At 53.0% G+C, this 269,912-nt stretch overlaps 73 protein-coding genes across 73 annotated transcripts; 28 read left to right on the forward strand and 45 right to left on the reverse strand.

Annotated features, from left to right (window-relative positions):
• Positions 1-1,651: 1,651 nt before the first annotated feature.
• On the reverse strand, positions 1,652-4,225 carry UV8b_02835 (uncharacterized protein; the record flags this gene model as incomplete). The annotated part of the gene is made up of 8 exons (XM_043140333.1): positions 1,652-2,530; positions 2,606-2,720; positions 2,802-2,838; positions 2,917-3,338; positions 3,448-3,594; positions 3,728-3,870; positions 4,010-4,098; positions 4,192-4,225. 8 exons carry the CDS (start codon positions 4,223-4,225, stop codon positions 1,652-1,654), a joined length of 1,866 nt encoding a protein of 621 aa, XP_042996267.1.
• Positions 4,226-5,761: 1,536 nt separating this feature from the next.
• On the reverse strand, positions 5,762-10,273 carry UV8b_02836 (uncharacterized protein; the record flags this gene model as incomplete). The annotated part of the gene is made up of 4 exons (XM_043140334.1): positions 5,762-6,226; positions 6,305-9,757; positions 10,049-10,192; positions 10,259-10,273. The coding sequence occupies 4 exons, from the start codon at positions 10,271-10,273 to the stop codon at positions 5,762-5,764; spliced, it is 4,077 nt and encodes a 1,358-aa protein (XP_042996268.1).
• Positions 10,274-12,217: 1,944 nt separating this feature from the next.
• UV8b_02837 (uncharacterized protein) lies at positions 12,218-13,276 on the reverse strand (the record flags this gene model as incomplete). Its single annotated transcript, XM_043140335.1, has 3 exons — positions 12,218-12,504; positions 12,668-12,857; positions 12,977-13,276. The coding sequence occupies 3 exons, from the start codon at positions 13,274-13,276 to the stop codon at positions 12,218-12,220; spliced, it is 777 nt and encodes a 258-aa protein (XP_042996269.1).
• A 524-nt stretch (positions 13,277-13,800) lies between these two features.
• UV8b_02838 (uncharacterized protein) lies at positions 13,801-15,861 on the forward strand (the record flags this gene model as incomplete). Its single annotated transcript, XM_043140336.1, has 5 exons — positions 13,801-14,086; positions 14,146-14,281; positions 14,397-14,715; positions 14,859-15,070; positions 15,246-15,861. 5 exons carry the CDS (start codon positions 13,801-13,803, stop codon positions 15,859-15,861), a joined length of 1,569 nt encoding a protein of 522 aa, XP_042996270.1.
• Positions 15,862-16,414: 553 nt separating this feature from the next.
• UV8b_02839 (uncharacterized protein) lies at positions 16,415-18,661 on the reverse strand (the record flags this gene model as incomplete). The annotated part of the gene is made up of 5 exons (XM_043140337.1): positions 16,415-16,995; positions 17,073-17,344; positions 17,434-17,601; positions 17,676-18,269; positions 18,564-18,661. 5 exons carry the CDS (start codon positions 18,659-18,661, stop codon positions 16,415-16,417), a joined length of 1,713 nt encoding a protein of 570 aa, XP_042996271.1.
• Positions 18,662-20,817: 2,156 nt separating this feature from the next.
• UV8b_02840 (uncharacterized protein) lies at positions 20,818-22,783 on the reverse strand (the record flags this gene model as incomplete). The annotated part of the gene is made up of 2 exons (XM_043140338.1): positions 20,818-22,307; positions 22,417-22,783. 2 exons carry the CDS (start codon positions 22,781-22,783, stop codon positions 20,818-20,820), a joined length of 1,857 nt encoding a protein of 618 aa, XP_042996272.1.
• Positions 22,784-23,960: 1,177 nt separating this feature from the next.
• On the reverse strand, positions 23,961-29,366 carry UV8b_02841 (uncharacterized protein; the record flags this gene model as incomplete). Its single annotated transcript, XM_043140339.1, has 3 exons — positions 23,961-24,524; positions 24,597-27,774; positions 27,868-29,366. 3 exons carry the CDS (start codon positions 29,364-29,366, stop codon positions 23,961-23,963), a joined length of 5,241 nt encoding a protein of 1,746 aa, XP_042996273.1.
• Positions 29,367-30,796: 1,430 nt separating this feature from the next.
• On the forward strand, positions 30,797-32,562 carry UV8b_02842 (uncharacterized protein; the record flags this gene model as incomplete). Its single annotated transcript, XM_043140340.1, has 3 exons — positions 30,797-31,116; positions 31,183-31,258; positions 31,327-32,562. The coding sequence occupies 3 exons, from the start codon at positions 30,797-30,799 to the stop codon at positions 32,560-32,562; spliced, it is 1,632 nt and encodes a 543-aa protein (XP_042996274.1).
• Positions 32,563-32,840: 278 nt separating this feature from the next.
• On the reverse strand, positions 32,841-33,486 carry UV8b_02843 (uncharacterized protein; the record flags this gene model as incomplete). The annotated part of the gene is made up of 3 exons (XM_043140341.1): positions 32,841-32,890; positions 32,960-33,048; positions 33,209-33,486. 3 exons carry the CDS (start codon positions 33,484-33,486, stop codon positions 32,841-32,843), a joined length of 417 nt encoding a protein of 138 aa, XP_042996275.1.
• An 8,251-nt stretch (positions 33,487-41,737) lies between these two features.
• Positions 41,738-42,007, forward strand: UV8b_02844 (uncharacterized protein; the record flags this gene model as incomplete). Its single annotated transcript, XM_043140342.1, has 1 exon — positions 41,738-42,007. The coding sequence occupies one exon, from the start codon at positions 41,738-41,740 to the stop codon at positions 42,005-42,007; it is 270 nt and encodes an 89-aa protein (XP_042996276.1).
• Positions 42,008-42,216: 209 nt separating this feature from the next.
• UV8b_02845 (uncharacterized protein) lies at positions 42,217-43,721 on the forward strand (the record flags this gene model as incomplete). Its single annotated transcript, XM_043140343.1, has 3 exons — positions 42,217-42,859; positions 43,099-43,589; positions 43,671-43,721. The coding sequence occupies 3 exons, from the start codon at positions 42,217-42,219 to the stop codon at positions 43,719-43,721; spliced, it is 1,185 nt and encodes a 394-aa protein (XP_042996277.1).
• Positions 43,722-44,888: 1,167 nt separating this feature from the next.
• On the reverse strand, positions 44,889-48,255 carry UV8b_02846 (uncharacterized protein; the record flags this gene model as incomplete). Its single annotated transcript, XM_043140344.1, has 2 exons — positions 44,889-48,127; positions 48,210-48,255. 2 exons carry the CDS (start codon positions 48,253-48,255, stop codon positions 44,889-44,891), a joined length of 3,285 nt encoding a protein of 1,094 aa, XP_042996278.1.
• Positions 48,256-53,979: 5,724 nt separating this feature from the next.
• Positions 53,980-55,636, reverse strand: UV8b_02847 (uncharacterized protein; the record flags this gene model as incomplete). The annotated part of the gene is made up of 2 exons (XM_043140345.1): positions 53,980-55,024; positions 55,143-55,636. The coding sequence occupies 2 exons, from the start codon at positions 55,634-55,636 to the stop codon at positions 53,980-53,982; spliced, it is 1,539 nt and encodes a 512-aa protein (XP_042996279.1).
• A 1,653-nt stretch (positions 55,637-57,289) lies between these two features.
• On the forward strand, positions 57,290-59,229 carry UV8b_02848 (uncharacterized protein; the record flags this gene model as incomplete). The annotated part of the gene is made up of 2 exons (XM_043140346.1): positions 57,290-59,023; positions 59,119-59,229. 2 exons carry the CDS (start codon positions 57,290-57,292, stop codon positions 59,227-59,229), a joined length of 1,845 nt encoding a protein of 614 aa, XP_042996280.1.
• A 915-nt stretch (positions 59,230-60,144) lies between these two features.
• On the reverse strand, positions 60,145-61,057 carry UV8b_02849 (uncharacterized protein; the record flags this gene model as incomplete). The annotated part of the gene is made up of 2 exons (XM_043140347.1): positions 60,145-60,722; positions 60,937-61,057. 2 exons carry the CDS (start codon positions 61,055-61,057, stop codon positions 60,145-60,147), a joined length of 699 nt encoding a protein of 232 aa, XP_042996281.1.
• Positions 61,058-61,762: 705 nt separating this feature from the next.
• On the reverse strand, positions 61,763-63,807 carry UV8b_02850 (uncharacterized protein; the record flags this gene model as incomplete). The annotated part of the gene is made up of 5 exons (XM_043140348.1): positions 61,763-62,424; positions 62,494-62,536; positions 62,601-62,847; positions 62,937-63,217; positions 63,337-63,807. 5 exons carry the CDS (start codon positions 63,805-63,807, stop codon positions 61,763-61,765), a joined length of 1,704 nt encoding a protein of 567 aa, XP_042996282.1.
• A 1,919-nt stretch (positions 63,808-65,726) lies between these two features.
• Positions 65,727-68,033, forward strand: UV8b_02851 (uncharacterized protein; the record flags this gene model as incomplete). The annotated part of the gene is made up of 3 exons (XM_043140349.1): positions 65,727-65,929; positions 65,993-67,703; positions 67,842-68,033. The coding sequence occupies 3 exons, from the start codon at positions 65,727-65,729 to the stop codon at positions 68,031-68,033; spliced, it is 2,106 nt and encodes a 701-aa protein (XP_042996283.1).
• A 767-nt stretch (positions 68,034-68,800) lies between these two features.
• UV8b_02852 (uncharacterized protein) lies at positions 68,801-71,767 on the reverse strand (the record flags this gene model as incomplete). The annotated part of the gene is made up of 3 exons (XM_043140350.1): positions 68,801-69,748; positions 69,841-71,579; positions 71,668-71,767. 3 exons carry the CDS (start codon positions 71,765-71,767, stop codon positions 68,801-68,803), a joined length of 2,787 nt encoding a protein of 928 aa, XP_042996284.1.
• Positions 71,768-75,052: 3,285 nt separating this feature from the next.
• On the reverse strand, positions 75,053-77,548 carry UV8b_02853 (uncharacterized protein; the record flags this gene model as incomplete). The annotated part of the gene is made up of 1 exon (XM_043140351.1): positions 75,053-77,548. The coding sequence occupies one exon, from the start codon at positions 77,546-77,548 to the stop codon at positions 75,053-75,055; it is 2,496 nt and encodes an 831-aa protein (XP_042996285.1).
• A 332-nt stretch (positions 77,549-77,880) lies between these two features.
• Positions 77,881-78,385, forward strand: UV8b_02854 (uncharacterized protein; the record flags this gene model as incomplete). The annotated part of the gene is made up of 3 exons (XM_043140352.1): positions 77,881-77,885; positions 77,941-77,984; positions 78,066-78,385. 3 exons carry the CDS (start codon positions 77,881-77,883, stop codon positions 78,383-78,385), a joined length of 369 nt encoding a protein of 122 aa, XP_042996286.1.
• A 265-nt stretch (positions 78,386-78,650) lies between these two features.
• UV8b_02855 (uncharacterized protein) lies at positions 78,651-79,710 on the reverse strand (the record flags this gene model as incomplete). Its single annotated transcript, XM_043140353.1, has 4 exons — positions 78,651-78,981; positions 79,042-79,429; positions 79,493-79,549; positions 79,680-79,710. 4 exons carry the CDS (start codon positions 79,708-79,710, stop codon positions 78,651-78,653), a joined length of 807 nt encoding a protein of 268 aa, XP_042996287.1.
• Positions 79,711-80,481: 771 nt separating this feature from the next.
• Positions 80,482-82,385, reverse strand: UV8b_02856 (uncharacterized protein; the record flags this gene model as incomplete). The annotated part of the gene is made up of 2 exons (XM_043140354.1): positions 80,482-80,514; positions 80,700-82,385. 2 exons carry the CDS (start codon positions 82,383-82,385, stop codon positions 80,482-80,484), a joined length of 1,719 nt encoding a protein of 572 aa, XP_042996288.1.
• Positions 82,386-82,946: 561 nt separating this feature from the next.
• Positions 82,947-85,227, reverse strand: UV8b_02857 (uncharacterized protein; the record flags this gene model as incomplete). The annotated part of the gene is made up of 4 exons (XM_043140355.1): positions 82,947-83,826; positions 83,928-84,907; positions 84,980-85,046; positions 85,169-85,227. The coding sequence occupies 4 exons, from the start codon at positions 85,225-85,227 to the stop codon at positions 82,947-82,949; spliced, it is 1,986 nt and encodes a 661-aa protein (XP_042996289.1).
• A 1,144-nt stretch (positions 85,228-86,371) lies between these two features.
• UV8b_02858 (uncharacterized protein) lies at positions 86,372-87,095 on the reverse strand (the record flags this gene model as incomplete). Its single annotated transcript, XM_043140356.1, has 2 exons — positions 86,372-86,880; positions 86,951-87,095. The coding sequence occupies 2 exons, from the start codon at positions 87,093-87,095 to the stop codon at positions 86,372-86,374; spliced, it is 654 nt and encodes a 217-aa protein (XP_042996290.1).
• A 293-nt stretch (positions 87,096-87,388) lies between these two features.
• Positions 87,389-88,672, forward strand: UV8b_02859 (uncharacterized protein; the record flags this gene model as incomplete). Its single annotated transcript, XM_043140357.1, has 2 exons — positions 87,389-87,500; positions 87,591-88,672. 2 exons carry the CDS (start codon positions 87,389-87,391, stop codon positions 88,670-88,672), a joined length of 1,194 nt encoding a protein of 397 aa, XP_042996291.1.
• Positions 88,673-88,872: 200 nt separating this feature from the next.
• Positions 88,873-90,112, reverse strand: UV8b_02860 (uncharacterized protein; the record flags this gene model as incomplete). The annotated part of the gene is made up of 2 exons (XM_043140358.1): positions 88,873-89,870; positions 89,998-90,112. The coding sequence occupies 2 exons, from the start codon at positions 90,110-90,112 to the stop codon at positions 88,873-88,875; spliced, it is 1,113 nt and encodes a 370-aa protein (XP_042996292.1).
• Positions 90,113-91,535: 1,423 nt separating this feature from the next.
• UV8b_02861 (uncharacterized protein) lies at positions 91,536-94,577 on the reverse strand (the record flags this gene model as incomplete). Its single annotated transcript, XM_043140359.1, has 2 exons — positions 91,536-94,316; positions 94,527-94,577. The coding sequence occupies 2 exons, from the start codon at positions 94,575-94,577 to the stop codon at positions 91,536-91,538; spliced, it is 2,832 nt and encodes a 943-aa protein (XP_042996293.1).
• Positions 94,578-95,810: 1,233 nt separating this feature from the next.
• UV8b_02862 (uncharacterized protein) lies at positions 95,811-96,775 on the reverse strand (the record flags this gene model as incomplete). Its single annotated transcript, XM_043140360.1, has 2 exons — positions 95,811-96,541; positions 96,634-96,775. 2 exons carry the CDS (start codon positions 96,773-96,775, stop codon positions 95,811-95,813), a joined length of 873 nt encoding a protein of 290 aa, XP_042996294.1.
• A 639-nt stretch (positions 96,776-97,414) lies between these two features.
• UV8b_02863 (uncharacterized protein) lies at positions 97,415-98,945 on the reverse strand (the record flags this gene model as incomplete). The annotated part of the gene is made up of 3 exons (XM_043140361.1): positions 97,415-97,843; positions 97,895-98,751; positions 98,819-98,945. The coding sequence occupies 3 exons, from the start codon at positions 98,943-98,945 to the stop codon at positions 97,415-97,417; spliced, it is 1,413 nt and encodes a 470-aa protein (XP_042996295.1).
• Positions 98,946-100,046: 1,101 nt separating this feature from the next.
• UV8b_02864 (uncharacterized protein) lies at positions 100,047-105,612 on the reverse strand (the record flags this gene model as incomplete). Its single annotated transcript, XM_043140362.1, has 3 exons — positions 100,047-100,952; positions 101,031-105,162; positions 105,236-105,612. The coding sequence occupies 3 exons, from the start codon at positions 105,610-105,612 to the stop codon at positions 100,047-100,049; spliced, it is 5,415 nt and encodes a 1,804-aa protein (XP_042996296.1).
• A 422-nt stretch (positions 105,613-106,034) lies between these two features.
• Positions 106,035-107,012, forward strand: UV8b_02865 (uncharacterized protein; the record flags this gene model as incomplete). The annotated part of the gene is made up of 4 exons (XM_043140363.1): positions 106,035-106,040; positions 106,095-106,191; positions 106,244-106,368; positions 106,449-107,012. The coding sequence occupies 4 exons, from the start codon at positions 106,035-106,037 to the stop codon at positions 107,010-107,012; spliced, it is 792 nt and encodes a 263-aa protein (XP_042996297.1).
• A 1,603-nt stretch (positions 107,013-108,615) lies between these two features.
• On the forward strand, positions 108,616-110,504 carry UV8b_02866 (uncharacterized protein; the record flags this gene model as incomplete). Its single annotated transcript, XM_043140364.1, has 2 exons — positions 108,616-108,808; positions 108,874-110,504. The coding sequence occupies 2 exons, from the start codon at positions 108,616-108,618 to the stop codon at positions 110,502-110,504; spliced, it is 1,824 nt and encodes a 607-aa protein (XP_042996298.1).
• Positions 110,505-110,901: 397 nt separating this feature from the next.
• Positions 110,902-112,164, reverse strand: UV8b_02867 (uncharacterized protein; the record flags this gene model as incomplete). The annotated part of the gene is made up of 4 exons (XM_043140365.1): positions 110,902-111,406; positions 111,501-111,554; positions 111,674-111,689; positions 111,804-112,164. 4 exons carry the CDS (start codon positions 112,162-112,164, stop codon positions 110,902-110,904), a joined length of 936 nt encoding a protein of 311 aa, XP_042996299.1.
• Positions 112,165-112,895: 731 nt separating this feature from the next.
• On the reverse strand, positions 112,896-127,736 carry UV8b_02868 (uncharacterized protein; the record flags this gene model as incomplete). Its single annotated transcript, XM_043140366.1, has 2 exons — positions 112,896-127,394; positions 127,572-127,736. The coding sequence occupies 2 exons, from the start codon at positions 127,734-127,736 to the stop codon at positions 112,896-112,898; spliced, it is 14,664 nt and encodes a 4,887-aa protein (XP_042996300.1).
• A 350-nt stretch (positions 127,737-128,086) lies between these two features.
• On the forward strand, positions 128,087-128,706 carry UV8b_02869 (uncharacterized protein; the record flags this gene model as incomplete). The annotated part of the gene is made up of 2 exons (XM_043140367.1): positions 128,087-128,302; positions 128,383-128,706. The coding sequence occupies 2 exons, from the start codon at positions 128,087-128,089 to the stop codon at positions 128,704-128,706; spliced, it is 540 nt and encodes a 179-aa protein (XP_042996301.1).
• A 386-nt stretch (positions 128,707-129,092) lies between these two features.
• On the reverse strand, positions 129,093-130,056 carry UV8b_02870 (uncharacterized protein; the record flags this gene model as incomplete). The annotated part of the gene is made up of 3 exons (XM_043140368.1): positions 129,093-129,524; positions 129,665-129,838; positions 129,901-130,056. 3 exons carry the CDS (start codon positions 130,054-130,056, stop codon positions 129,093-129,095), a joined length of 762 nt encoding a protein of 253 aa, XP_042996302.1.
• A 521-nt stretch (positions 130,057-130,577) lies between these two features.
• UV8b_02871 (uncharacterized protein) lies at positions 130,578-131,626 on the forward strand (the record flags this gene model as incomplete). The annotated part of the gene is made up of 2 exons (XM_043140369.1): positions 130,578-130,626; positions 130,683-131,626. 2 exons carry the CDS (start codon positions 130,578-130,580, stop codon positions 131,624-131,626), a joined length of 993 nt encoding a protein of 330 aa, XP_042996303.1.
• Positions 131,627-131,961: 335 nt separating this feature from the next.
• UV8b_02872 (uncharacterized protein) lies at positions 131,962-133,522 on the reverse strand (the record flags this gene model as incomplete). The annotated part of the gene is made up of 3 exons (XM_043140370.1): positions 131,962-133,094; positions 133,143-133,427; positions 133,495-133,522. The coding sequence occupies 3 exons, from the start codon at positions 133,520-133,522 to the stop codon at positions 131,962-131,964; spliced, it is 1,446 nt and encodes a 481-aa protein (XP_042996304.1).
• Positions 133,523-134,062: 540 nt separating this feature from the next.
• Positions 134,063-136,232, forward strand: UV8b_02873 (uncharacterized protein; the record flags this gene model as incomplete). Its single annotated transcript, XM_043140371.1, has 2 exons — positions 134,063-134,373; positions 134,453-136,232. 2 exons carry the CDS (start codon positions 134,063-134,065, stop codon positions 136,230-136,232), a joined length of 2,091 nt encoding a protein of 696 aa, XP_042996305.1.
• Positions 136,233-136,621: 389 nt separating this feature from the next.
• UV8b_02874 (uncharacterized protein) lies at positions 136,622-138,957 on the reverse strand (the record flags this gene model as incomplete). The annotated part of the gene is made up of 7 exons (XM_043140372.1): positions 136,622-136,863; positions 137,005-137,194; positions 137,390-138,033; positions 138,175-138,356; positions 138,466-138,530; positions 138,645-138,716; positions 138,871-138,957. The coding sequence occupies 7 exons, from the start codon at positions 138,955-138,957 to the stop codon at positions 136,622-136,624; spliced, it is 1,482 nt and encodes a 493-aa protein (XP_042996306.1).
• Positions 138,958-140,099: 1,142 nt separating this feature from the next.
• Positions 140,100-142,055, reverse strand: UV8b_02875 (uncharacterized protein; the record flags this gene model as incomplete). Its single annotated transcript, XM_043140373.1, has 4 exons — positions 140,100-140,127; positions 140,198-140,575; positions 140,647-140,900; positions 141,009-142,055. The coding sequence occupies 4 exons, from the start codon at positions 142,053-142,055 to the stop codon at positions 140,100-140,102; spliced, it is 1,707 nt and encodes a 568-aa protein (XP_042996307.1).
• Positions 142,056-144,337: 2,282 nt separating this feature from the next.
• On the reverse strand, positions 144,338-145,500 carry UV8b_02876 (uncharacterized protein; the record flags this gene model as incomplete). Its single annotated transcript, XM_043140374.1, has 4 exons — positions 144,338-145,103; positions 145,181-145,251; positions 145,366-145,389; positions 145,453-145,500. The coding sequence occupies 4 exons, from the start codon at positions 145,498-145,500 to the stop codon at positions 144,338-144,340; spliced, it is 909 nt and encodes a 302-aa protein (XP_042996308.1).
• Positions 145,501-146,043: 543 nt separating this feature from the next.
• On the forward strand, positions 146,044-146,397 carry UV8b_02877 (uncharacterized protein; the record flags this gene model as incomplete). The annotated part of the gene is made up of 2 exons (XM_043140375.1): positions 146,044-146,127; positions 146,224-146,397. The coding sequence occupies 2 exons, from the start codon at positions 146,044-146,046 to the stop codon at positions 146,395-146,397; spliced, it is 258 nt and encodes an 85-aa protein (XP_042996309.1).
• Positions 146,398-146,734: 337 nt separating this feature from the next.
• On the reverse strand, positions 146,735-147,967 carry UV8b_02878 (uncharacterized protein; the record flags this gene model as incomplete). Its single annotated transcript, XM_043140376.1, has 1 exon — positions 146,735-147,967. One exon carries the CDS (start codon positions 147,965-147,967, stop codon positions 146,735-146,737), a length of 1,233 nt encoding a protein of 410 aa, XP_042996310.1.
• A 648-nt stretch (positions 147,968-148,615) lies between these two features.
• Positions 148,616-149,538, forward strand: UV8b_02879 (uncharacterized protein; the record flags this gene model as incomplete). The annotated part of the gene is made up of 2 exons (XM_043140377.1): positions 148,616-148,738; positions 148,867-149,538. 2 exons carry the CDS (start codon positions 148,616-148,618, stop codon positions 149,536-149,538), a joined length of 795 nt encoding a protein of 264 aa, XP_042996311.1.
• Positions 149,539-149,821: 283 nt separating this feature from the next.
• On the reverse strand, positions 149,822-153,857 carry UV8b_02880 (uncharacterized protein; the record flags this gene model as incomplete). Its single annotated transcript, XM_043140378.1, has 4 exons — positions 149,822-149,848; positions 149,905-151,192; positions 151,387-153,466; positions 153,614-153,857. The coding sequence occupies 4 exons, from the start codon at positions 153,855-153,857 to the stop codon at positions 149,822-149,824; spliced, it is 3,639 nt and encodes a 1,212-aa protein (XP_042996312.1).
• A 281-nt stretch (positions 153,858-154,138) lies between these two features.
• UV8b_02881 (uncharacterized protein) lies at positions 154,139-155,777 on the forward strand (the record flags this gene model as incomplete). Its single annotated transcript, XM_043140379.1, has 3 exons — positions 154,139-154,970; positions 155,025-155,682; positions 155,750-155,777. The coding sequence occupies 3 exons, from the start codon at positions 154,139-154,141 to the stop codon at positions 155,775-155,777; spliced, it is 1,518 nt and encodes a 505-aa protein (XP_042996313.1).
• Positions 155,778-156,890: 1,113 nt separating this feature from the next.
• Positions 156,891-159,613, forward strand: UV8b_02882 (uncharacterized protein; the record flags this gene model as incomplete). Its single annotated transcript, XM_043140380.1, has 3 exons — positions 156,891-157,383; positions 157,454-158,201; positions 159,211-159,613. The coding sequence occupies 3 exons, from the start codon at positions 156,891-156,893 to the stop codon at positions 159,611-159,613; spliced, it is 1,644 nt and encodes a 547-aa protein (XP_042996314.1).
• Positions 159,614-160,382: 769 nt separating this feature from the next.
• UV8b_02883 (uncharacterized protein) lies at positions 160,383-160,699 on the forward strand (the record flags this gene model as incomplete). The annotated part of the gene is made up of 2 exons (XM_043140381.1): positions 160,383-160,538; positions 160,604-160,699. 2 exons carry the CDS (start codon positions 160,383-160,385, stop codon positions 160,697-160,699), a joined length of 252 nt encoding a protein of 83 aa, XP_042996315.1.
• A 125-nt stretch (positions 160,700-160,824) lies between these two features.
• On the reverse strand, positions 160,825-162,543 carry UV8b_02884 (uncharacterized protein; the record flags this gene model as incomplete). The annotated part of the gene is made up of 2 exons (XM_043140382.1): positions 160,825-161,986; positions 162,050-162,543. 2 exons carry the CDS (start codon positions 162,541-162,543, stop codon positions 160,825-160,827), a joined length of 1,656 nt encoding a protein of 551 aa, XP_042996316.1.
• Positions 162,544-167,964: 5,421 nt separating this feature from the next.
• UV8b_02885 (uncharacterized protein) lies at positions 167,965-168,308 on the forward strand (the record flags this gene model as incomplete). Its single annotated transcript, XM_043140383.1, has 2 exons — positions 167,965-168,075; positions 168,144-168,308. The coding sequence occupies 2 exons, from the start codon at positions 167,965-167,967 to the stop codon at positions 168,306-168,308; spliced, it is 276 nt and encodes a 91-aa protein (XP_042996317.1).
• An 886-nt stretch (positions 168,309-169,194) lies between these two features.
• UV8b_02886 (uncharacterized protein) lies at positions 169,195-171,164 on the forward strand (the record flags this gene model as incomplete). The annotated part of the gene is made up of 7 exons (XM_043140384.1): positions 169,195-169,215; positions 169,313-169,333; positions 169,489-169,771; positions 169,855-170,245; positions 170,385-170,631; positions 170,723-170,843; positions 171,145-171,164. 7 exons carry the CDS (start codon positions 169,195-169,197, stop codon positions 171,162-171,164), a joined length of 1,104 nt encoding a protein of 367 aa, XP_042996318.1.
• A 1,627-nt stretch (positions 171,165-172,791) lies between these two features.
• Positions 172,792-177,459, reverse strand: UV8b_02887 (uncharacterized protein; the record flags this gene model as incomplete). Its single annotated transcript, XM_043140385.1, has 3 exons — positions 172,792-173,283; positions 173,358-173,584; positions 173,694-177,459. The coding sequence occupies 3 exons, from the start codon at positions 177,457-177,459 to the stop codon at positions 172,792-172,794; spliced, it is 4,485 nt and encodes a 1,494-aa protein (XP_042996319.1).
• Positions 177,460-179,760: 2,301 nt separating this feature from the next.
• On the forward strand, positions 179,761-180,715 carry UV8b_02888 (uncharacterized protein; the record flags this gene model as incomplete). The annotated part of the gene is made up of 4 exons (XM_043140386.1): positions 179,761-179,889; positions 179,963-180,258; positions 180,350-180,373; positions 180,424-180,715. 4 exons carry the CDS (start codon positions 179,761-179,763, stop codon positions 180,713-180,715), a joined length of 741 nt encoding a protein of 246 aa, XP_042996320.1.
• Positions 180,716-180,849: 134 nt separating this feature from the next.
• On the reverse strand, positions 180,850-181,939 carry UV8b_02889 (uncharacterized protein; the record flags this gene model as incomplete). Its single annotated transcript, XM_043140387.1, has 2 exons — positions 180,850-181,244; positions 181,408-181,939. The coding sequence occupies 2 exons, from the start codon at positions 181,937-181,939 to the stop codon at positions 180,850-180,852; spliced, it is 927 nt and encodes a 308-aa protein (XP_042996321.1).
• Positions 181,940-182,651: 712 nt separating this feature from the next.
• On the reverse strand, positions 182,652-185,354 carry UV8b_02890 (uncharacterized protein; the record flags this gene model as incomplete). The annotated part of the gene is made up of 2 exons (XM_043140388.1): positions 182,652-185,176; positions 185,321-185,354. 2 exons carry the CDS (start codon positions 185,352-185,354, stop codon positions 182,652-182,654), a joined length of 2,559 nt encoding a protein of 852 aa, XP_042996322.1.
• Positions 185,355-187,839: 2,485 nt separating this feature from the next.
• Positions 187,840-191,245, reverse strand: UV8b_02891 (uncharacterized protein; the record flags this gene model as incomplete). The annotated part of the gene is made up of 3 exons (XM_043140389.1): positions 187,840-190,749; positions 190,829-191,092; positions 191,243-191,245. The coding sequence occupies 3 exons, from the start codon at positions 191,243-191,245 to the stop codon at positions 187,840-187,842; spliced, it is 3,177 nt and encodes a 1,058-aa protein (XP_042996323.1).
• A 769-nt stretch (positions 191,246-192,014) lies between these two features.
• UV8b_02892 (uncharacterized protein) lies at positions 192,015-192,614 on the forward strand (the record flags this gene model as incomplete). Its single annotated transcript, XM_043140390.1, has 1 exon — positions 192,015-192,614. The coding sequence occupies one exon, from the start codon at positions 192,015-192,017 to the stop codon at positions 192,612-192,614; it is 600 nt and encodes a 199-aa protein (XP_042996324.1).
• A 2,736-nt stretch (positions 192,615-195,350) lies between these two features.
• On the forward strand, positions 195,351-195,739 carry UV8b_02893 (uncharacterized protein; the record flags this gene model as incomplete). The annotated part of the gene is made up of 2 exons (XM_043140391.1): positions 195,351-195,511; positions 195,619-195,739. The coding sequence occupies 2 exons, from the start codon at positions 195,351-195,353 to the stop codon at positions 195,737-195,739; spliced, it is 282 nt and encodes a 93-aa protein (XP_042996325.1).
• Position 195,740: 1 nt separating this feature from the next.
• UV8b_02894 (uncharacterized protein) lies at positions 195,741-196,242 on the reverse strand (the record flags this gene model as incomplete). Its single annotated transcript, XM_043140392.1, has 2 exons — positions 195,741-195,746; positions 195,811-196,242. 2 exons carry the CDS (start codon positions 196,240-196,242, stop codon positions 195,741-195,743), a joined length of 438 nt encoding a protein of 145 aa, XP_042996326.1.
• A 723-nt stretch (positions 196,243-196,965) lies between these two features.
• On the forward strand, positions 196,966-197,566 carry UV8b_02895 (uncharacterized protein; the record flags this gene model as incomplete). Its single annotated transcript, XM_043140393.1, has 2 exons — positions 196,966-197,127; positions 197,297-197,566. The coding sequence occupies 2 exons, from the start codon at positions 196,966-196,968 to the stop codon at positions 197,564-197,566; spliced, it is 432 nt and encodes a 143-aa protein (XP_042996327.1).
• A 967-nt stretch (positions 197,567-198,533) lies between these two features.
• UV8b_02896 (uncharacterized protein) lies at positions 198,534-200,090 on the reverse strand (the record flags this gene model as incomplete). The annotated part of the gene is made up of 5 exons (XM_043140394.1): positions 198,534-198,549; positions 198,676-198,704; positions 198,930-199,229; positions 199,399-199,800; positions 199,911-200,090. 5 exons carry the CDS (start codon positions 200,088-200,090, stop codon positions 198,534-198,536), a joined length of 927 nt encoding a protein of 308 aa, XP_042996328.1.
• Positions 200,091-204,705: 4,615 nt separating this feature from the next.
• UV8b_02897 (uncharacterized protein) lies at positions 204,706-208,885 on the reverse strand (the record flags this gene model as incomplete). Its single annotated transcript, XM_043140395.1, has 3 exons — positions 204,706-205,843; positions 205,951-206,990; positions 207,146-208,885. 3 exons carry the CDS (start codon positions 208,883-208,885, stop codon positions 204,706-204,708), a joined length of 3,918 nt encoding a protein of 1,305 aa, XP_042996329.1.
• A 2,709-nt stretch (positions 208,886-211,594) lies between these two features.
• Positions 211,595-214,223, reverse strand: UV8b_02898 (uncharacterized protein; the record flags this gene model as incomplete). Its single annotated transcript, XM_043140396.1, has 2 exons — positions 211,595-214,123; positions 214,191-214,223. 2 exons carry the CDS (start codon positions 214,221-214,223, stop codon positions 211,595-211,597), a joined length of 2,562 nt encoding a protein of 853 aa, XP_042996330.1.
• A 3,136-nt stretch (positions 214,224-217,359) lies between these two features.
• Positions 217,360-218,366, forward strand: UV8b_02899 (uncharacterized protein; the record flags this gene model as incomplete). Its single annotated transcript, XM_043140397.1, has 4 exons — positions 217,360-217,398; positions 217,791-217,908; positions 217,986-218,141; positions 218,227-218,366. 4 exons carry the CDS (start codon positions 217,360-217,362, stop codon positions 218,364-218,366), a joined length of 453 nt encoding a protein of 150 aa, XP_042996331.1.
• A 4,909-nt stretch (positions 218,367-223,275) lies between these two features.
• On the reverse strand, positions 223,276-224,247 carry UV8b_02900 (uncharacterized protein; the record flags this gene model as incomplete). The annotated part of the gene is made up of 1 exon (XM_043140398.1): positions 223,276-224,247. The coding sequence occupies one exon, from the start codon at positions 224,245-224,247 to the stop codon at positions 223,276-223,278; it is 972 nt and encodes a 323-aa protein (XP_042996332.1).
• A 469-nt stretch (positions 224,248-224,716) lies between these two features.
• On the forward strand, positions 224,717-226,273 carry UV8b_02901 (uncharacterized protein; the record flags this gene model as incomplete). Its single annotated transcript, XM_043140399.1, has 2 exons — positions 224,717-224,786; positions 225,018-226,273. 2 exons carry the CDS (start codon positions 224,717-224,719, stop codon positions 226,271-226,273), a joined length of 1,326 nt encoding a protein of 441 aa, XP_042996333.1.
• A 550-nt stretch (positions 226,274-226,823) lies between these two features.
• Positions 226,824-229,824, reverse strand: UV8b_02902 (uncharacterized protein; the record flags this gene model as incomplete). Its single annotated transcript, XM_043140400.1, has 8 exons — positions 226,824-227,311; positions 227,391-227,605; positions 227,691-227,717; positions 227,783-227,988; positions 228,053-228,248; positions 228,323-228,541; positions 228,614-228,953; positions 229,071-229,824. The coding sequence occupies 8 exons, from the start codon at positions 229,822-229,824 to the stop codon at positions 226,824-226,826; spliced, it is 2,445 nt and encodes an 814-aa protein (XP_042996334.1).
• A 1,636-nt stretch (positions 229,825-231,460) lies between these two features.
• UV8b_02903 (uncharacterized protein) lies at positions 231,461-232,985 on the forward strand (the record flags this gene model as incomplete). Its single annotated transcript, XM_043140401.1, has 3 exons — positions 231,461-231,868; positions 232,027-232,749; positions 232,827-232,985. The coding sequence occupies 3 exons, from the start codon at positions 231,461-231,463 to the stop codon at positions 232,983-232,985; spliced, it is 1,290 nt and encodes a 429-aa protein (XP_042996335.1).
• A 690-nt stretch (positions 232,986-233,675) lies between these two features.
• On the forward strand, positions 233,676-234,727 carry UV8b_02904 (uncharacterized protein; the record flags this gene model as incomplete). Its single annotated transcript, XM_043140402.1, has 2 exons — positions 233,676-234,042; positions 234,171-234,727. The coding sequence occupies 2 exons, from the start codon at positions 233,676-233,678 to the stop codon at positions 234,725-234,727; spliced, it is 924 nt and encodes a 307-aa protein (XP_042996336.1).
• A 241-nt stretch (positions 234,728-234,968) lies between these two features.
• On the reverse strand, positions 234,969-235,754 carry UV8b_02905 (uncharacterized protein; the record flags this gene model as incomplete). The annotated part of the gene is made up of 2 exons (XM_043140403.1): positions 234,969-235,454; positions 235,617-235,754. The coding sequence occupies 2 exons, from the start codon at positions 235,752-235,754 to the stop codon at positions 234,969-234,971; spliced, it is 624 nt and encodes a 207-aa protein (XP_042996337.1).
• A 513-nt stretch (positions 235,755-236,267) lies between these two features.
• On the reverse strand, positions 236,268-237,514 carry UV8b_02906 (uncharacterized protein; the record flags this gene model as incomplete). Its single annotated transcript, XM_043140404.1, has 5 exons — positions 236,268-236,343; positions 236,498-236,972; positions 237,091-237,131; positions 237,298-237,376; positions 237,478-237,514. 5 exons carry the CDS (start codon positions 237,512-237,514, stop codon positions 236,268-236,270), a joined length of 708 nt encoding a protein of 235 aa, XP_042996338.1.
• A 759-nt stretch (positions 237,515-238,273) lies between these two features.
• Positions 238,274-243,286, reverse strand: UV8b_02907 (uncharacterized protein; the record flags this gene model as incomplete). The annotated part of the gene is made up of 3 exons (XM_043140405.1): positions 238,274-240,040; positions 240,126-240,401; positions 240,470-243,286. The coding sequence occupies 3 exons, from the start codon at positions 243,284-243,286 to the stop codon at positions 238,274-238,276; spliced, it is 4,860 nt and encodes a 1,619-aa protein (XP_042996339.1).
• Positions 243,287-269,912: the final 26,626 nt, after the last annotated feature.

A 269,912-nucleotide genomic window follows, 5' to 3' on the forward strand; every position in this document is an offset into this window, starting at 1 on the left:
GCTTGACAGTCTGTCTGGTGGCGTTGACCATCCATCCATCCATCCATCCATCCATCCATATCCCATCTATGGCCCCTCTTCCCCCCCCCCATTCCCCCCCGTGTTCCTCCCCCAGCAAAATAGGGGAAAAAAAGAAACCTCCTCGTGCAAAAAGTCCCTGGGCATCGTCCCACCGCCAGCCCGACCACGTGCGTGCCCAGGCAGCCCTGTCGAACCACCCACCTGATTTTCTCTTTTTTTCTTTTCCTTTTTCCTTTTCCTTTTTTCCTTTTTCCTTGCCCCTTTTCTTTTTCTTTTTCTTGTTCTTTTCCTTGTTCCTTTTTTCTTGTTTTCAGCCCACCCAAAAAGCCACTGGACCCTTTTGGCGTTTGACGTTTGGCGTTTGGCGTTTGAGGCGCAAAACATCCCTCCTTCCTCGTACGTCCATGCTCAATGACGGAGAAGGCCCCCAAAAGAGGGGGAAAAAAAAGAAACCAAGAGACAAGTCAAGTCAAGTCAAGATGTGACATGACATGACATGATGACATGACAAGACAGCAAAAAAAAAAAAAAAAAAAAAAAAAAAAAAAAAACCTTGCACCACGCCCCTTGCATGCACGCCACCCGACCGCCGTCCCAGCGTGCCTGCCCCGAATCGTCGCTCTCGGAAAAGATGCGCCTTGCTCTGCCTGGTTCCTGGAATCGCTGGAATCGCTGGAATAGCTGGAATCGCTTACCCAACCGGGACAAGGATGCGTCGACGGGCTGGCTGGCGTACATGTCATGCCATGCCATGTCCCAAAACAAAGCACAAAGCGCAAACGCACGGGGCAGCACCCCCGGTGTACGGAGTACGGAGGAGTACCTGCGGCGTCGTGGATGCATGCGTCTTCTTCGTCTTGGAAGATCTTGCCCGTTGCGCATCGTGGCTTTCTCCGCTACAATCATCAGTTTCGTTCTGCGGTTCTGCGGTTCTGCGGTTCTGCGGTTCTGCGGTTCTGCGGCAAGCAGGCTTGTAGCGGCGGCCCACGAGCCCCTGTGAGCGTTGAAATGAGTCGTTCGAAACCTATCCAATCGGCTGCTGTGCCTGGGTATCACGCTCCAAACCTTGTAGATGCAAACATCACGAATGCCCCCAGCAGCCCCATGCTGAAATGAAAAGCAGTCTGGTACCATGATTTCGTTCCGCTCAGGAGGCAGGAACCTGGGCAGGTACCTCCTCTGTATACCAAGTACCACGTGTAGTAGTAAATTAGGTACACTACCTAGGTACCTAGGTAGGCACCTACTGCCCACTGCACATAATAGGTACCTGTTGACGCTGCTCCAAATCTCCCCAGCTGCATCCCCCTCTACCAAAGCCCCGTCTCTGCTGCAAATCTTCGTTTTCGCTTTATGCTTCGCATAGTCCAAGAGAACAAAGACAAGAAAAGAGAACACGAGGGAAGAAAGACAAGAAGAAGAAAGATAAAAAAAGAAGAAAAAGGACCCACTCCCGTCAGTCATCATCATCCCTTGCGACGTTCTTCCTCATCTTACAAAGTCGCAACACCTCAAGCAAGCGTGACTGCACCGATAAATAGAAACGAAGCTGGCGCAGAGCATGCATGGCTAATAGCCGCAGCAGCCGAAAACGGTACATGCCTTTTTTTTTTTTTTTTATTTGTGCTTTTCACGACCTTGCTTCCTCCAGCTCAAGCTCCAATTGCCTGATGCGTTCACTCTGGTCCTGCGACGCCGACGTGTTGACCTTTTTCTTGAGCGCCTCGACCTCGCCTACGAGCTGCCCAATCTTGTCGTTTTGGGCAGTCATGATTTTGGTCTGGCTTTCGAGCAACTGCTTGATCTGGCCCAGCCACTCTTCCACGCCCGCTGACGGCGCGCAAGACGGAGCTGCCGTGGCGGCCGGAAAGGTTTTTGGAGGCGTCGACGTCTTGGCCGGAGAACCCGGCTTGGCGGGCTCAGGGCTCCGAGACTGAACACTTCCGGGGGCCGCCTTGGGCTTTTGTTCCGAGCGGGCGTACCCCGAGGTCCGCTGAGTGGCCCTGGGTAGCTCTTCGAAACCGGAACCTTCCTCCTGGCCCTCCTCGTCCTCCTCTTCCTTGTCCTGGAACTTGTTGGCGACGCTGGAAATGGACGATTTTTGTCGATCGCTCATCGACGATTGTGGTCCTCGGGTGATGGGAGCTGATGATTTGGGCTCCTCCTTGGGCTCAACCATTCCAGGCTCCTCCCTCGCGATAGACGCAGAAGCAGGAGCAGGAGCAGGAGCAGGAGCAGCAGCAGCAGCTGGTTGAGCGACCGGTCTGTAATCCGATGGTACCTCCTTTGGCGCAGAGCCCTCGTAGATGCTTTCCAAGTCAATCTTGGCGGGAATGCCCGTCTTGCCGTCAAGCCACTCCCTGGCTCCTACAGCGGGGTTGGTCCCGATGGCGGGGGGGAAAATATCCGCCTGGAAGGTTTCGGCGCGACGAGGGACCGTGAAGGAGATTGGCTCAATGTACGAGTCGCTGACCGTCTTGTAAGCCCGCATCACTTCGTTCTCGTGGACCTGTAGGTCGCGTTAACTGCCATGATGCCCGTTGCCGTCATCGTGATCCAGATCGTTGCGCCCCCCCCCCCTTACATTGATGCCCCGTCTGGGTAAGAAAGCAATACCTCGCTGGGGATCCGCAGACTTGTATTCGCTGAGGAACTCGAATTTATCATTCTCGTATTCATAGTAGCGGATATTGCCGTCACTGCGAGCAGAATCATCAGTGAACACCTCCATCCACCAACGTTTTTTGGGGCTAGCGTGATTCGAATCGGGGACGTCTTACCCTTTACCAGCAAGATACAGGCAATTTGAACCCTCGTCTTTCGTTTTTTTCCCCCCACACCCCCTTTTGATTAGCCTTCACAATGATTCAACGGCAAAGTGCCTTCAAAACGTACCCCAGAATGGCATGCAAACACCAGAGATGGAGTCAAGCATGGAGAATCCTCCAATAGGTTCGGTTCTTCCAGGCTCCCAAAGAGCTATTTGACGTTCGCTCATTCTGGAGAAGCCGGTCGTGGCAAAGCGATTATGCTCGCCCATCCACACAGCTCTGCTGTTCTTGGCGCCACTGTGACCAGGAGCATCGTGGACAGGCTTCTCTTGACGGACATCCCACACTCGAATCTTCTTGTCCCGGGAGGTCGTGACAAGCAAGTTGCCGCTGGGGTTCCACGACAGGCTCTGCACGATATCGTTGTGCTTGAGAGCCAGGGGACTCTGCCCAGTGCTGACATCCCAAATCTTGACCGTGAAGTCGCCGGACGCGGATGCTAATATGTTTTCGGCCGATGGATTGAAAAGAACTTGTCCGACTTTCCTGTTTGGCGGGGGAGAGGATCATCCAACAATTAGTCTTTGCCTAGGTGCCTAACATTTGCAGGAATATCATGGCAGAAAAGTGTTGGCTTCAGGTCCCTCATCCTTACCTCGAGTGGCCAGAGAGTTTGCTGACAGGGGACACGTCGGTGACCTCCTCGGCATCGGTATACAGGGTAAAATTCTCGGGCACCTCCCACAGAAACACCTTGCCGTCCTCAGAGGCAGAAGCGATGAAGCGGTCGTTGAAAGGATTCCTGCACCGAGGTAAGGGGAGGAGGGGGGCGGCGGATAACGTCAGGTCAGTACAGCAACATCTCTCGACAGATTCACGAGCCCGCAGGCTCTCCCGGAGCCCAGCACGTAGTTCAGGGGATATTGTTGACTGACCAGTCAGTGTCCAAAACTGGGGCTGTATGTCCTCGAAACAAGGGAATCTGGTCGTGTATCTTGCCCCTCTCATTCAGGGGAAGGACGGCAAACGAGCCGCCACCAGAGGCGTCCCAATTGACAGACAAATACTCCGGATTGACCTGCGCGCCGAACCCGTCAGTCCGTCAAGCATTTCGAGGCTGTCGCGTTTTACCCATCCCTGCTCTCCCCCCTACGCTGCTGCAGAGACTGGGGATGGCGCGGGAAAGTCGGCGGAGGAGGGTCGGGGGCTGTTCCCACCTTGATAAGGTTGGTGTCCCACGCATTGCGGCTGATGCGCAAATTATCGTAGCAAAACTCCTTCCTCGTTGGCTTTCCAAATATGTGGCCTGCAATATGCGCAGAGGATCAAGTGTCAGCAGTCGTACAATACGGGACTTGGTCAAGAATCTCCTTGGGGGGAAACACCCTGAAAAACGTACGGTATTTGGAGGCCCGAACGAAACGACCAGCCATGTCGACGAATTGATGCTGCGGCGCAGCGTGCCGTCTTTCCGGGAGGAGATTTGGGTAGGATAAAAGATGGGGGAGAGAACAAGTTGGAAATGGAAAGGCTAGGAATGAGTGCTCGCGTGCTTTGATTTTTTTGTTTCGATTGACGTCGTGGTGGAGGGCGGGCCAAGGAAGTTGAAGGCAAGCAAGGTCACCAGGTGATATGTACCTAAGGTACCGCCTACTTACCTCCCTACCTACCTCTACGGAGTACCTACGGAGTACCTACGGAGGACCTCTCTGTAGGCTAGTGCCAACACGCAGGTCCAGGCATCAATTAGCATTGAGCACGAGCAGCTGCCAGCCTGTCATACTTTATCAATCGCCAGAGATTAAGCGCAGCAGCCGCTCAAAAAAAAAAAAAAGAAAAAGAAAAAAGACCTCGAGAACCTCATGCTACCTTAGGGTTAGGAGGTAGTTACTTACCTCGTAGGTAGGAAGGTAGGTACCTGTTGGTGTACTGGGCGACGACAGAGCCTCCATCGGGTAAGCAATCAAATCCAATGTCAGATCTCTTCGGATCCTGGTCTCGCAAAAATCAAATCTCATTTCCAATCATGCCATGAGCCATGAGCCATGCACCATTTGCACTGTTCTACGGGTACCTAGGTGCCTTGGGTATCTGACTTGGGTATCTGATAGTCAAAGTCTTCCACGCCCGCCATCCGGATGCGGAGAGAAGCCACCGAGTCGGAATATTGGTATGTAGGTAGGTCTAGGCACGCCCCCGAATTTCCTCAACAACCACCCGACCGACTTGCTGTCCATCAATGCCACCCCTACGAGGTACAAGGCGCCTAGATTGCTGCCCTTGATGCTGTTTGCGGACCGAGTAACTGGCAGCAAGGGGTGGCTGAAGACGTGGCATCTTCAGGAGAGCGTCGTGGTCCTCATTCACTACAATCACCACCGCCGCACAATATCAGATCGAGTAATTGCCCTGGACTGAACTGAACATCACATCGGCGTATACTCAAGTTAGGCAAGGTCATTTTCTTTGCAAAATTCTCAAGGCGAAATACATGCTTCGTACACTATCTCCTGGCTTCGATACTGCCAGAATGTGCCAAATGAAAAACTCCGGCGACGCCATGAAATCTTTCCGAGGCTGCCCGTCAATCAAGAATGCCTCTCAATCCCCGTGCCATTCATGGCTTCCAAAATAAATCAGAACGACTCAAATACAATAGGAGAACCTGATAGGAGCCCACAGCGGGCGGCCGGCTTCCATCGACCAAGTAGTGAGCGCGCAAAGCACCCGTGATCAGAAGAAAACCCCAGGTTCCGGAACCCGTCCAGACCCCGTGGCGGGAAGCCCCTTTTATGAGACTGCGTCTGCGTTTGCCTCATGCAATGTGAGTCGACGCAGTACAAGAGTCCAGCACAGAAGACATGATGTCCAGGTGTGTCGAAAGACCACTCCTCCCCACCAAAAAAAAAAAAAAAAAAAAGAAAAAAAAAAGAAAAGATCCAGGCCAGCGAGGAGATCGAGCAAACCGCCTAGGAGCATGTGCTCTTTGTCCTGGAGTTGACCCGTCGGCCGGTGTTTTCTGCCTTGCGGCGAAGCTGCTCTTCCCGCTTAAGGACAATCTCGCACCACTTCGCCTTTGATCGGACACCGTTGCTGTCGTCTGCAGGGCTGTCCTTGCCAATGACCTCGGATAGCACCCTCATCCAGCCTTCCTTGTCCTCTGCCGTGTCGGCGTAAAAATCAATCAACTCCCCATTGTTGAAGCGAATGCGGAAGCCTTCCTCAACAAACATGTAGCCTTCCTCATCTTCGGCAAAGGCCGATCGTCGTCGCTTGCCGCCTTTGCCAGTTGTCTCCTTTTCTGTCAACGCTCTCCTGTCATCAATCAGCCTCTTTGCGTTCGACAAGTTGATGGTAGCTCTTGGTTGCCGTGTGGATTCATGGTAGGCAGTTAGCTTGGTCCCGACAAGCTTGAAATATCGTCGACGCCAAAACTATGGCAACGTTAGCTCATATGCTCACAACCTTTGCTTGGTGGGAGTGGACGTTTTCCAACTCTTGGTTGCACTTACTGGACAGTCGCCTCCTTGTTGGCTCAGGTGTCCTTCCCAGTTCCGCGACAATCTCTCCTCAGCTGCCTTGAGCTCCCGGACGCAAGAGTTCATGCTCTTGGGCATATCCTCATCCGTCGCATTCTTGGGGCGGGGGACAAAGAGCAACTGCAACTCCAACTTTCCAATCTTGTAAGGAGCCCGCCGAACAATGCCGCCGCCGGCGCCGGCGCCGGCGCCAGCCGCGTATCCTCGTTTGCTCTTGACGCTTGACGCAAAGCTTTCTTCCTCTGTGGCCCATTCATTGAAACAAGCTACTTCCGTCATGTACGGTCTCCCAAAGCAGCGGTGCTCGTGCTCTTTGAGGCAAACGTACGCGCGGGCAAAGCTTCCGTCTTCGGCGGTCAGAGGTGACAGAAATTCATATGTCGACGGAACGCGGTTGCGCTGACGCGCGAGGGCTTCCTTCTGCTGACGCTCCTCTTCCTTCTGTCGCTGTTCCATTTCTCTCCGCTTCTTTGGGGAAGCGAACACTCTACTAAAGGTTGACGTCTTGGATTTGGCGGGCTTGCCTGTCACCGGAGCAGCGACCGCCGCGGGTTTTTCCAACTTGACGTTCAGTGTCAGCTGAAACTCCAGGTCGTTTGGCACCACCAGCTCGAATTCTTGACCGATGGGGGCGTTTCTAGCCAGCTCAAGCCAAGCAGTGGTGACGCAGTGCACTCCATTGTCCAAGGTGAGACTGAACCAGGTGCGCTCGTTCCGGGGAAGAGGAAGATCCAGATTCTTAACCCCCATCACCTTGACAAAGAGGCGACCTCTCTCGCCGCTATCAATTGTGGCGACTTCGGACTGCAGATCCTCCTCGATTCCCTGACCGACTGCCGCAGCATTTCCAGGCAGGGGAGGTGCTGGCCCGTTGGCATCGTTCACACGCTTGCGAGAGCTTCGCGAGCGAGACTCCGTATTCCATGGTTCCACGACCCAAGACGCCGGCCTGCTCTGTTTTATAGGAGAGCTTTGAGCGGACTTGGTCTTGTGAGGATCGTCACCGTCCTTGTCGCTGGCCGTGATGACCTTTGTGTTTTGCCTCATCAGGTATCCCCGCTTCTGAGCTTCAATGACTCGCTCAAAATCCTGATCTAGACTGAGTCCCATGTCAAGGTCCAAAGTAAGGCTGCGGTTCTTGAAGCTTGGGTGACGAGCCACGTAGTCATCAACCGAACTCTGCTCATTACTGAGATCATCTGAGAGACGCTTGCGGTGTTTCTCCGGAATAGGTGGCACAACCGGTACTTCCTGGCTAACTTGTCGGCGAGCCTCACGCATAGCGGCCAAGTCTGATGGAGTGTTGGACAGACGAGTCTTCAGTTTCGCCCCGGGAGCCTTGATGGTGGCCATTCTTTCTGGAATGGCAGGAGGTGAATCCCGGTCCTCTTCGTCCGGTGGTGAGTGATGAATGATGGAGTCAGGAGTTCCCGGCTCATCGATGCATTCTTCAGGGTCCGGCTCACCCCAACCGCTACCATCGTACTCTGGTTTTGACCAGCGTCGGGTCGGAGTGTCAGGCCCGTTCGCGGGCTCGGGCTTTTCCGGAGCCTTGACGACAAGACCGTCATGATGCTTGGATTCGGTCTTGGCCGGTTCATCGACGTCGGCTGATGAAGTGAAAGGGTCTTCTAACCCGCCGGTTCCAAACCCAGTCAAGGGCACATCAAGTTTCAACTGCTGCAGCAACGAGAGCCGTTTCTCGGCCACGTCACTGTGAAGCTCTTGTTGGGGCTCAGCACACTCTTGATGCACTTGATGGCCCACGTCTTGATTTATTTCTTCCTCGCCATCCAGAGTCTCGTCGTCGTAATACCCGAGATCATCTTCGGAACTCCTCGTCACGATGACACTACCCTCCTGATCATAGTCGTCATCGTCTCCGATGAGAGAGTCTTCGGTTGAGGGAATGGGGACGTCGGGATCGAGGTCCATGATTGAACCTTTTGCATGACGGAGAAGGCTTCTTTGAGGACTGGGAGCGGGAGATGAAAGGTGATTCTCTGAATCCTCAGCGACAGCATTTTCGCCTTGAAGTCGGCGCATGATGGACTCCCTCGAGATTTTGGGTGGTGACTGAAACTCCAAGCCGGAAATATCACCGACGGTATCGTCGGCTTCTCGGGCCCCCTCTGCATTCTCCGAGTCTGCTTCGGAGTGTGGGGTGCCGCCCCTTTCGCGGCTGTTTCCTCTTCTTCGCAACCTGCGCTCTCGCTGTTGCTCGGCGGCAGTCTTTGCATCAGTGTCATCACTGAGCATCATCAGCTTCAAACGCTCTTCCAGTGTCATTTTATGGCTTCCCATGTTCTGGATATCAGACTTGGACGCAGAGGCTGGTGGTGGTGACGGCAAGTTCCTCTGAGAGCCGCCCAGCATCCTCTCGGCTGTGGCAGACAGCCCAGGAGAAGCTCTCGCTGCTTCCGGGGAAAGGCACCCGGGCTCGCTCATGCCGGGCAAAGGAGGCAATGGTCTATGGTCTCCATTGGAATTGATAGACTCGGAGCGCTTGTTGGTGGGAGTGGTCCGGCCGCCCGCAGCCTTCATTGGAACAGCATCCGGCATTGGGCTGCCGTCGTGCCCATCCATGAACACGCCCCGGTGAGCCACGGGACTTTCGCCGCGCCAGTCGTCTGGTCCAACAACGGGAGTCTTGTCGGTGTCTTCCAAGGACTCGTCAAAACTCTCGTCTTGGATGTCAATGTGCGCAGGATCGTACAGCTCCTCGTCGTCCTCGACCGACTCGTAGCTCCCCTCTCTTGAGTTTGTTCCAATAGATGAGAGGTCAGGTGTGGCCATTTCATACTCGTTGACTTGAGGCGGTGCGGCGTCGAAGGTGACACTCTTGGGATGGCGGAGCTGGTAGCGACTGTTGGGAAAATCCATCTCGTTGATCGAGGAGTGACCTGACCAAGTTCCTGCAGCAGCGTCGACGGTATTACGCTTGTGCTTGGACGGAGAAAGAGACGACTTTGTTGGTGATGTTTGCTCCTTGCTCGGCGTTCTAGCCGGTATTTGAGCAGTTTCAGGCAAGTCTGGAGAGATCTTTGATGGGCTCATCCCAGGCAAGCTTGACGACGAGCTGTCAAACTCGCGATGGTCAAAGTCTGGAGAGGGAAAGCCACTGCAGCTTGATGAGGATACGTGGATGCTTCCTTGGACCTTTGCGAGGGGCCTCTCAATATGCGGGATTCTGGTAGGATCATATTCTTGCTTTTGCTCAAGCGCCAAGATGTTGCTGTTCTTGACGCGAGATGCTCTCTGGAGACGTTCAATAGACGAACGGCGGTTTGAGGACGGTGAACCCGAGCCGCCCCCATGGAGCATGTTCTCAGAGTTGCGATTCTGCCAGAAGAGTCGGGGAGAAGTAGCAGAATCGAGGGGTGAGGACTGGAATGGAGAAGAGTCGTTGCCTGGTAGCACAACTTTCTGCATTTCAAAATGTCAACCGGGGCGCACACATTTTGAAGTAGGGCGAGAGTATAATACAGGGGGAGGGACGGGGGCAGGAGGGGGAGCCATTTTAGGCTAATAGATGAAGCGAGAGGCCACGAAAGAGGAAATAGAGAAATTGAAAAGACAAAACAATTAAATCAAACGAACAAGAGAAAAACAGGTTGGAGTTTAGACACGCCCTCGAGGCGCGGAAGCCGAGGTCAACCAGCAGGGGGGGGGAGGGGGGGGGGGGGGGCAAAATGATCGCGATGGGAGAGAACCAACCTTTGGCGAGTAGGGGTGCCAGCTCGGTGAGTTTCGCCTCTTTTCGCCAGGAGAAATCTCGCTGAGCGGGCGAGAAATACTGCTTGGCATCTTCTTGGAAGGCGAAGATGCCGGCGTGTTCTTGGAGATGCGAAGAGGATGCACCTGAGATCCGAGCGTTAGTGTTATTCGCGGGGAAGAGGAGAAGTCGCGAAGCGAAGTTTGCCATACCGGCTCGGAAGCCATGGTGATCACAGCTTGGTTTGTTTGCGGCGCTGTAGAGGTCAAACGGCACAGGAATGCGCAGCGCAGCAGTGCTCCCCGGGCTCTTTTGGTTGTGAATCACAGCGGTGGAATGTTTGCGGGTTTGGAATGCTGTCAGAGACTCGGCGCCATGGAAAGCAGTGGCCCTCTTCACACAAAGCCACGAGGTTGATCGGGACTTGGAATGGCTCCGGCTTTCTTCCCCCCAGATCTCGCCCGGCTGACACGGCGAGGCCAGGACTCGAGGATGGATGATGCTCGAGTCGATGGAGGCCTTGCCTGGTTGGAAGAGAAGAGGGTTCAAACGGCTGGACGACAGGGCCAGTATTCGTCAACGTAGCTCAACGTATTCGTAGAGGGAACCAAGAGCCCGATGGCATGACAGGATTGTGTTGAGTTGATTGAAGAAATGGGTGCTGATCTGCGGGTGCCAGAGTTTAAGGAATGCTGCTTGAACATGGCGATGCGGCCCGTGATTGGCCCCAGTCTGGTAAACAGATCAAGGTCAATATCCAGAGGGCGTTGTCGTGGCAACGGCTGAGGCAGGCTGCCGTGCGTCCCACAGACCCCTGCAGCTTGTGGGGGCCAACGACCAACCAGAGACTGCAAAGTCCTGACACGGAGGCACAGAAGACCCACAAAAGACCCACAGACCGCAGCAGCGCACGCTGGATGGAGGGGGGATGCACAGCGCTCACACCCGCGGCGGCAACAGGACAATGCCTCTTCTGGCAGAGTGAAAATTCTTGGTTGGTGCATGGCATGACGGGCGACTCGGGGGGAAGGGGATGCAGCAGCAGCAGTCCCATCAAGTAAAAAGGGTGATGCCCCTTGGGATACCAGGTACTCCGTAGGTTAGGTTGGATTGCGCGAGAGGCACCGAGCACTTGCCTTGTTCGGCTCGCATCTAATCCCAGCGGGGCCGACAAGTACCCCCCGCTGCGCCAGCTGCGCCAGCTGCGCCAGCTGCGCCGGCTGCGTGCTTTATTTTTTTTGCGCGATAACTGCCAAGGCCGTTGCTGCTTTGCGCCGCTCTTGCGCCGAGTCGCCATGGGCAGCCATGGACAGTCATGGGCAGCCGCACAGGGATCCGGGACGCAAAGAGGCCCAGGCAACGGCGGTGCGAAACAAATCCGACTTGCGCATGATGCGGAATCACGGGAATCATGGGACGCACCCGGCCATCTATCCGTTGCGAAGTGTGGGACCGACAGATGCTGGACGGCTCGTATCGACTTTTTTGTGCTGACAGTCTGCAGCCGGCCTTTTCCCAATTCTGTTTTTTTTCTTGATTTTTTTTGTTATTTGTTTGGTTTTTTTTTTCTCCCGTGCGACATTGACATGGACGAATCGTCTGATGGGGTTTCTACATGGTTGCCGCATTGAAGCAAGTACGCCGGAAGACCCAGTCGCCCATTACGAAATTTACGACGACTGGCGACGACTTGCGACGATTGCGGAGCAGATGGGACTTTCCCCATCATGGCCCGTGCCGTGGCGGTTGGGACAGAGTCAGTCAGTCAGTCCATGGAGAGAGAGTGGGAAAACTGGAGAGCAACGGGCCCCAAGAGTCGAGCGAGACGCGAGACAATCTTTGTCCCTCTTGTCCCCCGCCCCCCCTCCCCCCGCCTTTCGCCCCTGTTGCTGGTCCTTGGCACGGAGGGGATCTCGCTCGAACCCCTCCCCCAGACTGGCTCCCTCCCACCCACGACTCCACGAGGAGAGACAAAAGCTGCCCTAGTCGTTGGTGTGAAGCGGGCGTAGAGCGTGACGGCGGCAGACATTGCAGCACCCGGCATGTGTTTACTTATCATGACCGCGTGTTGTTCCGCTCAGGCAGGAAATCGCTGCGCAGTGCGCACCACCGAGGCGGCAACAGAGTCTGGCGTGGGGTTTCATTTTATGCGCGGACGTGGCCCAATGTTGTTAGCCCTGCATTCTGTTCCAGGCTACGCAGTCGTCAAACCTGACACCGCTGCCCCCAAAACAGTCCAACGCACTCCCAAGCGTCAGATCTACCTTGCCGCCGCTGAGCCGCTTCACGAGCTCCAAGTCTTCCAGATGCCTCCCTCCGCCAGCGTACGTCACGGGGATAGAGCACCATTCCGCCAAGCGCTCCACCAGCTTCTCGTCGATTCCCTTTTGGAGGCCCTCATTGTCGGCTGCGTGGACTAGGAATTCGGAGCAGTACGGCTCGAGTGACCTGACGGATTCTAGGGCATTGTTAGACCGAGACAGCTGGAGAAGAAGAGAAGGGTACGGTACGGTACGGTAGACAAGGGAGAAGGTTTCAAGAAACAAGCCTTGCAGAGAGGCTGAGGACACTGCATCTTGCTTGGGGCCGGGGATGGCCAGTGCCAAACCACACTGACATACCTCGAGTGATTTCCATATCCGTGATTGTTTGCCATTTATCCATGGCCACAAACCATGCATCCTCCCCACGACGACGACAGCTCAGATCAATGACCAGCTTGTCCTTGTCCCCGGCGAGGGCTTCGAGGACGCTATCCAACCTCGACTGGCTGAAGTGGCCATGTGGGAAGAGAAACGACGTAACGATAACCTTTGGGGGAAGGGGGGAAAGGGGGGAAGAAGAATTGTCAATGGGGAGAAAACTCGGCCGGCAATGTCAACCGTGGCAGAGATTCCGATTCCCCCGCCCCATCAAGATGAGCAACGCACCTTTGATGCTCCTGCATCCAGCCACTCCCTCGCGTTTCCGTCGTTGATGCCACCGCCGATTTGCAGGTGCCCAGGCCAAGTCCGAAGAGCCTCTTTCGCAGGCTCGGTGTTGGCGGGTCCCAGCATGATGACGTGAGAGCCCTCGAGGGCATTGTCTCTGTACAATTGCGCAAAGTGCGAGGCCGGGTACTGCGACACGTGATTGGTGTGCAGGGCCGACGACGAGCTGTCCAGCGTTCCGCCGACGATCTGCTTGACCTGACCGGCGTGGAGGTCTATGCACGGTCTGAACCGGGTCATTCTGTTTCTGCGCTATCAGTCTGAATCTGTTCCTGAGAAGGACCGGCCGTTCTGCCGAAACCCGGGACGGGGGTACATGGATCGTTGGTCAAGTTGGGGACGTGAGGATGTGATGGTGAGGGGTTGGCTGGAGGAGGAGGTGGTGGTGGTGGTGGGTTGTTGGCGGTCGCCGGTGTTGGAGGTCGCGGGGGAGGGGAAGGAAGGAGAGGGAAAAAAAAAAAAAAAAAAAAAAAAAAAAAAAAAAAAAAAAAAGGATCATTGGCCTAAAGAAAGAAAGATGACGAGAAGCACTGTCAATCCCATCGACTGAACTGGGGAAATTCGACAAAAATTCCAAGCATCAAACCAACATTCTACGTCCCCCGGCTCATCATTTCTCTGCATCCGTCTGCTCATTCATTTCATCAGGCGACTATTCATTCACCCCGCCACGAGGCGGCTTTCTCTCGGCATCCCATCGTCGCCCGCCACAGCCATCACGAGCAGTCAAAACGCCCAGACCGTGCCCCAGCCGGCCAGCAACCATGTCCTCTGCAGCCGTAGACTACTCCGTCTACCTCGTCACAGACTCGACCCCCGCCCTTCTTGGCGACAGAGACCTCCCCAGCCTGGTGGAGGACTCCCTCCGTGGCGGCGTCACCCTCGTGCAGTACCGCGACAAGACCGCCTCCAGCCAGGAGGTCGTCGCCATGGCCAAGAAGCTGCACCGAGTGACCAGCAAGTACGGCGTTCCGCTCCTGATCAATGACCGAGTTGACGTAGCAGTTGCCGTTGGCTGCGAAGGCGTGCACATTGGTCAGGACGACATGGGTGAGCCTGGCGTGTCGACCGTGCGTCGCAAGAAACTTGGGGGCTGATTTCATGCTCAGAATTCCAGCAAGCAAAAGCGCTTCTAGGACCGGGCAAGATCATCGGGGTGACGGCGAGTTCCAAGCAGGAAGCTCTCGCCGCGTGCGAAAACGGCGCAGATTACCTCGGCATCGGAACCGTCTACTCGACTGCGACGTAGGTTCTGCCTCCCCCGCGAACCTCCTCCTCCTCCTCTCCCCTAGCTTTCTCTTCTTTCGTCAAAACCGAGGCTCACATCCGGGTCATCAAACGCGCAAAAAAAGGAAAAAAGGAAAAAAGATACCAAGTCCATCATCGGCCCTTCAGGCGTCCGCGAGATCCTCTCGGCCCTCCACGACGCCGGCTATTCCTCCACGCCAACCGTCTGCATAGGCGGCGTCAACGCATCCAATGCATCCACTGTCCTGTCGCTGAGCTCTTCGCCGCAAAAGGCGCTCGACGGCATCGCTGTCGCGAGCGCCATCATTGCCGCCGACCGTCCCGCTGCCGCGTCGCGAGATCTGCTGGGCGAGGTGATCAAGTCCAAGATTCCTGGCGTCCTCGCTGCTGCGGCCCGGAAGACGCCTCTGTCGCATAACATGACCAATCTGGTGAGCGCTTTTCTCTCTCTCTCTCTCTCTCTTTTTTTTTTTTTTTTGTTTTCTTTTTTTTTTCCCCCACACAACAAGGTGATAGAACCAACTTCGGCCCCTCTTCTCCGGCTAACGAATGGCTGCCTGCCTCGCCTTGCTAGGTTGTTCAAAACTTCGCGGCCAATGTAGCGCTCTCGGTTGGTGGCAGTCCCATCATGTCGAATTACGCTGCTGAAGCTGCCGACCTGGCCAAGTTGGGCGGTGCTCTGGTGCTTAACATGGGAACAGTCACTCCAGACGGAATCAGAAACCACGTGCAGGCTCTAAAGGCCTACAACGATGCTCAAAGACCCGTTGTCTTTGACCCTGTTGGGTATGAAGCCATCCGTCACCCATGCAAACCCATGTCCCACCAGCACAAAACCCTGGGACACGGCATAATGATTGCTGAGGGACAAGGATGAAGTCCAAGGCAAGAAGACGAGGAAGGAAAAGAAGAAGAAAGAGAGAGAGAGAGAAATGTCACCATTAACGAGCGTGATGCCTAGTGCCGGAGCCACGTCAGTCCGCCGCGAAGCTGCCCAAACCCTCCTATCGTCTGGAACATTCACCATCATCAAGGGCAATCAATCCGAGATCCAGACCATCCACGGCGCAGCCGTAACCCAGCGAGGCGTCGACTCCTCCTCCTCGTCGCTCACCATCCCCCAACGCGCCAACCTCGTCCGTTGCCTTGCCCGTCAACGAAGCTGCGTCGTTGTGATGACCGGCCCCACGGACCTGATCAGCGACGGCAGGCGCACTGTTCGCGTCGACAATGGGCACGAGCTTCTCGGAGCCGTCACAGGCACCGGGTGCGCGCTTGGCACCACGCTCAGCGTCATGGCTGCGGCCCATGACTCGGACCCTTTTACGGCTGCCGTTGCGGGTGCCGTCATGTTCAGCGTGGCTGCCGAGGTGGCTGCCGAGAGGCGCGATGTGAGAGGCCCGGGTTCCTTTGTGCCGGCCTTCTTGGACGAGCTGCATGGCATACGTACGGCCGCGGCTGAGGGGAACCTGGCATGGCTGGCTCGGGCAAAGATGTCTGCTGTTGAAGTTGAAGCCGTCGCGGATGATGCTGAACTCAATTCAATGTCCAAGGCTAAGGGGGTGAAGGAAAACTAGAATAAAAAGAAATAATTTAAAATGGTGCAAAAAAAAAGAAAAAGAAGGAGTAAAAGAAAAAGGGTCTATCGAAATTGAAAAGGTCGCCGACGACTCTGTCGACACTCTGTCAAGCTCCAGACCACCGCGACTGTGACGAGAAATCACAAAGAAACAGAAGAAAAGAAGGAGAAAAAAAAGGACAAAAAAAAAAGGGCTATATAGTAAGTTTGTACAAACATGTAAATTAAGCAAGGCTTTTTGCAAACACAACCAAAAAAAATTCTCCGACCGGCAACCGGAGACCAGGTTTTGCGACCCTTTGCTCGGTCTCGCCCCGTGGTTGCTGCCTCCATCTCAATCAAAAGGGATATCAATCAATCAGACACGTTATGAACGTTACCGGTCCTTCTCATACCTCGGAATCCATGTTCTTCCTCGCTTCCGGCCCACTCAAAAGCCTCCTTGTCTTAAACCCCCCCCCCCCCCCCCCGCTGTCGTCTCGGGCTGTCGTCGTTTCGTCTGGATTCCCAGCTGCAGCAGACGGGGTTTTGCAGACGGCCAAACTCAACCTTCACGACTGGGTTGCGAGGCCGAGCATGCCGTGAGCTTCGTCCACCCCCCATGCCACGTCGCCCATGAATTCTCGCCAGGCGACATTGCTCATGTTGTCCAACATGGTCAGCGGTGAAGCGCAGCTCGTGTGCATGGAGACCAGCTCCCGCGCAGTCTTCATCAGGCGTACCAGCCGCTCCAGGGGATCCTCGATATCGCACCGGTCCGGAGAAAGGAGGCCGCTCTTCCGTTTAGTAATAACCTTGAGCATCTGATCAATCACCTTGCCGAGCACCGTGACCAAGTCGAGTTTTTGAGTGACGGTGTTCAAGTCCCAGCCAGGCAGCCGCAGCGTCAGCAGCTTGATGCCGGTGATGATGGTGTAGGCGAGGTCGGAGGCTATTATGCAGAGGAAGCGGGGCTTCTCGATTTCGGGCGCGGCAAACCGGACGGTGAAAACCTCGTTGAGCGACTTGATGCAGGACCACAGAAGCTGCAGACGATCCGATACCTGCATGTTTTCCGGGCTGCATCGTTGATCCGAAATGGCGAAATCTCTGAGCAGTGTTTCGGCGACAAATACGTGGCACAGCAGTGTTGCTAAAGGACAGGAAGGTCAGCCAGTCATGACACAGTGATGCGTCCGCACAGCACGCGCAAAGTTGGTATGCACGTACGGTTTTCCGAGAGGTGAGGGGGCAGCGATGCTCTGAAGGTGTCTAGCTGGTCCTGGAAGGACTCTACGACCATGACTAGGGGCAGTGACATGGGAGTCTTGCTATCAGCAGCCATCGTCGTGGAGATGGTTTGCGCAAGTCGCTGAATCTTGACGAGTTTGATGAGATAGTCGTCGGAAGGATATTCCATGGTCGTCTCAATGACTTTGATGCAGGAGTCGAGTTGCGTCGTACTCATGAATACATCCGTCTTTTTATTTGTGGTAAACACGCTGCAGACATGGCCAATACTTAGTACACTGGAGTAGTTTTTTTTTTTCCTGTGTCCGAGATGATCAAGTAGGCCCAGCTGTCCGCTTACATTGTGTTGAGGTAGTATGTGCCGGCGTAGGCCCTGAGGTGGTCGAGCGGCCCGTACTTGGCATCCTCTCCCAGAGAGCCGTAAGACATGGCACTCAAACTGACGCACATGGATCTCGCTAGGAAGAGGAGGTTCGTGACTTGAGAGCTTTTCAAAGCGAAATACCACCTGGAGACGCGGGATGATTCGGGGTTAGCTTCACTCGTGCGCTTTGGTGGTTGTGCTGTTTGAAGACGACGTACCACGCAACCATGAGCTCCACAGCCTGGAGAAGGTCGAGGCTCCTGGTTCCGTCCACGGTGGCAGCCTTCCCAATGTCTGCCAAGAGTTCCTCTCCCAGCCTGCACTGCCTTGTCGACTCGAAGAGGCAGGCGCTCAGCATCACGGCTTTCCACAGAAACGGGCGCTGGTATCGCAGTTCGGCAGACGACAGCTCCCTCGGGATGAGGACAAAAGGAAAGAATGCGGAGAACATCTCGCGGTAGATCATGAGAAGCATCTCGCTCTCCGTGGGCAGCGGCCAAGGCGAGTCGAGCTCCTTGAGCGCCTCGGGGCTCCATGCCGAGGCTTCGGCACCCTCGTCTCCGGTCGGGCTGGGCGAAGGGAACAGATGCTCGAAGGAGTACAGCTCGGACTTTTCGGGGGCCCTGGAGGCTCTCGGAGGCGGCGAGGCGGGCTTGCTGGCGCCCGCGGCAGCGGGCTGGGCCCCCTCAAACTGCGAAGACAGCTCGTTCAATCTCTTCTCGAGCTCAGCCACCCTTGACCTCTTGGGTCGCTTCTTGAGCCTTGGAGGAGCCGGTGCTCGGGAGAAGCAGTCCTTCTTGAGCCTATGGCATCTACGAGGAGAGAGAGAGAGAGAGAGAGAGAGAGCAAAGAAAAAGGGGGTGTTTTGTCAGAAACGGCCGTTTTCGAGAGAGAACAGAGATGGGCCCGTTGATGGGCCAGCAAGAAACGCGACGCAGACGACGCAGACGACGCAGACGACGCAGACGACGCAGAGAGAAGGGCGCTGGGCCACGCAACGCGCCCAAGTGCCGGCAAATCTCAGCAGCCGACGCGGAGACGAGGAAGATGCCAACCAACAACGGTACGGTGGACGGGAGGGCAACGGCGGCCAAGACTCTTCTCACCTCTCACACTTGTCCCCACCACCCGCTCGAGGGATACATCTGGCCTTGGCCTTGGCACACGTCGTGCAAGCCTTGGGGCCCTTTTGCGTAGACTGCATGTAGGATTCGACGATGCTGCTCTGCTGCCTTGGGTAGATAGTGGGCAGGGAGGCCTTATGTCGTCGAGGTAGAGCAAGGCTCTCGGGGCTTGGTTCTGGCCAAGGTCGAGGAATTGGCAAAGCGGCGCGGTGAGCGGGCAGTTGTGTGAGCGGCAAGCCCTGTTGGATGTTCTCAAGTCGGAAACCCGTGGTCCGTCCCTGAAAGGATACGCCCAACTCAACTGTCACCGGCTCATGACGTTTTCCAAAGAACCAAAAACCTCGCAAGAGAGCCGCTCTCGCAGAACGCTGCTTTCAGCTTTCAGGGGGAAGCAAAAGTCTCGACGGGGTTAATAATAGCGTCGAGATGCCCCCACATGGGTCGACTTTGTTCGAGCTACATAGCATAGCACATGCCATTTTCGAGCCCGTTATTAAACTTTCATTGACGTCTGTCGAGCCCGGCACCCACGTCTGAAGAGTGAAGGGAAGTCCAAGTAACCCCCATGGGTTTTCAAAGGTCAACTGCCTACCTAAGGTAGGAGGTACAGTAGTTAGTTGCAGGTTCCACCCGCGCCGCCATCTTGTGTCGTCGTCGAAGCGAAGCGGCCCCAGTCGATGGCGATATCAAATGCGACTGGCTCGATGCAGAGGAGCGGAGACGGACTTGGCGAATGGGGCCGCAGCTCCGTTCTGCGGGGTGCGACCAACCGCCAGCTGCAAAGAAACAAGAGCCAGGCTCGTCTCAACCAGCTGCATGCACCAGCTGGGTGCCAGCTGGAATGGACACGAGTCTGGCCATGGACAGATCAGCACGGCTACATGTAGCCAGCCAAATCGGCCAGACGGCCACCAGGGAAGGGTCAACTTTGTGCGACTTCCAGGACGGCCCTAAGCCCAGGCACCGTACGTCCGTAGGTACTGTAGGTACCCACCTATTGGACCCTGGGGCATCAATCCAATCCTAGCCTGGGGCACTTCTGGCAGTACGTACGTACCTGCATATGACTTCCAAGGCAAGGTTCTTGTTACTCGGCAGCGTAGCGTCTTGACTTTGGATTGATTTTGAAGCCTCAACTTGACTTTTCAAACTGCCACTTGCTAGTTGCTGGTCGCTAGTTGCTGGTCGCTAGTTGCTGGTCGCTAGTTGCTGGTTGGTTTGGTTGGTTTGCTGATGAACTGCGTCCTAGCGCTTCTGTGCCAAGACCCCAGCCCTTTCTACTACCTTAGTAGGTAGGTATGTACCTATTGACGCCGCCGTGCCCGTGCCATGCCGCTGCTTACGTCACAGAGTAGGTAGTTGGACCTGTAGTGTTGATAGCCATCCGACTGACCTGACACTAGTAGGAGACAACATAGTCAACCGGCGCTAGACGGTACGTCCCTACTAGTCCCTGCTAAGCCTGCTGTGTTGGCTACCTCCTACAGGATCAACCAATGTCGCTTGCACATCAAATTCCCTTCACGTGCTCAAACTAGCACGCAAATCCCCCAAACCCCAGACTTAAGATAGTTAGTTAGCTGTCTGGGAAAGGGTTGCCATTGACTTGGAAGGGGAAGGGGCCAAGGGGCTGGTGGGGGAGGGGGGGGGGGGGGGCTCCATGGATCAGGGTTTCAGGGGAGAAACCAGCCCTGAGGGCCTGAGACTTGAGAGGCTACAGTTACCAGACAGTACAGTACAGTTAGTGCAGTACATGTACTCCACAGGCTCCACTTGCACAACCGTCGTCGTGACCTAGGGTCGGGTCGTATTGCGGAATCCGAATTGCCTTTTATCAGCAAGGGCCTTTTATCAGCAAGGGCCAGTGCATAAGCACCACCACGGGAGTTTTTCATCATCCGCCTTGGTCTGTCAATTTACAAGTTACCATTTGCCCATGACCTCCTGTTGGGGATACTCGGGCCAAGGCAATCTATCGACCAAGAGTAGCAGCAAAGTATGTGACATGTGGAAAGGCACGCGACTCGCCGTCATCAAACCAACGGTTCTGCGGCGACGGGACCGAGACCAACCGCGTCATCTCCTCCTCCTCCTCCTCCTTCTCCTCAACAGCACCATCATCGGCCGTCGTAAAAAAAAAAAAAAAAAAAAAAAAAAAAAAAAAAAGAACCCCAACCTTTTGCCTCATGTCATGGGGTGCCTGGGCCCCATTCCCATTCGCTGGGCCGACTTCGTATTAGTGTGCTGCTACGCCAGGAGCTACGCCAGGAGCGCTGGTAGTACGAATCACTTCGCGCTCGAGCAGAGCTTCAGTGAAGCCGCCACTGCTGCTGCAACATCCAGCAGCCATCATCTCCTTGGCCGCCTGCTCGATTCCCAACTGCCTGTTTGTCCACAGAGGCTGCTCCACCTTGCCGTGCTCACCCACTCCGATGAAACCGCCCTCGGCGGCCCACTGCGAGGTGCGCTTGATTCCCAGGCGAGTCCATATCTGGTCCACGGCTTCCACCAGCTCGTCACGGTACTCCTTGGTGTGCCCCGGAGTGGGTGTGACACGCAGTCGCTCCTGTCCCACGGGGACGGTCGGGTAGTTGATGGACTGCACGTAAATCTGATGGTCCTGCAGAAGCATGTCGGACGCGGCCTTGGCCAGCTCGGCATTGCCGACAAGAATCGGAATAATGTGCGAAGGGTTGGGGATGACGGGAATGTCCCGGCTGCTGAGCTCCTCCTTGACAGCACGCGTGTGTAGCTGCTGCAGCTTTCGGTCGCCGTCGTACTCCATCTGATATTCGATGGACACCCTGGCTCCGGCCATGGTGGCGGGCGGCAGCGACGTGGTGAAGATGAAGCCGGGTGCCAGGGAACGAATCATGTCGACCAGCTTGCCGCTGCCGGCAATGTAGCCGCCGACGCAGCCATACGCCTTGCCGAGAGTGCCGGTAATGATGTCGATGCGGTCCATGATGGTGTTGCGAGGCGATCCCCTGGCGTGAGCCTCCCAATCAAGGTGCTCGGCCACGCCGGCCCCGTGCGGCCCGTACATGCCCACGGCATGAACTTCGTCCAGAAACGTAATGGCCCCATACTTGTCGGCCAGGTCGCAAATGGCCTCGATGGGGCCGACGGAGCCACACATGCTGTACACGGATTCGAAAGCAATGATTTTCGGCACGTGGAGAGGGAGCGACGCCAGCTTGGCCTCGAGATCCGCGACGTCGTTATGCTTGAACACGATCTTCTTGGTGCCCGAATGGCGGATGCCCTGAATCATGGACGCGTGGTTCAAGCTGTCGGACAGGATGACGCAGTCGGGCATCTTGCTTCCAAGCGTCGCCAGCGTCGCATCGTTGGCCACGTAACAGGAGCTAAAGACCAGCGCCGCCTCTTTGGCGTGAAGCTTGGCCAGGGTGCCCTCGAGTTGGACGGCGTGCTTGTTGTGGCCAGAGATGTTTCGGGTTCCGCCAGCGCCAGCGCCGTACTGATCCAGCGTCTCCTTCATCTTGCTCAGGACTCGTTTGTTTCGACCCATTCCGAGGTAGTCGTTTGCGCACCATACGGTGACGCGATCGTCTTGGTCCGCCATGTGGGCACGCGGAAACTCCTTGGCGAGGCGGTTGATGTTGTTGAAGTACCGGTAGGACTTGTCCTTGTGTTTCTTTTCCAGCTCGGACGTGTAGAAGCCCTCGTAGTCGAATTTGCCGATCGAGCTTGGGTGCGCCCGTCCTGCACCCATGGAAACTTGTCAACAATGGAACTTTTGACGACGGCACACACATACGCACACACAAAAGTCGCTGCTCTGGAGGAAAGGATTGAAATGACTGCGACGTACCATCGTTACGGCCCTCGAGAATTGGTGCGTCCACAGTCCTGGCCTCGTGGACACGAGTGGTGTGAAAGCGAGCCCTGGCGGCCCTGTCAACCCTGTCAGCCCTGTCAGCCCTGTCAGCCCTGACCTGGCTGGCAAAGGCACGCAAGCCAGCACCGGCAACACCAGCTCTGGCTGACTGAATAGCAATAGCCTTGCCCATGACGGGGCAGCGGTGAGCAAACACCTGAAGCTTGGACATGGTGCCTCCGCATGGTGACGGCTTGGAACGAGCCGCGGTCGAGAGGGCACGGAGCGTGGCTGGCGAAGCGGTCTTGAGAAAAGGGCACACAGTCTTGGACTGGCGGAGAGCGGCATCCATCATGGCCATTGTCGCGAAAAGAAACTCTGATGCCTGTCTTCTGCTGCGTCCGTGGCGAGTGGCAGTCGGGAAGGGGGTGGGCCAAAAAAAAAAAGATGAAAAAAAAAAGGTTAAAAGAAGAAGAAAAAGAAAAAGAAACAGAAGAAGAAGCTGAGGTGAATTGGTTGGTACGCTGATGAGGATTTTCTCTGGAAACCTTGGGAAGGATGGGTGGGGTCAACTTGGTTAGTCAGGTCGTCTGGTAGGCGAGGGCGAGGGCGGGGCTCCCCGTTTACGGCGCAGCAAACAAGCCTCTATTTCAAGCCGGCTGCTTCTCCGTCAATGTCGCGCTACGCCGGAGGATGTGCAACTGTCGGGGATGCCGTTGTACATATACAGGAGAGAGTCAAGGCCGACTTTATTTGCCCTCGGCCGCTCCGTGTACTTAGTAAAAAGCCTGGCCCCACCTCGGCTCCTGCCAAAAACTCAGCGCTCTGCAATACCTCGTTCCCTATTGGTCCAAGATCCATCACCCACCTACCCCCCAATCCGGGGATTCTCCCCACCAACTCCGCGGGTTACGTATTCTAAAATTCTTCAAACCTGAGACAACGTCAACGGTCAACGCTTTCCGTCCACCAGATTCCATCTGCTCAAGTACATACCGAGCCCGGGGTGCTGCAGCGACATGACCAAGCCCATCCTCCGCATTACGTGATTTCCGTGCTCGGTGTGACGGATCGGCATCGGCTTCATGCCTGACCCTGCGTCGTTGCCAACTTTCTCCGGATGTCTGGTCAATTTGAAATCCCTGTCATCATCACCTCCTGGCGGGCGCGCGCAAAGGCAGGCCAGGCCGGTCCTCACTCGGATGTATAAGGTCGTCATGGCGGTATGCTCTCGTTGGAAAAATTGACGATTCGTGCCCGCTTCGGCCACCTGGTCGCCACCAATCTCATGCTTTGCGCATCTCATAGATACATATCATGCTATAAAGTTTATGGAGATCGTATTACAAGGGTATCACAATGCAATTATGTAAAGACCTTCCCGCGCCGTCTACCAGACGTCCGCGCCAGCATAAAGAAAGAAAGATACGGAGTATGACCCAGCCCAAATACCGCGTGCCTGACATGACCAGCAGACACCAGACACCTTCCGTTCCCGCCACTTCTCCATCCCAAGCTGAAATCACTCCCGTCCCGCATCAGTAACACCTAGGGCCGCCATTCATCTCCTTCACTTTGTTGTTTGTCTTCGCCTCAAATTCCGCCTGTGAAACATCATTCAATACGGCCATCTTCCTTTCAAGTTCCTTCACGTCCGTCCTCGCCAGATATGACGCTGTCAGCACCCCAGACAGGACGGCGGTGATGAATCTGTCGTGTTCGGCAAAACCGCACAGGGCTCGCCAATGTTGTATGTCTGGCAGAAACCCCCGCTGCAGGATTTTGAGTGTAACATCTATTGAGTCGACGATTTGGTCCGCAACCTTTTCTGCCGGTGCCTCCGAGAGACTAGGAAACCTTGCCCTGGGCATGCTGCTCAACTTGTTCCGCAGTTTCTCTCTGAATTCCGTCTTTCCTTGATTCTTGTTCCCCGATGAGAAGGGATTGGCTTTCCTCGGCAACCCCATCGTGTCCGTCACAGGAGTGAGGTCCGTCTTTCCATCCGACCGCAATACTTCAGCCGGCTTCCGTTCGTCCTTACCGAAGAAAGTAAACGCTCCGAGCGTAGGCAGGAGCGCAGCTGATGACGGAGTACTGCTCCACTAGGGCGTTTGTTAATGCATGGATGGCTGGGTGTGGTCAGTGACTTTTTTTTTATTAATCTGGAGGCTTACTCTTGGAATGGATGCGTCTGATCGCAGGTTCAGTCCTGAACTTGTCGAGTCTGCTGCGGCTGGAGACAAACTTGCTTGCGGCGGGCCCGGCTGTGTTTGTGTCGTCGGTAAAGTGGAAGAATCAAAAGCTCCATCCATGCTGCGAGGTACCCGTACAGTTACTACCAAGCCCGGCGCATTAAGACTATGAGTGGAGTCATGGGCTGGATGCGAGGGCGGCTGCAACCGTCGTTCTGCCAGTTCCTTCTGCTTCCTGTACTCGGCCGGGTCAGCTGCACGCAAAAGGTTCCACCTGATCATGTCTTCTGCCTCCTTCTGCTCTTCAACCGACAGAGGTGCTTTGTCATCCTCTTCTTCAAACGTGTCGGTCGGTATTATTTGGCAGAGCTTGCGACTACCGCCCCCGTAGGATATTATGTCATCGAGGATGTAGTCCTTGCCCAAATGCTGAGTCAAGTCCTCCTGCGCTACCGAGCGGATGTCGTGCTTCAAGTCTGCCAGTCTGTTACCCCAGCTGATGGGGTTTTTCTTGTCCACTACACGAGAAGCCAGCTGCTGCTTGAACACGGCTCTGTTGTGGAGATCTTGCTCGAATGTGCCGGCAGTGACCAAGTGGTAGACAGTGACAGGTTTGGTTTGGCCGATGCGATATGCCCGCCCTATAGCTTGTTGCTCATTCACCGGGTTCCATCCAAAGTCGTAGATAACCACCCGGTTCGCGCCTTGGATGTTTAGACCAACCCCACCAGCTTTGGTCGAGATGAGGTAAAGCTCCGTCTCGGTCGAGTTGAATTTCTTTATTTGATCTTGGCGTTTTGAAATCGGCGTCGAGCCGTCCAGTCGGCTAAAGCTTCGTTTTTGCTCTGTGAAAAGGCTGGCGAGGAAATTCAGGTTGGGGATGGACTGAGTGAAGACGAGGACCTTGTCGCCCTTGAGTCGCGCATTGTCAAGTATTCGTATGAGGATCTCTACCTTTGTGGATAAGGATGGGTGTTTCGGATCCGAGGGAAACAATGCCATTACTTTGGGTATGATGCCCAGGGGGATGGACGGTCGCCTCTCTTGTCTTGCGGAAGCATCACCCGCCTCAGTCGCCTTGGCCTGGAATTCAGACGGGTGACTGCAAAGCAAACTGAGGTCCGTCATGATCTCAAAAATCAGTCCCGGCCCGGATGCATCATCTTCCGAGTATCCAACAGTGTCTCCGCGTTTGGATCGTATGTAAAGGTTATACAACTCTCTCTGCAGGGATGTAGGCTTGATGCACAAAACGAACTCCTGTTTCGGCGGCAAGTCTTTGTCCATGCAGGTTTTGATTGTGGCCCGGTGTACTTTGGGTGCAACCGTCTGCTTCAGAACTTGAAGCATTTTCAACGCTCTCCGTTTCTGGTGGGCAAGGCTATCGTTGCTGACACCCTGTTGTATTGGTTTGGCATATATTTCGCGGAATTCGGATAGAGGGCCCAGAAAGTTTGGTGCCACCCAGTTGATCATGAAGTAGTACTCTTCGATGTTGTTGGCCAAAGGAGAGCCAGTCATAGCAATCCGACTCTTGGTATGGAAACGAGCACAAAGGGTGTGTAACTTGGATGCAGGATTCTTCAGGCTGTGCGCCTCGTCGGCAACAACTATATTCGGCTGATCGAAGAAGCCCTTCTGCTGGACCTTTTTCGACTCGTAAAGTTGCCTCAACATCGAGTAGCCGAGCACCATGATGCCTCCCACTTGAGCCCAGTTTTCTATAATCCTGGTCCGTTCATCGTCCGGGAGAGTCGCGTCAATCACGTGGAGCTTTCCGAGAACTTGGTCCTTGTCCCAAATCAGAAGTTCGTCGGTCCAATTGTTCACCAGCGAAGAAGGACATAGCACCAGGGTTTTCGACCGGCGAAGGTCCTGAGGAATTTGAGACATTATCCCCTGATCGGGGGATTCACTTGCTTCCCGGATAGTTACAAGCAAGGTGATTACTTGCATTGTCTTGCCGAGGCCCATGCTGTGTGACAAGAGACATCCTTGGCGGACGGAAGGTTCCTGGATCAGTTGATTCCACATGAAGCGGACGCCCTCGAGTTGATGGTCCTTGATCCTGCTGCCAATTTCTTGGTTGATGTAGATCAGAGGCTGATCGTCTTGCTTAGTCTCATTTATGATGAGCCGGGAAATGTCAGAGGGCATCATTTCTGCCGCTCCTAGCTTGGCACGTAGGCGAAGTCTTCGAGCCTCCTGGTCCTCCGCTCGACGCCGTTCACGCTCACGAAGATCGACGGCTTCCTTGTTACATACTATTTCCTTCACTGCGGACTTTCGTGGGGCCTTATCACTAGCTTCTCGTTCATCCAGCAGCTCATCATCTTCCACCTGGTCTGCATCCACAAGGTCCTCATCAAGACCGCCGTCTCTGTATATCTGATTGTCTTGGGGAAATAGCGGAGCTATTCGTGAAATGAAGGTGTAGAAAACCGTCCAAGAATTCTTGCCTTGCTGTGCTCTCAACTTCCTGACTTGGTTTTGCTTGAGATCCGCCAGTCTCGACTCCTTGAGATTTTTAACCTTAAGAAAGCACAGGAACAGTCTGGAGAGATCAAAGGCTGGAGTCTCTTCATTCGCCTCTGACAGCAACGTAAGATCCTTGATCGGATTGGTTATGTGTCGCAAGATTGAAGACTCAAATGCTTCATCTGCCGACAGAAGCTTTATGTGCTTAATTACAGCGGATCGCCGCAAATGCCCAAGTCTCCATAAAAGGGAAATAACCAAGGCAAATCTGTCTTTCTGCCTTGACCAGTAAGCAGGAGGGTTGCTAACAATCTTCTCAATGTCCTGGTATTTGTTGGGCCAAGATGATGACTCCAAGAGTGCGGGAGGCTGAAGCTGTGGTGTGTCTTTTCTTTCATCTTCTTTTCTCGGGCCAGCCTGATTTGACGGTATCTTGGCCGGTGTAGGAACGTCCTCAGGAACACCCCCCCGGTCCTCGATTTCCAGGCCACGTTCAACTGGGGAACAATTACCACTTGATCCGGTCTGTGTGAGGTCAATAAACACTGGTGACCCTGCCCGAAGAAAAGAGGTGGGCGTTCTTTCGAGATTGAGAGGAGTTGGAATAAGTCGAGGCGTCTTCACCTGCGCAGGCCGAGGAGGAGGCTCATCATCAACCACAACAAAATTCTCCTCGTCAGAACTAGTCAATATTTCTTCGTCTCTTGGCTCCTCCTTTATCTTGGGTCGTACCACACGACTTCCTGGAAATGATGGCGGTTTCGGCGGTGCAAACCTAGACTCAAGCAGATCTGCTAGCCAAGACTGGTACAATCTGTCTTCAATACTTTGTTCCAGACATCTCGCTTGCAGTCGAACATCTCTTTCTCTTTCCCAGATCTGGTGCAGAATCTCCGTTTCGAGCTTCTTGATCCGTTCGCCATACCACTTGGCGCTGGTTCGCGCATCAAGGATGCGCTTTCGTTTGAGACCGCGTTTGGATGCATCCGTCCAGAGCGAGAATGCTCTGTTTTGATATTTGGGCAGTTTCCTTGTCCTCCAGCTCTGGGCCATGTCCGACACTTCTTCATCCAGAAGCTTCTGAACCTGGGACGAGGTGATGAACTTGGCACTTTGCCCTCCGATACGCTTACTGGATTCAGCCTCGTCAGCCTCGATCTCTCTCATCGTCTCCTCGTCCAACTCCTCCGCCAAATCGTCAAGTTCTAGGATCGTGTCTGATTCACCAGAACTTTCGCGGGAATTGACAGGGTGAAATCCTTGGTCTATAGCATTTATTGTCTGACTGGTTCTGTTCATGACTCGTCTCATGATCTTGTTGACGACGAGCCGTCTACCCGGAGGAAATCGTGTGGGCACCGGAGTGCTGATAGCGTCCCCAATGCCACGGATTTGACAAGTCAAGGATGTTACAGGCGACTGTACGTCCTTGACACGGAGGGCGCCGGCTCCCAAGTATTTGAAAAAAGCATTATTGTCCCACGGAAAAGTGCTGCCTTGCCTTTCCGGTTTCGCAACGAACGGAGCGTAGGAGAGAGCATCAGCTTCAGTGGCAATTGGCATGTGAATCGTGTTGACGGGTTTGTCTTGTATCAGCACGGGCGCAACTCGTTTCCTCTTCAAGCCGTTCGTAGAAGACTTGCTGCCGATGGGGGCGGTTGCCGAATCTCCATCGATTTTCGTTGCATGACGATCCGCCATCGAAGACTGAGGAACGTTACGAGTCTCATTTGGTTTCTCGACATCCATGCTGAGCTGGCCAGAAGACGGCAGTGGTGAGGCAGGCGCCCGGTTTGCGTCCTGGCCTTGCGGTGTTGTGGACGGTAAGCAAGAGTTGACCTCATTCATGTCCACGACGTTTCGCGAAACGTGAAGGGGCTCCGACTGTGGCGTCATTCGAGCCGAATATGTGCTCTCCCGACCCCGGCTGTGCACATCAACGTCGTCCATTGGCCCTGCCGCCAAGTTTTCCAACTTCCACCGGCGAAAAGCTGGGCTCCTGGCCCGTAACTTCATGATGGCTTCACCAAGGGCATTTTTGTGTCTAGCCAGCTGGATGTTCAAGACCTGGAAGAGTTCGTTGCGCAAATCGTGAGAGTTTGCCATGCCGACAAGTTCATATGTGAGAAGAGTGTGGCCATCAATCTCATTTTCCTGAAGCTTTGCGCTCAAACGCTCGGGATCTCGCGTGCAGGGTCGCTGAAGCGAACACAGCTCGGCTGCCACAACATCCACATCCCAGAAAAAGGGATCTGTTGACCGGATACCATCCATCGACTGACATGAAGGCGATGCAACGCGTCTTGACCTGAGTTTCTGACTCGTCAGCGTCTTGGCTTCAAACTTTGGAAGGACAGTTGCATCGGAGTCTCAGACTGGGACTCAGCGGGGGTGCCTTTGCAAAAAGGAAAAAGAAGGGGGGGGGGGAGAATATGAAAGAGGAAGGAGCAAGTTCACAAAGATGCCAGCCTCGACAGGCTAACGTGGCCCGGCGTTTCCGAGTACAAATCGGTTCACCATCGGCAGCATCTGAAACGGAGTGATAGCTGAGGTAAACCAACCTTCCTCCGAGCTCATACGTCTATTGGTCGGGGAAAGCGACGGCTGCTTGCCTACGGATGAATCTCAACCGACTTGTCACTGGTTGGGAAAATCACGGATTCATTTAATTCGGCTACCTGGGCAGGCGCAGTGAAGAAGCATTTTGTTGTGCTGCAGTCCAGAATGAAAATGAAAATGCAACTTTTGGATGCAGAAGACACCGTTGGGAGCAAGCCAGCCAGCCAGCTGGGAGGGGAGACCGCCAGCTGGGCACGGGTCAAGTTCGTCACGTGATGGTCGCAGCTATCAACATTCTCTTCTTGGAAGTGCTGAAGTGCCGCTGCCGCCTGGGCCTGATTCACTGCGGTCCCCCACGAAATACTGTCGATTGCACGAGTACATGAATCATGAACAACCGACGGACGGGGTATATTCAAAAAAACAACAACAAAAGTGTGGGGGGGGGGGGGGGGGGGGGGGGAAGGGGGGGTGAGTTCATCTGACAGAGCAGTGAAGTAAACGGCCTCATTTGCCATCTGCTGCCGATAGTCGCAACGATCGAATAAAGGGGAAAATTCTCACTTTACCATCAGTTATATTTCACCTCCCCTTCCTTCTTCCTTTCCTTCGTCCCTGCATTTTTTTCTTCTTTTTTTTTAAAAAAAATTAAAGAAACCATGGGAAATGAATAAAAAAAAAGAGAGAGAGAGAAAGAGAGAGAAATGATCTTTTCATTCTTTTGCTTCTTTCAGCTGTACTGCATCTGCTTAACTTGCCTGTACTCCGTATGCTGCAAACTAAAACTTGGAACACTTCAATGTTTCGCAAAGGACATCAAGGATCCTAAACCGGTCTCTTAGCGGTGTCAGCACTTTTCGCGCAAGGGCTCCCTTGGCTTTCCGGTTCGTCGCAAGTGATCTTTGATGTGCCGTCTCGTGATAGGTGTGACCCGTTGACCCGCATTTGCAGCAGAACCCCACACTCACTGGCATGGCATCCATCCATCGCTTCGCTTTCAACGTTCTGTTTCCAAGAATCGCAATTGATTCTTTGGAAACTGCCGGGTTGCGTCTTTATGACGACGGTATCTGATACTGCAGCCACGCCTCGCAGTCTCGTCGCCCTTGCGAGCCAAGTCCCATATTTCTGGCCCTCTGTACACCATGAGACCCGAGTCGATGGCCGGAATCGAGCCGTCTGCGCCATTCCCCCCCCATCTGACGGGCGATGAACGCGAGCGTCTCATTCAGACCATCAAGGACTGGGCTTGTGGTCATGGCTTGGTCGTACGGCCGCCCCCCAGTGCAATCCCACAAGAGGCAGACCCCAACAGTATCGCCGCGGTGCCCGCCCCTGTCACCGTGTTTCCGAGCGGCATTGCCCGCCGTGCTTTCAACAGGGGCCAAGCGGTGCAGAGGGCTTACAACGAGCTGTACGCCGCTGTGAGCAGAGACGAGAAGTTCTTGGCCGGGATCGTGAGGGAGTATGCTGCCCAACGGGCTTCCCCATGAAATCCGCGACTTTCCTAATCATTTCCTTCCTTTGCCAGGGTGATTGATGGCGATGATTTCGTCCGTGATTTATGGGCGGTCCATGAAACCGTCAAGTCCGAGGGCTACACACAGGTGCGGCGCCTTGGCCTTTCTTACGCAAGCGCATGCCGCTCCCGGCGGTGCTAACATACAAGCCACAGCCGCTGTCTTTGGGCCTCTTCCGATCCGACTACATGGTGCATGACGACACCTCTGTCTTACCACCCGTGGCTCAACTCAAGCAAGTAGAGTTCAACACGATTGCATCGTCCTTTGGTGGGTTGTCTGTCCTCACAGCACAGCTTCATCGTTACCTCGCCAGATCTGAATACCCGTTTTTGGAACACGCCATCGCGGAGGGGACCCTGCATCTTCCCGAAAACAGAGCCGTTGAAAAGCTGGCGGGCGGCATCGAAGCCGCCTATCATGCGTACGGCGCCCCCAGGACTGGGTACAGAAAATGCGTCCTGTTCCTGGTTCAAGGTGACGAACGCAATATCTGGGATCAGCGTCATTTGGAGTATCAGCTGGTCAAATCGCAGCCAGGGATACCCGTGTTCAGACTCGCATTTTCCGATGTGCCGAAGCACACCTCACTTGCCAAGACGAAGGAGCGTCAGCTTGAGTACAGCCCTCCTCACAACCCTGGGGCAAGGTTCGAGGCTGCTGTCGTGTACATGAGAGCGGGCTACGGCCCAGGGGACTACCCAAATCAACAAGCTTGGGATGCCAGGTGCCATCTGGAGCGCTCATACGCCATCAAATGCCCTACCGTGCTGACGCAGCTTGCTGGCACCAAGAAAGTGCAGCAAGTGCTCGCCACCCCCCATCCCGCTTCCGAGCCGTCCGTGTTGAGCCGGTTCATCAAGGACGATGCTGCGTCAGCCAAGGACCTGTGGGGAACCTTTACCAACATATATCCCATGGATGCCTCTGAAGTAGGTTTGGAAGCGAGAAAAAAGGCGCTCGACCCGAATCAATGCCAAAACTATGTGCTGAAGCCACAACGAGAAGGAGGTGGCAACAATATCTATGGTGGCGCCATACCCGCGCATCTGAATTCGGTCGCAGAGTCGCATTGGGGCTCGTATATCTTGATGGAGCTGATCAAACCCTGTCCGACCCGAAACCTTATCCTACGCAACGGAAAGATTGAAGAGGGCAATGTACTCAACGAGTTGGGTATTTATGGTGCTTGCCTTTGGAATCATGACACGGGAGAGGTTCTGCACAACGAGGAAGCAGGTTGGTTAGTGAGAACGAAAAGCGATAAGAGCCAAGAGGGCGGTGTTGCTGCTGGGTACGGATGCATGGACAGCGTTTGCTACGTGTGGACGAATACTGATAGCCCGGAGCTTGAAGAGGAACAAGCTAACGAGTCGGACGCAGGGAACTAGGAGGTTGAGGAAAGGCGCGACATTTTGGTACCGCCCTAAGGGTCCTAAGAGTAGCTACAAAAAAAAAAAAAGTAAAAAAAAAAAAAAAAAAAAAAAAAAAAAATTTGTTGTTACACGTCCATCATTCATCTACTTCTGACAGCGACCGTCGGACACAGACGGGGAAAACACGGAGAGCGGAGAAAAAGCTGCCTCGTGGGTGAAGCCTGGACAACGGTTGCCACCTGCTCCTGGACTGTTTTTGTCGATTATGTCGATTGGTGAAGATGGATGGCGGTTTACTCGCTGTCAGCGACGTTCTGGGGTCGTTTGAGAACCTCAATGCTTCCTGTGTGCAACGAGAACGTTAGCGGCGACGTAGCTAGACCAGAAACAACTAGTGTCGGGCTTAACCTACGCTGAACAATGTTCAGCCCGGTGCGTGGCTGACCGTTGGAATCCTGGTAATTGCTCACAGAAACGTCGCCCTCGACGTAAACCATGGTCCTATTTCCCCCAGTCAGAAATCAACATCAGCACGGGAGATGGTTGAACGTTTAGTTTAGCAGGGAAAAGGGGGGGGTTTAGCAGGGAAAAGGGGGGGAGGGGGGGGGGGGCATCCCCATCAGGGCTGTGCGTGCGAGTGCGTCAAACGTGGATGGCATACCCCTTGGCCAGGCTGAGCAGAAAGTCCTTTCGGGGCCCGTCAGCGAAGCTGGTGACGCGGAACCAGCTGGTTTGACGGTTTTCCTTGGGGCCGTAGTTGCTCGCGACGGCGTATTTGAGGATTTCCCGACCGGTGCCCGTGGTCTGAACCTCGGGTGTATCGGCGAGATTGCCGATCAGGGACAAGCGGGCAACAGACAGGCGAGAGGAGGAGCTGAAGGAGCGGACGACGCCAGGAGAGGCGGCGGTCGCGCGGCGAAACAGGAGGGATGATGACATGGCGTCTGATTTGGTGTCTTTTTTTTTTTTTGTTATTTGGGGGGGAGGGAGGAGGGCTTGAGTCCGTACGAGCTTGCGAGTTGTGTGGACTTTCTGGTTTTGACGATGGGAAGCGGATGTTTTCGCTCGCGTTGTGTGTGATAACCAAGACCCCCTTTAGCTCCGGAGCTCCCAGCTCCACTTGTGCACGGAGCTGGTTACCCGGGAGCGAGCTACGTGTACCTGGCCGAGCTGGTAGCGGCAACAGGCCAGTTAGCGGGGTATCAGGCAGGTGAAAAGTACCTAGGTACCTACCTTAGGTAGGTAGGTACCTAGTTGACGGTATACACGGAGTGAAGGCTGGGGGGCCTCGATTTAGTCCGCCGTTATAAAACCCCTTTCATGGCATCTGCGATAAGCCGGCTTGTACTTGAGCGGCACGCGCGACAAGTTGACGTGTTCTTGCGTTTGTCTCGCCGGTTGGCAAGGCCCACAGGTGCAAGGAGCTTTGCGACACACATCGCAACGGAGTAGAGGGAGGCTGTACTCCGTACGGAGTATGCATGATTCAGACTCCGCACGGAGCACGCGCGATAAGAAGTACCTACCCTGGACGGAGCTACCCCGAGTGAATTCTGTTGCACCAATGTGTGGCCTTGCCCAATCCGGTCTAGAGACGCCTTGTACCGGGCTAGGAGGTACCTAAGGTAGGTACCTCTTAAGCCTACCCATGTGTCCGTGCCTAGTCCGTACTCCGTAGGTGTTGGAGGGAAATTGGCTTGTCTGTAATGTGGATATCGGTCATGTCCGAGGTCGGATGTGCCGAGTTCTCCCTGGATCAGTAAGCCCTTAGGGGTACCCCCTATCCCACTATAAATAGCTGGGAACATAAGTCTCTTAGAGAAGACTTGGTTCCTTCAATTAAGCATTATCGCATTTTCCCTATGCATTCTGATATGGTAGCAATTGCGTAAATATTATAATAAAACCTTATTGTTATCCCTTACCTCGTGGCCCAGCCTTAAGATCAACTGTTATCTTTATTTTGCTGTAAAAGCCACTGTTTTCCGGATCCTATTTGAGCAAGCTTGGGATTCCCCTTTGAATCCGTTAAAAGTATTGTTGCTAATATACTCGTGTGGCCTTGTTAATTAAAAAGGAGGCTATTCGGAAAGTCGCGATATTTCCTTTAAGAATTAACCAACCGATATCTTGACCGCTATTTTCGTTAGATCAATTCGTGCCCTAAACATTGTTGTTGGCGAAAATGGGTATTGTTACTGATGATAGCTCTAAACCAGCAGTTAAGCTGATGTCCCGATATGACTGGGATATCTGGTATGATTATATTTAAAAGCGTGCTTTGGATGATGATATTTGGATATTTATTGATCTTAAGGGCTCGGCAATGTTGAATATGCCCCTTCTGCCGGCGTGGGAATTAGATGAACCTACCTATTCCACGCAGGCATTAGCATTAATACTAATATTAGCAGTAACAGCCGATTCATCAACAGAAGCTGCAGTTCGTGCCCCTTCTGCAAATACTAGAGCTGCAACGGCAGCTAGGGCATTATCGGTAACACCCCTGGTAAGAATAAGAATAATCCGGCCGCAGCAAGTCGAGAATATTGAAGAAAACCACTACTTTAAGCCGATATAACGCCCTAGTGATATTACTACTGCAGAATGGATGAAACAAGCCAATATTTGGTATAATATTTAGAACGACCGTTATATAATGTTTAGTCGGAATCTTCGAGTGTATATAGCGTGGTTTGAATTAACACTGAGCCCTAGCTATAAGATATTAATAGCAGGCAATTAGAACATTCGAGAAAAAATTTAATGCCTAATAGAACGTGTGCGACCGGTTCAGCTTATTATCCGTGAATACCTCGAAGAAAAATTCATACAGGCTATACGATGTAACCTCGGAAGGTATAATATAGAGGAATGGTTTAACGAAATCTCTATATTATATAAGCGATTAGTACGAATAGACTCGATCCTTATTAATGGGAATATGCCTACCAAATGGCTAGCGGAAGCTCTTCATTAAAAGTATCCTGCCTTTAAGGAAAAAATCCTTAATCGAATAGTAAAAGCATAAGAACGGAATGAATATCTCGATTTTCTAATAACTATTAAATATATTCGGCAGAAATAAGAGCTAGAAGAGAAAGGGAAGGTTAGTAGTGGTCATACAGTATTTATAACCGACGATACTAAACCTTCGTTATAAGCCGCTTCTAGCGATGCTTCGGCTTTATCTTCAATAAAGAAAAAGACCTGTAAATACTATAGTAAGTCCTATATAGTAAAGGGGTCTTACTATAAGAATTATTGGATATTGACTCTATCGATGGCTCCGAACTATTTAAAGGGCAAGATCAGCAAGAAAAGCTAGGAAGCCGCATATAAAAAGATGAAAAAGGAATCTAAAGAGGTGCAAAATGCATTTAAGGCCTTCTAAGATAAATAGAAGGGCAAAGGTAAAAATAACGATAATAATAATAAGGAAGAAGATAGATTAATGGAGAAAGAAAAGGAAGATAAAGTGTTTATAATATCTATTCTTTCCATAGGAACTCACCCGGATAATTCAGGCCTTTTAAAGTCTCGTATTATACTCGATAGTAGCACTTTAATATACGTTTTCAATAATATGAAGTGGTTTACCAATATCGACTATAATATTAATGAGTACCTCGTTCGTAATGCTTATAATAGTATTTTAAAAGTTCTCGGTATTGGCTCTATTCGAATTGTGTTATAGGATAGAAGGGCTATTACCTTTACCGATATTCTATATAATCCGACGATCGTGGCGAATCTTCTTGCTATAAAAAAGATAAGAAACAAAGGATTATTCTGGAATAATAAAGTCGACGAAATTTACCTGCGGAAAAATAATTAATAAGAAGTAATCTTTCAAGTTTCTTAGGTGGAAGAAAGGCCTTACATCCTCTACTAAAGTGGTAGAAACGATATGCCTATAGATGAATTCATTACAAGGGCTTAAAATAAAGCCTTAATTATTGACAAAGCCTATTTGGCTCGAGGAGATAGTCGCTAGCCTAAAACTTCGATAAAAACGCCTCATACTATCTGGCACACGCGTTTTGGGCACCTGGGTCGGGATTCGATGGATCGTATCTTTAAGGATATATTGCAGATACCTGAGGAAAAAGAAGCTTCGAATTATAAGGTTTATAGCAGTATGAAAATCGTGAAGTAGATATTACGGTCATCTTACGAGCTCTTAATGCCTTAGGAACCCTTTAAAGTGGTCTCTTTCGATCTATTTCTATAAGCTACTACTTTCAATAGTGACAAATATATAGCATTATTTACCTACCGATTTATGGGAATGAAGTGCATTTTTATAATACCTAGAAAGACCGACCTACCTAGATGCTGGCTAATCTTCAAGAATCAAGTTTTACGCCTATACGATATAGCGATCGCGATAGTTATCTCTAATAACGAAACAGCACTCTAGACTAGTAATAGTCGGGAAGAAGCTAAGCGGAAAGGCATTATGATTCGAAATTCGAGCCCTAGTTATTAATATTAGAACGGTTATACTGAACGTTTTAGGGGGGTGTTAAAGATGAAGATGGCCTTTCTTAATATATAAGCAGGCTTTCCTAAGGAGTTATAGCCCGTTATAGCCGAAGTAGTGGTATATTTGCTAAATCGAAGCCCTAGGAAGTCGGAAAGACTTTACGATAACTGGAAGTCACCTCTTTAAATACTTCAACTTTAGCTCCGTAACAATAAGCCCGCCTAGAAATACCTACCGGCAGATATTCGTCTATAAATTCACCACCTCCGCGCCTATAGATATAAGGCTTTTGTGATGACTCGCGACAGGATATTGCAGAAAGGTCTGAAGCTCAATTAAAGAGCTTATATCGGGTATTTAGTAGGCTATATCTCGACCACTTAGTACCTAATTTAGGTGCCTTCGTTAAAAAGAAGCTGCTAGTTTAATTCTAGCTATATTACATTCGATGAGACTGTTTTTTATTAAGATAAATGCTACTTACCGATTTCTGAATAATAAAAGGAGGCCCTAAATAGCCTTATCGGTAATATTAAAGAAATACCTATTGTTGACGACTTTAAACTCGTGTTATCCGGGAATTCGATTAAAAATATCTTTGCTAATAATCCTATTATTGAATAGGCGCCAGAGGCACAAAATGAAGCCACTAATAATGCCCCTTAACTAATAGAAATTGATCTTAAGGTTATAGACTACCCCAAAGAAGCTATTACTTAAGCGATGCTGCCGTCCTTGCTATTTTCGCCTGAGCCTAACGATAAACTTGAGCCGATTACTCCCTTCGATAATATATTCTTTATAAAGCTCGAAGGAAATACTTACGATATATTCGTAGCTTCTATCGCGAAGCCTTTAGCTATAATGGAGGCACTATATATCACGAATATGCCTAAAGAGCCGGCGATATAGAGGGAGCTTAGAAAGCATCTTAAGCGCGAGGAATTTATCGCTGCCGTAAAAGAAGAATATTCGAAGGTTATAAACGGGGAGATTAAATGCATTATTCAACGAAATGATTTATCTATCGATTTTTGGATTAAGCTATTAGACCTAAAGTGGGTGTTTGCCTATAAATGGGACCAAGATGGGTATCTCACCGGTTATAAGGTACGATTATGCATTTATAGTGATCAACAACCCTATAATCTTTATGATACCTAGGCAGTAGCGCTTGCGGTATATATATTTCGGCTTCTTATAGCGTTAATATGCTTCTTTGACCTAGAAACGCACTAATATAACTTCGTTATAGCCTTTCTTAATGCACTACTTAACGAGACTATCTATTGCAAATAACCCGACGGATTTTACAATAGTTTCATATTCATTAGGTTATTGCGTGCCCTATATGGGCTTTAAAGGTCTCTACTACTATGGTTTAAAGAGTTATTACGATTCCTATTGCAATAAGGCTTCAAATAGGTCTACAAAGATCCTTATGTCTTCATTAATAGCTTCCTTATTATGTTCTTCTATATTGATAACCTAATCGTACTTTATTATAAGTTACGGATAGAGGCATTTGAATCGTTCTATACGGTATTAATGGCGGCATTTAAGATTAAGGATCTCGGCGAGCTACGGTGGTTCCTAGCAATTAAGGTTATTCGTAACCGCACGGCTAGAAAATTGTGGCTTATATAGAGGGCTTACTTCGATAAGCTAGCGATAAAATATAACCTCACCGCGTTTAACGATACTAAGGACCGCCTTCTGGAGCACCCGCTGCATACTGCAAGACTTAAGGCATTTGATAGGATAGCTAAACCACACGATACGAAGCGATACCAATTAATAGTAGGCTCGTTAGTATATCCGATTATGATTATAAGGCCTAAACTAGGCTATATTGGATCGCAGCTATTAAGATTCCTTTAAAATCCGGGTCTAGACTATTTATAAGCCGTAAGGAAGGCACTCGACTATAGCTATACGTGGAAGAATACCGCGATAAAATTCCGGGCTGATGTAGTAGAAATAGAGGCATTTTCTAATGCTTCCTATGCCGATGATATCACGACGCGATGAAGCAGTTAGGGCTATATAATTAAGCTCTTTAGCGGCCTGATTATATATAAATTGGGTCAATAGGATACTATTACAATATCGTCAATAGAGGCAGAGCTTCTTACGATATCTTATACGGCAAAGGAGGTTATCGCCTTTAAGAGATTATGCGAGGAAGTTAGGCTCTAATTATATACCGATATCCCTACAATTCAATACGATAACATCCAGACCATTCGCCTATTGAAAGAGGAATTCTTTAAGCTCGTAATACGGCTTCGTCACGTAGATATTTATTACTATTAGTTGCGCTAGGAGGTTCAAAAAGGAACGATCGATATTACGTAGGTTCTAACGGGCAATATAGTTGCTAATGGTTTTATAAAGCCTCTAATAGGCTAGAAATTTGAAATCTTCCGCCGGCAGCTTAGGCTCGTTATTTTAAAGGGATCCTATGACGCCGGACCGCAGTCTCACGATATTATTTTTGGTAGTGAGGAAGAGCCTTATAAGGATTAAAAGATGCCCTGAAAAATCAGATTAAAAGGGGCTTTTCAATAGCTGCACTTGTTTCCTATGAAAAATTGGAATCTACGGTTTGTTATTATTTTCTTACGCTGTATGTGTGCTATTGGGCGAATTTACCCCTGAACAGGTAGCCTATTCAATAAGGGCACCGTCATGTTTTGCGCACAATATCTTGAGTGGATTGATATTTCTACTTGTTATCTTGCTTTGCACTGAATTTAGCTATATGGCAGGATATCCTTGGGAAAGCACATCCTAAGGGGGTGTGTTGGAGGGAAATTGGCTTGTCTGTAATGTGGATATCGGTCATGTCCGAGGTCGGATGTGCCGAGTTCTCCCTGGATCAGTAAGCCCTTAGGGGTACCCCCTATCCCACTATAAATAGCTGGGAACACAAGTCTCTTAGAGAAGACTTGGTTCCTTCAATCAAGTATTATCGCATTTTCCCTGTGCATTCTGACAGTAGGCCCTTCCCGTTTAGGAACCTCTGACTATCTCCGGTCAACATGGCTTTATGGAATCTGAGCAACAACTCCGACACAAAACCACACAAAAACCGCACAGAACCACACGAAACCACATGAAACCCAGCTTCGATTGAAGTCCATGGCTCTTTGTGTGTTTGCACGACCGAGGGATTGCTGGTACGCATGGAACGTTGGCCGATGGCCAGCCGAAGCGCCTGGCGTTTTGTTAGCCCGGACCAGATTCATTCTGCGCTGCGCAGAAGCTTATTGCGTGACGAAGAAGCATTGCGTTGATGAGTTTCGATTAGCCTCTTCGCTCCTGCGGCGCATGCGTTCTCACTCGCCGGACGGGCAACAGTATCGGGCTATGAGGAGGCCCGAACCCCTTTGCCTTGACCAGGGCTGCGGAGCCATGTCCGGTTGAGCGCCGAGGGCACAGCATGACCCAATCTCGACGGCCAAGCGCGGATTCGAGGCCGCCATTTCCTTGATAGCCTCGAGGAACCGGCTTTCTGGCTTATATTTGGTGCGGGCAGCCAGTCTCCCTCCTGTGGAGCTGGGCGCCTGCTTCCGCCGTCGGCACGTGGCAGCTTGTCAGGATCAGCATCCCCTTCAAACAAAGCCTATCCCTTTCCTTTGTGCGTCGTGAAGCAGCAAGCAGGCCGGTGCGAATCACAAAGGTGACGATTGGGGAGCCAAATAAGCAGCCCGCCCCTCCCACCCTGCGTTCAGCTGCATATTGAATACTGAAAGAAAGAAAGCCAGATATACTCCGTATAGGCAGTCTCGACCGCATCCTCTTTGGGCAGACGTGTTGTTATTCCCCTGCTGAACCGTGTTACTCTTGCTCGTCGCAATGGTCACCATCATCTCCATGTTCGTCAAAAAGGTCAAGATAGACCAGACTCGGCTCCAACGCCGCGCCTTGTCGCTCCTCTCTTTCTCTCCGCTCTTCCGACTCTTCTTCTTCTAAGCCCCCTTCTTCCCACCGAGCCAACAGCCTTTTCCGAGACAACTCAAACTTCCTCTATGCGTTAAGCATGGTATAGAACGTCGTGCCACCCAGTGCAGCAGCAGCAGCAGCCAGGTGCTTGCAGGATGGCTTTTCGCGGCCCGGCCAGGTACGACGGAGGGATCCCCAGACCAACGCCCATCTGCCGAGAGCCAGACACTTGGATTTTTTTTTTTTTTTTTTTATTTTTCTTAAATCGGAGCCTTGCTGCATCCCATCTGGCACTGATGCAAACACGGAGCGCTCTCTGCACCCCCGTTCTGCATGTCCTTGCGTCCGATGCGTCGACGCCACGGTGGAGCTCTTGACAGATTCTGCATCATGTCCCGATTTGGGTGTCAATAGACGTCCGTCAATAGCCTCAGCCGTATTCGGCAAACTTGAACAACAGGCCCGTTGTCAGCCAGAAGAGCTCTGCGGCGGCTGTTCCCGCCGCGCCGGTAACGTCTATTGGTGAGGTTGTCAATGGTCTGGTTGTTCAATGCAGCTTGCTTCTTCTGCCCGCCACCACCAAATGTGACTGACGGACGTTCGTTTGTCGCCGACCGTCATGTCATGTTCACGTCCGAGTGCCCATTCACCTCATGCTGGGCACACCGTGATGCATTAGTTGCTCCTGGCTCAGCCAGTCTCGGTCTTATTGAACGCCTGTGAAGACGCCAGAGACCTGATCCATGCCCGCAGATGCCGGGCAATTCCTGTGTGATGAGTTTCTCTGCTCTCCCAGCCCCAATGGGAAGCTCTACCCCTTTTTTTGTTTTGTGTGCGGAATCGCGTGTTGACGAGGCTGAAAGAACCATGTTTTTTCTATTCACGCCACCCATTGAGCAGAAGCAGAAGCAGAAGAAGAAGAAGAAGAAGATGGAGACGGAGACGAAGACGAAGACGGAGAAGAAGAGGACGACTTGGTATAAGGGCAATGCTTCCCACTCGCTTGTGGTACACTGGCCATGAACAAGTGCCACGACGCGGTTTCATCAACCCTCGTTCCCGTCCTGATTCTAAGCGGCCACGAGTTGCCTGCCCTGTCTCAGCAAGTTGTTGCACCGTATCGTCATGAAACGTCTCTCGTCCCTGTTGATTCTCATATCCAACTTGGCGTCCTTCCTCCTCTCCGTCCCCTCTTCTTTTCATTTCCTTCTTCTGAGCCCTCGCCCAAAGACATGGAAGCATTGCCCCCCAACGCGAACCCGAACCAGCTTGCGAGCCGTGGCGCAACGACCATTCTCGCCACGGCCGCAAGCTACCCTCCCTACTCGAATCCCGCGCTGGCAGCCAACCTCGTGTGCAGAACCGTCCTGGCCCTGCTAGCCAACCTGGTCTGCCTGGTGCCTCTCCGGCAGCTGTATCGAAACGGCGAGTTCGCGGCCGTCGTCTTCATCCTCAACGTCGAGCTTAAGAATCTCGAGACGGTGGTCAACTCGCTGCTGTGGAGGGACGACGACACCGCCTCCTGGTGGCCCGGCTACGGCTGGTGCGATGCTGACGCCTATCTTCACAACCTCAGCATCGGCCTGTTTGTCACATGCCTGCTGGCCATTGTGCGCAACCTGGCCCAGCGGGTCGGCTTGATGCAAGCGACCGCCCTCACGGCCCGGCAGAAGCGCCGCCGCAACGTGATTCAGGCCCTCATCATCTTTCCCCTTCCCATCATCCAGCTTGCCTTGACGTGGCCCATCACGGCCCAGCGCTACCTGGTGGCCACCTTGATCGGCTGCAACTGGATCCCCCATCCCTCCTGGCCCTACCTGGTCTTCTTTGTGCTTCCGCCGCCGATATTCGCCATCCTCACCGCAGGTTATGCAAGTAGGTTGTCCTTTGTCCTCATCCTCGGTTGGAGTGGGGGGGAGGGTGTTTTGCCATGGTGCCTGTAAGAAAGAAAAAGAAGGAAAAAGAAAAGAAGAGAGAGAGAGAAAGAAAAACAAAAAAAAAAAAAAAGGGGGGGGGGGGGGGGGGGGGGGACAAATGGCCTTTGCTATACATCTCCCCTCTTTTAGTTGCCATTGACTGACCTTGTGTGCGTGTAATCTTTCCAAACCCACCAGTTTTGATTTACAAGCGATTCCGAACCGTCAGCAAAACGACTCAAGTTGCTCTCAATAGCAACCGCGCCGCCCTGCACAGGAGCCAACGAACAAAGAGACGGCTGTACCTCATGGTCGTCTCCATCTTGATCCCGTTTCTCCCCGTCGTCATCACGCTGTCCGTCCTCAACATCCTGGAAATGCATGCCGTAAGGCCATTCAGCTACGACCAGGTCCACAATCACGCCTCCCCGTTTCCGTGGAACACGATCCTGTTTGTCCCCTCGGGCCAGATCAGATGGGCCTACTTGAACAACTGCTACATACCCATCGCCACGGCCATCCCCATATTCGTCTTCTTCGGCCTGACCAAGGACGCCGTCAACAACTACAGGCAGCTGTCCCTCTGCCTGGGGCTCGGCCGGCTTTTCCCCAGCCTCCTCCAAGAATACGACCCGGACAAGGGATTCTCATCTGGGGCGAGCACCCTAGGCTCCGCGCAGCTGCGGACCGTTGCAAGGTAGTGTGGCCTTCTTGGTTCCCTCCTCCCGTTCGATTTCGAGGGGCATAATCCATTGACACCTGGGATGCAGCAGCACCCCTTCAAAGTCCGAGTCAAGCACGAAATCTCACCCACCGAGTGACCTGAATCGCCCCAAAGCCTTCTGCAGCGTTGAACGTGCGCAGCCGCAGTGTGCCCGGCGACCTGCATCCCGTCCCACCTCGGACGCGGAAGATCCAGGGCAGCGTGTCAGGTTCTCCGGCCCTAGCCCATTCCCTCTCCGTACGTTTCCCATATTTTCCGGTCGTCCGTGGCTGCGGATCTGGTCCCGAAGCGCCGAAGAAGAGAGAGGCTGCCGCCCAAACTCTTGCTAGGATCCCAGTCAAGTCGGCTCGCTTGAGGGAGTCGGGTCCAGCCTCTACTTCTCGTCGCCGTTGGTATAGAGCAAGTCTGGGGTGCGGGATGGCGCTTGAAGCCTTTGGAGTGACAGTGGATGGATGAGTGGGCGCACATCAGACAAAGCTGTCGATCACGGGAAGAGAGAGGGGGGGGGGGGGGGCAGAGGACTGGGAGGCGCCGAAAACTTGGTGAGATCCATCGAGTGGTCGATGGAATGGTGGTTGGAAAAGCACGGAAAAGCGGTCCATCCTAGACATCATCACGGCTTATCAGCGGCTGAATGGATGGATCATCAGCTATATATAGGGGCCGCGAAAGAGAAACCCTTCAGGCGTGTCTCAGCCCCAGTTCTAATTCTCCTTCTTGCAAGCCGACGCAAGGAATTGACATCATGCACACAATACGAGATCAAGTCTATCCACCTTGCCTGAAATCAGTCGTCCTGTCATGTCCCATTCACCGAATGGATATGCATGCCTACAAAGGAACTAACAATGGTTGTGCATACATAGGCCAGGCTTGACCTGCTTGCCTTGTATTGCCGACACTCGAATACACCCCGCCCATGACGCCGTGGTATCGAAAAAAAGAAACGAAATCGCCGTAGTCCTGAAGATGAAATCCAAAGAGGGCAGCTTGATTCTATATATCTTGAGGCCAGTATGTGTTTTTTTTTTTCTTCTTTTTCATCAATATGCAAGGCTAAAAAGGAATATTCTGATACTGTTGTCGAGACTCGTATCTACATAACAAGTCTAGGCCCAAGTCGTGGAAGTCGTGCGGGGGTTGTTGTGTACAGTGTGGCACTGTGTGGCACTTGTCTTGACACTTGTCTGACACTTGTCAGTGGTCGGTGGTCAGGTGTCCAAGAGAGAGGGTTCATGTTAACTACAGCCGTGCGCCAGGTGCCTCAACGCGCATGCTTTTGCATCTTCCTCATGGCTTCTCGGTGGATTTCAAGCATGTCTCCGTTCCTCATCCGCTCATCAAATGCACGGTCGGCGTCTTCTTTCTCTTTTTTCTGCACCTCCCTTCGCTGTGCCTCTGCTTCCTTCTGGCCCATGAGAACGGTTCGTTGCATCTCCATGTTGCGTTGCATCTCCGCCTCGCGTCCGCCACCCAGCAAGGGAGGGGAGCCGAAAGGGGAATCCCGCCCGGTATTCATCATGACAGGCGTCCCTGAGCGCAGTCCGTGCTGCACTGATTGACGGAAGCTGGCCAATTGAGCCTCTCTTGCCGCCAAGGTGGGCCGGGTCGACGATCTCTTGGGCTGATGTGAGTTGAAGGCCAAGTTTTCCGAGCTGTCTGCACCTGTAGGCCGGCGAGTAGGCACAGGCGCAGGCTGTGAGGGAGAGCCCGACACTAGCATCAAACCGTTGTGACGCATCATTTCCTTTCGCTGGCTGAGGGGAACGTCATCTGGGTCAGCCACACTGGGCATAGTCGCAGCATGTAGGGCATAATTGCGCAACGAGCCAGATTCGCTACCCAATCCCTGGCTTGCAAGAGTTGGCTCTGCCGTGTTCGAAAACAGGTTCCCCTGCGACTTGCTGCGGATGAATATCTCTCTTTGTCCCATCAGAGTCTGGGGACTGGAATAGGAAACAATGCCAGGGGTTGAAGGCTTCTCTGCTGCTGCCATTGTTGCAGGAGGCTGCGACGACATCTTGTCAAGAGCGACCGTCGACGAATGGCTGGAATCAGGCTGTGGAGTTTCGCTGCTCCCTTCTTCCGCGATTGGCTCATCTGTCGGTCCGTTTGCACGCTCTTCTGCAATGGACGTGAAATTCGGCGATGCCTGCTTGAATCCAGACGACTTTTTCCTCAATGATGAGGCGGGCCGGGCAATTGCTGATTGCGCTGCTCGTTGTTCAAGGCGAGGGTTCTGTTCTGTGGGAGATGCTGGTGGCACCACTGCAGTTGTGGCCGCAGGCAGATCTGGCCTGGGAGAGCGTCTGGTGCTACTGCTTGACATGGCCAAATCAGACGTTTGAGAAGTTGATCGTCTTACGAGGAATGGCGGGACTCCGTCTTCAGCTGTCCGTCTGAGGGCCTCCACATCGACGGGTGCGGCCTTTTCTTTCGTGTCTCTTGCCGTCTTGGGCGCTGCTCTTGCACGAGGGATGTGCAATTCGTCAAGCTCAGGGCGCTCTGCATTGCTCAGATGCTTCGCCCATTCATTGGTCCTGTAGGACATGGCTACTCTCGACAACGACCTCGGCAGGCGGTCCTTGGTCAAGCTTGCTGGTGCTGTGGAAGAATTGCTGGCAACAGATTCAGCCCGGTCGGATGCTGCCGGAAGATTCGGATCTGCCGGAGAATCCCTCTTGCCTTGCCCTTCGGCCTGCGCTTGGCTCAGTTGTTCAGCATTAGGAGTCGTATCATGGCCAGCAGGCTCCCCAACTATAACCGTGGGTCCTGGCGTACGTGTGCTTGAAGTTGGACGCGAGGCGGGGATCGCTCCTGCTGCCTCAGCTCCCTCGACGGGCGGTTCGTTATCAGGCTGTCCAAGCTTGGCCTGGATCTCGAGGCGCGGCGTTGCAGGCTCGCCTTTGCCGGTGTCTTCGTCTGTCTCATGGTCCTCGTCTATCGGATTGTGACCTTTGCTACTGACGCTTTCCTCGTCTATTGTCGCTGCCAGAGACCTCTCGTCATCTTCGGGCCAGCGCGTCCTTTCCAGAAACAGCTCCTCTGTACTCTTCCCTGAATCCGAAAGACCGTCTGCAACAGCGCCTTCGGTGCGGTCAGACCTCTGAGAAATGTTGTGAAGGAAAGAGGCGGGTCCTAGTGAGAGCCTCTTCACAAGCGATTGATACTTGCGAGGCGCTGAAGTCGCGTCCACCTCGGCTTCATCTGCGAAAGTGGCAATGGACGATCGATCCGCCTCGGACTTGGCGTCTGTTTCTTCAGGGACAATGAATGGGAGAGGAACCAACTCGGGAGCTTCGGGTACAATTTGAGCTTGTGAAGCGCGCTTACTGGCAACCGTGGATTTTGAATGCCTTTTCCCATCATCGCTCGACACCTGGGCGCCCTGTCTGGCCTCGTCCTTCTCGTCAGGCGTCGCTGCTTCTTGAACGCCCATCGCCGACTCGGGGACATCTTCGGCGGCAACTCGAACGGTAACCTTGCCTTCTTCGTTGACTTCCGCCGCCATCAACGCCTCAGGCCCGTTCCTCGAATGGTCCGATTCGGACATGTCGGTCAATTCTACGGCCTCGGCAGACAACTGTCTCTTTGACTCGGCAAGACTAGGTCGGAGTCTCTTTTCGCTTCCGGTATCGGTAAAACGCGAGTCTGCTATGCTCTCGGCAGCGCCATCGCCGTATACGCGTTCCCACTGTTGACGCTCGCGAGCATTGACCTCTTCGATTTGACGCCCAACAGTCTCCTCTTCATGCTCTAGATTTCGTTGCTCCTCGGCTCGTTCCGCGGCTCTCTTTGCTCTCTTCTCACGAACGATGCGCCACAGCTTGATCTGCGAGATGATTCCCACCAATGAGATGATTACAATGGCTGCCGTTTCCACTCGAATGCCTTTGGTGACGGGATAGGTATCGGCTCCGAGGGGAAACAAGTTGTCATTCATCCCCCAAAGGTAGGCCCAAAACTCCTTTAATCCCGCCTGGCTGAAGCAATCGATGCCAAGGACAGTTATGGTTGAACCTCCAAAGGCAATCAAGACGATGAGAGCCCAGTCTCTTGTCAGTCTGCTGAAGTAAAACGCAAGCCCGACTACGGTGAGGCTGGCGACGAAGATTGGTTTGGAAGGGGTGGTGCGCAGAAGCCCGCCCGGTACCAGGCACAATAGCCACATGCTGATGCAAAAGCCGCCGAGCGCGCACCCGAAGCCTTCCGTAAGCTCTTTGAAGAACAGCGCCGCGGCGCCGACGGCGCAGCCAGACATGACGGCCGCGGCGACGTACCCGCCTTGCAGCGCGTTGCTAACGGGTGTACTCATGACATAAATGATCAGGACCGCAACACCGAGTACTGTGACATAGGCGGTAGAAAAGAATGTGTGGATCCATCGGTTTTTTATACCAACAAGCGTATATATCACACCAGTCGCGAGCATGATGACTCCGGCAACTCCCCATCCCGGCGTGAGCTGAGGAGGCAAGGGTAGCTGGCCCGCCGGTATCGTGGCTACAGGCAGAGGATCAGTACTTGCAGAAAGATTGGCAAGGGAAAGTAGCGAATGGCTTCAGGCTGGTGAATAAAGACATACAGTTGAACAAGGTTGAATTATCCCCAAAACCAGCAGTTGTGGTCATGGTTGGCAGGACGGAGTTGGTTGTGCTGGGAGTGGGCGTGGATGATGTCGGAGTTGTCGAACGAGCGGCCGAGGCAGGCTCGTCGGATGGTTTGCCATGGGTATCGCTTGCAGACGATGCTGCTGGCCCGGCTCCTGTTGTCGAAGGTATCGGTGTAGAAGCAGGTGCAGTGACCTCTCTCCTTGCGACGACGGCGAAGCTCTGCGACGCGCTCGGCTGACATAATGATGCGAGACAAAGCAAGGCGCACAGGCAAGCCTGGTTAAAGATCATGGTCTACTGCTTTGAGCATCAATGTGGTCGAACTGGAAGAGAAGCTCGGGCAGTCGGATTAGTTATCGCGACGGGCTTATTCAAGGCTGTGAAGCATGGTTGTCGGTGGTTGGCGATGGGGGGTTGAGGTAGAAAGGCGGAAGGAGTAGGAGGGCGCGAAACGGAGCGACGCAACAGTTGAGACAGTATCGATGGAGAAGGGAAGTACCCTGGAACGAAGGGGTACTTGGCCAATTCGCGCTTGAAAGGGAATCGCAGATGGTTGTTGTTGTTGTTGTTGTTGCTGTTTTAGTATGTATATATTGCGTTGGCAGGTGTTTGACAAAGTGAACCCTTGCGGCCTGCACCGAAGGACTTTGGTGGGGTGTGGCAAGGCCTTTATTGAGGAACACAATGACGTGAAGTCAAGAGTCTTTTGCTTCTTCTTCTTTTGCCTCTTTTTCTTTTTCGTTTTTTATTAAAATAAATAAATGGATAGATAGATATATAGATAGATATATAGATAGATAGATGGGAAATAAAGTAAGCAGGGGGTGAAGATGGTTGACGACGTTGACGATAGCAAAGCCGGGGGAGCAAATGAGGAAAAAAAAAAAAAAAAAAAAAAAAAAAAAAAAAAAAAAAAAGAAGCAGGCGCTTCAAAGGTGGTCCTGCAGGCGACCGGGGGAGGGGGACTTTTCTTTTTTGATTAATCTCGGGGGTTCAGCTGGCTGGAGGCATCGGAGCAGTCAGAATATATCCCCCTTTGTGACCCGTGATGACACGGACACGGCAGTCACGAGTGACGACCAAAACGGACTGGCTGTTGCAGACGGCATACCCGGATTGGCGTCAATGATGCGTCAACCTCGCATGGGCTGACGAGATTACTCTTGCCCAGGGAAGGAACGAAAAAGGCAAGAACGGAGGAGCCAATTTCCCTGGGGCGGCGGCGGCGTCCGGTGCCACGAAACGATGGGGGGCCGCACTTGCCCCCCCGTTTCCCCCGTCCCCCTTTCCCTAGGCTCCTCCTTCCCAGCGGCGCGCAGCTTGCATTTTGTTACCATTTCGGTAACGAAGGTGGGGCCAGGGTGCGTGGCGTGGGGTTTGGCGGGACTTTTGAGGTAGCGCGTCGACACATAATGAGCTGGTGGTGGCTTTTCGCGGCCGGCAGGGGAGGGGCAGGGGAGGGGGCAGGGGCTAGGTGCAGCGCCAGCTTGAGCAAGGGGCGTTTGGCCGCGCGGGACTAGGGTATGGTGCGAGCGTGGTGCGAGCGTGGTGCCAGCGTGGTGCGGGAGGATATAGCGTTGCTGTGCGTAGGGGGCACGAGTCGGGTGGCACGGCTTGCAGCATCGTCGACTAGGTGTATATACATATCCATGTCGGTCGGACATTGATGCAGACTCCAGAGGGGTGGGGAGGGGGTGTTGGCTTCGTTCGACCTGGCAAGGCTCAATCTTCTCGGACAAGGTCTGGTTCGGCTTCTTATTCCCGCTTGATGGGCCGCGCTGCTGGCTGCGGGGGTTGGTTCGCGCAGCTATTGCCAGGCGTCTGATGGCCAGCCAAGGCAGCAAAGGAGATGGGACATACGTTGACATTAGGTTAGGTAGTCTTGGTTCGTCGCCAAATGCGACATGCATGCAACGCCACAGCGCCGCAGCGCCACAGGCCCGCTCCGAGGGCCCCCCCGGGGGCTGGCTCAGGCACAGGCGCGCCAACCTGACTGGGCGGCGCTTCCTTCCTTCCTACATGTATGTTCCTTCCCATCCATCCATCCTTGGACCCCAACTGAGCCGGAGCCGGCTGGTGGACCAGCAGCAGATGACGAAAACGCTTCGCACCGTCGGGCGACACGGACACGACCAGCTGGTCTTTGTCCAGATTCACGAGGCGCGTCATCGCGTCGGTTGATCCGATCGGATCAGTGCCAAGGGGTGCCAGCCATGCACCACCGCCGACTGGGCCGCACGTCTGCGTTCTCGGACGGGTTCAGAGCATAGCGTGGCATGTCTCAGCAAAAAGCCCATGGCCATGGCCATGGCGGCAGGGGCGGGCGGGCGGATGCTCTGCTGGGACACGTCGGGCTCCTCTGGCCACGGCCGTCTTTCTCTGTTTTTTTTTTTTTCCCTCTCTTTATTTTTTTCTTCTTCTTCGTGGGTTGAACTTGCTGGTGCTTTGTCAGCGGGTCGACGATGGTAGCGGCTGTGCGGAGTACGCGCAATCGGGGTTTGCCGGCCTTGGCAAGCCGGCAATCGGACCAGCGGACGGGCGGGTGTCGGGCTCTCTGCGCCGTGCGGATTCTGAACCCATCATTATTAGAAGCAGGAGTCAGTCAATCGTCTGCAAGTGCCGCGTGCCTCTATTTCCTCTGCCATTGCCACTGCCATTGCCATTGCCATTTCCGTTCCCTCCCGCTGTCACCTCCACAAACCACCCGAATGCGCCCCTCCTCCCCCCCGTACCAGAGGGAAGCAAAGTTCCCAGGCGGGCTCTTGTCCGGCTTTCGTTTCCCCTTTTGCAAGCTCTCGCCTCACAGAGGCACGTACACAGGCCGGCATGGGTTTGCCGTCATTGGGCCAGCTCGGGCAGTCCCACGGTCCTGGAGAGGGAAAGGGTCAAAAAGAAAAGGGATAAAATCTTGTCAAAAGAGCCTGGTGTCCAGGTGCGAACGAACGAACGAACACGCAGGGATTGCCGTCACCCTTCCGTCTGCCAGGGTTGTGCGGCGAGAATGACGAACTCTTGGCGGGGCAGGAGCGGGGCGCTCCGGGGGGGGGGGGGGGGTTCCTGCCTGCTTCGACGTTCGAGGAGGAAACGAGGAGATGAGGAAATGACGACAAATCACTCGCGAGTTCACCGCCGCCCGCCCAGCTGGATGGAAGGTGCGGGTGCGTACGAGCGTGGGTTTCCAAGGCACCTACCTTAGGTACGTACATACCTACATAATGTACCCTCCTCCGTTGCTGCTCGGGAGTTGGGGCACTCGGGAATCAACTTGGCGACCCGGGGGGTAGTTCGTCCCCGCCGTTGAGCTTTGAGCTTGACCGAAATCGCGATTTGATTCAGCCGAGTTTAATTTCAGAGCGACCCCACTCCGTCCATGCGCCGCGTGTTGCGGCGTTGCATGTCATGTATGCTGCGTTGTTGCGTTGCGTGCGTGATTCTGCCAACTACCACCGCCATCACATCACGCCCTGCGCCGGACGCTCAACCAAAGCCTTTTTTTTTTCTTCCCCCCCGTGCTGCCTGGGAAAGGATGCTCCCTGCTGCCTGGGAAAGAAAAGCTCCCTTGTCAGGAACCCCGAAAATCCCGTGTAATATTGATATCCCCCCCCCTCTCCTGGGCCAAGCAAGTAAAATCGTGCTGCAACTTGCCAGCTGGGCACCCCAGTATCAATCAGGATGTTGCCCGCCGCCGCCATTGCCGCCGCCGTGCAACAAGCGAGGACAGAACAAAGGACAAAAGGACAAAAGGAAGAAAAAAAGGCTTGTGCGCCGGAACATCAAGTGATTCATCTCGAATGTGTGGATGAGGGATGGCCGAGAACCAAGCAAAACACAGCAGGGCATAGCGTCACCACCAGCGTTTCCCCCAATCAGCCATGGCGATTGTCACCGTCGCCCTCCAAGAAGGTCGAATCGTCGCCATGCAACCAAACCGCCATGTTGGCGTGCCGGCCCGGGCCTGTGCTCCGATATGGCATGCTACGCGGGATTCCGCCAGCCGCCGCGGATTCAAGAGAGGCACAAGTGCACTTGCTGACGCTGTAACACCTAGGAAACCCGAAAGGTATCAGCGGATGCATCCTCATCTCGAGCGGCTTTCAGCAGCTGCTTCCGGGGACAAGCATAGGCGGCCGAGGCCTGCAAGACGGCCGCAGAGTCTTTTCCCTTTTTTCCCTTTTTTCCCTTTTTTTCCTTTTTTTTTTAGAAAATAATGGTATATATTTTCTGGGCGCAACAAACACGCCCCGAGTGGACGTCGCGAGTCCAGCACCACGGCAAGCTGCCGAGTGCACCGTTGCTTTGGGAACAGCATCAGTGTAGATCCCGCACATCAATCACCGTGTACGTAGTATTGCAGTGTAGTAGCTCTTCTGCAGTACGTTTTTAATTTTCTATTTTTTTCATTTTTTTAAAATCGTCATCGCTTTCGCCTGCCTGCCTGCCCGCCGCCCTGTAGGTCTCAGTTTTGTCCCGACCCCGTTTTCCATCGGCTCCTTCATCCATGTCCTCGTTCTGCGTGATGATCATGTCGACTGCCGGCTTTCTATATCGCTCTATCGTGGTCGTCGCGTGTTGGTCTGCCTACCCCCGTGCCCCCGGTTCTTGCCCTCAACCCCCCTCCTTTGGGAGGCCAGGCCATTCGGGCCTGAACCAAGCAACCCGCACATGGGGAAATTCGTGTGACAGTAATGCTGTTGGACTGGCTCCGTGTGTGCAAGTCTGGAACAAATCACAGGTCGCAGATGATAGGAATCGCCGTGTGTCTTGTACATCGCTTGTGTATCCGTGTATCCGTGTATCCGTGTATCCGTGTATCTGTGCATCTGTGTATCTGTGCATCCCCATCCTCTTATTCTTCTTGGGTGGAAATATGGCTCGTGGCGATGGGGGAACAAGGTACCCTCGGTATTCCTGCTGCATGGCAGCATGTGGCAATACTTGCTTGTTTTTTTTTTTTTTTTTTTGTTTTTTTTTGCATGACTAACATCCTGGTGCTGGGCATTGCACACGCGTACCGACCGATGCTGAGGCACGTAAACCATGAGTTCTTTTCTCTGTTGCAACCCTACCAGTTAGCCCCCGTGATACGTCATGGAAGGAGCCTGTATAACCTAGAGCCAGAGTAGGCCACGTATCCTGTACCTCCCTGGGAAATCCGGGACGTTGAATCATTGCTAGCAGGCGAGTCAATGATGCCACGGGCGGAGAGACGCTGTTTCCCGCACATGGTCGTCGCAGGGTCGGCAAATGGATATTGCAAACTGTGTGTATTCTGACTCGAGTCTTTCGCTCGGCAGACTCTCATGTAGCAAAAGTGTATTCATCATACCATCCTCGTGTACACCCGTCCCTGGCTTTCATCATGGAGAAGAAAGAAAACTAATTTTTCAACAAAAAGAAAGAACGAAACAAAGAAGGAAGGAAAGAAAGAAAGAAAGAAAAAACCCTCACCATGCAATGGTATCATAATCTCGCCATCGTTGACAACATGACTCGGGGAAACAACAATACAAATAACGCACAAGTCAAGGCGCCAGCAAGAAAAGTTTGAATGAACGTCTATAGGCCAGACAAACGCCATGACCCAGAGCAAATGAACAAACAACCCGGTGAGAAAAAAAAAGAAAGCATCACCTGACAACTCAACGACCACATGGAAAGTGTCTAGAAAATCTATTGCCAGAGAAGAGCCAAGATGGGGGCAAAAAGCAACGACCAAGGGAGGCATAGAGAGGCGAATAAACCTCATTTCTTCATGACTCCACTATATCTTGGTTTGGAGGATTGTTTCGCGACTCTGTTTGCGCGGCCGTGTTTTGCGGAAATACGGGGTTTCTTGCCCAGGGTCGTTAGCGAGAACAGCGAGCGTGTCGCCAGCATCCAAACTTGTACAAGGGCATTGAGCGGGAAGAGAAGCACTGCCATGAGTGATTCTACAATCCGCACGAATATGCTCTTGGAATTGCTGTTCTTGGCGGCAATCGCTGCCAAAGCGAGTGCATCGTCCATGCGCAAATCAAGGGCCGAGAATCGACAGTCCGTCTGATACTGGAGCATGGTGGCCTTTTTCTCATACCGTCGGACGGCACGATTGAGGGCATCGAGGTCGGGTTGGATGGCGTTGCGGACTTCCCGAGTCGCGGTCGCTCTGTCTTGGCCCCCGACGGAGCTCGTGTCTTGGCCATGGTCCCTGACAAATTCCTCGGCAAGCGACCGAGCCTCCAGCCTCTCCAATCGTTCCAGCATCTCCTCGATCTGCGACCCGATCTGGGTTGGCGACGCAAAAGGGTTGCCGTGGATCACTCTCTGCAGGTGCAGAGTCCTCGACTGCACCAGTTTCAGGCTGTGGGAAAAGGCACGGAGCTCTGATGCGAGCAGAAAGATGGTCAAGTTGTAATTGGACACCAAGCCCTCGGACGGCCGGCTCAGCTGCACTCTGATGAAGTGTAGCAGATACGCACTGAGCAAGGGCAGGGCAAAACACGAGATCAAGGCCAGAATTTCGTGGGCGTAGAGCTCTCGGAGCGCTGCTCGCTGTTGCGGTGTTGCAAAATGTGTCGGCTGTTTCCCGCCGGCGTTTCTCCCGTCGTCTTGCTTCCAAGGCCCTCGGGTGTCCTCTGGAACGCCGTCCAACCTGGTATTTCTGCGGGCGCTGCCGGCCGCCAGTTGGTCGTTACCGTTGTCATCGTCGCCGTCGCCGTCATCTTCACCCACGGCCACCTCCTCAACGGCAATTTCGGTCTCTGATTCCTGTTTAATGCGAACCTGCTGTGCGGCATGGTACCAAACCCTAAAGCCGGGGCGAGGGGGGGGGGGGGGCGACCTGATGTTATCATTCAACTCTTTATAGAAATTCGCCTGAAGAGTCCAAAGGGGGAGCCCTAGGTGTACGAAAGAGCTTTACATACCACGGTTGCGTCACTGACCAGTGAAGGAAAATGCCAGACAAAGCTAAAAGCATAATGTCCGTGACGACAGAATGACCATTTTTGAACAAGATGCCCGCGACGGCTGGAAGCAAAGCGAATGCCAAGGACAGCGATGCCAAGGAGGAAGATTCTGGCGTGGGGAGCTCGTGGACAGAGTTGGCCCTCGGATTGAGTATGTTCCGAGCTCCATCCAGTTTGTAGTCTGAAAAAGTAGAGCTTATACGGGGTAGCCCTTGGGGCATGCCGTCAAGGGAAGCGTCTTCCGAGCGGCTGGTGTGAGACCTTTGCCTTTGCCGGGCTGGAGCGGCCTCATCCACGGTTTTGCAACGACGGATGGCATGGCCACCAGGGCCACTGACCCCAGTGGCAAAAGCCGCTGACTTGGAGTTGCCGGTGGGAGGTTTCGATGTCGAGCAAGCTTGAGGAGCTGTCGCATGCGATGGTGATGACGGCGAGCCGCCTTGATTCGGCATGATACTGGCCCAATGGCTTTGTCCTCCAGGGGCGCGAGAAGATCGTATTACAAACGAGCTTTGGAGGGGGAGGGGGCTTTGGGAGCGCAGAAAAAACTGATAAAAATGAGAGGCGAAGAGAAGAGAAAAAGAAAAAAAAAAGAAAAGAAAAGAAAAAGAAAAGAATAGAAAAGAAAGGGAAAAAAAAAGGAAAAGGAAAAGGCCCAGAGGTTGAAGGGGAAAACAGAAGAGATAGGGAAAGGGCTTGGCGACAAGGCGGGACAAGGGACGGAGTTGACAATCTGACAGGCTGTCGGAGTCGTCGCTGTCAATGCTGTCAATGCTGTCAATGCTTGGAGGACGTCATTGGTGGTTGACGTTGACGAGGCGGCACGGTACAGTACGTACTCGGGAGTCCGCACTTCGTGCTTGGGAGCGACTCGTTTGGTTGTCTGGTGGTTTGCTGATGACTCGGACTTGGGAGCAAGGGATTTGATGCCTGAAAGAGCTGGTGACTTGTGTTGCCAAAACTCATCCTGTCGTCACTAGCCCCCGATTGCTTGTTGAACCTTGCGTGCACACATCAATGGCAGCACAGGGCAGCCCAAGATTATTCTGGGTCTGGGTCCATTTGCCCCAGGCCTCCATCATCCATCAGGGAGAGAGGGAGGGGAGGGGGAAGGCGGTGGAAGGACTACGGAGGGAGGGCTTTGGCGGGCTACGAGGCTTGGCCTGATGGTGACATGGATTATGTTGTATTGACAGTATGTGGTTTGCAATTGGACCCACTGACACCCACTGACACCCACTGACACCCACTGACACCCACTGACACCCACACTGTAGGTGCTTGGTGCCCCGTGCTGGACTGCTGGACTGCTGGACCGAGTGCTGCCAGTGGGTGGAAATCCGGGGTAGTGGAAGGGCGTGCTGCGACGACGGGCCATGCATGGCAAGGGATAAGGCAACTGCAGCTGCAACGGCGACATCTTTTGTGGCGTTTGGTCTGGTCTGGTCTGGTCTGGCTGGTGCGATGGGACGAGAGGCTGCCCCCAAAACATTCAATCCTCCAAGCTGCCGAGCAGAGTACCGAGCCGAGGGCGGCCGTGCCGTGCCTTGTTTACCGAGAGCACAGTCTGGTTGTCTCGTGTGCGTTGCCCATGATATTGAAGCTTTCCGGCCGGCCACGAGGAATGGCCAATCTACTAGGTAGGTCTGGTAGTTGACCCGACCAGCGGCCACGGGTTGCTGGCGGTTGGCTGGGGCGACCTTGGTGGCCGTCACTCGCCGTCACTCGCCGCCTGCCGTCTGCCGCCTGCCGTCTGCCGCCTGCCGCCTGCCGCCTGCCACCTGCCGCTTGCCACTTGCCGCCTGCCACATTGCCGCTACTAAAAAGATTCCATTCAAGGCACATGCAAGCCTCCATAGCAGCCGCGCGTGCTATGTACATATCGACTAACACGAGCTAGCCGCCCCAAAAGAACAACGTTTCGCCTCGAGGCCCAGCCCCAGGGTCTTTTTGCTGCTTCCCTCGAAATGATGCCAATGTGTGTGCCAAGTTCTCCAACGTTGCGCTGAGGTCTGCGCCACGGCCGCCGCAAACGGTCAACTTGTTTGTCTTTGACGAGTCTGGTCTGGTCTGGTCGGTTCTGGTGGGCGCCGGGAAACCGTAAGATGCCTGCGCCTGCCGCGGCGCGTAAAGGAACAGGCCGCGCCTGCACGTCACCTGCTGCCCCTGCCCCTGCCTCTGCACCCGCACCCGCACCTGCCTTCTGGCCGTTCTTGCCGTTCTGGCGGCAACAATCTCACCACCACCACCACCACCACAGCGCAATTGGCCCAACCGCAACAACAACAACAACAACAACAACAACAACAACAACACCATCATCACCATCCAAGTTGCCCGCTGACCGAGCCCTATCTGCCACGGGCAAGAAGCCACGGTCAGCTACCCTCGACCACGACGCACCTGCAGTCATCGCCCGCCGCAAGACCGGTGTCGAAACCCGTCGTCCGTTCCAACCCCCTGAGCACCACCGACACGACCGCCGTGCCGGCTTCAACTCTCCCGCGACGCCGGAAGCTTTCTCAAACCCCTCCCCAGCCCCAACGCAAGGATTCGCCCTGGACGCGGCAGCGGCTCATCGTCTTGGAGCTCATTCTCGGCAACCTACCAGCCCTGTCGCTGTCACGCTGCTCGAATCCGCTGCTGAACCAGCTGAGCCTGAGCCTGCTCAACCTGCCGCCGCCGCGGTCATTGGTTCCCAGCCTCCTCCTCCACCCGCTTCCAGTCGTCGGCGAGACAACGTCAAACTCGCAAAGTCTCCGTTTCGAAGCCGTTCCACAGCAACTCCTGGACTCCCGGCCGGCCGTTTGTGGAACCCAACCAATTCCACCCCTCGCATCCCCCAGCAGCATCGAAAACGAAGACCATCCACGCCGCCTCCGCCCGCCGTTCCCTTGCAGCATCCGTTGCTTGACGCATCTGCGCTTTCGTCCAACCCTATTGCCATCGGGACTGGCAGCTACCCCCTTCTCACCCTCTCCGAGCAACGACAATCGCGCCATTCCGTTTCGGCACGCGCAAGCCTGCAAATCGATCGAAGCGGATCCAGCCGCCGCCGCATCAGCTTGCCACCATCTGTTCGAGCCTCCAACGAAGGCGAACCGCCCCCGAACCTCAAATCGAAAACCCTGGAGCTAGCAGCACCGGGACTCTGTACCGCCCATTCTCCGGCTGTCGACGCCGCACCGGCAAGCAAAGGCAAGCAACGGGCAATCATGACCACTCAACTTGACGAATCTAGAAGGTCGTTGCAAAGGGATCTCGAGCGCGGACCAGATGTAACGGACCCGAGAGCCTCCAATGCTTCTGCTGCGGACGGCATTGGGTCTGCAATCTCTTCGTCCAATTCTTCGATTATGGGAGAGGATGTCCAACCAGACTCTGGGGACGAATGGGGACCTCAGCATCCCTGTTATCCGCACCTGAACCCTTACGTGCCCCTCGATTCGTCGGAATACGCTACCACGCGGATCATTCGGGTCAAGAGGGACTGGCTTGTGGCGGGAGACTTGGCACCGACTTTTTCCAACCTTTACCCCGAGATTCTGGACCCCGCTGGCGTTTCTGAACCAGAGTTTCGACGCATCGTAGAGAAGCTCAACAAAGCCTTGACACGCATTTTCGACCCTTTTAGCTTCCGCAACCTGCTGGACAGCGTGCTAGGACTTGTTACTGGCTGGTTATGGGACGACTTTGGTCTGGCAGCTGCCAAATCCCGTTTGAGGAACCTTGAAAAATGGATCGAGAAATGGAATCAAGAGATGGAGAAGACGATGGCGTCTGAAGAGGGAGTCGTTCCGCCGAAGCTTATACCGCTCCGGCAATCGGGATACATGACGGTAAGTCAGATGATTGTGACTTTAATGAGCCCGGTATGGATGTGTTGTTACGGGTGTCATGGACCAACTGCTTGCTAACTAACTGTTTGCATTAGCTGGATATACAAATTCCGGATCCCGAGATAGCTCCAGCATCTAGTAGTATTCGGGCTGGTGAGTCCCGGAACGTGTTGCCAACGGAACCGCTGCCCGTCCTCGGTGCCTGAGGGAACGTGGATAACTGTTATTCTGCGGATGAAACTAGGACAAGCTGCCCAGTTCTCCAAGAAGCCAAAAAAAAAAAACAAAAAATTCAGGCTTTCAGTGGTATTTACGGCATGTGACATTTTTTTTATCCGTTTTAGATTTGGTTTTTTTTTCTTTCTTTAGCTGGCGTTTGGAATTATGTGGCCTACACTGCTGCCGCACTCGATACCACGGGCATGCCGGTGATGGATCCGAGTATGCTTTCCCACAGAAGAGCACGAAGTTGAATTTTAGTCGTCCTTTGTCACGATGGGCTCTTGGTGTCCTGGTGTCTACGGGCTGTTGTGCTCTGGGCCATTTCCCCCCGTTGGCAGCCTCGTCAGGCCGGCACACGCAACAAGCAGACAAATGTCATGTACATGGACTGAAATAGGAAACGCCATCTTGGAACGCGACCTGTTGTGCAGCCTCGTCCGGACTGCCGTGCGAAACCACCCACGAAGAGGACATGCCGGCCGTATCGTATCGTAGCCTTGACATCTGGCACCACGTTGCGGCCCTGGGTGCGGACGGGCACAAAAGCACAAAGCATTGATGACGGGGTGCCCATCGTGTGGAGTTGCTTCGCTCGACAGACAAAACACGGCGCAGCTATGGTGGATGGGCTATCCAAAAAGCAGTCTTCATCTTGGATGCGGAGTGGAGGCCATCACAGCTCACTGCACGCATTGTAGTCCAAACAAATCAGATGGAACTCGAAATGCCATCCTCGGCAAAGCACTTTTGCCAACTTTTCTTGCTCGTGCCAAACTTGGCAAGGCTCAACACGCCCAGCCCAGGGGAGAATCGTACGGGAGTACTTGCCCATGATGTATTGAATCAGCCCTGGGGAATATTCCGTCTCCCCCCCCCCCCCCCCCCCCCCCCCCCACCCCCTACTCGGCCCGGTCTTGCAACTTTCGCTTCCCGGATGCCGTGGAGCCCGTTTCCATCTCCACGTCGGTGCTGCTTCCAGCGTCCTCTTCCTCCTCGACAATCTCCCACTCAACCCTTACGGTGCCGTCGTCGGACCGCTGGATGCCGTGCGTGCGTCGCATCTTGCTCAGCCTTGTGCCTTCCACCATGCCGTCGAACCACGGCACGCCGTAGGATTGCCGCAGGACCTGGCCGCGGTTCATAGCCTCGGGCGAACGCTTCCGCGCCTCCTCCGGCTCGCTCTCGCTCTCGTCGGGAATCAGACCGAGGTCCTCCAGGTCCTGCAGGTCTTCCTGCAGAAGGCTGCCCAGCGTGAGGTTGATGTACTCGGCCTCGCTCCGCGGCTGCTCCGACCAGTACGAGAGAGGGGTCCCGCAAAAGCCGCAAAAGTTGCGCTTGGCGTGCTCTTGCCTGGGGTGCGTGTATACGCGCCGAATCATGGCGTGCGTCTCGTCGTCGAAAAAGGCAAACGTCGTGCTGTGGAGCCATGCCAGAGGGACGCGGAGGTAGGCTGCCAGCGGTGTCGCGAGCGTCTCTTCTGCATGATGTTGGGAGGAGGAGGCAGCAGCAGCAGCATCAGCCGTCTAGTTCAGGACCCCCCTTTGGTTCACGATTATTGCGCTTGGGGGGGGGTTTTTTTTTTCCCTTTCCCGTCCATCATGGCCAAACTTTCCGGTCCCCCTCCGCTAGAGGGAGAAGGGGAGAAAAAAAAAAAAAAAGAAATCAGCGGTGCGACGGCCCGCAGCACTTACGATGTGATCTCTCCGTGCTGAACAAAACCTGGGCTTGCTGAGCACCGTCTTCTGGGAGCGCGATTATGTACCGGTTCCGCCCACAGACGCAGCCGCCCCGCAGAGGCCGCAGCGCGCTCATGCCGGTCGTCGAGTTATTGATCAAAGGGAGCCTGGACAGGGAAATACGATGCGATCCTTGAGTCCGCGAGGTCAGTCACCGAGTGGCGAAAGAAAAATGGCCGATGGCGATTGGGGCGTGCGTGCGAGGAAAGAGAATGACGAGCTTCAGCAGGCAGACATCAAATGGAGGCGAGAGTGACGGAAGCTGCAGCCCGTGGTGGGGCAGTTGCAACGTGTAACCCTTTACGTGTAAGCGTCGTGTATATTAGGTACCTTACGGAGTAACTCGCGACAAGAGCACGCGTGTACTCGGCGGTATGCTTTCGACGATTCATTAGGCTGGGTACCTACCCCCTGTTGCTGCTCCCTCTGTGGCCGACAGGTACCTCGAGGTGCCTCCTGAGCAAGGTAAGATACGTGTGACGGCATGCGGGGTAGGTGCCTACCTAGGAGAGGTAGGTACCTTAGGTCCAGGGAGGAGGCACTTGGACAATAAACCCGCCAGAAGCTCACATGCAGACTTGCTGGTTCCATCTGAGTGGGTACATTTACAAGGCACCCAAGGTAGGTACCGTATTTATCTCTCTGAAAAAATATCTCATCAACCCCCAAAACCCTCTGGATAAAGCCTCCCCGCACCGAGTACTTGCAGATGAAGTCGACATGATAACAAGACATGCTACACTTGACGACTTGTCTGTTCCAACCGATCCGAGAGTATCGTCTACGGGTTACGGTCCTTCCTCGCCCAGTCCCGTAAATCATTCTTCTTGATCTTGCCGGTACTGGTCTTGGGGAGCTCCTCCACCACCTCTACCTCTCTCGGCACCATGAATCTGCTGATGTTACTCTGATGCTTGGCCCAAGCAACGACGTCTTCTCCGCGCACCGTCTTGCCTTCCTTGGCCGTGACGTACGCCTTTGGCCGCTCACCCCACTGGTCGTCCGTCACGGCCACGACGCCGGCTTCGAGAATGTCTGGATGCTGCACGAGCATGCTCTCCAAAGCTACAGACGAAATGTTCTCTCCTCCAGAAATGATGATGTCCTTGGCTCGGTCAAGAATCTGTGCGCTGCCATCCGGATGCCAGACAGCCAGATCGCCAGAGTGCAGAGCGCCCCCTGCGAAAAGCTTCCTCGTACCATCCGCATCCTTGTAGTATCCCTTTGCGCAAATGTTTCCGGAAAAGACGATTTCTCCGATTTCTTGACCATTCTTGGCAACGTCAGTCAGCACACCCTCGGGTTGGTCAGGCTTGATGATTCGAATAGGCAAGCTGGTGACGAAGCCGTGTCCTTGCCGAGCCATCTTGGCGTATTTTTGTGAAGGAGGGAGGTCGTTCCATTCGGGCAGCTGGTAGCACTTTGTGATGGGGCCATACGTTTCTGTGGTTGCGTGTGTGTAAGCGCAACGCTCAGACAGACAATGCCGCTCGGATGTAGATGCCGGCTCACCTGTCATTCCATATACATGGACGGGCATGAGGTTGAGATTGGTCTGTTGCGCAGGGTTTTTAAGCACATGTGCAGGGAGGACTGGTATCAGGATGTGCTGAACCTACCATTTGTTCAAATAGGTGACCGGTGGGGGGACTAGCAGCCACTGTCACTTGGACCGGGCTGGGAAGCTTCTCGGCTTCCTTTGCGGCAACGAGGAGAGTATTCACGGTGGGCGCGGCATTGAAATGTGTGATGCCTTCCTCCTTGAGGAGTTTCCAAATCAGAGGGTAGTTGATCTTTCTTAAACAAACATTGAGCCCTCGAACAGCCACGACGGACCAGGGGAATGTCCAACCCATAGCATGGAACCTAACCCAGACAGTTAGTCGATGAGAAAAACCCCCGTCTGTCTTGATGGGCAGCAACGTGTGTGGGTTCCCGACACGCGTGGTACTGACATTGGCAGAGTCCAAAGATAGCGACAATGTCCATGATTGAGACCGGATTCGATGATGTTTCCCATGGCCGCTAGGTAAGCGCCCCGATGAGTGTACACGACTCCCTTGGGCCGTGACGTGGTGCCAGATGTAAAGGGTATGGCCAGCATGTCGTCTTCGTTGCTAGCTTTGCACTGCAGTCCGGACCAAGCGAGGCCACCTTGCTCCTCATCATAGGCAAGACCCTCCAAGATGGTTTGATTGAACTGGCCACAGGAAGGACCTCGGGCGACGTGGGTATCCTGGGCCGGCAAGCAAAGGTTAGCGAGCAAAGGTTTAGCGAACACTGACTGGCTGGTGGTGTATTGCAAAGCGATGGCACGCGGAAAAAGTGGTCGGGGTTGTTGGGGCTGGAGCTTACGACATCGACAATCAACGGCACGTTGCTGTGCTTCTTTGCGTAGGCGCCGAGCAGATTTTCAAACTCTTGGTCAACAATGATGCAGTCAACCTCGGCGTGCTCGAAGATGTAGGCAATGTCATGCTCCTTGAGTCTGTAATTTGCGGGAACAATGACACCGCCCGCGGCAACAATACCGTATATCGACTCGAGGAAGGCAGGGGTGTTTGGGGCAAGGATGCCGACACGAGCTAGCTTGTGCTTCTTGAGATAGTAAGCCAAGCCTCTGGCTCGGTCCGCGAATTCTTGGTAGGAACGGCGCAAAGTGACCCCGGTGGGGGTGATGTGAAGGATGGCTTGGGCATTGGGCTCGACGGCTGCGGCGCGCTCGAGGAAAAAAGTCGGCGACAAGTGGTGGATGTGAGGAGGCGGCTGCGGTTGAGGGAGCAGGTGGCCTAGGATAGACTGAATGCGCGAAGAAGGGCCAGACATGGGAGGATGTTGCAGGGGCCTTGCCGATTCGATGGCAACAGACAAGAGGCACGAGGCAGCACCAGACTTGGGGATTCGTAGGGAGGTAGGTGGTGACAACCAACGGCTCGTATGGTAAGGAACAAGATGTTGTGGTCGATGGACGCGACAAGGGGAGTGAGTTTTGGTGGTGCGAAAAGGGGACACGGGGAGCGAGACTCGGATTTGGCCGGCCCAGAGGAGAATGGCGCAGAGACCAGTCGCCAGACAAGACACGGGAGATGCTGCCTCCGGGCTGGCGGATGGGTGAAGTGGTGAGTCGTGACGGGTGGCTGACTCGGCTGAGGTTGACTTGACTGGCTTGACCAGGTTGACGACTGACTGACTGGCTGGCAGACAAAATCCCAGACAAATCCCTGCTTGCTAAAAGTCCAAGGGGCAACGGTCAACCAAGAGCCTTGCCAGCCACTAGATGCCCTCGGGCCTCGCTAGGAATGTGAAGACATGGCCAAACGCAGTCAGCATCCTCCCTGGGCTGAGCTGCGAAGAAAAATCGGAAACAAAGCGATGGCTCGGAAGGGTGCAGATTCCAGACGATCGCTGACTGAGACAGACAGACAAGACAGACAAGCATTGTCCAGTCCAGTCCAGACTGCAGGTGCAGGGCCTGGGGCAGGGTTCTGCGAAAGCTTCCGATGCTAAGCATTGAATCAATCGGCATGTCTGATTGGCGCACCGCGCAACCTTGGCTGGATGGGACAACGGAATGAGGGCGATGAGTCCACGAACGGACTGGACACGCAAAAAGAAGCCAGGCTCCTACCATTTTTTAAGCTTTCCCCTCTGTAATAGTAAGTTGAAAGGTTGTCTTGAAGGTGTCACCAGCGTAAGCCGGACAGCTATGAGGTACCTTGCGTACCTTGCGTACCTTAGGTACCTACATGTGCGGAGCAGGCACCTGCTCTTGGTAGGTGCCTGGCCTTGCATCCCCGCCCCCGCAAGCAACTGTCGAACAGGGATCCTACATAGCACGGACCAGCGTGTTCAATACTACAGGCAGGCGCGACTGGGTCAGGCCTGCAGGTCAGTGGTAGATACAGTACCTAGGTACCTATGTGCTCTCGCACTGATCGTAGCTCGTGGATCCTAATCGGTACATGCTGGCGCTACCCGGTACCCAACTTGCTGCCTCCGAAGTTCGGTGCCAAGGGCCAATGCGTTCCAGGGCAACTTCGACAACCTCCCGCCTCTCTCTCAACTCTTCTTAGCTGTCGTCTTCCCAGCAAGCCACGCAAGCAAACAAAAAAAAAAAAAAAAAAAAAAAAAAAAAAAAAAAGAAAAGAAAAAAGAAAAAAAGTAGTTGTTGGCAAATGTGTTTTCGCACGCAGGTGGGAAGGCATTGGCTATTTCTTCTGTTCCCCGTCTTCCGCGTCGCAAGTTTCGTACTGGTAGCTGTCTGGCTCGGGTCGTTTCAAACGCTCCGCTCGACACCCAACGTTGTCGGTTATCGCGAGTCCCATCCAGCCTTCGTCTCTGGGCTTTGACTGTCCTGAAAAGGGACTGATGAGAGACAATCACCTCAATTCGAATCATTTTCGGAGAGCTAGGCAGCCAAGCATTTTGCCCGCTGGACTTGTCCCATCTTTGGTGTAATGGCTCCCTTCCTCAGGCCCCATTCCGGCCATGCTGGCCATGCCGGCTCTTCCGCCTCGGCGTCTCACTGCGGTTCCCGCGTTGCTCACTTTGTGCAAACGCTTTTTGAATCTGGAGCTTTTTATGATGGCGAGCTGACTTTTTATCTGCAGGCAGAGCACCGCCCCTCAGCCTCTTGCACTTTATGCCTTCGCAGAACCCCAAGAGCCCAACCGCCATTCGGCAAGGCGTACCTCGCCTGTCCCTGTCCCTGTCTTCATCCTCCATTTCCCCCAATCGATATGATAATGGCACAGACCAGGTCCAGAATCGGGGCCGACGCCTCTGAAAACACCGCATCAAGCGATCCCGACGCTGCGGAGGAGGACACACCAGTACCTGATGCTTTCGAGACGAGTCATCATGGTGATGCAGATGAGCATGCTGAAGAGGCCGACGCTTCAGCTGAGCTTGATGAATTACCGATTGAGCTGATGACCCTCACAGACAGGTATTGGAATTCTAAACTTTTTCAACTGCCTGCCGGTGAACTTTTCTGACCCTATGCCGTCAGTTTCATTGAGTCTCTGAGCGCAAAAGTGCACTCGACGCCGCCGAGTATCGAGAGATTATCGCGCTTATTTCAGGACTTTTATGCCCTCGCATCTTCTCATATAAATACGAATATAAGCGCTCTTATTGTGCAGCAGACTCGTCGTACGTCGTCAGTTCCCTCTCCGTCGTCGACACCATCTGCAGCGAGTCGATTCCGATCCAAGGCTGCATCCCTGGGCTCAAAGGACAAGCCAAAAGAAGAAGGCGAACGACAAATGATTACTTCCGAAGAACTAGCCAATCGTAAAAGGCTCAGAAAAGCACTCGAGCTGAAGAGAGGGTTGCTAGAGGAAGCCGTTGAGCGAAGATTATGCGAAGGAATATACCACAGAATCTACAGGCATAGAAGCACGCAGGACGAGGCCCAGGACGAGAAGCTGAGGTCGAAAACTGCAGCCCTAGCTCTTGTTGGAATCAGTCCCTTGGACCTGGGCGTGGACTATGGTGAAGAAGCGGCGCAGGACCCCGAGGCCTCGGCAGCCGTGACTTCGCAGATGCGGGCGTCACTGGCCGAAGCAAGATCAGACATGGTCAAGATGAGCCGAGGACGGTATCCTCTAGCCAAAGCCAATCATTTGAAGGCGGCTCACAGGAGCATTGTCGACACGCTTGCCCAAGTTCATCCCTCTGCGTCCGCAGACGAGATAATGCCCATGCTGATATACACGCTCATCACCCTGCCACCCGAGAAGCTCAATGTCATCAGCGACATGCACTTTATCCAGTATTTCCGTTGGGCGCAAAAGCTCACGGGCGAGACGGCCTACTGTCTCACCAACCTGGAAGCGGCCGTCAGCTTCCTCCAAACGGTAGACTTGTCCACCTTGCGACCAGATGAGCAGCCGTCAGGGCCGCCAAAACCCGACGGTCAAGCGGCAGGAACACCAAAGGCCGAGACCTTCCCACCGGCTTATGGCGTGACTGCGCCATCTGCAAGCGGTAGCGAAGCGAGCAGCGACAGCGCCGCGGCCCCGAAACCCAGACCATCCCCGTTTGGCCTCGGAGCTGGCCTCGGAGCCGACCTCGGAGCTGGCCCTGCCCTGAGAAACAGGAGGTTAAGCGATCTTGTCAACAGTCCTGCTCAAGCGCTTGGCGCCGCCAGTGGCGCCGTGTTCAACACCGCCGACCAGGGCCTCAAGACTATTTCCAACAGTCTGGGAGATAGCTACGCATTTCTGCTTGGAAAGCTAAAGGAGCGCCAGGATCAACCCAAGGAATCCATCATGGTTCCTCGCACGCTGGATGACGCCCGCAAACTCGTCAGCACTCCACCCATGGACGACGACGACAACGCCAGCACGACCAGTTCTGCCGCCGCCGCCGCCGAGGGCGTGGAGCAGCAGCCCAAACGTCCGTCTGCCCGTCAAGATCGCGCCCTAAACCTCGCGGGCGGCCGGCGTGATGCCAGCGCCGACAGTGCCCTCAGTGGCACCTCTGCTGCCGGCAGAAAGCCCGCCCTCGCAGACGACCTCAAAAGGTCCAGTACGCCCACGTCAGCAGCAACGCCAGCTCCGGCAATGCTCGACTCGGTGCGCAATCTGGGCAGCTCCTTCAACCCCATCGGACGGCTATCCAGCATGGGCATGATTCGCGGGTTTGGACGCACCGCTCCGACTCCCTCTGCTTCCACGAACAGTACACAGGCAACCGATGGCGGGGACCTCGCAACCGTGCGTCGCTCTCTCTTGTGCTTCTTTCTTTTTTGTTTTTTCCCTCCCTGGCTCCCCCTCCCCCATCTCAAAATTCCCCATGCCCTTGCAGCATCCGTCCGGCTCCCCCCCCCCCCCGCGCTGACCATGTGTAAACAGGCATTCCCCGACATTGCGCCGGCGCTACCTCCCAAGCAAGTAGTGGTCCCCAGGATCCAGCCTCCTAATAAGCGTTTCATGGAACTCCAGAGTCCGGGCGAGCTAAAACTGGGAGAAGTTCGCGAGCTGCTCAAGGACTATCGACGCCTGGCTGTTGTATTGAAGAACCTCGGCGCGTTCAGCGAAGAGTGAGGTTTCCAAGCCATTTGAAGAATTGCGTGGCGTGTGTTATAATAATCAAGAGGTTAATGGAATTGGAACGAGGCAAGGAAATCTTTTTATCGGAGTGCAACGACATGTGTGTATATCACCAATACTGGATAGCGAGGGCGGCTGGCCGGTGTTTATTTTGTTTTTATCTGGGTGGGAGTGTTGGGTCTTCTTTCTCAGCTGGAATCACACTCTTTGTTGTCAATTAGACGCTCAAACAGCAAGTAAGAGTAGAGACACTAGACCTGCTAAACTTGCTTTTGCCACGGTCCTGTACGGGGTCATGCGCGTCTTGGAAATACGACTGGACTGAGCAGTCTCGGCACAACGACGTGGCAGCTGAATGCACTTGACAGTGTTTTGTCTGGCACGACTTGGCAAGGGGCTACGTGGTATGCTAGATTCCTAAATGACGCCCAAGCTCACACCGTTAGGAGCAGATTGTAAATTGCGCGCTGTGCCAACCGCCGATGCGATGAAGGAAAGGCAAATCGTCTCATCTTTGTGTGTGTATTTACATGTTGATGTGATGTGATGTGATGTGAGGTGTGTGTGTGTGTGTGTGTGTGTGTTTGCAATCGCTTGTCTAAGACGACGGCGGTTCCCAGCCGAAAAAAAAAAAAAACCAAAGATAAACAACAAGATACGAGCAAGAAAGTAAAGAGCAGCAAACGTCGACACAATCATCGATTATATACATAGACAGTTCTCGAGTGCTGCCAGATGGCCTTGGATCACCATGGGTTCATCTAGAACATCGGAGCAGTGTCTGCTCTACGTGGCTGATCTCGTGATGCAGCGCTGGAGATGGGGTCAAGCTCTACCGTGTCCCCGTCCCGTTTGGGTTCTGTAAACGTCCTCATCGGACTGATTGGGGAACCTTGGGAGTCGGTTGAGCCCACGCGCTGATGCGACGGACCGTCTCGAGCCACGACAGGTCCAGGGTGAAGAAAGGACCGGACAACGCTGTTGGTCCGTCCACGCTCGCGGCTCTTACTGCGGGTTCGAGTCATGTTGGTGCCCTGGCGCTGGAAACCAGATGCGGTGGCAGGAAACAAGGCGGCATTTGTCCTTGCCAACGCCGCTTCCTGCTCTTCTGCTTCCCGCCTAAATTTCTCTTCGCTCGGAAGGAGAATGGCCCTGTCTAGGCCGTAAGGGAGGCCGCGGTGTCGGCCGCGGATCTGCATGGCGATAATGACTAGCTTGCCAATCACGGTGAACTGCGAGCACAAGGAGGCGTTGACTCCCCTTGCGCCCATGCTCAAGCCTACAGTACCATACGCGCTGACAACCTCGAACAGGACATCGAACAAGGCAAACCTGCCAGCGACAAGCTTCGGGCCTTCACTCATGGCAAGGATGAAGAATCCCAAAAAGACGTACCACAAGTCAAAGGACAGCTGGCGTCGTAGATGGGTTCCGACATAGGACAGAGCAGGGGCGTCTTGGTCGTCTTCCACATCGTGCTTCTGATACATGCCAAGAGACTTTTCCTCGTAAACGTTTGTTCGACGGATTGAGATGGCAATGGGGAATACCGAGATGTACATCATGATCATGTAGAGAACCGGCATGGCAGGGTGCAAGTCGGACAGATTCACGGCAGAGAAGCCAGCAGTTCTGGTCGACGCGGCTTGGAAAAGGCCGATGACCACTCGGTTACTAACACTGTACTTGGCAATCGGTTCAGAACCCAGCTAATAATCGGATTGCTGTCGGTTAGCGAAAAGCAAACAGAGGTGAAACGGGGGTGATGAATAAAACACGAGACTAGGTGAGGGAGACCTACGTCGAGAACCATGAAGAAGAGAAGGTCGAGCGCGTTGAGGACGACCAAGATCCAGAACAGCCACCAACTCGGCCCGGATGGGAACAAGAGCGTGAAACAACGACGGGGATGATCGAGCAAAAATCTCAGCTCCTCCCATATCCCGGACCCGACTGGAGCGAGTTTGGCAGCCACCCAGATGATGAAACGCAGCATGACGGGAAAGGCAGTGTTGCCGATGAGAATGAAGAACCATGAAATCATGAGTGTGAACTTGGATGTGTTGAATGAAATCATGCTGTCAGGAGTAAGCGTGAAGCCTACGTCCATAAAGGCCACATTCGAAGTGAAGAAAGCCCACCACGTTCTGCTCACGCCGTCCGCCTCGACAATCTGACCGTAGTGGTCGTTGTGGAGTATAAATGGCAGCAGACAAACAAGAATCACGAGGTGGAAGCCCCAAAAGTACACCAAGAGAACGATCAACAACGTCCTCAAAGAACGGTACTCGATGCCTCCTAGCTCTTCTCGCTGCTCGAGCGTTAACCCGACAAAGTTGGAATTTCGGCCCATGGTTGGAGTGTACGACAAGTAGGGCATGTCGTCCGCTTTGGAACCAGACAGCGCAGAGCGGATGGTGTCAAGAGTGCGTGTTCGGACAGCTTTGACCGGTCTCGCATCTTCAGCGTCCTCCTCGTGGTACTTGTTTTGGGAACGGTTGAGGATTCGGGGCTTGCGAAATCTCAGCGTATCCAAGGTACTGCCGGCGGCCTTGACGCCGTCTTCGAGCTCGTCCATACGGCGCCTATGAGGCTCCTCGATGATAATCGTCGGCTGACGCTCACGCAAGCGTGCCGAATCCGGCCTGCCGCTCTCCAGTCTTGAATCAATTGTGGCAGCGAGATTGAGCCGATTGTCATCCTCTTCGCGGATGTCACCTGCCTCGAGCCTTCTAGGCCCTAAGCCACGCTCGGCATCTCGCGGACCCGGGATACGAAGAACCTCGTCATCGTCTTGGTTGCGCTGACGCTCTAGAATAGCAATGTGCTCGGCATGAGACCGATGCTGGGGAAACTTGGTAGCATCGTCTTCCATGCCATCGCTTCTCTTGACTGTCTCTGCAAATGTAATTGCAGTGTGGGCTGGTAGATTGCGTCCCGAGTTTCCACTTCCTCGGCGTTCTTGTCCAACCAATTGTTGCCTTGGACTTGCTTCATCAGACTTCTCTACGACGGCAGGCTCGGCTGATTGGGAATGGTCACCAGAAACAGTTGATGCGTCACTCTCGTCACTTATTTTCGCACCTGTTGTCTTGGGTTGGTGAGCAACGGCCCCCTCCAACAGAATCCCGTCATTGGTTATTCTCTGCTTAGGACCATTCTGAGGGACCAGGGTGATGTTGCGCCCATTGACACCTTGCTCCGTCCTATGCATGTCGCTCTGGCCCTTGGACTTGGATTTCGTCAAAGTCCTTCGTCTCAGTCTTACTTCGCGTGCCCAGCTGCGAAAGCGCTTTTCGAACCAGTACAAGCGCAAAAAGACGACGCAAGCGTGCATGGTGATTGGATTTGATGTCATGGCAAACAGATAAATCATTGCCTGCTGAAACCCATTGAGGAGGTTGACGTCGACCGGATTCAAGCCAGCTTGCGTGTTCGCTCCGCTTGCAAACATGAGCGCATCAATGTATGCTAGTTTCCCCTTTCCCGCTATGAATATGGCGACTGACGCGATAATGGTCGCTCCAATAATCCAGAAATCTGCCAGCATCATATGCGGTTAGCCAGACTCGTGTGGCTCTTGACAGGGAAAAAAAAAAAAAAGTGATCCCCCGACCCACCAACTTACAATGAACTGTGATGAAGCTGAAATGGGGCTTCTTAGCTATGAATGCTGGTTTTGCCGCTTTCAACTGCTCCCAAAGATAGGAGCGTGCCCCTTTCAACATGACGAATGATGAAATTCGTGACAGACTTTTCTTTACGAAAAAGGCTCACCGGTCAGTAAGGAAGGTGACTTTGGGGGGCCTGTGAGCCTTGCAGATTTCAAGCGTGAGTCCAATCAGAGGACTTTGCGTGCATAAAAGGGCAAAGCTGCATGGTGAGTAAACTGGTAACAGGCGTGAAGGATTCGGTGTCACCTGTCATTTAGCAGTGGTCGCGCTTTTTCGACTAGTAGAGAGAGATTAGTATTCTGCATACAATGCTTCTTCAGAGCCAGGATGAGCAATGCGAGGCGGCGTTGATTCTTAGATATACCTGCGGTTTAGAAAAGGGCTGCTGCTGTGGTAGAAGGAGGCGCAAACCGAGATTCACCCTACACCGGATGCCTCGGATGTCCAACAAGACCAAGCGGTGACAATGGCCACGGGTGAAGATACACCTCGAAACAACCCTGCAGAAGACGAGGAGAGAAGTAAATTCTGTCGATTTCTCGATTTCTCGGTTTCTCGACTTCTCGATTTCTGAACGAAGAACGGGAAGAAGGGGGACGCGAAGCACCTGCCCGATTTAATGGCCCCCTCGCAGGGTCGAGAGCGTGGTAGGAGAAAACACAGCAGGCAATGGCTGCTATTGTCCCATGCGTTCACGTTTTGTTGGGAGGCAAGGACGGAGTATTGAACGGTAATGGTTGAATGAAATGGGAGCCCTGCACGTGAGTTGACACTGGAAATTTCGGGCCCGAAACCTTGAAAAGCGAAAAGGATTCCAGGAGTCGGCGGCCACGTTGCGATGAAAAGACGAAACGAGCAGAAAGAAGCTAGAGAGAGTGGAAAATGCGAAGGAAAAAAAATAAGAAAAAAAAAGATGGTATTCCGTTTCGTCGAACAGGACTCGGCGTTGGATCGGATCGTCTGTAGCGTTTTGTCGGGTATAGAGTCGAGGTAGTTATGTCAACGAGGACACAGGGAGGGCTCCCCAGGGGTGGTTCGAAACAGTGATGTCAAGTCGGGGATGCGCAGAATCGATGGGTTCTGGAAAGTAAAGCACGTGGCAGATTGTCAGTGGGATGTGTGTGCAGTGTTGGCGAGCGTCGTCTTGTCTGGTAGGGACGGATGACGATTGGATGCCTTTCCCAAACCGCCTTGGGTGGACTGACTGGTTACACAGGCCCAGTAAGGTGGCACCGTGGCAGGACGATGTCGTGTTACGCCAGGAGAACTCCCGAAGTGTGTGTGTGGTGGGTGACACAAGCACCAGCACCTGACACACCAGTGACCAGACCCAGATTCTCGACTCGCGATTCTAGAATCCAGGTCCTGATCCTGGAGCTGCGCAAGGGCAATGGCGCAAGGGCAAGGAGGGGGTTGTCGATCGCTGGACTAGCCCCGTGAGGCGTTCGACGAGCAGAAGGGGGAACGGGATGGGATCCAAGTGACGGATACGGAGAACAAACAAGGGGAGGGGGGAAGATGGCTGGGGCATACAAACGCAGGAGTGCGGCGTCGTGATCTATTGCAAAAAAGCACCAGACGTAACGTGATTGGGAATACATGTGTCGAGCTACCTACCTCCTATGTGACGCTGGACTAATAGGAGGCGACCACCGACGACACCTACTACAGATATGTACCTACTACAGGCAGGCGGCTGGGTCGGTCGGCAACTGGGCAGGCGCATTGCACTAACCGCCTGCTACATACAGACTTTCTCCAGGGCACTGGCAACTGATGACCGGCAGCTGGCAGAAGTCGGCACCTGAAAAGGGAAAACATCTTACACACGTGCATGAAGCCTGCCAGGTACTGTACCTGCCTGGTATGTCACTTGCATCTCCTATAGTAGCCATGGCGAGTATCGTCGCTCATGCCTCATTTCCCTGGCGCGCCAAGCTGGCACAGATAAAGGCAGATGGAACCCGTCATTGAAAGGACTCAGGACGCTTAAGACAAGTGTCTCAGCTGGCCTGAAATCGAACCGTGTCTGCGGAAGACACCACGTTCCATGGGGGAGCTGGTATACTACATATTGACTCTTGCGCTGCAGGACGCCGCGCCACAGCACATCAACCCAAACTTTCGTACTCCACTTAGGCACGCTACCTTGCAGTGACGCAGTGATACATTGATGGATTGATACATGAATGCGTTGATGCGTTGATGCGTTGATGCGTTGATGCGTTGATGCGTTGATGCGTTGATGCGTTGATGCAGTGAAGCTCTGGTCCATTGCACGCACATCCCTTCACCTGCACCCTCAAATCTCCCTAAAAGCTTAAGCAGATTTTTCCATGTCCGTCCGTCTTGCATCCTGAGAAAGATTGTCGCCAGAGTAGTATTTGAGCAGCAGCACTGATTGTTGTACTAGTGCTTTTTTCGGTGCAGCAGGACGTTGCAACAGGTACAGACAGTCAAGGTACATATAGTTCACAGCCCGAATTGCACTGTAGGCCACCGCTTGCGCCGCCAACATTTCAGTTCACGGGGGGACGGATGCATGGCATTGCATGGAACAAGTCGTCGTTCAACGACAAGCATCTAGGATAAAAAAAAACCCAAAAAAAAAAAAAAAAAAACCCTCAGTTAAAGCCAAGACAGACAGCAGCAAGCTTCAGTCTTTAGGCCGCATTCCTGGCCGCATTCCTGGCCGCGTTCCTGGCCGCGTTCCTGGTTCCGACTGCTACATAGGCTTGCACTTGCAGCCAATGTTACGCCACCCTGCAAGTTGGTTGACCCTTTGCAGCCGAATGCCATGCAGCATCAAGCAAGTTGTTGGGCTAGGTTCGTCGGTGGCACGCATGTTCCCAGCGACAACATCCATCATGACAAACAGTGCTGCTGCTTTGCGCAAGTCCAAGGCTATCGGCTCGTCCAATGCGCTCGAGTCGCGTCCCGTCTCGTCCCGTCTCGTCCCGTCTCGTCCCCCGTTATGCGGTCGGTCGCTTTGCAGTCGCGGCGTCACGCGCTCCGTAACATCAACCAGCATTCAGGTTCCCATACGTTCATCGTAACATTGACAAGGAAGCAAGACAAGAAAAAAAAGATGCATTCAACTCCACCCAGAACCATTTGACCTTTGACCTTTTGACCTTTTTTACCATGATTTTACAATATAACCAAAGACTATCCCTCAAGATCAAAGCTTGCCGTACAACGCCGTGCAGGTGGTGTCCTGCTATGCAACCGAGGCCGCGTTGCCAACCCAGCTAAAAAAAAAAAAAAAAAAAAAAAATGTACCGACGCCTGAAGTCTTCCCATGTCTGTATCGTTCCACCACAAATCACGGCTCTTTCTTTATGCGGCAGCTCGCCTGGCATTCTCGCGACCAATCTTCTTGAAGAACGCATGGCTTTCCTTCTTGCCCCTGCCCTTCTTGAGCCCTTGGTTCACTCTCTTGTTCTGTTCAATGTACGCCATGTCTTGGCCGCCGCTCAGTTCTCCAAGCGTGCCCGCTGTCCTGCGGGCATTCGTCTTCTTCTTGCGGCCCATTGTGCCGCTGTGGAAGAGATCGTCCGTGATGTCCTCCTGCTCCATGGATTCGTTTTCCACCAGGACCTTTTGGAGCAGCTCGCGCCGTTCGCCGGCCGTGGCGAAAGCCAGACCCGGCGTCTTTTCAATGTTGGCCAGCTGCGTGATTACCTTGAACGCGTAACCTTGGTCCACGAGGAACGCTTGTCGTTTCGACGAAAAGTACATCTCCTGCGTGTCTTTGGAGACCAGGGAGTAGAAGAAGGCGTTGAAACCTTCGTCGTTTCTTCGTTTGGCTCGCAGGATCCTGCCCAGACGCTGCGCTTCTTGGCGTCGAGAACCGTAGTGCGAAGATATCTGAATCAGGCAAGTTGCTTCTGGCAGGTCCAGGGATGTGTCTCCTATCTTGGACAGGAACAAGGTGTTGACCAAGGGATTGTGCTGAAAGTTTTCCAGCACCTTCAGCCGCTCCTGTTGGCCGGTTCCGCCGTAGATGTATGCTTTGCCCAGCTTGAGCGCATATGCTTTGAGTGCGTAGACGTTATCCGAAAAAACAATAATCTTGTCGCCCCTCGCCTCATGGTAGTTGATGAGGTACTGGCAGGCTTGGAACTTGCGAGGGTTCATAATGTACAACAAGTTCTTCTTTCTCGACGGCGCCCTCAGGTACTCGTCATAGAACTCGGTCGGCATCGGGCACCACACCTCGGCACACTGCACGCGAGCGATATGGCCCTGCTTGGAAAGCTCCATCCAGTTGGCCTCGAAAAGCTTTGGACCAATGAGGAAGTTGAGATCGGAGATCTTGTCGTCTTCGCGGAGCAGGGTGGCGGTGAGCCCCAGCTTGGAATGCGTCTTTATGGACGAGGTAACCTTCCGAAAGATATTGGCCGGCACGACGTGAACTTCGTCCAGTAACATCAGGCCCCATTCCCGCCCAGTCAGAAACTTCATCATCTTGTCGGCATCGTAGGACCGGGCTCGGGATTGCGTGACCATGGAATAGGTGGTGACTATGATGCCCGTGCTACCGGTGAAGACGGATCCCTTGGAGTCCGAGGTAAATGCGACAATGTCGTCCGGGTTGATGTTGGACCATTTCAGAAACTCGTTTCTCCACTGCACCACCGACATGGAACTCGTGCACAGAACAATGACGCCTTTCTTGATGGTGCAAGCAGCGGTGATTCCGACCAGCGTCTTTCCAGCACCGCATGGAAGAACAATGAGCCCACTCTTGGCTCGGCCGTTACCAAACATTTTGCTCAGGCTCTTTTCTTGGTACGGCCGAATCTGCGTGCCGGGCTTGAGATCGATTTCCAGGTTCGAATTGACCTCATCCCTCCGGAAATCGTATTCCTCCAAGACCGGATAGCCCAGGTTCAGGCATTCCTTTTGCACCGTCTCCACGTCCTTGTCGGCAATCTCAAACGAGTGCGTGACCTCTTGATCGTCGTCATCCTCTTCATTCAGGGTAGCCATCACGTCGCCCTCGTTGATGGCCTGCCTGTTCGGTTGTTGTTCACCACCTTGTTGCAGTCCGTTGGCTTGCCTGACACCGGCCGCATTCTTCGTGCCTGGAATGACCAGACCACCAATCTTGGGAGCAGCAGAGGTGGTGATTTCCTCTGTGCCCTGCACTCGGAGGGGGCCGATCTTGGGGTTTTTGAGGAGCATTTGCAGCATCTCGGGGTCGGGGCTCTCGACAAAGTATTTGGTGTTCTTTAGCACCAGCTTGACTTTTCCGTAGCTTTTGGTGCAGCTCGTTATGAATTCCCGAATCTCGACTGGTAGCGGTGTCTTGAGGAAGCGCTCCAATGTATTTATGATGTCGGAAGGAGACAGCCCCACCGAAACGGCAGCGTACAAACTGTGTGTCGTGAGGGCATATTCGTGCATAAAAGTCGGACGGGACAGCGGTTCGGCAATGGTTATCAGGAAATCCTGGGCCTGCTCTGCCAGCGGATTGAAGCTCTCCAAGATGATCTTGCCCTTTTGCGGATCGATCCAGAGGGGCCGGTTCTGGTGATCCTTTTTAAGATCCAAGTACGAGAAATCATGATCGCCGAAAATATGCGGCAACGGCTCCCGAATCGCGTGTCTCTTCTGGAACCGATCCAAGGAGAAGCGGTCGATATTCTTGTCAATGTCTCTCTCGAGGACTTCGTCAACCGGACCGTCGTCTTCTTCCGCGTCATCGTTGCTGTCGATGCTGCGAGGAGTGGCTGCGCCAGGAGTCGACATGCGCGAGGACCTCCCGACCTTCGTCCCGACCTTCGCCGCGCCCTGCACCGGTGCCTCCGCCTTTCTTTTCGCAGGCATAATTTCCGTATGTGCCGTGGCAGCTCGCGAAAGAACGGAGCGTCATGAGTAGGGGTCGACGAAGCTGGCAGGTGGGCAATGTGGATGGATCATGGATGCAGGCAAGGCTTCCACGTCTTTCTGGCGTCAAGGTTGCTCACTGCTGACTAACTTGGGGTAGATGCGACTTTGTTTTGGATGGAGACATTGGATGGAGACATACGGCAAATTGCATCACAATCCCTCTGTCAACCCCGCCAGAATTCTGACGCTAGACTCGACAACCTTTCTGCATCCGTCAAGACCACAACTTTGCGAGCCTGTCAATCCTGCAGTCAAGCTCAAATCTCAGCATGTGGTAAGGATACCTCGGAGCTCCATCGCTTTTGCTCCCCTATTGACGCCCCGCTTAGCAAGCATATCCTCAACGCGCAAGTTTCCATCCGGTCGCCATGCTGTCCGTCAACCCCGTTTCCAAGACGTCCCGACGTTTCCCCTGCAAGACATTGTTGCTGACTTTCGGAAAATTTCCCCCTAGGCCGAAAATGGTTCGACTGCGCCGACTGTCATCGTGAGCAAGAAAAGCACCCCCTGCTTCAGAGCCTCGAAATGGTGTTCGCCTGCAAAAAGTGCAAGAAATGCTTCCGCAAAGATGCCCAGGTATTCGAAGAGAGCGACGAGTACTGTCCGCACTGCGATAACCACTTCGTCATTGATGCCAAGACGCCGCAAGCTGCTCTGTCCATAGAGAGCGAGGACGTAAGAGTAAACAACAAAATGCTCAAAGATGAGCGTGTGCGGCAGCAGGGGTACCGGACCATGTTCGACCCAGACGAGGACGCAGACAAATTAGGTTGATTAGCCATCTTGCTGGTGTTTTGACTTGATGCGATAATGAGCTCTATCTTTCGTCTTTTCTTCCCTCTACTTTTTTTTTTTTTTTTGGCGTCGACTGCTTCTATACCCCCTCGCGTGGAAGAATGATGGATAGCCATTGCAAAACGGTCTCGCACTGCACATTGACGGTTGTGTTCATTAATACAATGGTATTGCAGTATACTAGCGATACCGCGTAAATGCCTCTCCCATCCAACACCCGTCGTATGTCTCCTTGGACAACCCATCACTCAGCAGCCGAGTCGGTGGCTCCTCTCGTGGGGATGGCTGTGCTTCCAGTTGCGGGCGCCCGTCCCGTTTTCTTCTTGGTAGCTTCTTCTTGCTTTTCCTGCTCAATCTCCTTCACATATCCCTCGATTTCATCGGTTGGTAGAATCTCCATGGCGACACCAGGAGCCATAAGAGCAATCTCGATGTTTTTGGCGCCAGTCTGCACTACCTCCAGCAGAGACTTGATGGCCAGTCGAATGGTGGCCTCTCGGTCCATTTCCTCCTTGTAGTTGCGCTCCAGAAACTCGCGGACCGTTTTGCTCGACCGGCCAATGGCATTTGCTTTCCTGAACAAGGCGTCAGTATGTGCTGAATCGTGAGTCAGTTTCCCCCAAATGTGAGCGTACCATGCCGAGTAGATGCCAGACGGCTCCGTCTGGTAAAGTCTGGGAACTTTGCTGCCAGGGTCGAAACCCACAACAAGCGTGCTGATACCAAATGGTCGAACACCGCCAGCCTGGGTGTATCGTTGCTGCACACCTGCGACGTGCTTGGTAATGTAATCAATGGTGACGGGATCCTCCACCGACAGACGGTGAGACTGGGCTTCCAAACGTGCCTTGTCGACCAGGATTCTGGCATCAGCATTGAGGCCGGCGAAAGCCAAAGCGGCATGGGTGTCGAGGAGCTGAATCTTGGACGGCGTGATGCGGGTGTCTTGTAACTTCATGGCTGATCGCTTCTCGCATCCAAGCACAACGACGTTCTTGCCCTTGACGCCGACGGCGCAGGTCCCTTGGCTCGGCCATTAGCTGTTTTCACAACACAGCCGGTTGCAGATTGCAGAACGACTCTCACCTCTTTTGACCGCTTCACCGGCATATTCGACCTGGAAGACGTGTCCATCCGGACTGCCTCAGTGTTAGAAAGGATTCTTTCGCATCGCCAAAAGGATATGCGGGAGCCTCGAACCTGAAGACTGTGCGTACATGTGACCCATTAGTCAATGTTTGAGGTGAGGTAGGGGTGGGTTATCGTCACGCACCAGACAGAGCTCTGTCGTAACCAGAAGCCATTATGTGGTCACAACCCGGATTCGGGTTTCGCGTCGCCTTGGTCGTGGGTGAACTGTACGGGAAAACTAGAAGCGGTAGGCAAGCAAGGCTTTCGTCGAAGAAATCCGTTGGTTTGTACCTCTCTGTTTGCTTATGGTGGACTTGTTTGTTTGGAGGGAGCTTCGTCAGACTGGCAGCCTGCCTACCTCTACTCCGTACGCATGGACGGATTGGCCCAAGCAAGTACTGGGTACGGGAGGGGCGCTGCTGGAGCTTTGCCCGCGGAACAACTTGAATGCGGAGCCGAGTGCACAGTGTCAACTACACACTGTGTCGCGCCTTGTCGCATTCGTCCCCATCCCAGACAAGTTTCGGTATTTTGAGGTTTTCGTGACAGCAGTCATCGGTGCGTTGGCATTGAAGCCCGACGATTTATATTCTGAACATTTATGTAAATGTCCTCCGTAATGGGTGGGCGATGGCAAGCCTCTAAAGTTCTATCTAGCTTCCTTCTACCTTGGTAGCACACCATGGACTCAATCAATCCAACAATGTTATGTAGGACTCGTCATCCTAGGCTCCCAAGTACCTAATCCAACAGTTTTCCGCTTTGCCGAGTCTACGGTATGCCGCGTCGCCACATTCGGTCTCATGTACTTTTTCAACGCACCTCCATCTCACTTGCTTGTTCTTTATTTTCAGCGCGGCGAGCGAGTGTAGGGTTGCTGTGGTTGTTGTTGTTGATATTTGTCATTGCCGACTTCGAGCATATTCTGGCTCTCCATTGACCGACTAGATGTATTTGTAGGGGTTCATAATACCCATCTGGGGAGCCGTTAGTATCATTCAAGCTCAAGCTCGCTCATTGAATAAGCACATCCAGCAACCACAGGGAGTGTAAGACGGGCGTCAACGACGCAAATCAAGCGAACAGAGGAGAAGGGAAGCCTTGACACCAAACCGAATGCGGCAACCCAAATCGCCGTCATGCTGCACGAAATATGACTCACCGGATCATACAGCGCTTTGGTCTGCTTCATGAGACCAATCATGGTCTCATTCCGGCTGTATCCGATATACTTCTTCTTGGCCAGGCCAAGACCGTGCTCAGCACTGATACTGCCTTGCCGTTTCTTGATCCACTCGTAAATGTACGGCTCCAAAACCTCTTCCACTTGTTTGGTGTATTTGCGCACACAAATGTTAAGGTGGAGGTTTGAGTCACCCATGTGGCCATAGCCGACGACATCGACGACTGGGTGCTGGACGGTGTCGCCGAGGAGACCAGCCTTGCATAGCCTTGCCTTGACGTCGTCGACGATGGAATACATGTCCGACAAGGGTATGGAAACGTCGTACTTGTAGGTACCCCCCCAGTGCCCGATACACTCGGTGATGCCTTCACGCCAGCTCCAAAGTGTTTTGCTCTGTGTGGCATCTTGGGCGACCACGCCATCGGCAATAATATCACTTGACATGACATGTTCCAAAAACTTTTCCAGCTTGTCGTAATCGTGGTCGCTATTGGAACCACTCGTCTCAATCAGGCAGTAAAAGGGATAGTCACCTTCCAACGGCTTTGTGCCGCCGCGAACCTTGTGCACAAGTCGCTGGCTTGTCCCGTCCATGAGCTCAAACGCCGACAAAATCTCGGAAAGCTGGAGCTTCGCCTCCCGAAAAGCCTTCTGGGCCTTCTCGTAAGATTCCAAACCGAACAAAGCCACGTTGACAGCAGGCGAACGCTGAGCGCACTGAACGACCAGCTTGGTGATGATGCCCAGCGTACCTTCCGCCCCAATGAACAGTTGTTTCAGGTCATATCCTGTGTTGTTCTTTCGCAGCGTGCACATATCGTCCATGATGGTGCCGTTCGGCAAGACAACCTCCATGCCCAGAACAGTCCCATGAAGGCTCCCGTAACGGAGGAGGCGCAAACCTCCCGCATTCGTCGAGACATTGCCGCCGACATGACAAGAACCTTTGGCCCCTAGGTCCAAGGGGAAGATGTAGCCCCTTTGCGCAACGTACTGGTCCGCCACTTCCAAGATGCACCCAGCATCAAGAACAAGAGAGCCGCTCATGTCGTCAAACGAATGGATCTTATTCATTCTAGCCAAGCTGATGACAATCTCGTCAAACACGGGAACCGAACCGCCCACAAGACCGGTATTCCCGCCCTGGGGAACTACGGCAAGCATGTTTTCAGTGCAGTATCTCAGAATTCTGCTCACGTCCTCGGCTGACCCTGGCTTCAGCACGAGGCTGCATTGCCCCTTGTACTTGTGCATCCAGTCCTCGTTGAATGGCTCCATGTCAGCCGCAGCATCAGCATTGACTCCGTCAATCACGGCCGAGTCCTGGCCCAGCAGTTCCCTGAAAAAGGCCACATGTTCTGGCGTCAGCTTGGCAAACCTGGCATCTCGTGCCAAGGTAGGATACGTCTCAGTCGTAAGCTTCGCCAATCGGGTAGGCGATGTGCTGGAAAAGGGCCGTGATGATCTGCGAACCGCATTGGGGCAAGACACCTGCAAGGCTGGCGATGGAGAGGAGGATAGAGAGGACGGAGAGCAGGCGGCCGCTCTTTTAGAAATGCCCGACCTGGCGAGGTTGCTGCTAGCCACTGGGGCCAAGAGACCCTTAACTCTGATGCAATCTCCGGTTCCAGCACGCCGCAAGAGATTTGCCGGAGTTGCCATGGCTGCTTATACTGTGCAATGCTGTGTGGGTTGCGGATGGTGATGAGCAAATGTAAGTGAGGAAGGGGCTAACTTGAAAGAAAAGGACCCGTTGGGGTGGTTATTTGGGCGTGTGCATAATGGATTGTAAGGTGGGGGGGGGTGGGGTGGGGGGGTGGGGTGGGATGGGCAAGGGGGGCAAGGGGGTGAGTGAGTCAACGTAGGACGACAAGTCACAACAGAAGCATACAAGGTCAGGCACAGGCACAAGGCTTTTTACAATTCTTTGTTGGCCCTTATTACTTTCACAAACACTATCAGAACCTTCCATCTCTTATCGTCGACCGTTGCCAACTGTTGCCAATAGCCAGTCCAGTCAAAAAAAAAAAAAAAAAAACCCCTGCTCAGTCAATATCGACAATAAAAACCTATGCCCATCCCATGCTTTAAAAGTAACAGGTAATCGGTGTCAACCTCCCAAAATAACCGGATTAAAGACGCTATGTACCTAAGGTATGTACAGAAATTGCCACCGCCAGGATTCAGGACTAACGATAATACCTTGCCACAGTCCCCGCACAGTCAACCATGAAGACCGTTTGTCTTGGACCCTTTTCGCGGACTCGTGTCGCCGAGATTAGTCCGATCCTTCAAAACGTGCATCGGCACGTCATCCGGGTTGTCTTCAACGTCAATCATCTTTTCCATAAATGAGATGTAGTCGTATTGCGGTTGTCCGCGATCTTGGGACATGTCCGGTCCCTTGTGGGGAGGCATTATTTCGACCAGTTTATCGATAACTTCGTCCGGCACTAAACTATGCCGCAAGTCCATTTCCGTAACGTATGGCTTGCCGTCGGCAACTTCACGGAACGACTGGAACACCTGTTCTGCCGTATTTTGATCCTCGGTGACGTCGACCATGAACCGGATGAATTGCTCAAAGGTTACTTCATCGCGGCCGTTGGATGTCTCCATGAAGTAGTCGTGCATCTCTTCCTCTGAAAACACCAAGCCGAGAGAAGCCAGAGCGGCGCCAAACTCTAGTTCGTGGAGGGAATTTGAATTGTCTCGGTCAAAATGACGAAAGACGCTCTCAAACTCCTCCAGTTGGATGGGCGTGAGATTGGTCATGCTTCGAGCCACCATCTGATTCTCCAAGAACGACAGCTTTTTTTGCACTGACAGCTTGACAAGCCCCAGTTCGTAAGCCAATTCATCGTATGTGTATGTCGTGAAGTCGTTCTCTTCAATGTTTGCCTCGTGGCATTTGGCATCCACAGCCTCTATTGTTTCCAGGTAACGGTCCAGCGGCGGCAAGTTGTCGCTGAGCTTCTTGACGTGATGCCACTGGTCTTCCACATCGCCGTCGAGCCCAGAAATGGCCAATTGCATTGTGTTGAGTGCCATTGCAAAGTCATTAGCTTTATCAGCGAACGACTTTCGTAGGGCGTTTTTTATGCTATACGACATCCTTGGTTCAGCCTCCTTCTTCCTCTTCTTCTTCTTTTTCTGCAATAATTAAATGATGCAAGTATCGACGGTGTCAGCGGTTTCACTTACTCGCGAATGGTTTCGTTGATCAATTGTGCACGCGACATTTCCGTCCTGGTCAGTGTTCCCCAATCCCTATCCAGTGCCTCCAAGCTAAGTTCTGCCGGAGGGTCATACGGCCGTAATCGATACGTTCCCAACTTGGTTTTGATGTTGCCAAGGAGGGTGGCAAGATCGCTCTTCTCAGCAACCCAGTCCCGTTTTTGGCCTCTTTTGTACGTGGCGAAATTCTTGGCCTGAGCTTTTGCGTCTGCGTACGTTCCCTCGAATTGAGCCGATTCCCACTCCTTGACCTGGCGTCGCAAGGCCTCCAGAAGCTCCTTCATTCTCTTTTCATAAGCACTCTGCATCTCCCATGCGCCTTGCATGTTGTTGATGAACTTCTCAACGCGCCTGCCGGCATTCTCAACCTTTTCCATTTGAGAAAAGGCGTGAAACCAATATGCAATGTACGTCATCAAACTTCGTTCATCAGGCTTTGGCACGTCGCAGACGTCCTCCACGTCCAAGAGGCGCGGGATGCCGATTTCCTTGTGAGCAATGTCGAAGGCCAGTTGCATGTTTCCGCGATGGTCCGATTTGTCTAGGGAGTCATAATCGATCAGGTCTGGTCTGTGGATGTCCAGCAAGGCACAAAAGGCGAGCCCGTCGTTCCAGCTCGCGCTAAAGTCTCGCACTTCAACCTCATCATAACAGGCCGTCTTCCTCTGGCACCATAGCAGCAGGCCTTCCTTGGCAGACATGCCCTCTTCATTGATGTCGCTGATGGTGAATCGAAGGATGAGGGTCCAGATGAGTCCAAGGACAATCTTGCGGTTGCCATCAACAATGTCCTCTGCGCCGATATTCGTCATTTGAATACCACGGCACTTGATAAAGTCAAGGGCTAGGTTGGCATTTTCAAACTTTTGGACCCGTAACTTTGGCTTCGAGGCGTACCGGCCGAGGGACTCGTTGGAGAGAGATTCAAGGAGGTGGATAAGCATGACCTAGAACCCGTCCTTCAGTTTCATGACACATGTTTAAGATGGCCGGATCTCGCGAAAACAGTTGCGACGTACACCATCGCTGAAGTCTTTGACTAGGTCCCTGACCTCGAGGCCTCTTGAAATTAACTTCGTGTTCAGCCTGCGGAATAACAGAGCTTGTCAGTTGACCAATTTTTCGTGAGCATCATTTTCGGACCTCTGCGCCCCAATTTAGGTCGCTCGTTGATAACTCTCCACGGTGCAATGTCTGTTACAGCATACCATTTTGTAAACGTCTTTTGTTGGACATTAATCCATCTCTGCTGTTCTAGTGTCGTCATCTTGACCAACGCTCATTCGGTCACGGGTTGCAACGCAGCAAGAGCGCCCGCCGTGCAATGAACTCCTGGATGTTCTCCGAGTCTAGTGGACTTTTCGAGACCCTTATAATCTGTTGCCTGTTGTTGGAGCCTAATAGTGGCCCGTTACGTCTTGACCGCTGTGGACGACGCGCAGCCTGCAGCTGCTTGCTCCCTTGTCCTGCCTACTCCGCCTAACCGGGGGGGGGGGGGGGGGAGAAGGCTGTTTGTTCTGGGGTGTGGAATAGAGGCCGTAAGAGAGGAAGTTGGCTACAGTCGAAATCGGCGGCACTTGAAGACTTGAAGTGGTAGATAAAAGTTGACAGGTGGAAAGACGTGGTCGATGTCGATTTTGGGTATGATGTGGCATGAAAGGTCCAAGCCGTGGTTAACTCATGAGGCTGCTCTCCATCAGAGTATGTGCAGGGCCGGCAAGGCATTGATGTCAACAAGTTTGGAGCCTCCCTCCCTCACCCCCGGCCGCACCTGCCAGGTTGCTGGGCGGCGGGCGACCTTATCGGCAAAAGCCCCTGAAGTCGGTTGCTGTCATTGGGCAGCGTCAAGCTTTACAGCGGTTTCGGTGGGCTGGGCAACGTTGAGGGTCCCACTTGGCTTCGTCCAGATTCTAAACTTGGCTACTCCGTATGGATCATCATCATGTGGTTTGTGCCAGTCGTCAGCATCGCCAATACCTCGCTGGGAAGGCATTTGATGCATCCTGATCGATTGCTTGTGGCTGCTAATTATAATGCAGGCCTGCAAAGGGACCTGCCGTTATGCCAGAAGACTGCCCGGTATTGCGAACAACTGAGAAATACCTACCTACTTACCTACCTTAGTGGGTGTACCTAGGCATCTTATTTAGTCACCACTGAATGTGGCCGTCCCAGCATCGTTTTCGGTTTATTTTCTGGCAATTGCCTGGACAATGTATCGTCATCTCGTGAATGCGTTCAAGGCTTGTTTGCAACCTCGTGTGAAATAGGGGACAGGTAGGCGTGTGATCTGGTATTTTATTCTTTTTGTTCTTTTTGTTCTTCATGTTTTTTTCTTTCTTGGGGCGGCAACCCTGTTTGCGGCTTTGGAAACCATGAAAATTCGCTATAATCGAAAAAACCCGTTGCCCTTATTTTCCGGCCTTCTTTGCGCCCGTCTGCTTCGACTTTGAGCGCAGAGCATATCTCTCCTTCCTCCACGCAGACACGAGCTCGTCAACACCGCCCATGTCATGCTTAGGCTGGCGCATGTACGTCAGCCTTGCTCTCCTTGCTCTCTTCGGTCGGCGCCATATGATGTCGATGCCTGTGACGGAGGGGCTGTAGATCTTGAACCACATCTCCACCCCCGTCTTCATCATTTGACCTCGCAGCAGGATGGCGGTGTCGACGCCGCGACGGCGAATTTGGATAAATGCGCCTGAGAAAGGCTCCCCGGATTTCGTTGTCACCATGAGAACATCGCCAACCTTGGCGCTGTCGGCATGTTCCTTGGAAAACAAACGCGATCTGGCGCCGGTAGGGTCCAATGCCGTGATTTGTTGCTGGCGCAGGACGGGCATGGGATCGGGGTTTGTCGATCGAACAGAGGGAATCTGAGGCCACACTTGAAAGTTGCCGACCTTTTCGCGCAATGCTCCTGCGTTGGCAATACCGTTAGTAGAGTTGGATCGATCGTCGGCTGGGAGGCCGTCGAATGTGTTCCATACGTTGCCTCTGCGTGATTGCGGTTTCGTTTGATGAAGGGGCTTCGGCCGTCGTGGCCAGGCTGCGCTGAGCCGTCTTCTGCTGTCTCGCTTGCCGGAAACAAGACTTTAGGCAGCCGAGTGACCGCCTCGCAGGTGCAAAACTCATTGCGGATGGCGATGGCAAGCAACCAGCTTCATCAATGGGAAGAAAAAGAAGGAGATGCCTGAGTCGTACCGTCACAAAAGCTTCTCTTACGAAACCCCCCTTTGGGGGAGAAAAGGTCGTCCGCAATGCTGCTGCCTGATTGGCCCCGCGCAGCTCGATCCTGACCCACCCTCCCCTGCTCGGGCTTCCTTCACGGCAACAAGTACTCCGTACGGCAAGACCTGACTGACATGGGCGGCGGAAACTTTTTGGCATTGACACTCCTTCCAAGAACTCTGTAGATGAAAGCCAACATGACAAGGCAGGCAGCCGCATCAGCCCTCGGCTCAATAGAGCGCTATGTTTTCCACATGCCGAGTCTGCCTTTGGCCACACGTCGACCTTTTAGCTCGACAACCTCCCGCTGTACGGTGATGCTGTTTCTTTTTCTTTTCCTCCTCCTTACCACCAATTGGTCAAGGCTGTCGTATCGCCAGCTAACTCCAATCTCTGTAGCTGTCCGGGCCGTCTTCTCGGAGACGGAAAACGACGAGTTGAGAAATGTTCTCAAAATGATTCAAGAGAAAATAATCCTACCGGCTTACCTGCCCGAAAAGCAACGCAGAATTGTGTTTGATCCCAAGAAGCGATCATACCTGGAGCAAAACCCAATCATCATCGAAGTAGACGGGCTGGAGCACAAGTTCTCCTCGATCGACCGCTTCAAGGACGTTGAAAACTCGAAAAAGGCGCTGTCCAGGGCGTTGGAACACATGCACACCCCCGAGGACTGGACGAACCTGGGCCCTCTTCTGGCCGGTTACAGGAGGGCTGGCATCCGCTTGAAGGCCAAACACTTGGGCAAGATTGTCCGCGTAGCCGGGACGCGGGGGCAGATATTTGCGGTAATCGAATGCGCAAAGCAATCCGACAAGACCGGGTTCACCCTAAAGAATCCCGAGGTCGTCGCAAGAGTCTTCGCCTTTATCAACGACAAAATCTCCAAGGCCGCTAGGGAGACCCCGGATGGCCCTGAAACGAAGCAGGCCCTGACATGGACGGAAATGGTGTTGGACCTGTTGCAGAGACCAGAGCACACTGTGGATGACGCGCAAACCCGGCAACGGCTGCACTTTTCACCGCTGGTCCGTGGAATGACGCTCTTTGCGAGAGCGTCCGCGGCGCGCCTCGGAGCAGCTTCGGAGCGGGACTTGAACCTTCTCCGGGATGAAGTAGCTCTCTTGGTTTCTCTCTGGGGGGATGCGGCGAACAAGGATCTACTTGAAGTGGCAGAAATTGCCAAGCTCACCCCGGCTGCGGAGAGGGATGCTGCCCAGAAGAGCAACTACATCCCGCGAGCTCTCAACGTCAGCTCTTACGTGCAGGTGCTGGCGCAAAATATCAAAGGCATCGAGATTGCGCAGGAGATTCTTGGGGATGAAGCCCAGGGGCTGTCGGCGATTTCGACCGCCTTGACCTCGCATCTTCGAGACTTTGCCGGTGGGATCAGGACAAAATCAGATATGTGGGTGGATGAGTATGAAAAGGTCATGGGAGCAAAACCCAGCTGGCTAGCCGTCGGCGACGAGGCCGTGTGAAGGCAAATATATAATGGAAGAAGGAAGATTTGTCAGAACAGTTTATTGGGCATGCAGCATAGAGAGTCTTGTGGTGATCTTTTTACAAATAAAGAATAAGAATAAAAATAAAAATAGTAAAAAAAGGAGAGAAGAAATTAATCTTTTGCCCTGGTGTGTGCGGTCCAAGTATTTTAATTCCAAACAGCGGCTTGGTCACGTCACGGCAAAACGACGTACTTTTCCAGATGACGAGGAATCGCCCCCAGGAGCTTCTTCTCTTGCAACCACTTGCGGCTGAAGAGGCGATCGGCGTAGCGGTACGCTCCGTCGCACAGCACGGTAACGACCTTGTGGCCCCTGCCCATCTTCTCCGCAACCTCCTTGGCCGCGACAACATTCAGCGCCGAGCTCGCGCCGAGGTACAGGCCTTCCTCGTCCAGGCACCGGTAGACCATCTCGATGCTCTTCTCGTCCGAGATGTGCAGCGACCCGTCCAGCAGGCCAACATCGGGCTGGAGGTTGTCCGTGATGCGGCCCTGGCCGATGCCTTCGGTGATGCTGGACCCCGTCCGCTCGGCCAACTCGCCCCCGGAGCCGATGTACGAGTGCAAGACGCTGCCCGGCGGGTCGGCCAGGAAGCTCTTGACCCTGCCGCCCGAGACGCTCTTCAGGTACCTGGTGACGCCGGCCAGCGTGCCCGCCGTGCCCGTGGCGCAGGTGAAGGCGTCCACGGTGCCCAGGGTCTGCGCCCAAATCTCCGGGCCCGTCGTCTCGATGTGCGCCCGCCGGTTGGCCGTGTTGTCGAACTGGTTCGTCCACACGGCGTTGTCGAGACGCTCGGCGTGCCGTCGGGCCTGGTGGTTGTAGTTTTGGGGGTTGTCAAACGCCACGGCGGGCACGGGGTGCACCTGGGCGCCGAGCAGGCGGAGGAGGTCGATTTTGCCCTGGGACTGCGTGTCGGGCATGTAGATGACGAGCTTGTAGCCGCGGGACCGGCAGACGTGGGCGAGGCCGATGCCCGTGTTGCCGGCGGTTCCCTCGACAACGGTGCCCCCCGGGCGGAGGAGCCCGCGTTCCTCGGCGTCCTTGACCACGTAGAGAGCGGCGCGGTCCTTGACGGAGCCGCCTGGGTTCATGAACTCGGCCTTGCCTAGCACCTCGCAGCCGGTTTCTTCGGACAGTCTGTTCAGCCGGATGAGGGGGGTGTTGCCGATGGCTGTTTATGTTGGCGGAGAAACCCTCAACGTCAGTTGGCTTTTTTTTTATTTTTTTTTATTTTTATTTTTTTTGCAAAAAGGCCGCGCACGCATGCAATATTGCAAATCGGTCGCAATCACACACACCTCCAGTCAAGCCTTGAGAAACGCCCTGGGCTCTGGACACGGCCACCGTGTGGGCTGTCGGTTCGGCGGCCTTGACGGCTGCAGCTGCGAGCCTCGCGGCGCTGTGTCGCAGCATAACTGCGGTTGTGCAGTCTGGTGCAGGAGGGCAGGAGGGAGGCTGCGGCGATGCCAAGGAGGCGGACTGCTCGGGAGATCCGCGTTCAGGTTGAGCCGTCTGCGCTTCGTGCCTGCGACGTGGCCCAGCCACGTACGAGCTGCGAGGATGGGCGACGTCGGTCGGCTCGTCGTGGTTGACCTGTACCCGGGCGACTTCCGCCGTGCTGTGGGTGTGGGGACCGACAAGGGCGCGGCATGCGATCACGCCATCTGCTCCCGGCAGCCCGGCTTGCTGTGTCGGTCAAGCTATGGCCGTTGTTTGATCTGGGAACCTGCGAGTCATGGGAATCGGCCAATTGACGCATCAGCACAGACGGGAAGGTTTGCAGCAAAAATGGGATTGCTGATGCCCATGTATGTATGCAGTGTAGATAGACATGCTAATTCACGGACGATTTTGTCGGTTCCGCAGCATTGTCCTCAGTACAGGGTAGCTGTGGCTGTGCGGTCGTCATTAGCGAGCGACATGCTGTGATCCATCAGCGTTGTGCTCCACCGCCATGACACCACCTAAGCCCATGCAGTAGATATTCCGAAACTCTAAAACGGATGAATGAGGCGGTCCAGGGACGGCCTCGAAATTTTCCATTTTCAAATCAAAAAGAAAAAGCCAGGAAAAGTCGCCAGAGCGAATCTCGCTCAAAAATTATAGTCGAGCCGGGAGTCGAACCCGGATCTATCGCGGACTCCCAGCCCGGGCTGTGAGGCGATCGTTCTAACCGCTATACTACTCGACCGAATGGAACTGCCCATCGCAGCTGATTATGATTGGAGTGCGAGTAATGGTAGCTATAGACCTCACACCCCACGCGTAGCAACCCGGGCTGGCTTCCTGTTTACAATGCAACACCAACAGTCTGCCGAGGCACGTTCTGAACCGCCCAACTTGCTTGCGTCATTACGTGCCCACGCTCAAGACGGTATTAGCGCTGACTAGACGTTATCACTGTAGGATCGTGTGCTTGGCTTGGGCGTTTTCTCCCGCTGACGTCGGCAGGTAAATATCCTCTGGCTTGACAAGTATTGCCAAAAACCATAACATTTTGATGGTATCAGCACATTGTATGCTATCCAAGATCTCTTTTGCGTCATTCTTCGTCTGTTCAGCCGTCTTAAACACGCATCCACCCCATTGGAAAAGCTGTCACGAGGCAAGGCCAGAGCCCGCACACAGGAAGAAACATCTATTACCGTCTTCATACAGCATACATCCGAAGGCCAGAGCAAGCAACAAGAAACTTCCATTGCTATATTCAACAGCGCACATCGCAAGGCCAGAGCACGCACGCAGCAATAAGCATCCATTACTTTACTCAAACAGCACACATCGCAAGGCCAGCGTGATTATTATGGGTATTTCATAATACGTAAATACGTAAAAGTCATGATGGTTGCTGGCTCATCCGCACATACGGAGCGGGGAACAGCCCCTTGGCCCCCATGTAAGTGCCAAAGAACCAATCTCCGTTAACATCCTCAATCTCTTGAACCTCCGCGCCCTTTGGAAACAACAATTCGTCCTCGGATCCGGCCTGGGGGTACCATGCCCAGCGAGCATTCGCCCTCATGCCCGCACCGCCATCCGGTGGGAAGCTTTGCGCAAACGAGGCGGACGGGACCGACGTGGGCGCCGCAGCCGACACTTCCTTGGTGGCGAGCCGCTCCCATCTCTCGCTGCCATTCTTCCAAGACCACTTCTGCAGCCCCTGCTCCTTGTGGTCGGCATCTTCAAAGGGCTCCGAACGGAGGGCGTGACCACCCACGATATCCCTTTCAACAAATCGCCACTGCCCGACCTTGCCTTCGGTAAACCCAATGACCGCCATTCTGTGTCCGTTCAGGCAACGCCTCCAGCCAGAATGGCCGTTCTCGGGACTGATTTGCGCGCTCGAAACCAGGCCGTTGTAGCAGGACGAGCAGATGTCGTAGTCACCTGGAGGAGCATCCGGCACCAGGGCACTCGTGCAGCCGGAGCAGTGGTAGCGAACGTGAGACGGCGGTATGGGGTCTTGGCATATGTCGCACCTGGTGCTGAAGGTGAGCGGCTTGAAAGGTCCGATACTCGTCGCCTGAGGCCCGCTGTAGATGGTGGCGGTGGGTGGACGCCCTGGGGATCTGGGGCTTCGCGGTCGGCCAGTTGCTTGTTCAGCTTCATGGGTCAGGGGAAGCAGCATGTGTGTGCATGAGCGGCCTTGGTTGACGCAATCGTTGCAGAACCCCCAATCCCCCTCGTTGCAGACATCGCAGCGCCAGTAGCAATCGTTGGTGCAGGCCATGCACCGCGCGCAGAATGTGCCCGTCTCCAGCCTGCCCTTGGGATCGTCCGTTGTCAGCGTCCTTCTGCCATCAGCTCCGCCCTGCGAGGAAGGAGGGGGCAGGTAGCGACTCGCTGTGAGCATGTGCGGCGCTGCCAGTGATTCATCCCCTTGCTGCCGCATCTTTTCCCACTTCTTCCACGCTCCGTAGCCAAAACCGAACCAGTACTGGCATCCTTTCCCCGACCTGTAACAGCCGAGACAAATGTTCCACTGCCCACCCGCGCATGTGGCGCAATGGTAGTGCAGCTCGTACTCTATATGTTGCTTGTTGCATCTCGAGCAGTTGATGCAAGGCTCAGGGTAGAGTTGAGATCTTGCTCGCTGATGGCCAGCGGAGGCGGTTGGACTGCTCAACGGACTAGACGCAGAAGAATGCACAATGGCTAGTTCTGCTGGCGGATGAGCTCTGCTGCTCCGGACCTCGGCTTGCTCATGAATCGGCAAGGCTGTTGTTGGCGGCGGTGGTGAGTCCTGTATGTTGGGGTTCCACTGGGGCACCCGACTGGCAAAGGAGGCATTGTTACCAGACGCCGTGGTAGGGGACAGATCATTGGTTGCATGTGATGAGACAGGTACGGACTGGGAGCTGGAATTGCGGGATTGGGATTCGCCAAGGTTCTGCCGTGGAGCTGCTGCAAGGTCCGACGTGTGGGATCGCACATCCACATCCAAGTCTGTTTGAGAACGGGCAGCTAGGCGCCCTTCACGTGCCAAGGGAAAGATGGGTGCCGTCACACTGCGGCCGCTGCTTGCCGTCCTCCGTCTTGGGCGCCTTGCCAGGTCTCTCGCTTCGAGGCTTGTTGGCCCTGCTGGCGGAGGTCGGCTTCTGTCGTCGGGCTGGGCATGCCTGCTTGCTGACCTGGAGCTGCCGCGGGATCGGGAACTAGATCTGTTTTCCGATACCCTCAGCCTGGTGTCTGTCTGAGCAGCCTCTGGCGGGTTTCTAGCATCGGCATTGCTGCTACTGGAGGCATGCCGTCGGGATGATTCGTTGCGAGACCGTTCTCTCTGCCGGCGTCTATAGGCGTCCGTGATGCGTCGGCTTAGTTCATCGTCTCGGCTCAGGTCAATATTATCCAGGTCAAGTCCATCCAAGAGTCCTTCCTCTTGGATCTGACGGGCGAATTCCTCAATCTCCCGCTCAATATCGCGGTCGCTCATTTCGGACGTCCCAATGAGAGATCTGAGGGAGGATTGGTGCTCAACGCGACGCTGCCGGCTGTCGCTTTGTCTCCTTCTTCGTCGGTGATCAAGCGCCCCCCCGCTGGTATCGGAGTCTTGGCGACTAGAGTCATCACTGCGAGGCGGATTCGCAGAATCCCTGGCGATTCGACGGCGCGAGTTGGAGCTGCGGTGTCTGGCAGGCCGCGATGTGGCCGCGACCGACCGACTGTGGCGACGACGTGGGGTAGCCTCTTGCAGACTCTGCCCGGGGATGGTCTCGCGGAAGCTCATTTCTCGAACTTGGTCCACCAGACGACGATCTTCCTCGTCCGCGCGCCGCTCGTGCCTTGTTTTCCTCCGAGCGTTGAGCTTCGGCAACACTTGATCTCCGGGCTTGTACTTGGCCATCATTTCTTCCTTGTCGGCTTCGGACCGAGCCTTGGCAGGATTTGCCGTAACGAACATGTCGAGCAAGGTGACCACGGTGGCGTTGTGCTTCGTTTCTCGGACGAAGCTGCGGCATGATGGGCAGGTGAAGATGGCATTCTGATGAGATGGCGGTGTTGGCGCCCTTTCTGCTTTGGCGGCTTGAAAGCGAAACCATTCCTTCAGGCAAGCTCCGCAGAAGGTATGGAGACAGTCAAGCAAGGTGAGAGGCTGGTAAAGGAGCTCCGTGCAAATCTGCGTGCGAAAAAAAAAAAAAAAGGAAAAAAAAAAGAGAAAAAGACAAGTCAGGTTAGCTAGAAGCCATCAAGAAGCTTACTTTCGATGATGGAAAAGGGGCAGGAGGAGGTGATGCTTGGATGTGTGTCATTTCACATTGAATCCCATCACGGACGTGAGGCGGCGCCGGGGGGGGGAAGAGGGGGGGGGATATTTGAGTCATCATACCGAGCACGTCAGCTCCTTCTCCAGGTCCAGGCTGGGCTGTCGAGAATCCATGCATGTTAAAACACACACAGGCCGCAGAAGTCCAAGTGCTGAGCTGGCTCTGTGCGCGCGGCGTCGGCGGTAGAGAGAAGAAAGAGGATTGGGGATATTTATCTACCAGTTGAACCTCCCCAAGGCTACTCCGAATCGATCGACCTCCTGCTTCGTACTTGGTAGAGGAGGTGGATAAAGCAGAGGCAAAGATCTACACCGCGGGTAGGTCACCTCGGGAGGTGTGGGGCGGGGCAAGCCTCCAGCTTGGCCCAGCCTGGTTGTGGTCTGGTCTGTCCACGTCTGGTCTGTCCACCGAGGGGGGTTGACCGAGGGGTGACCGAGGGGGCGGGCGCCAGGTGGCTGGCGGGAGCGATGGGAGCGATGGGAGCGATGGGAGCGATGGGAGCGATGGGAGCGATGGGAGCGATGGGAGCGATGGGAGCGATGCGGCAGTGTGCGGGGCGCGGTTCCAGTGGGTTCCAGTTGGCGGCGCCCCTAGCAATGACATCCGAGTCGATGCGGCGGGGGGCTTGGGTCCACGTCGAGCTGCGCACAGGAGCGAGGTACGGAGTACAGCTGGTACTCGGCGGGCAAGTACCTCCTTAACGTGCAGAGTGATGGAAACAATCTGACTCGACGCCCTGCCGGTCACGGATTTTGGATCGCCCTTACGCTCACCTGGGCAGTGGGCAGTGGGCAGTGGGCAGTCGAATCTCGCTTGGTCGGTCCAGTCAGGACCTGACGTTGGCTGGCCAGACCCGGACCCGTACTTGGGCTCGGGTCAGTCTGGTTTTGGACAAGCAGACCCCGATGGTGGGGACGAAGCAATTGATCTGATCCAAAAGGTCCCAAGGTTTGAGCGAGCGACGGCAGAACTTGTCTAGAAAGAAGACCAGAACACCACCACGTAGCTGGGAGGTGTGCAGGGGAGACGAATTGCGTACAGACTTCTCCCCTCAGATCCCATTCATGCCCAAATAGGTACCTACTTACCAGGACCCCGGGGCTAGGTACTCCGTGCCAAGTCGACAAGAACAAGTACCGAGCAGAGCAGTATGAACTGAACTGTCGGTGAAGACGAAAGCTTTGGCTGCAATGGCTCCAGACAGCACACGTGCGAGGAGGAACGGGACACTCGTTCGGATAAGAAAATCAACTCAACTAGTGCATATTTGAAAAAAAACGTGACATGTGTGTATTGTCCACCATTTCTCCAAAAGCAAAGGGGGGCGAAGGGGGGGCCGCATCCTCCTACGAATGTGTCCATTCGGCCTTGTTCTTCTCCGCAAACGCCTTCATACCAATCTTCTGGTCCTGGCTTCCAAACAAGCTGTGGAAGACGCGTCGCTCAAACTCAACGCCGTCTCGCAGAGCAAGGTCTTGGCTCTTATTGACCACCTCCTTGCAAGCTTGGACGGCTACCTTGGAGTATCCGGCGATGGTCTCGGCAGTCTTGAGCGTCTCCTCCATCAGAACCTCGTACGTCGGGAACGTTCTGGCAGCAACACCCCACCTCTCGGCTTCGGCGCCAGAAAAGGACTTTCCCGTCAGGATCAGCTCCATAGCCTTGGCCTTGCCGATGGCTCGGGTCAGGCGCTGGCTGCCACCCGCGCCGGGGATCGTGCCGAGCTTGACCTCGGGCTGGCCAAAGTTTGCATTTTCCGTGCAGTAAATCAGGTCGCACATCATGGCGAGCTCGCAGCCTCCTCCGAGAGCGTGGCCCGACACGGCGGCAATGATGGGCTTCTTGATCTGCGTGGTCAAGAGCGACCACGACTCGATGAAGGACTTGGTGTAGGCGTCGGAAAAGGTCAGGGGCGCCATTTCTTTGATGTCGGCGCCCGCGGCAAACGCCCTTTGCGAGCCGGTGAGGACGATGACGCGCGTCTCATCCGAGGCGTTGAATCCGTTGAGGGCGTCGTTCAGCTCGTCGACCAGCGGGGTGCAGAGGGCGTTGAGGGCCTTGGGCCGGTTCAGCGTGACTGTGCGGGCTGTTAGATTTCCCGCCACTACCAGACGGCAGCGGACCTAGGCAGGGGCAGCAGCTGGGAACGGGAAATAAGGGAATGGGCACCTTGTCCAACACCAGGCCTCGGGGTAGACGTCTGGATGTATTCGAACGACTCGGAGCTGTATGCGCGAACCACGCGAGGCAGAGTTGAGCGCTGGAACGGAACCCGAGCCGCGACAGGTCTGACGAACCGTAGAGCATTCATGGTTGACGGGTCTCCAACTGTAGTGTAGCCTCTTGACGCAACCAAGCAGAGAGAAAGCGTCCACCGAGCAATCGCACAGACAAGTTCGGACGAAGCAATGAAGGGGGACTATCAACAGGAGCGGGATTGGACAAAAGATGGTTGCCCTGATTTGCTGCTCCGTTAGGTACTTACTACTTCGGGTCTGGTCTGGTCTGGCATGGAAAACGTCGGCTCTGAGAGCTTGGGAGCCGATGATGGATGGATCGTCTCGTCCAGAGAAGGGAAGGGGGTGGGTATGGGTATGATGGGTATGTGGGTGGGGGTGGGGATGGGATGGGATGGGGCATTGACGATTTGACAAACGGATGATTACGGAAGGACAAACTCGGGTGCTGCCAAACACAGAAGCCCGTCTTTGCTGCTAGATAGACAGATGTAAAGATGGAACAGTTCTACCGGGCCTTCATATTCGCCCAAGAGCCCTTCGCAAGGCAAAAAAAAAAAAAAAATAAAATAAAATAAAAAATAAACAGAAGAAGAGCCCTCAATTCGGTCACCGGTTGTATTTGTCTGTATTTGCTATCATGTAATAAACAATTCGTCGCTTTAATTCTAAACTGGCCGCGTGGCTCCCCCCGTCACCTGTCGGGTCCATGCCTAAAACCTCGAAATGTCCCTCCCGAAAATCCACGTCATGGCCCAATACACCGGTATCAGGATTTTGTTCCTCAAGCTCATACTTCTCGTAAGATAGGCCGTTCTCCACAGCACCCAGGCCGCCCAGCCCTTCAGATTGTCCGCCCTGCTCTGGTGAATTGCCCTCCAGCCACCAAGATACGTCATTACTCCCCAATTCCTAAAGTGAAAGGGCCTCGAGAAGCCTTGAGGCTTATTCAGTTGCTTTGCCAGGTATACTGCTTGTTGGGAAGCAACCTGGGCCGTGGCAGGGTAGCCGCCCCCTTGAACGGAAATGCAGTCGCCTATGGCGTAGACGTCCTTCAACGTCTCGGTGCCGGGATGGCCCTTTGCGGGCTGAAGCTGCACCTGCAGTCTCGAGTTTGTGACGATGCCGCCGGTTTTGGGATCCTTGGCGATTCAGCCGATGCCGTCGATTTCCGTCTCGGTGATCTGCTCCACGAGCGGGTTCTGCATGAGACCGGTGCTCCAGACAACGATACTGGCACCGACTTCTTCGGGCTCCTCTTTGATCTGAAGCATGAGGGTTCGCCCCTGGCGACGAATCCGCGTGAGATGGTGTTCGGTTTTGACGCGGATGCCTTGTCTGTGAAACGTCTCAGTCGCATAAGCCGCCAGCTTGGCGTCAAACATGGGCAAGACTTTGGGAGCGATGTCGTAAACGGTGATTGCGCAGTAACCCGGCAGACCCGGGTACATTCTCGACAGGTCCTCTTTGATAAGGTCGTGTAGTTCGGCAGCAAACTCTATACCTGTTGGCCCACCACCTACAACGGCAAAGTGAAGCAACTTCTTCCTCTCTTCATCGGGGGTGGTCGGCAGATCCGCCGTCTCAAACGCCTGGAGAATCTGCAGCCGAATGGCTCGCGCATCTCCCACGTCTCTCAGAAAATGGGCATGCTCTTTGACGCCTTGGATGCCAAACGTCTGGCTGTAGCAGCCCACAGCAATGATGAGCCTGTCGTACTTGACGTCGAATTCTTCCCCCTTTACCTGAGGCTGGTTCGTGGCGGCGCTCACGTCCCCGCGCTCATTGGCCTCGACTCGAACGACTTTGTTGTTAAAGTCGATGGCCGAAGCCCATCCCTGATGAAACTCATCCAGCCCGAGTCGACGCACAGGTTCGACGGCCGCGCGGAATTCAAGTGTTCCGACGGAAGTAGATGCAAGCAGAGGTGTGAAAGCAAAGTGAGAGCGAGGTGAGATGAGAACTCTACACGTTTTGGATGGCGAGAGGGTACGGGCAGCCGCGTAACCGGCCCATCCAGAACCGAGTATGACGATGCGTTCTCTGTCGGCTGCTAAATACCGGACTTGTCAGCTTTCTCGACTGCGGCGGCGGCCATTCAGAGCTTGGCAATTCACCATTTTTTGTGCCAAGTCGCCTTTGAATGCCGGCTAGGTCAAAACCCGTGCGAGAAAGTATCGACTGGTTCGGAGTCCGGGACAGCCTCATCAGGCTTCGACGTGGCAACGAGTTCAGACCCTCCATCACGACGGCTATCCACCTCGACACAAACTTTAAAATCTAGGCCAGATTTGTCGGAAATAGGTTAATGGATGAATTGACTCATCAGCTGCCAACGACTACCTACAAAGCACTCAGGTCTTGATGCAAGGAAAATCGGAAAGCGGAAAGCGGAAAGCGCCCGGCCATTTCTTCAGCCAGTACCAGATAAATTAAGTAGAGAATTTAATCGATATCCGTCTCCGGCGTAGATAGGAAGCAACTGCGTCATTCTTACTACCGTGTCGGATCGGAAAGGGATCAAGAAGGGGAAATCCCGGAAGGCATGGAAGGCCAGGATCGACATGTCATTCTCCGAGACAAGTTCGCATGTGCCATGCGCAGCTGACTAATGCCAGGAACGCAGATGCCATGCCGATCCTTCCCTGAGGCAAGCAGCCGCGGCAGACGAGGAGGCAGTACGTAAAAAGTACTGCGAAGTATACGGAGTAATCGCCCAGCAAACAAACAGCTCGTGGTTTCGCTTCGATTGAAGTACAAGCATAAAATGGTGGTGTCGGCTCTATCATGATGCCATCCACATCCAATCCAAGCCCCTGATCTGGCTGGATAAGTTGAATAAACCAAACCCACGGCAGGCTGTTTTGCTCTTTTGCCCCTGGCTTATATCGACCTTGGTGTTCACTTGAAGAATGCAATACAATATCGGCATCTGTGGTGCTAATAGAACTGTTGGCCAAGTCTGCCTTTACATGAGAAAGGCATAGACGAGGCGCACAGATCATGAGGACAAAACGTGCTGACCCCTGTCTCTTGCCACTTCATTTACAGCGCACTGGGATAGCTGACGTGGGATTTGTAACTCCATGTCGATAGCGGTTGGCTTACTTGTTGATTAGGTCATTTACCCCGATATTCGGCATGCCATGTAAATTTGGAGCTGGTATAGCTTCGGTTCTCTCCTGCGTCATGTAATGGAGGATTTCACAGTCAGGTCTTTGTCACAGATCCCCAGTAATGGCCACTGACATGCGCCGTATACAAAAAAAATAACCGGTAAAAAATAAAACATACCCCTAAAACCATTCATCCAACTACAGCTTTGCTGCTTTCTCACCGTCCACCTTACTGCAACATCGCATCAAGACTTTCGCCCAAGACGCCTTCGATTTTGACGATCCATCTGTGCGTCTCCCTTTCCACCACCTCGTCGTCATCTTCCTGCAGCTCACTAATTCGAGGCAGCATTTCATGCAGCATGGACAGCCAATCTTCTGCCAGTCGATCCGTCAACGCCTGCTCGCACTTGACAGCTGCCAGTCGAACTGCGGCATGCTCTGATTTCAAATGTTTCATCAGCCTGGTGTTCAGGTCTTTGTGATGTGCCTGCGAGTCTGCCACGGCAGCCAGTTCGACCACTGCGGGAACTAACCGCTCGCATACGTCCGCTGAGCTGGCCTTCAGGAACTGATCCAGTAAAACCGGTGCGACGGCTCCAAAGTGCGAAGGGGCTTGCCAAAAGTCGTCTTGATCGTGTTCAAAGCAGGTGGCCAGAACCTCCAGGACGCGGCTCCAGAGCTCCCGATCTTCGACGGACTTTAATTCCGTAGCCTCAAGAGTTTTGACGGCATCTTCTACTATGTAGGTGGCATAGTTGGTAACGATTGATTTGAGATTTTCAAAGAAAGCTTGAAGGAAACCATAGACGCTGTATTTTCTGAGTTTTCGCCCACTCTTGTCGTTTTTGGGTAAACCGTTGTCGGTCCACTCAATGACCTGAACAAAGAGCGGTCGGAATGCAGCATCATTAAGTTTGTAAATCATCTTCATAGCGGTTTCGTTAAGGGTTGTTTCGATTCTGGTGACTTGTCGCAGTGACGTCTCCTTCTCCTCCGAGTTGAAACTGACGTGTCTCCGTAAATCGAGAACCTGGATCAGTATGCTATACAAAACAGAAGAGTGTCTCGCAATCGTCGACTTGGAGTTGTCTTCAATAGCAACGGCAAAAACAGAGAGATATTCAGATATGGCCTGGGAGTTAACCGTTAGACGAAATAATGATCCTTGTAAGAAGCAGCCTCGTGATTTTTTTTTCCCCATGTAACTTACGCAGAAACCCGACTCTAAAGCCTTGTCCCAGCTGCGGTCCAGGCTGGTAAAGACTTCTTTTGCGTCCAATTTCTTGGCGAGAAACTCGAGACAATTTTTCCTGCTCTCACTGACCTCGTCGTCCATTTCCGACTCAGCCGAACGGTAGGAAATATGCAGAATCTTGTCAAGGTACGTTGAGAGCATGTAAGGAAGATGCTCTGCTAACGAGCTGATGAAGCCGTAGCAAGCCGAGTGGATCTCTTGGTCCATATCGTCCTTGCCTAGACTGGCTTCAAGGTAGTGGACTGCCTGTGGAATGGCCATGGGAAGAATGGGCACAACAGCGTCCTGCAGCACATCGACCAGCGACGTAAGGCACAACAGGGCCATGACCTGAAGACGCCTGTCCTGTTGTCCAAGGCAATGTGGCCCTGCAATGGTTTCCGCGGCGGCAACCACGGCTTCCACATCCTTTTTGCCATACTTTTCTGCAATCTTGTCCACGCAAGTGACGGCAGTGTGTTTGTACCGAATGTCGCTGGAGTCTCGAATGGCAGCTGTAAGTTGCGGCAAAAAGGCCAGCAGAGCGTTGCGGGAAGCAGCATCGCTATTGTTCTCCGTCTCCACACGCACCTCGAGAGCACGAAGGAGCTTCTGACGCAGGCCAAAGTCAGATCTGTCAAGTAAATTTTCCACAGCCTTGATGAATTCACTGATTGACAACAGATTCAGCAAATTGGAAAGCGCAGAGCCGCAGCGAGCAAAGAGCATCTTGTTAGCTTTGACAGTGTCGGCCAAAATGAGAAGATTTTCCAGGAGAGCCGCGTAAAGTTCCCGAACCTCGGCGGCATCCATGTCTTCACGATCAGCTAGCTTGCTGACCTGCGATCGAAGCTTCTTATTTTCCAAGAGGGTGGAAAGAGCAGAAAGCTGCCGAAGGGCTACTTTCTCAATGTCTTTGACGTCACCGTCGTCGCCGATGCCGAGTAAGACATATGATATGCTTGGCTTCGGCTTGTGTAGGTCTGCTACGAGATCCAAGATTTTGCCGATTGTCTGCAGCTGGGTTTTCATGTCGAAACGGTTGAAAAGCTCGACTATGAAAGACAAGAGCCCTTCGCTAGTATCATATCGATCAATCAACATGCTAATGAGGGCAAAAAGAAAGTCCTGCGGTCCAAGAGTTTCTACAAGAGCCACGAACAGCTCTTGTCGTCTGTGGGCTGGAATGTGTTCGTAGGCTGTTGCGAAGCTGACCAGAATATCCGCGGCCCCAGCAACTGGACCGTTTTTACCTTTTCGAAGAGATTCGATCAGGGGAGGGATAACTTCTTTGATGGTCTGTGAGACCACATGGGCGGAATAGTCGTCACTTTGCCGGAGGACTGATGTTCCCATGAATGTAAAGATGGGCATCACGCTATGCAAGACAAGATTCGGGGCCGTTGTCGCCAAATCGGCCACTAAGAGCAATGCTGCATTTTGAACTACTGGACTGGATGACTTTTGGATACAGTTGACGAGTAAATCGCCAAAGCCACCAGAGCTGTCGATCTCGAGTTCCTTGTTCGCCTTGTACGCAGGCATCATGGCTAGAAGGCTTCGAAGAATGAGGTTTTGCAGGTACCCAAGCTCTGAGCCAACTACTGTTCTAAAGTGTTGAAGCTCAGACAGGGCGGTGAACAAGCCATCTAATAACTCGGGATGGAAGATGGGTTCAGAGTTTTCAACGAGTTGAAGCACAAAAGTGAACCTGCGGAGTGCCTCGCTAAGCTCCGGGGTAACTTGCGTTGCCAGAACCCGGTTGCCATCGGCAGAACTTGTCCTTCGTCGCTTCTTTGGCAACGGCTCCGTCACCATCTTCGTGCCGGACTGGACAGCGTCCAAAAAGTACGACAGGATGGAGGTTGTGAGGGGAACAGTTCGAAGCAGATCGGCGGCTTCTGATGGTACAACCGTGGTGGAGTCAGCAGTCCCGGATGGTCCATGGCAGAGCAACAGGCATTGCTCCGCGACGGTAAACTTGACTGCATCTTTCATGGAAGGCCACATACGCCGTAAGCGACCAAAGATGGCACGAACAAGGCTAGTCTTCTGTCGTTGTGCGCCATCTTGCAGCAGCGAAATGAGAGCTGCGATTCCGTCGCTGTCGGTGGCCACGACAACGTCAACGAATTGAGAGTCCAACGCCGTCGCATCCAGTTGCTCAACGCCACAGCACTTGAGGGCTTCCTCCTCACTGAGGCTAGTCCACCAGTTTAGCAAGGGAAGTAATACCTGGGTTCGAGTCGTGCTTCCAACGCCTTTGACCTCGTTCAGAAATTTCAACAAATTTTGCTTGACCGCAATGATGGGGGTGAGGTTGGCATGAGAGGCGAAGAATGAAAGTACGGCCAACCTAGCAGACTGTCCCATGTGGTCTTTCTTTTCCAAGGTTGGCGGGGGGACAACTTTGTACTGTCCTTGCTCGATAACCGACTTTATGACTGATGATATGTGCTCGGGATCCATCACGCACTCTTCAACAGTGGGAATAATTTGCAGATGAAGTAGCTTAGCCGTGATGTCGGAAGCTAAAGGACTTTTATCCTTTGTTTTCCCATAGAGGGAACCAGAAGCCCAAGGTTTCACTGATTTTGCTGTGATGAGAGGTGTATAAAATTCCGTGATGGCACGCAATAGTTGGGCGGCCGCTTGGCGGACACGTTTGGAGGCGTCGTTCAAAGCTACAACAGCATATGGAATAAGAGCCTGAACATCCACCTTGGCCCGGTCCTCCGACTTCAGTCTGTTCCTGGCCATATTCAGCGCAGCCATACGGGCTAGGGCAGGGTACGGGCCACACCAAATCCGGATAAAGAAACTGAAATAGGTCCATTTTTGGAAAGCTGTCTTGCGTCCAAGTTGTGGGATATCGTCAAACTTTGAAAGCATTTCGGTCTGTCGAGAACTTTCAGAAACAATGGAGAAGAAAAGGTGACTGAACTCTTCAAATAAATCAGTGGGTTCGGGTACGAGGCACTGCGGTAGAGATCCCTTTCTAGATGATAGCTCCTCAATAGCGACTCCCGGATCTTGAGCTTCTTTGACATGTTGTTGTTGTTCGTCATCGATCGCCGCAGCTGCGCTCGAAGGAAGCTTACTAGCTCTGAGCGAAAGACTCAACTTCATTTCGAGCTCTTCAATGTCAAACTCCATGTCTTGAATGACAGACATAAAAATGTCGGCGGATTTTCCTGTCGTTTGAGACAAGGCGATCAGGGCAGAGCCCAGCTCTCGTCGCAATGTACCGTCTGTGTCATTCTTGTCGTCGAGTTTCAAGGCGGTCAACAGCAACGACTTGAAAATAACTGTGGTTTGCTTTTCTTTGAGAATTTGACTGTCCAAAATAGCCATTATGGTGGGCAAACCACGGGAGTCTCCTTTCTTTGTGAACCTCTCGATTAAAGCAAGACAAAGTCCGTTGGCCAACTTATCAACTCTACGTTCCTTACCAATGTCCACCAGTAGGGTACCAATATTTTGAACCTTCATGAGTGCCTTTGTCACTTTGCTGTTCATCTGCTTAGCGGACCTGAACTGAGCCATTATGGCGAGACATACAAGCCCAGGGCGGATGGAGTCGCTGGTCCACCCATGAACCGTTTGCTGCATCAGAGCCGTGACTGCGACATCCCCCAGATTCCCCTTGGAGACGAAAACAGTCATGGCCATGTATGAAGCAATCTGTAAGCTCGGCACTTTTTTCATGACGAGGGACTCTGCAAAGATTGGGCCCAGTTGATGCAATAATGCCTGCGTGTTATCGCTCTGCACGGCGGCGCGGCCGGACCGTGTTCTGTCCAACATCCCGTTTACGGCCTCTGTCATGAGTCCGCCCCAGAATATTACCTGGGCAGGATAATGGGATAGCTTTCTGCATGACTCGAGGGTATACTCGGAAACAGAAGACAGAAACTCAGGATGATGTACAGCCTGATGAACCAAAAGTGATCTCGGAGGTGGCGTTAAAGATCGAATATATGGGTCGAGAAATCGGAATTCGGGAGAGATCTTGGCGGGCAGGATGGAAAGCAAGGTCGCAAAGACGGGAATCGAGTGGTATGGAAGAAAAGTCATCAACAGAAGAGAGGTGTTCTCTTCATGAATGCTTTATGAAGTGATTAGTACTGTACTGTCTTGATACTTGGCTCAAGCGCGTTTACGAGGCCGAGTGTACCTACCGGAATCGACGAATCAGCCATTCAATCGACTTGATGGCCGGCATAAGCCTTAACTTGCTTCCAGATAATCGGAGGAACGCCTCGACTTGGCGATCGAGTTCCTCATTTTCTGTGGCTGATAATTGCGCTCGGTCCTGGCTTTGGCTGTCCTCGCTGAATAATGTGGATTGAAAGCGAGCGAGTCGGTCATCCAATTGGCATAGTTCCTCGAATCCGGGATGACAGGTTGCATAGATTGCCTGGTAGCTTTGTGTGGCAGCAACTCTAGGTTCCCAAATTAGAGACTTGGAGTGCGCAGCCTTCTGCGCCTTGACGTCGAGGGTGGCTTTTGATTTGGCGGCGATTTGTGCCAACTGGGCAGCCAGAGATGTAGCCATCACCACAGCGCTTCTCGGCTATTATGAGTATAGCTTTGAAGAGCGAGCTTGGTATGGCGTGCAGGGCGGCTGTGGTGACCCAACTTCTGAACGTGCTCGTGCAAGGTTTTGAGGCGGCCTGCTGGTTATTCTCAACCAGATAATTTTTTTTTCCGGCTGGGATGGACTAACGTAGAGAGATAAGTTATCGATAAGATGGCACTCCAATTCGGCGGGGCCGCGTTCGTGGTGGAGTATCGACTTCAACGCTCAAACTTTCCCCTCAATTCACGCACCAAGACGGAGAGTACTCTGTAAGCAGGCTAGAGCAATAAACGTCACCATTCGGATTTGTTTGAAGAGGCCGTCGCGTACTGGGGCCTTCTTCACGAATCAGTAAAAAACATATACTCTTGCACGGCATATATAAAGCCAGAGGCGAAATGGCCGTATGTACACAGTACAGCGTACCGTTTTCGTTCTGCGTGGCTCATAAGATGTAGCATTCTTATCCCCAAATCGTTCTACTCGGCGACTCTCTATTACAGCAATCAGTTGATATTCGAGATGGGTTTTCTTTTCAAGCAGCTCTTCAGACTCGTGAGTTGTCCTTATCTTGCTGGATTTCACCACTTGACAAGATACCTGCCAGGATTTATCCGACGTCTCGATGTGGTCAACCGTGGCTTTTCGGGTTGGAACAGTGCCAATGCAGTTGAGTATCTCTCTGAGATGATACCACAGCAAACATCTTCCAGTCCGAAGTTGAAGTATCTTGTCCGTGCCCCTCCTCGTTGTTTCGGACTCGTTCTAGGCTAATAATAATGTTGTTGTTGTTGTTGTTGTTGTTGTTGCAGATTGTGCTCTTGGGGGCTAATGATGCGGTTTTGCCTCTGCCCAGCACGTCCCAGCATGTGCCCATTGAACAGTACAAGCAGAACCTGATCAAGATCATCACGCACGCGCACATCCGGGCCCACAATCCAGAGATACTGCTAGTGACCCCTCCTCCTGTGGATGAGATCAAGAGAACTAAGCTGGATATTGCAGAGGGCCATGGCAGAGCCGTAAGATTGTTTGCTCGTAGTGCTTCCTATTCAGAGACGGTCCGTGAGGTGGCCCGCGAGCACCCAGGCACCGTACTGATTGATCTGTGGAAGGCCATCATGGAAAGGGCTATCGAGATGACACCGCATGACTACACGACTGGTGGGCCTTGGCTGGGTTCACCCGAGAATGGAAAGCAAGGCGGACTGGACAATCTACTGCCAGATGGCCTACACATGAGTGGAGAGGCATACAAGGTGTTTTATGATGAAATAATAGGCCATGTTGGAAGAGAATGGGCGAGTTTACCCGAGGAGGATCGCACCGGGTATATGTTTCCTGATTGGCGTGTTCTAAACCCCATCGAGTCGTAAGCAGGTCGACTTGATCGTTTCGGGAGCCTATTCTGTTTATGAGTAACAAAGGTTACAAGGCTAGACGCTGCGAAGGAGGGGTTGTCGCAACGTGAGCTTGGCTAATCCTGACGTAGCTGGTTGGCTTCCTTGCCGCCATCATGCGCATAAACAAGGCGTCGCTCAAGCACGCTGAATCATGGTCTCGCGGTTGGGACCGGTGCCGATCCACGACATCTTTGCTCCGGGAAGCCTTTCAGTAGAGCCGATACAGTCCACGGCTTGGAGGGGGGGGGGGGGGGGGTCATAAGAGGGCCTTGTAGCCGTCGTTGGTTTTTGCCATCCTGGAGGGAAGGAAGTGGAAGCTGTACGACTTTTCCGTTGGGCGCGAATTCGTGCATCCGTAGCGAGGATGTCGGCCAAAATTCCCTTGACATGGTTTCTCCCATTGGGCGCCTAGAATGACGGCTATTGCCTCGTTGCGATGGTCCTGGCTTGAAAGCACGATATTGTCGTCGGGTGAAGGGACGGGCAGAAACTCGTACGGAGTACACCCGCCGTAATTCCTCGAGATTTGCAGGGCTGTTATGGGGTCAGAGCCTCAGAGGCCGACCCACATGTGGAAAGGCAGCGAGCATCGGCGCGTCGAGTTGTTGTTGGCTCCTTCCTTCCCTCCACATTCAGTCTGGTGCCACTTGGGAGAAAGCCGGTGCCACTTTTTCACTTGGACTCTAGCGCGTCTTGGTTGACAGCCAAGCCAGGCCAGGGGTTTCAGAAGAATCATCGTTGGAACTCGGCACCAGACAGACAAAAGCCAAGTTGACATCGAGCTTTCCCTCAATCGACTTGTCCCGAAGTAGTTGCAGATGCTACAAAACTTAAACTCACTTCCCTCGGCTTCGTTTAACTTTTTCCCTACATCCGTCCAGCATTGTGCAACAATCCTAACATAGAGGAGGAACTTGTCCCGGCCGATAACCTTGAGCGACACGGACAAGACACCGCCTTCCCTCGTTCTTCGCCCGCCGCCCACTTTCTTCACCCCATTTCATCGTCGTGCCCCCTTTCACCGCGATACGGTTTAGGCTGGCGCATAGCTACGAACCTACGGCGGGACAACACAGCGACGGCGACAATACAAGTCGACAAAATCGAAATTCCGCCTTCAAAGTCCAGCTGTGCGTCCAGAGCGGAGCACTTCCAAGTTTGACAGCACCCTGTGTGCCCATTGGACTCGGGCTGCTCAGAGTCTCGACACCCAGCCAGGACCACCCCCCCAACCCCCACCCCCATCCCCCCGACCTCTTACCAGCAATACAAGCAATACAGGTCCCATCTGGTTTTCAGGAAACTGCGCCTTCTACGGGGCTCGCCTTGCATCTTCTGAGAAGTCCGCCGACGTACATTCAGGGAGCTGAATATCGAAAGTTACATACCCTCCCGTCTGCTACTTTGTCATCAATTGCGGTAACCACATTTGCTCAGAGACACGCCGTTGCAAGGCCGTGTGGTCTTGGGCTGGCGATGTGGACTGGGAGAGCTAGTTTGTCAAGTCACGAGGGTTGCAAAGCCGGTATAAGTTACTCAGCGAGCAATCGCGGCCATTTGTTTCCGGTACTCAAGAATGGATAGCCGGTTTACTACCTCTCGAGACGATCTGTATACCCTCCAAATGGAGGTCAAACAGGTACAATATACCCAAAATAACCACGCTGAGCGGCTTCTGAGGTTGGAGAAGCGAAATGCAGAGGACTCAGCTCTAAAGTCAGTCTGGAATTCTCCTTTCCCTGGGGTATTAGGTGGCACGCCGCATCAAGGTAAAAAAAAAATTTATCATTTTGCGCCGCTTTTGCCAAGCATTTGCTGAATTGATTTGTGTCAGGTCCCGTTCAGATACCCCCTAATGATGTGTTTGACGACTTGGACGAGCAGGGGGAGCAGTTGCTGGGCTCACTTCACCTCGGTCCTGCCGAAGAAGAACCTGTGCGTCGTGGTGCGGCTTCTCGAGCTAATAGTGTCAGGTTCGATGAGAGTGCCTTGCATGGCCCCAGCTGGGGCGGTCAGAGTAACAGACATTCGGGAGACTTTGGACCCATACGACCAGGAAGCGGTTTGATGATGGAACGATCACTATCTCACAAGTCCGACGGCAGACATAGCTCTGCTGGCCACTCTGTTCACTCCCATCACTCAGTTGCGTCAGGTCGCGCAAGCAGCCTTGGTCTTGATACAAACTACGCCGCCGGGGATGAATCCTCATCCTCATTTGATGTTCCTGGCCCTCCTGTATCACTATACGTACTGGGTACGGTGCCATCGATTGTCCGCTGTTGGTTGACCACAAACTTTGCCCACGGGACGCTTCTGTACGCGGACATTTGCACCGGCTCTCAGAAATCCGTTGTCGATTCTTCTCTTCTTAAGGAACTAGACCTCGTAGACGAAATCGAACGAGACATCAACGGGGTATACCGAATCAGGCTGAACGTCTATCTGGCTGAGGCGGTGGTGACGCGACACGAGAATCGCAACACCAGCTCCACTGGTGCTGTTCCTTCCATGACAGCCACGTTTGAGGTGACGGGACTCGAACAATCGGCGTTGACTGGCGATGGAAAGGGGATTCGCATCTACATTGGGAGCGATGCACTAAGAGCGCACTCGGCTGATGTCCTCTTCTCACAAAACACCATGGTCCTGTATGGCAATGAGCAAGAACGGGTGCGTGTTCCGTTTGTACGACCTGAAGATGAGAACCTGTTTCGATATATTTGCACGACGAACATGACACCTGGAAAGCCCAAGCTGAACGCAAACGCGACCCCGTTTGTATTTGGAGAGGGCCAGTCTGGAAACAGCATTCATCCCAAGGTGGCATCTCCAGCAGCGCAACGCGAGAAAGAATGCGTGAATCAACTAGAATCCTCTGACGAAATCGCTGCAGAGCCCAACCGAGGTGAGGCCAGGTCGAGAATTCCTGACCATGCCGCCGACGACGCTGATGGCAATGCCCGAGATGCGAATGGCTCGGAGGCCGGGACATCAGAAGCATCACGACAGGAACCATCTATATCAGCCGGCATATGGGGATCGTGGCGCCACGGCACAGGAACTGGGCCGGATGGAACCCAACGTGAAGCTGGCAACTTGGGCGGGTATCAACCAGCAGGTCGCAGCAGCCGCAACATGAAGGTACTGAAGCCCTTGAAGTCGAATTCCAACTCGGCTCGGACTGGCGCGTCATACGAACCTGCTCTGCCTCCGAAATCGTCAAACGATGGGTGGCGTAAAAGCCAAGCGAGCTTGAACGGTGACGGCGTCAGCGTCGTGAATCGCTGGGATTTTAAACGTTCCATCAGTTCTGGTGCAGACGTCAGGTCGCAAAACCCAAACCGGGAGAATCAAAAGGGCGGAGCGGTCCCTCGATCAGCGAACCCAGTCGGAGTTGCGTCCGCGTTCTCTTGGATGACGCCGATGACAAAGGCATCTAAAACTCCTGCGCCGGAGGATTAGTTTTGCCGCTGAATGGATTTTCTAACTTGCTTCTGTTTGGGGGGTTTTGTTTATCATGTCATGACCCTGTTTGCACACCCTGTTTGCACAACCAGATCTTGCCTTCCCGCCTGGGTGAGGGAAACTGCTGCCAAAAAAACTTGTAGAAGAGGGTAAAATTCACGTTATGCGACGAGACAGGATCAGACTGGGGACCGGCTGTTGAGCAAGATACAGTCGCATCTCTCTGAGCAAGACAACAGACGGCGTAATATACTACAATGCCACAGTGAATCATGATTATCTTTTTCCTGCTCTATGATGATGTCCGTCGGATAAGAGAAGAGAAGAGAAGAGGAAGAAGAAGAAGAAGACGAAGAAGAAGAAATAGAATTCACGGCATGAGCAGGGCGTTGATTTAAACCTTGGGTGTAGGGGGCAATGTCTCGAGCACTTTCCTTGTGTCCGCGAGAGAACCCTTTATGACGCCAATCAAGCTTCTGAATGCAGGATTCGCGGCGTCTCCCGTACACTCATACATCCAGCTTTCCGAAGTGGTGACAATGACACCGGGCTCGGCGCGCAATCTGTCCAGGGCAATGATGATTTCGGCCCGGTTGCAGCTGCTCACAGCATCGGCGATGACGTAAGGAGTGTGTCCGGCATCCCGGAGATCGAGAGCCGTCTGGGTGATGCAAATGTGGGATTCGATGCCAACAAGCGCAACCCGCGAGCGCGGGAGAAGGGCCTGGGCCACAGGAGGGATGAACATGGAAAACTTGGTCTTGTCGTGAGGCGTCGAGGCGAGAAAGCCCGCAATGGCGGGGACGGTGGGCCCTAGTTTAGCAGCAGTTTGCGTCGTTGCGTGGACGGGGATGTGGACGGCTTTTGCAAAGTTGAGAAGCTTGGTTGCGGTGGCGACGCTGAAGATCTGTTATTAGATGAAGGAAGGAAGGAAGGAAGGGAGGGAGGGAGGGAGGGGGGCAAGGCACGGGTCTTCTCTCCCGGACGGCTCACACGCTGTCGAATTGGTAGATGGCGTTGCGGAACTTTTCTTGCATATCGCAGATTCTAACATTCGAGTTGTTTTCAGTTGGATTTCCCCGTGGCGCTTGATGCACCGAAAACGGGCTTTGACGCGGGGACGAAGACGGGAGGCGGGGATCGCGAGTCACCAGTTGTCTACCTACAAGATGGCGGGATTCTCTACCGGAACCAAGGCAGCACGAGATTAGCTTGTACATGCCGCACTTGAGAGGAAGGCTCGTTAAGGGGGGGCGAGGAGCGAGAGCGCCTCGCTCGATGATAGGGATAACGTACTGAGCCGCAACTCCGAGGGAGAAGTGCAGATGGTGGAAGCCATGGTGCGAGTGTGCGCGGCGTGCCGGTAGCCCTGGGACGCGGTAGCGGAAGCGGAAGCCGGGACGATAGCTACAGCTGATGGTGGCGACGACGACGGAGACGGCGACGCGGTAGCTTGGAGAGGGGTGCTCGAACGCCGGGGATGGAGAGGTCGGCAGCCGGAGTGGATATAATACGAGCAGGAAGAGACGGTGGATGATGGAGACGATGGAGATGGGCGGAGCAGCAGCCCAGCCGAGGCGGGCCGAAGCAGCGCCCAGTGCGCAGTCGCAGTCGCCGTCGCAGCCGGCTTCATGCTGTTGGCGACGCAGGATGCCATGCCATGCCACGAATGGATTCCTCTTTCCCGTTCTTTCGCCTTGCGCGGCCGGGCTGAGGGACTGCCTGGAACAAAGTGAAGACGGGCAGTTTGGGGCCAAGGATCAAGGATGAGGCAGATGGGATGCGGGGTGGGAGGGTTGCTCGTGCGTACCGAGAACAGCTGGGTGCAACGGATGCGTGTATCTGTCTAACCGACAGCGGGGTATGCGTGCAGGACGTTCTGTTGAAAAGAAACCTCTCATTGGGGACTTGGGGACAGCTGCTTAGGTACTGGGACTTGGGGCTCGTGAGCGTAGGCGGTGGGACAAGACATAAAATGCGGAGGTTAGCTCGTTCCTTCCGCCTCGACCTGCAGCAATGCGAGGAACCAAGGAAACAAGGAAACAATGGACACAATGGACACAACGTGGAAAGAGCAGATCATGGCGGGAACATTCGGGCATGTGCCAGCGATGACTATACCCCAAGCAGCGCATGCGCCGATGCAGTTACATGGTTCGTGTCTACTTTCCAACCCTTGGCGCCAAGCAATGCCACAAAGATAGATACAGAGGATGGATCATCAACAATGAAGAGAAGTGAGGGGAACAAAAGAGGCAAACGGATGAAGAAGAAAAAAGAGGAAACAGTGAAGAAAAAGAAAAAGAAAACGAAAACGAAAACGAAACGCCAACTCCTTTGCCCAAACCACCACGTCCCGACAGACAAACAAACCGCCACCCGGCCCCCTCACGACGCTACTTCTGCAAACCATGTCCTCAACAAGCCCGCCAGCGCCGTGGGCAGCTCCTCCAGATTGTGCACAATCAGATAGTACTGGAACGGAAACGTGTCCAGGTATCTCTCAATCACAACCCGGCTCTCCCCGTTGTCCCCCTTGACAAACTTGGCCTCCTTGAGCTCAAGCACGCTGTCGCCCTTCCTCTTCCCCGTGTCGTCCATGATGATAAAGACCACCATGATCCTCTCTTCCATGGCCTCCCGCAGCAGCCTGCGGATCGGGTCGTGCGCCGAAGAGGGAGTCAGGCCATCCGACAAGATCAGAGCCAGCTGCCACAGATCCGAAGAGCCGCCGCTTTGGTCCCTGGCTTGGCGGAACTTGTCAATCGTCTGGCGTATCAGCAGAGCAATGTCGGTCTTGTCCTGGCCAAAGGAGAACTTTTGCAGCACCTTGGCGCCCGCGTCCGATGCGAACGGTTCCGTGAGCTCGTGGGCCGTGAAGACGTCCGCGCCGAAGCCGACAACGCCGACCTGACCAGCTTCCAGCATGCTCAGTGAGCGAGACACCATGACGAGCGACTCCATGGCCAGCCTTCCCGAAGACGACTCCCCCATGCTTTTGCTGTCGTCGACGCAAACCAGGATCTGGTACGTGCGCTTCGTCGGAATCGCTCGCCGCATCCATATCTTGTCACGCTTGTAGCTGGATGCTATGTATGGAATGATGCGCTTGATGTTCAAGCGTTTTCCCGTCCGGAAGGATCCAGACAGCTTGGTCGATTGCGACGGGGTGAGGATAAGCCGTAGTTGGGACGTCAACGCCAGTGAGAGTGCATGAGATTTGCGTTGAAATTCGCTCCACTGATGGACGCACTCTCCGTAGTCGCGGAGTCCCCGCGCCTCGTTGGACAGGTGAGTCGACGATAGCTGTTCCGACGTCTCTTCAATCGGCCCGTCATGCCCAACTTCTTGCGAAAGATCCGCGTCTGCTTCCGACGCCGAGTCTTCCTGGTTGTAGTTGCCCTGTCGAGTTTGAACGCCAGTGCGGACCCCGTCCAGCTCCGTCGCTTCCGTTTCGCGTGCCTCTGCCACGTCGTCCATGTCCACCTTGTCTGCGCTCTCTACAGCTTCGTCGTCTGCATCCTCCTCCATGCGGTGAGCATTGGGATCCTCCCCAGTCCCTCGGTCATCCACAGCCATTGTCTCATCAATCGGCTGGACCTCATCCTCGGCGGCGGTCCCCATAGCCTGAGTGTCTGCAGCTGCATCGTCGTTCTGTAAATGTTGGAATTCTTGCCGTCTTTGCTCTGCGTCCGTTTGATCGTCCCCTCGTTGATCTGGGGCATCTTCCTGATTCGCCTGCAAGATATCTGCATTTTGCCGGTGCCATTTTTCCAGCGCATCGCCTAGTTTTCGGAACGGATCGCTTCTTGCTGCTTCTTCCTCGTCCTTGTTCTGCTGGGGCTTTTCATTGTTTTCGTTCGATCGAGAGGTCCCTCCTCTGGTGCCTGCGCTGGCATCTTGATCCGCGTCCCCATCTCCCATCTCCCCCTGCTCCTGCTGCGCTGCCTGAGCCTCGAACGTGTCGTCGATATCCATGGCCTGTTGATCTTGGGTCGTGCTCGAATTTTTCGCGTCACTCGGAGCGGCATCATCCACGTCAGTGTTGGCACGGTCCTGCGGCAGCTGAGAAACTGGAGCTGGGTTCTCTTCCTCTCCCTCGTCACCTGCGTCATTATCTGCGCCTGAGTCCACTTCTTCCTTCACTTCTTCCGTCACTTCTTCCGCGCCAGCGACTACTTCCCCCTCGCCTTCTTCGTCTTGACTGGTTTTGTCTTCTTCGTCTTCCTTGTCATGCAGTCCTTGGTCTTCGTCATCTTCCATCTTCTCGTCGTCTTCGCCAGCATCCGCAGGTGGTTCTTCAACTTCATCGGCTGCTTCATTAGCGTCTGGAAGATCATCGGCTTCATCGCTGTCCGAAACCGCGTCATTGTCCTCAAAATCCAACTCCATATCCTCTGGAAGATCGAGCGCGCTTTGCTCTTGCACATTTTGGTCCTGACGGTTGAGTTCTTCCTGAGCGTGAATATCATCGTCCTCTGATTCTTCTTCATCACCTTGCCGCTCTTCCTCGTCCTGAACGTCTTCGTGGCTCTGCTTCTCCCGCTCTTGTTTTGTCTCTTCTTCTCCAGCCACCTGTTCATCATCTTGCTGCTGGCCCTTTGCTTCGTTTCCTTTTTGGTCTTTCTCCGCCTCTTGGTCATCCTTGCCGTCCCACATCTTTTCGTCAACGGCCGTCGGGTCAAGGTCGTCGACATCACCGGCCTCTTCATCCATGTCGTCCTTCTCTTCGTCGCCCTTCTGGGAACCTTCGTCCTCCTCATCTTGGCCAGCGACGCTTCCCATTTCCCCTTCCAGGTCCTCGTCTGCCATGTCTACCGCATCCTTTTCGTCTTCCATATCAGCATTTTGTTCCTTGTTCGCTTCTTGAGCTAGCTCAGTCAAGTCCTCGTCGGGTTGGATGTCCTTGCTGATATCTTCAGCACCATCACCATCACCTAGGCCTGTGCCAGCCTCCAGCTGCCCCTCAGCGCCCGACGACTCCTCAGACGTTTCGTTTGGAGTGCAGAAGCCTTGCGAAGCGATTTGACTGAACGCCTTGGTAAGATTGTATGACATGTGGGCTGTGGCGCGATGTAATTCCTGTCCTTGATCAATCAATCTCGAGCAAAGAGCGTCAAACTGATTTAAAACTGGGGCGGCGAGGCCAACAAGACACATTGCTGCCGAGCTGATCTCCGGATCGTCAAGCTGAAGCTGCTGAATCATCTCGACACAGCCCTGAACAGTTCGCTCCACCTTTTTCATGTGCAACTGATGCATCATGGAGAAGAAAGCATCGCTATGTTTGCTAAGCCAACCTGGCTCGGCAGGGTCCCTGGGAATGACAATGCCGAGCTTCTTAGCACGCTCCATGGCGACAAGAACCGTGTCCGTCAGCTTGGAGATGGCGTCAGCGAACTCGCTCAGTCTGGTGTTCTTGCTAGACATGTCAATGCCTGTGAACTCGGCTTCTATTCCAACTTTGAGATAGCCGAGGCAGAACCCCAAATCGGGGCGGGCATCGGCCAGTTTAGTGATGTCTTCATCTATTTCCTTCAGATCTGCGAGAACATCTTCATTCAACTTGTCATGAGCGGTGGAGCTGATACGAGGAGGGAGAGTGGGAAGGTTACTGGCAGCGGTCGATCGTGTTTTGAGACGTTCAGCCCATCTCCTCAAGCCGTCAATCGGAACTTGGTTGTCGACCTTGCCGAGCTTTCCATGGATTTCAATAAGTAGAGCAGCATATTCGATACCGTGCTCAAGCCATGGTAACAGACGTCGCCAATTGTAGTCCCGACTATTATGCACCAACCTGTCGTTCTTTGAAAACTCTCCCAGCTGCTTGAACTGATCAATGGCCTTCTGCAAAGACTCATGGGACTTGGCTGTGGCGCCAAGGTGCTGGCGTTGCGACAGGCTGAAACTAATCAAGCCTTCCATAAACCCAACACTTCTCGCCACCTCGGCACCAGTGAGATCTTCAGAGTGCTCACGGGCAGCGTCCCTGGCTCTAGGAGCGAGATCCAGAGTCTTGTGTAAGAAATACTCAGCGTCCTTCTCTGCTCCAGTCTTGGCAGGACTGGATGGCGATATTTTCGAAAGGATCGCAGCAAGGGTACTCTGCTGCACCAGTCTGTCCCCCGACAAGTTGTGCTGCAACCCCATAGCTCGTAGGTCACGTAGCGTATCGGCAAAGAGTTTGCGTTTCCTCGTCTTGAGATGCTTGATCTGAATCTTGGTCTCCTCCGTAAGGGTGCATGGTGTCTCCTTCCGCAGTTCGGCCATGGATGCGTTGAGTTCGGCAACAAAATCCGAGAGCAGGACGGCGACATTGCTCGACACTTCAGGACTGTAGGTAATTTTCCTCATTATCGAGACAGTCCTGGACAGGTTGTGCAGTCTCGTATGTTCTTCTAGCCACCCAGGCAAAGATTCGACCAGAGGTGCAACACTGATGTCTTGCATTCCGGAGTCAAAGGGCACTGGGTCGCCTTTTGCTGCTGGGACAACGTCCTCATCGGGGAGGCCTTGAGAAATGATCGTCTTCATCTCCTGACCCAAGACACTTCGAAACTTGCGAACTAGTCTAAAGAGCTTCTTGTGAGATTTCTGAGCACTATCCCGAAGAGCGTTGATGTTGGTGTCCTTCCAACTGGCCATGAGAAGAACATCCTTCATCTTCTTCACGATTGGCACCTGACCCTTCTGAATTGCCTCTCGGGCCGGCGTTTCATATCTCGAGTAGTATTGCAGAAAGTTGGTCATCGCAACACTTATCACACTCAGGACAGGGTAATCGCATGTCAGCAAATTCAAGTGGCTGAGGAGCTGGCGCAAAAGGGCAACTCGAGTTTCGAATTGACCGACGATGGATGTAGTGAAATACAGCTCCAAATTCTCAATCAACTGCTTGGCATACTCTTGCAGCTCGGATGGCGACTCCATCATTGTCAAGGGCATCGCGATAACAACCTGATAGGAAACAAACCACCAGGAATAAGCGTCTTCTTTACACTTCTTCTGTTCCATGTCGAAGAGGTTCGCCCACGTTGAGAGTTCGAGTCGTCGCCATCGAATGATTGTATCCGTGATTGAATCGTGGAGAGGCAAGACACCATGAGTCTTGCTGGCCCACCCACCGAATTGCCATTCATATACATGGGCATGAAGCTGTTCAACCTTGGGTAAAAGCTTGGCTAGAGGTTCCCCGTTGACTTGCTCCAACAGCCTGTCGCATGATTGAATCACATCCGCCAACGGTTGTAAATGTGCAATCTCGTCAATCTGCTGCAGTTCGCGGAAGCGCGCTTTGATTCGGAGAACCAGACTAACCAGCTGCCTCGCTTCGGTCAAGTTTGCGTTCTTGTAGAAGTTATATCCCTTGTCTGGCACAGTAAGCTGCAGTTCGTCGGTCTTTTCACTCAGGAAAACAAGTGTACTCGCCAACATGCTGGAGTTGGTATTTCGATCGACGTTACTTTCACCTGACAGCTCAGTTACGATACGCTGGCCAATGCTCATGCAACATTCACGAAAAGCCGCCGAGGGCGTTTGTCGTTCGAGGAAGATTTTGCGATGTGCGTCCGCTACCATTAACGATATGTTTCGGACAAAATCTGGCTTTGTGTCTCCCCGAGAGGTAGAATCTTCCTCATCAAAGGCCGGAAACAGTTCGTTGAATTCATTCGCGTCAAGCTCCTCTTCATCTTCCAAGGCGCCGCGAAACCTGTAAATGCTGGTCTTGGCGGCTTCCTCCTTTCTGTCAGCATCCAGTTTTCTGTTCCAATCATTGTAGAAGCCATGAAAGCAACCAAATACTGCTTCTCGATCGGCTGAGGAAAAGGCCTCGAGCCCGTTGATGGATACGTTCAGGCTCATTAAAGAGAGAAACTCAAACGTATTGGTTTCAAGATTCCTCGGGGGGAATTTCCGGATGTTGGAACCGAAAAAGGGCGTAACATCGATCAAGTGCTTCGTTGATGCCTCCAACGACTTGGCCCGAGTGGCGTCAGAAAGAGAAAGTCCAACCAAAAGACATCGAAGGATATTGACGGTGGGCTGCACCACATCCTGATAAACCTCGAAACGGGAAGACAGTCGATCGATAAGGCGACAGATGTTTTCACGAACAACTCTCAAGCTTCCTTCATCGCTGGCATCCCAATTCAGACTGGGAGCGCGCATGGCTGGTTGCAAGCCTGGGCCAGTGACTATTCTCAGAATGTTGACAAATTCAGCATGTACTTGGCTGAGCTCAGACCTCTCTGGGCGAAAAGCAGGCCGGACCAGTTTGGGCGGAGGACCGAGCTGATCAATTTGCGACTGTACCAGATCAATCCTTGCACTTATGGTTTGCCCCGTAAAGCCGTTCTGGAATTCCTTCAGGGCGTCTAGCTTTTCATGCAGTGATGATTCTAGTTGCCTGAAGAACATGAGCTCGGCCTTTGGTTGCAGCTGTGGATCAAAGATCCTGTCTGGGACGTAAAGCTTAACGAGACTGATGCTAAAATGGAGCCATGCGAGGGAAGAGAAGTAAGTGGCTTTCTTTGAATCGACCTTGGCGGCGGCTAAACTGATAGTTACAGGAACAAAATGATCCAACGCAACTTCTCGAAGATGAGCAGCATCGATAGCTTGGATGAACTCGTTGAAGAAGCCGTCAGCCGACAGGAGACCGTCCTGTGCGGTGCGTAGAATGGTAGCAATGTCGTTTTCTGTGCGCGTGAAACAATTTGACAGTTCAGCTTTGAGTTGCGAGCTGTGTGCACCAAACGTGTCGAGCAGTAAATTCCAAAGCAGCTCGTTGAGCTCTGCTACAGGATCTGCTGTTATTTGAGAAGTCAGACTGGCTAACTGCTGGCCAAGAATTGGTAATTCTGTTTCTAGAAGGGCCAAGGAGCTCAAGCTAACACTCCTCAGCTTGCCAAGTTTCTCCCAAAGCGTTGTGACCATTGTGCCATTCCAAGTAAAGTTGTTTTGACATGTCAGGAAGTCTATGGATTGGAGTCTCAGAGCGTTTTCAGAAGCGCAGGCGAACATCATTGTAGCCTTGGTAGGTACGTTTGCCAAGACAACCAGCTCGCTCTCTGGCCTGGGCACTTGAAATTCTTTGGTCAGCGCTCCAAGCAACCTCAATTGTCTGAGATGTTCAAAAATTGTTGCGAAGAAGGGAACTGTCTCCCGAGACTCGTGACCGATGCCTGACTCCAGTTCTTCAACGGCATCGGTGAGATCTTTGATGAGCTGATCACTAGAAGGATTGCCAAATTTCACGACTGCATACGCCTTTGCCAGCGCTTCCTGTGCTTTGCATAGATTGGTAATAGACGATGACACTCTCCAGCGGAGGGCATCGAATCTGCTACTAAGGTGATTAAGTGCGATGCACTGGTCCAAAGCAGGCTGCGTGGGTATGGGAAGGGGTTTAAAGGCGTTCCACAAGTTTTCCATGCTCAAGCCGGTACATAACTGGAAACCATTGTTGAAGCTGCCTGATACTTGGCTGACAGCTAGTAAGATGAAAGCGGAATCTTTCTCCGTTTTCATGACCTCGAGGAATGACAACAGCTTCTTCGTGCCAAGGGAGATGTGCGCCTGGAACAAGGCTTCATCAAAATCTGGCCCCGAAGTAAGGGAAAGGGTCTGTTCCAGAAAAAGACAAAGTATTTCAAAGAGTTGAAGGCGAGAAAAGAAATTGTCACGCGAGTGTGGAAGGTGCTCCATGAAGCTCTCCATCGAATCAATGATTGATGAGAAAAAGACACCGAGTTTGACAGTCGAGTCTTTCGACACAGCAGCAACTCGCTGGCTAACGAGGGAGCGCTGCAAACGGCTCAATGCAGCCAGTCTGGTTGCCTGTGCCTGGCTTTGAAATTGCTGGATAGCTACGCGGACACGATGAAGTCGAAGAGAGGTCTCGTAACGTACTGCCGCCCAAGGCGCCAACGTATCGTCTGGTAGTAGTTTGGCAACAACTTGGTTGTTTAGCATGTGAATTGGTTGTGCATCTGGATAACCTGCCGTGCCAGACGGTGGCAATGTTGCGTATAGTTGCATGACGCTGCGCAGGATTTGACAACCGTTGGGGGTCTGGAAAAAGCCAAGCACCGATTTTGATTCTTCTAATAAATCTCTGCTTTGGACGTCCGCTCCCAAGGGTGTCTCGACAAAACGAGGAAGCAATGACAGGTCTTCCATAGAAAGGTGATCCACAGCTACTCTGGATGCACTGGTTGACGCTGCGCCGCCCGAGGCGGTGTTGGTCAACAGGCGCAAGTCGTGGAATCTTTGAAGCCCACCTTCCACGGGGGCAATTCTGAGCAGGCACGAAGGAGCAGCTGGCGGAGGGTTGAGCATGTGAATTTCGACGGCTCGATTTCTCATGGCACGAGACAGTTCCCCATATCTAGGATCCACGGTCAAGAAAATTCTGAATTCAGGATGGGGTCTGATGATCCTTGGCTTGCCATCGGATTCACAACGTTCATTGATACTCAGGAATCCATTTGGCTCCAGCAGAGAGTTGAGTCGATCCAGTACTGATGCGTTGCACATATTAGCGTTATCCAAGACTAACCACTGACCAGTAACAAGAGCCTTGACAATGACACCGTCCAGCCATTCAAACCGAGGGTTGGCGAGAACTAGTGGGCCTTCCAACAACTTCTTCGCCCTGATAGCCGCGATGCCAGCGTCGGAGTCGGGCTGAATCTGTTCCAGCAGATTGCCAATGGCGGTAAGAACGGCCGACAGACTTTCGTGATCGCCATTTTGTGCGTCAAGAAGATGCACCAGGTTTAGTGCCTCAACTGGCACCGCAGAGGGAACCAGGGACATGATTGATTCCTGTAGACATTCGCGAAGGTCAATCAAGGCTGTGTTGACCTCTCGAAGCGGATCGGCCTGCTCAAAACCGCCAACAAGATCCATGGTGTCGATATCAGCATTCATGGGAAATACCACGAGGGGTTTACCACACAACGCGGCAATGTAGTTCAGCAAGGACGATTTGCCGTATCCCGACGGACTGCTCAAAATGCATGGGATATTCTGCTTGACGCATACCATGATCGATTCCAATTCGGCAAGCCTGGGAACCACGTCAATGTTCGGAAGGCGCTCAGGCTGCACAGTGAGATTCCTGGGCAACAAAGCAAAGCCTACTTGACCGAACCTTGAGTTTAGGTTGCGGTAAAGATTATGAGCCCGTGGTTCTCGACCGACGATCCGGGTGAAGAGTCTATCAGCCTCTGCTCGATCCTTGGGCGTGCGAAATCGCTGCCTGACTATGAGATCGAAGAAGTCGTCCATTACGGCAATCTGAAGCACAGGGTCTGAGGAATCCAGTAGATGCAGCCATCTCAGCACATCTCGAAGGTTAAACTCCCATGGCCCACCACTAGCTCCGAATGTCTTGACTACCACGGTTTGTCGCTCCATCTCGGACACCAAATCAATCAGTTGGGTAATGACTTCGTCACTCAGCTTCGGGTAATTGTGGGATGCAATGAGCTTCAGGTCCTCATTCTGAAAGATGTCTGCATATACGACGATGAACCGGTTGACAAATGAAGCTGGAAGACCTTTGCGACCACCTCCCTGGTGATGTGGATTTTGGGCTGCGAAAAGACGGAAGTTTGGATGCCTCTTGAAAACTTGGTCCAGCTCGGAAATATAAACCTCACCACGGTGGTCAAGGCAGGCGTTCAGTCCTTCCAGTACAGACTGTGACGCAAGATTCATTTCATCCAAGAGTACCCATTCGCCTCTTTGCATGGCTTGCAAGAATGGCGCATCTCTCCATGCAAAATTCCCAGCCTCTTCACCTTCGACTGGCACATCCGTGCCAAACAGATCCATCAGATCCGTCTGGTCGGACAAGTTGATTCTGGTTAACGGTTGACCGCATGCTCGTGACAGTGCCGCAACCAAAGTAGTCTTCCCAACACCAGGGCTACCCTCTAGCAAGATCGGCTTCTGCATCTGTAGTGCACGAACCACTCTCATGGCGTTGAGCCGTGTGGTAGGGGCATGGAAGGCAAATGCCGGATCGGCAGCTCCCGTTGCAGTTCGAGGTATGCTGAAGTCCCCTATCGACAGCATGCCATCGGTAAGCACGACAGCTGGTTCAGCGTTGTAAATGTGGGAAACATCTTGCCCGATGAGTTCTCCGAGTTTCCTGATGCATTCCTCCCTTTGACAGCTGACCGTCTTTGGGTCTGAATTCACCATGGCAGATGGATTGGCACCAATGCTGTCGATAAATATGGCGGCGGCGCCGTGAACAAAGGATACCAGTGGATTGGTCATTTCGAAAGTATTGATGAATTGAACCCAAACAAGAATCTCGCGGATAGAGAAGGTACCATTGGCCATGGGGCGAAATGTTTGAGCAAACCATTGGGCAAATTCAACCATGGCATCGACGAGGTGCTTAGATCTGTCCACAAGCTTTGCTTCAACAATGTCGTGAATATCTTCGCTCGTGGACAAAGGCGGAACCCATATTTCAGTGAATCTATTTCGAAGTGCAGGAGAAAGCTCCTTCTTGCCGAAATCGCCCCCTGGGTTCATTGTACCGAAGAACTGGAACCCGGGAGCCCCCACCACATATGAGTTGTCGACGCCTTTTTCCGCCAGAAGTAGTGTCCTTTGAGGTTCCAGGACGGAGTTCAACCGCTCCAAGACGGAATCGTCGGCAAGTGATATTTCATCCAACAGAAAGAAATGGCCACTTCTCAAGGCCTCAACTAGTGCGCCGTCCGACCATTCGAAAAGGGCCTTTGACCTTATTTCATTCGCCCTCAGGCGGTCGCGAATCGTCTGCGGGATACTATCCTTGATTGCCGGGTCCAGGGAGTTGTATTCTTTCAACATTTCTTCTACCGAATCGGCGACCTGGTGGCCAATCTGCTCGAAAATCATGGCCAAGTCTGAACTGATCGAGCCCAGAATGGCACCACGGTTTCGCACGGGTCTCTGTGAACCAATAAGGTCCCCTGTCTCAGTGTTTTGATGGGCATTAACAATGCGCAACTCTTTGCTAAGGGCTTCTGCGAGTAGCTGAACTACAGTTGTTTTGCCACATCCAGTTTCACCGACAAGGAGAACAGGCTCGTCATTCTTCAGAGCTCGAGACACCAGAACATATAGTCTCCTCATGGCATACGTCCACACAACGCCTTGCGCGTTTTGTCTCGCTGTCAGATTCTTAAGTTCAGGGGCGCTCGTGGCGGAGTACAAACTTTCGAGGTCCAAGTTGACTTTGAAGACCTTCTCTATTACCTCTTTGACAGCGATACGCTCCTCCTCGACACGAACGCGTTCCGCAAGGAGCATGAAACCGTGAACAGCAATCTGCTCCCTGTCGTCAGCTTCTCTCAATGCCCATCGGAACAAATCTCTCAGTGTGGCAAAACTATCCTTCTGCTCAAACAGACGGCTAGTTTGACGGAGTCGAGAAAGCTCTTTGTAAACCGTCACGATACGCTTGCAGTCAGGAGGCGACGTATTCCGGCTTCGCTGTTGGAGAATGTACTCAAGTTCATCCTCGGGAATGTCATCAAAGTGCAATTCTAAAAATCGGTTTCGGAAAGCTCGCGATAAGGCTTTCCTACCTCCGTACAAACCAGGTGGGTTTTGGGTTGCAAACAAGATGAAGTTCTCATGGGGCCGTACTATCTCCTGCGTTTCGGGGATGAGAAGTTCTCGATTGTCATCCAATAGTCGATTGAGAGCTTCGAGGACATCTGTAGGTGCCAAATTGAGCTCATCCAAGACTATCCAGTGGCCCTGTCGCATAGCCTGGACAAGGAGACCTTCCTGAAACCTCAGCTTTCCATCCGATCCGGATATGTATGTACCTAAATACTCCTGAAGATCGGTATGTTCGTGGTTGTTAATACGGACGAACCTGTTGCCTGTAAAGTTGGCCAAGTACTCAATCATACTTGTTTTGCCGGCGGATGTCGGACCTTGAATCAAGATGGGAAATCGCCTCGTCGAAGTTGCTCGGACCAGGTTGAGGAGGTTTCGTTCGACGTAGGGGGTAATGATGTAGTCGTCGCGTTTGATTGGCGTCCCTTCCCCCTGAAAGAGCCAGTAGTGGCGATCGCGTTTCTGATTCTCAAATCTGACGTATTGACGACCGTCGTTGGGATGCTTTGGAGGCTGAGAAAGAAGGGACTGCGGGTTGCCATGTTTGTCTAAAAGATGATGGTAGATGAGCGGCAATAGCATTTGCTCAGACTCGCGATTAAGGAGGGTCAGGAATCCCATAGAAAATCCTTCGTATAGAGCACGGCGCAAGCCATAAAGAGGAGCTATTGTACGGACATAGCTGAGAACCCTGGTCAACGTTCTTAAACTGAAATGAGGAACCTCGTTGGCACCGTCAACCAATCTCTTTTCCTCAGCCATCCGTTTGGTGTTGAGGTAAAGCCGGGCAATGTCATCAGCTGCATGATCAGCCCTTGTGCTTCCGCCTCCCATGTACGTTTGAATAATGTTGAGAAGATCTTTCAAGTCGCTATCAGGACTTTTCACATAAAGCTCTGTAAAGCGAGAGCGAATCCCAATGGGCAAGTCTCTTTTGCCAACGTCAGTTGCAGGATTCATGGCACCAAATATGCGAAAGTTGGGGTGCGCCACAATCTTTTCGATTTCCCCGGTTTCAGACAGCAAGATTGAGGGACGTTCGCAGGGACCGGTGAGCAGGTCCGCAATGCTCTCCAAGGTATCGGCAGAGGCCAAGTTAATCTCGTCCAGCAGCACCCAGTCGCCGTTGCGTACAGCTTTGATCAAGTTGCCTTCAACAAAGCTAAACGCAAACGCACCGGATCCACCAGATACTTGAACATCAAATTGGTCCAAGTTTTGAGCAAATGAATCCCAGCGCGGCCGTAGTTCGGACAGTGTTTGAAGTTTGGATTGTGTCTTTCGACGCTTGGGGGGCTGCTCACTGCCATCCTGGGAGTCGCCCTGCTCCCCATGAACATGCTCCAACTCGGTAACAATCTTGACGAACATCTTTGGCGCTTCCTTCCACAGCTTCGAGAGCCTGGACCACTGTGATTTGGCAAAACATTTACCGATTTGCTCCAGATATTTCTGATTCTTGGATGACGAAATACCGGTAGCCGCAAACAAGTCTTCAAACTCCTCTTTCAAGGGAACTGCCAGGTTGCGGATATTGACGGGCTTGAATCCCCCGAGTAAATCGCCAACTTCGCTCTGCTGCGAAAGATTCACGGCAATCAGCTTATGGCCTAGCGATTCCGCGAGCTGCTGCACAACAGTCGTCTTGCCAATACCCGTTTCGCCAACTAAAAGCACGGGCTCCTCGAGTTTCACGGCTACAGCGATTTGTTCCAAGAGTCTTTTGGCGTGTGCCGTGCTTGCAAATGGGCGCTTGGATTTTTGCAATCTAGAATATAGCTTCTTCTTCTTCAGCAGCTGAACTCTGCCAATACTGAAAACGCGGTCAGCTTCGTCCAAAGGGGGTATATTAGCAGTCAGGTAGTGATCTGCCCGATCTTTGGACATGTGCATCTCCTCAGCTATTGCGTATGTCAGATGCTTCCCCAGCTCAACATCGGGACAGCTGCCAACAAAGCAGTCCATGGCCTCCATAAACATCCAGTCTCGTGTTGTCTCACTTATGAGCTCCTCACCAGTCCTTGAGCCAGCCAGCAAAAGACACTCCTTTAGCCTCCGACACCATTTTAGGAGGTCACGGAGATTCACTTGCCGATCCATCACGCTTCTTCCATGAAGGCTAGCATTACTCCCCAGTTGCCTGAGCCGGTCATGGACGGCCAGAATGCCGGTCAAAAATTTCCGCAGCATAGGATAAGTATTCAAGACGACCTCTTCGAGCTCAGGTGGAGGAAGGGGATTGGCGTGCAACGTCTGCCAGAACCGCATGCCGACAAAGGAGGCGAGGTTCTCACGGCCATGCATCCCCCTTGAAGTTCGAATGGTGGCAAAAAGCCGGAAGCCATTTGCAGCTCTGATTCTCTCACCACGGTTGGGAACAAGAAGCTCTTTGCGCTCAATGAGAGGAAGGAGTGTGCTAAGCACCTCTGTGGGTGCTCTGTCCAGATCCTCGACCAGCACCCAGCGACCCTCCCTCACTGCTGTCGTCAAGACGCCAGGACGCCACTGGAAACTTCCAGGTTTGCTATTTGTTGAATACAGCCCGATAAGCATCTTTGCATCAGTCTGTTCGTTCAAATGCAGAGTGACCATACTGGAATGCATGCCGAGTTGCGTAGCGATTTCGTGCACGAGGGACGTTTTACCCGCTCCATTTGCTCCGCAAATAAGTACAGGGTCTTCAGTTCGTAACAAAGTCGCCAGCCGTTCCAAGTTTTTGGTCGTGGTGCTCGTCATCACCAGACGTGACGGCTCCGCAATCGGTCCGTGAGGTCGAGGAAGTAAAACGTCTCCATAAGAGATGACATAGGGCGTTAGGCTTTGAAAGACTTCTTTCTCGCCACGAGTCCCAGCGTTATCGGAGACATGCCTTCGTAGAGCAAGAACTTTTTGTGCTCGGTCATGTTCATATAAAGGGAGAAAGGCGAAATCGACAGCGACGCCATCGACGTGTCCAAGGACTGAGTCGCCCTTGCCGATATGTTGGAGGATTAGGCGCTCGAGTTTGAAGTCTGATGAATGCAAAAGCAAGCAGAATATTCGGATGGCGAGGTATCGGATTGGCCGACTTTCATGGATGAAGAGTTCTTGCATATACGAGGTGGATGCGATAGGGCTGTAAGTACGCAAATCCAAATTCAACAGTCTCCATACCGTGATGAGACTTTCCAGCAGATCGTGCTCGCCGAGAGCTGACAAGAAAACCTCATCGAACATGGGAAGCGACAGCTGTGCGGAGGAGGCATACTGAGTTGAGGCGGAAGAAGTATGGTTGGGGCATCTCAGGAAGGAAGAAAGATACGGCGCAAACGGCAGTAGCCTGGCAAAAGACGATGCGATTCTTCTCCGTATAGCTGGAGTTCCTGCGCTGATAATCCAGCGTGCGCAGATTTCGGGAAATAAGTTTTCAAAATGTACAAAAACCTGCTCTGTAAGTGGCGGACAGAGAGCAGCTTGCGCAACGGCGTCCAACAACTTAGCTGTTGATTGTTGCCGGATAATATCAAGCAGCTCCGGAGGCAAATGATTTAAAACAGCCGAGTCCGTCAGGAAGCTTTTCAGCTGCTTCGAGACGTCAATCACGACCATGATTGCGCCGTTGCCAGCGAACAAGGAAAAGTGGTGTCCTAACTAATCATGGATCTGAGCACTGAGCACCGTTGACTTTTTTTTTTTTTTCCCTTGCCTCTGGTTAGGCCGGCCTTGCACCGGGAGAGACTGAGAGTCGGGTCTTGTGGCGCCGGTTTTTCCGGGCCAATCAACGTTGCTTATCCAGCCGTCCGGCTAGCAGCACGACTTGCAACCCCCATTGGTATCTCGAAAAACCTCGGGGACCGACAAATCATTGCTCCTGAATCAATGAGAACGCTGCACGCGACCGAACGACGGACCCCCGGATTCGAGCAAGAGCAAGCCAGCCACCCAACACAACAACAGACATGGCCATGTCGTGTCGATACGCCGCGCAATGCTGCGCTCGTCAATTGCGCGTCGTGGGCTCCGCGAGAGCCTCTGCACAGATGCTTCGAGTTTCTTCTTTAACGAGGTTCAACTCGACAGATGCCGCTCCAACCAACCCTAAGATTGCCGAAATTGTCGATCAAATCAGCCAATTGACCCTGCTGGAGACTGCAGACCTGGTTTCGAGTCTCAAGGTGCGTTTTGAACGGACAGCCGCTTCCTTGCACGTTTCCAAACTGAATCGAGGTCTCTTTTGCTGATGTGTGCGAAACAGAGTAAACTCAACATTCCTGATATGCCCATTGGTGGCTTTGCTGCTGCCGCCCCTGCTGCTCCCGCCGCCGTTGAGGAAGCTGAGGAGGCTGCCCCCGCCGCTGCTGAGAAGTCTCTCTTTACCGTGAAGCTGCAAGCGTTTGATGCCGCCGCGAAGGCGAAAATCATCAAGGAGGTCAAGAGCTTGCTGGGGCTTAGTCTAGTAGATAGCAAGAAGTTTGTGGAGAGCGCGCCCAAGGTGATGAAGGAGAATGTTGCCAAAGAGGAGGCTGAGAAGATGATTGCTACCTTGAAGGAGCTTGGTGCCACGGTCGTCATGGAGTAGGGCGACATGGGTCTTAGGGGAGATTCACCATACTGGACGAAGGGATGCACCATAGACGGCCGCATTTGCATGTACAAATAAAATCAAGCAATTTGTATCACTATTTGACAAGGGGGCTGGCTGCCTTGGTTGTTTGTTGTTTGTCGAAATGAGGTGTCATTGCTCAACTTGGTAAACTTGGACTAAGGAAAGTTGTCCCCATACATCTTTATTTATGAAGCCGGGAGTGTTAGTTATGGGGAAGTGAGATTTTTTTATGAATTCTGAGGGTATCAAGTTATAACCAGCCCCAACTTGGTTTTTGAATAGCTAGAGCCAAATCAAGTCCTTCCTTTGAAACGCCACGCCATGCAACCGAGAGTAAACCAATCCCGCAAGATAACACCTTAATGGTCTCCGTTTGCAGAACGCTGATGAGGGCAATGCTGCATTGTCATTTCTTTTTCAAACTCCACAGCCTCTTCCGTGAGTAGACGATCATCGTCTTCACCAAAGTCACTGGTCTCTTCCCATAATCTTTCCATCTCTGCGTCGCGCGTTTTGGGTATCGCCCAGATGCTTTCCCTTTGTCGTTTGTGTCGTTCTCTGTCCTCTTCTATACGTTGCTCGATCTGTCGCTTATCCAGGCCATGTGCTGCCGGCTTGTGACTTCCCTTTGGAGCGCTCGGCGCATCTGGCTGATCGGCCATGTCAACGTCAGCGTTTGGGGATGCAGGGCTCAGGTCGGCGTCGTTTGTTTCTCGCTCTTTGAGAACATCCTCGATTTGGCTGACTGCTTGGGACTCCAGGTGACCTTTACTCTGGAGTCCTCGCAAAACCTGTTGGCTAGATTAGTAGACTGGTTCACAGAACTTGACATGATGGAGCAGTATCGCGTATGGAGGAAACTTTCAACCAGGTTTGGGTAAATTTCGTTTAGTGCGACCATGATCGGTCTCTGGGGCAGCAGAAGACTCACTTTACGGACCACCTTGACATTGGTGGCCCCAGATCCGTCGTCGGGAGCAACAGCATCGACGACGCGAATGATATCCCGCTGCATCATGCGCACATAGTCGGCATGGCCCTCCTTGGCCAGATCCAGAAAATGCTCGATGAAGTACATAATGTTTGCACGGGTGTTCATGTTATTCTGCTGCAAGGCTTAGCTTCGAGGGTTCGGCAAAAACGAGCAGCATCAGAAACCATACGAACACGCTCCACTTGCTCGAGAATACACGAGTGCAAATCTTCGTCCATATCCTTGAATTTCAAGGCATACTGCGCTGCCTTCTGTGCGGAATTGACCGAGGCGTTGAGATGCTGCAGCTGCAAGCTGAATCGCATGCGAACCTCAAACGGATCTGCCATGATGATCTCTGGCCGGCCACGCGCCCAGAAGCGTTGCTATGGGTCATTGGATTCTCGAGGTTGATGATCATGGAGGCTTTGAAGGCTTTGTTGAAACTTGAGAAATGCTGGTGCAAGTGTGGCTTATGCTACTGCAGCGGAAGGGATCCATCCGGCGCCTCAGCCCGCCCCTACCATGGACCATGTATGTATCTGTACCCCGTGCTCCGTGCGGAGTACTGTAGTGTTGATGTCTGCACAACAGGTACGTGTACTAGCCGGGGGGAAAAGTCGGCACATTTCTCCGCTGTGATCCACTGGAAAGGATTGTATTATCCTTCACCGATTCCTCTACTCCGTAACAGGACTGGTATTCAAGCCATTTCCAAGGGAATATCCTCAGACTTATTAAGAGGTGGAAGGAGAAAGCTTGTTGACCTTGTATGGTCACATTCATCTTTTCATCTGCGAGCAAACTCCTGAACAAGTTGCGGGATTAACTGACGTCATTTCGCCGGATCTCTCATTGCCAAACAGAAACCATGAGCTCTAAACAACAAGGCGATTTCACCATGACGGTGTTGGGCTGCGGTCAGTACTGCTATTGCCCCGTCCGTTCCAATGTCTTTCTTATAGATTCTCGACAGGCACCATGGGCATCGCAATCCTCAATGGCATCCTCACGTCACTGGCGGAGATAAACGGCCCTCGACCACTTCAGTCGCCGTCGTCGGGTGTTTCAACTCCAGGAGAGGATCGGCCACAGTCCCTTCCGTCACGGTTCATTGCCTGCGTCAGAAGCGTCGAAAGTGCCAAGAAAGTCAAGTCCGCTCTGTGGGAGCATTCTTCCATCGTCAAGGTCGTGCGCAACGACAATCTCGCTGCTGTTCAGCAAGCCGAGGTCGTTCTTCTCGGCTGCAAACCTTACATGGTGAACACCATCCTGGGCGAGCCCGGCATGGCAGATGCTCTCAAGGGCAAGCTTCTCATTAGCGTTTGCGCCGGTATCACCGCGGAGCATATGGAGATAGCTCTTCACGGATCGGTCCCGGCCACGAGCCCCGATGCGGATGGCCGCTGCCGTGTCGTCAGGGCAATGTGCAACACGGCCGCTCTAATCCGCGAATCCATGACGGTTATTGGAATCACTGAACCCCCGCTTCCTCCTCATGCCAAAACCCTGGTCACATGGATCTTTAAGCGCGTTGGTGACGTCGTTTACTTGCCGGCTAATAACATGGATGCTTGCACTGCCCTTTGCGGATCTTCACCTGCCATGTTTGCCCTGATGCTCGAGGCAGCCATTGACGGCGCCGTGGCCATGGGTCTGCCTCGTGCTGAGGCTCAGAGAATGGCAACCCAGTCTATGCGAGGAACTACTGGTCTCGTGCAGAGTGGCGAGCATCCCGCACTTCTCCGTGAGAAGGTTTGCACGCCGGGTGGGTGCACCATAGGCGGACTCTTGGTTTTGGAAGAAGGCCGAGCGCGGGGAACGATATCTCGAGCTATCCGCGAGGCCACGGTAGTTGCCAGCCAGTTGGGCAAGGGTATTCAAGGTGTCAACGGAACCAGATTCAATGCGACTGGATGACGTATCACCAAGCCAAGCTTCAAATGAAGGCTTTTAAGAAAAAAAAATAAAAGACATATGAACCATGGTCACAATGGGGGGATGCAGGTCGATTATTGTTTGGCCTCACCCTACTCACGCCGTACAATTAACCCCTGGCGCATCGCAAGCTCATGAAGCCCGCTTTCGGAATCGAAATCAAAGCCGAATTGGAGTGCAAATATACACGCGACAGTCTCAAAAGTCCCTCTGCCCAAAATGTCCCAACGCCAAGCCAAGCCAAGCCAAGCCAAGCCAAGCTCCATGATATACAGGCCATTCTCCAGACACCGTTTTTTGATCTCTCGTGCCGTACTCTATACACCTTCGATCCTTGGCCTTTTGCTTGAAATTTCGGGTTCGGAATCCTCCAATCCGCGCTTCGGTTTCGTAGGTCTGTGAAGGTGGCTCATGCACCTTTCATGGGCAGCTAGGATTCGAGCGTATTCCAGTTCGACGCCGGCTAGGGTCTCTTGAAGCTTCTCGATTCGCTCAGCGGGTTCAATCTGAGACAGCAGCTCTAAGTTGTGTCTGTACAGCCTCTGCTTGACAATTAGCTGCCAGGTCCTCTCTAGTTGTTTGTCTGTCTCCGTGGGTGCCGCAGGTGCATCATTGAAACCCATTGTAGGTCGTACTGAAGCAGGTAATTTAGACATAAGGTACATTTCAAGGACTCGAGAAAATTGCCGCGGGGCGATTTTGGCTTCTTGCCGAATGCTCTCCAGTCTTTCTTCCCCGCGTATTAACTTGGGAATGGCACCACTTTGGGGGATTTCGACGGAAGAGTCCAGTTCGAGCCTTCTGAATTCTGGCAACGATTTCAGGAAAGCGAGGTCACACAGGTCTCGCATATCATCAAAAGCTTCATTCGGATTTTCGACGGTGAATTCATGTGTTTGTTTATGGTCGAAATAGTGTTTAAATATGGAGTTGTACAGTCTTGCTCCGTTGCCTTTGCCCTGAAATGGTGGCAGGATGATGAACTGGGATAGCCTAATCCTGCAAGGAAGCGTAGCCAGGTCGAGATTGCCCTCGGGCAATTCCCATTTGTCTCCATCTGGCGGAGGGGTTATGGGCCGACCGAAGTAGAAAAACCGATAGACCGTAGAATATCCGACAAAGACATATGAGGTCTTCTCCGGTTCATCAGTCGACTTTTGCGCACGGTATAGGAAAAACACAGTCCAACGGTCTGCATCGGACAAGTCTGGCGTGGGCGAGTCTGAATTGGGGTCCTGGCCAATGTAGGAACCGCCCTCGATGAAGAGAGGAACCAAGATTTGGATACGTGAGTTCAGCTGTGAAACTGCAGGGTCAGCCAAGCTGCCCTTCCAGACTTCATATTTTCCGTCCGGTCCCTCGATGGTTTCGTAAAGAGTGCCAGGAGGTGTCCAGTTATCGCCGAGTTGTTGAGCGCTATTTTCAAAGTCGGAACCTTTTACAAAGGCAACTAGACCCAGTCAGCGCATGCTACATGGCAAAGACGGGGGCGGCCTACTTTTAGGCAGATGGTTTCCCTCTTGAAGCAGAGCATTGATATCCGTGGGCTCGTCAACGCCAGTCGGCGGTTTCAACTTCTTGCTGTAGATGGTTTCCACATGTGGTCTCATGTCATTTGCTCGGTATTGCAACGTAATCCTCAGGTCTTTGTAGCCAAATATCTTTTCGTCATCGCCGAAAATGGCATACGTGAATTTGGGGTGGAAGCTGTCAATCAGTCGGAGCCCTGATTTCGAAGGCGAAACAAGGCTTATGCCGAATGCCTCGTTCGAATCAACCAGCCCTAAAAACATGGTAAGGTTTCAAAGGATAAGCCAAATCGCACAAAGCCAGTGATCAAGTCAACTCACAGTCGGTCAAGTCCGGAAGGGCAGCCATGGTGAGCTGGAAGGATGAGGGACTAAGGTTTTTTTTTTTTTTTATTGCGTTCGATGGAAACCGATATTGTCGCTCCAGGGAAGTTTACGTGCTGACAAGAAAGCTTCACGCCAACTGTTGATTGCGACAGCGGTTGCAAGACGCGCCGAAGGCATGTCCGTTGACGCGGATGGCCTGACCACGCCGATCAAATCAAGCTAACCGTTTTGCAGCGGCAGCTGCTGCTGCGACGACAGAGAAGCATGTCACATGACACAGCATGTACTGCGACCCGCCCGCTACCTCCTACTCCCTCCTACGTTGACCCAGCTTACCAGGTATACAGAGCCTAGTACCTACCTAGTGCCTAGTACCTAAGATGGTCTCTTCTTCAACGTGAGGCTCAAGTCTAGCCTTGCGTCATGACACCCCGAAGCTGCATGTAAAGGCGTCTTGCGACTGCGCCGCAGCTTCTACTGTTTCGACCATCTAGCCATCGAATATCCAAGAAGCGTCATCCTCCCGCAACGCCTGCATGGAATCTCTCATGAGCCTGTCGTCATGGCTCACATCACCAGCACCGGAGCGCCGGTCGGGTCCGTCGTATTCTCCGTCACCGTGCTCCTCGTCATCTCCGTTGTAGTCCTGCTCATCTTGCGGCACTACCTCCCGTTGCGCGCCACGCCAGGGTTTTACCTCGTCCCCATCTTCTTCGCCTTATGGCTTCCTTCCATCGCCGTTCTTCTCGTCCCCATAGATCTAGCTTCCAGCGCGGCTACGGATGATGATGCTAGCAGAGGCATTTGGCTTCCCGAAAGAGTCATCTTGGTGTCATGGAGGATCACTTATTGGCTGACTTTTGTCTTGACCTGGTAGGTGAGCCCTCCCCCCCTCCCTTACCCCATGGAATATGACATTTGCGCCATCGACTCGGGCTGAAATGTGTCGCAGGTTTATCTTGCCCATATTGGGCGAGTATTCCGATGCCGGCTACCACGAACCAAACGACAAGCTCAAGTACTCTCTTCGACAAAACGCGCAGTTTTACGCCAGCCTCCTAGGAGCCAGTTTTCTTGGGCTTCTCTATGTGTTTATAGCCTACAGGCCATCGTTCAGCTCGCTCAAGGGATTGATCATGACCTTGGCGTATTGCTGGGGCCTTGTCCTGGCTATCTACCTCATGGGCCATGGACTTGTCTCAATCCCAAGGCGGATGATTCGAAAAGCCAGTATAAGCGGCAGACTCCGGCGTCTACAAACCCGCGCTCCAAAGGTCCACGAACACATGGAAGATGCGTTAATCACGTTGGAAGAGGTTGAAGGCCAAGTGGCGGAGCTGTCCCGTCGCAAGACCGGCACATCGCTGAACTTTCAAGAATGGATTGAAGAGCTGCAAGACGTGGCCAACATTGGACACGGGCGATTCGCGCCAATCGCTGGCGGCTCATCCGCCACATCCAATCGAGGCGTTCCGAATTTCATCACTGAGAAATACCTGGCTGAATTAAGCCGGAAACTTGTCCGTGCTCGTCATACCAGGACCCGATACGTCAACGAATGGATCCAATTGGTGCAGGAAGCTGGGAAACTGCAGGCGATACTGGACTCGGCAGGTCCGAAGCAACTGGACTTGGAGGCATCGTCAACACATGCCAGAACCTGGGATCCGAGTAGACTGCTCAATCCTCATGCCCGGTACCTTTGCTTCTTCTACCTCGTTCCCTTTTCTCACCTGGCTTGCGGCTTCTTCTTGGCCTTGGCCTCTGCCTGCATCGTCTGGTCGGAGCTGGTTCGCTACACGTTCCCGCGCCTGTCCATCGTCAGAATCAGCGTTGTCCATCACTGGGTCAGGGAAAAACCAGAGGTGGGCTTCGCCGGACAGGTCGTTTCCGCCTTTTGGATCTGCTACATGTGCGCAGCGACATTCGTGTCAATGACCGAGGTCAAGGTTTGGCGCGGGCGCGCTCTGGTGAAGCGCAACACCTCGTACGAGTCGGCGTTTTGGTACTCGATGCAAGTAGCCAAGCTCACAATCCCCCTCTCGTACAACTTCATGACTTTCCTATCCAAGGAGGTGTACGAGAAGACAATCTTCTACAAATTCCTGGGCCAGCTGATCGAGAACACGGCTCCAGGACGGTGGTTTGACGATCTCTTTCCCATTGTGGTTCTCTTCCCCGTCGTAGCAACCTTGTTCGGGTTGTACGGCAAAGTCAAGCGCGTCTTCTTCGGCATCGACGTACTAGGCGACTCCGACGAGAACGCGCCGACTGACGGAACTGGTTCCTGGCGAGCCGGCCGTGACCTGCTTGAACGGGAGCTCCGAGGCACGGCAACCTACCGGCGACGGGGGGACACGATTTCGAGATTGGGCTTGAGCAACGGCAGATCAACCCCGACGCTTTCCGTCCCCGCTATTCTGGAGCCAACTCAGTCACCTGCTCGAAATCCCGTTTCCGCAGCTGACCATGGACGACGGGCTCACTTGCCTCGCGGTGTTTATATGGCGGCCGACGAGGCTCCGCAAGATGAAAACATGTTTCAAATCCTGGGCCACCGAATGAAGAACACCATTGACACGATGGAAGCGCCCAGGTGGCTTCAGCATGTTGGCCAAGGAATCAGACTACCGAAGTGGATGGGCGGAGAAACTGACGGCAGCGCTGGTAGCGCTCAGGGCAGCTCGACCGTGAGACGGTGGTTTGGGGGTGAAGGGCGAGTCCGGCTATAGAGCTAATGATTTCCTATTTATTTGTTTTACTTTCCTTGGATACACCTTTTGTAAAGGTGCAAGCGGTAGCTACCAAACATACCGCCTAGAACGTGCATGGTTTCGGCGTTAATCACACGGGCTACTTCTTCTCCCTCATCATCACGTCTTATCAGGTAGTCATCTAGATAGAACACTAGTTCTCACGCGGGTCGTCGTCGTACTCTATCTGCGTCAAAGTCGTCAGGTCGTCAGGTGAAGGAATGTACATGCAGCAAGAGGCACTTTTATAGCCTTTTCTTTTCTTTTCTTTTTTTTTGTTTTCAAAATTCCAGCTCTTCTCCCAATCTTGCAATCCGCAGCTTCTGCCCATCGAGGCGGTTGGACAGTGACTGCCGCCCGACTCCTAGCTACGGTCGAGGCGGCGAGCTGAGAGAGTTCCAGGTATGAGCCTTGCTCATGGTCCTCTTGCGCAAGTGGAACATGATTTCCTTCTCCATCTTGTCAATGTTCTGCTCCAGGTCCTCGTCGTCCTTGGCGTACTGCGCTTCGCGACGCCGGTCAAACCACATCCAGATGGCTACTATGGCAGCCGTTACGGGGACAGTGACGGCAAAGTAGATCCACAAACCGGTTGAAACGGGATGCGCAGCTATAAAATAGACAAGGAAGAAAAAAAGAAAAAAAAAAGACGGAAAAGGAGGGACGTCAATATATAACTGTACCAGACGAGGTGTTGGAGCCAGGCCCGGGGCGAGTATGGACCGGGAGCAGCACGGGTCGGGCAACGTACCTTCTTGGAAATTGAAAAAGGTCATGCTGAACACAGAGGCGAGGTAGGTCCCCGGGAGGAAGAGCGTGCCCATCAGTGAGATGGTCTTCATGGCGGTGCTGTCTCGTTTGCTGGCGTGAGCGATGCGACGCTGTTCGCCTGCGATTTCAAGGTTGAGTCTTGCTTCGCGCTGGGACATGATGTTGTATAGCTGTTTGCGGTATTAGAACAAGATTTGTGTTTGATTGGTTGGATTGGAAGTTGGAAGTTGGAAGTTGGAAGTTGGAAGAGCATGAGCATGACCATGACCATGACCATGACCATGACCATGACCATGGGCATGGGCATGGCGTGATCAAGAGGAGCGTGTAGTGCGGCATCGTGGACTGTCAAGGTCCCAACTTACCGCTTCCCGCTGAACCTTTAATCTCGCCAACGTCGTATGGATGTAGTTTTCCAGTCCCTTGAGCTTGGTCTTGTAAAACTCCAACCTTGCCGACAAGCTCCTATGCAGCTTGTCCACCTCCTTGTGATGCGCCCGTTCGGCATCCACGACGGCATCGTCGCTGCCGCCGGCTTCGACGCCAACTAGCTTCTCTCGGAATCTATCCATGGCCTTCTCCATTTCCTCTGCTAGCGCCATGTAGGCCTGCGGTCTCTTCCACATGACGTGGCCGTGACACTCGACCAGATCCCGGTTCAAGCCGTCAACTTCCAGCAGCCCGTCCTGGAAGTACTGCTCATTCTCTTCCACCTCGTTGCGCAAGCTGACGGCGTTCTCGAGTCGGCGCAACCAGTCGCGCGCATCGCGCTGCTTCTGGTCGTTTACGGGAGACAGGTCGTACGAAAGGATAATGATTGGAAGGAGCATAGGGTGGCCAATCTGCGCCGCGCAAGCACGCAGGTGTTGCAGTGCGGGAACGATGTCAGAAGAAGGTGTGCCCTTGAGGAAGCCGGTGGTGATGCGTGCTTTGAAAGAATAAGAAAGCATCATTTCCCAGCCGCGAGTTTTTCCCTTTTTGCGAACATCAGATTTCCTGTGGATTAATTCTGAAGGACGTCAAGTGCCCCCAAGTTAGCCGTTTGTCAGTTGGTCCCGATGGCAGTGAACGAGGGCGAAGGACATGCACTGGTTGATCAAAGGTTCCTCTCCCCCCGGATCAAGCAAACAGTAAAGGGGTGGAAACGCACGCAGATGGGGGTCATCGTCATCCTGGTCGAATGAGGACCAAAAAAAAGGTCCAACAACAGAAGTCGTCTCAATTCCACGATACGGGAGCTTCATCAGCCTCACCATTGACGCGTACGAGTCCTTGGGCAACGACAGCACCTTTGGCATGAACGTGTCCTTGTCCTTGGCGTTTTTCTGGACGCTGCGGCGCATCAGTCTTTTGGGCTTCTTTTCGAACTGGTGGGCTCAAAACCAGGCGGTACCTTGATCCGAAGCAGGCAAGATATACGCGCGTTTGGTGCAGCACTTACATCAGTCGTACGCCGCTCAACAGCTTCGTTCCCTTGCGCATGTTATCCGGAGTAGCAAAGGCACCCTTGGAGCAAAGTAAACGTCAACCGTCAGCTTCATACTTCATATGATATCATTGCACGCAACTTGGACGACAGGAGCAAGGCGGTAGGAGAGGAAGCTAGGAAAGACTGCTTACCCGCCGGAGCAGAAAGTTTTCAAACTCATCACAAGTCAAGGCGTGTTCCTCGCACGAGTTATAAAACGGATCCTGTCGCGGGTCAGTTTCCCAACATTTGCATCTCGCATGTAAATCAATAAGCGTTGGTTGTGACAGTTGTTTAGGGGGGGGGGGACCGTCTTGTCCATCAGCTTCCAAACAAGCCAAGCCAATGGACGCATGTAGGGGAGCTGTCGCAACGGACCGAATAGTTGAGGATTTCCATATAACTCGTATCCTCGTGCACAGTTCGGCATTCGTCCACAAAGTACCGAAACATGTAGTCGTCCATGTTGGCAAACTGTATCGTCGCCCCGTAGCTCCGGGGATAACAGACTCGAGGAATCGACTTTGGCGCACGCAAGGCTGCTCCACGGTCCGCCCTCGCGGAAATTCCGTGTCCGCGGTGGGATATTCCTGTCGCGGCTCGCGAGAGAGCTGAAGAGAAGACGCTCCTGTCAAACAATGGCGGCGACGGACAGCGTCTGCTTGCTCGAGTAAGATTGATACACCAGCTGCATTGCCTGCACTAGCGGTCCCCTGTCGTATCCATTATGCACGTCTCCCACTCCCAGCCTCATGACTTTTCGTCTGGGCTCAGCCCTGAACAGCCGGCAAATGTGCATGTGCATCCCTACAGGGAAGGATTGCGAGAAGGGTGGGTGATGGGAGAAGAAGAGACAAGAAGAGGAAGCGTGGAGGGAAGAAAGGGACGATATGTTTGTGTGCAGCGCTGTTGATTCTCGGCCGACGTCGACAAAGACCTCGGTACCTCTCCATAAGGAGGTAGATACCTTTCTGGTACCTTACTAGAGCTAGGTACCTAGAATAGATTCCGGATGATTTCCGTGTGCTAGGTACCTCGCAGGTACCTTCAGGTCAACTAGCAAGCACTCACTTTAGCACCAGGCTATCTATCTCTCTCTCCGATTCAGCACGCCCCTACGGAGCACTGGCCCGCCTTTTCCGTTTATGTTCTACACCCAGTGCCAGCCAGCCTTCTTTCTTTCTTCAGTGTTCTGCGTCCGAGGCCAACTTGGACTTCTGTTTAGGCTATACTGGAGTTTAAAATACTCTGCCAATAATACTTCATACAGCTGCCTCAAAGCAATGCCGTCCGTCAATGGACTGAAGAAGGTGGCCCTTTCCCCTTTCGCTCTTCCGACCTCGAACCCCGTAACATATGTATGCACTTGTTTGTTTTCCCCCATGGTAACAAAAAGTCTGGGACCGCCGCCGCCCCGATTACACACGTGAAAAAGACATCCAATTAACCCGCAAAAAGTCCCATGTCATCTGAGAAACGTCCAGAGTCACCATCCTTTTTTGCCACTTTTTCTTGGGCGGCAGAATATTGATTGACCTGCCCGATTAACTTTGAAACTCGACCCTTGCCCAAAGCGGACAACCCATTTTTCTTCTCCCCCAGGGCAATCAGAAATCAGTAAACAAGTGTCCATGTCTGGGAACTGTTAGTGTTTTGTGCACAGACATTCAGCAGCAGGCACGTGTGGCTTGTGGCTTTTACGTACTCGTCCTGCCCACCTGCGCCCCCGTACTTCTCGGGATCTTCGGGGTATCTATCAAACTGGCTGGCATCTCCTGTACCAGCCTTGACTGGTGGCGCGTACGGCGCATCAATGTCCTTTCGAGCCAACCGATCCCAAGTAACTTCTGCGAACCAGGGGTGACTCTTGACGTCTTGCGAGCCGCCGTATAGATTGCCTAACCTCTTGGTGAGGTCGGCCGTAATCAGCCTCTCCAAGAGATTCTGCGCGTCGGCGTTGATGTAGGCCGGATACTTGACTTTGCCCTTGAGAATGTTTTCGTATATACGCATCGGCGATCCACTGTCCCAGAACGGCGTGTAACCACACAACATTTCGTAGATTAGGATACCGAGCGACCACCTGCCCGCGGGTAAGCCTGGACTGTTGCAGTTCTTCAAGGGGATCTTGCATAGGGGCCAACTGTTTCTTACCAGTCTACCGACTTGTTGTATCCTTTGTTAGAGACAACCTCGGGCGCAAGGTAATCCGGCGTGCCACACAAAGTCCAAGTCTTGTCCGGAACTTTCTTGGCGAAGCCAAAATCAGTGATTTTGAGATGGCCGTGCCGATCCAACAGCAAATTTTCGGGTTTGAGATCTCGATATATAATGTTCTTGGAGTGCAAGTATTCTAATGCCAACGTAGCTTCGGCCGCGTAGAATTTGGCAACAGGGTTGGGGAACCGCTATCAAAAAGTGAGTCTTGAACGGCGATTTTTTTTAAACAAAGAATTGGGGGGGGGGGGGGGGGAATAAACAAGCATCGGATATTTCACCCACGAATCTGGACTTACTCCTGACTTTCTCAGCAGCGAGAAAAGCTCTCCGCCCTCCACAAAGTCCATGACCATGTATAGATTCTTCCAGTCTTGAAAAGTGCCCCAGAGAGTTATCAAAAATGGATGTTTCACGTCACTCAGCATACGCCGTTCATCATTCGTATGTTCTACTTGCTTCATCTTGACGACCTGAGCTTTCTTGAGGACCTTGATTGCGTAAAATCGTTGATTATGCTTCGATTGAACTAGATGCACTCGGCCGAAGCTACCAGTTCCGAGTGTCCTTAGGATGTCGAAGTCACCCAAGGAATATTTGCCCTTTGTCGCACGGCTGACACTTCCCTGATGCTGATGGTGGGGGCGTTGCTCGTGTTGTTGATGTCGTTGTTGCTGCTGCTCCTGCAATTGAAGCTGATGGAGTTGCGGATGTTGGTATTGTTGTTCTTGTGGTTGTTGCTGCTGCTGTTGCTGCTGCTCTCGATCCGACAACTGGTCAGGGCTGTCTTGGGGTTGCATGGTTGGTTGTGAATAGGCTTGTTGCTGTTGCTGTTGCTGTTGCTGTTGCAAGCGAGCAGGATTTGTTCCGGGGCTGGTACTGGGAGGATGGCTGATTTGAGCACCTAGGACAGCGGGATCAAAGGACGCAGAAGGGTAATTGTTTGAAGATGCGCCATTTTGAGGTTGGTGAATAAGATTGCTGATGGCAGGAAGGTTCTGAGAGCTGGCTTGGCTCGCTTGCAAGGGTACTGGAGCGACAAAGACAGTGCCAGTGCCACCTTGGGCGTTTGTGAAATCCATCTTCTGCTGTTGCTGCTGTTGCGGGGCCGGCGGCGATGACTGCGATTGGGCAGGTGCCGGTGACGAGGTCTGATTCAAAGCGTCACAAGCTGCTGCTCTTGGGGCAATTGCTCCCTGTGACACGGAGGAAGGCTGCGATTGCTGCGACGAGTCGAAAGGCTGCGATGGAATCGTTGCGGCAACAGGGCTGGTGGGGTTGGAGGCAGAGGGGTCGGGGTTGCTGTCCCTGTTCCTCTTCTTTTTCAGAAAGCCAAGTGAAGGCATCAAGACAAGTGTGCTGATTCAGACGTGGTCAAGACGGATTGGAGGATTATATTAGGTACGGGAGTACTGGGGTTGGTTGGACGGGTCAGGTAGAAAGAACGGATGCGATTTGGAGATGCAGGAGCCTGCTGGATGGCGCGTCGTGGAGGCGGAGGTGCGGCGTCGTGGCAATAAGGAGAAGAGACGACGACGGGTGCACGGGAGAGGGCGAAATTCGTATTGCTGATGGTGGTGGTGGTGGTCAATTGGGTTTTTTGACGGCTGGATTTGGCTGTGAGCAACTTGTAAAGTAAACGGAGTGAGTGGATGGAGGCGCTGGGGCAGCGGGGATGGAGGGGATGTACGGGGGCAGGCAGGGGACGAGAGGAAACGAAAGGAATCGAAAGGCGGGGGGGACGAGGTCACGTCCCAGCTGGGGCAGGGTCGATGGCAACTACTCCGTACGTTCCAGGTTCCAGGGGCATTGAAGATGCTCGCCAAGTCGATACGATACGATACGTACGGAGTACAAGCATTCTGGTCCGTCCTTCAAGCTTCAACCCGTCGAGAGACGGATGCTTTCGTGCTTGTCATGGAGGGCGGCGCTCTAGGTCGAATGCGGGGCGCGCAGCAGGCGGAATGGTGTCCTTTTACCCAGGATAGGGTAGCTGCTAGGTTAAGACTGGCTAGGCTTGGGCTGATTAGGATAGGCAGGGTTGGAGCCAAGTTTGGATCGGATCGCATGCGGAACATTTTAACCAAGAGCGTCTGCGACGAGCAGAAGCAGGGGTGCGGTGCGCCTTCCCGGCTGTCCCTGCGTTGTTCCCTGCGTTGGATGGAGATGTTGGTTCCAACTTCCCCGTGTTCCCTCCTTCCCTCCTGATTCCCGGCCTGCCTCCTCTGCGCCGTACCTTATTTGTGTTGTACGGAGTACAATGGGTAGGGAGGTACCTGGTCGAGACTGGACTCTTGCGCCTCGTGTTTGCGAACCAGAACTAGCCACCCACCCGGCCACCCTTGGTGACCTTCCCGGTCTGAAGCCATAAATCTCGGGCCTCGCTTGTGCAAAAACTACCAGACCCTTCGTTCCCAGGGGACTCACAGGGACTCACAGGGACTCACAGGGACTCACAGGGACTCACAGGGACTCGCAAGGACTCACAGGGAGCCCATATCCCTATTTTTACCGCGGTAAATTCCATGTATACCGGTCATCCTTCGCGGGCATCGGCAATCCGCCATAAACATCTCTGACTTGTCCATACCGCATGTCGTGCCGATTGAGTTGCCGCCATGGCCCTGCCCAAAGGTCTCTGTTACTAAGGAAGCGGCTGAGACTAACTCCGCCCTGAATATCCACCAATACACCTACCAGAGGGAGATTCTCGCGGCTTGTGTCGCTGCCTGTTGCTGCCTGTAGATGGGCCAGGTCAGCACTTCTAGGTTGAGACGAAATGAGTAGCTGCTTGTTCAAGCCGTCTTATGCCAATCCGCTCTCTTTTTGATTCGGTCGTGACGGGGCGTCAATTGAGGCGTAAAGTCTGTCAGCAGAAGCGACCAAAAGACGCTGGGCTGAGTGACTTTGCTGGTGGTGCGTGGCGAGGCCAGATGACCACCAAGCATTTGGCCTCTCATCGCCTTTTTCTGTCCTCGCCTATGCGTCTTTGTTTGGCTTGTTTGTCTTGGGGGGGAAACGAAGTGGTTCATTACGCAAAAGCCAGCGCGGCAGACCCAACAAAGATACGGTGACGTATTCGCCTGACTGCAAATCCTTGGGATGCTACGCTAATGCAGCTAATCGAACTCAAAATTTGCTTCAGATCCAGCCGCGTGCAAATCGCTTGCTCAGTCAAGTACCACAAGTCAATAAAGGGCTGAAGTCATCACGCATAAGAGGAACGAACGACTGTTCCAACGAGAACTAGAAGTAGTAGTAATGATTCTTGTCTTCTTTCCAGCACAACCCAAAACCCGACTACTCTTACAATACTATTCAAACCCTCTGCAACTTTTCCCTCCAGAGACAAATGGCCGGAGGATATATAAAAAAAAAAAAAAAAAAAAAAAAAAAAAAAAGGCGTCACGCATCCGACCGGCCAATGCATCTGATGCTCCTTCGTCGACTTCTCTCTTTCGTCATATAGTTCCTGGGACCAAGTTCGCATTGGCTTTCATTTGTTTCCATGTCCTTTTCGCAATTGATTTTCGCCATACCAGAGTATTTCATCGAAAATGAAAACACGACGAGAAGGGGAAAAAAAAAAGTGGTGTAAGGATGGCATCACGTCGCTCATATTACAATTTTAAAACCTGTGGCTCCTGCTCTTCGCTCGGTAAGCCGTATAGCCAACATATCCGCCAATCACAACAAAGATGAGCAAAAACATCTTTACAAAGAACCAAGTCCAGCTGCTACCTTCCTTGACAATAGGGTTCTTAACACTTCTTCCTTTGCTAGCACCGGCTCGGTCGGTGTTGGAGGAGCCAGGACTGTTGTACAGGTTTTTCGTGGACACGGCAACAATGTCGTGATTATCGCTGAGCTCCCCGGTTTCGGCGCTGAAACCAAGGTAAGCAATGTTGGGGATCTGAGGTGGGTTCTTGACATCGAAGCATGACTCCCACTCGCCCTCCTCCTTGTACTGGAGGTCGAGCCTCAGCTGCTTGTCCTGGATATAAGTGAGGCGCAGCTTGGTGGGCATTTCGGCCTGTCGAATGCCGCGCGCCGAGCAGCCTGCCAATTCTCCGTCCTTGCCGTCGTCGTTTTTGTTGTACGATTTATTACCATCGCCATGCATGGCCATGACGTAGGGGAAGACTACCCCAGGCCGGTTGTTCTTGTACGTATCGACAAAGATACCGAGACCTTCGAACTTGTCAGTCGAGCCAAAGACTGGGCCCGGCTGGCCGCGCTGCTTGGTAATCCACATGGCGAAGCCATCGCCATAAAGCTGGTTCTTCCCGTGAATTTGAAACTCGACTTCGATTTCCCAGTTGGTGGCGGTTAGAGGTACGCGTGAGAAAAGCCAGCCAGACTGAGATGGTCGGTCAGAGGTCAGGCGGATGTACCTGTCCATCACTTTTGTGAGCTTGCTTTGTCCGCCGTGTCTTTTCTCAACTGGAACGGTGAGCGGAGGTGAACGTACGAATCTGTTCGAACGATGGTGTCTCCTCCAAAATCGAACCATCGACTTTGCATCTCGGAGTCAAGGTAAGGCTACAGGGCCGGATCTTGCGTCAGCTTCTCGTACTCGTTTGGCATCCCGACACAGGTACTGCCTCCACGAAACCCCCTCCACCCCCAGGGAGGCTTCGACTTCCGTGAACTCACCTGTTGGATGCTATGGGTCCGTAGCTGTAGAGATCACCCCAGTTAGATATGGCGCAATTTCAACGAGTATCAGAAGCGCCAGCTTACCGAAATGCTCTTGAGATCCGATGCATGGTCGGCCTCCGCAATCCCCATCCCCGCCAATCCAGCCAAAAGAGCAACCGGTAACCACATAGTTGGGGTGAGAGCCTCCAAGATGGAAAAGCAATCACGACTCGGAGGGGAAAAAAAATCCAAAGTACCGGGAAGGAAGACCCAAAGAAAGGCAAAGGCAATGAGCGGACAGCTTCGAAATCAAGCCCTACCCAGCCACCGGTGTCTTTTCGAATTAGGAGATGTGCTGTGAAAACAGACCAGACCAGACCTGACCTCTAGCGCGGGAGTTCACCAGCTGTCCTCTTTCAGACCGGGGGAAGGGAACTCGAGCATCAACCTTGTGGCGCGGGGGGGGGAAGGGGGGAAAGGGCGGTTCCACCCAACAGTTGCAAGGCGGAACGATTGCTGTGGCGGATTCACAAAGTACCAGCCAAGCCACACTTGCCAACCTTTTCCCCAAGCTTCATCAAGCTCCGTACAAAGGCTTTAATTTTGGATTCGACGTCACCCCTTGCTTTTTTTGCTCTCTCCGTTTTCCCTTGGGAAACATCAAGTTCGATAAAGGCCAGAGTCCGGCGCACAATGGACTCTGATTCGGTCAAACAGTTGGTCAAGAAGCAGGTCCTCGCTGAGGCGAACCTGGCAAATGCTCGAGTTCTTATTGAGGTATGCGCAAAAGGTCGCAGGCAGACAGGCCCGCGTCTACTAGCTACCGCCCGTTGGAAACCACGTCTGAGTACTAATTGTATCCGTTTTCTTTAGAACATTCAGCAGAATTGCTTCGACAAGTGCGTGCCCAAGCCCGGGAGCTCTCTCTCGAGTACCGAGCAAACCTGCATGACCAACTGCATGGAGAAATACATGGCCGCGTGGAACCAAGTTAATGCTGCATACATCAATAGAGTGCGCCAGGAGCAGAAGACCTCCAGTCAATAGGCACGGCGTCAATTTTTTTTTTTTTTTTTTTTTTCGAAAAAAAGTTTCTTTGTAGACATTATGATGGCAACTGAGGGTTCCGACCTGTATCATACACAATATCTTGCACTCGACCAGTGGCACTGGACCAGAGGCACTGCGGATTATGGGATGGCTGGCGAGCGTCGAGTGCTTGTTGTACACTAGGTAATGACGCATCAAAGCGGTCGGGGAAGACAGATGGGGGGGCGGAAGACCGGGGCGTGATGCCATCTGATACAAGCCCAGATAATCTAGCATGCTCGATTCGCAGAACATGGGCCAGTTTGAGAATGAAACAGCCTGGGATATGTATACTCTACGTTGCCTTGTCTTGCCTCTTGGCCTCCTCTGCAGCGCGCTTTCTCGCGAGATAACGCTCTTTCGCGCTGGATATGTCGCTCTCCGTCTTCCTGCTCTTCAGCGCGCGCTCCACGTCGTGCCGCTGCGCCTCTTGGGCTTCTCTCGATCGTTTTAATGACTGCTCAAGCTGTTCTTCCATCATCCGAGACTGGCGCTCCCTCATGGCCTGCTTTCTTCCGAATTGAGCATGGCTCACATGCCTCTTGTCAGCTTCTTGAACATGCTCCGCTTGTTGCTTCCGAACCTCCTCTTTCTTCCTGGAGCCGACATTGAGACCACCCCTCAACAGCTGCCGCTTGTCTACGACCTGGCCTTCTTCGTTGACCGCGACGGACGCACCCTTTTCGTTCAGCTCCTGTGCCAACTGCGCCTCCGACTTGTCCGCGCAGGGTTCGTCGTCGTCGACCGCATCATCATCATCATCCGGCGCAGGCCCAAGCTTGGCCCTCTCCGCGACGGCCTTTACGATTTCGCCATGTCTTTGTTCCCCCTTGTCCAGAAGCTTCCGGTAAAAGGCCGACATGCCCCCGCCTTTGTTCGCCTTTGCTTCCTCTGCCTCCCTGCGCTTCTCCTCCTCCTCCAGCCTCCTGTTCTCCTGCTGCTGCTTCTTGTACGCTTCCGTCACGAACTTTTCCTTGCCCGCGTACTCTTCGCCTTCGGCTTCCCGCTCCCTGGCAATCTTCTTCTCCTCCGCGATCAGGGCGTCTCGTTTTCTGACCTCGGCTGCTTGGAGCAGACTTCGCATGTACTTTGGCTTTCGCTCCGCAGGCTCCTTGGTGGTGGCGGTTTTGGGCGGGTTGAACGAGTGGTATACCGAGTCGTACTCGTAGATGGTGGAATCCAGCTCCGCAGCTTCCTGGGCGTTTTTCCGCGACAGGAGCGAGCTCGACAGGTCGCCAAACGGCGCAGCGGGGCGCGATTGTGATTTCAGTTTCGGGGGCTGCGCGGGCGCTCCGGGTTTTCTCCTGGCCCTTTTCTGCGACGCCGCCGGGTCCGTGCGTGCCATTTCCAGGTCATCGTAGAGGTCGCCGTCGAGTTCTTGCGGCTCGGAAGCGCCTGTTTCTTGCTCCTCCTGATCGGAATCGTCGTGCCCTCCAAAGGCGGACGGTTTCTGGAGAGGCTTCGGCTTGGGCTTGGCTGCGCCGGCTTTTCCGGACACGCTGAGCCCAAAGGCGAGAGTCTTGGACATTGCAGGGCGTCTTCCGAGGCTGCGTAACTATCGCTGTTGGATAAACCGTTTGTTGAAGTGTAGGTGGTGGCATTGACGGTGGCATTGACCGGGATGTCAACGGCCCAGGGAGGTAAGCCGGGTCCTCCTGGTATGTACCAGACAGGCCCAGACGCAGGAGGTAGGAGGTACTTGGTTGGGCACGTGCGGAGCACCTAACTCCGAGTCGCGGACAGCAGCGTCAGCTGCAATGGTACATATGTACCTGCACTGCAGCGAAGCGATTCAGACAATTCCTGCTCGAAGCAAAAAGAATTCTTGGTCAAGCTGCCTCGTTGCCTCCTCCTCAGGACGTTCCGATCAGTGTCGGCATTGCAAACACGTACTTTTGAAGCGAGCCAAGGTCTGCCAGTCTTTAATTGTAAAACACAGTGTCGGTAGTGCAAACACGTACTTTTGAAGCGAGCCAAGGTCTGCCAGTCTTAATTATAAAACACAGGAAACCATGACGGCAGCCAGCGAGCACCTCATTTCAAGCTTGCATGACAGCCCAATGACGTGGTTGCCCACCAGACCGACCAGAACCCCAATCTTCCCCCTCCAAGTTGTCGGTCCAAGACCACGCTAGAGTCTGCGCAGCACCCGGGGTCTTCGCCATCCTCCTTCACAATGGAATTTTGCTCAACTTGCCTCACATCGCTCTCCTCCCAGTCGCCGTCCTTGCCGGAGCCCGTCTCTCGGGGTCGAAGGGTGGCGTGCTGCGGCAGAATCATCTGCCCGGACTGCATTCGGGTTTGTTACAGAGCGCCGCCATTCACCCTCTTGAGCTGGTTTTTTATTTTTTTTTATTTTTTATTTTTTATTTTCTTTTTATTTGCCCTTTCATAAACAAACGGAAAATGCCCTGACTTCGGTGCTAGAGAAACCCTCGATTCGAGCAGTACTGTCCCTACTGCCAAGTGTCCAGCAAGCTGACCTCGCTGCCCCGGCATCTCAAGAACCCCCCCTCGTATACAGCCGTCCCGTCGTCGAGGACAATCACCGTAGAGTCCTCGTGCGCTCCACCACCGTACACGCCGACGGCATCCGCTGTTGCTCCAACATCCGGTGGCTCGGACAAGCACGAGCTGCAGGAGAATGAGAAGGAGCCCGTCCGCGATGACGTCCTCCACTTCTTGAACCACGACCACGATAGCATCGCGTCCCTGTCGCTGCGTTACGGCGTCCCCGCGGCGGCTCTTCGTCACGCGAATCGCATCACGAGTGACCATCTCTTGCTCGCGAGGAGGACGGTCTCCATACCTGGCGCTTACTACAAGGGCCGTGGCAGCCTCTCGCCCCGGCCGATAGAGGGGGAGGAGGAGGAAGTGAACAAGGCCAAGATTCGGCGTTTCATGACGTTTTGCAAGGAGCCGGATTACGATGTCGCGCTGCTTTACCTGGAGCGGTCGTATTATGATCTCGGTGCGTCAGTGGACGCCTACCTTGCGGATGGCGTTTGGGAAAGAAGGCATCCCCAGGAATTGGCCAGCAAGTCATCTACCCAAGTCAAGATCAAAAGGCCATTTTGGCATGGGCAGAGCCCACAGTAAACTTCGGGGACTTTTGTGTCGCTATATCATGTTACATTTTCTCTTCCGCGTGCTACAATCAAGCACGTTCGTAAAGATAAATGAAGAAATAAATAAATAAATAAATGAAATCAACCCAAATGAAATGCGGCAAAGGTCTGTCTGCCTTTGCTGGCTATTCATCATGTACGCCGACGCCGACGCCGCCGCCCCAAGCCAAGCCAAGCCAAGTGTATCTAGACGGTATATTTTCATGCAGCGTATTAAGATCTTCTCTTCATATTTCACCAAAGAATCAGGATTGTTAAAAAGCGGATCGGGTACGAACATCCTAAAATGTCTTGTCAGCTGCCAAGTATGGAATTCTGGGGAATCGTTCACACGCACCGATATCTTCCTCTCAATCTCTCGAACCGATCGATCCAGCTCGCCGGCAATCATTTGCTTCTTATCATTGGCGAGCAGCGTGTATCGTTCGCAAAGGTCACCATCGATAATTCCCTTGACTGGCGCATAATACCCTCGATACATCAGATGATCTCTGCCTGCCAAGGGTGGATCTTCAGTTCGGAGATGTTGTTCGAGGCTCTGGAAAAAATCCGCGTCCTCTCGACTGATGAGAGGAATAAACACTCCGATCGTTCCCATTAACCCGCTCCACAAAAGCACGTCCTGTCCGCCGACCACCAAGCTGGTTTTCGTAATGCTAGTGGGGATGTCTTGTGCGTAGAAATGGCACATGAGGTCCAACCGTTGCGAGGCTCCATGGAGATAGTCCCTTGCATTCATCAAATGAAGGCCGGATTGTTCCTCCTCAGCCTCCTCGCTTGCCTTTTGAGGACATCGGACAATGAAGATGTTGCCAAACTTGTCTCCGCCCGCTACAGACTCATAGTCCACCATTGTCGTACAAGTCGTCCATCGAGCTACCGTGTCGTCAACAAAGGGTATCAATTTGTTGGTCGTGGGCTTGTATGTGACATAGGTTACCCCTTGCTGTACATCACTGACTATGATGCGGTTGCCTTGAGCATTAAGGGACACGATATGCTGAGAAGCTACGTCTGCTTGGGCCTTTCGTAGCATCTGGCGCATGCCGAGGTCGTAGATGCGCAACGTTTTCCCCACCCCCGCTAAAAGTCTTCCTTGGAAGGGTATCAAAGCCAAAGGAGGCTCTTCAATTTTGGTCTTGTGAATGAACTCGAGCTCCCGCCCTTCCTCTTGAAATCGGAAAACGTACATGTAAGCTTCTGAATGGCTTCGCGGGTTGACGATGATGTCTTTCCCTGTACCAACAATGAGGAAGCTTTCATTGTCCTGGCTGGCAAACGAGACGATGGCAGCACTAATAGCTGACTCATTATTTTCCAAGTCAACCGTTTGAGCAACTCGGGGTTCTTCTGCTACCAGGTCAACCACATTGATGCACGAAGCCCATCGGCGGTTGCCTTTCGGATATCCAAAGTCTTCGGGGGGTAAGGATTTCGCGTCGCCGTTGACTACCGCCGGGTCCGCCAGCAGCTGCGCCCGCAGGTCCGGAGGCAGGGTGTTATTATCACTTTCAACAGTGTAAAATACAGGTTGTTCCGGGTGCTTGACCATTGTCCTTGGGGTGTACGTCAAAGGGACAGACTTTTGTGTCAAGGTGTCGCCCAAGCGGTCAATGGAGAAAATCCTGGCAAATGGTGAGCATCTATTCTTTTAAAAAATGGACCGGTGGAGCTTCGTGGTATGTGGTAGTAATGCCATTTCAGTAGGAACAATTGGAAAAAAAATGCGTAAGGCCTCATAGCCATTACAGGCGTAGGATCCCAGAGTCTCATCATTTGGCTTCGTTTGTGAAAGAAGGACGGGTACCATTTAACTCACCTCAAAGATTGGCCTTGAATTCCGACAATACCTTCTTCGCATTGCTCGCTGCTAAAGTTCCAACCCCATTCCAAGTCCACGTAATTGAGCGGTGTGACTACGAAGCCTTTGGTGATGGGGTCGGCATATCCAAGCCACGGTCGAGAACTCAGCCCTAAAACGCAAGTGGTTCCCTGGACGGTGACCTGGAATAGCCGAACCTGTTTCGGCCCCAAGAACTTTTGCCTCGTATCTGTCAATTCGCCAGTGACTTCGTCAAGTACTGTGCGCAGATACACACCAGAGTGCAACCCTATGTGAAGATAAAGAGTGGAACCACCGGACGATGAGTCGTCCATGGCAATGATGGCTAGCGACGATGGCGCAGCCGTGAGAGCTTGGACAGACTTGCTCTCCAAGGTTGACTCAGGATCAAGGCTAAGGATGCGGACGGTACAATCGTCACAGCCTACAGCGAGAAAGGAACTGCGAACTCTGCCTTCTGGGACCTCACCCAGGCTAAGGCACGTAACGGTCCCGAACATTTCCTTCTTCTCATCGTATTCCGCGAGGGAACCATCCGAATCCATCTCAAAGTATACAATCTCGCCGGAGCTGAGTGCAATTGCAACTTGATGGGCATTTGTAGAGGCTGCCACAATGGACCGATGCTGTGGAGCATCCCATTCATTGACCTTTCCGTTGCGGATGTGTCGAATGCCTTTCGGGTGAACCTGAATTAGACCGTCATCTCCCAACAATTGCGCTGCGAGAGTGGGAACGCTGGTAGCAAAGCCAGAGTCGCTGACTTCTTCAACAGTTTCGCCAATGCTCAACACAAGCGTCCCGTTTGTGAATGACAGAACGATGTAGGCATCGTAATGTTCTCCCCGATTCAGCTTCAACGTCCACACAGCCGATGGAATGCCTGGCAACTCTGAGGCCACAATCTCGTTAACTTCCAAGCCGTGCCTTAGCATCCTAAAGGAGCTTCTTGCTCCGCTTCCGCACGCAGTATAGATTTGAGGCGCATCCTCTCCGGTCAAGTTGGCCACCTTGCAATCCATCAACGGATTCATAGAGGGAATACTTTCGACCAGAGCCAAGTTCTCGGCAGGTCGAGGATGGAAGTAAACTGGATCGTATGAAGCGTGAGGGTCCACTGGGAAGTCGTCACTACTGAATTCCAGCTCCTCGTCATCGTCGCCGAGTTTTTCAAACTGGTAGAAGGAAAAGTTACCAAACTGGCTGGCAACGTAAAGAAAGCCACTTTTCAAGATACAAAGACTGGTGGCAACTGGCACAGTATCGAAGTACTTAATCTTGAGTCTCTGCACTTCGCCGGTTGGGTTGCCCTGATCATCATTGACCATGTCAATTGTGACTTTGAAGAGATCGCCATCCTCGGATTGCAAAAGAAAAAAGAAGGCGCCAGCGCTACCTTTCAGTTTGTGCATGACGCCCGATATGATTGTGCGTTTTCTTGATGGGTCCTCCGTTGCTCCCTTTCTCCGCGGAATCGGGACACGAAACGCGTCCTGATTCGAATGCCGATATGTTATGCTCTCTTCCCCGCAGACAAGAACTCCACTGGGTCCGTCGTTTCCTCCAGGTACCTGAAAGAGGATAGATGCTGTGGGGTCCACGGGCTCTGACCATTTTCGAACAACGTGGTTCAGTCCGAGATCGAGTTCGTAATAAACTAACTGTGTCTCGGTATCCTCGAGAGCCTGGCCAGTGGAATCTTGATCTACCTCTGAGTAATCGATCTCCAAGGCGGCAAACACGGGGTTTGCATAACCAACATCCAACGCGGTCATGGCAATGACAAGCACACCAGGTTTGTGCGCTTCCAAAGGTGAGGAAATGGTCAGCTCTGCCTGTGTACTTCTGTTCAAAACGTATACGAGCTTGTTTTTCTCAGTAGAGGCTATGATACAAGCTCGACCTTTGGGGTCACAGGCAAGATATTCGCCTGGTATCACCCGCCGTATGCCAGACTTGCCGAACGTTTCGAGATGCAGCCGGGAGAATCGATTTTGTGCAGGCAAGTACTCGACAATTGTGATTCTGCCAGAATCCGTGGCCAGAATCAGATAATCTGACGTGAAAAAAAGAACATTGTCAGCATGTAATCGTTTCAAGTAGGATAATCGATGCCGAGGGCAAATGGTAACGGTATGGTGATGATGTTGAATCCAGGAAGAAACCAGCTGCCAGGTGGATAATGATACTGGATGATGGTTACCTTTATTACTACCCGCTAGACGAAACGCGGCTAGGGATCGGATTACCCCAAAGACATCATGCGACAGAACGGTCGTCACCTTTCCCAAAGAAGGATCCGGTCGTAACAGCGTCAACTGTGATCCTGCACCAGTTATGATGAGCTGTTCTTTGGTACCCGCGAATTGGCCGAGCACGGCTTGGGCGACGTTGTTCGGTTGCTGGATAGTCAGCGAATACAAGAACATGTTGGACGTCGTCGCCATGATGCTCTCTCGGCGCAGTCCAGCCTGCGCGGCTTCGAGTGGCTTGATTGCCAATTGGAAGCTTTTGAATAAAACTTGATGGGATGGATTTCTCAGGCGAGGTCCAAAACTTCCAAGTTTGCCTACCTCTCGTGGGTCGTCGGCTGCATGGAGGAACAGTTAATGCGGGCACATCGAAAGTGGGGACCAAGCTTGCCGAAATCATCTGCCCCACCCAGATGAGGTTCCTCGACAACTTCCTCCAAGTGTCTGTTCAGGATTTGCAAACAGGTAGTTGAACAATGGAGCCAATGCTGCGTGAAGCAGCCTCAGCTGTTTGCGGCCGCTGTCATTTTTTGCTTCGGAGGTCAGCTCACGGTAGCTGGCCAGCTCGACTGCCAATTCGTCGCGCAGGAAGAACCACAACATTAGCTGACGTCGACCGACTCCTGCCACCCACAGGCAGGAAGCTTTCAATCTCGACAGCACGACGCTTTACTTCTAGCTCGAATTCCAAATCACAAGCCGAAGCATCCAGAACTGAGGCAGTATCTTCAAAGCTAAGGCTTAGTCAAGATGATCTGTTCCACCCCTTTTCCTCGTCTCCCGTGCCCGAGTTCCGTCGCAGAGCGGCATTCATGAGACAACATGCATACTGTCCTCACCCCGATCATGCGCCAACAAAACTTCCTACTGTGACGCAAAAGCCTGATGGTGATGAAGGCGCGAATCCAAATATGCCTCCGGCGCATGTTGACTTTGAGTGCCCTGACTGTGGCTTTCCTGTTTATTGCAACGAAGAGCACTGGATGGACCATTACGAAGAGCACTTGAAGATCTGCGACACTTTACGCCAGATCAACGAGGATGATCATGATCTCCGATCCGGACGCGTCTTCCAAGAGGGTAACCTTCCTGACTTACAGCTTGACGAAGCAGCAGTGAATATGACGAACTGGGACACTTTCATGTATACCCGAGAATTTGCAGCTGTCAATTCGGACCGTTCTATGAGGCAGATTACGCGGCTTCTTACGTATCCCGTTACAATTGGCAGTATTTTGCATGAGCTGAGCCCTTATAGTATGAAGAAGGGAGGGAGGCTGACCGCAGAGGGCTTGAAGAGCTTCAGCGGTGAGTGCTGGTAAGATCGATAGCAAGCGGCCCCGGAAAGCTGACTTACTGTAGCCTTGCGATATAATCTGCATCCTCCCAAAAGCGGCCGAGGCTCAAGCGTGAATCAGCTTCGACCGGAACCGCCGCCAGTCAGAGTATTTGTTCTCGGCGCTCGAGCTGAATCATCTTTGCCACGGGCCGCCTGGGTCCAACTGGCTCATCTCTTTCCAGAATCAAGGCTTCATCTGGTGCTCATTGGCCCCGAGAGCATGGCCAATCGCGATGACGAGTTTCCCCTCCCAGCACGAACGCCGTCAAACCCGTTCGGTGCCATAGTAGAGGACCGCATTTGGTATAAGATGAAGATTAGCACCATTGTCGACTATTACCACACGATCCACAAGACGGGGCATTTTGCGCCTTATGACCCTTACTTTGACTGCTTTGTCCTGTTTCACCCTGGTCTTGGGCACCCTGCGAGCAGTCACGAGTGGGAAGAGACCTTGCCGATGCTTCTGGAGACGAAGGTGCCTATCATCTCCACAGGGTACACTCAGTTCGATCTTGAAAGAGACGTCGAGTGGGTGCACAAAAAATCCAAAGGGGAATTCGATGTTCTCCTTGAGCCTGGTGAGAACATATTTCGAAGCTTGAGATGGGACTTGAACGACATGGACCCGCAGGATGTTAGCTGCGGCAACTGGGGAGTCTGGGCCTTCCGAGGCAAAAGGTGCGTGATCAAAATCTTGCAGGTGATGACGAAATAGACGAATCCGTTGCACTGACAAGCATTAAAGATATGAGGCAACCAAAAAGGAGCTGTAGAAGTGGCGGCCGCGAGGCGGGAGCAATAGGATGGCTCTGTATTCATATTGTATATTGTTGATTTGCCGTTGCAACGACCAAGTTCACAGTTAAAACAAGAAGACACCTTTTAGCACCGCGCATTTTCGTCTATGGGCTTCTCTTACAGACAAGTCGATGAAACGGGCGGCACGATAATCACAGTGGCCTTGCTCGCCTAAGCCTGAGCCAGTCAGCACAATGAGACTATGGGTACCGTTTCAGGAGGGCGAAGCAACGGGAAAGCCTCAGATTGAGCATAGGTGTGGCATTAACCTATGTATGTTGGATGGACCAGAAATCCAGGGTTTATCAAGTGCTGCATGACCCGTCCGCTTAGGAACGTAGAATTACAGGAAAGATGTGAATGATGTATTTCCAGCTACCTCCGACCAGGTACCTGCAGGTACCTAAGTTAGGGGCGGCCTCGGCGATCCGGAGTAGATGAAGAGGCGATTCAATACAGGCGCAATAACGGAGAGAGGTTGTTCAACGCGAAAAAAGACTGTTCGATAAGCTCCCGTTGATGAGGAGTGCAATAAAATAAATAAGTGATAAAAAAAAAACATACAACACCAGGTATTCGCTGGTCGTCACCGACCCAACTACTAATCCGGCGCTCGCCTGTTTTTCTATCGGAGATCGGACGGGATCCAGAATTCTCAGACGGCTGTGGTCGTATGTGACAGGATTGGCAGTTGAATCTGGTTATAAAGCTGCAGTTGTTGTTTCGTTGGTCGTGCTGAATATCTGCAGAAGGTACGGAGTAGGTATTTCAGAAAATCACCACCCGCCACCCCGGGCCTAGGTCCCAGTGTTTCGAGCCTCGAGCGTCAATATGGCACAGATATACCGCTAGGTACGACCCTAATCGGCTACCTGGATTAGGTGTCTCTGGTACCTAAAGGTCTTTGGTACTTGGTGCCTGTTAGCGGTTAGGACGAACCAGACATCTCCTCTCCCCATCTCGCCAGCGCAAACACGGCCTTGGGAATCACTCGGTGACGAGGCGCGGTCGCCGTCATTCATCGTCCGCGCAGCCAAAGCGCCGTCTGCCATGTGGCTTCACCCCTTTGCTCGGAAGTGGTCGCGACGATGACCTCCCCTGCTGCTGCTGCTTCTGCTTCTGCTTCTGCTCCCAAGCTCGCGCCAGCTCCGGGCAGCGCCGCTCCAACCACGCACAAAGCATCGAAAACGTCGACTCCAATGAATCATCGCCGCCCAAGCCGCGCTCCCGTCCTTGACGCGCTGTCCGATCGCGCCACGCAATCCTTGATTCGCAAGGTCCTCCTGCCCCGGGAGTCTGGAGACAAAGGACGAGACTGCCAAACGCCTATTGACCAGCTTTTGCCGCCGTTGACCAGCCGCAATGACGTCGATCTGCAGCTTTATGCGTTGCTGGCCATCATCCTGCGGGAATACATCCAGGCATGGTACAGCAAGATCACGCCGGACGAGCAGTTTGTGGCCGAGGTTGTCCGCGTCATCGCGCATTGCACTCGTGCGCTGGAGCAACGAGTTCGGGTGCTGGACCTGGAGAATCTCTTGTTCAACGAGATCCCCGAAATGGTCGACAGACACGTCACAAGTAATGGCTCAGTGATGAAAGCTCCCGCAACCACCATCATGTTTTGATTGCTGACCAGATTCACCAAAAGTTCATCGTTCGTCGCACCAAGCATCCTCAGTGTCGTTGCGAGACAATAGCCGGGAAGCCTACCACGCTCTGTGGCCACTACCGTTCCTATCGCCAGTCCCTGTCGCCGGTGACCTCGCTGCTCTCGATGCACAGCTCAAGAATGAAGCTGCGTATCGGCAACTCCTCGCCCAGGCAGCTTTGTCCATTCTCCTGCCAACCGAAGATCTCGAGAACCCGTGCCTGACAGCGCTCGTCGGACAAATATTCTCCGAGCTCATCATAGGTAACGCCATGGCAAACAAGGCGGCTCAGCCTTGGCTACTGCTCGAGGTCATCTGCACCATTGAACGGAGTGTCAGGGAAAAGAAAGAGGCCGGCAATCGGGCAAAGACTTTGCAAAGCCTGCACTCTGCGACTACCAATCCTCGCAGATGGTCTGCTCAGGGGCTTCTCACCTCCATCATTCGATTCGGGATGCTCTTCTTAGCATCAGCACGATTCGCTTTCGACCTGGTGATGATGTCGTCATCGCTGCCGGCAAGGAGGAGAGTAGAAGAAGGTGTCGCAAAGACATCAACGGCCGCTCAGGACAACAGCCCGAGGCCAACCAAGGTTCCGATCCTCTCTTTTAGTACCTGGGCATGCCTGGGGAATGTCATGGACGTGCAAGCCAGAATGCCGTGGTTGAGCGGGTTTCTGTCGCTCCTGCATTTAGGGGCAATTCACGGTCCCGGGCGGATGGCTGCCCTGGACAGCACTCTGGATAGGTAAGCATGAACGGTTGATTTCCTACTCTTGACATGCTCAATCCGCCGTTTCAACGCAAGGCGTGTTTACGGGCTATCCACTCTCGTCATCCCGAGGGGCCCCTGGACACACTATTGTTGCTCTCATCAATGCAATGTCAGCCAAAGTGGCTTTCAAGATTGTGATGACCGGCCCGCAAGGCCGACGTGCCTCCCGAGCCCAGTCCAGCTCAACTCTTTGCCCTTTTGAAAGGGTTGTTGCCAGGCGCAATTTTCAACGGGTCCTGGCTGGATCGTCCGTGTCTGTGGAATCATCAGGATCAGATACTCGGCGACTTCACAACTTCTGGGAGGCGGCTTTACGGAATTACGGCGCGCACGATGACAGCCCCGAAGCCAGCCCCCAGCTTTGGGATTTCTTGATGATGGCGCGCCTTCGTCTCGTAGCCGCGGCCACCAAAATCCCTCTGGGCAAACCGACCTTGAGCGCCACGCCAGACTTGTCCAAGGGCCCATTCAATACTCGGGAGCGGGCCACTTCACCCCCTGCATGTCCAGGTATCGTCTTGGACCTCGACCATTCATTCCTTTCTGCGTCCTGCAAACCCTTTGGCGACCTCACTCACGGCGACCCGAAGCCTACTCTTGGGGCCGCATCCACCTCCCTTTTTCCTCGACTTGCGTTTCTCACGGTCAAGTCAAGTCGTATTGCTGTGCGTGGCAATGCAAAGCCCTTGGTTAGATACACCACCGTCCATGGAAAAAGCGACGTGAGGCGTTGATAGAGAAGCCTCGGCATTCATCAAAACAGCAGCCACTTGACTTCCCTCTCAATGACAACGTATAGTCGGGTTACCGTCCCCCTCCTCAACCATCCAGCTTGGACAGAATCTATGCCAAGACAAAACACCCCTCTGCACCCTTAACCCCCCTCACCTGCAGCCTTGAAACATGTCCCGAAAGGGAACCTGCAACGTCATGAATACCCCCATTTCCGATCAGGAAGAAAAGAACTAACAGGCTCGGACAGGCTGCTCTCCCATCATATTCGACTTGTTCTCTCGGCGTCCCATCTGGCCCCCATTCTTCGCACCCTCCGGGGCGCCCTGTTTCCCAACAATGCCCCAGGCTCGCCGTCCATGTTTCCGCCGTCTTCGGATGAGGAGCTACGCGCTCTCCGCGGGCGTGCCAGCAAGGCCCTGCTGCATCTTCTTCCTGCCACCGTAGCTCGAATATATCTCGGCCACGGCGGAATGGATCCCCGCAGGGAGGAGGATGCTGTAAGAGAACTGGAGCAGCTCCTGAGTATAGTGGACGATGAGTACTGCAACAAGCATCTCATGTACAGCGTCTTGGAGCTCGTTCTGGTGCGGCTGATGCCGGAATTGGAGACCGTCGGCGTAGAAGAGCTTTTGCGCGAGAGGCTGGGATAGCATGGGCTGCTGGCGATTCGATACCTCCCTGTGGTTTTTTTATAAAAGCTACAAGCACTTTTGCCATCATACAGGAACCAAGGAGCTCGTTGATAAATGCGCCAAGTTGCCAAGCAGGTACGCCACGGTCCACAACCCCGTGGCTCTGTTTCGGCTGCCGTCGTCGACCAGCGTCGACAGCACCCTCCTAGCTACGCTGCTCATACCATCGCTTTCCCAAGTCTCAGACCACACGATTACTCTATCCGCCTCATTCATGGTCTGCCATGCCAACACACCGAATGACCACCGTCCCGGATGCCCACACGAAACAAACATATATCTAGCAGAAGAGGAAAATTTGATGATGAAAAGTAAAAGCACCCATTTTTTTATCTTTCGTGACACCAAGTCGAACAGCGAAGCTCTTCTGAAATGCTGCCGTTATATATATATATATATATATATATATATCCGAATCGGGAATCTCGATTTGGCTTTGTACTTTAGAAGGAAAGCATATAAAGAATACTCCCGTTCGCTGCACGTATGCGACGTGCGATAGTTGAATTGCTGCAAGACATATACTTGATAACTATCGCGATTTACGCAGCGCTGAATGGACGTGGAAGCAGGAGCATAAAGCTGAACAAAATCGAGCCTTCCTTTCTTGAATAGACGGAACGGCCGCAAAGGTTTGCCCGTATAAACAATGCACATTTTGCGTTGCAATAGTAATCAACTTGGCGCACATTAAGAGTGGAAATGCGGCCAGAAAGTAAGAATCCTCATGTCGTTGCCGAGTTCTGTTGCCAGAGTATATAGAGTTGCCTCCTATCTTCCTGTTGGTTATAAGGGGAAGAATGCGACTAAAAGCGAAAGACAAAGCCCAAATTTAGGAGCTTCTGTGTTCAATGGCCGATGGCTCGTGGCGAGCGTCATCAATGTCAGTACAGTTTGACTTGATCGCCAAGAGGTCGGAATGGTCTTTGGACGATTCCTTGCGGTCAGCCGCTCGACGATGGATCCAGTAGGGCCGGTTATATTCTTGATCTCATGTCCACGTCGGATGCCATCACGAAAGATGGCTCGGAAGCCTTGAAATAAAGCGCCAATGCAGGCAAAACCAGGGAGTAGAAAAAAGAAACAAGATCACTACACATTAAAAAAAAACAATAAGAGAGGTAAGTTTTGTTTCGAGAAAATCTGATGGTGTGCTCGAGTTTTGTGCCTCATCCTGCTTGCATCAATGCGGGACCCGTGGACGACGTCATTTCCGTGTCGCCCTCTGGGATTCTCGATAATCCTCCCACAGATGGTCGGTGGTTCATTTGCTGATGAATTTCGAGCTTCTTCGTCAGCTGTACAATGGCATTGTAGTCGCTCGCTTGGAACGACTGCCCACTGTTCTGAAGATAGCTCAGCAGAGTATTGGCTGCGCGGCGGGCATCTTCTTGGGAAGGCGACACCGGAGATGATTCAGCCGGGGCCATGGAATTGCGGACAGCGATGCTTGATTTGCTTCCGCAGTGATGATGAAGACTCGGCGGCGAGGTCAGGCCGGTGTTGATGGCGTAGGGCCCCGGCTGAGCTTCGTTCGTCGGCGACTCAAGGACCGAAGGGGCGCTGACGGGAGGGGGGAGTTGTGGTGTCACGGGCTCCGGGACAGGCCCCTGCTGGCTTTTGAAGCTGATGTCAATTGATGGGAAGGTATTGCTTCTCTTCTCTCGATGATGGAAATCCGGGGCCAGGTCGTGACGAAGCGACATAGGCTGGAATCCTCCTACATTGGGATCCGGGGAAAAGGTAAAGGGGCCAGTTGGGCTCAACGTTCCTCCCGAAAACGATGAAGCAGCGCAATCTCGTGCGTCGCTTGCCAGGGAAGCTGCCGTCGAATGGGATTCTTGTTGTCGGAAGGGGAAATCGAATTCAATATTCTGCTCCCGTTGTCCTTCGTCATCGCTCCGGCTGCCGGACAGAGGCGACATGGGTTGCGTTGGAGAGGTGGGGGACACCTCTTTTGACGTTGCATCATGACGGGTGATTCGGGGGCTCAACATCCGATTGTCGGGAATGTTCGTCTCGGACGCTCTGCGTGGGAGCTTAGCAGTACCGATACCATGCTTTTGTTTGAACTTTTGCAACCAACTGCTGGTCAGATTCACCAGGATCCCGTCCTGGTTCCCACTGGCTCGCGCAAACAGCCGTGCTTGCTCCATGATTTCGTCATCCTCAATGTCAAATCCACGCTGCTGCTGCCGCCGAACGTAGTTGCTAAGCGTTCTGTCGAAATCGGGATTCTTTGCTTTGCCACCACGCTTGAGCGCCGCAGGATCTGGCTCCTGATCTCGTCTTAGATACTGATCCTTATGCCTCAAGACTTTGGAAACCGTACTGAAACCCCGAGTCAGAAGTCCCGTTGGTAGGCGCCTCTCCCGGTCGCAACGGCTGACTTACCTTCGCTCGACGCCAAATCTCAAACCAATATCGGCTTGTCTAGTTCCTGGATTCTCTTCGTGGTATTGACACATTGCCCGCTTTTGCTCGGTTGTCAACGTTTTGCGGCACTTTTCACCTTGGCTAGTCAATTTGGGCACATCTATGGCAGGTTGGATTCGAGGCACTGAGGGCATCGACACAGTAGGGGCGGAGAGGCTTCCCGAAGTCGGGCTCGGATTCGTCAATTGGCTTGGCCACGTCGTATTTGGCATAGGGAGTTGGTGGTGGCCCATTGATGCGGAGGGGTGCATGATTTGCTGCTGGTGTTGTCCCGGCGGCGGCATTCTGCTTAGAGACTCGGATGGCATTCCGTGAGGCACAAACGGTCCAAAACCGGGGTACTCGTTCATCGGGCTGCTGTCATATGGGCTTTGATTATACGGACTGATGGTGGCCCAGCCTTCGTTATTATATCCGCTGCTTTGAGTGATGGCCATATGATCCTGGGCCATGCTGGCAGATGCATCATTGGCTGATGTATTCATACTCTTCGTTGCACGTGATCCAGCATGCGAGAAAGATGGGCAAACGATCCGTACCTATCGCCGAATTGATTCCATTAGCAGCAAGATCACCGAGGTCGATGACTACGGGGTTTCCTGGTAAGGGGCCGAACCGCGACGCTGTCTGTGGGCTCATTGTCGTGTTGCCATTCTAGGCTGATGTTGCCTGTTACGGCAAAAGTGAGGGCAAAGCTGTCAAGGAGTCGACGAACCTGTAAAGCGATATTTTAGCACCTTTATTAGCCCATGAACTTGTTCATGTTGGTCATGAAGGAAACAAGCGCGTGAGAAAATAAAGTTTGGGGCTCTATGGATGTCGCTATCAATCCAGCAGGAGCTTGCGACCAACAGCTCAAGACAGCGTGACCAATATTCATGAAAGAGGAGCAATTCCGGCCGCCAGGAAACTCCCGAGGACTCAGGATCGTCACCGAGAATATCTTTTGGATAGTTCCTCCGTGCCCTATCAGAAGCATCCACCCCTGAAGCTGCTCTCGTCTTATCTGCTGCGCGGTTGACTCGACTTTAGATGGGGGCCGTTTTGATTTATTTTGTCCTAGTTCTACACGGTCCGATCACCCATAGGTTCGGGAGAGGAAGCTGATGGGATAGATATTGAAATGGTCTGGGCTGATGGGATGCAATGGCGCAACAAGCTGAAGCCGGGCCTGCAGGACGAGGCAGAACAATGCTGGGCAATGCTGAGCAATGCAAGGGTTAAGAATAGGCCCAAGCTTGGCTTTGCCCAGGTTTCGTCTTTTATTTCGAAGGCGCGAACTGGAGATTCTCGTGGGAAAGCAGTACACAAAAATTGAGATGCTTCAGAAACGGAGCTGTCGAGAAGGCTATGGGTGTTGCCAAGGCTTAGCGAGAAAGGGTGACGGAGGCACACCAGTCCATAGACCACGGAGCCAAGACAGGACGCAGATAGTCAGTGTATATCATACACATGTTCCTGGTCCGAGAAAGATACGGATCACAAGCTGCGGGACAGCGCTGAGCAGCAATGGATGATACATATGTAAGTAGTCTGAACAAAGCTAGCAGTTCCCGAAGGGGGGGGGAGAGGGAGGGGGGGGGGGGGGTTTCGTTTTTACCCGTACCCAGGGGTGGATAGTGGGTGACTGGGCTGCATGAGGATGGATGGCTGGTGTGTGCTGGACCCATGAGAGGCCAAACGTCGACTCCCTCATGAACTTGTGCGAACGGAGTACTCCATAGAGGGTACTCCGTACTCTCTGGGAAGCTGAAAGCTGGGAGCATGCAGGATCGAAAGGGTCTGGTGCCAATGCTCGAATTATTGTGGTCAAGCCAGAGATTGGGCCAAGATGTGGTGGGTAGGATCGAGCGTAGAGCGGGAATCAGGGAATCAGCTTGCGAACAGACCGACGAGAAACCGGGGGGGGAGGGGGGGGGGGGAGGGTGATGAAACCAGGGCGCAACGGTGGATTGGAGAGCGGCTGGGGAGGCCAAATTCAATCTTTCCGTGGATGAGGAGATAGATCGGGGGCATTGCCCAAGACGAGACGAGAACGAGACAGAGGACGGTCGGCGACTGACCAGGGCAATGCGGCAGGAGGTACTCAGTACTCGGTACGGAACATTGTGCTGAGCTTACTCCCAGCAAAGTTACAGGGTTCCACGAGGGCCGACAAGACCAGACTGGTGCCTGTGGTCTGGTATGTACAGTACATGTCTGGTACGCTGCCCAGAGCCAGAGGTCAGTACCTGTTTGCAGGTCACACAGGAAGGGGAGATAGGTCCAGTCAACCGCCAATCTTCCACGCAGCCCGCTAAAACTAAATTCCCTGTCGCCTAAAACATTAGCCAGGCAGAGAAGTACGTGCATGTCTATGTGGTACAGTACGGAGTACGGAGTACTCGTTAGAACTCTAGTCCCAATACGTGCTGGAACCCAACACATCCAGCATGTTGGAAATGCAAACTCACAAACAAGACAGCCAAGAATCAATACGGAGTACCGGAAATCAAATTCCAAGTACCTACTCAACAGTGCCAGCTACCTTAGGTACCTAGGAACCTAGGACCTATCTGGTAGCTAGTAATTTAGGCAGGTACCTAAGCTTTTGGCACCGTGCCCAGGATACTAGACCTCCTCTCTGCCTACTGCCTACTGTCTACTGCCTACAATCTACTGCCTCCTCGTCGTCTGCCATCACAAGGAATCAGGGCATCAGGGCAGTGCCCCAACAGATCCGTCAAGTTCTTGGCGAGCAGCTGTTCATGGTAGAATCGCATGCGCCAACCAGGTGGTGGTTGGGATTGCCCGAGGAACCCCCGCAAAGGGTTTATTGACGACCCATTGAGGCTCTGGGGCGTCCCGCAAGGCAAATGACGCCCTTTGCCCTCCCTTTCCGTACCAATAGGGCAAGACCTGCGTTTCGACTATCAAATATCCCGGACAGAAATAGCCGAGACCAACATGCGGTGGACGGGGGTCGGCTGTGGTAGTACAAAGGGAAGGGGGGTGGGCTGGGGGGGACGAGAAAAAAGGAGGGGGAAAAAAAAAATAAATAAAACGACGAGGAGGAGAAAAAAAATTCATGCCAAGACTCTAGCTCGTCGCCTTGGGCATCAGCGTCCTGCCGAATTACAAATGCCGGGTTATGGAAACCGTGCATCTAAAAAAGTTTACGATGCGTTTTACGACCTGGGAGAAGAAACAAAGCAAAGCAGTCTTGCGTTGTCGTCAATAATGTGCAGGTTGCTAGAGACTGCAGCTGAAAAGTGGACTACGGAGTACACAACCGACCATCGAGCACAGTCACACCCCTCGTCCTCGTCGCGAATAAAGAGAGATGGAGAGATGGAGAGATGGAGAGAAGACGGGGAGGCAGCCCGGCAATTCCGAAATCGGCAATCAACGTAGATGTGGGCTCGCCATCCACAACTACAAGCTTTTTCCGGATCCTTGAATAGTTCCGCTTTTTCAGATCGTCAAGACTTCAGACTCAACATGTAGGAGCCAGCCAGCCAGCCGGCTGGTTGCTGCTGCGTCTTCAGAAATCTCAGAACTCTGCTCGGATCCTTCAAGGGCCTGGTGCCTTCCTCCCCTTGCCGTCGCTTACCTAACTTGACCCAGCTCTTGACTCCGGCGCCCCTGCCTTCCTGTCTTGTTCATTGTATTGCCCATTATACTTTCCTGCATGGCTCTCAACAGCCAAGTTTGCTTGACAATGCTTCAACTTTCTCGTCCCTCCTCCACCTTAATACTTTTGACCAAGACACATCGCACCACACCATGTCTCCAATTCTGCTAATCCGTGCGCTTTATCCCCGGGAGGGATACGGATAGACCTTTCGCACACCAACCCATTGCGCCGTGATGTTTCCGATGAACAGTTTTTGACGCGGTATAGTACCGCCCTCATATCAGGAGGCAGAACGTTTCGACCAAGGCGGAGTCCGAACAGTGCAGACACTGGTGGATGGACAGAACTGCCGTGGTACCGATCAAATGGCCATCACAATACTCCGTACTCCGTACTCCGTACATGGTAGCTCGAATTTTGGCGTCTTTGACTCACAGTTTCATTCACCACTGGAGAATACGTCTTTTTTCCCCTTCACCCATCACCTGGCAAGCCAGCATTGTGTGTCGTGTCGCCCGAGACATGTCACCAACAAGGAAATGATACCACTGCGCAGTGCTATCCTGTCAAGTACGCTTTATCCCTGTTTACAGCTCGAGCTACCACCATCAACAGGACAGGACGATGGGGCGGGCAGGCAGGCAAGTCTTGGAGAGAGCGGCAGACCCCGTCTGTTCTGCCAGGGGCGTCCCTGGCAAGCGTGCCGTCTCTGGCCCGACGGGAAGCGCCACAAACGCCTGCCAGGTTGCTCCATATGGCACTCCATCCCTTGCATTCTTTCTTCACCAGGCGGCTCGCTTGAGCCATGTGATGCTGCTACCCTTGGACTTTTATTACCTGCTGGCCTCGCAACCAATGATGTGAGACCAATGGTTTATCCGGTTGCAAACACTCTTGTCACCCTTGTTGTCTCTAGTGGGTAAGGTCTTCTGGTGGGATGATGAATGCCGTCTAATATGGGACCAGACGAACGCCATACGCCATGATGCCATTCATGCCGCCTGCTCCGCTCCCTCTGGCTCTGGGCTTGAAAATTTGTCGTCGGCGACGTTTGATTATGTAATCTCGATGCTACCAAAAGCCGGGTCTGTGCAAAAGCTTATTAAAGCGAGCCAACTATTGAGGTTTCCTTCCGCAAGCACCGAGCGCGTTCCGTCATCCTGCAAGCTTCAAGTCAGATGAAAATAAAGGAAGAAGGCATGTGTTTGCTGTGGGAGCCGAGCACTTGGAGACATTGTCTTGGGGGGGTGTCTGATGTGGTGGTTCAAAGCAAGCAACTTCTCAGTAGAGGTCGGGCTGTCGCGCAAAGCCCCACGAAAATCTGCGTCGCTGTCGCTGATGTGTGGGAGAATCGTGGTGCTCTGGCAGTCTGTCTGCGTATACTACTCGGCAAGTGGGCGGGCAGTTATCAGCGGGTTGGGGTCGTCCGCCAAGCAGACAGACAAGGCATGTATCTGCGGCGCATCGGACTGTGCCCTCATTGCTTCATCAGCTTCATCAGCTTCAGCAACCGGCGATGGCGCCAAAGATAGGCATGGCACAGCAGAAGTCGTTTAGCAGTCCAGACGAATCCGATTTGGACCGGACATGGCCCCCAACACCACCAGGGAACCCTTCCCCCTCACGGCGATCAATTTCCGCCAGAGGCAAATAACACGAGCCGACCAGGCCCGTTTATTGGGCAGCAAGACAAGTCTTGTAAGCATGTACTCCGACCTGCGAGGGGTGCTGGGAGGCCAAGAAGTACGGAGTACGGAGTATGGAGTCTGGACTGCGGACGTGTATAAACGGCAACATGGGACGCGCCCAACCGATGGCCGATAGGGTGCATGTCCTACCTAGCAAACAACAGGCCCCGGTGTCCGGACAAGTTCCAGTTGGTCAGCTCTATGTGAACCCTTGACGGTTGTCTCTCAAACCCATGTCGGGCAGACTTTGTCCAGGACAGGCGTCTCGCGGGATGGACAAGACGTCCAGGCTTCGTTGATGACGAGACGGGGTTTGGGTCTTGGGGGTTTTGGGGGCTTTGGGGGTTTTGGGGAGAATTTTTTTTTTTTGGCAGTACTGGGAAAGCCTGGCGCTTGATTGCCTGTTCGGAACACCGAAAAGGGAAACAAGGAAGAGCAAAAAATTAAAAAGGCCCGGGTGTTGGTCAAGGCTGGCCTGACGGCTTAGAAAACACAAACACACGAGCAGAGAGCAAGATTTCCATCATTTTCAACTCCGTCCTCCGAAGGTTGGTCGGCAGTTTTCGGCCATGCAGGTCATCAACGGCGCGGTGTCGACGGAGGAAGATGCATGCGCTCCAGATTCGAGCCTCGTCGTGATTGTGACGGAAAAGCACAAGCCTGGTGGAATGGCAAGGAGAGTGAAGGACTCGGCAGTCACTGGCTGGAGGATGACGGCCCAACTGTGACTGTCGGATGACGTCTTCAGCCGTTTGTGTTTGACCTGGAGTCGAGGTCTAATCAAGGTGCCGCCGGGAAGCACCGGCTGCTGGATGGAAATGGCGCAACGGCAGAGGATGGGGATCCAGCGGACGTTTCCGTCCCTATCACGGATGCAGTTGACGCAAAATGGTGTTGGTGCTCTGGAGTATGATGATGATGTCGTCTGGTTCTTTCAGACCAGACGGTCCGTGACTCGTTCGTTACATGGCCCGTCTCAGGGCAGCCAGCGCGGCCCAGGCCTCTTGGCAGAGGGCAGCAGACCAGTTTGACGCCTAGTGGTCCGGTGCTACTGTCTAGGTACATGTACCTACGGAGTAGATAGGCGCAAGTATTGACCTATGCGGAGGCCACTCCCCATAAAAGCTGACCATTGGGGACCCGGCTGCCATACAACCATTGGTATATACAGTGTGTATTGACGCCAGGTGCCAACAGGTACATGGACCTATTGTTTCGGTAGCAAAATTCCATGGTCACGTACCTACCTTAGGTACCTATACAGTATCCTACAGCCAGCTGCCTGCTATGGCTTCTTCCTACGTTGCTCTCCAGTCATCAATCAATCAATCGATCGATCAACCAATCAACCAATCACCCACTCGTCACCAGGCTCTTTATTCAATTGTCAGTTCGGTAATGGTATACGGAGTACAAGCTGGGCGACTGACTGCGACAAGACACAAGACGGCGTCGTCCGTGCATGTCAATAGCTGTGCGCAGTTACTTTGCTCCGTCCCCAGTGCCCCAGTACCCGCTGACCAGTCAGCACCGAGTATTCCAAGAAAAATCAGAAGCTTACATGTACCTGTACCCCACCAACCCCACCAACCCCACCATCAATCAATCATCAGCTCACACGGCCGGCCGACTCGGGCTCAATTCAATATTGGTTTGGTTTTCGTCAACGTCAATCGCCTTCTTTTTTGGCACAACGCGCCCAAGTTGCTTCCCCCGTCGTGTGGATATAGAGCCGTCGGTGCCACAAGCTTCTTCCGCATATAGAAAGAGACAGCTGGGAGCTCCAGCCGCCGTCAAAAATGTCCACAACCGTGGAAAAGGTGCGTCATACCCGCCTGTCGCAAGCGGATCAGTCGTACGTGAAGTGAACATGGAGCGTTGCTCCGCAAAGTGCTGACTTGCTTCTGAAAACCATAGATCAAGGAGATTGAGGCCGAGGTACGTGTTTTGATTCCGAGGCCCGCCGTCGACTCCTTGTTTAAGCGAAAGTCGAGCACCCAACCCACATACACCAGGCCGGCTCAGCGCTGCACGCCCTTTGCATGGCCCGTCAACAAAAGATGATTCCTAACGACTGGACATGGTGCGAATAGATGGCCAGGACGCAAAAGAATAAAGCCACGTCGTTCCATCTAGGTCAACTCAAAGCCAAGCTAGCCAAGCTCAAGCGTGAACTGCTCACCCCCAGCGGCGGAGGCGGCGGAGGCGGCGCCGGTTTCGACGTTGCCAGAACCGGGGTTGCCAGCATAGGATTCATCGGGTTTCCCTCGGTAGGGAAAAGCACGCTGATGAGCCACCTGACGGGACAGCATTCCGAGGCAGCGGCCTACGAGTTTACTACACTGACGTCCGTTCCCGGTCAAGTCATGTACAACGGTGAGCGCCCCCCCCAAAACAATCCGTCGACCGAAGGGAAGCGGGACCTTGTCCAGCCCGCCACGGTGGCTGATTCCACATAGGCGCGCCGCTGCAGATGATCGATTTACCTGGCATTATCGAGGGCGCCAAAGACGGCCGCGGTCGAGGCCGGCAAGTCATTGCCGTGGCCAAGACATGCCACCTTATATTCATCGTGCTCGACGTCAATAAACCCTTGACCGACAAACGCGTCATCGAATCCGAACTAGAAGGCTTCGGTATCCGGATCAACAAGGAACCCCCCAACATCACCTTCAGAAAAAAGGACAAGGGCGGCCTCAACATCACAAGCACGGTTCCTTTGACGCACATTGACAACGACGAGATCAAGGCGGTCATGAGCGAGTACAGGATAAACTCGGCTGACATCACAATACGCTGCGACGCCACCGTCGATGACTTGATTGACGTTTTGGAAGCCAAGAGCCGAGCGTAAGATGACTTGATTTCAGTCCCCGTCTTCGTCTTCGTCTACCCTTCTTTTGCCCCGTAGCCTGCCGGCCGGGGACCCTCGGGCGCTGGTGGCAGATGGTGGCAGATTTTCCGTGTCGGCTAACCGCGATCCTTGCAGTTATATCCCTGTTGTATACTGTCTCAACAAGATTGATTCCATCAGCATCGAGGAGCTGGACCTGCTGTACCGAATACCCAACTCTGTCCCCATTAGCTCGGAACACGGTTGGAACATTGATGAGTTGATGGAAGCCATGTGGGACAAGCTCAACCTCAAGCGTGTCTATACCAAGCCCAAGGGCCGGGCACCAGACTACTCGGCCCCCGTGGTGCTCCGGTCAAACCGTTGCACCGTTGAAGATTTCGTACGTCATTCTCCCCACCAGCGAGCGACCCGAGAAGGGAGGTGCAACGGAGTACGTCGTCACTGACTGGATTCTGCCGACGGGCATCTAGTGTAATGCGATCCATCGAAGTATAGTGGAACAGTTCAAAGGAGCCATTGTGTATGGCAAGTCCGTGAAGCATCAGCCGCAACGGGTCGGGCTGGCCCACGAGCTGGAAGATGAGGACGTTGGTGAGCGCGAGCGTTTTTCCTTTCCTTGCCCTGCCTTCTCTCCCTCCATTGATTTCAGCATGGATTGCTCGCACAACCCCCTGAACACACCACGGCAATCAGCAGAGACCTGCAGCCGGGGCAGGGGAAGCATCCCCGTGCGTCAGAAGCGGGCATCTGCGTTACCACTGGCCTAGTGCCAATCGTTTTCGCCCTGGCTTTTTCAGCTCTGTCAACGGGCTATTCCGGTCACCGTCACGTCACGTCCCGTCACGTCACGTCACGTCACGTCAAGGTGGCCATGGCTAACCTTGGGAACCAGTCACCATTATCAAGCGATGATTTTCACCACCGACCATGGCTGGTGGGCAGAGTCGCCGGGCTAGCGACTGGGGTGTTGGAAGCCACAACGGGCGAATGGTGTGGGCGACATTTCAACAACGGCTGCAGGCTCCTACCTTGACGTTGGACAAGCTCGCCGTGAGACGTGACTGGTATATTTGGGACGGAGAGGACTCCGTACCGTACCGTACGGTGCTGGAGGTAGCATTTGTCCGCTCTGTTTGCCGAGTTGTCCTAGTTTTTTTTTTCTTTTCTTTTTTTTTCTCGCCAAGTACTGCCAGGTAGAGCTGATCTAACCCAGACTGGGACTCACTTACGGAGCTTTTTTTTTTTTTTTTTTTTTTTGTTTTATCTTGCATCCCCCCCCCCTTTTCGTTCATTTTCATTTTCATTTTATTTTCTTTCCTCATTTTTTTTTTTTTTTTTTTGCTAAATCCTTTCTTCGTCTCGTGATGGATTTATGGCCTTTGCTAGACCGCGGTTCTACCATTCACATTTATGTCGCGCTGAGAGGAGCACGGGAATCAATAATCATCAAGCTACGCAGCGCAAGGAGGAGAAAAAAAAATCATCACATCGTCTGCCACCGAGCCGGCTTTGTTTCTTTGCCCAGCATCGCTTGGGTCGGCCTCGACGGTCGGCCTGGCGTCCCTCCCACAACTGCTTTGCTGCTGGATTGCCACGCATTCAGGAGTCAGGAGTCGGGAGTCGGGAGACGGCACCCTTTGAAGCCCAGGTCAGGTCCGACGAGCGCACCCCCCTGGCTAAAATTGATCGTCATCCACGGGGCAGGCACCGGGTTGGTCAAGACATGCCCGATCTGGCCTGCATTTTGGACATGTATATGTACACTTTGCGCCAGGTAGACCTAGTAGGGGCATCATCTCGCTCAGAACCTGAACGCATCGTATCGTCAAAAAATAACGCCTCGACCGTATGCTTTCCGCTTCCTTTTGCCGACAGAGCAAATCGTCTGTGACCACGGGACTATCGCACCTCGTCAAGTTGAGCAAGACCATCCAAAAAAAAGAAGAGGAGACAAGAGAGGAGAAAGGAAGAAAAAAAAGGAAGAAAAAAGAAAGAAAAACAAGAAGCCACAAGAAGGCGGCCTAGGAAGAGCGGCAGACCCGTGGCGAGTCGGCCAAATCTTCAGATATCCCAATTCCGGTCATCATGTAGCCCGTAACCCCGTAAAATGATGCGCCCCGAGGACCTGCCCCCCTTCCGATTCCTAGTCGTGGCTCAAACCACGATTCCCATAGCTACAACGGAGCGTCTTGTTAGAAAAGCGAATAGAAAAAAGAAATAAAAAAAAAAAAGGAACCAAAAAAAGTGGGGAGCGTGTTGCATCACGGGATGAACAAGAATATAAAACGGCAAGAAGAAGAAGAAGAAGCTAAAGTCGGCGTGGTAGATGGGGAGTTGGTTTATCTTTTTTTTTTTTTTTTTCGTTCTTCTTTCCTTTTTCTTTTCCTTCGTGGTAACGGGTGTACAATGAGTCTATGCAGAGAATAATGACCTTGTCCGTATCGTATTTTGTCGTCGAAGCTATTCATTTAATCTGTTTGCGTTGCATCAAGTCTGGAAGCCGGCCAGGACCTCGGGAACCCCTGTACAAGAATCACGTCTAGGATGTATCGTGGATGCCGTTGACTTTGGCGCCGTTCGCGTACCCGTTTGCCAGGCTGATACTCGCATTGGACGCGTTGGGCATCGTGTGCACCATCGGAGACGAATCGAGTCCGTTTGTCAGCGACGGCGTCTGCAAGCTCTTGATCAGGTGCTCTAGGCCCTGCTCTAGGCAAATGCGCTCGTAGTCCGGGTCGTCGGGGAGCACCTGCACAAGGCCTCGCCTCGGAACTCGCTTTTCCGGAAAAGGAGTCTTGCTCGTCTTATGGCTGGTCGGCAGGTCTTCCCCGACCATGCTGCCGTTCATGTAATACTTGCTGCGCGGCGCAAAGCCGTGGAAACGGTCGGCATCAGGGTCTTGTTTCCATTTATGAGTCGTCTTCCAGCCAACCAGCTGTGCTTCGTTTTCCAGCAGCTCGCGATATTCCACTGCGAGTCGAACGTTGCGGAGGTGAGGAATGTTGGGGACCGTATAGAGGAAGTCGGACAGCTGCAAAAAACACCCCAAGTTCAGTATCCTTCAAAGACGCGCAAAACATGACAAACCCAGCTAGCGAATCGTACCTTTACAAAAAACATATCCAGGGCTGCAAACTTCTCCCATGCAGACACCTTGAGTCGTTGTTTCGTTTGAAAGTCCAGGCGGGAAGGCTCGACGTCACCATAGTATCCAGGGAGCTGTCGTCCAAGCTCCCACAACTTTTCCGACAATAAAGAGTACCGTGGCCATTCAGTTCGCCAAATCGTCGTCTTGGCAAGAAGCGAGACCGGAGCTCGTTCCCAAGCGGTATCTGCACGGTAAAAGAAAAAAAAAAAAGAGAGAGAAAAAAAGAAAGAAAGAAAGAAAATGAATCAGTCGTTTACGCCCTTAGTTTCTGCTTATATCAGATCGCCACGTACATCTGGAAAGATCCAAGTCTTTTTCACCAAGAAGCAAGGCAACATGAGTGTTCAGAACCCATTGCTCTCGACCCTCGGGAGTACCGGTCGCCGCTGGCCGGATCGTATCATACCGAATACCGAGCATGCTCTTGAATTTCTCCGTGATTGAGCCCGTCTTGGGACCAGGGTGCGTATCGAGCCAGCGCAGGAGCGGCGGGAGCTTCTCTAAGCGAGCTTGTTCTTGTTCTTCGCGAATTCGTCGTAGTTCGGCTTCTCGTGCTGCTCGTTTGCGTTCCATTTCTTCCCGATGGGCGCGTTCACGTCGCTCCCGTTCTTTCCTTTCCTCAGCTTCTCGTTGTCGACGGGCCTCCTCGGCCGCCTCTCGTTCCAGCTCTTCCTTGCGGAGACGCTCCTCTTCCATCCTCCTCTTCTCTTCTTCAATCCGCCTCTTCTTTTCCTCCTCTTCCTTCCTCCTCTTCTCTTCTTCGATCCGCCTCTTCTTTTCCTCCTCTTCCTTCCTCCTCTTCTCTTCTTCCAGTCGCTGTCTCCTCTCTTCCTCTTCACGCCGAGCTGCTTTGTAGCGTTCGCGTTCTTCTTGTTCCTTGCGCTTTCTGGATTCCTCTTCCAGGCGCTTCCGCTGCTTCTCTTCCTCTGCCTTTTTAACCTCCGCCTCCTTCTGCCTCTTGGCTTCCTCAGCCGCCGCACGTCTCCGGTTTTCCTCATCCCTCTTCGCGGCGTCCTCTTCGGCCTCTCGTCTCTTCACCTTGTCGCTCTCGCTGGTCCCTTTTCCAACCTCTTCGGATCGTGCCGTCTTTGCCGGTTCCAAGTCCGGCATGGGGATATCGACATCTTCCGATTTGACATTGATGGACTTTTCACCGACCCCTGTCTGGGCACTCTGAGCGGTGAGCTTGGTATCCGAGTCACGCTTCGAGTGTTCGTCACGATCCTTGTGGTGCGTTGATGCAGCAGGCTTGACAGAGCCGTCCCGCGACGAGTTGGACTTGCGCGGTCGGCCGTCTTCTGACGACGGTCGTTTCTGGCGGCTTTCCTGGCCTTCCATGTCGAGTCGGCGTCTCTTGATGGGAGCGTCGCTGCTCTCCTTGTCGACGTCGCTCGGACGGTCGGGTGTCACACTTGATCTAGGCCGCTTAGAGGTTCCGTCGCCAGAGGGCCAGTCCTTCGTTTCATCCCTTTTGAGAGCCTTGGCCCTGTCATGGTATTTCTCGGACGGCCTGAGCTTTTCCGAACCGTCGTCATTCTTAGGGTCGCGCGGGCTTGACGGTTCCTTGTGAGACGAGGTCCGCCTTTGCTTGTCGCGTTCACCTCTGAGCTCTCCCTTGGACACGAGCTTTCGTCTGGGCTTCGCCGTCTCGCCCTCGGAAGACATGGCAGCAATATCAGACTCGACGCGCCTGGGCTTGTGTGGCTTGTGAGATGGGGCGGGGGAGACCTCCCGATCCGAAATGCCCGAATACTCTTTCCTCAGTCGTCCCGGTTGTCTCTTTTGAGCCTCGTCATCGCCCTTGTTGGTAATCGAGCCCGACCTCTTCTTCTCTGTCGGACTGCCCAGCTTTTGGGGCTTCTTTTTCGGTTCGATATCCCTAGAAGGACTTGACAACCGTCGCTTCGAGGCCCTGAAGTCCTCCTTTTGATCATCACGCCGGAACGTTCTCTCGCGATCGCGGCGCCCTCCCGGAGACTTGGCCTTCAGCAAGTCCTTGTGGGATCGTTTGTATTCATCGTAGGCATTCTTCAGCAAATGTTCCTCCTCTTTCCAATTCGTTCCCTGCCGTCTTCGGGCAATCTCGTAGTATGTTTCTCCCTTGAACCGGCGGGTCGGGTCGAACCCCTGTTGCTCAAGAAGCAGCTCGACCACCTTGATGTTTTCTTGACCTATTGCCGCGAGAATTGGCGTAGCAAACTCTGCGGGGAGAGAAGCCACCGGACCAGGGTCGGCGTTTGCGCCGCCCAAGCCCAGCAGGAGCTGGATCACCAAATCATGGCCTCCTCTCGCCGCGGCTACCATGGATTCCGGATCGTCATACCCCTCCTTGACCTGCAGAATACGAGCTACAGTTTCCTCATCACCACGTCCCGCAGCTTGTCGTAGAGTCTTGTCGTCCAGGGGCATGTACAGAAGATCGTTTCTGGTCTTGGTGGAGCGAACGGTTCCCGTTCTTCTGCCCGTACCAACGGGGGCGCCGGCTGCTGGTGATTGCCGAGGGCTTTCGGGGGCATGGGTGGTGTCCCTGGCGTCATGGTTGTCGGTATGGGAATGTTGGTCTTCTGATGTCCTGCGCCTCTCGCCAGCTCGCTTCTTGGCCTCCAGCAGAGCTGAGCGAATTTCGTCAGCATTGTCGGTTTCATCGCTAACACGGTCGATGGGTTCTTCTCCGTTCACGTTGGCCTTGCGAGGGTTTACGCCAGCATCAAGGAGGAGCTTGACCACGCCAAGGTGGCCATTGTCTACTGCATCAAGCAAAGGTGTGTCTTTGTCATAATTGACACAGTCCAAATTGCAGCCGGCTTCAATAAGGAGCCTCACGAGGTCCTCGCAGCCATTAATTGCGGCAATCTGAAGTGGAGTGTTTCCTGCATAATCCGCGACGTTCAGATCCTCTGGTCTCTCGCGAAGCCTTTGCTTTGCTCCTTCATATTCTCCGCGGGCACATGCGCGGGCCAAAAGAGTCTGGCCATGGGCGTCAAGATGCTTTTTGTGAGGGCCCATCTTTGCCGGCGAAATGTTGGAATCTGCTGAAGCCAGGGTGGCAAGGGAGCGTATTTTGGAGCTCTGGGGATGCGGGCTACCACAGGTAGAAGACGAGTCGGATTGGTAATCGGTGGATTGAAGTGGAAGAGGCAGGCGCTGCTTCTTGTTGCCCGGCCCGTTGGAGGACGAGGAGTGGGATGGAAGCTGTGTGGAAGTGCTTCGTCGATGCTGCCGTGGTAAGGGTGAGATGGATCTGTTTCGATTATCATGCTTAGCATGAGACAATCGGGAGTCCTTGGGTCTGCCACTGTCGTATCCAACGCTTGTGGTGCGTTGACGGCGCGCTTTTCGAAGGTCCGCTTCGTCGTCAGACTCGATCTTTGAGGCTTTGCGTTTGTGTAGTGATGGTCGCTCACAAGACTTTAAACTATCACGTAAAGATGCCTTGGATGATGTTTTACGGGCGGAGGGCTCCGAGTCGTCCGAGGGGGATGATGAGAGAGCAGCGTCCGACTTTCGCCTGCGGCTGGGATTATGGTTCTGATTTTGATGCTGGTGAGATGGAGAGGCCGGTGCAGAGCTCAAGCCACTGGAAGCAGCGTCCTTGTTGCGAGGCGGACGGTCCTTGTCGACGGAAGAAGCAGCAGAAACGGAAGGAAGTTTCTTCCTGGCGCTTTCTTCCGGGCGGCTGCCATGAACAGACCTGTCGACATGGCGCGGTCTCTCCCCGTTGCTGTTGGCGTCGTGGCCTTTGGCAACATGGCCATCGCTCTCGCTCTTGTCCTCTTGCCTCACCTTGCGGGCCTTGGATGGTGAGTGACCGTCCTTGCCGGGCAGAACAATGGTCTCGGCATCGGAGTCGCGGTCGGCAGGTGCATCATCGGGAGGGGCTGTCGGGTAATGAAGGTCATCGGCAGAAGTCCTCTTGACGGCAGGGTCTTTGGACAAGATGGAAACGTTCGCAGTCAGCGGAGATTTGGGCTTCTTCTCGTTTTCAGAGCAAGGTCGCCGCTGCGGAGCGTCCACAGCAGGCGTCGTTTGGTCCGACTCGGCGGCATTCTGCGCATCCATATCATTTACTGGCCAAGGTAGACGGCGAATAGAACCATCCTGTAAGAATGAGATGGGGGGCGTCGACGGAAAACGACAAGACTTGACAGAGGCGACAGGATGTTTCTTTGACTCGGGCGCGTTGTTCGATGGAATCAGAGAAAATGCTTGACGGGTGAGATGGATCTAACGAGGATGGGCAGCAACAGTGCAGCCCCCTACCAAGGGCTTCTCCAAGAAAGAGCCGGAGATTGTTTGGCGGCACCACCACGCAGCGATAATAAAATTTAGAGAAAAAAAAAGAAGAAAAAAAGAAGAAAAAAAAACCGGTAAGGGTACCGACTCGGAGCGATGATGAAGAGCTTATGACCCGGCTCTTGACAAGGTGAAGGTGAACGGGACGCTGGAGGGGGGCGACGCCTCGCAGGACAAGATTTATTATTCTATTTTATCTTGATGTTTCCGGAAAGGGAGGGAAAGGACGTTTGGGTGTGAGGGTGGTGCTGGGTGGTTGGCGGCGACGATGGTGGCGAAGGAGAATAGGGTCCTGGGTCCTGGTGGATAAGTAGGACTACTCCGTACAGTAGGAAGAATGGAAGCTCAGCACTAGGCAAATCAATTGCCATGGATGAGAACAGCGATGAGGGGGGGGGGGGGCGGAGACCTAACAATACTGGACTAGCAGCCCCCCCCCCAGCCAATAGCTGAGTGTTGAGAGTCGCCGCCGACTGGCTAGGAGGAGGTTAGCAAGCATTGATGACTTGGTGCTGAGGCTGGGTTGATTGAGGCTGGGGTTGATTGAGGCTGGGGTTGATTGAGGCTGGTTGATTGAGGCTGGGTTGAGTCTGGGCTGAGGCTGCTGGTTACTTGCTTGATACGTACATGTACCAACCAGACCGTGTGTGCTGCTTGCGGTGGGGGAAAGACTTGGGGGGGTTTTTGGGGCTGGCAAACCTTGCGAGGCCGCACAACTTGCCACCCAGACTCGCTGATTCTCCCACAACAACACCGCCGCCATCATGCAACATTGAATCTTGCAGCATTTATCGTTGCTGCTGACGGCTGATGGCTGATGTACATACGGAGCACGGAACACGGGGCACGGAGCACTCAGCACTCAGCAGCCCCCTCTTCTGCACCACTCTTTGGCGACCTCAAACACTGGACACTGGACACTGGACACTGGACACTGGACACTGGACACTGGCAGCACAGCACCTCTGGTACGATAGGGCTCATTCAACCCACCTTGTCGACGCCGGATTGAGACGTGGAGAGAAGAGTTTTGGATTCGGAAAGGGCTGGGAGGAGGGGGAGGATCTGGGCCTCGGCTGTCGGACTGTCGGACTGTCGTGCCGTCAGAATCCAGATGACTGTGTTCCGTGGCATACGGACTCGGGACTACAGAGTCTGCCTGGTGCGCATCATATCATGCAAAGGAGCAGGCCTCGTTTGGGGCTGCTTTCAACAATGTTGGAACTCGGCCTGCCGTCTCCGTCTCCTTCCAAAACATGTTGCTAACCTCGAAGTGAGTTGCGAAGTGAGTTGCAAGGGGGGGGGGGGGGGGCACATGATGGAGCCATGATGAGTTCAAATGTGGGGCCTTTTTTTGGAGCAAAAAGTTCTCTGCCGTGGTCACAGGCCGCCTTCTTGATTGGCCGCAATCGTAAGATGAGCCGAGCAAGTTTTCGGCGGTCAGCGAAGTCACTCCGTACCTACCCAGCCTGCCTGGGAGGGGAGATACCTTGGCCCCTTCCAGCCGGGGCCTCCCTGCCAAGCTCCGCTCCGCTGCCTTGGCTCGCACTCGAAGCCACGCAAAGCCGCACCAAGCCACACGGAGCCGTGCTTGCCCCAGGCCACCAATCCAGGCCACCGATCCAGACCACCAATCCCGTTGGCTCTAGATGGCTTCGCAATGCCCAACTTCCAACCTTTCATACTCCGCCCGCGGACGTTCTCTCCATCTTCCCTCAAACAGCTGAAACCTATCCCTCCAAACTTCCCACGAGGGCCATGTGCGACGGCCCATTGCCCTCTGCTGCAGTTGAATCGCAGCGACACAGAAAATCTCGGGGATCCAACTCCCGCCATCTGAACCATCGCAATTGCACAAAACGACGGTTGATTGTCAATCCTCTCCCCAGCACCAAGCAGCTTTGCGCAACGGAGAAGCTTCCTCAAAGCCGCATACTGGTCTGCACTCCACAACACAAGTCAGCATTCTGATTCCACAACCCGCCTCGGAACGGTTGCCTCTTCAATAGGTTCCCCTGCAGCCTTGTTTCCGGAAGCCTCCCCCCTCCCTCCCCCAAATCGTCTAGCATGGAATCGATCGACCATTTCTCCCTGCCGCGAGATCTTGAGCTCACCAAAATCCAAGGTCTGCCCTCGACTGCATATTATATTCCCAACTTCGTCAGCCAGCAAGAGGAACGTGTGCTCCTCGACAAAGTGAGCCTGGCCAAACTCGCAGCGCTTTGTCATGTCATGTCATGTTGCTAACATCTGACATGGCCGCACACAGATCGCCACCGCTCCCAAACCACGCTGGAAACAGCTTACTCGTCGCAGGCTGCAAACTTGGCCATCCGATCTCATCCGGGACAGATTGCTCGACGCACCTCTACCTCGTTGGCTTGAGGAACCAGTCGTGTCCCGAATCCTGTCCCTGTCTTGCAGTGCCTCCATCCCAGATGACGACCACACGATTGAACAGGCCATTACTTTGCCGCATCACATTTTTGCACGAAGCCCGCATCAGAGGCCCAACCATGTCCTTGTCAACGAGTATTCTCCCGGAGTTGGCATCATGGCTCACAAGTTAAGTATTTGACTTTTTTTTTTTTTTTTTTTTTTTTTTTGTTTGGTTGACGTAGAATGGCGGGAAAAATCCAAAGCTCATCCGACACAGGATGGCAGCGCGTATTGGCCTGTCGTATGCACAGTCAGTCTTGGGTCTAGCCTCTGTCTGAACTTGCATCGTAGCATGGACGACGGTGCCCTTGACCCAACCCCCGTGTGGAGGATTCTTCAGGAACCCCGTAGCCTTCTCATCACCGCAGATGACCTCTACACTGCCTACCTGCATGGAATTGCCGATGCAGACGAGGATGTCGACTTGTCTCCAGATACCATAGTAAATTGGTCGTTGCTACGGGACCCTCTGCAGTACGCTCAAGGACGTAACCACCGACAGACCCGCACCAGCCTGACGTACAGGGATGTCCTCAAGGTGTCCAAGATGGGCAACAGGCTCGACACGATGTTCAAACGCTAGAGTATTGGTCGAGGGCAGGAGAGCAGGAGGGCAGCGGGTTGTCGGGAGACGGGTCTGGTTTTCCTCTTGTTCTATATACTACTCGGTAGGCTGCGACCAAAACCCCCAAGTCGTGAAGTCGTGCCCCCAAGCCCTCAGAAGACGCCCGGGATCATTCGCCACCTGCTGGCCACCTTGCTCGCCCCAAACTTGCCCGCGTACCATTGCTTGGTGCCTGCTGCCGTGACCCCCAGGTTGACGGCGACAAAGGACACGCCACACAATATCGTGCGGTTGAAGAGTTGACCTGGCGGGGCGGCCGCGCAGGAAATGGCCAGGTAGAGGACACACTCGCAGGTATAATGCGGGCAAACAAGGTACCGAAACATGCCCTTGCTGGGAAGCGTGTACTTTTGCAGGCTCGCCAAGTATCTGTGGCACTGGTTCTGCTTGAACCACGCGGCTGCAAAGACGGCCAGTGCCAGAGAAACCCGCGGCGTCAGCGGGGAGACGGGATCGGGGAAATGCCGCCAAGACTCGACGATGGCCTCTTGATGACGGGACGGGTCAGCGCTCTTGTCAGTTTCACGCTCGCCAAGGCCCAGCAGGCACAGCAGGCACGGCAGGCACGGCAAAGCAAAAGCAGCGCATTTCGGAATGGCAGCCCAGCCGAGGAAGAAAGAAAGTAAGCGGGCGAGCAAAGCAAGGCTTACCAGATCCCTCGATCCACACCGACACGCTCATGGCGGCGTAAAAGGCCAGGCCGACCGCCCAGTGCACAATCCACATGGGCGTCTTGCCCGGCTTGATGACGACGAGGCACTCGAGCAGCCGCCTCGAGCCCTGCGCCGCCATCATCAGCCACGCCAGGCAGACCCGGCCCAGCTCCACGGACGGCTGCCCCGACGACCTCCGCGCCTGGGCCTCGGCCACCAGCGCCATGACGCGTCCGCGCGACGCGTACTGCCAGGCCCAGAGGGCGGAGAGGCCGACGGACCCGAGGTAAAAGTGCCAGAACCACGAATGCGGCACCTGGCCGCACGAGGCGACGGCGTCCACCGCGGACCTCGCTGGCGACGACCGCGGGTCCGCGCCGCGTCGCCGGGGCCCGTAGTCCATCAGCAGGCCGCGCACATGGCGCGGCAGGAGGCTCAGCGAGAGGACGCTCGCGGCGGCGACGAGGAACGCGGTCCGGCAGAGGGCTGACGGGGCCGTCTCGGCCAGGGCATGCTCGAGCCGGCGCATTTCTCTGCGTTTGAGGGGGCGATCCGGTGTGTTGTCGGGGGAGCTGGCGAGGTTGTGTGCTGGACAGGACAGGACAGGACAGGGCGCGGGAAGTGCGGGAAGTGGACGTGGTTGGGTTGCATGAATAAACGAACCCTGGCTGTGTGCTCGGTACAGTATGTAGCTTGTTGGACCGGGGTGGGGATGGTGACTACTTACTGAGGTAGGTTTGCGAACGCAGTGCTTTTGTAATTGATTATTTATTTATTCCCCCCCCTATTTACGAGCAATCGATTGCGCTGCTCGCGTTGCCCTTGTGTCGCTGTCCCTTGGACGCGCGTAGACGTGGGATTTTTCGTGACCAAGCTTGAATGTGTCGAGGGCTGCAAGCTTGGAAGCCAGAGCAGGCGACGGATGCCATCAAATGCAGACCACGCAAAAGAGGTCGTTGTGACACTATAGATCTGTTGCTGGACACGGGGACGGACAAGGATGCGGGTGGGAAGCATTTCAATACAATAGTCAAACAGGAACGAACAGCCAAGTAGAACGGAATAACAACAACAACAACAACAACAACAACAACAACAACAACAGTTAATAGTAGTAGTAGTAAGTCCAGGTATAAATACATCAAGAGAATCCAATCCAAAGCCCCCAGCCTCTGGTAGCCTTTTTTTTTCTTTTTTCCCCCCTTTTCCCAGCACTACTGGCTTTCCCCAGCGCTACTGGCTTAGCAGCCAGGCCAAGCCTTGCACTTGTCCTCGCCATCAACCCACCGGTTGACGCGTACACAGTCCTTGTATTGCTTGTCGCAGCGCGCAATCGCCCAGCTGGGCTGGTTGCCGCCCCAGCCCCAGCAGTCGAAGCTGTCGGATCCTGGCTCGAGCCAGACGCCCGCGTGGTCGGAACCCGCAGAGGCGCAGGACTCGGAATCCGAGCCCCTGGACGCAGGCCGTCGCTTGGAACCGTCCCACCGGTCGAATGATTCGCCGGCTCGCCTGTGAAAGCCGTTCTTCCAGCCTAGAGTTTCGCAGCCCTTGCTGTAGGTGTCGACGCATTGGCGGTGCTGCTCCTCGCAGGCCTCGGTGCACACGCTCGGCCACGCGGGCCATGGGAAGCCGGGGCAGTCGTGGCTGTCGGCCTCGGTGTAAAACTTGAACGGCTTCTCGTCGAACTCGTCCTCGCAGTCGTTGCAGCCCACGACGGGCAACGGGATGCCTCCGACGGGCTTGCCGGGACCGTAGCCGTACTTCTCGTTGGCTGGCTGGGTGCAGATGTTGGTGGGCTGGGGCCGGCACGACGCCGCGGGTTTGGTCGTGGTCGGCGCAGCAGGCGTCTTGGATGTGGCAGGGCACGGGTACACCGTGGTGCTGCTGCTGGGCGGGTTGCTGGGAGCGTTTCCGTCACCGCCGTGATGCTTGTTCCAGCAGTCCCATTTGCCGCAGCTCCCGCTCGGGCAAGAAGTCTGGCAGTAGCTGTCGATGAAGAAACACCAGGCCTTGAACTTGAAGCAGTCGACCGAACCAGGCCAGCCGGCATTCTTGAAGCAGGAGCTGACTTGCTGGTGACAGGTCTTTTGGGCATGGCGGCAGCCCTTCTTGTCGTTCCAGTGAGGCAGAGGAGGTGCGCACCAGTTGCCGCACTGCCACTCGCACTTGGGGGGCACAGTCACGGGAGAAGTGCACAGACCGCCCGTCGTAGGAGACGTTGTGGTCGTGGTAGGCTTCTCGGTAGTGGGGAGTGGCCCGGTAGCCGTTGTATAAGGTTTGCCGGTGGATGTAGTTTCGTCACCTGTTGGCCGAGTCTTGGTGTCGTGGCTGGGCTGTTGAGCGGTCGGCGTTGCATACCCAGGACCCGAAGAAGTCTCGGCAGGGCCGGTGGTAGTTGGATATGCAGGTCCTGTAGGAGTGGTCTCGGCCGGCCCGGTGGTACTTGTATCCTCTGGGCCCGTGGTCGTGCTCTCAGCAGGCCCGGTGGTAGTTGTATCCTCTGGTCCCGTCGTGGTGGTCTCAGCCGGCGCGGTGGTGGTTGGATACCCAGGTCCCGTCGTGGTGGTCTCGGCAGGGCCGGTCGTCCTTGTATCTCCTAGGCACGTAGTCGTGCTCTCAGCAGGCCCGGTGGTAGTTGTATCCTCTGGTCCCGTCGTGGTGGTCTCAGCCGGCGCGGTGGTGGTTGGATACCCAGGTCCCGTCGTGGTGGTCTCGGCAGGGCCGGTCGTCCTTGTATCTCCTAGGCACGTAGTCGTGCTCTCAGCAGGCCCGGTGGTAGTTGTTGGATACCCAGGGCCTGAAGAAGTGGTCTCGGCGGGCCCGGTGGTAGTTGTTGTATCCTCTGGTCCCGTCGTGGTGGTCTCAGCCGGCGCGGTGGTGGTTGGATACCCAGGTCCCGTCGTGGTGGTCCCAGCAGGGCCGGTGGTGCTTGTATCCTCCGGTCCCGTAGTGGTGGTCTCGGCGGGCCCGGTGGTAGTTGGATACCCAGGTCCCGAGAAAGTAGTCTCGGCAGGCTCAGTGGCAGTTGTCGACAACCCAGGCCCCGAAGAAGTAGTCTCGGCAGGCCCAGCAGTAGTTGTTGAATACCGAGGTCCCGTCGTGGTAGTCTCGGCCGGCTTGGTGGTGCTTGTATATCCCGGTCCAGTCGTGGTGGTCTCGGCAGGCTTGGTGGAAGCAGTGCTCTCAACAGGTTTTGTCGTCTCCGCAGTGGTGGCAGGAGGCAAAGCCGTGGTAGTCGCACCATGGTGAGCATCACAAGGCTCAAGAGACTCGAGGTCCTTGGCAACCCACAAGCTCAGACGGGAGCGCCCACCGCAAGTGGCGGAAGAATCCCCCTGGCACGGCATATCGCACTGGGCATTGTCCGCCTTGGCGGTATCGTTGGCGAGCACCACGCCACACCAGCACTCCTTGCCGAACTCGGTGCCGGCAAAGGGGTAGCCCTGCTTCTCGCAGGCAGCGAGGCACTTTTTCGTGGTAAAGGTTGCGGCGTCCAGGGCGAGGGGGTAAGACAGCGTACGACCCAGGTGGGACTCGTCAGTGTAGCAGCCGAGGGACTTGTAATCTTGGACAGTGACCTCGTTGGGAGCCTTGGGGAACGTGGGATCCTGCCAGACAGATAGGGTGTTGTCGCCACCACACTTCTCGGTCTTGTTCCCGCTGCAGGGAAAGGAGCACTTGGACTCGTCGAGCTGGGGACCATTGACCGTGGCGCCGCAGTAACAGACGCCGTAGTACTCAAGACCAGCATAGCGGAAGCCGTTTCCTATCGCCGCCACGCGGGGTCAGCAGTGCAAATGTAGGTAGGGGGGGGGGGGGGGGGGAGGGGAAGAAATCGAGCCATGTACGGCTAGAGAGGTACGGGAGTAGTTGTCGACGGAATTGGAGCCGGACCAGCTTTGCCGCCTACCTTTGCACTCGGCCACACACTGTTCGACTGTCATGTTCGTCTGGTCGAGACGAGAATGAAAGACCAGAGCATTTGGGCTACCGTCTTGGAAACAACCAGAATACACAAAGGGCTTGAAGGGCTCGACACAGGGAGGCAGTTCAATGTTCCATGCCTGAGAAAGAGGAAGAGAAACCAAGGCAACCGTGGCCAAGGCAGCTCGGTGTAGGAACATGCTTGACCCAAGGCGAGCACAAGAGGCGCAGGTTTCTGGGAGACGAGATGTATTCAGGGAAAAGACAATAGTCCAATGAACCGTGCCGTACCGCCCTCTGCAAAGCAAGGAGCACGGAGGGCTTGGAGAGCGTGTGCTTGGCTTTCAGATGGCGAGAACGGGGTGAGAGAATGTCGGGATGATATCCATATATACGCGTACTGATTACGAGTGTGTAGGCCGGATATGCCCACGGGCATCCTGGTCGCCTCGGTGTCCATCTAGCACGATGAGGAAGTCGAAGGTTGGAATAGCAAACATGACAAAGATGCACTGCTGAACGGCATGTTGCGTATCCCGGTTGAGCTGTGTCACGACGACTCAACCAACCCCCCCATGGCAACCCCGACCGACCGGGTACAGAGCCCAGGCGAGTTGTAATCACAAGACTCAAGTCGCAGTCAAAGCCCATGGCTGTGGATTCATACCATCAAGCTTACTTCTGCAGCAGACGTCGAACAACGTCAGCCAGGCCAGGCCGGCAGGCATTGCAGGAACGGACTGAAGTCGGTCGAACCACGACATGAAGTCGCACTTGGTCCGGCCAGCAGCCAATGGTGGACACTTGGACAAAGGCCATCAACAAGGTTGCCTCTCGGGCGTATGGCCTTTAACCGGTGAACGGCACGGTGAAAGCGCGGTGGTGAGATGGGAATCGAGCAAGGACACCCATGTTCGTCCATGTCGGGACGCGAAATTAGTGACCATGTATGCATGCATGAGCCGTTCAGCTCAGCTACGGTTCCGGAAAGACGAGCGTGGCCAACGAGAAGGCACCGCACCAAAGCTTATCCATGCCCGAGTCTTCGTATTTGCCCCTTTCTCGGGCAAGTTGCGGGCAGCCGTGGTTCTTAGTGGCAGGCAGCAATGGATGTGGTCAAGAAAAACATGGCCCCAGGGACATGCGCGGAGTTTTGCCCAGTTGTCGTGGGTCGGACAATGGGCATTGAAGGTTTCGGATGACCCGGCGAGAGACGATACGAGAAAGACTTGAATGATGATGATGATGAAGAAGAAGAAAGAGAGCAGCCAAGGCCCGAGAGCGGGGCATGCATCTTGTAAGCGACCCAGGGGCTCGCGCCGATCTGCGGACTGGTGGGCCAGTGCCCCATCTACGGTGGTGCGTCAGCCACGTTATGCAGCCACACGGCCGATGAGCCAGCTAGCTGGTTGTGGTTGGCTGTGGTTGGCTGTGGTTGGCTGTGGTTGGCTGTGGTTGGCTGTGGTTGGCTGTGGTTAGTTGTGCCTGAGAGGTGGTATTGTACATGTCTGTACCCGGCGGCGGTTGTGCTCGGGGGAATTGGAGATTGGAGATTGGAGATTGTGCCTGACTGAGCCGCTGGAAAACCCCCGCTTTCCCGGACAAATCCCCGCGCGCATTGACTGCAGAGATTTTTCTTTTCCTCTTCTTTTATTCCTTTCCCCCCCCCTTTACCCCTTTACCAAACTTCACATCCATGGTCCGATCATGCGAGCCGTGTCTTGGCTGGATGCAGAGTGCTGGGGGAGTCGGGACCCGAGCACCTAGGCCTAGTTGGTGAGGCAGGCAGCTCCTGCCTGCTCTGCCTCGAAGCTACAACCGTCGCGTCGCGTCGCGTCGCATCGCATCGCTTCACCGCTCCATGGCTGACAAGTGTGGTCCATGACTCTTCTCTTCTTCGTCACCCTGTGCTGAGCCGGGTCGGACCGTCGCCTCTTGTCAAAAATGGACACTGGTCGTGTGGGCTAGTGTGGGGAGGAAGGAAAGAAAAAGAAAAGAAAAGAAAAGAAAAGAAAAGAAAAGAAAAGAAAAGAAAAGAAAAGAAAAGAAAAGTCGAACCAATAATTGTACACCCCCCGACGGAGCGAAGCCTGGCCAGGCAGGCCTTTTCTCGCCGCCAACACTGTAAACCGTAAAATGACGCATCGTCATCCGGGCACGTAGCTATCCCGTCTGACTGACGCTCGAAATCTCACCTTTACCCCCTCGGGACAAACAACTGAGACTACACCGAGCTCTGTCTGCAGCTCATTCACTCCGCGGCTCTCCTCTCCCAAAAAACGCCAATGCAATTATCTACCGATATTCATTCTGCTGCCGAGCGCACGCCGCCAGCGCAAGGTCGCCACGGCAACACTCACTCCCCCAACTCTGAACCCAACCCCCTTCTTCCATCGGCATTTTCCCTGGCCATGCGTCCCCCACCCTTGCCTGATTATGCATCCAACACCAGCTCAACCGCTCCTGAATAACATGGCAACTGCGCTACATCTCCATTCTCCAACACTAAGCCTTCTTCCTCAGGTGAGGAGGAACCCACTTGCCGGCAGTGCGAGAGGGCAAGGACTCCTTCTCAGGAGCCGGTGAGCCCGTGCGCCCAACATCCTCTCGGCTCGAGCCCCCACGCTCCATAGACGCACCGGCCCCACGAGACGTTCCAAACCCTCTAGCTGCAGGAGGTGGCACGGTCTCTGATGCGCTCGGAGTGCCACCGGCACCGCCGGCCTTGGCAGTTTCACGATCGCGCCAGCTAGGCTTGCTGCCCGAGCCGGCGAGCTGGAGGCGGGGAGGACCGGACCCTGAAGTTCGGTCATTTGAGTCTGTACGCTCCATGGGAGGTCCAGAAGGTCCGGGGCGGGAAGAGGCAGCCGCGGCCTCGGCATTCTTGGATGCCTCTCGTTCGCGCCAGCTGCCGCCTCCGATAACTGGGGGTTTCCGCCCCTCCGGCGTTTCTGTTCTTGCCGGCAGTCCTCCCTTCTCCTTCTCCGCCTTGCGACGAGCCAGGGCTTCTTCCTCGCGACGTTGCTGGAGAGCAGCCTTCTCCAGCATCTCCTGACGCTCCTTGTCTCGCTGTTCCTTGAGCTTGGCGAGCTCAGCTTTTCTTGCCTCGTCACGCTGGCGTTGCTCCTCCTTTTCGCGGGCGGCACGCTCCTCGGCTTCCCGGAGTTCGCGCTCCTTCTCTTCGCGCTCTCTCTTTTCGCGCAGCTTGCGGTCGCGGACCTCCTTCTTGCGGGCCGCAATCTGCTTCTCCAGTTCGCGCTCAGCATCCCTGCGGCGCTTTTCAAACTCATCGCGGCGTCTCTCATGCAGAGAGCTCCGGAATTCTTCGTAGAACGAGACAAGACGAGTGAGGCGGTGTTTGAGCTCAACGCTTTCCTTGTGCTTCTCTTCGGCCTCCTTGAGAGTGTTGGCCTTGACCATCTCGTAGATCGCACGATCCTGCTCGTTCTGCCTGGCGTAGTCATCGCTCAGCTTCTTAGCCTCCTCCTTACGGAAGGCACGCTCCAGGTGATCGAATCGCTTGCCGGTGATGCGAAGTTTCTCGTTCACGTCATTCTTCTCCCGCTCGAGCTGGGCAAGCTTCATGGCGCGGAGACGGTTCGTGTCGAGATTGTCCAGGTCGTCCAGATCAATGTCGATGGCTTTGTCGCCCATCTTGAGATCCGCAATCTGCTTCTTAAGCTCTTCCTTGCGGACTCGATCACGCTCTGCCTGCATACGCTTGGCCTCGCGCTCCTTTTGCTCGGCAGCCAACCTCTTGTCCTCGGCTTCTTGAAGAGCTTGCTCGCGGAGGCGCTTCTGTCGCGCATTCTCCTTTTCGCGGCGAGCCTGTAGTTCGGAGGCTTCCTCCTTGCGCCTTTGAATGATTTCCTTGCGCGCCAAAACATCCAGACGCTCTTCCTCAGCGCCGGCCTTGGCTCGCTGCAAGGCGGCTCGTCTGGCGTCTCGACGCTGCTTGGTGAAGCTTGGGTCGATGTAGTGGCACGTTGTGTACAGAGACCGGGCGAGACGGGTCAGTTGTGAGCGAACAATCTCGGATGGCGTGCTCTGAAGACGCTGAACCGTGCCGGTCTCGGACTCGGCGGAGCCAGCAGCAGAACCAGCCTTGGAGGAGGAGAAGACGTCATTGTCAAAACTGAGGACGCCGGTGGCGTGATCCATGCGGATGGCAAGATCGCCCTTCTTGTTGCCATTCATGATGAACTTCTCAATGGTACTGCGAGTGACCTGGTAAGGCTCGGGGAACTGAGCAAGGCTCTCAACAAATGCCAAATCAACCGTTTCGTAGACCTGAGACAGCTGTTGGAAAAGTCGAGTGAGAATGACCTGCTGAAGTGGCAGAATGTACCGCTCCATCTCGGAGTCTTCGCCAATCTTGGTAAGGATGGGGGAGATCTTTTCGCAAATCGAGAGCGGGTGGAAGTCAACCTCCAAGATATTGAAGAGGTCCCGAATCTCAGGACGGGCACGCTGAAGGAGAGATTTAGACAGAGCATCACGGAAGAGTCTGTTACGAGTGGGAGCCTGTGTCATGCCGAGAAGATGGGTAAGACGCGAGTTCTTGTTCTTCTTTGCCTCGTCAAAGTCGACCATGGCGCCGCGAGAGCGAGACGTGCTGATGACAGGAATAGCCAAAGCGGACAAAAGGACGAAAGACGCCGCCTTTTGGAGATCGGCATCGGAAGCGGGAGGGTTATCGGCCTTCCTGCCCTGGCCAGTAGCGACCAAAACAGAAGACTGTCGAAGCAGAGAGTAGTATCTGGACCAAGCAGCAGCGTGGAACAGGTAGTTTTCGCCAACCAAGAAGATTCTGGTCAGTTTCTCGTAGTAGTTGGCCATCATGACATTCTTGGGCGGCCGCTTGGACAGGCTGAGCAGGGTGTGAATGTCCTCGACACTACGGAATGCCTCCTGCCACAGCTCAAGCTCGACGGCGACATTAAGCTGCTGAAAACGAGTTTCCAAGTGACGCTGCAAAGTGTCGGGATCGCTGAGGTTGATGGCATGAATCTGAGACGAGTACTTGGCGGCAGTCTGAACGTGGTTTCGGAGCAGCTCGCAAAGCCGTCGGAACTCAGTCTTGCGCGTGTACTTGAGGCAGAAGTCAAAGGCTTGGGTAGCTGTGCTCTGGTAGAGGATCTCGAGGCGAGCATTGTTACGGAGAATATCCAAGACGGTTCGGTATGCCTCCCAAAGAAATTTGAGCCAGGGAGTTACTATGGCGCGGTCGGTGCGATCACGGGACTGTTCGCCGGATACCGTGGCAAGCAGTATGGATTCCGGGGTCTCGGTAGCTTCCAAATCATCAATATTCGAGGTGGCTGTGGCTTCGAGGCTAGACTGAACTTCATCGGCTTTCTGCTGAGCTGCGGTAACTTTCTCGACAGCCAGCTCAATGAACTTCTTTAGGACTAGCTGTTCGAGGGGGGGTTAGAAAATCGCTGTCACTCTCCGCACGCCCTCTTCTTGCCTCGCCGTTGCCAGATCCACAAACCTCGATAGTTCCAATGTTGGTATTCTGCGAAATGTTCTTGTATTGGTAAAGTGCATCCTTGGCCAGTTTTCCCTTCTTCTGTTCCACAGACAACTCGACCAGCAGAAGCATCACGGGCTCCAGTGACACGATGGGGACATTTCGAGACCGTTTGCTGGTGATGTGTTCATGAAGAAGATTCAAAGCGGCGAAGGCTTGGTTGACGCCGATGAGCTCATGAGCGCGCTTGAGCACATTTTCGGGCTTTTGGTGCGGCGGAGGCGGCTATATTTGAGGTTTCATTTTTTGTTCATTAGTTATCAGGGCGATGCGTCGGATATCTTGCAATCACAAGTCACACGGAAGGGGGAGGGGTGGGTGGTCAAGGCAAGGGCGAAGATGTGGCCCAACTATCTTGGACTCTTCTAGACATACCATGCTGGGCAATCTCCTCTGCGGGCTGACTTGTGCAAAGCGAGGAGATTCGTGGGGCTATGCGTAGCCGTCACAGGCCAGAGTGCGTGTATAATGGGGCACTGAAGCACTTGTGGTGGTGATGCGAGGCACGGCAACTCGGAATTTTGAAATTTCGTCTGTGGACGCTGTGCGAGCGTCGAGGGGCTCCACCGACAAGCATGTCACGTGTGAATTCATGGGGAGCGATTACCTCATCTTCACGCACCAAATCTGGACTCCTAGGATATATAAGCAACAGGTTGGCACTCAAGCGATCTACGCTGCCATTCAAAGCATACACGATCTTGTGGTCAGCAATGAAGAAGCCTTTGCGGCATTATTTGGGGACTTGTTGCTGTTATCTGGCAGCCGGACTGGTCAGCTCCCAAGCGATCTAACGATCTTGTTGGTTCCATGTTGCTTCAATTCCAGAATAAAAATTTCCCATTCCCACTTGGTTGAATCTTGGAGTTAGTAGTAGTTGTTTTTTTTTTTTTTTTTTTTAAAAAAAAAAAAAAAAAAAAAGACGCGACGGAATTCATTGCTCTTGGGTTCAAGGTACGGATTAAAGTCTTGCTAAAGAGAGGAAGCGCAACCGGGATTGGATGATAGGGTCTCGAAAGAAACGTCTGCCCGATGCATCACGTGACTGTCGGACTGTCTCATGAGAACCCAAGAGGCTCCGCCGAGTTGAATTGATGTTCCAGGTTCAGAGCGGAAGCAAGATCATCGATTGTCCGAGTTTTTTCCCATGGCCGGTGAATCGTCGAGGCGATCACGTTCGCGGTCCCCAGCCTCCCGAGACTCTCGCCGCAGCCGAGGAGGTTTTAGATGGAAGAACACAGGCCGGAGAAACGATGAGCGAGATGCCCCAGGTGGGCGACGAGACGTTGGAGAATGCTCGAGAGACAGGGATAGAAGACGGGGACTCGACGAAAATTACGGCCGTCGCCAAAACACGCCCAGAGATCGAGATGGTGAAGATTCTCGAAGAGGTCCCGATAGACTACGATCTCCCCGGAGAGGCGACCGTTATTCTGGCGACAGAGGCAGTGGAAAGGGGTCCACGAAGGAAAGGCCTGCAGCCGCTGCTCCGGCAGGCGGCGGCGGCGAGGAGATGATTATTGTCCATGTCAATGATCGTCTTGGCAGCAAATCGGCTGTTCCTTGCCTGCCTTCAGACACCATTGGGCAGTTCAAGATGATGGTAGCGGCGCGCATCGGGCGGGAGCCGAGCCAAATCATGTTGCGAAGACAAGGAGAACGCCCGTTCAAAGATCACATTACACTGGAGGACTATGGCATCTCCAACGGTGTTCAGCTAGACCTGGAGATTGACACGGGTGACTGAGAGATTTGGCGGGCTCGCGGGCTCGCGGGCTCCGACCGTCGCCTCCCATGCTGCCGTGCGGCTCATGTATGTTATACCACTCGCTGGGTTGGGTACATCGGCCGTTTGGGGTGATGATGGCTCCCACGATGCTAATCGCCGGCTAATAGCGCGAGCGAACTTGATGGGCGGCGCGACATCCTGCTGACGCCAGCAAAAGGCGGCAGCCCGAAGCTGGCCGTCGCATGTATCCCGGGGCTCTTGTACGAGCTGGCGAGGCAATATATATATATATATATATACGGAAGCTTGGCCTGTGACTGTCCGATTGTCTGCCATGGCTATTTGTGGGCGGTGTCTTTCCAGGCTGCTACATACGAATCATCATGTCTGCCAGTGCAAAGGCCAGGGTGAAGATTGGGTTGGTCACGCGCATCAGGGCATGTACATTGCAAGAAACAGAAGCAAGGATCATGACACTTGTGTGTTTTTCCCCGTAGGCCCGCGGCCGCTTGTCGTTTTCGAGATGCCGACGTGCTTTTCCCTAGCGCCAACTGCCGGCACAATACAATCAGCTCGACAATGACGGGCATCCGAAGAGGGCAACCTTTGGCAAGGAGTCGACGGAAGCTCAGTCAACGGAAGCTCTCAGTCAACGGAAGCTCTCAGTCAACGGAAGCTCTCAGTCAACGGAAGCCTTCAGTCAACGACCAGCTCCAGCCCCTCGGCACTTGAGAGCGTGAATTTCGCACCAGCCATGAAAGGGGGTGGCGAGTGGCCGCGCTCGCTACCCGCCGCTCCCCGCCGCTACCAGGAGGCACTCCGTACCTACCTACCTACAGTACTACCTAGGTGCCTGGCGCTTTATTGCATTTTATCGCTTGGGAGTCGATTTCTGCAACCTGTGGGATCCCGTTTCTCGTCTTGTCTTTGTTTCATTTCCTGGCCGGGTTTGTGCCTGGCTGGACCCTGCCCTGCATCAGGCTAGGCGGCGTGACTAGCTACTGTAGCAGGCGACAAGGTCTGATTTGCTCGTCGTTGGCCCCTACACAGACGACACAAACGACACAGACGACACAGACGTTGCAGATTCGGAGGAACTCGGGGCTTCACCGTCATTTGACCACGAACGCTACGCTACATTCGTTTCGCTGACTTGCTTGTTTCTGTCCGTCCTCGGACCGGTCGTTGGGTGTAGAAACGAAACCCCAATCTGAGCCCCGGACATTGCACAGTACGTCCGTACAGCTGCAGACTTGAGCCGACTCGACCAGAACCAGCTGGACCAGACCCGACCAGACCCAACCAGACCCGACCAGACCCAACCAGACCCGACCAGACCCAACCAGACCCAACCGACCCAACCAGACCCAACCAGACTCGACTCTGCAGACCACCCGGCCCCGCTGAGCTGAGCTGAGCTGACGGGTTCACCAATTAACTTCAATGGACACTTTTGCCCGCCTGCCCGCCTGCCCGCCTGCCCACCGCTGTTTCTGGCCTGCTTCTGGCCGGTTTCCTGGCCGGTTAGGGCTGTAGGTTTGGGCCCTGTCGTGCCCCAGCCACTGCCACTGCCACTGCCACTGCCACCAGACGGATCCCACCAGACAGAATCCACCCATCATCCACCAGACACACCATCCTCACCAACCACCGCCAGCCGCCCTGGTTCCCGCCATCCCCATTGGCCCGCGCGCCTCTGTTCGCCCACCGCTGAATCGCTGCTTCGCTGCTTCGCTGCTTCGCTGCTTCGCTCCTTCCCAGTCCCTTCCCGCCAGCTCCTGAGTCCCGAGTCCCAACCCAACCCCGGCTTTTCCTCCACACTTTTTCTTTTTCTTCTCCTCGACGGACGGGCCTAACATTTACTGCATTGCTACATACTGCACTGCACTGCACTGCACTGCACTGCACTGCACTGCATAATACCTTCCCCCCACCACCGGTTTACGAATCCTGCCTTGGTCAACAAATCTCCAAATCTATCTCCCTTTCTCGCCTTCAACCAACCAGGGTCAAATTACCCAAGTCAATCAGGTCAGTATACTGTAGGGTTTTCCTCCTTTCTTCTTGGCATCATCATCTCTGCTGCAATCTTTTTGCCCGCCACTTCCTCCAGACGACAGAGGACGGCAAGCCACCACCGTACTCCCAAGCCGGCTCCCAGCATTGACGAATCGACGAGGGAACAGGCAAGTCTCGACTGGGCTGGGTCGAACAAACTTTGAGCGTGTCGCCTGGCTGGCCAGATTCTTTGGAGACTCAGTTTACCGGACCGCCGTCAACAACTGCGCTCTCATTTTGTTCTCTTTGCACCCAGCGGGTGAGCTCCGTTTCCCCTGGCCGACCCTGTTTATTGCCTGCCGCTCCACTTGTGTCGCCTCTCGAGACAAGCCTCTTTCTCAATCACCCTCATTTCCCGTCGGCCATCGGCCATCGTCGCGCACATCTTCACCCACTGTGCGTGTGTCATCCATCCAGCCTCTTCTCACCGAGGTCAAGACCAACCTTGACATGCCCAATTGGGTAACCCACAGCCATTGCCGACAGTCATTGTTCCACACAAAAGGCTCTCACCAAATCTTCTCAAATGATGCGCTAACGTTTGATTCAATCCTTGCAGTGCCATCCCTCAATCAACCTGCTTCTTCTTCTACTCTTCTCCCTTTCATCCGCCACGGTCGCCGGCGTCCCCCAACCGAGGGGCTTGATTCCTTTTCGCCTTGACTTGGTCGTATCCGCTTTCTGCCCTTGTTCACAATGGCTCAATATACGTCACGCGATGTCGGCGATCCGTCCCAAATCAAAAAGACCAAGCAGTCCATGGCCGATTTGAAGCTGAGGAGGCTGACGGAGCTCAACAACCGTCTGCGCGAGGACCTTGAGCGCGAACGTATTCCTGTCAGCATAGCTGCCAAGAGGTAAGTCACGGACCGGGCTCGGGAAGGAGACAAGTTGGCCGCAAATGATACCTCTCAGGGGTTGTGATTTGACCATGGCAAGGCTGACGCTTTCGGTTGAATGACAGCATAATTTCCTACTGCAACGGGACGAGAGACTACATGGTGCCGTCAGTATGGAACTCAGTACCCAAGGGTGAAGATCCATACGCCCCTCAACAATCCAGCGGCTGCTGCGCCATCATGTAAATCAGACCTTTCCGCCAACGGTTTCTCCCGCGGCACATGCACCAGCTCAACGACTTGTCATGACGGTGTACAAACCTTCGAATGCCTGTTTGTTGATCAAGTGCCGAGACTGCCAACGCTTGACCGACGGGAGCGTCGCACGCAACATGGCTGGCAGAAAACATGCTGTACTTTCTTTTTTTCTTTCCCTCCTCTTTCGAATTCAAAGCAGCGGCGAAGAGGCCAAGCATGAAGTATGGAAGAGAGAGACGCGATGGGGGCCCTGGAATGGGAGGCCATGTCTCGACGAGCGCATTGTACACTGGCCGGCATACCGCGCCTGAAGTGAGAAGGGGGGAGGGGAGCCGTGAATGGTTTTTTTCTTCTTGGGCGTTGGTAAATGAAGGCTCTGGTTTGTCTGACGCCGGTCGAAGTTGAGGGCAGCCCAACGCCACCTGGTGCTGGTTCCTGGCAAAACGCCGCCAAACAAGGGGGCAGCAACGTACGTACTTGCTCTTCAGCATATATTAATAGTCGGTTTTTTTTTCTTTCATGCTCTGGGTTTTTTGGACTTGTTTCTTTGCCCGCGGTCGGTTTGCTTTGTCCCGACGTGTTATGCCACGTTAGCTCTTTCTGTATATAGCAAGCACCACCAATTTGACCACAGCATCACCAAGTTTCGCCAAGCATCACCTCCAAGCATCACCAAGCATCACCAAGCATCACCCAAGTCGCCGCGCGCTTCCGCCAATCCGTCCCCGCGGACGGAGCCCCCTCCCCACGAACCCAAACCATGAACGGCTTGCTCTCCACCACGGCCCACGGCCCACCGCCCCAAACATCCAACCAGAGTCTGCATCTGCCGCATGCGCCCGTCGCTGCCCCCCCCCCCCCCCCCCCCCATCCTTTACAGAGCTTGCGATGCTTTACGCCCTCGCCCTCGCAAGTCTCGCCATTGACCGCGGCAAAACCAGCTCAGCCGCCAGAGCCAGACGCGCAAAAGGGCAGCGACTGACCGCGACACACTGCCAAACGACGACTTGGGCACGGTACAACGGCCCGCCAAACGAAAACCCCCCTCCCCAATCATCCCATCATCCCATCATCCCATCATCCTTCAGCACCACTAGCACAACCCAGAGCCGAGCCGACATCGCTCTCCGCCCGGCGTGCTCGCGCAAGCTGCGAAGCTGGCAAGCAAGCGGGCATCCCCCCCGGAAAGCAGGATACACCCCCGAAAACTAGAAATGGAAACGGAAACGGAAACGAAAGCGGAAATAGGAGCAGGAGCAGGAGCAGGAGCAGGAGCAGGAGCAGGAGTAGGACTGGCAGACGCCGCGGCGCCGCGGCTCCCCCGCGTGACGATCCGGTTCTGCACGCAGTGCAGGTGGATGCTCCGCGCGGCCTACGTACGTTTCCCTTTCTTTTTTTTTTTTTTTTTTTAAGTGCCCCCTTTTTGCGCGGGATAAGCGGAAGCAAGGCGAAAGCAAGGCGAAAGCAAGGCGAAAGCAACGCAAACGCAACGCAAACGCAACGCAAACGCAGGCTTAGAGACGCAGACGCTCACCGCCGCGGCAGCTCGCGCAGGAGCTCCTGTCGACGTTTCCCGCCTCGCTGGGCGAGGTGGCCCTGCAGCCGGCCACGGGGGGCACCTTTGTCGTGGCCATCCAGCACGAGGGGGGCCTGGGCAGGGTGCTGTGGGACAGGAGCGCCGACGGCGGGTTCCCCGAGACCAAGGAGCTCAAGAGGCGCGTGAGGGATGTGGTCGAGCCGCGCAGGGATCTGGGGCATGTTGATCGGCACGACGGGGCAGCGTCGGCCGCGGGGTGCCGAGACTGTAGCGGATGAGGAAGACTGGGAAGACTCTGGTTGCTTCGGGGCAAGATGCTTCCCTGGGGCTCCGAGGGGGCACTCGTTGCGTGCTGGGGAGAAACGAGCGTGGATGACGGGACCCAGGGACCCCGGGACCCCGTCGGGCAACAGGTTAAACAGTGTAAACAGTCTCAAGCTGGGCATCGTCGCACACGGTGCGCGGCAGTCGACATTTCACGTATATTGAATAATCAGCTAAAGAAACAGCCATTCGTCATGATGGAGAAGCGTTGAGCATTAACAGACGATCCGGGCTGCCCTGCAACAGTTCCCCCCCCCCCCCTCTTCCACCCCTTCACCCCCTTTCCTACCATCCGCTGAACCCCCCAATCTCCGCCGGCGCCCTCCCGGATTATACACTGGGCCGGAGAGCACTTGACGAGAAATGAAAAAAAAAAAGAAAACAGGAGGAAGAAAGAAAGAGAAAAAGGGGGAAAAAAAAAAGAAGAGAAAAAAAAAAACCTAAAGGTGCGACAGACGGTTTTATTTTTCCTCGATTTTTTTCCCCTTTTTAATTTTCTTCCTTGGTACGACCCGAGGTGACTGCCCCCTCGCCATGTTCGCAGCCCAAAAAGAAGAAGAAAGCAACAACAACAACAACAACAACAACAGCAACACCAGAGACGGCGCAAGAGAGCCATACTGTTGGACATGGGGAGGGTCGCGGCGTCGCAGTTCACGCAAGAGCAGATGTAGAGACGGCAGACTCGGTGACGAGCGAGGCAGGAGGGGGGATGTTGATTACAGGATTTCGACAAAGCGCGGTGGGGGAGAGAGAAACAACCGAGGACAAAAAGGTCAGACGTTGGCCAAACAAGGTCGTTGCTGTGGCTGGCTGGGCGTCTAGCAGGTCGGCGGCGGCGGTGGCGGCGGCGGCATGGAAACTGAACTTTCGTCGCAAGCCGTCAGGTTCGCCGGTGGTTGGGAGACCAGGCTTTTGTGTCTAGCGCCGTCCGAACCTAGAGAGAGCAATCATGTTCGTATAAACGCGTTCATCTTTGTGTGTCCACATGTTGGACAGCTATTTGGACTTGAACTTGGGAGTGACTGGTTTGCTACCGCTCCCAAGACCACCGTAAACGTACTTTTGTTTCTTCTCAGCAGGCTTGAGGATCTATCCGGCATGCAGTTAGCACTAGTCCAAGCATGTGAAGTCTCACGGGCTGCAAGCAAGCATCGTGCCAAAGGGGGGAAGAAGGGGAAAGAAGGGGGGAAAAGGGGAAAGAAAGGGAAAGAAAGGGAAAGAACAAAAATATGAAATAAAATATGAAATAAAATAAAATAAAATAAAATAGAAATAGAAATAAAAAAAGAAGAGGGGGCGAATAAAAGGACGAACCTGGAACGAGCAGAGCAAGCTCTCGTCCACGCTCATCATGGCTCCCGCATTATCAAACTCGCCACAGTAGTTGGGGGCGCTGAACAAGGTGACCAGCTGGCGCTTGGAAAAAAACTCGTAGCCGTCCTCGACGACCTGGTGGGCTCGGCAAATGAGGTCCATGTCGTGCTTTTGCAGGAACCGAGACACGACGTCCGGTCCAAAGGTGAAGGACACGCCTCGATCATTCTCGCTCCAGCCGGTGATGTCCTTGTCGGGATCTGACCACAGCAGATCGCAGAGCAAGCCGCAGTCGGGAATCTGCCATTCAGTTAGTATCATGGACCAGGAAGTGATTTGCCATGGCCTCGACCGAAAAGCTCCTGATGGGTTGCGGCGAAGCCAAAAAAAAAAGTTGGGGGATGGCTTTCAACTGCACAAGGATTTTCGGATTTTCAGCCCGGCAATGGTGAAAGGGGGGACACCTTACGTCAGTCGGTCGCATAACGCGTCGGATCTGCTCCATCGAGTTGAGGTCGGGGCTCAGACCGCCATGCATGGTGAAGATCTTCTCGTCAATGATGGCCGCAATAGGTAGACAGTTGAAGCAGTCGGTGAAGGTCTTCCACAGCTTGATGTTGTACCGACGCTTGCACTCGTCGTAGAAGCCGTAGATGCGGTTGATGGACGCGCACTCGTGGTTTCCCCGAAGGATGAAAAAATTCTCGGGGTACTTGATCTTGTAGGCGAGCAAGAGGCAGATGGTCTCGAGAGACTGCTTGCCTCTGTCGACGTAATCGCCGAGGAAGAGATAGTTGGCCTCGGGGGGGAAGCCGCCGTACTCAAAGAGCCGCAGCAAATCGTAGTATTGGCCGTGGATGTCGCCGCAAATCTGGCCGGGGGTCAGCGCAAAGTCCAGCTCTGCATCGCTCTCGCACGCCGCAGCATCAAGGTGGATTTGGTTTTCGCAAGTTTAAAAAACAAAAAAAAGGCAGGCAGTACCTTGATGGGAGCCTCAAGCTCGAGCAGGATGGGTTGGGAAATGAATATCTCGCGGGCTTTGGTGCACAAGTACCGGATTTCGGCCTCGAGCAACTGAACCTGCTTGCCGGGACGGCTGCCTCGCACCTCGAGTAGGCGGTCGATTATAGAATCGAGGTCGACCTCGTGTTGGTCAGCCATGGCGGAGGAATCCCAAGGGAGGGGTTATGCCCGCAGGTGCCGTGGGAGGTGGGCGGGCGTTGGCGCGTGGGAAAACGAGAAGCTATGGGATGGCAGGGCGATGTGCGAGATGTGGCGGCTTTCGGGGATTTGCGTCTGCGATACAGGCCAGAAGTGGAGTTGCTGATACGATGCACTTCGGAATTCTAGAGGGCGTCGGCGGTCAGTCAAGCCTGGGAGGAGGGTAAGGGGTGGGGGAAAAATGGGCCGAAAACAATTAGACGACTTCCTTTTACTTATCGGCGTCCTCAAAAAAAGGGAAAGGGAAAAAAAAAGAGGGACAGAAAGAGGCAGAAAGAAGACACACACATGGGGGAACAAAAAAAAAAAAAAAAAAAACACAGACACAGGAGAGAAAAAGAAAACCCCGATTTGAGGGGCGGGTTGCGCCAAGCCAGAACGAGCCCATGATGGGAAGTCTAAAGCGACTCGCAAAGGTGCAAAGGTGCAACGGGGCCAAACGGGCCAGCTGTCAAGGTTCTCTCCCCCTTCTCCCCCTCTGCCTTCTCCCCTCCCCAGGACATGAATGAAAAAATGATGGGGATGGAATGCAAATGCAGCAGAGTGATTGACAGCCGTCTGTCGCGATGGCAAGCGAGGACGGACACTTGGTTGAGGGCAAGGACGAGAGCCAAAACAAGAGACACGGTAGCAAAAATGCAGACAGACAGACATACGCGAAGTGATCACAGCTGAGCAGCAGGCGGCCTGGAGGGCGGCGGAACGAGCCGAGGTGAAGCAGGTCAAGAAGGCCAAAGGATACGGATTCGACGAATCTGACGGGGTCAAGATCAAATGTGCATAGACAGACGCGGCGGCAAGTGTGTCTGTATCGTCGGGGTCGGGGTCGGGTCGTGGTCGTGGTCGTGGTCGTGGTCGTGACGTTGGCTCCGAGGGCAGTGGCCGGTAGGAAGAGCTTTGGGCAGGATACCTGGAAGCCGATGCTTTTGATGTCGGTACGCAAGGCGTGTTACGGGGGACACGGAAGCCAAAACGAAACGGCGCGATGGTCGTCTTGCTGTTGCGTGTTGTTGCGTGTTGTTGCTTGGTTGCTTGGTTGCTTGTTAATTGCTGCCTATTGCTTGTTGCTTGGTGCTTGGTGCGCCGGAAAAGGGTTTCGTCGTCAGAATAGGGCCTGTTGGGCTGTTTCGTCGCGGATTGAGAAGAAAGATGTCGCTTTCTTATTCTGCTGGTGCACAGGTTTGAAGGGGGAAGAAGCTGAGCCTCTTTTTTTTTTTTTTTTGCCTGTTTTTTTTTCCCGTCGTGTCTTCGTCCTCTTTTTTTTTTTTTTTTTTTTTTTTTTTTTTTTTTTTTTTTTTTTTGGCAAACCAGTTTTTTCCATCAGACCAGACCTTTACTGTACGTCTCTTCCCCCCCTCCCCCAGTGACCGGGGACCAACTAAGGTCTGACCTGGCCTGGCCTGGCCTGGCCTGGCCTGGCCTGGTTCGGGTCTGGGTACGTTCAATAGGTACCTACATGTACTAGTGTGCGGAGGATGTGCCGAGTACGGAGCACTCAAGGCTCACAGAGGCAACTGGAAGGCCTGGGCTACAGGGCACTCGAGGCTGGCACCGGGCTGGCTGGGGGCACCGCTCCAGTTGACCACATGTACTGCCGCCGGGCCTGTCAGCGGTGCAAAACATTGACCCCACCAGCCAGAGGACGACAACATAGTTGACCGCCCAGCAGCCATCACCACCCGTGCCCGACCTCCGGCACCTACCAGATGTCAACACATACCTAAGGTATGTACTATGAACCTATGTAATGACCAGGCCAGACCTGCTGTCATGAACAGGAACCCAGCACTGGCTGCCATTACATACTGCCATGGCAGCATCAATGATGCCAGCGACAAGTCGGCACCAGACTGCCACTGAAGGTGGTGCTCTGTGCCTTGCGCTCCGTGCTCTCAATGCTCGACGATGATCAAACGGCGTGCCGCGCACGGAGTACGCAGCATGCTAAGCCGTCCTCGTGCGGGTCCCTGTACCTCTTGTCTTTCCCGTCGTCTTCAACCTCTTGCCATGCGGCATGGCATGGCATGGCATGGCATCGGCAGCCAGCGCAGTCAGCAACGAGGCGAGGTCTGTTCAGGTTGCGATCATTTAGTGCATCCAAGTGCGGAAACTGAACCTGCCCATTCCCCAACTTTCTACTCGCACGTTCCAACGGTAGAAGAGGGGGGAAGGGGGGGGGAGAGCAAGAAAAAAAAAAAAAAAAAAAAAAAAAAAAAAAAAAAAAACGGGAAGCTTTGTTGGTACGTGTATGAACAAGCGCATACGCAAGTGACTTGGTGTTGACGGCACACAAGGTAGGTACCTAGGTACCTACATAACCTACGGACGTTCATCCGTACTATAGTTCAACTCGGGTCTACCAAGCACGGGCTACCAACCCCCCTCCCACCTGTGATAACAATGGCATCTTGATGTTTTGGTTGATTCATGTTGACCGGTCCAACCAGTTCTCCAGCCGCCACGCACTGCCACGGGACTGGGCGCCCGCGCGTCGAAGCCGAATCTGGTATTTGCAAGCTGATGTGCAGTTCAAGTCGCCGGCTGGCCACGCCGCCTCGCGCACACGTCGCCGCAGCATAGTCCATGGAGCCCCTCCATTGGTACGGAGTACTGGCTACTGGCTACTCCTCTTAGGTAAAAACTGTACCAGGTAGGTACCCGTGCCCGTGCCAAGGTGTCATCCCACGGCTTGGTTGGGCCGACTTGAGCCGCCAAAGAGCACACCTTTGAATCCAGCAGATAAAACACAGACGTACCTTTTTCACCGGCTGCACCAAGTCTTTCACCTGCTGCCCCGAACAAACGACCGGGTCGGCTATTGACCAGTGGTAGTGGTGGTGACGCAAGACTGCATGTATGTATGTATGAATGTTGGTATGTAGTGGTTGGCCCGAACCCACCAGAGAGACAGAGAGAGACAGACCCTCAACAGAAACCTTGGGTACATACATGTACCTTACGTTACCTGGGTGCCTGCAACCACCCAAGTAACACGAGATTCCCCCTTGCGTCCGTCCGCACACTCACGCCAGCAGCCTTTTTTCCTTTTTTCCTTTTTTGCTTTTTTGCTTTTTTCTTTCCCCCTTTTTTCCTTCCTCCTTCTCTTCCCTCCTTCTGTCCTTTCCTTCCCCCATTTCTCTTTTTTTTTCTTTCCTTCTTTTTGCTCGTCAGACGCACTCGGCTAGAACTGGCACCACGGCCTGGATTGAGAATTAAGCCAAAGCCCTGGACCCACCCCCCCCATCCACCCGCTTCAGCCAAAACCTCATAGGCCACTAGACCACTCGACCTGATTACCTAAGGTTTTTATTCCCGACGTCTCCAGGACCGACTGCGCGTGTCCGGTAACAGGTCTGGTACTTGACTGCTTCGTCAGATGTTCAGTCACGAGCACCTCTTCCGCAGCACCACCCTAGGTCTGCCGCGGGCAGGCACCGTGCCCTCGCCATCCTCCCCTCCAACTCGTAAAGCAGTTTGAGGTGGCAAATCAAGCGCTGGGTTTGCCTGGCCGGCTAATGGACCGAACGGTTTGAGCTGCCATCTTTGTCGCGCCTCGGTCCTTCCGTCCGGCATCGCGGCACCGGGGACGGACATGGTCCCCCGGTGTCCCCCGGTTCCCCCCGTCCCCCCCAGGTATATGACGTAATACAGACTGGCCCAGCTGTGCTTCCTCGCTGGCGCCCATAACCAAAAATCTCTGGGCAGTCAAAATCGGATTCACGAAGGCTCAGTCAACATGGGACAAGATTCCCCGTGCCCTGTATCCATCCGCGTCTGCATCCGCACCTGCATCTCAACCGCTTCCACAACCGTACAATTGCTTTTGCGGGTGCGCCCCCCTCCCCAAGTGCCGCACCTTACACCCTGTAGATGAAAAAAGACCAGATTAAACGGGGTACAGAATAGATAAAAAGTATCACGAGGCGCCCATATACTTCCAACCACACCAGATTAAAAAGGAAAAAAGGAAGAAACCCCCTTACCAGCCAACCTGTCAAGCAAACCATCACCCCCCCTGCTTTCCCCCAAGCGAAGAGAAATACGAAGAAGAAGAGGGAACAAAAAAAGAGAAAAGAAAAGAGAAGAATAGAACAAAAAAGAAAAGAAAAGAAAAGAAAAGAAAAGAAAAGAAAAGAAAAGAGAAAAGGGCCAAGAGCAAAAGACACCGCTTGCCAGGCCTCTTGCAGAGGTAGTAAAGCGCCAAAACAATACCTTTGGTCCGATGCCATGGTCATCCGTCCCGTCCTGTACCTGTCTGTACCTGTACGCCCGCCTAGTAGGAAATAGAAAAGTATCGACGCCATCCCAGGCGGAATCACCTCCTCCAACGGAAAGAAAAAAGGGGGAAAAAAAACCAGGGAAGGGGGCCAAGGGGGCCAGGGGGGGGGAGGGATTGATTAATCTGAACAAGTCTTGGGCAAACAGATTAAAATGGCGGCGCGGCAGAATGGGGAATAGAAACAAGAAAACAGGGCAGCGCAGGGCAGCACAGGGCAGGGCAAAAAAAAAAAAAAAAAAAAAAAAAAAAAGGTTAACCGGGTCTTATGGTACATGCTCATCTTCGTCTGCCGGAGCCTCTTCGCTTTCTGCCCTTGGCTGCCGTCTTGGGCTTGGCGGCACCGCCGTCGGACAAGCTCCCCAGCTCCAGCTCAGCAGCCTTGACCGACTCATCGACCTCGGCTCGAAGCCCCTTGAGCTCCTCGTCGTCCAGATCAGTCAGCTCCTCGCTGAGCATGCGGACCGCGTCGCGGCCCGCGGCCCAGTGCTCGCCGAGGATGGAGGTTCCCCGCGGTTGCATCGACTTGAGGTACCAGACGATACCCCCCTCCGAGAGGGGGTCGAACGGGTCCTTGCCAAAGCTCCCGTTGGATTGGGGCGGTGTTGGAGGACCCGTGTGCGTCGCGGGTGGCAGGTTCACAAACACCTCGTCCCCGGGAGGCGTCTCGGATGACGACGACGCAAGGCCGTCGCTCTTGCCGCGCTTGCTCCTTCGCGGAGAAGCGGCAGCGGCTTCTTCGCACTTGTCGACGACGATGCTCAGGCCAGACGTGTTGACTTGGATGTTGCCGCCGTCCGCTTCGGCCTCGTCTTCCGCCATGTCTAGGGGGTCGGTTTCGCCCTCTGCGTCTGCGTCTGCGTCTGCGTCTGCGTCTGCGTCTGCTTCCGCCGCGGCACTGGCATCCTCGAGACCGCTTTTGACCGTGATTTCGGATGAGTCTGGGGCGTCCACCATGATTGTGTCTTCCCCGTCTTCTTGCTTCGGCAGGGTTGAGGAGGCGGCGGCGGCGGCGGCGGAGACGGCGACGGCGACGGCGGCCGTCTTTGGCGGCGTATCCATGCTTGCCGCATCAATCAGCTGCTCCAACTCCTTTTGCAGCGAATCGTACGGCTTGTTGGAGATTTCCGACTCGACGCGCAGCGCGCTTTCCAGATAAGGTTGCACGGCCTTGAGGATGCGCTTGCCGCGCTTCCGGCGTTCTCGGACCTCGGAGAAGGTCGTCTTTGCTGGGGAATTCTCCGTGGATACGGAGCGTGCCGCGTTCCCGCTGGTTGCCGGAGACGGAGCCTTCGCGATGCCGCTGCCGATGACGTCTGCAAGCTCATGTGCAAACGCAAGCGTAGTGGCAAAGTAACGTTCTTCCACGCGGGCCTGCAGCTTCGCCAGGCCGTCGGCAAACAGGTCCTTGTCCAGGCTGCAAGTCCTTGATTAGCGTCTCATTCCTTTCCCCCCTCTGACACTCACTGCCTTTGGCTTTGCTCCCAGGGTAGGAAGATGAGAAGAACAAAAGGCACAACTTACGATATGGCCCGCTCAACCGCTGCGGGAAGGAGCCTAGCCACGGGGAAATAGCACTCGTCAACAAACTCCCCCTCCAGTTCGGCCGCGTCAAACTTGATTTGCTCGCGCTGCACCACTTTTTCCGACAGATCCTTTAGCTGCTCGAGGTCCTTTACTATGCTCTCTGCAAAGTCGATGCGCCGCGCGAGGCGAGCCTTTCCGTTGGGCCCCATCGTCGAAAAGTCCCGCCTAGTGAGCTCCATTGACGAAAAGGTCTCCATCTGGAGCTGAAGCCGCTTGAGCAAGCCAGCACCCCGGCGGGCTTCGCGCTTCAGCGTCCAATAGCGACAAACCTCGCTGAGATAATCCTTGCGCTTAAGAACGGGAAATCGCTGGATCGAGGTCTCGACCGTGTCAAACACGACCTGCGGGATGATGGGCGCGCCCGACGGCAACTTCCACATGTTCTTGGGCGGTTGCTGCTCGCTCTTTTTCTTGTCCGTCCCCAATGCAGGATTCGCTGCGCCGTCCCTTTTCGTGTTGGCAGGCGCCTCGGCCGACGTCAACATGCTGCGCTGCTGGGCGGCAATGACGTTTGCGATTGCCAGGTTGTCTGCCCAGAGCCGACCTTTCATGTTTCGTTTGTAGAATTTCTTGGCTGAGCGGGTGGCTTGGTGCACGTTGTTTTCTTTGCTGTAGTCCAAGGGACAGTGCTTGTCGCAGAAAGCTTTCAGAACCATGCCTCCGTCCAGGACTGCCAACGCGCCTTGGCTCGTCTTCATCTTGAGATAGAGCCTGGCTCGTCTCGCGCAGGTAACGTGGAAGGCCTGGTAGCAGTTCTTGTTGGAGCACTGAATACACGCTCCCATCCGCTGGCGGCAAATGTAGCACGATAATCTCCATCTGGTCTTGGGCACTTTCTCCACGTCCATCACCGGCTCCATAAAGGTGTGGTTCCCCAATGTCACCTCTGGAATCCACATTGCGCAGAGCAAGTGTGCCCATTTGGAGGAGTTGGTTTGCTTGAAAGCACCATCTGTGTTGGGACAGAAGATGCACGTCTGGATCATGGGTTTGTCAGTTTTTGCTTCTTACATTTCGTTTGAAAAGAAAAAAAAAAACAAAAAAAAAACAGAGAACAGAGAACAGAGAACAGAATGCCCCCCCTCTCGTGCCAGCGAGTGGACGAGTGTTCCAATTCGTCAGAGTGTCTTACAGGGATCCCTCGACCGCAGAGCTGGCACCTGCGGCAGAGCCATTGACCTTCGGGAATAAACGGTACACCGTAGCATTCCTGATGCACAGCCAGGTTGCATCCGTCGCAAAAGACGATTGCATTCGTGTTCTCGCAGTCGCCATCATCACAGATGGCGCACTTGCTGTCCGGCTCTTCTCCGGACTGCGTTTCGCCATTCACCGCCGCGGCCGAGCTGGACCTAGGCCGGTGCGTTTGCGGGGGTTTGGGGTTTGGTTTCGGAATCCGCTTCTCCAACGTGTGCCACTCCTTCTCAATACTCGTCATGGTGATTTCAAAGACTTCTCTCGTAATCGCTTCCAAATCGTTCTGCTTCCTCGAGGCGTTGAGCTGCTCCAACCACATGTCGTCTTGCTCGTCCATGTCGTATTCAACGCGACCCAGCCTGGACTGGGGGAGATGATCCTCGGTGGCAATTAGGGACGTCAGGTCAGGATCCTCCTCTGCGTTGGTGTCAATGGCCTTGATCAACGCCACGTCGGGTCGGCAGAATACGTCGCTTTCTTGGTAACCGACATTGCTCATCGCCTTGTCCACATATCGTGCCTGGCCAAAGGTCTTGCTCTCAAACAGGTCGACGCGATTGGTCTTGCGGTAGGAAGGCAGCTTCAGGTCCAGCTTCTCTTTGGGTGTTTGGTTCGAGATGGGCAGCACCTTGGGTGTTCGGGGCGTGGGTCCCGCGTCAGTCGGGCGGGACGTGTAAAACCGAACCACGTCCCGCGTAGGTCGGCGGGACCGCCTCGATGGAGTTCCGTTTCGCGAGTCAGACGGATTAGTCTCCGTCCTGCATTGGGGGTTAGGAGTTGTGCCCGTGGACGCAGGGTTGACCTGTCTGGAAGGAGTCATGGAACCACTGGCCAGAGGCGTGCCGGTCCTCTGTTGTTGCGCGGCAGGAGTGATCGGGGACTCTTTGGAGATGCCGTCAACTTCGTCGGCCGGGAAAACTACAAAGGTCCTCTCGATATCGAGGCTCGGGTGAAACTCTTCCCAGCTTCGCTCCTCGCGCGGCTTGTAGTCCTCTGCCTGCTTGACGGACGCGGCTACTGCAGCAGCAGAGCCCCATCTCATCTCTTCCAGCTCCTCGCTGGCAGAGACGCGAGATCGAGTGCTTCTCTCGCGTCGAGGCATGGCGGAGGAGGTTGCGCCGACGATGTTGCTTGGAACGGTGCCCAGCCGCGGTCGCGGGCGCGGCGTGGATCTGGGCCTGGACGCAGATGCTGCCGCACGAGCACGCGCCTCGTCCGCGTCGACGAATCTGCCGCCGCCACCGCCGCCGCCGCCGAGCCCCCCCGGAGCACATCGACGCCTCTTGGGCGGCGGTTCCGCCATCTTTGGCGGCGGTTCGGGTATCGCTGCGGCAGCAGCCACGGCTTGTCTGGCCGCGCGCGCTGCGCTGGGCGGCGGCGGTGGTTCTGATGTCGCGGCGGCAGCCAGGGCTTGTCTGGCCGCACGCGCTGCGTTGGTCGATCCCGGGGGCCGGCCACGGGGACGACCCGTTGGGGTCCTTCTCGGCGCGGGCGAGGCCGATGGCATGTCCGATGGCATGCCCGATGGCGCAATCAGCGAGGGCCCGGCGTGAGCTTTGTCAGTTTCCAGGATTGCCGTTGGATGCGGGCTCGCAGCGGGAACTGGCCCTCTCGACGAAGGATCCAGGGGAAGGTTGCGCGCGACCTTGTCAAGGAGCAAGGGCGGGGTAGGCATTCATTTCAGACGGCGGCGCGGCTTCCCCCCCCCCGTGTGCACTGGTATAACTCGGGGTTACTTGTCAGCCAAGGCCGCTTTGCCCGGAGAAAACACACCTGGTTCAGAGGGATGACGGATCAAGGATGATGGGGGCTCGAGGTTGGCGTCGGCGTCGACCAGGGAAGCCGTCAAGTCGTTGAATGGAGAGCGAAAAACAGACCGACGCGTGAGGTCGCCGGCGCACGGACCACTGCAGCAGCCCAGCCCAGCCCATTCGCAGCCCCATCCATGCCTTTTGCCTGGCTTGTTCTTTCTTGTTGGAGAAATCCGACGCCCCACCCAGCATTTCTCGGCTTAGTCAGCGGCCGCCCCCTTCCTCCTTTCTGTCCACTCAGCTCTCAGCTTCAGCTTAGCTCAGCTCCAACTCAACTCGGCTTTGCTCAACCGTTCTCTCCCTCATTCTCCGAGCCGTCAACTGGACTCAATCAATCAATCCGGACCCTGTGCTTGGTTTTGGTTTTGCCCCTGGCCTGATGTGAAGAGATGTGAAGCTCACGACGCCGTTGACGGAAGTCAGCTGCTGACGGAAGTCAATGCCCAACCAACTTTGGACGCAACGGGCTGGCTCCTGGTCGGTCGAAGCTCGAGTCCAGCCAGCCAACCTTGGCCCCCCTCGCCGTTCAATCTCGCCCAGACCGTTCCCGAGCGGGCTTGATGCACGCACGCATACGCATTCGTTACGCAGCATACACCAGATCGGCCGCCCTTGTCCCCCTTCAGCTGCGGCCTTGGCGGGTAGATCCCGGACGGACGGGTCACTTGCGGCTTGCGGCTTGTTCCGAAGAGCCCATTAGCACATGGTACGATCGATGGGTTAGGTACCTACCTTAGAGGTAGGTAGTCAGCATGTAATTGCGCAGGTTACCCATGAGCCGGGCTGGGGAAATCGTCTGGTCGCCCCAGAGTTTTATAGTGCAACGCCTGATTGGAAACCAACCAAACCACGGCGACGCCCCGCCCAGGCGGCATCTCGCGGCATCTCGGGTGGCCCCATGTCCCGATGCGGCCGGCACTTGTCAAGCAAGTACACAAGGTAGCCTAGCCGACCACGCCCAAGGTGCTGGTGATGGCCTCACATCTACAGATAAAGCTGGTAGGCACCAGGCTGGTATCTGCTAGCCATGCCATGCCATGGTGTACTGTACTGTACACATTAGATGCATCTCTCACTGACAGGGAACGCATCCCGCCCCCCCTCGGGAAGCCTTAATCAAAAGCTGCCTCTAGTGATAATTCTAGCTTAGCTTTAAATGTAACGGGATTGTTATTAAAATCATTAGAAATGAAGTCCTATAAATACTATAAGAAACTATATATGTAGAAAGGAGCTTGTTATAAGAATTATTCGATTCCTACGCTATTATTAGCGCCTTGAAATATTCAACTAAGGATTAAGCAGGAAGACTAGAAAGCAGTATTAGAAAAGGTGAAGAAGGAAAGTAACGGGGACAAGTCGGGCAGCGTTCACCGTCGCAGGAAAGGTCTGGTTCCCCCCCGCCACTCACCGGGGTTCCTCCTTTTCGATATATCTGTAGAGGTACTAGATAGGTTGTTCGACTTAAATAGCCCCCTAGTGTATAACAATAATGATAATGATGATGATGATGATGATGATACATTAGGTACACGCGTACACGCATCGCATGTTCCATCATCGCGTTGTTTTGTTCCCTTCTCCAAGCACAGAGACAACCAACCGGCCCCCCTCCTCCTCCCATGGCTCGCTCGCTCGCTCACTACCGTCACGGATTGCACTGATTTTTGCGTTGCACGCGGTTGGTATTGGCCAGATCTGTCACATTGTCCCTGTCACGATGACCTTCTAGGTCCCTACAGGTAGGTTAGACTCGAGTCCAAGGTACCTGAGCCAGCCATCATCTATCAAGTCTGGTCTGCGTCTATCTGCTGAGATGAAATGCACGCAGCCATCAAGGCATTCCAGATGCCCGACTTCCTCAGCATCCCGCAAAGGCGACCTCTAAATGAACACTACCAGACGGCAGGGGGGACAGACTGACGCTTGCAGCTGCAGATCCAGTATCCAGAATTCACAACCCCCCCTGACGATGGCTTCCATGCTAAAGTAAAGAAACAGGCACGGACCAGCTAGCTGCATCGCCTTCCCCCCCTTTTCTAGAGGCCGTGCCGTAAACAAGTGCCAACAGAAAAGCATCAACCATCGTGTTGACCAAAGCCGCCTGCGATCCAGCTAAACGAGTCTGATCTGGTAGGCTCATTCCAGCTGGCTTGGCAGGAACAAACAACCACCGCTTAAAGCAAAACACTGTGCGCCAGATTCGCTATGCTTCAAAAACAGATTCCACTCAGCTTGCTTACTGCCAACTTCAAACATCACGGAACCACCAAAAAGAAAGGACAAGAAAGCAGAAATCGAACCAAAGCTCGGATTACGCCAACGCGCAAAAAGGTTTTGACAGCAGTAGCTTCTACCACATTGACCTCATGTTCCCCCAAACCACCGTGCCATACGGCCACTTAAAAGGGGGACAGAAGAGAAGAAGGGGAAGAAAAAAAACCCCCGAAAAAAAGGGGGGAAAAAAAAGAAAAAAAAAAGAAAATGGCACAAAGTGCGGGGGTATCAATCCAAGGGTATCATATCATGGAACCACACAGAGCACTGCGTTCAAAGTTCGCAGCGCCCGTAAATCAGCCCAACGTCCGGCCACTATGAACAGCCTGGGCTTGGGGCACATGGTGAGACACGTGACCCGTTCGAAGAGCGGCCACAGACGGGACACCCGACGACAGAAATGGGTTGGCGTTTCCGTCCCAGCTCTCTTCGCTCAAGACGCTGAGATAACCGCTGCCGACTCTGTCACGGAGAGCTTCGATCTTGCGCCGATACAATTCACCGCCGGCATCCCAGTCCTGGCCTTCTTTTTGCCCTTCCAGAGAGACTGCAGCGTCAAATTGTTGCAACATCTTCGGCGCGCCTTGATCGCTCGCGGGCTGTCCGGTGACGAAAGGGGTCGGGGGGGCATGAAGACTGCCCGTTAAAACGACGGGCGCAATCGGCGGCGACAGAGCCATCTCAGATCGGCCGAGAAAGCGGTAGCTGCCGTCACTTGGAGATTCCAACGTCGCAATCGAGCGTTCAAACCGAGGCTCTGCAACCGAGGAGCACGCCCCGTCGCCAGTGGCAAGGTCAACGATGCGTCTTTTGGATACTTTGCGGCGTCGCGACGAGCTCGTGTTCACCTCGCTTGTCACCGCTCTTGGCACAGGCCGCTCCTTGCGCGTGACAGTGGGCTCTTTGGAAACGTTGTGGACGATGGCGGCTTTGCCAACGTCCACGACAGCCGGGCCATCTGCAACCTTGGACTTGACTACAGGTATCGAGTCTGGTATCGGAGCCCTCTCAACCAGGAGACGCTTTTCCGAGTAGCTTGGCCCACTGCCGTCAATCACGACGTCTTCGGTATAGCCTGGCGCCGACCGGAAGATGTTGAAGATGATGACTCGATAATCCTTGCGAGTCCGCGTCAGAGGATTGCCTTCCAGCCATACTTCGCGGATATCAGGAATGCCCGTCAATCTGGCAAGTTCAAGTGGATCTGTCAGGCGGTTGTCTCGCAAGTCTAGCCGTTCCAGTGGGTACAGCTTCTCTATTCCAGCTAGAGAACGCAGCCTGTTGGCTCGGAGGTTGAGAGCCGTGATGGCGGGAAGAGGGTTACGAGTCAAGGACTGGAGTGAGTCTATCATGCAGTGCGATAGATTCAAAGCGCGGAGCGCTGTGAGTGTTGCAAGGCTGTCGGGTATCTGACTGAAGAGGTTGGAAGATAGGTCGAGCGAGTACAGCGTGTTGGCAAGGGGGGCCAAGCTGGAAGGATGGATGGATGTAATGGCGTTGTCGGCGAGGCTGAGGTGACGCAGAAACCGCCACTTAGAGGCTGGTAGGATCCCCATGGCGAGAAGGTTGCCAGAACTGCCTCTTACGTGGTGATGCCACGAGTCGGAAAGGCTGGAATGAGAGCTGCCGGAACCAGATCGACGAATGCGCTGCTGAGACGGTCTCACGTGCGAGGAGTGGTTTTTGGAGCTGGCCGGTCGGGAAGGTGATATGCTTCGTGGACGTGGCACCTTGGCAGGAGAGCGGGAGACATCTTCGGCGTCTTCACGAGAAAGCGAGAGCCTCGCCGTATCCGAGCTCTCGCTATCTTCAACCACCGGTTCGTTTGGTGTCATGGATTCCAGCCCAAGTTCGGCAAGGAGGGTCCTGTGCTCGGGGGAGCCGGGCGCCGATGCAGCTCGAACAAGCTCTGGAGGTGCGATGGTAGGACTGCGTCGAGGGTTGTTGGTACCAGCCCACGTCGTTGTTGGGGACGACTGTGACTTGGACGTACGCCGACGCCTCTTGTCCATATCGTCCAAGACGATGTCAATTAGAATATCGGCCGGGTCCTCTATGCCTGCTTGCTTCACGCTGAGGGACCGCAACTGGTCCGCCAATCGATCCCACCCGAAGAACTGGCGGAAATCGATGCTGTTGACTTCGAGGGCTTGCAGATTTTTGAAAACGTATAGAGGAACGGCAGAGTCAAAGGGAAACTCTTCATAGCCGCTAATCAGTCTTGCACGCCAGTCAGGGGCGAGTCGGAGGCACGGAATCTTGGTGAAGGCCGAGTACAAGTACTTCAAGTCAGCCTGGATGGCGGCTTTTTGGCGCTCTGTTCGGGCAGCCGATATGCTGGCGCCAATACCCCAGCTGTTCCATAAGGCAGACATGCCTGACATGACGCTGCGCATGCTCGACACCGAGTGTACCGAGCCCACGTCGGAGCCGCGGCTACGAGCTCGCTGCGAGTTTCCGAGAAAAGAGACATAGTTCGTGGAAGATGAGCTGTCATGAAGGTTCTCCAGACGTACTTTCATGGGTCCAACGTTGATTCCGAGATCCTCGAAACGGGATAGCATGAAGAAGAGATGATGTGGGGTGAGCGCGAGTTTGGCCGACTTGACATTGTGAGAGGTGAAGCTCAAAGCACCCAAAGAAAAAGCGGCAGCCAACGAGCCCGTCGTCGACGAAGTTGTAGAGGGCCGCTCCGGTAACGCCGCAGGTGAGGAGATTGTGGCCGCGCTCGTGCTCTGGGACGATCGATGACGAACCTCACGACGTTGGAATTGCAGGGCGTTGGCGAGTGCCTTTTCGTGAGTGCGCACGAATGCAGCGAGTTGCTGGCAATCAAATTAGGTCTTCTGTCGGCATCAACGAATAGACATCTGCCCTTGCAGCACATCTTACCTTTATGAAATGTTGCCCGTCCTCGGAGTCCATGCTGTCGGTGTTTCTACGTACGCATCGGCTATTTTGGATCGCGAAAAAAATCGCAAGTGGTGAAAGTCGGCAGAGGGCAAAAGGAGGGAACTTGACGGCTCAGGCAAGCGAGTAACCGCACTGAACCTTTCCCTACCCTGTCCAAAGACCTGGTCGGGCTCTCCTTCGTCACTATGATATCTGAGGACTTGAGATAGGGTTAGCGCTTCAGGACAAGGACAGATGGTGAACGACAAGGCTCAAGTCACGTCGGCGCATCAGGCGATAGAAACCCTTCACTGCTCGCATGAACGGTCGAGGCTCTATAAGCAACGGCAAGAGAGGCCCCATGAAGCAAGCATGCCTCGGGGCGGTGGCATCGAGATAGTAACAAGGGGGATTGTTGGTTGGGGGGGAAGGGGAGGTGGTGTGAGGATTCTTGCAAAGGAGGAGAGACACCTCGAGGTAGGTGACTCGGAGCTAAGATGTCGGGTGTTTTAAAAAAAAATCACACAGGTACACGCAAGGAGCTGACAATGCAAGAGTCTGCAAACGAGACCACCAAAGCCAAAGGCAGCAATGAGCCTGGAATAATTCGGGCGGATACGACAGAACAGAGCAGAAGCCAGGGAGATTTGCCAAGTGGGTGATGCAAGGCGAAACGCAGGGCAAACAATTGCGCAAAGCAAAGACAGAAGGTGTCAATGGACGGTGGTTTGGAAGCAACGAAAAGCACAAAAAGACTTGCTGGATTTCTGATTTCGTGGAAGCACAAATAATCCAAGCAAGTTGACAGTTGGGTTTGCAGTTGGCAAGTGGCACGGACAATGGTGTCGTGTAAACAAGACGACGACGATGACGACGATAACAACAACAACAACAACAACAAAAACACTGCAGAGCCAGGCAAGTTGACGATGACGGCGACGAGGGGCGCCTCGACTCACTCACCTTGCGAGACCATGAGATTTCTCTTCAAGAGGCAGAGAGCATTGGACCGTTTGTCAAGGAAGAAGGGGCGAGGGCAAAAGAAACGAGGTTTATGTCGCACCTCGAGGGGAATGGCGTGCAACGGGCGATGAGGAGGCAAGCCCGTTTGGCACCTCCAGGTTGCACGGAGCGAGGCAGAGGAGAGAGAAGACGACGTCGAGAGTCGAAGGTTGAGTGAGGGTCGACGGTCGAGACGGTCGAGACTCGAGACCAGAGACTCGAGACTCGAAACTCGAAACTCGAGACAGCGAAGGACGAGGCAGATTACGGAGCAAGAAGGGGTCCATCTGACAAAGGGGTCCCCTGGAAGGAGCGGGCGGCTTTCTCTCTAATAAGAGATCCGCAGCTTGGCCCACCACGCCCACCACCAAGCCCAGGCGCCCCCCCCTCCATGTCGCATGCCCCCATGGCCCCCCCCCCTCCCCACCCGGTTGGAGGGTGGCTACCGAGTTGCCAGTCTAGTGTCTAGTGCTACCAGCGGAGGAGCCAACGGCAACGTCCACAGAGCACGGGCTTCAGCAGGCCCTCAGGGTTGGGTCTGGTCTGGTCTGGTCTGGTCTTGGTCTGGTCTTGGTCTTGGTCTGCTCCAGAGATAGCCAGACGCGCCATGCAAGAGGCGGCCTGCAAGATTGGGGCTGGCCGCTGGTGTGACCTGGCTGTCAACGAGACCTGGTGCTTTTTTTTTTTTTTTTTTTTTTTTTTTTCGGCCGTCCTTGCGCCTGCCTGCCCTTGCCCTTGCCCTTGCCCTTGCCCTTGCCCTTGCGGTGCCAAGCGCAATTGCAAATTTACAACCTCCCCGCCACTGGCCAGTCAGGCAACAAGTCTCTTGCATCTGGGCGGGGCGGGTCTGGACCCTGGTCATCAGACGATCTAGTGGCGCTCTGCTGATTAGGACTTTCCGGGTCCTTACAGGCCAAAAGAGTCCAGGCCAGAAGGTCCAGTCTGGACTTGAGCAGGCGGACACGGCGACAGTCAGTACATATGACGCACGTCCGAAGCTGGGCAGCCAAGCAAGGCTGGAGCAAAAAGAGCGCCGACTCCCAGAAGGACAGAGGAAGATGAAGCCGGCATCTCTACCCGGTAATCTCTCGGTAGTAAAGCGACAGGACAGGACAGCATAGCCGCCCTCACGGGCTACTCGTATCATGCGCGACGGGAGGGGCATTGCAGGAGGGAGGGGGGCCAAAGGGACATGCAATTAAATCTCAGCACTGAGCAACTGAGCATGGTGCAAGTTTGCATGTTTGGTATTCTGTACATGGTACAGATGTAGGTACCTGTGTGCTAGGATGTGTTAGGGACGGGAGGTACCTGTAGATAGGTACCTAGATACCTGTATGTGGGAGCCCCACATACGCCTCCACCAGTGCAGTTCCATCCGAGTAGTCCCATGCGCATCAAAGTGCGTTTGGTAGTTTAGGTACCTAGGTACCTAAGGTAGTTGGTGAGTCGTGACAGACATGAACCTTCATGGCTCATGCTCATGCTCATGCTCATGCTCATGCTCATGCTTATGCTCATGCCCGCTTCGCTGCGTGATCCAGCCACACTTCTGCCTCTCATGACCTGGTAACAAATCGCCTTCTGTTCTGAAACCAGGATATTTTTGCTCAGTGATGCAAAACACGGCAAATACCTCGATGTCTTTTTTTTTTTCCCTATCATCTTCTTTACTTTGCTGTCATTCGTCTGTTTTATTTGGCATCGTGTCCCTGGCCGTTAATGGCGTCCTGTCACTCGCATTGAGGTTAGGCCCAGAAATAAGACTCCCTCCAGCAAGACTCCATCCAATGTCTGGTTGTGGTGGGAGGGAATGGAGCCTTTGTGGAGGCGACGATTCAATCGTTGCATTAGCTGCATTAGCTGCATTGGGTAACATTGGCTACATTGGCTGCATTGGCTGCATTGGCTGCATTGGCTGCAGCAACTTGAGAATGATTTCCATGCCATGTACAGATCGTTCGGGTACGGCAGGCTTAAAAAAAGCCTCCGTCTGTCGTCATTGCTGGTGTTGTCTGGTCCCTGCCGTTCAAGGCTCAGAAATCCTCAAGATGAGCAGTCATGTACTGCCTGCACCCGGGTACCTCCTGTATGCCATATTCCAAGCAGCAAAGACAAACAAGTCAACCAGTCAGAGAATCAGTCAATTGTCCTTGGCCAACCTGAAATGCCGGCGCTTGATGTACCTCAATGTCTCGTTGTTTACGTCCGTGGCGTGCATTTTACGTCTCGGCAGCCGCTGGGTACCTAAGGTACCTACCTAATTTTGTCGGTTCTCCCCGCGTTTCAGGAGTGCGTCTCTATCTCGACTGCCTACATGTACCTACCTACCTACCTAGGAAGGTCACTGGCAGAAAGTTCCCTGGCAGCTACCGGAGCAGTTTGTGCGCGAAAAGAGTTGATGTTACCCGATATAAGCATTTGATGCTTCCTTCCTCCCTTCTCTTTCTCACACCCACGAATACACACTGTGTTTTTCCTTTCTTCTTCTTTCTTCCTTCTTCCTTCTTCTTTCCTCCTTCTCCTTCCCTTTTGTTTCTTCTTTTCCACTGTAAAGCATCATCAAACAAGCGCAGATTGGTAAGAAACCTTTTGCAGTCGTCCTCTTTACATCAAAAAGATGGGCGTCAACTTGCTGCTCGTGCTCGCTGTTGCCTGAAATATGCCGCCCAATGCCCGCCTTCGTCGCGTCTATTCTTCCGTTACCCAAAGACAGGTTGGTCGCACGACAGAGCAGTCATCATGGGCGATAAAAAACATGGGAACAGGTTTCTGAGGCTCCTTCTTTACTAGGTACCTACAAGTACTCGCACCCAACCATTGTCACGAAAAGTTTGTGTCATGCGAGCACTATGCGGTTCAGTCCAATGTCATACAAAAATATGCGACAAAGGGCAGGGAGCCGTCGATTTCGCCCTTTTCCCCCCCCCCCTTGCCTTCCTATCTCAGGTACGTAGGCAGGTAGGTACCTGTTATCACATGTGTTTTGCAGGACGATTGCTTTTGCACTTGGCCTATACTGATTAGTCGACAGCTGCGCGCGTCGATCCTGATTCTTGCCAAGTCTTAAACATTCTTCTGCGACATTGCCAACTGCCAACGCCAACTTGTTCAACCGTATACCGTGAACGTGGGTCCACTCTCGCTGCAAGCCTACGGCCAAAGGGCCCATGATTGCCGTGGGGCAAGTCAGTATAATTCGATGCCAATCATCTCGCCCGACTCTCGCAGCCCTCGGACTGCCAGACTGCTTTCATCGGCTAGTATCGCCAGATGGTAGACTAGCAAGCTCCTTGTAGCAGCGTGCTTCACCAAAGTCATATCGGCCCTGTTCTGCAAATTAGCGTTCCGAGCTTTCAATGCCTCTAAAGCGGTTTCTCTTGGTCCGAGTCGGTATTTCTGGCTCTAATCCCGTGTCGTCCATCGGTGCATCGTGGGCATGGCATCTCAGAGGCCAGACATCCATACCTACCTAGTAGGTACCTATGCAGCTCCCTTGGTGACCTGGTGACTCCAAGACAGGTCACCAAGTGAGCGGCAAGACATGACCAGTCTCAATCAAAGAAACGGTTTGGCATACATGACTGGCTTTGCATTGACAAGAGCAGAAGCCAGTGACAGAGATTGCTTCAACATCGTTACGTGCAGTGCAGCCTTTGAACGTCTTGGCAGCGCAACTCGCACGCACGCAGTTGTACTTTGCACTTGCGCAACATGGTTTCTATGCATGTCCCACCCAACGGTCGTCAAGGGACCCACTTTCCCCACCCGCTTTACCATCGGAGGCTGCAGCCGGGTAAGCCCGTCAAGAAGGGATCAACTTGCAACTCCCCCTGCCTAGTTGTAATTGTGTGTGTAGTGTGTACGGAGTAGGTGAGGGGAAATTTTTCTTATCTTTGTTGGTGCGCGCAAGCCCCTGTCCTGATTTAGGGAGTGCGGCGGAATTTGAGACATGGACCTTTCTATCACAGAAGACATGTTGACCATTCCACGAATGCCGCCCGCAAACTTTGCGCTGGTACTCCGTACATAGGAACGGAAGATGGCCTGACATAACGCGCCCTCGACACACAATGTAACGCGCGGCATCGTTGGATTCCGTTCCGTTCCGTTCTGTTCCGGCAATTGCCAAGCCAATGTCTCGAGTCACGTCGTATCCCTCCGGGTAACAAACAGGTAGGCAGGCACGGAGGCAGGCGAAGGAACTTTGCGCAGGTTCCCCACCAGCCAATTAGGGGGACCCTCAGCTAGAAGCACTAGTATCGATAACGTCTGGTCCTGTTGGCTGTGCCGGACGGACGGGTGAACGAGGCCCGAAGGGATGCAGCTTCCCGCTTTCCCTCTACTTGGTGGAAAATCAACGGGGCAATCTCGGAGAGATGACGATTTACACTTGGATATAATTGGCCCATCAGCCAACGGGTGTCTCCATGACGTCTTGCGTCGCGAAATATAGAAGTACGGAAGTTGGGCGGTGAGAAGATTGCGCCATGGCAGAAAACAGAAAACCGCCTGGGCTAGAGATGTTGGCGACGCTGTCGGACAGTACAGTACATGCAAGTCAAGTATCTAAGTATCAACAGAGCCAGAGCGGCATTGGCAGCAAAGCCATCCACATATCCAGCCGATAAGACGGCGGCGTACCAGACACAATATCCACATTTTCTTCGTATCCTATCAGCCCAGCTTAGGCTTCTCCTGCCGAGGCTCTTTGATGCGGCCCTGCGTCGGTAGGAGCAAGTGGGGTAAAATGCAGAGCAGAGTAGTCGGGTGTTTACTGTTTACTGCCAGGACTGATGCGGTCAAAACCTCCCCCCCCTTCGACTTGACGTGCTGAGACGGACGCTACGAAGTACGTTGACATCCTGGCCTGGGGTGGTGCACGCTGCAACGACGCAGTATAGTACATGGCGCCGGTAGCTGCTCAGGCGAGATTTCAGTGGCCACGAGACATCAGCTTTCCGGTAACCCGCCCGCGAGGCGGTGAGATTCTGCCACAGCATCATCGCCGGCACGGGCATGCCAGCAGGCAGCAGCAGCAGCAGCATCACGATAGAAGCGGCAGGGCATGAAGCCTTCAACCACCACACCACCGGCCCACTAGTGCCCCGGCTTTCGGGCGGCCTTTCCCTGTGCGCGGCGCCCAAGATGGCGGTGCCGATCGTGGTGCTACAAGGTAGGTATGTATCTTTGTCGACCTCGCAGCCCGCTCAAGTGGTTCCCCGCGCCAACCAACCCACCCCGCCTCGACCCCTCCCTCTCTCTTCAAAGGAACAACTCAAGTTGCGCAAGCATCCAGGGAAATGTCACCAGAGTCTCGTCTCGGTGCCACCAAGCTTCAAAGCTTGCTGCGGCTCAGGAACACGCACAAAGGCAAGAGGCGATGCACTCGGGACGGGACCAGACGTCCAGCCCAGAGATGCCCCGCCCCCACCACTCTGACTCTCCTTGTTGGCAACAAAGTGGCGGCATGCCCGTGCATTGATCAAGGCATGTCTGGGATTCGTGTGTTTCGTGTGTCGTACCGAAATTCGTCGACGAGTCGTTCGTTTGCCCCCTTGGGAGGGAGCGCCGTTTGAATTCAAGGACGACACGACACGACACGACACGACACGACACGACACGACTCCTTTGCATTGCAGTGCAACCCAACCCAATGCCGCATTTCGGGGCCATGTCGAAAGAGCCGACGTGATTGAGGTGGAGGTGAGGGGGGAAACATGGCTAATCGATGGATTCGAGGTGGACGACGAATGTCCCTCATGCCGCCCATGGAATTTGGGGACGGGGAAAAGGTGGGGGGGGGGGGGAGGAAAAGAAAAGAAAACGATCCTCGGCCCTTGGACAGAGTCATCTACCTACCATGGCATGCATGCATGCATGGCCCGTGGGCGTCGTTGGTTGCTCGACGCGAACAGCAAGCAAGGAGGGGAATGCGGCCCCAAGCTTGGGTGAAGTACATAAGTACGGAGTACTCTGTATGTATCGAGAAGGGGCGGTACTCGCCGCTCGGAATCTAAGAGATGCAATCCCGCTCGCTTGGGGTTTGGATCTTTGATCATCTTGGGTGGAGCTGTAGGTAAATCGTGGTTGGTCTTTGCAACAAGCCATGTTGTCATGCTGTCATGTTGTGTACGGAGTATGTTTGATGCTTGGCCCCCGCCCCCCCCCCAACCTCTGGAATGGCCCCCTCTGGAATGGCCCCTCTGGAATGGCTTGCCCCTCCTGGAACGGAATGGCTGGGCCCCTCTGAAATGGCGTGCCCCTCTGGCAAAACGGCCCCTCAGCCTCGTACATCACCCCCGCCCCCACGCCCCACCAGCCACCAGACCCCACTTGCGCTGGAACAGTGGAGCTGTAGCGCCAACAAGCGCTGGGGGTGTTTGTGGTGGGTGGGGGGGGGGGGGGAGACGGCTTGGATTGAGGAGACATAAGATGACATAAAGTTATGTCCGCACTGAAGTCACTGCTGACTGCTGATTTGGGAGGGGGGGGGGGGTAAGGGGGCTTGGATTTGGGCTTGGGCTGCAGGAAAAGACCCTCCCGGGCCAATCGGAGGGCAAGCCCCATTCGCAAGTCCATTCCTTTGGCCGTATCAAAGTTATGTACCTCCGTACCGAGCATCATCATAGCCTTTTTGCTGCTGCATGAGTGCGTTGTTTGCAGAGTCGAATTGTTTTTCCTCATGCTTGCCTCCTCCCACGACGACCTGCAAGCGACCGACCTGCCCGAAAAGATGATTCGTTTTTTTTTTTTTTGCAAACAACGGCTCCCGAAGCCATGGCCGTGCGCGCAACCAAGCAAAGCCAGCTGCGGCCTCCCGACGCGGCTGATGTCTGGTTTGGTTTCCGCATGAAACAGGCCCCAGCCACCGAAACCCGGCTCCACCTGAAGAGGCGAATGACGACGGGGAGCTTGCAGAGGACGGACGGACGGGTAGACGATGCCAGTTGCTCCAGCAGCAAACGCCTTGACCCATTTCGGCGCTTCTGGCGGCTGTTCCAGGAATAATAACGTGGCTCAAACGACGAGCAAGACTCGGGGGAAAAGCACGCACATGGCTAGGCAGCCACATGACTGTTTGGCCTACTCCGAACCGTACCCACGCCCCGGTGGCGACGAGACGGAAGCTCATGCTTCTTCTGACCTCTGCATCATCGTCTGGGTGTTGCAGGGGGGGGGATATGGCGATGGGGCTATGGATGGATGGCTGGTTGTGCCGACTCTGGATGCCCGGAAAGCATTACCCACTCTAGTACAGTAGAGATTCATTCCCCATGCGGGCTCCTGTAGCATCAAAGCCTCTTGGCCTCAGTGCCGCTGCCAGTGCTGCTGCCTTGTTGTTGTTGTTGTTGTTGTTGTTGTCGTCGTCGTCGTCGTCGTCGTCGTCGTCGTCGTCGTCGTCGTCGTCGTCGTCGTCGTCGTCGTCGTCGTCGTCGTCGTCGTCGTCGTCGTCGTCGCTGCAACAAGGGCCCTGTGGCGACTGTTCACCGCCTCACTGGCAAGAGAATCGAAGCGCGCTGGGGTTGGGGGCCACCGTCTTGCAGGCCACCGTCTTGCAGGCCCATGCATGATGTCGCAAGGCAGATGACGCCATGGGCCAACCGTCAACGTGATGGGGCAAGCTTTTTCATCAACCGGCTGCTCCGTATATCTGGCCGGCACTCAATCAGCCAATCAGTCCATCGGCACCGACGTCAAAGGATCCAGAACCAGAAAAGCACAAAGTGCGCGAAACGGCAGCAGCACCCGGGTCACCGACTTCCCGGGATGCCGTGCAAAGACTACAGTACGATGGTGGAATGAGGAATGAGGAATAAGGAATGGCTTGATCCCGGATGTAACGAAGCAACTTGCTTCTTCTGCCGGATGGGGGGAGGCGCTGCTTCATCCAAGGTGGCTTTTCCAAATCTTGTTACAGGAGCGGCACGGGCGAGCATTGCCACGATACGGAGGGCGCTTGGATTTTTGTACAAGTAATAGAGAGATATCCGGAGACGAAGCGGTTTAGCCACAGATGCCCCCCCCCCCCCCCCCCCCCCCCCCCCCCCCTTCCTCTGAATACAATCGCTCGTCATCTCCCTCATTTGAATCCCACGTGCGCAATCTGCTCCAGCGTCTTGAACCCATCATGAGCGAACCCCTTTGTGACGTCAACCTTGTACAATTTGCCGTCCACCTTGATGGCGCCGAACCCCATGTCTGTCCAGGCAGATCTGACGCCTCTGAACATGCTGGCGAGCGCCCTGCCGATCCTCCTAAAGGGCATCGTCAACAAATGGCTCATGTCAAGCTCGTGCAACGCCTTGCGCTTCTTCTCCAGCTCCAGCTCCCTTTCCAGGCGTCGCAGCTCGGGGACGTATTCCTCCGGCAGGGAGAACCTGGACTTGAGCGACACGTTTTCCAGGTCCGTCTTGATCACCCTGGGCCGCAGAAACGGCAGCATGCGCTTGACCGTGACCTCGAGCTGGGGCTGGCCCGCCGCGGGGCCGGAGGCGCGGGGCAACACGCGAATCGTCTTGACGATATGGGGCGTCTTGGAGATGAGGTAGAAGCCCATGGCCCCGAGCAGCACGTACGAGGTGCCGAAGACGACGCCGACCCAGCGCGGCACCTCGTCGGGCTGGTCGACCGCCGTCGGGCCCGTCAGCACAGTCCACGCCAGGATGGACAGCCCGGTCGACCAGCAGCCAAAGTAGAACCAGAAGTGCGAGGGCGCTTCGTACAGCACGGTGGGCGATTGCTTCGACGCCAGGCTTTTGATGAAGGCGTATCGGCTGGGGGCAGCAGCGGCGGCGGCGGCGGCGGCGGCGGCGGCGGCGGCGGGGGGCGGCCGCCTCGCGGGGAGGTGAGGTTTCGGCGGCGCGGAGGGCGGAGGTGATGGCGGGCGGGCTTGCGAGAACGAGGACGAGGACTGCGCGGTGGCGAGGCGCGAGGCAGGCGTGGTGAAGAAGCGGCACGAGGGGAGGAAGGAGGTCCTCGCGACGACGGACGGGGGCGCGGCCAGCCGAAGGGAGGGGAGGAGAGAGAACCCCCTCGGAAAGCTGGTGGTCATGGGGCCTGGGTGGCAGTCGGCGCAGTCGATGCCGTTGATGCAGCTGTTCCCGCTTGCTCTCGCGACGTGACGTGACGTGACGTGACGTGCCGGGCGGTGATGTGCAAAACTTGAAAGCCAAACGCACTAGCAAATCAATATCACGACGGAGAAGGTCGTGGCCGTCGTGGGTACGTACCCGCTACCGCCTGCCAGGAGGGTCGAGGTACATGCCAGGCACCTGCAGGCAATCTATAAGTATGTACAGTACCTAACCCAACAGGTTACCTCCTTCCTTCGGCGCATGAGCGCCCCACCAAAAAGTGCCTCTGTACTTGAGCGGAATCGGCGCTTCCCCCAACAAACAGCTTCGCTTCTTGGGCGAAAAAATAGGATGACAAGCTCTCGCCTTCAGAATACAACCTTCACCACTTGTTAACCTCCCCCCCCCCTTGGTGCTGCCCATCCTGAAACGCTCCTACGGGCGGTCATGGCGTCTTTTGCGGCTGCCGCACGCCGTGCATCGGCTCGTCTCGCCACCAGCAGAGGCGCCTCACGAGGTACGTTGGTTGCCCTCCCTTGGCAAGCTTGCCTTGCCTATTGGCGTTGCATCCCACGACGGGCACGGCCACGGCCACGGCCACGACGGCCCGACCAAGAACGCCAGGCAGAGCGGCAATTCTTGCTCTTCCCTGGAATCTCAAGCTCCCATCATGCTACCGATGGCTGCAACCCGCTCGCCTTGGAAAACCCCCCGCCCCCTGCATCTCAGCTGACCAAAGAACCCGCAGGCCTCAGCTCGTCGGCGCGATGCCTCGCCGCGCAAAACTTCGTCATGCCCGCGCTTTCCCCGACCATGACGGAGGGAAACATTGCGTCCTGGAAGGTCAAGGAAGGCGAGGGCTACAGCGCCGGCGACGTGTTGCTGGAGATTGAAACGGACAAGGCGACCATGGATGTCGAGGCTCAGGAGGACGGGCTCGTGATGAAGATCGTGGCAGGGGACGGGGCCAAGTCTGTCCAGGTGGGCACGAGGATCGCCGTGCTCGCCGAGGCAGGGGACGATGTCAAGACGCTGGAGATGCCGGCGGACGAGCAGCCGCTCGGGGCCGGCCCCTCGTCGTCCGCTGGCCCCTCTGGTGGTCCGAGGGAGGCCGGTGGTCCCGGCGACGGCGACGGGCGCGGGCGCGGGCACGGGCACGGGCAAGGCAAGCCTGCCGCTCACGCGGCCCAGAGCGCCGAGCTGCATGAGCAGAGGTATCCGCTGATGCCGTCAGTCGAGACGCTAGCCCACCGAAACGGCCTGAGCAGAGACGACCTGGCCAGGATCAAGCCCACCGGCCCCAACGGGCGCCTGCTCAAAGGCGACGTGCTCGCCCACCTGGGATCCATCAGCGCCGACCGGCCCGCCGCCGTGTCCTCCCGCTTCGAGAGGCTGTCGCGCCTGGACCTCAGCAACATCAAGCTCGCGCAGAACAAGGCGCCCGCCGCCAAGGCAGCCCAGGAAAAGGCTTCCGCGGCCGCCGCCCCTCCGCCCCTGCGGATCAACCTCCCCATCTCGCTGGCCAAGGTGGCCGAGGTCCAGCGCAGCATCCACCACACCCTCGGCGTCTCCCTGCCGCTGTCCACCTTTGTCAGCCGCGCCGCCCAGGTCGCCAACGACAACCTGCCGCCTGCGAACCGCGCCCCCACGGCCAGCCAGCTCTTCGACCAGCTCCTCGGCTTGGACGAGGTCAAGGCCGCCCGCGGCTCGCGCGGCGTCTACCTGCCCCAGGTGTCTGCCGCGGGCCCCCGCGCGCAGCCCGGGAGAGCGGCCTCGCGGGCTGCAAGCGGGGAGGGGACGGACATTATAGCCGTCCTGGCGGGCAGGCCTGCCAAGAAGCGCGCGCGTGAAGCCGGTGCCGGTGTCCCTGCTGTTCCTGGCCTCTCCAGCGGCCTCAACGTCTTCAGCCTCGTCGTGCCCAAGGAAGAAGAGCGCCGGGCACACGTGTTTCTCGAGAGATGCAAGGCGATTCTGGAAGAGGAGCCTGGACGACTGGTTTTGTGAACGCGGTGACGGGGGATTTTCAGACGAGTCTACATTGAATTACTGTAAACTACACCTTTTATCATCAGCTTCTTCTTCTTCATCTTCATCTTCATCTTCTTCTTCTTCTCCCCCCCCCACCCCCTGAATTTCTTTTGCCGAGTCCTAAAAGAGATGTGATTCCTCGACGTAGCATCGTCTCCTTGGGGTCCCCTCAAGGCTATACCGCTTCGGCTTTGCCTTTTTGGCTGCTGATGCCTACGGATTCGCCATCTGCCCCGTCTTGCGGTACATCAAGGCCCCTGCCAAGGTTGTTGATTGCTTTCCACATGTATTAAACCAGCCGTCGTCTGAGCTGCTTGACGGGCTTGGCCTCGTATCGTCCATCTACAAGGGTCCGAGCCAAGGTCCCATGCCCCGTGTGAAATACCCCGACTGCAGAGGCCAGCTAGCTGGCTTGCACGGCGAGGACAGCGAACTCGGCCACTACCAGTTGGAGATGGCTTCCTCCAGTGGCTCCTGGCAAAATCTCGGCGGCATCACAGAATCTCCAGGCAAAGAGGACCAAAATCTACCAGGACTTTGGGCCAAACTGCTGGCCAGCCACGACTTGCCTCTGGACTGCCGTGCCTTGCGAGTCCATTGTCGAGCTCACCACGTCGTTGCCCCACCACTTGGGCGGCTCGATACCCTGCATGGAGAATGCGAAGAAGATGAACAGTGTGGACAGCGCGAGTCCCAGGTCCAGCGCGGACGAGGTAAGGAAGTTGAGCCTGCTCCACCAGCCAAAGTGCCTCTTCTTGATCCAGCACTGGAAGACGAAGCCGACGATGCCCCAGGAGAAGTAGTTGAGCGGCGTGGCGGGCGGGATTGCGCCGGCGCCGCCAAAAATCAGGGGGGAGATGAGGTACTGCAGCGGCGACTTGGGCCACCGCTTGGCGCCGAAATAAATCAGAATCGGGACAATGGCGCCGACCAAAAAGAAGAGGAAGAGGGACGAGTAGATGCGCCCGGGAGAGAACATTCTGTTGGGTCCGATCAGACCCCATATGACGGAGGCTGGCCCCGTTGTCAGTAACCTGTTTTCGCCTTTTACTTTCAAGGACGGGGGTGTTGAGAGAGAGGGGCAGCCAACTACCTGCGAAAAAGACTCTGCCGCCTGGGCAGGTGAAGTGGTCCCGCTGATGCTGATCGCAAACGTCCGGGATGTAGCTCAAGGCAAGATTGAGCACGACAATCTGGATAAAACACGAAAGCGTAGTGGCAACCACTTGAGCCCAAAACATGGTCCGCGGAGGTATCTTCATGTAGTGTCCGAATTTCAAATCCGAAACGAAGCTTAGAGCTTGAGACCTGTGGCACGGTAACAAGGTCAGCATGGACGTTCCTAAAGGGTACTTGATCGTCGTCGTCGTCGTCGTCGTCGTCGTCATCTTACATAGTAATGTACCCAAACGTTTTGAAACTGGATTCGCCTCGTCAGCTGCACATTCGCAAGGCGGAAACGGCCGCGTACGGGCTTGCACATACATCATCAGAGCCAGCGGCCTTCCCGGCTGTATATACCCATAGATGAACTCGGTGAGCACATTCAGGCCTATACGGTTGTTCGTGACGGCCTCTATGATACCAATTGGCAAGGAAAAGCCAAAAGATATTGCCGCTGCGAGCAGAAAGGCCCACCAAGCGAGCTTGGTGGGATACGCCATCACTGTGTAAAGGCCCATGGCAAGCATCTGCTTGCTACGTCAGACCACGGTTCTCTGGGTAAGCAGAGGGGGCAAGGGGGATGTGACTGACGACAAGGAACAATCCCATATACCACCAATCCGGCGCCTCCTTGTACTTTTTCATCAGCTTCATGTGAATGTCTGGTGCTTCGTTTGAGCTGTTGCGGTATTGCTTCCATATGCGTTTGCGATTATGCAGGAACGTGTACACCACCAGCGACGAGATGGCGGCAAACGAGAGCCCGTAGGACACGGCGAACGTGGTGCTACACGTGAGGTCAGCGGGGACTTTGGTTCGGGGGGGCTGTCGTCGGCGCGGCCCAAGAAGAATACAAGATACCTGATAAATAGCGGTGAATATTTGCCGTACGCGTCCTCGTTCAGCGTGAAATCAGGGTTGAGAACGCGCGACGTGTTGTACGGCGCTCCGGTATTGTCATACGTGTTGGGGTCGCTCATGGGTAGGAACTCGGCAGACCAAGCTCCGGAGAAATGAAGAACAGAACAGCCAATGACGTAAAAGACAACCACCCCTATCAAGGTATTGGCAATGGCAAACCTTGAGTAAAAAACGTCAGTGGGAAGAAGGCCGCCCAGGACGTGTTTATGTGTCGCACATCTGCGCACTCACCACGGTGGAATCAGAGGCGATCCGATGTAGCCCGCAATCTGAGTCCAGTCAAATGTGATTGGGAGCAGAGATAGCCCGGTGGTGCCTCCAAACAGCTGGTTGACGACTGGGTTTTGCGGCGCCAGCCAAGTAGCAAAGGCAAAAACGCTCAGGAACTGGGCCAGGAAACCGGGGATGAAGTAGTAGAGAAAGGCGGCAACAGTGACAAAGGTAAACCATCGATAACGCGGCATGCTACCCCCTAGGACTGACGGGTCCCGTACTTCGTTCTTCTCGTACATGGCATTCATCATGGTTACAGCCACAAGGTTGGATGGCCATATCATTGACGCCGGATATACTGCATATTCCCCGAAGCCCCCTCCCCTTTTTTTTCAGTAAAATGTTTTCTCAAGATTGCCCGCTCCGCCTGTGTCTGTCTCTTGAGTCACGGGAAGAGAAACGTGTTTGGACTAACCGAGAAACTTGCGCATCGTCCCTGCGATGCCGTAGCCCAAGGACTGGGTTGATATGGTGAGAAGAAGTTGAAATAGTATGCCAAAGTTTTGCTTATAAAAGATGAGCTGAGCGAGGATGATGTCGGTCGAGTAAGCCACGGAGAATGATACGCTGGCCATGACTCCAATGATGGAATGCTCCTTGATGTTGAAGGGTCCAGGGTTCAAGGTCCACTCGAATCCAAAGGTCGTGAATTTCTTGTCGGGCGCCCACCGAGCCCAAGCATGGCCTATAGGCCAGGCAATGATTTGAGCGAGCAGCGGGCCGATTGAGATGGAAGGGCTCCTCAGGGAGAAGAGGGTGTTCATGGCAGCGCCAAAGAAGACCAGGGTCAGGCCAATGACCCAGGCTCGCACGGTATTGCAGGGCACGTCCTCGTCATAGTTCCGCACGGCTGCGCGAACTTCGGGATATGGAGAGTCCTCGTTGTCGGGCAGCTTCCCAGCAGTCAAGCTTGTCATCTCCATGGCATCGCCGGCCTCGTCTCGGGGGAGATTTGGATCCATGAGAAGCTCGTACTCAGAATCTTGGTCGTTTCCATCACTTTGCCCGTCACTTTCTCCATCATTGTTCCAATCGGAAAGCTGTTCTTGGAGTCCCTCCGTGGAAGCCGAACGCTCACGCGAAGCCGAATGGCTGGAACTGGGGCCAGCCCCTGGGTCAAAGCCAGCCGCTTCAACATCAGGTCTTCCGGGGCCATGGCTGGCGCTCATATTGGCTTTGACCAGGCCGAGAAGCCGGAGAAGAAGAGAATCGAGCAGGTGCTGACCACAATCTTCATATCACGTTGCGCATAGTAGGCAGGTAGAGGATTCAAGCAACGGGGAAAGGCGAGGCAAGGCGAGGCTGAAAGTGAGTGCGACAGAGCTGGTTCCGGGCCAAAGCGCAAGTGACAAGAACCGGGGGTGAGTCGAGATTGAAATTGGGAAGAAAAACAATGCGATGGCACGAATGGCACGAATGGCACGAATGGCACGACGGATCGCAGCCAAGGCCGGGTCAATGGTTAGCCAGCCGTCTATTCAAAGCGGGCATGGGCTTGTTGAATGCAAGTTGCAACTAGAGGGAATCTGACAAGACGAGCCGAGTTGACGAGCCGCTGGGCTGGAGCTCCAAAAAAAAGCCACCTGCGCTTGCTGCCTTCAATGTTGGCCTCATTAGTGCCATCTGGTACATATGTATCGTCGAACCAGCCGGGGTTGACCCCTAAAACCCCGGGGGGTACATGTCAACTACCCTCATCAGATCAGTGTCAGCATACCTAAGGCAGTCAGTCAGTCAGTCAGTCAGTCAGTCAGTCAGTCAGTCAGTCAGTCAGTCAGTCAGTCAGTCAGTCAGTCTGGTTCGCCGGCTGGTGGCAGCGCCATGGCACAACATCAATGGGGTTGTTGTATTGAAGCCAGCCTCCAGCCCACGTCGCCAGCTGCAAAAGAATTGACGCCTTGGGTTCATGCGGTCAGCTGCCAGCTGGCAACCGCTGCTCAACTTGCCCATGACCACTGAATAAACGTGGGCAGGGCACGGGCAGGTAAGGTGCCTGTCGGCGGCTCAAAGAAACATGCATGTACTGTACGGATACGGAGTAGACAACAAGCCCTTTCGGCTCGCGGGTCTGCAATTCATGTCTCTCGTCCTGCTTTGCCGGGACCAGGCGGCAGCAGCTGCCCCAAGCAATGGAACGTGCCGCATCCCAGTGCGAGGATCTGATTTGTTACCGATGGATGACAACGAGTACGGAGCATGTAACGTACATGTATGTAACCGGATGCTCCGTACTCCATACTCCGAACTCCGTAGACGGGGACGCAAATGCAAGGGCAGTACATACAGTGGGTGTGCCGCTGGGTGACGTCGTGCTGGTTCATTTCGGTCTGGTACAGTCTGGTACATGCATGTACTAGCCTGGTGCTATGTATCGACTGCCAGCCCTGAGCAAGTTAGTCCCCGCCGCTGCCGCTGGCGTGGAGGCCCAGGGGGTCCAGGGGTCAGCCAATACAGCGGGGGGTTTCAACGGTATATGTCTGGTAGTTCCCCAGCTGCAGCTGCTCCCGGCTGGGTGCCGCAGCTGGCAAATTTAGCGTCAACTCCCACCAACAAGTGTTGACCAGTGGGCAACGACCAGACATTCATTGATCTTCTTGGAATCTTGATCCACACATGACCACCTTTGATCCATACCCTCGCCTTTCTTCTCTAACCACATGCTGCTTGCTGCAATCTGCACTCTGCATTTTGGCTTCTTCTTTGGCTCCCTGTCTCTCTCTTTCCTTCTCTCTCTCTCTCTCTCCCTTTTTTTTTTTTTCATCCCCCCCCCCCTTGAAAGAAACCCCCACCCGCAATGGGACCAGCATGCGGCGTGTGGTAGTCACTGGCCTGGGCGCCGTCACGCCGCTAGGAGTTGGCATTCGGCAGACCTGGTCTCGATTATTAGCCGGCGAGTCGGGAATCGTCAGTGTCGCCTCACGTCAACCACGGGCAAGGTGGAGTGACCTGACCAGCACGGTTGCCGGAGTCGTTCCCCATGGCCAGGATCCGGCACGGGGGCAATGGAGGGCCTCGGACTGGCTCAGCGTGTCTGATCAGCGGCGCCTGGCAACCTTCACCCAGTACGCCATGGCGGCTAGCGACATGGCCTTGGCAGACTCTGGCTGGACCGCGGCCAAGCAAGAGGACGCCGAGGCTACGGGAGTTTGCTTGGGCAGCGGCATCGGCAACCTGGACGACTTGTACGAAACCAGTCTTGCGCACAACGTCGACGTAAGCTGCCAGTCTTTTTCACTTTTATTTTTTTGTTTTTATTTTTATTTTTCTTTTTTCTTTTTTCGCTCTCCTCTCTTGGCGCTGTTCACGTCCACCCGTGGGGGCCCCGGCCTGCTACATGGCAAAGTCTGGTTATTGATGTCTTTGCGCGCTAGGGATATAGGAAGGTGTCTCCTCTGTTTGTCCCCAAGATCCTCATCAACCTCGCGGCGGGCCACGTCGCCATGAAGCATGGCTTCCAGGGACCCAACCACGCTGTCGCCACGGCCTGCACCACCGGCGCACACTCCATTGGCGACGCGTCCCGATTCATTGCCGCTGGAGATGCCGACGTCATGGTGGCCGGCGGCTCCGAATCCTGCATTCACCCATTGGCCTTCGCCGGCTTCGGCAGGGCTCGCTCCTTGTCCACGGCCTACAACGACTGCCCTTCCAGCAGCTGTCGGCCCTTTGATGCGGACCGAAACGGCTTCGTCATTGCCGAGGGGGCTGCCGTGTGCGTGCTGGAGGAGCTGGAGCATGCCAGATCCAGAGGAGCTCGCATCTACGCCGAGGTGAAGGGCTACGGCTTGAGCGGTGACGCGCACCACATGACGGCGCCGAGGGAAGACGGGCAGGGGGCCTTCCTGGCCATGAAGCGTGCCTTGAAGAACGCCCAGGTCAAGCCCTCGCAGGTGGGCTACATCAACGCGCACGCGACCGGCACGCAAGTTGGAGACGCTGCCGAAGCTGCCGCTATCCGCCGGCTGATGCTTGGAGAGGAAGGCGTTTCGTCAGAGGCAGAGGTGACTGTCAGCAGCACCAAGGGATCCGTTGGCCATTTGCTCGGGGCTGCCGGTGCCATCGAAGCACTCTTTGCCATTCTTTCCATCCACGAGGTAAGGGAGTTGCCAAGGAGGTTGCTGCGGAGCCACGGAGTACAACGAACGAGCATTAACCAAGAAAGCCGCAACAGGGCGTGATACCAGCGACACAGAATCTGCACAGGCCGGATGTTGGCGTCGACTTCAACTTTGTGCCTCTGACACCACAAGAAAAGAAGGTGCGAGTCGCCATCAGCAACAGTTTTGGATTTGGGGGAACGAACAGCACCTTGGTGTTTTCCAGCTTGTAGGCCAAAGTGCAGCGCTCCGTCGCAGCAGGAACGCAACACCGACCTATTATTAATGTAGCGATAAGCATGGAGGGAAAGGGGGGGAAACTGTATGCATCTACGGAGTCTGCCGGTTGAGAAGAGAGGGATCTGCATGGCAGCAAGTCGACCGGGCCAAATAGGTATGCAGTTCAGCCGTCTACAAGAGCCGGCCCTCCGTTAGCAGAACGATGATGGTGACGGCGGATCAAAGGCTCCTCGCAATCCATGACGTTGTGGGAGGGTGGTGGTGGTGGTTGTTGTGGGGGGGCGCACGGACCACCACATCCCGATGGAGCTAATTTAAGCAAAATGTCCATTTTCGTTTTTATTTCACTTTTTCCTTTTCCCCCCAAAGGGGTCGCCAGCCAGGGCCTAGCGAAACAAAACAACAACCAGGCGAAAAAGAAGAAAAGAACAGAAAAACGAAGAAGAAGAAGAAGAAGAAGAAGAAGAAGAACAACAACAAAAACAACAACAACATCGAGAAGAACAAGAACGACAGCGAGAAAAAGCAAGAGACAGAGAAGCAAGACGACGTCAACGTGACAAGCAACCGCCCCGATTCCAACGCCCCGAGGCACAAAGGCACGCACGCACGCACGCACGCACGCACAATCCGCGTCAACGCCGGTTGTTGTCGTCTTCTTCTTCACCAAGACGCGGCCCGGCATGGCCTGCGAATCCTGCTGGTCACAGACGCGCGGCCTGGCGAGGGTCAGGGCCTCCGCCCGAGCATCGGCCAGCTTCGCCCCTTGGCGGACCGTCCAGCACGCCCGCCCGACGAGCCCGCGCCTCCCGCAGCGGCCACCGACGCGCGCGTTCGGCGACACCGCCCCCCGCCGCATCCTGGGCATGGGGTCCTCGCTGCGGGAGTCGTACCGCGTCCTAGGCGCAACCGAGAAGCTGTACAAGGCGTGCGCCCAGCCGGCAGACTACCACATCAGCGAGGCGGCCCGCAAGAACGACCGCGTGCGGCGCCTGCCGGACGGCGAAGAGCTGGGCGAGCCCCTGGACGGCCGCAACGTCTGGCACAAGAGTAAGCAAGCAAGCAAGCCCAACGCAGGTGTCTTCCCCCCTTCCTTTCCGTGACATCGAGAGAGGAAGCCCCACGAAACAAGGCGGCAAATCGACCTGGGCTGATTCGTCGTCGTTGTTTCTTGCCAGCTTTCGGGCTGCAGCCCAGCTTCAGCACGTGGTCCCACGTCACGATGCTGCATCTGTATCTGCTCAACGCCCGGGTGCGCTGCCTCGAGCGCGACGCCTACCGCAACTGGCAGCAGCAGCTGGTGGACCACTTCTTCTTCGACTGCGAGAAGAAGATGCACCTGGACCACGGCATCACGTCGTCGGCCCTGCGGCAGCGCTACCTCAAGGACATCTTCGTCCAGTGGCGCGGGCTGCTGCTCGCGTACGACGAGGGCCTCGTCAAGGGCGACGCCATCCTCGCCAGCGCCGTCTGGAGGAACCTGTTCAAGGGGTCGGCCGACGCGGACCCCAGGGCGCTGTGCGCCGTCGTGGGCTGGATGAGGAGCTGCCTCGCGTCGCTGGAGCTGGTGTCGGACGCCGACTTTGCGCACCGGGCCGCCGACACCCTGGCCAAGCCGGTCGACGGGTTCTGGACGAGGCTGGAGGAGCCGTTTAAGCGGGCGTTTGTGGAGGAAGTGTCACGGGGGGCAGATGCGAACGGATGCGGCGGGCAAGGAGGGGCTCGCCTAGCTTGACCGTTTTTCTTGATCTTTTTTCTTGATCTTTTTCTTGAACTTTTTCTTGGGGAGGTTTCCCCCTTCTTCCTCTTCTCTTTCCACTACACTGTACATGTACCAGTAGCAAAGCAAGGTTTTAAAAGTCAACTTGTCTCCAACCTGGAACGGAACGGGAAGTGCAGCAGAGGAAACAAGCGGAGCCCAAATGTCAGCTGGGAGAACCAAGGCACAAATATATGCATACATTTATACAAAACAATCAACTCCTTTCCCACATCTGCCACTCGTACTTGACACCGGCCTCCTCTTGGGCCTGTGGGAGCTCCTCGCCAGTCCACGCCCTCCACGCCGCGGCCGACCGTCTCGTCCATCCCGCGTCCCTGGCCGCGTCGCTGCTCGGGTCGAGCGGGAAGAACGTGTCGCACTCAAAGTCCCCCTCTATGCTCGTCAGCAGCACCCGCTTCGCCTCGTCCCGCCCCAGCGCCTCCCGGTATATCTGGCCGCCGCCCATGACGAAGACCCGGCTGACGAGCGGGTGCGCCTTGGCAAGCGCCAGAGCGTCCTGCAGGCTCCTCACGCGCACGGGCTCGGAAACGGGCGAGGAGGGTGCCGGCGGGGGCGTCTCGCCCGGCGCCGAGCGAGAGACGACGATGTTGAGCCGGTTCTTGAGGGGCCTGAACTTGGGGGGGACGGAGTCCCATGTTTTGCGGCCCATGATGACTGCGTTGACGGATCCGGCTGGGGACTAGGAGGTTTTCGCGGCCACGACGGACGTCTTTCAGCTTGGGGGGGGGCGGGGAAAACGAAACGAGAGATTTTTGATTTGGCACGCGTGTATGGATCATGTTTTGTTGCATGTTTTATGCGTGCATCGATCGGGTTTTGTATCGGGCGAGGTGCAACCTACTTGTGGCGGGACGTGTGTGGTGACGCGGGCAAAGTACTGCATCTCTTTGCGGAGGCCAGTCCACGGCATGGTGCCGTGGAGGCCGATGCCCATGGTGCGGGTTGCTGCCACGATGAGGGTCAGCTCTGGCGGCTGCATGGCGAGAGGCGAGAGGCGAGAGGCGAGAGGCGAGAGGCGAGAGGCGGCGGGCAATCAATCTCGAGGAAGCAGGACGGACGGCTGGTGACTGTGGTGAAGCCTCGTGGGCGGATGGATGGTTTGTTGAAGCTGTCAACGTTGGTCGGATGGATCAATGCATGTGGATATCCGAGTGGGCGGGGGTAAGCGGGGTGTTGGGGGGTGTTGGGGGGGGTACATGTAGTTAGTTCAATGTTGCGCTGCAGCCCGTCGCTTCAGGCACCTGAAGTCAGGGCTAGGTACATACACCGTACATGTACCTAGAGTCTACATGTAGGCTTCTTGGTTAGTGGACGCTTTGCAGCAACGAGCATTCATGCCCGCTTCACGGGTTTCTTGTCCCGCCTCTTGTTGCTGCTGTCGTTGTTGCCGTCGCTGTTGTTGCCGTCGTCGTCGATTTGCTTCTTCTCTACTTTTTCCTCTTCTTGGCCATTCCAACTATTGCCCAAAACTTGCCGGCTGCCCGCACAGGCCCTACAGCTTAGCGCCTGGTTCCAGAACAACGACGTCCTGGAACGGGAGGCCAAGAAATATGTACATGTGATTGAACCTGATTCGCGCAGCGCGTTAGCAAACCAACTCTCAACACCCGTTGCTCCTTCTCTTCTTCTTCTCCTTCTCCTTCATCTTCTTCTCCTCCTCACCTCCTCCTCCTCCTCGAGCAGCAAGGGAAAAAAAAAAGGGGACAGTAGCTGGCTACTCACCGGTCGCTCCCGAAAAACGGCTCAACCTCCCCCCTCGAGTTGGTGGCCACGAGCCACGGACACCCGAACGCGCCGTCCTCGGCAAGCCTGCCCGTGTCCTCGATGAGTTTTCCCTTCATCTCCGCCCTCCCTTGCATGATGGCGTCCACGTCAGGCTCGGTAAACAGCCTGCTGCCCCGCGTCGGTGTTTCCGTCGCCTGGAGCAGCAGAGCCTTGAGGCTCGCCTCATCCACCACGTCGGCGTGCGGCGGCGTCCAGAACCTGTGCAGCAGGAAGCGCAGCACGGACAGGAACGTCTCCCTCGGAAACCTGGCCTTGACGAAGAGGAGCGCCCGGAGAGCAGACTGGGTCTTGGCCCTCTGCAGGAGATCCTCGGGCGGTGCGTAGTCGGTGATGCCGACCCGACGGGCTGCTCGTGGGCTGTCGTAGCCGAGATACCTGGCTTTGGCCGCAGACGTCCACGGCGGCTTGTTGCCTGCATCCAACCAAGATGTGAGCTGCGGGTTGATGTTCCCTCCTTTGTTTCCCCTCTAAGCGTCGCCAGGTGCGGTCCTGGCTGATGAGGAGAAATGGGCAGCAAACGCCGCACTTACCAGTGAGGTTGAGAAGGCCTCCTAGGAAGACGGGATGGAACCTGCGGGGGTTGTCGGTCGTCAGCCAAGTTGTTTGCACCGCCCGGGCACGGTTGCCTCCCACTCCCACCCGGTTCAGCCAACATGGGCTTGCTTTGCTCCGTTGCTGGGAAAGAAAGCAAGGCCAGAGACATGATGGCGCCCGAGTCAATGGGCGGGCGCACTTACTCCACCTCGATGCCGTTGGCACGTAACCGTCCGAGGTTTGGATGCATGTCCTCGAAGCAGACATAGCTGTAGAGAGATGCTGTCGAGTTTTACAGGGCAACGAGGTAGAAGCACTTTTTCTCAGCTGTGCTCGACAAAACACCAGACACCAAAGCAGTTGGTTGGTGGTCAGGAACTAACCGATATCCAAGTAGCAGTCGATTCGATTGGTACCCATCTTGTGGTATGCTTTCCCTCTTCCTGTGTTGGTTCATGTGTAAATGTCTTGGTGCGATATCTTTCTCTCCTTCGTCTTGTACCGTATGCGTCATCTGACTAGATGACTCACTTGGCACGAGTGCTGGGGCAGCGGCAAAGGGGACGAGGATATTCAAAGGTTAGGTTACGTCCGACGAGGGGTGGAAAGGATTACCGAGGCGGACTAGGGTAGGTTGGGACGGCACAGCACGAGGTACCTAGGGCACATGCAAGTACCTGGTACGCACTGCCGTACGGAGTAGTGCGTATAATGAGGCTTGCTCAGCTCGAGGAGGCCTGTACAGGAACCACTGGTCTGCAAAAGGAGGGGGGAGGGGCACTGCAAGTGTACCTGTGGACTCCTCCTCCATCTTAGGTACCTACTCTAAAACTTCAATGTCTCGCCAGCTAATAATAAAAACAATAACAAAACTCCCTTTATGTAATGACTGCAACGACAACACGACCAGACATTTTAAAGACAATAGACTTCAAAAAAAGAACAGAAAAAAAGAAAGGAAACACAACTCGGCTCTCTTCAAAGTCATTGTACACAAAAAGGGGGAGAAATAGATGCCCGTCCGCACAGCCTCTTTCTTGACTGCGTGCCGTGCCAAATTTACCCACCATTGATTGATTGATTGATTGATTGCTTTACCCAATTCACGCTGCGTAACCCGTCGTCTTGACCCGCTTCCCCATCTTCTTCTCTCGTGCGAAACCCGTCCCTCCTTCGATTCTACAGTTGGCTTCGTTTTTGGCTGAACGGCCCTACTCCCTGCATGGTCTCAATATCGCCGATTGTATCGTTAAACACCTTGCCGAGGTTGCCAACCACCTTGTGGCGGTTCCATTCATGTCTGGATTTCCATATCTCGTCCATCAGCTCCCGATTGATCTGCTCCAGCTGCTCGATGGTGCAGCCCGATGTGCCGTCTGTCAGCACCTGTAAAAGATTCTCGATTGCGCCTTCCACCGACGGCGGCTGAGACGAGCCCGAGAACCGGATCAAGGGAGGGTCTTGTTGTGACTGCAGTCCTCGCCGAGACGGCACCGCTACACTGCCGCTGGATTGCTGCCCGCTGGACCGCTGCCCGCTGGACCGCCGCCCCCCGGGTTGTTGGGCGCTGGAGAGAAGGGCTTGGGACTGTGACGACGCCGGGCTGCCAGCCAGGTTGCTTCGTCCAGCTGCCCCTGCGTTGCTGTGCGCAAGGCCGTGAGCTTGCGAATGGATCCAGCCATCGTCACTCGGGGTGACTTGGCTCGCATTCGCAAGAGTGTCTGGGATATCCGCGTCGTTGCCATTCTCACCGCTCGACGGGCCCCCGTGGTTGCCGTTGGTTAGCTGCGTGCTGAGATTCGACGACCTGTGAGTCGACGGATCTGATGTCTTGGTGGTCGACGCATCGTTGATCACCGCTGATGGGGATACTCCGGGGGGGAGAGGAGTTACCGCCGACTTTTGAGATATCTGCGTCACGCCGCCATGCCCTCCTCCAGCCGAGTGGGCAGAAGAAATGTCTTCTGGCTTGTCTGCGGCTGGGGGTCCCATCACTGATGCCTGGGTAGCAGGTTGTGTTTGATCGTCGACTCCGCTCATGACCGCGTCGTTTCCTTCCTTCTGCCCTCCCTCTGTGCCGTTGCTCGTGTTTGCTGTCTTGTCATCAACTTGTCCATTGGACAGGGGGCTTCGCAGCTGGAAACGGGCCGTCGTGCAGGATCCTGGCACGGGCTCACCCAAGCTTGGCGGTGCTTGTGATTCACCCTCATCCCCACCCCCCAGGTCAGACTGCACACGCTCCAGTATCGACCTCACGGTCTTGCGCTTCCGCTCCTTCTCGGCAGCCTCGGCAGCTCTTCGCACCTGGCGGCTGTGTAGGCCGTCCCAGTCGATATTTGGATGAGCGGCTTCGATGGTAGCGATATCAACCTCCACATTGCTGAGCAACTCGTTGGCCTTTAGCGTACGCTCCTTATCGCCAATGTTTCTGGCATCTTTAGCAAGAGCTTTGATGTCGAACAGGAAATCCTTTGGCCTGGCGTAAAACCCGTTGGATAGGCGTTCTTCGATCGTGGTCGTCTCGAGGTTGTAGTAGCACTTTCCGGTGGCCGTGTCGCGGAGGACGTCGTGGCCGTGTTTGTCTTTGACTATTTCGTACGGCCGCACCATGCCTTCGGCAACATCCGGTCGGACGTAGTTGGGATCCGACTCGGCAAAGAGATAATCAATCTGGCTCTGAGGGATGACTGGTTGTCTGAATTTCTTGTACTTCCTGTTGATCTGATCCATGATGGGCTGGAGATACGTCTTGAGGCAGTTGAGAAATTGATGATCTCTCCTCTTGATAGCTTTCACCTCCTCTTTCGTGGGCGGCCTCGGTGCAATGGCTGGCGCAACAGGAAGCTCCTCCAACACACGCTTCTTTCGATTCTCTGGGCTGGGGAACTCTGCAGGTTTCTTCTTGACATACTCCAGTGTCCAAGAAAAATATTCCATCCGGTTATCCTTACAGGCAAAGAAAGAAAGAGAATAGCCGAGTTAGAGCACATCCCAACATAAGAGCAAATAAACAACAGGTCGCAAGACTTACCCTTTCAGGTCGGGTGATTTCCATTTTGTTCTTGTGGGAGAAGCCAAAAAATTCATTCAAAAGCCCATCAGGGAGCTCGTGTTTGTCACAATCGGCTGTTCCTAAAACAAGTACTGGATCGGTGGGCGGAATAGACCGTAACGCAGTGTGAAAGGCGACGAAGGCAACAGTGCCAGCCAGTGTTGCGTACCAAACCTCGACATTGGGAATATAAATCACACTAGGTTTATGACGCCGAATCTCTGTAAATAGACCAACAATGGCTTGCTCCATCGGCTTTCAGCATCATGATTAGCAAAAACTTGTCGTCCGAATGGAAACCTGCGGCTGGCCTTGACACTTACTCGTCCATCTGCAAGAAGGGCCCCTAGATCAAAGTTTTGGACGTGGACGCCTTCAAAGTAGTGCAAAATGGCTGAGGCTATATAGCCCTGACCCATGCCTTGTGTGCCATAGATGAGGAACCTGGGTCTGAATACGCGAGACCGCTCAAACTCCTGTTGGATAGCTTCGCGTCCAAACCCGTCATCGTCATCGTCGTATTGCTCGTACATTGCTTCTTCAAGTGCCGTCGACTTCTTTTTCCTTGGCAGTAACTCATCCAGGAACCTCTTGGCGTCTCTCAGCTGATTTCGCAGAAGCGGTTCCACAGCCTTGGGTAAGGGCTTCGCCCCCGGTGTCGCTGAGCGCTCTGATGATGGAATGAGTTTCTTGATGGACATCATGAAGTCAGAAGCATGAACGCTGATCTTGTCCGGGTCGACAATCAGCTTCTCGGTCGAACTATAGATCTGCGGATAGGTGCGCTGAATAGAGTTGAGGGCGGCTTCCGTGCAGAGCGCTCGCAAATCGGCACCACCGTAACCTTTGGTCTTTTCGGCAAGGGAGCTCATGAATTGCGGTGACAAGCCCCAGTCCTTGGTGTGAATATCGAGTATAGATCTGCGCCCATCAATATCGGGCAAAGGAAAGTAGAATTCGCGGTCAAAACGGCCAGGCCGCCGCAGTGCAGGATCGATGTTGTCAGGCCTGTTTGTGGCGCCAATCACAATAACTTGTCCGCGGCCATCCATGCCATCCATCAAAGCCAGAAGAGTTGACACAATGGACGCATGGATCTGCTCCTGCTTGCTGGATCGGACGGGAGCTAAGCCGTCAATCTCATCAAAGAAGATGATACTGGGCTGGGTCTTCCTAGCCTCCTCAAACAAGAGCCGCAGCTGCTTCTCCGCTTCGCCAACCCACTTGCTCAAGGCATCAGCACCCTTTCGCATATAAAACGAGATCTTGCGGCCACCGGAGCCGACGGAATTGGCGAGAGCACGAGCAAGCAAAGTTTTTCCAGTACCCGGAGGACCGTGGAATAGTACTCCGCGAGGCGGCGTTACGTGGAACTTGGTGAAAAGCTCGGGGTAGAGAAGCGGCAATTGTACCATCTCCTTCAGCTGGTCAATGTGGCCTTGCAAGCCCCCTACCTTGCTGAAATCGACATTCATGTCCACGCCGAGAGGGTCCGCGTCGGCGAGAGCCTTCCTGTCCTTGATCTTGCCTACGTTGGGAGTGGCCTCGACGTTGAGGCCAGAAGCACCTTGCAGCAAACCGCCCACCGTCGCCCCTGAAGTCGGCGTCATCCCCACGTTTCCGGCGACAGCAGAGCGGTGGACCATTTCATCATCACTGCTGTCTGAATCAGCGCCCCCAGCGGCACCAGTGCCCCAAGGACCACTGAGCAATGCGCCGACTCCGCCGCCGCCTCCGAAAGGACCAAAGGTGGTGTTGAGAGTTCTCTCCCATCCCATGTTGGTGCCCCCTCTGCGACGTCGTGCCGGAGTGGGAGCGGGATCTTCCACTTCTTCCTCCTCGATGTTGACGGCCGTCAGCGGCGGCATGTAGTAGTTCACTTTTGTTCGAGCTCGGCGGGATTCTTGGTAAACGATCGGGGACTCGTCCCTGGGTCGCCGTCGGGGCCGAGAAGCTTGCCGCAACTCGCGCGCTTCCTCATTCAGCTCGTCTAGGTCCACATCGAGCTCCTCGTCACCAGAATCACCACCCCGGCGAGAGTTTTTTGCGCTACGCCTATTGCCTCGAGCTCTGGGGGTAGGGCTTTCCACTGCGTCTGCCTTGCTCTGAGACATGACTTCATCCTCGGAATCGTCCCCAGGCTCAAAATCACTGCTTGGTTCCTGCGTGGATTTCTTTGACCTCCCGCGTGTTAATCGGCGAGATGTAGCCGCGGCGTCTTCCGCAGCGATATCATCCGCTTTCTGCTGCTCCTCATGCACAGCTGCAGCCCTTGATGCACGCGTCCTACGCGTAACAGGAACGTCGTCATCGTCGTCATCGTCCGCGGTTACAGTCTCATCTTGCTTGGCAGCCACATTACCGTCGTCAGTCGCGACGCCACCGGCTGTTTTCTCCTCGTCGACATCCTTCTTGTCGCCGGCTTGGTACTCGTGGGAGAGTTCGTCTGGCTCGTCCGCATCGTGAGCAGCTCGACTACTGCTTTCTTGGGTTACTTCTTCAATGGTCTCTGGCTTCGCATGCAGAGCTTTTGTTGAGCGAGAAGGACGCCGGATTCGTGAATACGTCTCAGGGCTACGGCTACGGGAATCGCGAGAGACGACAGCATGTTTTCCCGAGTTGGACAGCTCCACGAATTCCTCAGCATCGGCGGTACTAGCGCGGGTTGTCCTTCGAGTCACGATCTCTGTGGATGATTTGGCGGGGACTTTGAGTTTGACGACTCTTCTGGTGGCAGGCCCTTCCGATTCGTCCAAGTCGCCGACATCATCCGAATCTTGCACAAGATCAGGGTCCGCGTCCTCCTCGGCTGAGCTTTCTCTGTAATTGAGTTGAGTTCGAGCGGCTTTTCTCGTCCGCCGTCCAGCCGCATTTACCGGTACTTCCACGTCGTCTGAACCATCCTCATTGAACGAGTCTTCTGCCAAACTGCCGGATAAGATCTCGTCGTCGTCGTCAATATCCGAGCCTCGATATCTGTGGCTCTTTTTCCGGCCGCCACTAATTCGAGAACCTCGGGATGGTCGTGCTTTCTTGGAGCTTCTGAGAGGACGCGTCTCCGAGGGGTCAAAATTCTCGTCTTCGGAGTCGGACTTGTTCGGATCAAAGTCCTCAAGAACTCTCTTGCGTTTGCTCACCATGGCAGAGGAATTACGCCAGATTTTGGTGTGGGGTGGGGAGAAGGAGGGGGGGGGGAGGCAAGGTCGTGCAGAGCGAAGGACTCAGGCGCGAAGGGTGAACAAATGACAACTATTGATATGACAACAAACGTGTTAGCGGTACGATGGCAATTCGAGACAGTAAAGAAGAAGGTCAGATGCAGAGGCAAAGGGGGTAGGAACAATTTATTCCATCATACAGTCCCAGACGCGCGTAAAGATTCCCTCGACAGTGCGGCGACGGGATTGTGCTTACTTTAATCGCTGAGTAGCGCTGGTTGATGGACCGTATGTGGCATGCATGAATGAGTCGCTCGATTGGAATAGCTTCAAAAGGAGCCTGGCGATCAGAAAGTCAAGGGAAACCGACAGACGCGGTGATGGTGCGAGAGAGTGACGGTAGAGAAAGCTGAGAACTGAAATCACGAGGAGGGTAGACGCAGAGGTTCGAGGCAAGGGACACACGGCTTTGAGATGCGTCATGGACAGAGAAGCTGCTTTTGGACGAGTAGGTTTATCAAATGTGCGCGTCGCCTTCGCGGACAGGTCGACTGTACTACTACTCGTGGGTTGGTTGCAGGCAATCTCACGTGCAGTGGAACTCCGACGAATGAGACGAGTGCGACGGAGCAGCTTATGGTGGGATGAGGATCCACAATGGGACGACAAGGAGAAAACCACCGCGAAGCCACGACCAACACCCGCGATCGCGTCCATGGAACCGCTCCCCTTTTTTAATTCTAATCGCATCTTTCTGAAAACGTGATTACATGATAACAATTCAAAAATTCGCGTATTCTTGCGCGAATTTGGCTTTCGATTCGTGCAGCGCGTTGTCAACAGCAGCCTGCTTATTCTATAACTGATCATTTCCCATATTTGAGAAGCGCAATGTCAATTGCTTATGCTATTATAAAGATCGTTAAGAAAACTACGCCGACTTCCTTAGCATCCCAAAAAAAATGCTATGACGTCATTGTTGTAGTAGCTCCATCAGCTGAGATTTTAACCAAATTTTAGATCTCAAGATCTTTAGATAGCTACAGAAGAGTATATTACCTATTATTACTATAAAATTAGGAAATAAAAAGACTTTAAATATCACTTATAATATTGTTTATCCAATTTATTATATTTTAATGTACAATATATTTTTTAAAGCTATTAATAATTTATAAAATTATAATAATAATTTATAGGTATTAAGACTTTTATTTTATATGTATATATATATAGAGTATAAAAATGCGGAATTTAAAATAATAAATACTTTTAATATTACTGTTATCATATAAAGTATCTTATATATTTTATACTTCAGATAGTCGAGTTATGTCTGAGGAGACGGCTAGTTAATATGAGAGAAATTGTTGCCCCACTGTATAGTACAAACTTGGAACTAGATAGTATGGCTGAATGTGTATGATTATATGTATAGTAAGTATATTATGGGAAGTTGGTCAAATGTTAAATGCGAAGCTGGAGGGATTTCGAGCTCGTTGTGTTAATTGTTTTTAGCTCGGGCGTGAGGCCGCGGAGGTGGTGAGTTTGCCTTATTACATATAATATCCTCCGTACCCCCTGACCTCTTCCCTTTTTAAAAGGGGTTAATTGCAGTCCCAAAACTATGAGATTATTAAAATTAGCAAGTATACTGTGGACTTTGGTAAATAGTGCGTAGGATTTCAATGATAGAGGTGATGGTTATATTGCCTTGCTATTCTATGCACAAGAGCTGGTCTTTGTTGTTGGTTGCATCAAGGGGTACCTAGTTATATGTAGGGTTGCGCGCGTGGTATCGAGTACCGTGAGGTCACCGGTCAAAGGTATAATTACTTCTTTGATTATGACTGACTAACTAAAAGGAAAGAAAGGAAGCAAAAGAGTAATTATACGATGTGGCCTTTTTGTGCGTGCTGTAGTTATGTGCATCGGCGCGGTCGGGCCGGGTTGCCCGCGTGCCCTACCGGGCTTAAGGGCACAGGGGCAAAAGGGGCAAAAGTGGCCATATTGTGCGCAACGGGTGTGCGCGGCATATCCGTCGTAATATGCCCAATTGGGCACCTTGCGATAGCGATTCCGATATTAGCAGCTTCTCTTTTTATAGAAGCAAATATCGGAATCGCTAGGATGTAAGGCGTATATATAGAAAGAAAAGTGCGGCGCGGTCTCGGCAGGTTGTGCCGCCGATAACGCCGTTGCGCCGCGCGGCCGGCTTATATAGGCTTATACCGTACAGCCGGTATGTTGAATATCGCAGTTAAAATAAAGGGGCAGAAAAGGGGTAGTATTGCATATAATATTGAATATAGGAAAATCCATACACTTACCACCCATAACATCACTAATACCTTCTAAACGCAGTCAGATATTGACCGGCCTTTTTACCCACCCTTCCATACGTATAACAGCCCTATTTTAGTTAATGAAGGTCTCAAGGGTTTTATTTAGCGTTCCCTTAGTTATTATATCGGCGAGGTTATTATTCCCATTAATCTAGCGAATCTTATAGATTTCCCGGCGCTTATATGACTATCGTAAGGCCATAATATCTATCATAAGCCTCTTCTCTTTTGTAGTGCTTTGTAACGATGTGGCCCAATTGGGCCCTAAGCGGGTGTCTGCGCATATTGCTAGGTAAAAACCTACTCTCCTGTCTGACCGTTAGACTAGACAAAAGAGTATGTATTGTACTAAGTTATCCTTAACTGGTATAATTGACACCTATATCCCTTTGGCACTATGCTGCGCGCATACTTAAGCTTGCCCTTAGTATGATACGGGCGTAGCCCGAATCCTTGATATAGCTCCCCTCTCCGCAGCCGGCTATGATATTATGCACCCCCTAGAGGCTAGTCCCATCCTCTGTAAGCCTAGATGAAGAGCCTGTTGTATGCGCCATATGCGGGATTCGAACCTGTGACCTTGGGCAACTTGGTATAAATGTAACGATGTGGCCTAATTGGGCCCTAAGCGGGTGTCTGCGCATATCGCTAGGTAAAAACCTACTCTCCTATCTGACCGTTAGACCAGATAAAAGAGTATGTATTATACTAAGTTATCCTTAACTGGTACAATTGATACCTATATCCCTTTGGCACTATGCTGCGCGCATACTTAAGTTTGCCCTTAGTATGATACGGGCGTAGCCCGAATCTTTGATATAGCTCCCCTCTCCGCAGCCGGCTATGATACCACGCACCCCCTAGAGGCTAGTCCCATCCTCTGTAAGCCTAGATGAAGAGCCCGCTGCACGCGCCATATGCGGGATTCGAACCTGTGACCTTGGGCAATTTGGTACAAATGTAATGATGTGGCCCAATTGGGCCCTAAGCGGGTGTCTGCGCATATCGCTAGGTAAAAACCTGCGTGTATACTTAAGCTTGCCCTTAGTATGATACGGGTGTAGCCCGAATCTTTAATATGCCTAGCTTAATAAAGCATTCGTATAACGAAAAAGAATCTATGCATACCACCATAGGAATCTTTAGTAGTCCCAACCTACTGGTAATCATATTGAGGGTCGTACCTATCGCATATGCAATATCGACCCCTTGTACTATGCTATATAGCTCTGAAGCGAATGCGCTGCGTATTATACGCTTACTTTTTATAGAGCTGTAAGTGACGATATTACCGGTTAGCAGGAAGGCGTTATCCGCAGTATCTGCCTTATTCCCTAGCATAATTACGTAACTAATCTAGGAGCTTAAATCTTTATTATTGGCAAAGGATCCGTCAATAAATATAAAGAGTTTGGCTATAGTAAGGGCCAGATTAATATACTGCAAGCCACAATCCTGGTTATCACGCTGCTATTAAAGGCGTTTATTTAACCTCGCGATATCTTTAGGGTTAAGTTGCTAGTATTATACTGCGATAGATAGGTCGAAAGACGCTTTAGGCTAGCAGACTGTAGCTATATAAGCACCGCGAGCGCGTTATTCGATATAATTACTATTGCAATTCTCAAGGTCACTATAAAAGCAGAGCCTTACTAGCTAGCTAGATGGCACAAGACTGTCTGCGACCTGTGAACTAATCTTAGTATAAATACTAGATTTTTCACCAAGTCCTAAGACTATACAAGTGCTATAAAGCAGGGCAAGTGTAAAGGCAAGGCAAATATAAGATAACCAGAAACGCAGGGAAGGTGGGAGTTAAGAGGCATATAGTGCATTAACAGACTCGATTGTGCTGCCCTTCTACTATCTAGAAAGAAGGGGGAAAGCTATCCTATATATACACAAAGGAGGGGTGGGCCCAGGCATCCAGGGAAGCCAGTAAGAGGGCTCCCCGTAATGCTCGCTATAATACGTCAGCAACCCCGCTATATCCGACCTTTCCAACCACCCTAACCACCGCACTAGTAATTAGTCACCGCACTAGTAACTAGCCACCACGCTAGTGACTAACCACCACACTAGTGGACTAGCCACCACGCTAGTAGGCCACCACGCTAATTTAGCAATGCCACACCACGCTAGTAGGCCGCCACCACGCTAGTAGGCAACCACGCTAATTTAGCAATGCCACACCTTTTCAACAAGGCCTACCTTACTTGATATACAGTAAATAATCCACTGAAAATCCTTAAGGTAAAAGGCAAAGGCCTAAGGTAATACTATCATAAGTCCAAGAGGCGGTATAAGGGCTAGAAGGTTAGTAGGCCAGTAGGGCATAAGGCCAGCAGCCTAGTAGGCTACTATAGGATTTTAACACCCCCTCTGATTAGCTACTGTAGTAGCAAGCTAATCGTGTAAAGGATAGGGAAAGAAGATGCAGTAAAAGTGCTAAGGAAAAACATAGGAAAAACCTTAGTAAGTTAGTATAAGTTAGCAGGCCCTAAGGCCTAGTAACTCGCGGAACCTAGTAAATTTAGGGCCCGGCAGTGGCTTGGTAAGACCGTCAGCAGGCATACTATTAGTAGGTAAATAGGTAATTTTAACCAAGCCCAGCTGGGCTTGCTCCCTAATATACCGGAATTTTAATAGCGTATGCTTAGTGCGAGCGTGCTGATTAGGGTCATTAGAATTCGAAATGGAGCCCTGGTTATCGCAGTATAGCGGTATAGGGCGTAAAATATCAATTTCCAGCTCCTTGCAAAGGTTAGAAAGCCACTGTACCTCACGGATAGTCTCAAGTAATGCATCAGATTCAGCTTCTAAAGTAAATAGCACTACTAAAGAGGCTCGCTTAGAACGCCAGCTAATAGGACTACTATTAATAGTAGTAAGGAAGCCTCCAGTAGATTTAGAGGTTTCTTTACAGCCAGCAAAATCGCTATCAGAATAAGCGGTTATAATAGGCTGTTGGTTGCTTTTAGTAGTACTAAAGCAAATAGCTAGGTTCTCAGTGCCTTTAAGGTAGCTAAAGCTGCCTTTCGCAGCATTTAGATGCACATTAGTTGCCTTGGACATAAACCGAGAAAGGTATTGGGTAGGGAATGCTAGGTCGGGTCTAGTCATCATCATAAGCCACATTATAGTGCCAGTAAGGCTCTGATAAAGGCTCTGATCAGTAGGGCTAAGGTCTTTTCCACTAGATTCATTAAGAATTCCTGGTTGAAGTGGAATAAGCTGAGGTTTAGTATCCTGTAAGCCGAATTTAGCTAGGACCTCTGCTATAAATTGGGCTTGGTGTAGCCATAATAGACCTTCCTTCCTATTTCGTATAATCTGTACGCCTAGGAAGAAGGAAGCCGGACCGCGGTCTTCTATAGTATAGACCTTATGAAATTTCCTTTTTAGCTGGTTGATATAAGTTATATTTGGACCAACTAATAGGCAATCGTCAACATAAGTGACGATAAAGGTGCTGGTTTGCTTATTATAAAAAACGGCAGCATCAGAAGCTAAAGGTAAAAAACCTTCACTAGAAATCAGATCTTTTAGCCGGTGTTGCCATTCGCGGGGTGCTTGTTTTAGCCCGTATAGGGCCTTCTTTAGTAAAATAGCTTGCTTAATAGAGGGATCAAAGCCGGCTTCTTTAAGTAAAGTTAGCAGCCGTTGTCGTTGAATATCAGACCAAAGCTTGCTATCGCTATTAGTTAGTAGTAAGCTCTCTGTAAATTCAAGAAATCCATCAGGAATATCTATATAAATAGTCTCAGAAAGTTCGCTATTTAGGAAGGCGCCTATAAAGTCGATCTGCTCTATTTCCCAGTTATTACTAGCAGCCAAAGCCAGTATAACCCTCCAGGTAGGTGGGATAGAGGTAGAAGCATAAGTATGCTGAAAATCCTTTCCTTCGACTTGCATAAAACCCTTGACCACTAATCTAGCCTTATATTTTATAGGCTGATTATTAGCATCCTTTTTAACCCGAAACACAGGCCTGTTGCGTATAATTTTCCTATCAATAGGAACGCTAGACTTAGGAATAAATTGGAAGACTTTAGTATCCAAAAGCTGCTCAAATTCCTTAAATAGTGCCTTTATCCAAAGGTCTTTTTCAGGGCTTCGTAGCACATCCTTCCAGCTATTAGGCGTACCATCAGGGGCCTTTTTAGCTAGCTTACGCTTAGCTGCATAGCAGGAATCCCATATCAGGTGGTGTAACGTATTACCTTCCTGAGGGAATAAGTCGGTAGGGCTGGTAGGGTTAGTAGGGCTGGCAGGTATAGCAGAGCCAGCAGGGCCAGCAGGGCCAGTAGGGCCAGCAAGGTCGGCAGGAGTAAGGCTAGTAAGGATATCTATAAGGTCATCCTTTGCAGTAGCCGGGGACTGTAGTATAGTACCTTCTGACTTAGGAAGGTAATCCACAGTGGCATTAGCGTTAGTAACGCTAGTATTAGTAGGGTCCGGCATGCTTTCCAGGTCATCCGGTATAACATTAGTATTAGTAATGTTAGTAAGGTTAGTAGGGTCCGGTATGCTTTCTAGGTCATCCAGTAAAATAGCAGGTTCTCTGCTAGATACCCCCTCTGAACCTGTATTTTGCCCTCTATGAAAGTCTCCTTCTAGGCCACTAGAAATAGGGCCTATACCTTCATTTTGGTGAATAAAGGTAATAAAAGTTGTTTTAGTAACAACCTTCTTCTTTAGAAGGTAGACTAGGTAAGTATTATTACCTAGAGTAGCAAGGAGCCTACCAGGCTCGGTACGGGGCGCTAATTTGCGGCTTTTTACACGCTTTTCGTGTGGTATAAGCACTTCAATAGCTGCTCCAATGGCCCTAAGGTTAATAAGGTCAGGGTAGTGCTCCGGTGTTATCTGATCGTAATCCTTTAATAGCTCTTGATAGGGGCTAGAAGGTCTGTTAGTAACAGCTGTTATATTTACTAGCATAACAACGCCAGTAATTACAGCAGACCAGAGGTTAGATGGTAGCCTTGACCAGGCCATAGTAGCACGTAGCCTATCAGCTATAACCCTAATGGAGCGCTTAGCTAGGCCGTTTTGTTCGTGAATATAGGGGCAAGAGGTATTAAAAGCTATACCCTGTTCAACAAGCCAATCACTAAGCATTTTGTTGATTTCATTTCCACCATCATAGTGGAATTCAACAGGCGTTTTACCATATCTGACCTGTAGGCTCTGTATAAAGCTCTGTAATGCTTTAAAAACAATAGTGCCTTCCCTATTAGGCAGCAAGTAAAGCCAGCGGAATCGGGATTTTCTGTCCACTAATATAAGGACAACAGGTCGTTTGTTATATGACATAGGTGATATAGCAAAAGTATCACCTTCTATAATATCCAGGCATTTAGCTGGATTAGGTATCGCATCCTTAGAAGGTCTTCTAACCTTCTTAGCCTGGATATAGGCTAGGCAGCGAAAATCAGCATCTTTAACCTTATTAAGGTTAGACAGACCAGGGGTATTAGCACAGGTCTTTTTAAGTAGCTGAATACCTATATGCCCTAGCCGTATATGCCAAATGCCGGCTAACTGTAATAGCTTCTGATATTCTGTATCAGCAGCTACAGGGGCAGGAGTAGGGCTAGTAGCCACTACGGGATTTTCGCTAGTCGTAATAGCGGGCTCTTCGCTAGTCATAATAGCGGGAGAGTTGGTAGTAGGGCTAGTAGCCTCTACAGGTTCCTTACTAGTTGCAGTAGTAGGAACAGGGGTAATAGTGGTATCCTCAGGATCACTATAATCAGCAGAGTTAGTAGGGCTGGGGACCTCTACTGTTATACTATTAGTAACAGTATAATGGCTGCAAGGTTGATGTAGTAGTGGTGTATCTATTCCTTTTTGTGGAAGGAAAAAGCCGTATTTTTCAAAGTTAAAAATGCCGATACATTTACGGCTTGCTGACCAAAGCTGATTTTTAATTAGTACCCCTTTAGCGGCATAGTGCTTTACACCGCTAATGATGTTAATATCCAAGGTAGGAATATATAGTGCATTCTTGAGCTCTATAATACCCCATTTGGTAGGATTAATACCCTGTAGAACAGTAAATCGTGCTGTGCCCCAACCAGTAGGGGAAATAGAGCCACCACCAGTAGTAATTACAGGCTTATCATTCTTTTCAAAATGGTGAAAAGTGGTGAAATGCTTCTTATCATTAACAATATGACAAGTAGATCCTATATCGTAAAGGAGGGCATCCTTAGGGGTCCTACCGCCTGATTTAGCACTATAGCCTATATCAGTGGATATAGTGGTAGAAGAAGAGGAATAGGATATATTAGTATCCTGGGTATTATAATTGCCTATAATAAAGGACTCGACATTTTGCTGTTTGCTGCTAGAGTCCTGTTTCTTCTTCTGTTGCTGCTTCTTTTTCCTATTATTAGTAGAATTATTCTTGCTATTATTAGTAGAAGCGGCGTTAGTGTTAGTAGGGCTAGTAGCCTCTACAGGGTCCTTGCTGTTCATATTAGTAGGACCGGAGATAGTAGGGCTAGTAGCCTCTACTAGTTCCTTGCTAATTATAATAGTAGGAACGTTACTATTTCGCCTACTAACTAAGCCTTGTATAAGGATAATTAGGGTGTTCATCTGGGACTTTATATAGTCTATATCTAGCTGTAGTTGTACAGTAAGATCAGCTTTAGAGTCGGAATCCAAAGTGGCCTTATAAGTGGAAGGCCTAGACTGTGCCATTATAGTGGTTAAAAGTCGTTAAAAATGGTGCTAATAGCTGTAGGAACAGATGAATAACCAGCTGAATAGCTAGCAAAATAGTCGAATAACTGGTAAAATAGCCAGTAAATATAGTGGCTAGTAGCCTACTATAAAAGGTAACCGCAGAGTATAGCGGCAGGTCTCAATATAAAAGCACAAATGCCGTAGGCGTTGTGCAAGTCCGTATTATAGCGTTGGTGTTCAAGGTGCTTATATAGTGCCGTAATATAAAGGTACCGTAAGTACCGTAGGTGCCGTAAATGCCGTAGAAGCCAGGTGCCGTAGGTGCCGTAGGTGCCGTAATATAAAAAGGTGCCGTAAGTACCGTACCAAAGGTGCTATAAGTGGGAGAGTATAACAAGTGCCGTATAGTGCAGTATAAGTCGTGCACTAGGGGAAAAGGTGTTATACAGTGGTATAGTGTGGTAGATATCACACTATAAAATCCGTAGGTGCCGTAGGTTACTCCGAAAATAACGTAAGGTTACGCTAAGAGTGCCGTAAGGTTATGCCGTAAGTTACCATAGGGGTACGCCGTTGATTGCCGCAGGGTAATGCCGTAAGTAACAAAGGGTAAGCCAAAGGTGATAATAGATAAGCCGAAGTTAATAAGGGTAAGCCGAAGATACCAAAGGATAGCTATATTAGTAGTACTAATAAGCAAGAGAGACCAAAGGGTGAACACAAAAGAGGTAGGGTAAAAACAAAGAAGTATAAACCCGGGCTCATAACCTATTGCAATTCTCAAGGTCACTATAAAAGCAGAGCCTTACTAGCTAGCTAGATGGCACAAGACTGTCTGCGACCTGTGAACTAATCTTAGTATAAATACTAGATTTTTCACCAAGTCCTAAGACTATACAAGTGCTATAAAGCAGGGCAAGTGTAAAGGCAAGGCAAATATAAGATAACCAGAAACGCAGGGAAGGTGGGAGTTAAGAGGCATATAGTGCATTAACAGACTCGATTGTGCTGCCCTTCTACTATCTAGAAAGAAGGGGGAAAGCTATCCTATATATACACAAAGGAGGGGTGGGCCCAGGCATCCAGGGAAGCCAGTAAGAGGGCTCCCCGTAATGCTCGCTATAATACGTCAGCAACCCCGCTATATCCGACCTTTCCAACCACCCTAACCACCGCACTAGTAATTAGTCACCGCACTAGTAACTAGCCACCACGCTAGTGACTAACCACCACACTAGTGGACTAGCCACCACGCTAGTAGGCCACCACGCTAATTTAGCAATGCCACACCACGCTAGTAGGCCGCCACCACGCTAGTAGGCAACCACGCTAATTTAGCAATGCCACACCTTTTCAACAAGGCCTACCTTACTTGATATACAGTAAATAATCCACTGAAAATCCTTAAGGTAAAAGGCAAAGGCCTAAGGTAATACTATCATAAGTCCAAGAGGCGGTATAAGGGCTAGAAGGTTAGTAGGCCAGTAGGGCATAAGGCCAGCAGCCTAGTAGGCTACTATAGGATTTTAACACCCCCTCTGATTAGCTACTGTAGTAGCAAGCTAATCGTGTAAAGGATAGGGAAAGAAGATGCAGTAAAAGTGCTAAGGAAAAACATAGGAAAAACCTTAGTAAGTTAGTATAAGTTAGCAGGCCCTAAGGCCTAGTAACTCGCGGAACCTAGTAAATTTAGGGCCCGGCAGTGGCTTGGTAAGACCGTCAGCAGGCATACTATTAGTAGGTAAATAGGTAATTTTAACCAAGCCCAGCTGGGCTTGCTCCCTAATATACCGGAATTTTAATAGCGTATGCTTAGTGCGAGCGTGCTGATTAGGGTCATTAGAATTCGAAATGGAGCCCTGGTTATCGCAGTATAGCGGTATAGGGCGTAAAATATCAATTTCCAGCTCCTTGCAAAGGTTAGAAAGCCACTGTACCTCACGGATAGTCTCAAGTAATGCATCAGATTCAGCTTCTAAAGTAAATAGCACTACTAAAGAGGCTCGCTTAGAACGCCAGCTAATAGGACTACTATTAATAGTAGTAAGGAAGCCTCCAGTAGATTTAGAGGTTTCTTTACAGCCAGCAAAATCGCTATCAGAATAAGCGGTTATAATAGGCTGTTGGTTGCTTTTAGTAGTACTAAAGCAAATAGCTAGGTTCTCAGTGCCTTTAAGGTAGCTAAAGCTGCCTTTCGCAGCATTTAGATGCACATTAGTTGCCTTGGACATAAACCGAGAAAGGTATTGGGTAGGGAATGCTAGGTCGGGTCTAGTCATCATCATAAGCCACATTATAGTGCCAGTAAGGCTCTGATAAAGGCTCTGATCAGTAGGGCTAAGGTCTTTTCCACTAGATTCATTAAGAATTCCTGGTTGAAGTGGAATAAGCTGAGGTTTAGTATCCTGTAAGCCGAATTTAGCTAGGACCTCTGCTATAAATTGGGCTTGGTGTAGCCATAATAGACCTTCCTTCCTATTTCGTATAATCTGTACGCCTAGGAAGAAGGAAGCCGGACCGCGGTCTTCTATAGTATAGACCTTATGAAATTTCCTTTTTAGCTGGTTGATATAAGTTATATTTGGACCAACTAATAGGCAATCGTCAACATAAGTGACGATAAAGGTGCTGGTTTGCTTATTATAAAAAACGGCAGCATCAGAAGCTAAAGGTAAAAAACCTTCACTAGAAATCAGATCTTTTAGCCGGTGTTGCCATTCGCGGGGTGCTTGTTTTAGCCCGTATAGGGCCTTCTTTAGTAAAATAGCTTGCTTAATAGAGGGATCAAAGCCGGCTTCTTTAAGTAAAGTTAGCAGCCGTTGTCGTTGAATATCAGACCAAAGCTTGCTATCGCTATTAGTTAGTAGTAAGCTCTCTGTAAATTCAAGAAATCCATCAGGAATATCTATATAAATAGTCTCAGAAAGTTCGCTATTTAGGAAGGCGCCTATAAAGTCGATCTGCTCTATTTCCCAGTTATTACTAGCAGCCAAAGCCAGTATAACCCTCCAGGTAGGTGGGATAGAGGTAGAAGCATAAGTATGCTGAAAATCCTTTCCTTCGACTTGCATAAAACCCTTGACCACTAATCTAGCCTTATATTTTATAGGCTGATTATTAGCATCCTTTTTAACCCGAAACACAGGCCTGTTGCGTATAATTTTCCTATCAATAGGAACGCTAGACTTAGGAATAAATTGGAAGACTTTAGTATCCAAAAGCTGCTCAAATTCCTTAAATAGTGCCTTTATCCAAAGGTCTTTTTCAGGGCTTCGTAGCACATCCTTCCAGCTATTAGGCGTACCATCAGGGGCCTTTTTAGCTAGCTTACGCTTAGCTGCATAGCAGGAATCCCATATCAGGTGGTGTAACGTATTACCTTCCTGAGGGAATAAGTCGGTAGGGCTGGTAGGGTTAGTAGGGCTGGCAGGTATAGCAGAGCCAGCAGGGCCAGCAGGGCCAGTAGGGCCAGCAAGGTCGGCAGGAGTAAGGCTAGTAAGGATATCTATAAGGTCATCCTTTGCAGTAGCCGGGGACTGTAGTATAGTACCTTCTGACTTAGGAAGGTAATCCACAGTGGCATTAGCGTTAGTAACGCTAGTATTAGTAGGGTCCGGCATGCTTTCCAGGTCATCCGGTATAACATTAGTATTAGTAATGTTAGTAAGGTTAGTAGGGTCCGGTATGCTTTCTAGGTCATCCAGTAAAATAGCAGGTTCTCTGCTAGATACCCCCTCTGAACCTGTATTTTGCCCTCTATGAAAGTCTCCTTCTAGGCCACTAGAAATAGGGCCTATACCTTCATTTTGGTGAATAAAGGTAATAAAAGTTGTTTTAGTAACAACCTTCTTCTTTAGAAGGTAGACTAGGTAAGTATTATTACCTAGAGTAGCAAGGAGCCTACCAGGCTCGGTACGGGGCGCTAATTTGCGGCTTTTTACACGCTTTTCGTGTGGTATAAGCACTTCAATAGCTGCTCCAATGGCCCTAAGGTTAATAAGGTCAGGGTAGTGCTCCGGTGTTATCTGATCGTAATCCTTTAATAGCTCTTGATAGGGGCTAGAAGGTCTGTTAGTAACAGCTGTTATATTTACTAGCATAACAACGCCAGTAATTACAGCAGACCAGAGGTTAGATGGTAGCCTTGACCAGGCCATAGTAGCACGTAGCCTATCAGCTATAACCCTAATGGAGCGCTTAGCTAGGCCGTTTTGTTCGTGAATATAGGGGCAAGAGGTATTAAAAGCTATACCCTGTTCAACAAGCCAATCACTAAGCATTTTGTTGATTTCATTTCCACCATCATAGTGGAATTCAACAGGCGTTTTACCATATCTGACCTGTAGGCTCTGTATAAAGCTCTGTAATGCTTTAAAAACAATAGTGCCTTCCCTATTAGGCAGCAAGTAAAGCCAGCGGAATCGGGATTTTCTGTCCACTAATATAAGGACAACAGGTCGTTTGTTATATGACATAGGTGATATAGCAAAAGTATCACCTTCTATAATATCCAGGCATTTAGCTGGATTAGGTATCGCATCCTTAGAAGGTCTTCTAACCTTCTTAGCCTGGATATAGGCTAGGCAGCGAAAATCAGCATCTTTAACCTTATTAAGGTTAGACAGACCAGGGGTATTAGCACAGGTCTTTTTAAGTAGCTGAATACCTATATGCCCTAGCCGTATATGCCAAATGCCGGCTAACTGTAATAGCTTCTGATATTCTGTATCAGCAGCTACAGGGGCAGGAGTAGGGCTAGTAGCCACTACGGGATTTTCGCTAGTCGTAATAGCGGGCTCTTCGCTAGTCATAATAGCGGGAGAGTTGGTAGTAGGGCTAGTAGCCTCTACAGGTTCCTTACTAGTTGCAGTAGTAGGAACAGGGGTAATAGTGGTATCCTCAGGATCACTATAATCAGCAGAGTTAGTAGGGCTGGGGACCTCTACTGTTATACTATTAGTAACAGTATAATGGCTGCAAGGTTGATGTAGTAGTGGTGTATCTATTCCTTTTTGTGGAAGGAAAAAGCCGTATTTTTCAAAGTTAAAAATGCCGATACATTTACGGCTTGCTGACCAAAGCTGATTTTTAATTAGTACCCCTTTAGCGGCATAGTGCTTTACACCGCTAATGATGTTAATATCCAAGGTAGGAATATATAGTGCATTCTTGAGCTCTATAATACCCCATTTGGTAGGATTAATACCCTGTAGAACAGTAAATCGTGCTGTGCCCCAACCAGTAGGGGAAATAGAGCCACCACCAGTAGTAATTACAGGCTTATCATTCTTTTCAAAATGGTGAAAAGTGGTGAAATGCTTCTTATCATTAACAATATGACAAGTAGATCCTATATCGTAAAGGAGGGCATCCTTAGGGGTCCTACCGCCTGATTTAGCACTATAGCCTATATCAGTGGATATAGTGGTAGAAGAAGAGGAATAGGATATATTAGTATCCTGGGTATTATAATTGCCTATAATAAAGGACTCGACATTTTGCTGTTTGCTGCTAGAGTCCTGTTTCTTCTTCTGTTGCTGCTTCTTTTTCCTATTATTAGTAGAATTATTCTTGCTATTATTAGTAGAAGCGGCGTTAGTGTTAGTAGGGCTAGTAGCCTCTACAGGGTCCTTGCTGTTCATATTAGTAGGACCGGAGATAGTAGGGCTAGTAGCCTCTACTAGTTCCTTGCTAATTATAATAGTAGGAACGTTACTATTTCGCCTACTAACTAAGCCTTGTATAAGGATAATTAGGGTGTTCATCTGGGACTTTATATAGTCTATATCTAGCTGTAGTTGTACAGTAAGATCAGCTTTAGAGTCGGAATCCAAAGTGGCCTTATAAGTGGAAGGCCTAGACTGTGCCATTATAGTGGTTAAAAGTCGTTAAAAATGGTGCTAATAGCTGTAGGAACAGATGAATAACCAGCTGAATAGCTAGCAAAATAGTCGAATAACTGGTAAAATAGCCAGTAAATATAGTGGCTAGTAGCCTACTATAAAAGGTAACCGCAGAGTATAGCGGCAGGTCTCAATATAAAAGCACAAATGCCGTAGGCGTTGTGCAAGTCCGTATTATAGCGTTGGTGTTCAAGGTGCTTATATAGTGCCGTAATATAAAGGTACCGTAAGTACCGTAGGTGCCGTAAATGCCGTAGAAGCCAGGTGCCGTAGGTGCCGTAGGTGCCGTAATATAAAAAGGTGCCGTAAGTACCGTACCAAAGGTGCTATAAGTGGGAGAGTATAACAAGTGCCGTATAGTGCAGTATAAGTCGTGCACTAGGGGAAAAGGTGTTATACAGTGGTATAGTGTGGTAGATATCACACTATAAAATCCGTAGGTGCCGTAGGTTACTCCGAAAATAACGTAAGGTTACGCTAAGAGTGCCGTAAGGTTATGCCGTAAGTTACCATAGGGGTACGCCGTTGATTGCCGCAGGGTAATGCCGTAAGTAACAAAGGGTAAGCCAAAGGTGATAATAGATAAGCCGAAGTTAATAAGGGTAAGCCGAAGATACCAAAGGATAGCTATATTAGTAGTACTAATAAGCAAGAGAGACCAAAGGGTGAACACAAAAGAGGTAGGGTAAAAACAAAGAAGTATAAACCCGGGCTCATAACCTATTGCAATTCTCAAGGTCACTATAAAAGCAGAGCCTTACTAGCTAGCTAGATGGCACAAGACTGTCTGCGACCTGTGAACTAATCTTAGTATAAATACTAGATTTTTCACCAAGTCCTAAGACTATACAAGTGCTATAAAGCAGGGCAAGTGTAAAGGCAAGGCAAATATAAGATAACCAGAAACGCAGGGAAGGTGGGAGTTAAGAGGCATATAGTGCATTAACAGACTCGATTGTGCTGCCCTTCTACTATCTAGAAAGAAGGGGGAAAGCTATCCTATATATACACAAAGGAGGGGTGGGCCCAGGCATCCAGGGAAGCCAGTAAGAGGGCTCCCCGTAATGCTCGCTATAATACGTCAGCAACCCCGCTATATCCGACCTTTCCAACCACCCTAACCACCGCACTAGTAATTAGTCACCGCACTAGTAACTAGCCACCACGCTAGTGACTAACCACCACACTAGTGGACTAGCCACCACGCTAGTAGGCCACCACGCTAATTTAGCAATGCCACACCACGCTAGTAGGCCGCCACCACGCTAGTAGGCAACCACGCTAATTTAGCAATGCCACACCTTTTCAACAAGGCCTACCTTACTTGATATACAGTAAATAATCCACTGAAAATCCTTAAGGTAAAAGGCAAAGGCCTAAGGTAATACTATCATAAGTCCAAGAGGCGGTATAAGGGCTAGAAGGTTAGTAGGCCAGTAGGGCATAAGGCCAGCAGCCTAGTAGGCTACTATAGGATTTTAACAATTACGCTGGGCCGTAGGCGTATTCTTATCGATGGTCGCGATCTTCTTACTTTAACCTTTCTAGCGTAATATTATACCGTCAGCATTAGCCGTTAGCATATACCCGTTGAATATTAGGGGCATAGTTAGTAATAGCTTCGTCTTAGGCTTGGCGTTAAAGCCTGCCTTAGTAAGCTCTAATTCTTCCCGTTGGAAGAAGGCATCGTCACTTAGGCTAAGGGTATCATCAGTCTGCATACCTATAATACCGAAGCATATGCTAGTATCGCTAGTATAGTCAGGAGCGTTAGTACAGTCAGGAACGTCAGTACGGTTAGTAACATCAGTATAGTCAGTATTGTTATTACCGGCGGATATCAGCAAATAGGGGTCGTAGGTTAATATAGTCATGCCTAATTTCTCGCGATAGTGCTAGAAGTATATCGCCCACTAGTGGGTGCCTGCCTCAGCTATTCTGTATAGTAGCTTGACCACTTCTATAATAGTATTATTAGGATATTGGTGGGCTATCTGCTTGGGTAGTTTGGCAATAATCGACCGATTGAGGGTAGTTAATGACTGCACGTAAGCCTATATAATATCTTGTATCCAAAGAAATAGGCCGTAGGAGCGTTATAATAAAGGGGCTATTAATATAAGTAACCATTAATTAGCCCATTAGATTATAGGGAATTAAGTTAATATCAATCGCTTTTCATTATCGCTATGCCCTTAAATAATAAGCCTAGACTTCTTGTATAGCGTGTCTGTGCCTTTGCCCTTAATTTCTCGTATTATACGTAAGTTAAATAGGCATTAGGCTCCATATTGATCGATATTAAAGGTAATAAATCGGAACACATTATAGGCTTATAATGCTTTAATCTCTATATGGTCCGACTGCTTAAAAAGGTCTCTAGGGGTTATGATCTTGCCTTCTTAGCGTAATTAGCTAGCAAGCTGTAGGTCGGCTTACTCTTTAGCGGTCAGGAAAGAGGTGTTAATAACGGTATTAGAAGCGATAGTATTAATGAGGGCCTCTTTTTGGTCCTCATTAATTATAACGTTGGATACTACCCTTACTGGTAATATTGGCCTGATTTGATTAGGGCCAGTGGCTGGCGATAGATATATTACGGCTGCAGGTGTTATCGATAATGCTGCGGCTGTAGGTATCGTCGCGGCTGGAGGTGCGGCTGCAGCCGGTACCCTAACTTTTAGCCTGCCGGGGCGGGCCGGGCCTTCGGTATAGATGATATCTTTAGGATCGTTAGTAGCAGGATCGCTATTAAGGTCGTGGTTATAAGGCTTAACGACCGTTGACCGGAACTTGACTAGGCTATATGGCATCTATACGATATAGGTCTTACTATCGAGGCTAATTAGCTGGTACGGCCTATGCTATCCACCCTTTTCTCTCTATACCCGTATATCAGACTATAGGGGTAGTCGGTAGATAGGCCATATATTTAGGCCATTCCATTAGGCGAGGGTATCGCGAACCTATCGCTTAGCGAGGCATTTCCTAGCTTTATTAGTAGCCTTTCGTAATATTAAGGCACGTTATAATACTAATAGGCTAGGGGGTAAGTTATTTATAAGTCGGGGATACGCTCCAAAGACTAGTAACGTAGGTACGAGGCCGTTAGGCCTAGCAGAATTATTAACGGCTTTAATAGCTAGCTATAGTTTCTGTTCCCTTATTAATAGGTCGCCTACTTCTTTATTAACGATAGTATAGGCTCTACGTAATAGGGTATAGTATCTCTCGACTTTACTAATGCTATAGTAGGCTTCGATGGGGATTTTATCTATATTAATAGAGAAAAGCCAGGCATTATAACGGAATTTAGTAGAGGCGAAGTTTAGACCGGCATCGTAAACTATCTAATCCAGCGGGCTAAAGTAAGTATCGATCTAGCATTCCTTAAGGGTATTCTAGACGTCTTAGGCCTTTTATCTTTATAGATTAAGGAACCTAGCTGCCTAGAAGCTTATTGCAGCATCCACGATATATAATACCGGCCGATTATTAATATAAAGAATATCGACGATAATTTTATAGTTAAATTAGCTAGTATCGTTATCCTTAAGGGTGAATTTAAACCGGTTAGGTGCCTTTGCGTTCATCTGGCATTGATGGCATATATAGGTAATACTCTCGATGATATTACGGTTAATATCCTTATAACCAGCCCGTTAAAGCAATTTAGAGAGCCTATTAATAAAGGGGTGCCCGAATCGACGATATAGCTAATGGATTTCCTATAACGATAGATAGAAAGCTATAGTATCTATAGCATTAAGAGTCCACTATAGATGCCCCTATTTCCTGATAATTGGAACCTTAATATTCCCTTAGATTAACAGGTTATCGATATTATCTAGCTTTACGCCCATCCTATCTATATCCGTAATAGAATAGAGAAAGGGGGTGCTGCTATTAAGAACGTAGAAGGGGATATTGCTAAATATCGTCGGAATATTTAGTATGCTAAAAGATATGGTAGAGCCTGCTCTAAAATTAATAGTATACTACTTATTCGTTGACTCGATTATTAAAGATTTTATTACTCTTATTAGGGCTCTTGCTTGCCCTATGCCTGCTATAGATAGGCCAGAGGCGCCGGTATCCGGTAGGATTCCGCAGAAGGTATGGTCACTATACCGTTCTTCTTCTAGGAAGGCAGAATTACGGTCCGGTGAGGGCATTCGGAAAGGGTCAATCTATAGGAAGGCATATCGGCACGATTTATCCTATAGGGCTTGTAACGTCTCGATAGATAAAGAAGGTGATGGTTCTGTTTGCGCAGGGGTTAAGAAGTACTAAGTGGCTGTAATTTGCGGTGCGATAGCGTCTTCTGTTTCCTAATATATAACCCCTGCTATTATGACTTTAATATCTTTAACGATATCGTTAAAATTAGCATCTTCGAGGGCTTGGTTAGTAGTCCCTTTGTATTCCTATAGGAAAATGCGGAATTTCTTATCATTAGGGGCGGTATAGTTGGAACGGTTCTTCAGCCATTATGCCTTTAATTCTTATTATTCTTAGGCAGTATGGTTAGATAACTAATATTGCAATTCTCAAGGTCACTATAAAAGCAGAGCCTTACTAGCTAGCTAGATGGCATAAGACTGTCTGCGACCTGTGAACTAATCTTAGTATAATACTAGATTTTTCACCAAGTCCTAAGACTATACAAGTGCTATAAAGCAAGGCAAGTGTAAAGGCAAGGCAAATATAAGATAACCAGAAAACGCAGGGAAGGTAAGAAGTTAAGAGGCATATAGTGCATTAACAGACTCGATTGTGCTACCCTTCTACTATCTAGAAAGAAGGGGAAAAGCTATCCTATATATACACGAAGGAGGGGTGGGCCCAGGCATCCAAGGTAGCCAGTAAGAAAGCTCCCCGTAATGCTCGCTTTGCCACGTATATAATACGTCAGCAGCCCCACTATATCCAGCCTTTCCAACCACCCTAACCACCGCACTAGTAACTAGTCACCACACTAGTAACTAGCCACCACGCTAGTGACTACCCACCACACTAGTGGACTAGCCACCACACTAGTAGGCCGCCACCACACTAGTAGGCCCACCACGCTAATTTAGCAATGCCACACCTTTTTAGCAAGGCCTACCTTACTTGATATACAGTAAATAATCCACTGAAAATCCTTAAGGTAAAAGGCAAAGGCCTAAGGTAATACTACCATAAGTCCAAGAGGCGGTATAAGGACTAGAAGGTCAGTAAGCCAGTAGGGCATTAGGCCAGCAGCCTAGTAGGCTACTATAGGATTTTAACACCCCCTCTGATTAGCTACTGTAGTAGCAAGCTAATCGTATAAAGGATAGGGAAAGAAAATGCAGTAAAAAATGCTAAGGAAAAACATAAGAAAAACCTTAGTAAAAGTAAGTTAGTATAAGTTAGCAGGCCCTAAGACCTAGTAACTCGCGGAACCTAGTAAATTTAGGGCCCGGCAGTGGCTTCGTAAGACCGTCAGCAGGCATACTATTAGTAGGTAAATAGGTAATTTTAACCAAGCCCAGCTGGGCTTGCTCCCTAATATACCGGAATTTTAATAGCGTATGCTTAGTGCGAGCGTGCTGATTAGGGTCGTTAGAATTCGAAATGGAGCCCTGGTTATCGCAATATAGCGGTATAGGGCGTAAAATATCAATTTCCAGCTCTTTACAAAGGTTAGAAAGCCACTGTACCTCACGGATAGTCTTAAGTAATGCATCAGATTTAGCTTCTAAAGTAGATAGCACTACTAAAGAGGCTCGCTTAGAACGCCAGCTAATAGGACCACTATTAATAGTAGTCAAGAAGCCTCTAGTGGATTTAGAGGTTTCTTTACAGCCAGTAAAGTCGCTATTAGAATAAGCGGTTATAATAGGCTGTTGATTGCTTTTAGTAGTACTAAAGCAAATAGCTAGGTTCTCAGTGCCTTTAAGGTAGCTAAAGCTGCCTTTCGCAGCATTTAGATGTATATTAGTTGCCTTGGATATAAACCGGGAGAGGTATTGGGTAGGAAATGCTAGGTCGGGCCTAATTATCATCATAAGCCATATTATAGTGCCAGTAAGGCTCTGATAAAGGCTCTGATTAGTAGGGCTAAGGTCTTTTCCACTAGATTCATTTAGAAACCCTGGTTGAAGTGGAATTAGCTGAGGTTTAGTATCCTGTAGACCGAATTTAGCTAGGACCTCTGCTATAAATTGGGCTTGGTATAGCCATAATAGACCTTCCTTCCTATTTCGTATAATTTGTACGCCTAGAAAGAAGGAAGCCGGACCGCGGTCTTCAATAGCATAGACCTTATAAAATTTCCTTTTTAGCTGGTTAATATAAGTTATATTTGGACCAACTAATAGGCAATCGTCAATATAAGTAACGATAAAGGTGCTGGTTTGCTTATTATAAAAGACGGCAGCATCAGAAGCTAAAGGTAAGAAGCCTTCACTAGAAATCAGGTCTTTTAGCCGGTATTGCCATTCGCGGGGTGCTTGTTTTAGCCCGTATAGGGCCTTCTTTAGTAAAATAGCTTGCTTAATAGAGGGATCAAAACCGGCTTCTTTAAGCAGAGTTAGTAGCCGTTGACGCTGTATATTAGACCAAAGCTTGCTATTAGTTAGTAGACTTTCTGTAAATTTAAGAAATCCGTCAGGGATATCTATATAAATAGTTTCAGAAAGTTCGCTATTTAGGAAGGCGCCTATAAAGTCGATCTGCTCTATTTCCCAGTTATTACTAGCAGCTAAAGCCAGTATAACCCTCCAGGTAGGTGGGATAGAGGTAGAGGCATAAGTATGCTGAAAATCCTTTCTTTCGACTTGCATAAAACCCTTAACCACTAATCTAGCCTTATATTTTATAGGCTGATTATTGGCATCCTTTTTAACCCGAAAAACAGGCCTATTGCGTATAATTTTCCTATCAATAGGAACGCTAGACTTAGGAATGAATTGGAAGACTTTAGTATCCAAAAGCTGCTCGAATTCCTTAAATAGTGCCTTTATCCAAAGGTCTTTTTCTTTTTCAGGGCATTATAGCACATCCTTCTAGCTATTAGGCGTACCATCAGGGGCCTTTTTAGCTAGCTTACGCTTAGCTGCATAGCAGGAATCCTATATTAGGTGATATAAATTATAATTAGGGAATAAGTCGGTAGGGCTAGTAGGGTTAGCAGGGCTAGCAGGGCCAACAGGGCCAATAGGGCCAGTAGGGCCAACAGGGCCAGCAGGGCCAACAGGGCCAGTAGGGCTAGTAAGGTCGGCAGGAGTAAGGCTAGTAAGGATATCTATAAGGTCATCCTTTGTAGTAGCCGGGGACTGTAATATAGGACGGTTATCCAAGGTAGGACGGTTATCTAAGGTAGCATTAGTATTAATAACGCTAGTATTAGTAGGGTCTGGCATGCTTTCTAGGTCATCCGGTATAGCATTAGTGTTAGTAATGCTAGTAAGGTTAGTAGAGTTAGTAGGGTCAGGAATGCTTTCTAGGTCATCTAGTAAAATAGCAGGTTCTCTGCTAAATACCCCCTCTGAACCTGTATTTTGCCCTCTGTGAAAGTCTCCTTCTAGGCCATTAGAAATAGGGCCTATACCTTCATTTTGATGAATAAAGGTAATAAAAGTTGTTTTAGTAATAACCTTCTTCTTTAGAAGGTAGACTAGGTAAGTATTATTACCTAGAGTGGCAAGGAGCCTACTAGGCTCGGTATAGGGCGCTAATTTGCGGCTTTTTATACGCTTTTCGTGTGGTATAAGCACTTCAATAGCTGCTCCAATAGCCCTAAGGTTAATAAGATCAGGGTAGTGCTCCGGCGAAATATGGTTATAATCCTTTAGTAGCTCCTGATAGGGGCTAGAAGGTCTGTTAGTAATAGCTGTTATATTTACTAGCATAATAACGCCGGTAATAACAGCAGACCAGAGGTTAGATGGTAGTCTTGACCAAGCTATAGTAGCATGTAGCCTATCAGCTATAACCCTAATAGACTGCTCAGCTAGACCGTTTTGTTTGTGAATATAAGGGCAAGAGGTATTAAAAGCTATACCCTGTTCGACAAGCCAATCACTAAGCATTTTGTTGATTTCATTTCCACTATTATAGTGGAATTCAATAGGCGTTTTACCATATCTGACCTGTAGGCTCTGTATAAAGCTCTGTAATGCTTTAAAAACAATAGTGCCTTCCCTATTAGGCAGTAAGTAAAGCCAACGGAATCGGGATTTTCTGTCTATTAATATAAGGGCAACAGATCGTTTATTGTATGGTGTGGGTGATATAGCAAAAGTATCACCTTCTATAATATCCAGGCATTTAGCTGGATTAGGTATCGCATCTTTAGAAGGTCTTCTAACCTTTTTAGCCTGTATATAGGCTAGATAGCGAAAATCAGCATCTTTAACCTTATTAAGGTTAGGTAGACCAGGGGTATTAGCACAGGTCTTTTTAAGTAGCTGAATACCTATATGCCCTAGCCGTACATGCCAAATGCCGGCTAATTGTAATAGCTTCTGATATTCTGTATCAGCAGCTATAGGGGCAGGAGTGGGGTTAGTAACCTCTATAGGGTCTTCGCTAGTCGTAATAGCGGAAGGTTAGGTAGTAGGGCTAGTAGCCTCTACAGGTTCCTTACTAGTCGCAGTAGTAGGAACGGGGGTAATAGTGGTTTCCTTAGGATCACTATAATCAGCAGGGTTAGTAGGGCTGGGGACCTCTACTACTATACTATTAGTATAGTGGCTGCAAGGTTGATGCAGTAGTGGTGTGTCTATTCCTTTCTGTGGAAGGAAAAAGCCGTATTTTTCGAAGTTAAAAATGCCGATGCATTTACGGCTTGCTGACCAAAGCTGATTTCTAATTAGTACCCCTTTAGCGGTATAGTGCTTTACACCGCTAATAATATTAATATCTAAGGTAGGAATATATAGTGCATTCTTGAGCTCTATAATACCCCATTTAGTGGGATTAACGCCCTGTAGCACAGTAAATCGTGCTGTGCCCCAACCAGTAGGGGAAATAGGGCTACCACTAGTAGTAATTACTGGCTTATTATCCTTCTCAAAATGGTGAAAAGTAGTGAAATACTTCTTATTATTTACAATATGATAAGTAGAGCCTGTATCGTAAAGGAGGGCATCCTTAGGGGTCCTACCGCCTGATTTAGCACTATAGCTTATATCAGTGGATATAGTGGTAGAAGAAGAGGAATAGGATATATTAGTATCCTGGGTATTATAATTGCCTATAATAAAGGACTCGATATTTTGCTGTTTGCTGCTGTTATTAGAGTCCTATTCCTTCTTCTTTTGCTGCTTCTTTTTCCTATTATTAGTAGAATTATTCTTACTATTATTAGTAGAAGCGGCATTAATAGTAGTAGGGCTAGTAGCCTCTACAGGGTCCTTGCTAGTCGTAATAGCAGAAGGTTGGATAGTAGGGCTAGTAGCCTCTACAGGGTCCTTACTGTTTATATTAGTAGGACCGGAGATAGTAGGGCTAGTAGCCTCTACTAGTTCTTTGCTAATTGTAATAGTAGGAACGTTACTATTTTGCCTACTAACTAAGCCTTGTATAAGGGTAGTTAGGGTATTCATCTGGGACTTTATATAGTCTATATCTAGCTGTAGTCGTGCAGTAAGATCAGCTTTAGAGTTGGAATCTAAAGTGGCCTTATAAGTGGAAGGCCTAGACTGTGCCATTATAGTGGTTAAAAGTCGTTAAAAATGGTGCCAATAGCTGTAGGAATAGATGAATAACCAGCTAAATAGCTGGCAAAATAGTCGAGTAACTAGCTGGACAGCTAGTAAATATAGCGGCTAGTAGCCTACTATAAAAGGTAACCGCAGAGTATAGCGGTAGGTCTCAATATAAAAGAGCACAGATGCCGTAGGCGTTGTGTAAGTCTGTATTATAGCGTTGGTATTCAAGGTGCTTATATGGTGCCGTAATATAAAGGTGCCGTAAGTGCCGTAGGTGCCGTAGGTGCCGTAGGTGCCGTAATATAAAAGGTGCCGTAAGTGCCGTACCAAAAGTGCTATAAGTAGGAGAGTATAACAGGTGACGTATAGTGCAGTGGGTGTCGTGCACTAGGTGTAAAAGTGTTATACAGTGGTATAATGTGGTAGATATCACACTATAAAATCCGTAGGTGCCGTAGGTTACGCCGAAAATAACATAAGGTTACGCTAAAAGTGCCGTGAGGTTACGCCGTAAGTTGCCGTTAGATACGCCGTTGATTGCCGCAGGGTAATACCGTAGGTAATAGAGGGTAAGCCAAAGGTGATAATAGGTAAGCCGAAGTTAATAAGGGTAAGCCGAAGATACCAAAGGATAGCTATATTAGTAGTACTAATAAGCAAAAGAGACCAAGGGGTGAACACAAAAAGGTAGGGTAAAAACAAAAAAGTAAAAACCCGGGCTCATAACCTATTGCAATTCTCAAGGTCACTATAAAAGCAGAGCCTTACTAGCTAGCTAGATGGCACAAGACTGTCTGCGACCTGTGAACTAATCTTAGTATAAATACTAGATTTTTCACTAAGTCCTAAGACTATATAAGTGCTATAAAGCAGGGCAAGTGTAAGGGCAAGGCAAATATAAGATAACCAAAAACGCAGGGAAGGTGGAAGTTAAGAGGCATATAGTGTATTAACAGACTCGATTGTGCTACCCTTCTACTATCTAGAAAGAAGGGGAAAAGCTATCCTATATATACACGAAGGAGGGGTGGGCCCAGGCATCCAAGGTAGCCAGTAAGAAAGCTCCCCGTAATGCTCGCTTTGCCACGTATATAATACGTCAGCAGCCCCACTATATCCAGCCTTTCCAACCACCCTAACCACCGCACTAGTAACTAGTCACCACACTAGTAACTAGCCACCACGCTAGTGACTACCCACCACACTAGTGGACTAGCCACCACACTAGTAGGCCGCCACCACACTAGTAGGCCCACCACGCTAATTTAGCAATGCCACACCTTTTTAGCAAGGCCTACCTTACTTGATATACAGTAAATAATCCACTGAAAATCCTTAAGGTAAAAGGCAAAGGCCTAAGGTAATACTACCATAAGTCCAAGAGGCGGTATAAGGACTAGAAGGTCAGTAAGCCAGTAGGGCATTAGGCCAGCAGCCTAGTAGGCTACTATAGGATTTTAACAACTAATATCCTGATTTATTGCAAACGAAGCAATATCTTTAACGGGGCCTAGCTAGAAGTGCGCGATTCTGTTGTTTAAAGCGGCGTTAAGGGGGTCCGTATCGTTAGGGGCGTTGATACCGGTTATAGGATTGACTATATCTACGATCTGTGAATAACGCTATATTATCATCAATATTAGTATCTTTAATATCCTAATGTTGCTGAGGCTGCTGTTGTTGTTGAAGGAATTAATGCTATTGAGTCATATGGGTAGTCTTATAGATAGAAAGGGATTGCTATAGGTCAGCGGCAAGGCCTTCGAATATAGAGGCATAACGATATATAGCCTGGCTACACTTAGGGGTATCCCTTATAGCATTGAGCACTTGCCGATGAAGCTCTATATTAGCTATAAAGGGGGGAAAAAGACCACAATATAGGCGCTGAAGTTCCTCTAGTAGGATGTTAAGGCATTCTAACTTTGACTTATCGGGATATTTCGCGATAGTTGATTAGAGCATTATTCTATTCTAA

This window comes from Ustilaginoidea virens, chromosome 2 (assembly GCF_000687475.1).
Source record: "Ustilaginoidea virens chromosome 2, complete sequence".
NCBI classification, from domain to species: Eukaryota; Fungi; Ascomycota; class Sordariomycetes; order Hypocreales; family Clavicipitaceae; genus Ustilaginoidea; species Ustilaginoidea virens.